We start from the raw sequence: 234280 nt of genomic DNA on the forward strand, positions 1-234280 counted from the left end.
CATTGGCCAGTTGGTGGGAGGGGGGATTTGACCATTAGGGCTATTTAATCAGGTCCTTTGCTCCTGTATTCTGTCTCCCCTCATCAGAGCATCCTGGTGGAGGGACACCCAAATCTCGAGATTTGAAATAATAATAATAATAAATTAATTTTCTGTTTCTCCTTGGATACCTCTGTGTTTTTTAATTTGAGTGGCATCCCACACAATTCCACGTACCAGCGACATTTCTCACCCTTAATATGTTGCTGGCCTATCTTTTTTCAGGTCTGATGTCACACTTTTGACACCCTTTTGGTAATTATTATTATATTCTTGGTTAGTAATATGTTGTAGTCTATTCACATTCACATGTGTTTTCCCCATTGCCCTTTGATTGATTTCAATCTTAATTATTTTGGAAATTAAAAGTATTATTGCAATAAAAATGATTCTTTTTTCCAAGTCAGTTCTCTTCACAAGTGTGGAGGTGACCCTGGGTCCTCAAGGATAGGCTGGCAGAGTGCAAGCTCCAGCAGTTCTCACCAAAATAAAAGGTACTGGCCTGGTGCTGGACTGCATGCCTAGTTATATATCAGAGATCAGAGAACCAGTCTTACTAAGTTTGAGTTTAGACTGATCTAGATAACCAGGCTCATCACCTGGTTGGCTGAAGGATGATTAATTTTTTAGCCACAGAAACTCTAAAAGACTATCTACTAAATTATGAGGGATTTTGATCTGCATCAGTTACCACCAAAACTGAAGATTCTTGACATTATCTATACATCAAATCCTGAGTCCTCTGCCTGATTTTCAAGATTCTCTAAACTCTAGCTCCATTTTCTTCATTCAACCTTAATTCTCCACTACCTTCCTTACAGGTACCCTTCAGTTAACAAACATCTCTCTCCAACCTGTACTAAGGACCATTGCTCTTCATCCTGAAGCCTCACTCCAGCCCTGGAATTCTCATAGAGGAAATCCCCTCCACCCCTTCAATCTCTCCCTCAGATGGGGATGGGATGGCTCCTCCCAGAACCTTCAAGGTGGGCATGAAAGCAAGTCACAACTCATTCTTTTGCAGGCTGTACTTTGAACTTCCTCCACTATGGTCCTATAGTAGGGTGCCTTTGTTCCTTCTCAACCCCCATAGTTTTCTTTTAGGTGTTGCCTTTCCATGTTAGAATGTAAGCTCCTTGAGGGCAGGAACTGTCTTCCAATTTCTACTAACAGCTTAGCACCTGACACTGAACGACAGTGAGAGCTTAATAAATGCTTGTTGATGACCAACTGAGTATCTATTTATAAAGCTCCTGGGCCCAGCATCTGGTTCCTTCTGCATCTTCCTACATTTGTGCCTATTCAGGTTGCTCCTTTTCATTGAAATATTCTCCCACTTTCTGTGTACCTATCACCTTTCTCATCCTTCAAGGCCCAACTTGACTCTCAGCTCCTTTGTGAAGCTTTCTCTGGTTACTATAGTCCAGATCAATCTCCCTATTCTTTGAACTTTAGTAGTACTTATAGTCAATATTATCTAGTCAATATCACTTGGTTTAGCATTTAATTTTTTGTCTAATGTTAGGAAATAGAAAATGTTATTCTATTTTCCTCCAACCCAATTATTCCATAGATGGTCATTTTAAGGAACCTGTCCAAAACTGCTCTATCTCTCACAATCTTTATCTTCATCCTTAAGGCTCAGCTCAGGTTCTGCTTTCCATGAGGTCTTCCTTGATTCTACTTCCTTGTATCCCCTCCCCCTCCAAATTCCCCCAAGTGCTGTTCTCTCTCCTCATATTTCCTTACTTTTACTTATCTATATACATATTCTATCTCCTTGATACAACATAATTTCCTTGAGGACAAATGCCGTTTCATTTTTGGCTTTGGGTCTTCAGTGACTAGAACAGTACTTTGTACATTGTAAATGCTTAATAACTGTTTGTTGAATTGAAATGAATTGTGTGTTTGTCATATTCCTCCAACTGATCTGTATGCTGTCTGAGGAAAGGGTATCTTACATAAACTTTATATCTAGTCTCCCCCAGCCCTTAAAAGCACAGTGTTGCCAGTACATAGTTGGTATAAAATCAATCTTTAATTGGATAATATTCATAGCTTTTAATAATAACTGACATTTATATAGCACTTAAAGATTTACATAGCATTTTCCTTATAAGAACTCTATGGGTAAAGGAATGCAAGCATTATTTATCCCCACTTTATGGATGAGGAAGTTGATTCCTGTCCTAGTCTATACTGTAGGGACTAAGGTCTTAAGTAACTTTTCCACGGGGGCATACAGTTTAGCTTGTGTCTGAGGGAGGATTCGAATCCAGGGCTCCTGACTCTCAAGTTACTGAACTTTTAATATATCATATGGCTTCTCACATTTCTATAAGGTTTTTCAATACAGAAAATATTTTCCTCACAAACACTCTGGGAGATAAGCAGTATAAATATAATTGTATTTTGAAACCTTAGTATCATCATCCTTGATTACCCACTCCACATATTGATCTTCTTTTTCTCTTTTTTTTTTTTTTGGCAAGGCAATTGGGATTAAGTGACTTGCCTAGGGTCACACAGCTAGTAAGTGTCAAGTGTCTGGTTTGAGAGCAGATTTGAACTCAGGTCCTCCTGACTCCAAGGCTGGAGCTCCATCCACTGTGACACCTAGCTGCCCATCTCACTCCACATATCTAAAGAGTTGACAAAGCTTGCCCTTTCTACTTCCACAACACTCATGCATCTATCCCTTTCTCTTTTTCACATGGAGTTTAAGGATTCATCACCTGGGGCAGCTAGTGGTATAGTAGTTAGAGTGCTGGGCCTGCAGTCAAGAAGACTCGTCTTCCTGAGTCCAAATCTGGCCTCAGACACTTACCTGAGCAAGTCTCTTAACCCTGTTTGCCTCAGTTTCCTCATCTGTAAAATGAGCTGGAGAAGGAAATGGCAAAGCACTCTAGTATCTTTGCCAATAAAACCCTAAATGGGGTCATGAAGAGGTGGACATGACTAACAATGATTAAACACCACACAACTTATCACCTACCACAAGAACTAGTTCAAGAACCTCTTTACTGTCTTCTTGCCTCCACTCTATCTCCCCTGCCCCCACCTGATAAAATTGTTTTTCTAAAGGGCAGGTTGGACCTGTCATCCTCATACTCAATAAATTCCAGTGGTTCCCAGTTGCCTTTAGAATCACATATAAAACTCCTGTGTTTGACATTTAAAGCCCTTTACAACCTGGCCTCAACTTACCTTTCTAATCTTGTTTTATTTTACTTACCTTTCCAAACTGTACTGTAGAGCCACACTGGCCTTTTTAAAAAATGTATATTTTTTTATTTTGTTAAATATTTCCCAATCGCATGTAAAATTTAACAATCATTTAAAAAATTTATGTTCAAAATTCTCTCCTTCCCTTTCTCCTTCTTGAAAAGGCAAGCAATTTGATATTGATTATACATGTAAAGTAATATAAAACACAATATATCTATGTTGCAAAAGAAAACACAGACAACAAAATCCCAAGAAAAATAAAGTAAAAGAAAAAGTATTCTTCAATCTGCACTCAGAATTCATCAGTTCTGCCTTCGAAAGTGACTAGTATTTTTCATCATAGGTCCTTTGGAATTGCCAGAATGGCTTTCTTGCTATACCTAACAGCTAGGTGGGGAAGTAGATAGACTGCTGGGCCTGGAGTCAGGAAGACTAATTTTTTTTTAAAGAATTATTGACTTTATTCAATTATTTTGAAAACAACCCCATCCCCAACACAAACCCCAAATTCAAGGGGTACACAAAAGTAGCTGATAAAAAAAATCTTAAAATGAATAACTCTGAAGACCATTTGTAATAATTTTTCTTAAACTACAAGTGTTCTGAATCCGTCAAGTTAACTTAGAGATCATATTGAATCATTTTAAGGCAGATGATTAATACTGTGGTGCATCTATTCGTAGGAACATGTGATCTTACTGAATTCGGAATCATCTCATTTCCTTTCCCAGTTTGGGAAAAACCTGTTCATCAGCTGACCCAGATGTAGCAGTTCCAGAGGTCCTGGCTGCAGACAGCTGTCCCCCAGCTCCATGGCTGGCTGATTCCTTGGTGGATCTGCCCTGCTGGCACTGACGTGGTCACTGCTCATTTTGCTGGCCTTCTGTGATCGCAGACACTGAACCTTGGCCTTTGTTGACATCACTGATACATATCCACTGTCCATCAACTGATTCCTTCCACAGAGTAACTTTGTTGTCTCCTCCTGAAACAGCCAGGATGTTGGCTGTGATAGACCATGCCACACAACATCATTGAACTTGTGCAGTAATCTGGGAGACCACATATTTCCAGAAGCATCATCGCAGGTCCAGATGAACACTCGACCATCCTGGGAGCAGCTGGCAATTGTGCTTGTCGGCAGGCCAATGGAAGGGGCCCAGGCAACGTCTCGGACCCAGTCACTGTGGGCTTCCAGCTTCTGATCCTCCTTCTACTGACCATCCTCCTCCTCCTTCCACAGCTTGACCAGGTTGTCACAGCCACCCGAGGCAAACTTCTTGATATAGTTCAGCTTCTGTCCAGATGGCTGGTCTACCAGGCTCCTCGGTATGACGTCAGGAGCCCAACTCACAGCATTGCAGCCAATGGTGTGGGCGTTGTTAATCTTCTTCACCTCCCACTGCCCCTGGCCGTCATAGCTTAGCAGGGAGATGGGCCTGTAGGAGCTGCAACAGGCAAGAAGGAACCCATAGTCATGGGGGGCCCAGCACACTGAGTTCACTGAAGAGTCATGTCCTGTGTACTCATATGTTTTTTCCCACGTGCCATTTTCTTCTTTCCAGATGATGACTTTCCGGTCATAGCAGCAGGAGGCTAAGATGTTTCCATACATAGGATAAGCCCAGGCCACTCGCCATATGGGGCCTTCATGACCCCTCAGGTCAACAGTGAGAATTTGACCACAATTCCGCACATCAAAGATTTTGACAGATCTATCTGATGAGCAGGTGGCCAAGTGGGTGCCATAATAGTCCACCTGGGCATCATGAATCATGTCCTCATGGGAGGTATCCACAGTGTTAATGACTGACACCATGGTGGCAGCGGCGGCGGTTCCCGGGCTGGGACGTGGCAGCTCCTCCCGGTGGCGGCCAGGAAGACTAATTTTTGTGAGCTCAAATCCAGCCTCAGACACTTACTAGCTTGTGTGACCCCAGGCAAGTCATTTAATTTTGTTTGTCTCAGTTTCTTCATCAGTAAAATGAGCTGGAAAAGGAAATGGCGAATCACTCCAGTATCTTTACCAAGAAAACTCCAAAGAGGGTCATGAAGAGTCAGACAAGAGTGAACAACCACACTTGCCATTTCATCTCCCATCTTCATGCCCTTTCACCGGCTGTTTCACTGGCAAGAACATACTCCCTTCTCACCTTTACCTCTTAGAATCTTGTTTCCCTCAAAACTCATTTCAAACACCAGTCTTTCAAATGAAGCCTCTCCAGGTCTCTCCCATTACCTTGCATTTATTTTTTACATACACACACACACACACACACACACACACACACACACACACACCCCTTGTCTTTCCAGATAGAAGGTAAGCTCTTTTGAGGGCAGGGACTATTTCATTATGTCTGCATTTTTAGCACCTAGTAGAATGCTTCACATAGAGGATGTGTTTAAAAAAAAACTTGCTGTTTTATTATTTCTAAATCCCTTGCAATTTGGCTCCTACCCCTACCAGTCTACTGAAATTGCTAAATCCAAGGTTATCAATGATCTCTTAATTGCTAAATCCATAGCCTTTTTTTTTCATTCTTCATGTTTCTCAATCCCTCAACATCTTTTGATAAGACTGACCAGGCTCTCCTCCTACTCAATAATTACTACATACCAAGCATTGTGCTAAGTGCTGGATATACAGACAAAGGCAAAATCAAAGCCAATCCTGGTCTCAAGGAGCTCTCAGTCTAATGGAGGTGACAGCATGCAAAAAATTATATACAAACAAAATACAGACAGGATAAATTGAGGGTAGTCTCAGAGGGAAGGTATTAAGATTAAGGAGGACTGAGAAGGGCTTCTTGCCAAAGGTTGGACTTTAGATGATACTTGAGGGAAACCAGGAGGTAGAGATAAGGAAGAAGAGCATTCTAGGCATTGGGAACAGCCAGTGAAAACATTCAGAGTCAGGAGATGGAGTGTTTTGTTTGAGTAACAGTAAAGAGAGTAATGTTACTGGATCAAAGAATATGTTGAGGGGAGTAAGATGTATAATGACTGGAAAAACAGGAAAGTGCCAGGTTATGAAGAGCTTTAAAATTCAAATGGAGGACTCTACATTTGATTTAGGAGGTAAAAGGAAGCTACTGGAGTTTATTGAATATGGTGAAGTGATCAAAACCTGTTTTAGGACGATCAGTTTGATAGCAGAGTGGAAGATGGATTGGAGTGGGCAAAGACTTGAGGCAGGGAAACCAAGCAGAGCTAGCTAATACAATAGTCTATGTGTAAGGTGATAAGGGCCTGGACTGGGTTACTGGCTGTGTTAGAGGACAGAAGGGGAGATGTTACAAAGATAGAAATAACAGGACTTGACAACTGATTGGATGTTGTGGGGGAGGGATGCGAATGAGAAGTTGAGGATGACACCCAAGTTGTGAGCCTGGGTGACTGAAGGATGGTGGTGCCCTCAACAGTAATAGGAAATTAGGAAGAGGGGAAGGTATTGGGTAAAAGATAATGAGTTCAGTTTTGGACATGTGAGTTTAACATATCTACAAGACATCTATTTGAGATGTCCAATAGGCAAATGGAGATGTGAAACTGGAGGTCAGCAGAGAGATTAGTGTGGAAAAACAGATCTGAGCTTCATCTGGAATTTGTTGTTCAAGTCATTTCAGTCAAGTCTGATTCTTTGTGACCTTATTTGGAGTTTCTTGGCAAAGATATTGGAGTGGCTTGCCATTTTCTTTTCCAACGCATTTTATAGATAAGGAAAATGAGGTAAACAGGGGTAAGTGACTTGCCCAAGTTATACAACTAATATCTGGGGCCAAATTTGACCTCAGGAAGCCAAGCCTTCCTGACTCCAGGTCAGCACTCTATCCACAGTGCCGCCTAGCTGCCTGTCATCTGTTTAGTGACAGGTGATAATTGAAACTGGTGAGATCACCAAGTGAAATAGCATACAGGAGGAAGAAAAGAAGGCCTTGGACAGAGCGTAGACACTATTCTCTTAGCTTTTCACGACATTGCTCTTTCCTGATTCTCTTCCTACTTGTCTGATGGATACTTCTTAGACTCCTTTGCTTTATCCCTCTCCTGTTCTTTTAACATGAATGTTTTCCAGGATTGACTTCTCTTACTACATGTACTCTCTTCAATCTTATCACTACATCTCCCAAGGTAGCAATTATTATCTCTCTGCAGATGACTCCGAAAGCTATATGTCCAGTCCTAATAAGCTCACTCTGGAGCTCTACTCATGTGTCATCATCTCCATGCTGGATATTTTCACTGAATGTCCATTATTTTTTATCTTAAACCTATTCCCTATTTCTGTTGAGGGTACCATCAATCTCAGAGTCATCTAGCTTTCCCACCATGGAATCATTTTTACTTTTTTCTTTCTTTCTTTTATCTCTCCACTACTACCCTACATACAATGTTTCCAAATTTTATCAATATTAACTTTATGATATTTCTCACAATCTGTTGCCCTTTCTCCATTCACGTTTTCATTGCTTGTACTTCACTGCAATGGCCTTCTAGTTGGTCTCCTTGCTTCTAATTTCTCTTCTCTTCAATCCAACCTCCACACAGCTGCCAAAATAATCTTCTTAAACCATGAATCTGACCATGTCTCCTCTGCTCAAACTTTTAGTGCCTCACTGCCTATAGGATAAACTACACACTCCTCAGTCTAGCATTTAAAGCCTTCCACAATCAGACTCCCACCTACCTTTTCAATTTTATTTCATATTTCTTTTCATTGACTAATTAACACTAAACTACACTGCCAGCAGATCTGGGAACTTGATGGGAACTCCCACCTCCATACATTTGCACAAGCCATTCCCTATGACTGGCATGTACTCCCACCTCATCTTTGACTCTCACAATCTCACTCCCTCCTCAGTTTGCCTTGCACTATAGTTTGTCTATATATTGCATCTTCCCCGGTAGACTGCAGTAAGCTCCTTCTGGGCAGCGATAATTTTGTTTTTGTCCTTGTATGCCCAGTGCCCATCACAATGCAAACATTTAAGAAAATATATTTTTAGAAACTTAATTAATTTATACTCTTTTTATAGATGAGAAAACTGAGTTTCTGAGAGACAACTAAGCTCAAGGTCAGAGAGATAGAGTTAGGTGTTCTGATTTCAAACACAATGCTTTTTTCCAATACATCATTACAAATATTTTTCTAAAAAGAAATACTGGCTTGTACAGAGGGATCAAACTCTTAACACTTAAGTTGTTAGCACTTACTCTAACCAATAATGGGGAAAAGGGGACAATCTAGGGAGTCTTTAGGGACTTCCCATCCTGGGGGAGAAGGGAGATTTCCCATCATGTTTAACAACAAAAGATAGTATAAAATGAGCCTCTCCTGGCAAATTTACCTTAGTAAAGGGACTTATAGGCATGGCTTGAACTAGGACTTTATTTCCCCATTTCTGGGTTCTTTTTGCCTAATGTTTCTTGCGCCTACTTGGGAAACCCACGGAAAATCCTGAGGTGCTTTGTGCCTTGGTGCCTCTGACATTGCTTCCATGGCTGATGTTAACTTGTAAAACACTAGAAGGAAACTTTATAGAGAGGTCCCAATTGTTGCCCAGTTTTGAAAAATTAGATTATTAAATGAATGCACTGTGGTTTCAGTGCAGGTCAGAGCAGAACAGAAAAGAGTGTAGAACTCACCAAGGGAGCCTGCTTTTAGGCCGTTACGGTAATCATAGAGAAAAGCTTTTATTTATGTATTGTCTATTGATGGTCTTATAGATTATCTTTGGTTAAAAGTTCCTTCTGGGAAAAGGGTCTGTTTTCTCTCTTTCATGAATTGCCATGTACTAAGTACTTACTGCTAAAATTTTGTATAAGGTCATCAGTAGGACGTTTGGTGATAAATGGAACACAGTAGCTGACTAAACAGGCAGTTATCTTTACTTATGGTTCCCTCTCATTACAAACCTGGTCAAATCACCAAAGAAGCTATAGGTTACATAAGGGGTGAGGAACTGCAGGTTCCGGGATGTTTAACTGGCCCCAGGAATAATGAACTTATTTCATAATCACATTAAATACAGTCTGATTTTTCTCTGTAAGTAGTAGTTGATTACTAGATTGGGAGCCAGAAAATTTAGGTCTTAGTCTTGGTACTGTGAGCTTGGTCAAGTTACCCCCTTTTTTCTTAGGTCTCACTTTCTTTTGTAAAATGGTGGAAGGGAAGGGAGGATATATGAAATGGTCTCTAAGGTCCCTTCTAGCATTGATATTCTATGTTCTAAGGTCCCTTGCAGCTTTAACATTGTGTGTTTTAAGGTCTCTTCCAGCTCTGATGTTCTACAGTTTTATGAATCATTTCATTAAATCTTTAAGATCTTGTCAGTTCAATAACTTTGAGAGGGAAAAGGTGACAAGAAGAAAAATTATCCACCCTCCACTTTAAGACGAAAATACTCTCAGTGTAGAAAACTCCTACAAAACTCTTCCAAGTTTCCGCCTTTCTATTGAGAACATTACCATCCCTCTAGTCACATAGTTATCGTCAACTCTTCTCTCTTGTTCAATCCTTACATTCAATAAGCTGCCAAGCTGTAAATTCCATCTCTACAGTATCCCCCACATTTGTCCCCTTCTTTCTACTTACACAACTACTACCCTAGTTTAGACTTTTATCACCTATTACCTAGACTACTGTAATCATATTTCTTAATTGGTTTCTCTGCTTTCAGCAATTCTTCTCTACAACATCCTCCACAAAGCTGCCAAAACCATCTTATTAGGACATAGATTTAATTACGCCATTCCCCTTTTCAAAAACTTCCAGCTCTCTATCGTCTCTATGATACAAATACAAACAAACTCGTGGCATTTAAAGTCCTGGATAACCTGTCTCCAATATGATTTTTCTACTGTTATTTCTTATTATACCCTTTCATTCCATCAACACTGGGCTACTGGTTCCCCAAACTCAGAATTCTACCTCGTCTCCATACCTTCACAAAGGCTTTCTTATACCTGGAACGTCCTCTGTCCTTTCCCCTCATCTCTGCCTTTTATTATCTTTGTCTTGGGCTCAACTCAGGTGCTACCCACTCTGTGAAACTTTACTTGATCCCCAACAACTATTAGGGCTTTCTCCCTCTTGAAATTAACTTATTTCTAGTAATTTCTAAATTACTTATCTGTGAACATGTTTTATTCCCCCACTAGAATATATAAGGTCCCTGAGACCAAGGGTTGTTTTCATTTTTGTCTTTGTGTGCCCCATGACTAGGAGAGTACATTCCACATAGGGAGTATTTAATAAGTGTTTGTCTAATTGAAAATTGAACTGATCAGAGCCCATAGTATTTGTCTGAAATTGAAAGAGCAAAAAAAGATCAGAAAGTGAATCATAAAAAAGATACTCACATTCCATTCTCTAAGCATCTACTGATTTACCACTGCCGACAATTTCCTAGTGCCAGATGATGTTTTTTCCATCCTTTAGGAGAATCAAGTCTTTTGAAGTTATTATTTATCTACAATAAGCTGAAAGGACTGATATTGGAATTTGCTATGTAGTTTAAGCATGCAAGGATGGACTTGTAGTCCAGATAAAATTACAGAATGTTGAAGCTAGAAACAATTTGAGGACATAGTCAATCAAAAGGAATCAAAAAGGGACCTTAGAGACCCTCTTGGTTCAACCACTTCATTTCACACAAGAGGGAGCTGAGACCCAGACGGGGGAGAGACCTGATTTACTCAAAGTGACACAGAAAGTTGAAAAGCTGGGACTAGAACTCAGATGTCTTAATCCCTGATGTTTTATTATGTCTACCATATCACATTGCTCCTAGTTTTATTGAAAGTAGATCATTTAAGGAAGGGCATTCCTTAGAACTGTGAGTAGTAAAGGTAAGTGCTTAGATGTATTATTATTCACGAGATTTATAGTAGAAAGTACTTAGCGGTCAGGAAACTTAGGTTTGAGTCCCAGATCTAAAACTTATTAGTTCACAAATAAGTTCTCTCTCTCAGCCTTTTGGAATTTTATATATTTAAAAACATTATTCTGAGTAGGGGTCCATAGACTTCATTAGATTGTGAAAGGGGCCTGTGACAAAAAAGGTGAAGAACTTCTGATCTAAACAGTTGTTTTTATGTGTGCATCAAAATGACTGTAACATAAAATATACTGCCTAAAACTGGGGGAGAGGGAGAAGACACACACACTTACCAAAGAACGAGGTATCTGTGAGTTTGTTTTTAATGCATCTAGAAATGTACAAGTAGTTCTGAGTGAGGGGACAGTAATGGGGGACAGTGAATTTCTATTTGATTGCCTCCCAAAGAAGGCTGTTAAACTGAGATTGCTGCAGCCAGCAACCTTAAACAAAATAAAAGCCATAAGAAAGGGCTCATTCTTCCTTGCAAATAGCCCTAGGCTGGCACAGGCTAGTTCATCCACTGCATCTTATTTATTACATCCATAGAACTGACTGGGGAAAAAGAAATGTTTCTCTGCCTAGAACCATGTAACTTAAATGCCTTCATTAAAGAAGTCTTCTCTATTATCTCCATAAAAAAAAATCTAGACAAGTGTGTGTGTGTGTGTGTGTGTGTGTGTGTGTGTGTGTGTTGCAGGGAATATCCTAAGAGCAACTAAGTTGAACTGTAGCTCTCTGTTGGTAAGAATAGAAATAAGGGCATGATGGCAATATTTTATGGTCAAACTGCTTTGACATTAGAGCTGTATGGGCTTTTATATTAGCTCCGATAATGCAACATGTTTCTGGGCTTTAAGATGAGAAATATTGCCATCTGCATTCTATCTACCTTCCACCACCTACATATATAGTAGGTACACACACACACACATGTATATACATACATACATACATATATACATATACATATAATCACACACATATATTCATATAGACATACATACATATACATTTATATATGTGCAAAAAAGCTCATACATATTACATATATGTAGACTCCTTGTGATTTTACATATTTTGCAACTGATATTTTTTATTATAATGTTTACTTGATTTATTCAGTTACTAATTGCTGAAATATTGAGATTTTTCAGCAATGGTTTATAGGGGAAGAATATCTGAAATCAGGACTAACCTGGAAGATCTGAGATGGATGATCATTTTTGGCAGGAGGAACAGATGTAGGACTGAACGAATTGACATTCATTTTGATGGTCCACCAGCTCTAATTAAAATACTGATAATCCAGGTCCAGTACATTGTTCCAACCATCATGGAGGCTGTTGGGGATCTGCTGTAGGTGCTGTGGTTTGGGACCTGTTTAGGAAGTTTGATTTGGAGACCTTCAGGGACTTTTCGGGGTGGTCCAAGCTGGAATTTCTATAGAGAGCAAAACCAGCCAGTAAAAGCACTTTTGGCTTAATGATTAATTGGTTCAGAATGTCTTTGCTCTTCTCTGAATAAGGGCCTGGGTTGGGGTGGAGAGCAGAGAAAGTGGTCCCAAATAGCTGACAATATGACTCTTGGACTGAGCCCAGATTTTCACTGGTAGGGGGGTGGCCCTTTGTGATCACTGTTTTTCAATACTCTGCCCAGTTTTCAAGTGACTCGATCTTAATTAAGCATTGCCAGTGTTGGCACCTGTTCTTCAAACTGAAATTTGAAAAACCCAGTTAAGGGCTGCTAGAGGATTAAGGGTCTCCAATAGACCTGGACAACATATAACCCTCTGGCCACTTGTGGCCCACCAAAGGATTTAGAGTGGCCCATGAAAAATGTAGAGGATGTAAAAGAAAGTAAAGATGTAACAGTGCTTGGCTTGTGTCCCTCTTAACCCGTCTTCCACTAGTCACTATTGTGCCTGTCATATAACTTGGTGGCTGGGTTGCCGCTGCACACTTTCTCCTGTGTGTCACATGACTGGTGGCAACCAACCATTGTCAGTCTGTCTCTGTCCTGAGAGGAGTGAGAGTAGTATCTTTCTGATGTGTTTTCAGTGGTTAATGGTGTGGAATAGGGACAAAGTGAGCGCAGCCTCGAGCCAATGCAGCTATGGGATGAATGGCAACAACTCAAGGCTTTCTTCTCCTCCCTCCACGTGCAGCCACCCTCCAAGTTACATGAATGTCTGGCACTCTCCAAGGTCAGACACTCAGTTCACTATTTCTTTGTATGTGAACATTTGCTGTGGAGATTTTTTTGGTTCTAACACTAAAATTTTTGGGGTGACTTTGTAAAATGAGTGATAAAAAGAAAAGGAAGATCAAATCAGAACATAGGGTGTTTAATCCAGAGTGGACAAATAGATACTTGTTTACTTACATGAGAGACAAAATATCATGCCTTCTTTACCGAGAATTAATAGCTGTTCAGAAGGAAAGCAATCTTCCTTGCCATTTTGAATCAAAACATCCTGACTCAAACAAATTGGACACCAGTGAAAAATAAATTAAAGCGTCCACGTTTGTTAAAAAATCTCAGTGGGGAACAATGGTTTTTCAAGAAAGTAAACTCAGAAAATGAGGCTGCTATTAATGCTAGTTTTCAGATTTCTAAAGAAATTGCTGATGCTGGGAAGTCTTTTACTGAAAGTGACTTCATAAAGAAGTACTAGCTGATTCAAGTTTCTGGATTATGTCTGATAAAAAAGGGTTTTTGACAAATAGTTTAATCATTAATTTGGAAAGTGAGCTGCTAAAAACCCATCTGTGACCTTATTTTAAATTTGGCCCCTACTTACTGCCAAGTTGTGCAAGTGTGGTCTAGAAGTCTAACGCTTAGAACAAGAGAGAATGCTTGTCTTCTCACCCTAATTTTACTTGGAGCTTTGTGTTCAGTCTGAGGACCCACAGTAAGCTGAGAAGCTGGAGTCAATCCAGAGAAGGATGCCCAGGTTGATGGACCTGGACCTCAAAATCATGCCCTAGCAGGGTTTATTGAGGGAACTGAAGACGCTTGGCCTTACGAGGGGAACTGATTACGGTGTTCAGGCCTGTGAAGGGGCTGTCAGGGGGACCCACCCTGGGGGACAGAATTAGGTCCAAGGGGTGGAAGCCACACAGAAGCAAACGTTGCTCACTCCGAAGACAAACTTCCTAAAAGCCGGCGCTTGCCACGGCCTGAAGGGGCTGCTGACTCAGGTCGGGGGGTGAAGTGTCCCTGTTCTCCAAGTCTTCGCGTGGAGCCGGAATCCCCCCGTGCACGAGTTGGTGAGATCTGTGCTTTGGGTTGGGGGTTGGGTTGAAGGGGGAGACCTCAGGTCTGACCCAAGCTGTGATGTTGAGGGCTCTCATCAAAAGGTCCCTCTATTCACTTGTCTGAACCTTTAATTTTCTTTGATGCAAGAGGAAAAAGGCGGGGTGGGGGAATGCTCCCATTTCCGTTGCCAAGGTAACGCTGCTTCTGGATCGCGGCTGGGTTGGAGGTGTTTCCCGTGGCTGGCCCGGACCCCTCACCCGAGAAGCGTTAACTGGGGGGCCGCAAAAACGGCAGCAGGGTAAGGGGTTTTCCGTAGTCCGGTTTTTGCTTTTTTTTTTTTCCCGGGGAGGGGGAGGCACGGAGCTGAGTCCCGGAATCAGTTTTCCAGTCTAACTGGGGCGTTACTGGAAGAGGTATCCATTCCTTAGCACTGAAACGGCAATAATGGTCATTCGAGACCAGTAAAGGCAGGCGGGGAGAGGGGTAACTTGGGACCCCCGCCCCCTACTAGAGGTTCGAGGCCACGCCTCAGCCCACGCCCCTTTCTGTCCTCGAGCCAGACGCCCGCGCGGGCAGGGAACAGCTTCGTTGAGGTGTGGAGGGCATTGTGACGAGTCTCCGGCCTTCGCCGCGATTCTTCGCCGAAGAGGCGTGGGGCCGTGGCCTCCGCAAGCGTGCTGAAATGCCTACGCCTCCCACCCCACCGCCCCTCTCCTTACTCGCCATAATTTCAGCCGCCGGCCTCGTGGCCCTGCGCCTGCGCGCGCCTCCATCGGAGGACACGGGCTCAGTGACCCCGCGAGAGGTCGCTGGGGCGCGCAAGGGGGCGGAGCTGGCATGACCGATCAGGCGCGCTCGCGTGCCGGGTGACGCAGAAGGGAGCTGGGAGTAGGCGAGGTCGGGAGACTGGGCTGGCTAGAGCAGCCTGGTCGGGGAAGGGGGTGTGTGTGTGTGTGTGGGGGGGGGGTGCGTAAAGTCCCTGTCCTCTCTGGGCCGAGAGCCGTCTCTCGCTCTTGCGCTCGGTTCTGGGAGCAGATCCGGGGCAGGGGCAGGGGCTGCGGGCGGTAGGAAGGAGCCGGTTCAAGGGCAGCCTCCGCCTGCGTCTCCGCCTCCCGGGGAATCTGTCGGCGTGCCTGCCCACCCGCACCCCCACGCCCGCCCGCCCGCCGCGGGCCCAGCAGGCCTAGGTGAGCGGGGCGGGATCGCGGCGCCTGAGGAGTCTGGAAGGGAGAGTGTTAACGTTGGAGCCGGAGAGTTGGGGGAGAATGGACCATTGTCTGGAGGAGGGCCAAGGAGCTGGACCTGATGAATGGAGGGCAGAGAGAGCCCGGGAAGGAGGAGGAAAGAGGGGTGAAGGTTTGAGGTGTAGACCCCTAGGGAAGGAATGGCAGGAGGCAGAGCTGCACGGCTTACGCCCCTCTCCCTTTTCCTTCTCGTTATCAATCCCCCGCCTTCCCCCGTCTCCCTTCGGCTCGCCAAGATCGGCCAAACCTGGACCTTGGCCGTGGAGAAGCGCCAAAGGTGAAGCAGCTTAGGCGCCCGTGACGCTCTGAAAGGGACACAGTTGGGGCTGCCGGGCAGGCAAGTTTCTCCGGAATTGTGTGAGGGAGAGAATACAGGCGGCATCTTGTTAGTCTCTCGCTTCCCTTTCTGCCTCAAACAGATGCGGTTTTGTTTATCCATCCCACTAAAATTTGATGCCTTGTTTTTTAAAAAAAAACACCGGCGTACCTTCCTTCCTTCTTTCTTTTTTTCCCCTATTTCTTATTTAATGTCTTCCTCGTGGATAGCCTTATCAGTCAGTGGATGATTTCGAAGGTTATGGATAGGTGTTTGTATCGTTTCACAAATGCCTGGAGGTAGGTTGATAGGTGTGAATATTCATTCCTTTCCTTCTGGAGAAGGTGTGGATGGGTTGTAATCTCTGCTGATGGAAGTAAACCCATTGATCTTGAATCCATTCAAGTACTTACATATTTAATCTCTTGTTTGATTTGCATTTTCTATTTGTTTATTTATTTGTCGGTACAGGAAATCTTTTGAAGAATGGATTCAGTTTTTTGTAATAGACTTAAGGTAGAGTCCCTGGATAGGTTGATCCTTGATGTCTTTGTTTTAAGGAACCTTTTAAAACTCACATACTGCATTTTCTTAGGTAAGATGCAGGAAACAGCTAAATGTAATTAATGACTAGAGGTAACCTGAAAACCTCAGAATTTTTTTTTTCCGTCAGCTGGAGTTACAACATAATAAGGGGCTGAGAACTATAGCCATCTCTTATTCCTCAATGAGCCGACTTCTCATTTGACCCCTTATAAGTAGCTGTGTAAGGCAGGAAGAGAGTCTGGTGAAATGAGTTCAGACTAAATGCTTTCTAATCTTACATTTTTAAGCTTCCTCCCAGATTTGAGTGTCATGTCAAAGGCATTTTTAGTTTGACTCCTTTGTTTTGCCTTTGTCCTTAAGTGAACTGTTCCTGGCTGTTTAAGCTACCCAGAAAGTAGTTTGATTGTGATCTTTGAAGTGGAGTGGTTGTGTATTGTTTCAGTTACTCTGGAGAAATAGGGCAGTGGACTAGTTTCTGCAAAGGTGAAACTTTTACCTTAAGGCAGTCCTACTACAGAGTTGGATGACTATGATGGGAAACTCTGTATAAATTTCAGCTGTTATTAACTTTTCTGTAAAATTATGTACAAAAGTTCTGTAAAATCAAGGCAGGGATTGCTACTTTATTTTTATAGTGTGGGGAACTTAAGTCAGATTGTTGATTTGCCCAAAGTTATACAGTTGGTGTGTAGCAAAGCTAGAATTCTAACCCAGGTCTCATCTCCAAATCCAGTGTTCTTTCCGTTATGCCCTGTTCATTCATACTTGTTTTGTCACAAGCACTAACTGACCTCTTTGATTCTGGCAATTTGGTGCATCTCTTAGCAAATCAGGCTGACTGTCTGAATGATTTAAGAGCTCCTTAAGAATGTTCAAGTGTAAGAAAGGTGTTGGCTAGCTTGTGTATGTTAAGTGTTAGAAGGTTTTGTGTGGTAAAGGGAAGGGGCTACTTAGAGTCCACTGGGGTTAATTCTTGTGTTCTTGAAGAGAAGTCTTAGAATTTCCATCTGTGGCACTTCATGATGTAGACTTTTATTCTGTTTCAAATCTCTACTGGTAAACCTATCTAATTTGAATTTGTAGAGTAAAAATCTTCCCCTGGTCTTATTTTTGGTTAGCACTAATGTAAATTTGGATGTTACTAGGCTAGGGACTTTGCCTATACACTGAAACTTCATTATAATGCTACATTGGCACGTGCAGATCAGCTGTACAATAAGATATTATTAGTACTTTTAGTAATTAAATTCCTTGAATTCCATTCTGAACTTACCTTCAAATGAATATTGCAATATAATGACTGCAGTGTAACAAGTGTTAGGTGAGATTTTTAAAAGTTTTTTTTTACATTACATTTACAGATCCCCACTCCATTAGCTATCTCTTGTAACAAAATAAAACAAGTACATTAAATAAAGTAATAGTGACTTCATCTTGAAATAAATGTAACATCTGGAAATTGTATCATTCCCTCCACCCCAATTTTTAAGTTGTTTTTCAGTGTACAGAAATCTATTTGCTCTTCCTCTGATCCTCCACCCTGTTGGAAAAAAGAGTAAAGAAAAATTCCTTTTAACAGATATGCATAAACAAAATAAATTCCCTTATTGGCTCTACACTATATGTGTATGTATGTGTGTGTGTGTGTATAAAGATATATGTGTATAGAGACAGACATTCATTTTTTCACACTCTAAATCTATGTCAGGAAGTAAACAGTATGTTTTATCATTGGTCCTCTGGTATCAGGGATGGCCATTGTGTTGATCATAGTCCTTCAGACTTTCAAAGTTTTTTACAGGGTTGTATAAATTGTCCTCATTTTGTTCATTTCATTCTTCATGAGTGTATAATATTTGTAATATAAATTGTTCTTCTGGTTCTTTACTCTGTAACAATTTATGTAAGTCTTTCCATCTCTTTGAAGTCTTCTCTTTTCTCATTTCTTATGGCATAGTGGTATTCTATCATATTCATGACCACAACTTATTAAACCATTCCGTAATTTATAGGCATCTCTTTAGTTTCCAATTCTCTTTTTACAATAAGTAGAGCTGCTATAAGTATTTTTAGATATGTGGGTCTTTTCCCTTTTTCTTTGATTTCTCTGGGGTAGAGGCCTAAGAGGAGTATTGTTGAGTCAGAAGGTATGCACAGATTAATGACTTTTGGGGCATAGTTCCAAATTACTTTCAATAAATGCTGGACCAGTCACAGTGCATTAGTATGCCTGTTTTCTCATAGCGTATATGTTGAATTCTATAGCTTAAAATTCTTTTTCCCCCACTTAAAAAAGCTGGTTCCACAAACCCTTCTATTTCTGGTTTTATTATTTTTGCCTTTCAATTTTTGTATTTTTATCTTTGGGTCACTTTTTTCTGCTTTGTAGTCATGTGTGTGTGTGTGTGTGTTTACATGCATATATGTGTATACGATAATATTTCAAGTGAGATGATATTGGTAAAGTGCGTAGCACAGTGCCTGGTACGTAGTAGGTGTTATGTCAAATGTTTATTTCTTGCCTTGATGTGTTTAGAAATGAAATTTTAGTTACATGTTACTAAGTTTCGGTTCGGTTGGAAGAAGGTTCAAATGATCAATAGAAAATTTTGGTGCTAAATATTTCATCCTTTAAGGGCTGCTGCTGTCCTTACAAGAGAGGATGTTTTAAGTTATCAGGTAGCTCTAATTTTAGTTCACGTTTGGATAGTGGGGGAATATCTTTTTTTAGCTTGTCTTCACATTCCTATTATTTGACAAATAACTATTTGTTAAAACCATTGTTAAAAATTATTAATTTTTTGCTCCCTTGGTGCAACCTCTTTTGGGTTTGAATTTTTGTGCCTCAATCATTTCTGGATCTATGCTAAAATGTATGAAATGATCTTTTTGTAAAAGATTTCTAAGTTTGGTTTCCATGGTTTAGTCATACAGAGTGACGTGAGAATTGTACACAAGTTTGCTGTCATGGGTGACTTTTAGCCATTGTTTTATGGCAAGTTAGAGAGGACCAGAGAACTGGTTTAAGGTGATAATTTGTCTTTTCTAAAAGCTGGAGGCCCACAAAATTGGTTTAAGGAACCAGTTCAGTTTAGAAAACTATGTGGTATTTTTCTTGACAACAGTGATCAACATCCTTGTTTTTATCAGATTGAGGACAAGTGTAACTTTCTTATGTTTTGGCTTAAATCAATAAAGCACAGAGAAAACATTTTGTTTTAACTTTTTCTGTATGCTGTCCTGATATATGAACTAATATTTTGGACTATCTGATGCCAGAGTTATATATCTGTTTTCTTGGGACCAGCTTAGCTAAATTTGGCAAGACTTATTCCTAGTTTGATAATAGAGTGATAAGTGTTTTAGCCATAGCAGCTCTTGAAGACCATCTACTAAAAACATAATGGACCGTGATTCAGCATTGGTGGAGTTTTTAGGCACAAAATGAAATCATAGGTTCTGGAAGCAGTGAAGTAAACTCACCATTTCAAAGCATATGTTTTTGTATTTAGATCAGAACTGCAGCTCTCTGGCTTGTCCTGTCATCCAGTCTTAGCTGAAGGTGTCTTCTCGGGTTTCTTCAGGATGCCTGCAGCACTTGTGGAGAACGACCGGGTTATCTGTGAAGTCTGGGCCAGCAACCTAGAAGAAGAGATGAGGAAGATCCGAGAAATTGTGCTCAGTTACAGTTATATTGCTATGGTAAATGTGCTGCACTGTCTTTGAATTATCTGTTGTTGTTGAAATGAGGAAAATCAGATTTACCATTCTAATTAGTAAATTTGACTGACCAGGGAGTGATAAACTACAGCCTTGGTAGCCCACTGCCTATTTTTATACAGCCCGCTAAGAGTGGTTTTTACATTTTTAAATATAATAAACTTTATTTTACAATGTAAAAACCATTCTTAGCTTGCTATACAGAAACAGGCAGTGAGCCCAGTTTGGCCAGAGAGCTGTAGTTTGCTGACTCCTGCATAATATAACCAAGTTATATGAAACTGGATAGCAAATTATGCTGCTTTTATGAAACACATCAGTGTAGAAGCTAGGACATAGAATGCAGCAGGTTTTGGCAAGCAGAGCCTCCTGTTTTGCCTCCTGCCTGGACTGCTTGTATAGTAAATATAATAATAGCTCCCTGACTGACTTTACTTTCTCTAGGGTCCCCTCTTCATTGGGTCCTACACATGCTACCAGATTAAATTTTCTAAACACTGCTGTCATTCCTCAGTTTACAACCCTCAGTAACAATAGCTCCCATTTCTATAGGTATTTCTTTACAGTTTACAAAGTGCTTTCCTTACAACGACCCTGTGACACAAGTAGTACCAGTATTATTATCCCCCTTTTACTGAGGAGGAAACAGGCTTTTGATCAAATCATGCCTTGCCCAGGATCACAAAACTAATTAAGAGGCAGAGGTAGGACTTGAACTCAGGTCTTATATATCCATTGTTATTTCTGCTACACAATGCTGCTTCTCCCTCAGGGAATTCTTATTGCCAATAGGAATTAAAGCCAGACTTCTTTGGTTGATATTAAAAACCACTTCATAGATTGGCACCAACCTGCTTCTGGCCTTATTCTCCATGACTCTATGAAAATTTTCACCTGGCTAAATTGGTTCAGTTTACTGTCCCCATGAAAACCCTTTGTATTTTCCAGTTTTCACTCTTTTTCTCATTGTAGTTCTTCTGACCTTTAACACACTTAGCTTTATTGTTCACTAGTAGTGTTGATCTATATCTGCTATACCCATTCCTGAATGATAGTCTTATATTTCCCCTTGCCTGCTTCAGCTAAATGTAAATTCAGCATGTTTGAAACTGGATTCGTCATCTTTTCTATAAAGTCTGTTTCTCCTGTGCCACTTGGCACTACCATCCACCTAGTCTCTCAAGGTCCGACTTTCTCTTCCTTTGCTCATTCCCTCACATCCACTCAGATGTCAAGTTAAAAAAAAATTTTCTGTAATATTTCTTGCATATTTTGCTTTCTTTCCACTTTACCTGCCACCACCCTAGTTCCAATCTTTTTTCACTTTTCGTCTGAATTATAGTCGTGGCTTTTATACCTTCTGTCTCTTCTTTATCTATTTATCCTTCATATAGCCACATGAATTAATCTCTCACAATAATCTTCCTAAAGCAGAAGTTTGACCAAGGCACTCCTGTGCTCAAAAGCATTCAGGGGTTTCATATTACCTATAGGTAAGATACAAACACTTTGTCTTGTCATTTTGTCCTATGCTCTTTTGCCTCATTGTGTTCAAACAGACCAACAATCTTCCCCTCTTAAATCTGAAACTTCCCCCCAGTATGTTTTTTAAAATTATATCTTTAATTTTTCCTCTCCTTCCCCCCCCCATTTCCTTTATCACATTTCATCTTTGTTGAATGTAAGCAATCTCATTTTTTGTCTTTGTATCCCCAGAGCCCTGTTGTTTCTTAGCAGGCACTTAATAAGTGTGTGTGTTTTAATTTGTTGTTAAGTAGGATCATGGATTTAGAAGGGGCCTTTATAAGTCTTCTAGTCCAGTTCCCTTATTTTTCAGATGAATATGAGGTACAGAGAACTTAGATGTCTTGCCCAGGGTTAGAACTAGATTGAACACAGGTTCTGAGTCCAGATCCAGCGCTCTTCCCCCCCAACCAGACACCCAAATTCTGTACTTGTATAGTGAGTGTCTCTAGCCATTTCTGCCCACTTGCTTTTAGTGTCAGAACTATTTCACAACTAAGATTAACTGTGCTACTTTGTATAATAACCCATATTTACATAATAATTATCTACATACATGTGTATATATATATATATATATATATATATACACACACACACATATAATATGCATATATGCATATAAACTGAGGTCACAGTTTTATAAACCCTTGGGGATATAGATGAGATAGCAGTTTTAGTAGCCATTAGTTTACAGAACTTTGCACTGAGAAATGCATTTTCAATCTTCTTTTAGGACACAGAATTTCCAGGTGTTGTAGTGAGACCAGTTGGGGAATTTCGAAGCTCCATAGACTACCAGTATCAGCTTCTTCGGTGTAATGTTGACCTCCTTAAAATTATACAGCTGGGCCTCACATTCACAAATGAGAAAGGAGAATATCCTTCTGGAATCAACACCTGGCAGTTCAACTTCAAATTCAATCTTATGTAAGTTGTCTGTGTTTTTTTTTTCCCTCACCTGCTAAACTGGCATATTTGTGATTGCTAGTAATTTTATTAGGTTCTTTTCTCATTTTTTGAACCAGTTTTTTATTTTAAACTTTATAATTTATTGAACATGACATTCAAACCTAAGATATACTTGGACCTACAGGGGTCAAGTATTAAAATCTCAATACTTACAGAAACCATAAATTTGTTGGTGTGGGTTGTTCTCTCCACCAGTGCCAGATCATAATCTTTGTACACTTTAGTGTAAATTCATTACCTTTCATCCAACCTGATGATGTATTTCTGTGGATTTAGGATAGTACTTGAATGCCCTGTTTACCGTATGTCATTGGGCTGGTACTTGAAACCTTTCCAGAAAGATAGAGCGTGACAGAGCTTGTGTTCTGCTAACATATCCTTTGAAGTCCTGCATTTACAATCTATGTGCTAGTATGAAGCATTAGAGCAGGCCTTCATAGAGTAACTTTTTTCCATCATACTTTCTATTCTTGATGGTTCTTAGCATGTAATTACAATGTGTTCCATAGTTTGAACCATTCCTCAACCATTTGGCTTCATTAGAGAGGGTGTGTGTGTGTGTGTGTGTGTGTGTGTGTGTGTGTGAGAGAGAGAGAGAGAGAGAGAGAGAGAGAGAGAGGGAGAGACTTCTTTGCTGGGAAATTTATGATGCACTTCTTAAAAGTAGACAAGATTACTGTAATGGTCTGGCCTATTTTAGAAGGACATTAAGGCCATAGTCTTATTCAGATGTCTGTTATTTAAATGGGGAAAAGGACTTCAGGAATAAGTTCTTAAAAACACTCGGGAGTTTTCTTGAAGATAGAGAGGGCTTTGAATAATGGGTAAAAAAAAGCATATCATTTCTGACAAGATGAAAATTATAGAGAGAAAAGGAGAGTAGAGTATGTTTTAACAATTACATAAGATTGTAGCGGGGGCAGCTAGGTGGCGCAGTGGATAGAGCACCGGCCTTGGAGTCAGGAGGACCTGAGTTCAGATCCGGCCTCAGACACATAACACTTACTAGCTGTCTGACCCTGGGCAAGTCACTGAACCCCATTGCCTAGCAAAAAAAAAAAAAAAAGGGAATAAGATTGTAGGGTTTAGAGCTGGAAGGGAGCTTAGAGATATGGAGCTAGAAGCGCCTTCAGAGGTCATCTAGTCCATAGATGTCAAACTCGTGTAAAACCTCTAGTGTAGCCAGAACCAGATTTTAAATGTAATTGGGATCTATTGAACAAAAGAAGTAAAAATACAGTACAACATAGATAATGTAATTTGTGGTTTTCTAAGTCAATATGCAATTGCAGGGATCTGTTTCTATTTAAGTTTGATACCACTTATCTAGTCCAACACCCTCATAAATGTATGCACTAAAATCCACTCGGGTTAAATGACTTTTGTTCAATGTAGTGTAGGTAGTGATAGAGCTAGGATATGAACCCAAATCTCCTGAATCCAAATGCAGTGCTTTTTCCATTACATCGAAGCTGCATAGGTGGAACAATACATTGCAGTGCAGTACTAATTTTTGGTAGATAGGGGAAAATTGTAAATAATTTTTGGTTAATCTAGTGACTTTATTTTGTTAGTCTAGAGTTTTAAAGGCAGTATGACATAATGGATAGAGAGCTCAGCAAACCCTGGGAAGATCTTGATTCTGGTCTCCTTTCTGACCCATATACTGCCTGTGACCTTGGGTCATTTAACCTCAGCTACCCCACAGCCACTCTCCAAGACTAGAAATTGAAGAGCAGATGCTGATTCATATAGTAGAGGGAATTTTCTTGCTAGGAGTCCAGTCCAAATACGAGTATAAGTATACAAACCTAATAAAAGGAAGAGGGCAGTGTGTCTTGGAGTGAGTCAGAAACTTAATTCCATTGCTTATTTCATGACTCCTCTGGTATCTAGATTAACAAATTGTTTGTGAATGCATCTTTTATCTCAGAGAATTATTGTTATGTTCTTCAGATCTGTTGGGGAAGTTGATTTCACCTTTAAAAAAACATAAGCACCCCAAAGCAGTCTTCGAAAAATCATTTTAGAAAATTTTTTTTCTGTATATATGATACTGTTGATGTTTTAAAATTACAGCTGTAATTTTACATCACTTATAAGTGAATGCCTTATTTTTTTAGAGAGGACATGTATTCCCAGGACTCTATAGATCTCCTTGCTAACTCAGGGTTACAGTTCCAGAAGCATGAAGAGGAAGGTATTGACACTGTGCACTTTGCAGAACTGCTCATGACCTCAGGGGTAGTTCTCTGTGACAACATCAAATGGCTTTCATTTCACAGGTCAGTCCTAGAAAGAGCCTAAATAAATAATGAGCTCGCTAGGTCTTAGCATAAGAATGAATTTGACATGTGGTGTTCTCTGTTTCAGTCATCAGTGACAGTAATTAGAATTGGATGTTGACTTGTTGCATATTCTTAGGTTTTGTCAGTTTAAGGAAAAAACTGGGCCTGTGATAGGTGATTTCCCAAGACATTTGGTAATCATCAGTTTATGTAATTCTAGGGGAGTGAGAAAGCTGGGGCATTGCCATTCTAAGGTAGCACATTATGTCTTGTTTGCTATTATTCTAATTGAACTGTGAAGTCATTTGTCCCTTCATTAGAGAGAGGGCATTTTCTGATTTCATATAAAATCTACTTATGACATATTTTAGTATTTTTTCTATAACTTTTTCTAATGATCAGTTATTATGTGATTATTCACTTTTGAGTTTAGTTAAACTGAAAAAATTGGAATATTTTGGAAATTTGGAAAAATAGGCCTTAGCTTTTTATATAATAAATTGTGAGAGGCAGAGTAGTAGCAGGTTCTGACCTTTGCCATTTGTTTAACTGCAGTGACTGATTCCTCCCATACAGTGGTTATGATTTTGGCTACATGGTAAAGCTGCTAACTGATTCCCGGTTACCAGCAGAAGAGCATCAGTTCTTCCATATTTTGAACCTCTTCTTCCCATCTATCTATGATGTGAAATACTTGATGAAGAGTTGCAAAAACCTTAAGGTAAAAATGATTTTTTGTATCAGTAGCTGAGTAAGACTAGCTACTATTTACTCACAAAAGTATAAATATCATGACCCTAAAAATAGCTAATAGCTATAACAGGGAAAGACAGTTAACAAATTTATAATCTAGCCTTTACTTGGCACTTAAATCAGAAAACTAATTAATAATAACTCTCATTTCTGTAGTTCTTTATGTTTTATAAGCATGTTTCCTAAGAATACCCTTTGAGGTGCATAGTACAAATTATCTTCATTTTGCAGATGAAAAAAGTGAGACTTATAGAAGGACATAGAATTGTTCTCGTGGAAATCTAGAAAGCATCAGAATTGGCATAAGTTGAACCCAGATCTTTCAGACCTTCGCTTTTCTCACTTTCCCATAATACTGCTTTTCTAAGTATTAGTGTAACTCTTTAACAGCTTAGAAAACAGAACATTGTCATTAGGTAAATTAACAGTATAGGGGATAGTTCCATAGGAACAATTTTATAAATAAGGTTTGGGCCAAATGATTACCTCCCCCCCAGTCCCCGCCCCAGTGGAGTTTCATGATATTGCTGTAGGGTGTGGTTGTAACTTGATGCTATGTAACCTCAGGCCCTCATAACTGTTTTGTAGTCCTACTCTAATTTATTCCTCTCATTTTGTATAGTGCCTTTTCCAAACTTTTTCTTTCTTAAGATCCCTAATTTCCCCATTCCCCATACACATAAAGCACATACTGTATCTTTCTATTTCTCCAGTAAGATTGAAGTCATCCCACTTGAGCTCCTTCAGCCCTTATAAAACTTCTTAGCATAATTTCCCATTCTTTTTTCCTTCTGTCTCAAAGGAGGTGTCCTTACTTGTTAAGTCAATTACTCTGTGTATATTCTTGAACTTGTCCTCTTCTGCCTTCTCCAGGTATCTGCTCAAGCAATAATGCTGCACTAATTTTTCCGTCATCACTGACTCCCATCTGTTTGTAAAAATGCTCATGTCCTTAGTCCTTAAAAAAAAAAAATTCCCTTAATTCTCCTGTATTACTCCTGTTCAGTAGCTAGCTTCTTCACTTTGACAGCTAAACTTGTTTGCTGTAGCAAACAAACCCAAGTTTTCTGTATCCAGTGTTTCTGTTCCTGATCGTCAAATATTCATCAGCTACTTGTAGTCTCACTTCTCTTGTTACTTTACTGAAATTATTTGGCAGCCCCATTGACCTTTTAATGATCAAATATAGTGACTATTTTTCAGTCCTGAAGAAGAAAACAATTCATACTTTTAGTTGTAGCCAAAATCTTTCACAGACAGTTTTTTAAAAACGCAATTATTTCTGCTTGGAGAGAGGTTAGATGAATTTCTTGCTAATGACAGTACCCTCTTTTCCCCAAGCAACTTCCGACTTATATATAATAGTAATTGTGAAACAAAAGATGAAACTCCACAGCAAAGTAAAACAAAGATATATTGTTTACACTTAGGGGTTTTGATTGACTAGATGGAACAGTATTGGCATATCCTTGGAGGAAATACCTTCCTGAAACCAATTATTTTCCCTTAACTATTCTCACTAAGGATTCCCCTTTTTTCATTCTGCTCAAAGGAGAACAAAAAGATAGCACCGTTAGTTGGATTAAACGAAAAAGACATTAAACGACAAAATAAAATTTAGTTTGATCACCATAAACAAGACTGATTTCTCTAATAATCTTAGTTTCAGGAAATTAAGACTTTTCCCCAAAATTGATTCAGTGTTGTACTTCAGATTAAGACATTGTCATAATATTTTAAAATTCGGAATTTAAATACCAAAAAAGATCATTTCTGTACACATAGCAGTGCACAAAGAGAAGATTATACATGAAATTTAATCTTTATTTCACACTGCTTGCTTTAAAAAAAAAGTATATAATCACATTACTTTAAAAATTGGCCTTGCTTGTATGTGCTTCCTTCTGAACTTCTTCTGTTTTCTTCTGTGCATTAAAAAAAAAAAGTTACAATGACCCTCTTCTTTTTGGCATCACTATTACCACTTCTTCTTCCCCAATTAACCTAAAGAAAGAGGGAAAATTCTTTAGTCCTTTTTTTTTTTAAACAAATAAGCATTTTCAAGCAAAACGAATCCACATGGTGAGGTCATGTCCAAAAGTCTATGTCTCTGCACCTTTGGTCTGTCACTTCTCTGTTTGAAGGTGGGTAACATGCTTCATTCTAGGTTCTTTGGAAACATGGTTGGTGGGCGCATGGAAGTTTTTCAGGTTGTTTTTCTTTAGTCTTCTTGCATAAACTGTTCTCCTGGTTTTGCTCACTTCCCTCTGTGTCAGTTAATTAAACTACTCAGTATTCTTTGAAATAATGTCTTTTGTTTGCGCATTAATTTTATGTTCATGTACCTTCAGGAAGTCTGTTTTTGCTTGCTATCCCCTCTAGTATTATCTTCCCTCTTCTCCCTGATCCTGTTTACCTCTTGTTTGAAGTATTTCAACCCCAAACTCTGTGTTCAACCCTCCTTTGTTCATTTTAGATAAGAGTGAGATTCATCCCATGTTGACTTCCTCATCCCTTTTTTAAGTTTGTCTACTCTTCTCCCATACTCCAGTTATGACTATTACCAGTTTCACTGCCTTCCTCCTTTCTATTCCAGTATATTCCTTTTATGTTCCCTTCTCTTTCCTCTCTTAAAACTCTCAAAACAGAACCATTCTATCCCCAAGACTTCTGTGTTTCTTATTCAACTTATTCAGTATCATTTGTAGACATAAGGTTCTAAAGGATTATTGTTTCTTCTGTTGGAATATTAGCATTTAATTATTATATAATCTTTTCTAATTGCTCAGATAAATTTACCTTTTTAAGTTTATCTTGACTCTTATGTTTATGTTTCAAGGTGTCTATTCCATTGTGGTCTTTTCAACAATCATTTTAAAAAATTTTATTTTGATTTATCAACAGTCACTTCCATAAGCTTCTAAGCTTAAAATTTTTCTCCCCCTCCCTGTTCCCTCCATCCCCAAGATAGTGAGCACTCTGATGTAGGCTATACATATATATTCCTATTAAACATATTTTCACATTAGTCATGTTGTAAAGAAGAATTAGAACCCATAAGAGGAACCACAAGAAAGAAGAGACAAAACAAAACAAGAAAATAGCAAAGAGCATGCTTCGATCTGCATTCAAACTCCTTAGTTCTTTCTCTGGATGTGGATAGCATTTTCCATCGTGAGACTTTTGGTGATGTCTTAGATCCTTGCATTGCTGAGAAGAGCTAAGTCTATCAAAGTTAGTTATTGCACAAAGTGGCTGTTACTGTGTACGACGTTCTCCTGGTTCTGCTCACTTCACTCAGCATCAGTCCATACAAGTCTTTCTGAAGTCAGCCTATGCATCATTTCTTATAGCATAATAGTATTCCATTACATTCATGTATCACAACTTGTTCAGCCATTCCCCAATTCATGGGCATCCCCTCAATTTCCAATTCTTTGCCACCACAAAAAGAGCTGCTGTAAATATTTTTGTTCATGTGGGTCCTTTTCCCATTTGTATGATCTCTTTGGGATACAACCCTAGAAGTGGTATTGCTGGGCCGAAGGGTATGGACAGTTTTAATAAAGCCCTTTGGGCATAGTTCCAAATTGCTCTCCAAAATAGTTGGATCATTTCACAACTTCACCAACAATGCATTAGTGTTCCAATTTTCCCACATCTTCTCCAACATTTAGCATTGTGGTCTTTTCATCAGAAATGCTTTGATGTCCCTGATTATTTTTTTTTCTTTTTAAACATTGTGTGGTATTTATTAGATAGGTTCTTTTTTTAAAAAAATTAATTTATTTTGAATTATCAACAATCACTTCCATAAGCTTTTGAGTTTAAAATTTTTTTCTCTCTCTCTCTCTCCACCACCCTCCCCAAGACGGTGCGCAGTCTGATATAGGCTATACATATACATTTCTGTTAAACATATTTTCACATTAGTGAGGTTGTAAGTAAGAATTAGAACCAATAGGAGGAACCACCAGAAAGAGGAAAGAAAACACAAGAGAAGAAAAAAATAGCGAAGAGTATGCTTTGATCTGCATTCAAACTCCATAGTTCTTTCTTCTTTATGGATAGCATTTTCCATCGCGAGGCCTTTGGAGATGTCTTAGATCCTTGTATTGCCAAGAAGGGTTAAGTTTATCAATATTAGTTATCACACAATGTGACTGTTATTGTGTACAACGTTCTCCTGGTTCTGCTTACTTCACTCAGCATCAGACCATACAAGTCTTTCTAGGTTTTTCTGAAGTCAGCCTGTTCATCATTTCTTATAGCACAATAGTATTCCATTACATTCATATACCACAACTTGTTCAGCCATTCCCCAGTTGATGGGCATCCTCTCAATTTCCAATTCTTTACCACCACAAAAAGAGCTGCTATAAATATTTTTGTTCGCGTGGGTCCTTTTCCCATTTGTATGATCTCTCTGGGATATAGCCCTAGAAGTGCTATTGCTGGGTCAAAGGGTATGCACATTTTTATAGCCCTTTGGGCATAGTTCCAAATTGTTCTCTAGGGGCAGCTAGGTGGCGCAGTGGATAGAGCACCGGCCCTGAAGTCAGGAGGACCCGAGTTCAAATTTGACTTCAGACTAAACACTTGACACTTACTAGCTGTGTGACCCTGGGCAAGTCACTTAACCCCAATTGCCTTAAAAAAAACCCAAAAAACAAAACAAAAAACCCCAAAACCAAATTGCTCTCCAAAATGGTTGGATCATGTCACAACTCCACCAACAATGCATTAGTGTTCCAATTTTCCCACATCTTCTCCAACATTTATCATTTTCCTGTTTTGTCATATTGGGATGTCCCCTATTCTTTAAAGTCCCCTATCCATTTATTTTCCTGTAGGATTAGGACCAGCCTTGCAGGATAATTTTTTTGACACTTGCTAGTTACTTTCATTTTTTCATTTATCTATATTTGTTTATTTAATGTTTTTATTGATATCTTCTTTTTCTTAAATCAGAAGTGTTAATCTTGAGGCCCCCAGATCAGAACTTCACAGTGTGCCCCAACCAGATTAAAATTGGGAAGTGTTTACAAAATAAATAAAAATACAACATAACCTAGTGTGTGGTTTTCTGAGTCAATATGTGGCCTGCAAGGATTCTTTCTATTTGACATCACTGTCTTACATTGTTATAGTTGTCCAAGCATTCCTCCACCCTCCCAAAGAGCTATTCCATAAAACAAATAGTAATTTTTAAAGAGGGAAAAAACCTAGCACAAATAATCGATACCACTGAAAAAAGTCTAAAACCTGTGCAAGGTGTAAAACATATGGACTTCCCACCTCTACAAAGGGGTTTGGGTTCGGGGTGTCTTCTCATACTCTTCATTGGAGTCCTCTTTGATCTCTATACTTTTGCTACATTGACTTTTGATTTTTTAGTGTGTCATTGTTTACATTGTTGTGCAGGATAATTTTTATCCTTGGCTGTAAGTCTCTTGACTTTTGAAATACTGTACTCCAGAGTCTCTTGTTATGTGTAGTGGAAGCTGTCAGGTCTTCTGTTACTCTAACTGGTTTCTTGCTACTTGCATTGCTTCTTTCTAGGTGCTTGCAATACTTTTGTCGTGAGAACTCTGGATTTTGGATATTATATTCCTGGGATTTTTCCTTTTTTTTTCCCCCCCAGGAGGGCATCTGTATATTCTCTCAATCTTTACTTTGCTCTCTGATGCTAAATAGATCTGGACCATCTTTGTGTATGATTTTTTAAATTAGGTGTCCAGACTTTTATTGCCATCTGTGCCAATCTGATGGGTGTGAGGTGAACCTCAGGGTTGCATTTCTCTTATTATTAGTGATTGGGAACATTTTTTTTCACATTGCTGCGATTTGACTTTCTTTATTGGAGTGTTTTTGGCATTATACCTTGATGTTGTCATTTGCATAGGTAGTAGATGTCTGTCCATTAAATTTTTGTCAGAGCATTCTTTCTTTTATGTGATGCATTAAAGCCTGGAGCAGTAAAATTAAGGGTAGGAGGACATATTACCTGTGACCTGGCTGTCTTTGGAGCCACTTTGCTTCTTTCATCCCAGTCTCTATGTTCTGTAAGGTTTGATATTCAGATACTGATTAGTTGTCATTCTTTTTATGCTAGTATTTTATAGCAGTCTGGATCTTAGAGTAAGCCAGGACTTAGTAACTACATAAAGAGAGAAGAACAGGGTGGAACATAAATACTATGTGGGGAAGAAAAGAGCTTTAATAAGTGGAGGAAGGAGATGCCCCCTGGGATGAAGCCAGGGGCAGATCAAGGGTTAAGCAGGTTCCAAATCTGCATTTTTCAAAGAATGGAATTAGTTTATTCAGATAAAATATTTGATTCTGTAATATTTTTTCCTCCTTCCAACCGCAGGGAGGTCTTCAGGAAGTTGCTGATCAGTTGGATTTGCAGCGAATTGGCAGGCAGCATCAGGCAGGCTCAGACTCGCTGCTCACCGGAATGGCATTCTTCAGGATGAAAGAGGTGGGGCTCAGCAGAGGTGACAAGTGCTGCCTTCAGATACTTCAGATAACAGGGGCCAACATGATGATGAGTATTTTACTGAGTTGTTTTAGTTGTGTCCAACACTTCATGGCCCCATTTGGGGTTTTCTTGGCAAGGATACTACTGAAGTGGTTTGCCATTTCCTTCCCTGGCTCATTTTTGCAGATGAAGAACTGAGGCAAACAAGGTTAAGTGATTTGCCCAGAGTCTCACAGCTAGTGAGTGTCTGAGGCCAGATTTGAACTCTCAGAGAGGAGTCTTCCTGACTCCAGACCTGGCACTCTGTGCACTCCATCCATATTTGTCTAGCTGCCCTGATGATGATTATAATAGTCAACAAAAACAATCATATACGAAACACTACCTAGCTTTTAAAAAATAAGACAGAACGAAAAGAATTAACAAACAACAAGCAAATGACACCCTTTTGTGTTTCCTTCTAGGCCTTTTTGAAGTTTTAAGGGGCCACTGTTATTTCCATTAGAATTTGAGGGCATTTGGGGAATAATAGCATTTTACACTTTGCCTAATTTTTCATATTTCACATTGCTGTAGCCCTTTATAATTTTATAAAGCTTTTTCCCCAACAACCATTTTATAGGAGTAGAAACTAAATCTCAGAGAAGGGAAGTATCTTGTCCTCAATTTTAGGAATGAGAAGTAAAAGTGATATGATTTTTAAAAAAAATTTCCAAGTCTCTTTCTCCTTCCATAACAAGATATTCTGGAACTCAAATAGTTTAATTCAATATGAGGGATAAATGAAACATCTAACACTGTGATAGCAGCCCAGTGTCTTTTAATGTGAAAATATTGTAGATAGTCAGGCAAGTTGTAATCCATTCAGTGTTTTGCTTCCTTCCTAAGACTGCCAAAAGAAACTAATTGCTGATTTAAAAGAAATTGTTAGATTACCAATTTATTTTATTTATGCAGAAGCCTTTTAATTGTAAAACGTATTGAGAATCCTCTGCAGCCACCTAATTAAGAACCTCCATTTTAGGCTCCTTATTTGCCTGCCCTCCTCAGTTGTTTTTTGAAGTAGAATCTGAGCATGTTAGAGCTGGAAAAGAGTAGGTATCATCGAGTCCAACCTCATTTTCAAATGGAGAAATTGTGGTAAAATGATTTGTCCAAGATCACACAGTCTGAGTTGGTCTAGAATATAGAAGTCTTGATTCTCCAGCAAAATGTTCTTTCCTTAGAACACACGGCTTTCTGAAGTGTCAGTATTTACCTTGGAAATTGAAATGTTAATGATGTGGATGCTTTTGAGGCACTGACTTTACGACTTGGTAGGAGGTGGTGCATCTTGTCACATTAAGTCAGGAGAACTGGACACTATCTGAGCCAAAAGGGAGGTGGGAAAAGTCTGGTAGGAATAAGGAATATTTGTTTGTAAAGTTTGCCAAAGTGTTTTACCTGCATTGTCTTGTTTAATCTTTACAATAGCGCTGTTGCGTATAAAGTACTTACTTTAGTCACAGAAAGGCACCTGAGGCTCAGAGAGATTGTGACTCGCCTTGGAAGGCGTGTCCTTCTGAGCTTCTCCCAGTCCTGAGACATTCCAGATATGAAGGTAGCGTGGTGTACTACTGGAAAGATCACTGGAGGTAGGATGTGAAGCTCTGGTGTCAAACTTACCACATCATGTCTCTGAAATGGTGATTAGACTCCCACCCCTTCCTTTTTAGGCAATTGGGGTTAAGTGACTTGCCCAGGCTCACACAGCTAATAAGTGTCACATGGTCTGAGGCCAGATTTGAACTCGGGTCCTCCTGACTTCAGGGCCGGTGCTCTACTTACTGAGCCACCTAGCTGCCCCCACCCCTTTCTTTAGAGTTGTTTTGCAAACAAAATATTTTCAAACTATGCAAAGTCCTTTTCTAGTTAGGAAGCAGTTATTACTCAATGAAGTGAATATTAAAGGAATGGAAAGTTCCTAAGGGTGTGTATATGGCCATTTGAAGCCAGTAGGGACTGAAATTATTCAGTATTATAGGCCCTTGTGCTTAGCCTTATGCTGATATCGGGCTGTGAGAAAGGTGAGTGGTAGAATGTTTTATTCTTTTAAATGGCTTTATCTTAACTATTATTCTTATAGTGGTCTTTTTGTCCTTTCTCCAGTTATTTTTTGAGGACAGTATTGATGATGCTAAGTACTGTGGACGGCTCTATGGCCTTGGCACAGGAGTGGCACAGAAACAGAATGAAGACGTGGAGTCTGCTCAGGAGAAAACGAGCACACTGGCTGTTATTAATAACATGCAACAGTGATGACAGGGAATGGCTCTGCAGGATGGGCCCAATTCAGTACTGGTGCTTGCTGTCCTGACTGGTCTCTGTGTGTATCTCTCTCCTTTCCCAACAGAAAGAGCTTCTATTGAGTGAAATGTTTCTACAGTCTGCATTGAGCAGAAGGACTTTTGTTTTACTGAAGACAAATGATGTCTTCATTTTAGATCAGATTAAAGAACTTCACTCTGAATTTGTAAACAAGTGTTCCCCCATCCTCACCCCCAGTCCTTTCCTCTCTAGTTGCCATCTACCACCAGCATCTATGGCTCACTGGACACCTTTTTAATATCAGGGACAAGTCAGAAACAAACAAGTAAAATGTATATAACTCTTATCTGTTGTCACTCTTTTCATTTTAAAATTTGTGGCTCATCTCTGAGAATGAAGACTTACCTGATACCTAGCTGAGCTGAGAGCTGCCAGTGAAAACAGGATAAAATGGTGTATTTGTGGCTGAGTTTGTAGATGCTTGGTTTTTTAAATTCTCCTGAGGGAATTTTTTTCTTCGTTATGTCTACTGTTTTTTTTTTTTAATATTACACAGAAATGAACTGCTTGCTCACTGCTGGAATGGAAACTTTCTTCTCTTAAAAGTAAAAAAAATCAACTGTTGGTCTGCTCTTCAGTCATGGCATTCTCCAGAACTCAGTATCTGGCCGTTCAGATGCCTTAAGCACATTGTTCCATCATGCCAGAGATTTGCTGTATCGTGTGCTTCCTTTGAAGTCTTTTTAGGTATTACTTTGATAAAACATCTTGGAATAGATGGAGAGAAAAGCCTCCCAATTTTTGTTCCCTAAACAGCAACTCTGGACCAACCGTCTTCCAAAACAGGAAAATAATTTCAGATGGGCATTTGGGATTCTAGCACTTCTCTTTCTTTTCATTCTCCCTTATTTTTCCTTTCAGTGAGTCTGAAGGTAAGGTGAGGAGGTGTTAAATGTAAGAAGGGCAGCAAAGGGATTCAGTTTTTGTTTAGTTTTCTTGAAAGTAATATTCCCACATCTGGAGTATAAAGCTCAGGACAGTTATTTTTCTTCTTGTTTTAAAATCTAGTCATTCAAGAATTAAGTTATCTGTTTCTTGAATAACTGCAGTGTGGACTCTTCTGAAGATCAAAATCCCTGTTGCACTGGAGGGAATGAAACTAGTTACTCACTGAAGTAGATAGCCTTCAATTTTAACAAGCTTATGGAAGATTCAATTTGTGGTACTTTAAACATGTCTCAGGTATTATAAGCTGGTATTTAAAATGCTTGTAAAAATTATGTTTTAAATTTTGTAAAATAAAGACTTTTTTAACCACTGGTATGGTTTTGTCTTTTCCAGCTGCAGATTGCTGGCCCTGGAACATTATACTCAGCCTCTCTTGATGGGGGAACAATCCCAGTGCCCTTTGTCAGTGCCCACATATCCCTATTTTTGTAAACTGTGATTGTATACACATCTGCTTGTTTACAGTTGGACCTTCTGCCAATTGTGAGGTCTCTGTTTCCTTCGTAAATTGTTGATATACTTGCTACAAGGAATTACGGTGATGCTTTTTTAAGACTGGCTGTGAATTCTTGTTTGTTGTATTCTGGCCTTGATTCTAAGGCAGGCCTGCACAACCTGCAGCCCACCAAAGAATTTCAGGCCTGCAAAAAAAATGTAGGGGAAACCATCCTTTGTATGTAGAGGAGATCCTTTTTGTGTATTGCAAGAGGCCTGTGGGCTGCAGGCTGTGCAGGCTTGTTCTAAGGTTATGGTTTTCCTCACTTTTAGCCTGGTTAGGGGCAAACTTTCAGAGCCAGAAGGGACCTTATCACTCTTATTTTGGAAATGTAGAAACTGAGCAGGTACTCTGAAATAGGGAATATGACAGAGGGGGGATATCTCAAGATGGGATATCTAATAAAGGGAAGATCTGAAATCTTCTCTATGAAGTAATGTGTGGTCAAAGTCACATAGTTGTTAAAATTGGCTGAACTGGGCCTGGGAAACGGATTTTCCTATTTAATCCCCTTAAGTATTTCCTAAAAAACCAAACAAGTCTAATAGGGGCATTTAGTTCCATGGGAATAATGGCAGAAAAAGGCAGGACCTTACTTCAAAGATTAGTTTTGACTATGTTTCTGTCAGTCTGGATAAGTGCGGTTTTATGCAGGGCATACTTATGTTGGCAAAGTGAAGTTGAGGGCCATGAGATCAGATAATTATTTCTAGGATTCAAACTCTTGGTGACTAGAGGAAGATGGGTAATCCCAAAAACCTGTGTTCACATCAGTATGCTAGTGGTCAAGGCATTTAGTACCTATATGTAAATTAGTTAAGCTTAGCTCATCAGTCATGTCTGTGCAAACATACATATACGTGTGTGTGTATAGAGTGTTCTTACATTCACTTTGCTATTTTCTGTAATTACGCTGAATTGTGCTTTGTATAATAATACACTGACTAGTTACATAAAAGGATCCCTTTATACACAAAACTGAATTAGTCAAAATTTAAAGGAACAAAAGGCAACTGATTATTAAGAATTGTTACTGGCAACCTGGGTAACCTTGGTTAAGTCACTTCTGAGAGGACTGGATGAGATGACCTCTGAAGAGGTCTCCAACTCCAAACCCTGATCCTTTGTGAACTGCTGTAGTTCACTGGTCTGGCACGAAAACCCCCAACTAACTGACCAAACTGGTTTGTGATAGCTACTCCACCGACTAAGGAGCTAAAGAAGCACATGACAGACAACTGATCTTTTAGATTAGAACACCAATTAGGTGCACAAAGTGTGCAGGAAAGAATTAGAGTTGCTCTCTTATTATGGTGTCCCAAATCTTGTTAGAATTCTTAGGTAGGGGTCCTCACTATTTCACTACAGTACATGATTTCTTTATCCCCAGGCAAAATATTATAATATTCAGGACAATCACTGAAGACTTAACAGAAATGTAATTTTAAAATGTTTTAGTAAGAGTGGCCTTCACTGGAATCGCAGAACACAACTGGGTTAAGTTGTGGGTCAGGGCTAAATTCCCTTGTAGCTCAGTAACAGTCCTTTTGAACTCACTCCTGTGAAAGGGGCTTTCTTTCTGTATGAGCATTCTTAATTTTAACAATGCCTTCTATCTGTGCCATGCAATTTATTGCCAGTTCTAGGGCCTTCATGTCTTTTTTAACAACTGTTGTAAGAAGGTCTCTTCAAGTTCCCACTACGACAGGCCTTCCTTTCCAATTTGGAAATAACTCCACTAACAATGTTCTAGCTATGGCTATCTTGCTACAACTTAAGATCATCCTTTCTTTTCATAGGAGTATGGCGTCACTTAAGTACATGGTAAAAGTCATCAAATGGTTTTGTTAAGACACCCTCTGTATCCAAATAAGACCATTTATTTTAGTGCAGAAAATTAAGTTCTACTTTGAGCCTTAAGAACACACCTGGTCAAAATAGTTACTGTTTTCTTTCCTCCTATATCCTGTCATTGACATAAAGTGTTACCTGATTATATCCATCTGTATCTAGGTGATTTTATTTAGATGGCTGACCTCATTTAACCTACATTTCAAAACCATTTTTAGAATGCAACCAAAACAAATATTTTGTAGAAGGCCTATAGTTTATAAAAAGCATGAGCAGAAACAGAAGTGCCATTACAAACGTAAACTATATAGATACTGAGGTGCCTTTCCTCAGGGTGGCTGCCCTTATAGTCATGAGGCATTTTGTACCTTTAACAATTGAGCTGTCCCAACAAATCTATGCTATATTGGTCTGAATAGAGCCCATTTCCAAAAATATCTTTTAAAGGGGGAAAAAACCCCCCACTTACTGTTGTATGAGAGTTGCATTTCTATGTCATGAGACTTTAGCCCTCCATGATGAGATGCCAAGCGCTAATTCTTTGCAATCCGAAATGTGATTTTACACTTTTGGGGAGTGGGGTGGGGTGAGGGAAGGTATACGAGGAGCACTTATACTGAAAGCATTTAGGAATAGTCTGTTTTGACTTTCCTTATCAAACATGGATACTGAGAAAAAGAAGAGACCAGATAACAGACTACGGATGATGCAGGTTGGCAATGATTCCCATCTTCACAAAAGCATATGGTTTAAAAGTTTACTTAAAGGCAGCCTGTGTATTTAAGAATGTAACACATTTATCACAATAGAAAAAATACAACTTTCTCCTATTTGGGTAAAACCTACAGGTTTTCAAGGTCACTGAGATTGCTATGCTGGGTAATTTCTAAGCAACTACTGCTGGCCTGCCATCATTCTTCCCTCGACAGAAAATGATAGTTGAGGTGAAAGTCCTTTTTAATTTCACAAGCAGAGTTGGGGTCCACTATGGACCAATGAGTCTGACCACATCTGGCCCCTTACTTTACGGACCTTCTTTCAAAAGTGTCCACAGCTCAGGGAGAAAGGCCAGGGAGGAGCAAACTGCAGAAGTGAAAAGATGGCCTTTGTCTTGGCCTAGGTATAACAGTCTTCAGCTGAAGGGCTTCAAATTCATGTGCAGAAAATCTGAGAACTTCTTTCGTAAACTTTGCTGTTGCCATATTTCTGAAGGAGTTCTAAGGCTTGTTGCTGCATATCCAGACTCAAATACCCAGAACACTGGGATCCAATATGAAGCATTACAAGACAACACTCTAACACATCAGGAAAGGGAAATGTCTGAAAGAAAAGAGGTCAATATAAATCAGGATGGCCACTAGCTATGCAATACTCCTCCTCCAAGGACAAAACCCAAAACACGGAATTCAAAAACAATAGTTACAACCACTGCTCTTAAAGAGGGAATTTAAAATTTAGAATACTGTTCAGATCAAGTTTTATTTTTTAATTTACATGAACAATTGAGCTTTATATAGTAATTTACAGTTACAAAATGCTTTACAATAGTCTCTCATTTGATATTTATAATAACCTTGTGAGTCTGGTAATGCAAGAACCTTTGTTGTCACATTAGAGTTGGGGAAATAAAGTTTTAGTGAGAATGACTTGTTCAGGGTCTTATGGGAAATAAATTGTTGATAGATCTGAGACTGACACAAGACTTTTGATTCCAAATCCAAGGTTTTTCCCCATTAAATTATCTTTTCTGTATCTGGCCTTTTCCCATCTCGATTTGTGACCATTACGTCTATCCACAATTACCAAATTACTCTGGCCAGTCACCAATATGTAGGTTTAGAATGACATCGTTTTTTACATGTAGTAATGGCATTTGAGACTAGGTAATAATGAATTATCAATGATGGTAGAGTGAACCGAAAAGATGTCGTTTTTAGCGAAGAATAAAGTTATAGATCTTACCTTAATGTTCTCAGGAAATCCAGCCATTTTCTTATTTGCTTCTGAAAGTCGTTTTGTCAATTCAGCCAGCGAAACTGGTTCATTTACTTGTTCTTTACTGTTAACAGAATACAGAACCATTCTCACATTTTGCTCAAGTAACTGCATACTTTTTCCATTATCCTAAAAGATTTCTTTGAAATTCCACTGCTTTTCTCTTGTGTATTTAAAGATCAAGGAGAAACAGTTAATATAAAACAATTTATAAAACCAAATAATGACTAGATCAATAATTTTCAACATTTTGGGCATTTAACTATGATTTGAGACTCCTGTGCCATTTCTAATATCTTTTTTTTTTAAATAAGGATTTTCTTTCCCCTTCTGGACAAATTCTAGTTCCCTCCATTTTCCTTAGCCTAGAAGTACATAAGGATGCCTTTCATGACATGAAGACTATAATCAGTTTCCAGAGATCCCTTATTTGGGACTGCTTACTATTTTTATAACTATTCAAGAGAGGAAGCTTATATATTTTTATATTAAAAAGGACATTTTTTTAAAAAAGGACATTAAAGGAGTTGAACACAATAAGGTATTCAAGAAAACGATGTTAATTTTTTTAACTGAAACATTAATAAATCAAACACACTTTACAACTATTTGTATGATAACTACAGATTCAGAGTTGTAAGGAACCTAGTCATTTGGTAAAACTTCTTTTTATAGATGAGCAAAGTGAAGCCCCAGAGAAAAAAAAGCAGCAGGAGTGGAGCTAAGAATTGTAAGACACAAAACATTCCTGACAAATTAACAGTCACTCTGTGTTCCTTTAAAAAGCTTTTCAAATCATCTCTCCATGTAGATATTCTAAAAAAACAAAGTGACCATGTGTGGGGACCTGGCTTTGTATGGTCTGCTGCTGCCTTTTCCTCAATTTCACATAAGCTATTATGGATTTCCTCATATCCCCACATATCAACCCAAAGCATAATATTCTGCTGCATGCACATACATTTTTAATATATACAAAATATATAAAATTATGTATTAAAAATACAAGTACATGACTATAGTGTACATGATATGAAATATAAATATGTGATAGATAATTTATCTAAAATATCATTTGTAACATTTTTCTCTTGGATTTGTGATTTCACTGATATAAGGAAACTGTGAAGAAATTCTGTCCACCACAGACGGGCAATTATTCTGCAGCTCATCCTCTTTAAGGAGCTGCCCACCACACAGATGAAGTGACTTTACCAGGGTCACACGATCAGTCTGTCTTAGAGGTGGTACTTCAATACAGGGTTTATTTTGACTTGAGGCTGGTCCTCTACATCTACCATGCCACACTCTGCCTTTTTAAACTGACTCATGATTTAGCCATTCCACAACTATCTGTGGGAAACTTTAGGTGTTTGCACTTTTGTTTGTGTATGTGTGAGAATATATTCTGTTATGTTATCTCTGACCATTTGGTGGCAATCCCCACCCCCCCTCCTACATGTAGGGATTGACTGGCTTCAGGGAGGAGCCTGCAGCTAGCAAGGTGAGTTAGTTATAAATGGCTTCCTGTAGGAATTTTAAACTTTAAACTTTAAAACTGTCAGTATGTAAGCATTTAAAGTTTTTCATGTTTTGCTCTAACTCCAAAGCCTAAAATTTTAAAATTAACTGAGAAAGCCCTCGGCCTCTACCCAGCACTCTTCCACCTTATTTTAGACGATTTCACACCTTTGGCTGTCAGGATTTTCAGAACACAACTGAGTCTTCAAGGAAGGATCTCCCTCTTCAGCACTGTTCCTTGTAGCTTTACAGAGCTGGTTTCTCTGGTGCTGGCGGATCATTTCTGCTAATGTTTCTTGGACCTCTGTGATAGCTTTCTGGGTACTCTGGAGATCTGCGTGCATTTGAGAAATGAGAACCTCACATGCACTCAGTGTAGGCTGTTTTTTCTCTGCGCTTCTCCGGTCTTGCTCTAAATCTGTACTCAGTATGGTTCCTTGGGGAAGTTCATCGCTCAGCTGGGTAAAGGCGTCAGGGTCAGTTACGTCTGGACTGGAGGTATCAGAGAGACCATTCTGCTCACCACCACAGGCAGTGCCAATAAAAGGCACTGGATCTGCCACGCACTGTATTTCAATGAGGGGAGTCCTGGGCAGGTTCCACCAGAGGTCATAGAGCTGTCCATATGAGAAAAAGGCCTCTAAACTTTTAAAAGCTGGCTCTTCACCCAGTTTCTCTCTTAAATGATCACAGCCTAAGAGAGAGAAAGTGAGATGTAACTTTCCCAACTGCTTATTTTTCTGAAATGTCCTATTGCCCCTGAGGGCTTGTTTCCCATGTATAATTTTTATTATTTTGATTCTTACAACCCTACGAAGGAGACAACAAAGTTTCTGACGGGAAGTTAAGGGTATTCCAAGTAAAGACAGACTGGGATGACAAGATGTTATCTACCAAATTGCATACCTAAAGCCAGTGGCCAAAGAAAGCCAAGCATCTCCTAGTCCTAGGAAGGAGCTGGTCTCCTATAGATGGGGGCATACATGTTAAAAGCAGGAAAAAAGAAGCATTTTACAATTCTCTACGGATTTCCATCTTTCCTCTGAAGTGATAACACCAGGCCATACTCAAACAAGAAATTTCTATGCTGTGTATCTGCAGAACGATGGCACTCTAGTCAGATCGCCATTCTTCAGTAGCTAATTATGTATGAAGCCTGGAGACTCTACAAGACATTTCTTTTTTCCAGCGGATTGCCTTCTGCTTCTATGGAATTGTTCCCTTCGTGGAACATGTAAGAAGTAAGTACTTTCTGGTATCTTTCAACCCTGGTGGACAATCTGAAATTATTGACGCAAATGAAATGTTTGGATTATTTCTGGCTCTCAATGACTTATGCTCCTCCCTGTCTCCCATCATTAACTATTAACTACTAAGAACATAATGAGAAGGCTCTTCTGGGTTGTGGAGAAAATGCAAGTAATATGAAACTAATTTTCATACCTTGGCCCTGAAGAGAGGAAAGCTACTTGCCTTTGGGAAGAAAGAGAGTACAGATTTCTTGCATTAGAGTGAAGTTCCCCGAGTCATAGCTCCGTGTCACAGCGGCAAGGAGAGCTCTGACGGCTTCCGGCCAGGAGGCGGTCTGCTGGCTCAGCACCGCCAAGGTCAGATCATGGGAGATGTGGAACAGGAGCTAGAGCAAGAAGCCAAAGCCTCAGTTAATTTCTTCTTAAGGGAGAAAGACTGTTATCAGCAACATTCAGCTGGAATGTTCTGCCAGCAGGGCCCTGTGGACAATCTGGGACCAGGAATTTCCCCCACGTAATGTTTATCAACAAGGGCCCATCTTGGTTTCAAGAGAAACTTTCACAGTTGCACGGCAATTCACATGCACAGTGATTGGAAGCAAAAAGGTCTAAGGAAAGCACTTAAGCTATTTTCATTTCTAGTCACAATTTCTAAGTGTTGCTCCACTTAACAGATCACTTCTGATCCCCCAAAATTTATTATCTCTTTACAAATGAGTGGGACCACAAACTGATCTGAAAGTGATTTGGCTTTAATGATACTGAAGAAGATACCTTTGGTACTGGCTGGTCTGTTTGTTTTAAATCCCACTGTGAAAATTCCAAGTGAACTACTGATTCTTTGGTTAAGAACTGCAGACCATTAGCACACTACAACTGGAAGGGACAACAGAGATCATTTAATTCGACCTACTCATTTTATAAACGAAGCAACTGAAGCTCAGGACACATAACTAATAAGTGGCAGGAACTCGAATCCAGTTCTATTTTCAACCTCAGAGTTTTTTAAAGAAAATACACGTGTCCACTTAGAGAAACGAATTGTGGACAGAAACAGATAAACTGTGACTTCTACCAGTTTACATGTAGAATAGAGATTCTTATTCCTGAGTGGGAACAGTAGCTATGAATGACGCATTTGTTACCTGTTTGGAAAGGGTATGACCTGTGGCAGATGGGTACTCGATACCATGTAGCTGCTGAAATGCTGTCTGGTACTGTTCAGTGGTCTCCAAGCCAAATGTGCTCTTCCATACTGTGATCACCCCTTCCATGAAGGAACTCTCAGTCCTGATGGCCCAGCTATGGTAGGAAGGGAAGGAGGAACTTTTCCATTCTGATGGCTGACTTTCCTCCAGGTGCTTGGACAGCAATTCATGAAGGCAAAACACCAAACACTGACCCTAGAACACAACCAACCAGAAAGGAACTTCTGTTCAAGAGCCAAGGGAAAGGAAGTCAAGAAAAGAACCTGCTTCAGTGGCTGGGGTTCACTCCCTAGGAACTGTATCCCCACGTCTTCTCAATTTCACTTGTATCAGACTGGTACTTATAAGAATGAGTGAATTGCTAAAAGATATTTCAGAAGGCTGAAACTTGCTCTGCCCCAAAAAGGGGCAGAGCGAAACAGAGAAGCTTCCAGGTAAATCACATTTGTGGCCAAGGTTCTGACTGCAGTAAAAAGTCAACTCATCATCAGTGGAATACGATGGATCAGAAATGATAACAATTATAAAACAGGATGGGTAGAATTCTAACATAGGTGTCCCTTTGGTAGCAAAAGGCCTGGGCTGGAGGGGGGGGTCTTGGACTCCCAGCTATGAAACTGTAATTATAAAAATTCCCCAAGCAGCTCATTCTACTTCATTAACTTGCCCACAGCTAAGACTGATGGTACAATCCATCGAGAACTAGGACAAGCTCAATGAACCCCGCGTATTTGGTCACATTCGGCACCAGCACCTTGTTTTCTATTTCAGTGAGATTTCACTAGGAAAGAATTCCAGGTCTGGGGTTTGCCAAGAGTGAAGCGTGGACTCACTAGCAGGCATTCTTGTTGCCGGAGGACTTCCTGAGCTCCCACCCAGTTCCTGACCGACAGCAGCTCTTGGGCACATCTGAAAGAGAACGATGAAGACAGCTCCTTCTCTTCGGCGACAAGTGCCAACTCTGCAGCTGTTCTAAGAGAAGCCACATCCCCCTTTTTGGCGAGCACTTTAGCTGCATCGTAGGCAGAGGTAGCCCCTAAGTAGCTACAACATATGAATAGAAAAAAAGAGTACTGACACAGAAATGAAATGATAAAAACAGTGAACTCTCTCGGGCTGGATTGTTCTAGAACAGGTCTCTACATTCCCAATTCTGCCCCTCTAATAACTTATTTGTCCTTCATGGTATTCTCAAGTACACTAATTTTTCTTCAATTGTTTCCTTCATGGCTAGATTCAGTGTAGCTTAGTAAATGGAAAATAAGAGCACAGACGAAAAGCTCAATAAATATCATTAATATAGACTTTTACCCAAAACAGACTTAACCTTTTCCTCCCAAATCTACCTTGTATAAAACCTTAGTGCCAGAATAGGTGTCTTTGCCCCCAGTCTATGCCTATGTTGGTTCCCCCCCCCGCCCCTTCCCAAGGCATCTCATTTTAGGGATTCTAAACAGCCTATTTTTTAGCCAATACTATAATTACTGAACTGAACTTTAAAGAGGGAACTCCCTCCCGTTTTGCCCACTTGCTGGCACGTCTCTGGGATAGCATGTCCTTGGCTATACTTGCTGAATGGCTCTAATGGCTTTTAGTATAAATGCCAAAAGGAGAGAGGCTAGTTTTGTTATCAAGCCTGACTAGACAATTCTAGGTAGACATCTCCTTATGGCTGTTCTTCTTGCCCTTACATAATACTCTTCTTTATTGGTGGCCCCGGTACCTACCATTTGGCTGCCATGGCGTAATGGCCATCTCTTTCTAGGACTGCTCCCCAACTGCCGTACAGGTCTTTCAGTATTGGGTCCTCTGGTCGTAGCCGGGCCTTGGCAATTGCAATGGCTTCCCTAGGGCAGGAAGAGAGAAACAAAGATCACTATCTACTATGTTTAACAGATTGTGGGGAGAGAAAAACAATCCCCTCAAGTTAAGCCTAGTTAAAGACAATACAGATATACATAATGAAATATCCCACACTACCTTGTACTTGAATAGAAGGCAATATGGCATATTCTTTCAAATGATGTTCATTCACGGCACTGAATAATAAAAAGACCTCTGGATGTGGTGTCAGAAAACCTGGCTCTGAGTGTCCTACTCTGTTATTTAGGAGTCATCTTGGTTCTTCCTCCTTCCCAGCTGAGAATCCTGCTTTATATTCCACTGAAGAAACTGAGGCCATTTGCTCCCTCATAGAACTTTGTCAATACCTCCTCCTTCCCTCTTGTCTTAAAGGAAGAGGTCGTGCTGCTCTACATGCACAAGCGGTGCCGTGCTAGCCTTCTTCTCCAGCTGAACGCCCCCTTTCACTTAACTTCATTCTGTCCACTGGCTGCTTCCCGACTGCCTACAAACATCCATGTCTACCCACCCTCAAAAAGGCTCCCTCAATCCAGCCATCCCTGCTAATTACAGCCCCATATCACGCCTCGCTTCTGTGGCTGAACTCCTTGAGAAAGCTGCCTACAGTCTGTACATCTTCGTTCTGTGCACTTCTGCAGACAATGTTTGGGCTGGTCCAGCTGCTGTTTTCTTAGGGTATTCCAGGATTTCAGGGACATCTTAGGCTGCAACTGGTTAAGCTTTCACTGATCCCAAAGTATTCCAATTCAGGGCAAGATCTGATTCCTGCCCACCTGTCCTGGCTGGAGCTCTGCAAGTTCTTGACCTGGGTGTGGCTGGGTCTGAGCAGTAGACCTGTGAGCTTGCCTCTTGTGTGCTTTAGGTCAACTGATGCTGGGCTCAGCCTCTGATGCCTCTGCTGGTTCAGAGCAATAAACTGCAGGTTTCCCTTTGGTTTGGGATTCCTGGTTATACGTCCGCAGGCTTCAGACTGGGCTAGCAGCTGGAACTGAGCCCTTCTTCCACTCCTGGGGGCATCCGAGATTCTGAGCCTGTTCCACTCTTGTTCCACAGCCCAGAGCCTGTGACCACTCCACACCCTGGAATGCCATCTTTGGGTGCAGGTCATCTCTTCCATCTACCTGGCATCTCTGACTCTCAACCAGAGAGTGAAAGCTGCCAGGTGGCACATGTTCCTGTATTCTCCCAAGTTCAGAATCTTCTTTGCTGGACCTGGGCCCTCTTCTTGCCCCGGTACACACCCTTTCCCTACGCTAGAATGCTCTGCTCACAAACTCCTAGCCAGGCACAGTCCTCAGGGTCTGCAGACCCCTCTGTGTATCTTCCCTATGATGACCTGGCCTGGAAAAATGACTCACAACTTCTTGGATTTCCTGATCAGGTTTAGTTTATCTTCTGGATCTGTCTGTAGGTGTTGCGGATGGGGGAAGGAGAGCTTAGCTGTACTTTACTCCACCATTTTGGTTCTATCTATCTCCTGACTGCCAAATCTATTGGCCTTTTTTAATCTTCATTCCTCTTGCCCTCTTTAACCCTTGATACTGCTGATCACCCTCTCCTTGATATTTTCTCTCTAGGTTTACATGATACTATTCTCTCTTGGTTTTCCTACCTGTCCTACTACTCCCTCTTAGTTTTCTTTGCTTAATTCTTACTTAGGTTGCTCTAACTGTGCGTGTTCCCCAAGGCTCTATCCTGAGCTGCCTTCTCTTTTACTTGGTGATCTCACCAGCTCCATTTATCCAGCCCTAGACTCTCTTAACCTCCAGACTGCCATCTCCAACTATTTACTGGACATCTGAAGCTGTTCGTTTTATGGGCACCTTAAACTCAACATGTTCCAAAACTGAAGCCATCATCTCCCACTTTCCCGATCCCTTTTTCCCATCTTTCCTATCACTGTGGAAGGCAACACCAGACTCTCGGTCCCCTAGGTATCATTGTGTTTCCTCTCTTATCCTTCACATTCAATCTGTTGCCAAGCCCTGTCAATTTTACCTTTATATCATCTCTTACATACTTTCTTCTCTTCTTTGACACTACCACCACCCTGCTGCTGGCCCTTATCATTTCACAACCTGGACTACTGTAACAGCCTACTGGGTTGGTCTCCCCACTTTAAGTCTCTCCCCATTCCAGTCTATCTACCATTCAGTTGTCAAACTCATCTTCCCAAAGCACACTGACCACATCACTCCCTTTATTCAATAATTTTTAGTGGCTCCCTAGCACCTTCAGGACCAAATATAAAAATTTCTCCTTGACATTCAAAGCCCTCGATAATCTGACTTCCTCTGCTTTACCTCCCTCACTTAAGTCAAAAATTTCTGTGACACTGGCCACCTTGCTCTTCCTTACACAAGACACTCCATCTCCCAAATCTGGTCATTTCACTGGCTGTCCTCCAGGCCTGGCATTCTCTCCTTCCCTCATCTCCACCTCCTGGTCTCCTTCAAGTCTCAGCTATAATCTGATATTCTTCTTCTTTTCTTTTTAGGCAATCTGGTTAAGTGACTTGCCCAGGGTAACACAGCCAGTAAGTGTCAAGTGTTTGGTTTGAGGCCCCATCTGAACTCAGGTTCTCCTGACTTCAGGGCCAGTGCTCTATCCACTGAGCCACCTAGCTGCCCCTTAATCTGATCTTCTTAAGAAGCCTTTCCCAATCCTCCTTAATGTTAGTACCTTTCCTCTGTCGACTAGCCCCAGTTTATCTTGTGTGTGTGTGTGTTAACACACACGTAGTTGGTATACAGTTGTTTTTACGTGTCTTCCCCGTTAAGACTGGAACCTCCTTGAAAGCAGGGACTGTCTTCTGCCTTTCTTTGTAGCCCTAGAGCTTAGTTATCCTACTGACCTGACTACTTACTCACTGCTATTTACCTCTCAGTTCACCTATCTATAAAATGCAGCTATCAAAGCTGTTACTACTTACATTACAGGGCTGCTGTGAGGAAAATGCTTTATGATGATTTATAAAGTGCTTACAGAATTATGGGTGTTTACTACTATTGCTGGTTCATTCAACGAACCAAAAAAGTGCCTGGGGTGTGCATTCTTCAATATTAAATGATTAGTTAGTGACTGTTTAATTACCAAATCTGATGACCTTTTTCTCAAGTCTCATCCTTTCTGACTTCTCTGGAGCATGTAAACTACCAACTACCCTTTCTGGGTACTTTTTCCTCTCTGAGTTTTCATAACATCGCTCTCTCTTGGTTGTCCTATCTGTCTGGATGCTTTTTTTTAGCCTCTTTTGCTGGCTCACCATCCACATTCCCTACTAACTATATCCCCCCAAGTGGAAATCTCTCTCTCCTCCCTCTTTCATTTCTCTCGGTAATTTCATCAGTTTTCACAGGTTCAATTAGGAGCTCTATGGGATGACTCCCTAAGCCATACAACTAGCCCTACTCTCTCTCTCCTGAGCTCCAGCTCTGCATTCCCAACTGCCCACTGGACATTTCCTAAACAAATGACAAATTCAGTATGTTCAAAACAGAACTCCCAAACCCAAGCCTCTTCCTAACTTTCTTTCTTCAGCTGAGAGCACCATCATCTTTTCAGTTAAGAAAGTTTGAAATGTAGGAGTCACTGATAGTTTCGCATTCCCCCCTCAACCTCTACATCTAACAGGTGCCAAGTTTTGTTGATTTTACCTCCATAACATCTTCTCCATCCATGCCCTTCCCTCCACTCACTTCACAACCACTCTAGCTCAGGCTTCCTTGATTGAACAACTACAAGAGATTCTTAATTTGTCTTCCTGCCTCAATCCCTCTCCTCTCCAAGACATTCTCCAAAACTTCAGCCAGTGATATCCCTAAAGCCCAGGTCTAATCATGTCACCAACCTCCTTAAAGAGATCCAATGCCTCCCCTACTGTTTCTAGAATTAGAGAGACAGACACAAGAGTAGAAGTCATCCTTGACCTCCTTAGCTTTCATATCAAATTGACACACACTTGCATTTATCTCCAAAACACCTCTTCTACTTGTGTGTGTGTGTGTGTGTGTGTGTGTGTTAATACACACGTAGTTGGTATACAGTTGTTTTTACGTGTCTTCCCCATTAGACTGTAACCTCCTTAAAAGCAGGGACTGTCTTTTGCCCGCTCTCTCCACCCACGTGGCCAGCACCTAACCATCTTGCCTAGACTACTGCAATAAAGTTTCCATCGCTTCCAGTCTTTTTCCTCTTCCATCCATCCTGCACAAGGATGACAAAACAAACTTCCTACAGCACAGGTCTGACATGTTACTCCCTTGCTCAGGAATCTTTATAGGCTTCATTTTACCAAACCTGTCACTGCATTTAAAGCTCTGAAGTCTGCCTCTTATCTAATTATGGCACATTACTATGTCCCTTTACAAATTCCTTGCTGCAATCAAACTGGACTACCTGCTATCCCCAGACCTAGGCATTTTACATTCACCTTTGTACAAGTTGTCCCCTTGTGCCTGGAATGCATTCCCTCCTCATCCCTGCCTCTCAGAATCCTGAACTTCCTTCAAAACTCAACTCTGGCACCAATTTCTGTGTGTGTCCCCATCTTTTCCCGACACAACTAGTTGTTACGCTTCCTTTCCTTCTCCTCAAAGTACCTTTTTTAAAAAAAAAATCTTATGTGAACGTTGTGTGTCATGTTCGCGCCCCCCCCCCCCGAGGGGAGGGGGCACTTCTTTTGTCTCTGCATCCTCCCTGACTAGCATAGCTGACATCAGAGAAATAATAAACACTTATACTGATTTGATCTGGATGTGAGTGGATCTGTGCCAAAGAGTGCTCTGGAGCACTGGCCCTGGAATTGTGCCACCAGATTTCAAATCCTGGTGCTGTCATTTATTAGCTGTTTGACCTCGAGCAAGGGATTTGCTTCTCTTCATCTCCATCATGAAAATACTGGAACAGGTGACCTGTAAGGTCCTTTCCAGCTCTAAATCTTATGACCCTATGGCCAAGAGCTCTACCACTAGAAGATGAACAAAAGTCTCTGTGCTGACCTATAGAAGTGGTTTGACTTGAGCAGCTCCACAGCTTCATACACCTTATGGATAGAGAGGAGATGAGAGGCAGCCTTAACATACTGGTCCTGGAAACACAGCTGTTTGGCAAAGGCTTCTACTGTCCACAGCCACATCTGGTAGCCCGCTAGAAAGCAAAAGACAATATGGTTAGCAAGCATGTAAGTACAACTTCAGGAATCTGCTCAGATTTTCCTTTCTACTGTATTGTTCTGTACCAATAACTTAAGGACTCTCTGAAAAGAAAAATAGTATAGTAAGACCTTGAGGAATCATCTTTGACTCTCCCTTATCTGTCATATCCAGTTGACTAAGTCAGGTCTATTGCTTCTACTTCTACAACATCTCTCCTACCTAGTTTCTTTCCATTCACACTAAAATTTAATTCAATAAACATTTATTAATTGACTTATGTGCAATGTATTATGTCTGACTCTGGCAATACAATGATAGATGTGACCCACCATTCCCTACTCTCAAGGAACTTATCAAATAAGGGAGAAAATGATAAGCATGAAGGTCAAGGCAAAGTGCTACGAGAAACCCAAAGACAGAAAGACACACAAATTCCCTTAATTTATAGAACAGAAAGTAAGGTATAGAGGACAAGTAGTTTACCCAAGTCACAAAACTGTAGCCAAGCTGAGATTTGAAACCAGGTCCACTGGTTAGGATTTCACAATTTCTGCTGTGTCATGTTGCTGTTTCAGCAAAGGGAGGAAGAAGAGAGGGACTCAAGGAAGGCTTTAAGGACAACTAATTATAGGTTGCACTCAGGCTTTATACAAATCTATTTGGGGAAAGGCCTAGATTGGGAACAATAAGATAAGTGTGGGCCTTTGATGCCTCCTTTTCAGCTGTCCTATTTCTTTAATGTTCTATTTATGAGAAAGCCTAATATTAAAGGATGATATTAAACTTTGGTTTTTAAACTGATTTTAAGATCAGCTGGTATTACAAATAGCTGATGTTTATGGATGGTGTCCCAGAATGGATAAGCATTTTCTTAATGTACATACCTACTGGTGCCATAGCTACCAGCTGATCAGTCAGTTCTCCCCTTTCTGCAGCAGCCTGGATAACTCCTTTTAGATCTCCTTTCCACAGCATTAACTGGTGGAATAAATCAGGGTGTCCATTCTCCAAATGACTTTTTCCTATTTGAAAGAGTGGGAAATTGAATATTATTGAGGGAAATGGAGAGAAACCACCTCTTAGATATACTTAGCTATGTCTACCAGAGCAATCACAGTGGAAGCTGCAATCGGGGCTTGTGAAACCTCACCTTCTACCTCGATCATCCTGTATAGGGCTGTCCTGTCGGTGAAGAGTCCCAAGTGAATCCGCTCATTTAGACTAGCGGCCAAGTCCTCGTTTAACTCTGTGAGTGGTAGGAGGAAAAAAATCATATGATGATTTGTTATGTAGGGCATACTGATTTATATATTTAGTAGTGGACTAAGAATGCTGGGACAGGCTATTATCAACTTCTCATAGTATCCCAGTTGCTGCCAAAAAGGTATTCTCAAATCTTGCTTCAAAATTCTCAGAAAGAGACCTCTGTACTCTCTGACTGAAACAGAGATTACTGGCTATTTGTGTTAATGGAGTTAAGATTTGAAAATTTAGTATTAGAGTGGGACAACCTTAGTTCTTGTACAAATTTGCTCCCCACCCTACTCCATCCCTTGCCATTTTTGGTTTTGGCAACCTCTAATGTGATAATTTTAGTAGTTATGAGTTTGAAGTTGTATCTGGGAAAAAATGAAATTTATCTTACATATGACAGGCATCCAAAAGAGGTTTGTTGAGTTGAAAATTACATTTTTAAAAGCCCAATAAGCATTTGCTAATGAAATACCTAAAATATAATTTTCAACTAATCCATGCCATATAATGATTCGAATGTAGGTTGTGTTTTCCCTTAAATTAAGAGATTTATAAAAACTGAAAATGGTCCATAACTGGTGTTAGTTTTCTGAGCATGTGTGTATGTGTGACCCTGTCAAGAACATCTCATTTTAGGGGCATGATATTATATATACATTATATTTTATACATATTATATACATATTTAGGAGTCACTTATATTTTGACCAATACTCTATTAATAAAGTCAAGAATCTAACATTAATCCATATCTATTCATCCTGACTCACCTGAAAGGGTTCCATATGCTCATCTCAAAGGAAAGAAAAAGCAAATATGTTCTACAGTTCCTCCCCCTATCCCTCAACCAAAAACAAATGACTAAAAACCATGGGAGCTAGCTGCCACATATAGGCACATATCAATATCTAGCTTCCACTTCTGGTATGTTTGGTAATGTCTTGTCATACATCAAATAACTTGCAAGAGGGGCAACTAGATAGCACAGGATAGAGCTCTGGCCTTGGGGTTAGGAGGATCTGGGTTCAAATCCGGACTCAGATACTTGACACTTCCTAGCTGTGTGACCCTATGCAAGCCACTTCACCCTGACTGCCTCACCCCCCCCAAAACAAAAAAACATACACACAAACAAAACTTGCACGCCAAAAGGGACAAAAGTAACCTTGATACATATATCACACATGCATATAGTGACTGATTTACAAGTGCTACATAGCAGTATGAAGTACAAAAACCAAGTATCTCAAAGAGAAACTTGTGAATGGAAAACCAAAATAGATTATTTAAGCCAATTCAACTTAATCGGTTTGGGGTCAATATATATATTAAAAAAAAAGAACAGCAGTTATAGAGTCAGAAGAATTGCGTCTGAATCCCATACCTGCTACTATTATACATGTGAGCTGGGGCAACTAGCTGGCACAGTGGACAGAGCACACTGGGCCTAGAGTCAGGAAAAGCTGAGCTTAAATCCAGCCTCAGAAACTTACTACCTGTGTGACCCTGGGTAAGTCATTCAACCCTGTTTGTCACTTAACTCAGTGACTGGCACACAGTAAGTACTACATAAATTTTAGTTATTATTATCACTCTGCTTCTCTGGGTCTTCGTTTTCTTATCTATAAAATGAGAACACTGGAAGAGATGATCTCCGAGATTCCTTCCAGCTCTAAAGTGTCTGTAAGAACTCAAATGTGGGCAATTCCATCCTCCCGGTTCCTCAGGCTCGAAACCCGAGTCATCCTTGATTCCTCACTGCCTCTCACTCCCTGCACCTACGCTGTTGCCAAGACCTGTTAATTTTACCTTTGCAACATCTCTCAAATATGCCCTCTTTTCTCCCAACATTTCCACTACTCTAGTGCAAGCCCTCATCACCCCATGTCTGGACTACTATAATAACCTGCTGGAGGGTCTGCCTGCCTGCCTGCCTCAAGTCCCTCCCCACTCCAGTCCATCTTCTATTCAGTCACTAAAGTGACTTTCCTAAAGTGCAGGTCTGACTATGTCACCCTCCTACTCAAATTCCAGTGGTTTCTTAAAGCCTCTAGGATCAAATACGAAAGCCTGTTTGGCTTTCAAAGTGCTCTATACCAAGCCCCTTCCTACCTTTTCAGTCTTCCTCACCTTACTCCCTGACACGTACTTTGATCCCGTGACACTGGCCTCCCGAGTGCTGCATAAACGAGACAGTTCATCTCTCAGAGCATTTTCTCTGGCTATCACTCATGCTTGGAATGCTCTTCTTCCTCTGCTCAGACTACTTAACTTCCCTGGCTTCCATTACATCCCCATTAAAATCCCATCTTCCACTGAAAGCTTTCCCTATTGCCTCTTAATTCTGGTGCCTTCCCTCTGTTAACTACTTCCTGTCTATTCTGTATCTAGCGTGTGTGCTTTGTATCTATTTTTTGGCACGTTGTCTCCCCCATTAAACGGAGGGCAGGGACTGTCTGCTGCCTCTTTTTGTGTCCCCAATACTTAGCACAGTGCTTGGCACGCAGTAGGTGCTCAATGTTTTCTGACTGACTGAGCCACGGGTAGTGGTTAGCTGGTTATCTACTAACTACACTTTGATCTCTTGTCTAGTACTTTTATTATGGATTCCTTGCTCAAAAATTTTCAAAACCGTCCAGAGCCTAGAGTCTAAAACCTAGCGTGGTACTAACAAATCTTCATACCACGTGCTATTTTTTTCTACGTGGAATGCCTTCCTACTCCTCTCTGTCCATTTAATTCCGCCTATCTCTCAGGGCCTCAGCTGAGTTCCATGATTTTGATATTCCAAGATAGAAGTGGGACTTGAGGGCATGAAGAAGGATAGGCAAGCTCTAGATGAGAGTAAATAGTTTCCTGAAGACTGTGAGTAGAGAAGATCTAAGAGGTTAGGAGGTCCTTTCTTGTACCTTTGGAATGTTTCACAGTTGCCAGCACCAAACAGTCCTGGTGGAGCTCCTCTTTGGACCTGTGGTCCAAGGCTGTACTGACAGGTAGAATAGAACGTGCCTTTTTCTTCTTTGCGAGGGCTTCTGAAATAGAATGAAAACAGTTTTGCTTTGGCAGGGCTGCTGAGCAAGCAGTCACTGTGTGCTTTCTGTGCATAAGGTACTAGATCATGCCTTACACTGGGTAGGGAGTGGGGGTGGGGGGGGGAAGAGAAAGAACAAAAGATCCTCTCTGTTCATATTGTGTTTAGAGTTCAGGTTGGTGGAATGGCGCATACAAATGAAGCAACTCTACTCCAACCATGCATACAAACCAATGCTGAGGTAGGACAAATTCCTCAGTGCTTCATGGTGGCCATACTGGTGAGTGTGCGCTGTGGCACATCTTCCATTCTGTTCGGTAGGCTCCTTGTGTGGCCTACTGACCCTGCCCACGTGTACTGGCTGAGAGTCCCATGAGTTCTGAGAAGTTCATTGTCAGATAATTATTTTGTTTTGGCCACAGAACTCAAGAAAAGGATATATTCTATACTGTTCCTTGGTCACATCATGAAGACCAAAATGCTAATAGGCTTTTTTTTTTTAAAAGCACAGCCACTCTACCCTAGTTGCAAGAAAATGTACAATTTGGTCCTTTTAGAAACAAAATATATTTTACCTTTTTGTGACACAAACCTGACTTCTCTTTAGGTAGATCCTTTTTGGGCACAATCACTTTGGGATTAATTGGAATCTTTGGCTTTTCAAATCCCGAGGAAATGGGTGAGTATGAAGGTAACTCTTTGGAAACTGCAACACGGAAAGACAAGCACACAATAATGGACCAATCTCTGATGCCAAGTCCCACAAATCACACAAGCACCGTATGATTAAAATCCCTTTGAGAAAGTGAAAACAAATAAAACAAGCAGTCTATATCTGCTAATATTTGGTTGTTTAGAATGTAGAATACATTTTCCATAGTAACAGCATTATAAATGGTTCTTAGGTTCCCAGGCTAACTTACAACAGCTATAATAATTCATATTTAAGCATCCTTTTAAGTTTTACAAAGCATCTTCTTTAAGACAACCCTGTGAGGTGAGTATTGTATGTGTGTGCATGTGCACACCCACCCACCACATATAAAATATAAAAATGATATAATATTGAACCAGGGAAGATGAAATGCCAAGAACACTTTGTCTTCTTCACATGCCAGGTCATGGAACTTTCTCTGGTTTTCATAATAGTAGCTCTAGTGGTGGGGGAAAGGCCTAAGGTCTGGGGCTCTGACAACGGGACAATGGAGTCTGCTGTACTGATGGAAGAATTAGATCAATCAGTAACTAGAGTTTTAATAATTTTTTCCCTTAATTTTCCAATGCCCACCCCCATTGCCCTGGGGCAATTTATTTTATATATTACTTTACCCATTACTTTGTAGAGAAAAACAAAAGCTATCAGTCTGAAATGCTTTTGTTTTTCCTACTCCACGCTTCAAAACCTCTCTATGCTTTTAAATACCCTCCCTTTCTTTACTTGGGTTGTTGAGTAAGTAGCCTTTTTCCATGTTCTCTTCTTGTGTCCTTAATTCCCTCCCCTTCCATCCTCTCCAAGAGCTTTAAGCCCACTGATCATTCCCTCCCTCATCTTCAATTTCTTTCTAACCACTGGTTCTTTCTCTACCACCCACAAATGTACTCGGTCAATCCCTATCCTTAAAAATTCTTCTCTTGACCCTGCCACCCCTTCAAGCTATTCATCTGTACTTCTCCCTTTTATTGCCCAATTCCTTGGAAAGAAATCCTTATACTCACTGCCTCTATTGCCTTACCACTTAGTCACTCCCAAAATCCTTGCAAACTTGCTTCCTACCCTACTACTTGAATGAAAACTGTACCTTCCAATGCTAAATGGGATGGCCTTTTTTAGGCCTTAAGCATGTGATCCTTCTGAGTAGCCTTTCATCCCAGACGTACTTTTCTTCCTCAGGTTTTGTGACATGGTTCTCTCCTACTTCTTCTCTTAATTGACACCTGGATCATTATCCAACTTCTACCTTCTTCTCTAACTTGTCTCCCAGAGCTTTGTTCTGGGCCCTATTTTCTCTTCGTGATTTTTCCCTTGCATACTAGTCCTACAGTGATAACTGCTGGCTAGATACATGCCCCTAGATGTCCTTAGACATCTCAACCTCGATATGCCTGATATATAACTCATTATCTTCCCTCTTCTCACCCTCTAAAACCCAACCCTCTTCCAAACTTTCCCTTCTGTTAATGGTGCCACCACCTTTAGAATTACCCCAGGTGTGACGCCCAGAATCATCCTGGACTCTTTCCTCTTACCCTTATAGCCAATTAGTTCTCAAATCTTAACATCTTGTATCTGTCCTTTTCTCTCAACATATATAATCACCATTCTACCCATGCCACCTCATTGTTCTTTCTGCATCTAGTCTCTCGTGTCCAACCCAAAGGACACAGATTTAGGACTGGAACGGGCCTTAAAATTCATCAAGTTGAGAAATCTCATTTTCAGATGAGGAAACTGAAGCAAAGAGAAGTTGAACAACTTGCTCAGGATCACATAACTGGCAAATGTTTGAGGTGAGATTTGAACCCAGGTATTCCTAATTCCAAGCCCAGCACTCTACCAACCACTGCATACTGCTATCCTTCATGAAGTGTCAAAATAATCTGAGACACAGGTGTGGCTCCTCATTGTCTACAGGATAAAACAAAAACGCCCTTTCCAATCACATTTGCCTTTTCAGTCTTACTTCATACTACCTTCCCCTTCATGAACGCTATACTCTAAAAATGAGTACTCTATTGACTGTCTACATGTATTCATACAAGCCAACTTATCTCCCCCCACCCTCCACAATGCACTCCTTTCTCATTCTTCCTTCTAATCTTATTAATTTATTTTGATTTATCAACAATCACTTCCATATGCTTTTGAGTTTAAAATTTTTCTCTCCCTTCCTCCCCATCACCCTCCCCAAGACGGCACACAATTGATATAGGCTATACATTTACATTCCTATTAAACATGTTTTCACATTAGTGATGTTGTAAGGAAGAATTAGAACCAATAGGAGGAACCACCAAAAAGAGGAAACAAAATTCAACAGAAGAGAAAAAAAAATAGCAAAGAGTATGCTTCGATCTGCACTCAACTTCCATAGTTCTTTCTTCGGATGTGGATAGCATTTCCCAGCCCGAGGCCTCGGGAGATGTCTTAGATCCTTGCATTGCTGGGCAGGGTTCAGTTTATCAATGTGAGTGATCACACAACCTTCTTCTAACTTTGATCTTCCTTCGGCACTCAGGTCAGGCAGCATCACCTTCTTGATGCCTTCCTTCCTACTCCCCTCCATTATCAGTGTGCTCTTGTCTTCCACAATTTTTGTCATCCTATACCTATCTGTGTACATGTAGACCCCTTTCTCACAGACACAAGTGTAAGGTCTTTGAGAGTAAGCACTGTTTCTTTGTATCCCCAGTGTCTGGAATATAGTAGAGATTTGGCAAATGTTTGTTGAATTGAATTTATATGGACTGGTTATTTGTAAACTTTCAAGTGCTTTAAAAATGTATATGCATTAAAATAAAATCAAAATGAACAGATGACCCAAACACGAAAGATCATACCATCAACAAATGAGAGAGGACGCCATGACCTGCCTTTCACAGCTATGTTGGGCTAGGCTGGGCTGAACTGCTGGGCTGGGTGTGAGGTGATTTCTTAACCAAACGAGGGATTAGAGGCAATTCACAAAAGACAAAACTGAAAAGCTTTAGCACAAACAAAATATTAATTCTGTAAATACACTAAGAAGTGGAGCCTTTTGCTGGGGAAAAAACTTATGCATTATGTATCTCTTACAGGGTGTGACATCAATTATTGAATAAATATTTATTAAATGCTTTCTACATGTCTGGCATCGTGCTTAAAACTCTCTACTTCCAATGAGCTTATTGTACGGGGTTAGCAAAAAAGATTCAAGAGCCACTCTTCAAAGGAAAAGTTTCATTCTCAAAGAATGACATATTAATAGTGATGGTATGAAAGACTATTTCAATTTACTAATGAGGAATACAAATTAAAACACATCATACCCAGCAAATTGGTAAAGATGAAAAAAGATGAGAACAATCAATGTTGGATGGGTTGCAGAAAGACATAAATCATTACTGGGGGAGGTGTGAATTGATTCAGACTTTCTGGAAAGCAGTTTGCAATTCTCCTGAAAAGAAAGGAACAGTCTGACAGAGAGATCCCACTACTAGGCAGGTATATACTGAAAGGAGGTTGAGACAGAGTGGTCCCATTTATACCAAAATAATCGTAGCAGTGCTTTTTTGTAATAGCAAAGAATTGAAAACAAAGTAGATGCCCATCAAATAAGGAAAGTAACGGAATATTCCTATGCTCTAAGAAAACAATGAATATGAAGAATCGCGAGGCTGAATACATAGATATGGGAGTCATCTATGCAAAGATGATGATTTAACCCACTGGAGCTGACTAGTAAAGTAAGAACCCTTTAAGGCACAGGAAAATGCACCAGTGCCCTTATCTTCTTGGCTCTGGGATGCAACAGAGAAGAAAGCTGGACTGGGGAGGGAGCATCCATATCGATGAAATAAACGGTCCATTTCCATACTGAGGTATAAAACTTGGACACTACCATCTGCTTTTCTGTACCCAGTGCTATTCCTTCTTACCAATCTGATATAATTTATACTTGCTATACACCTTTATCAATACAGTATCAAATGTTTAAATAGATACTCCCCAAATCAAGATATCACTTATGAAAATTAGAATAACTGCTTTAGAGGAGTAAATGGTCCCCTGAAAGAGATGACGTATCTTCCAAAAGTACCTAAGGCACAGCTAAGACTGAGGCGCTAGGAGAATCAGGGTCCTGTTGTAGGAGGCAGAACAACTTCTAGAACAGGGGTTTTTAACTTTTTTTGTATCATGAACTCTCCGTTAGCAGTTTGGTCAAGTCTACAGATGTCTTTTCAGAACAATGTTTTTAAAAGCATAAAACAAAACATGCAGGATCACAAAGAAAAACAACTGTTTTGAAATACAGTTATCAAAGTATTGAAAAAGCAAGTTTATGAGCCCCCTCAAAACTAGATTCAGACCTTAGGTGAAGAACTCTTATTCTAGAAGGTGCATGGAAAATTGTCTTGTATATTAATTTTTATGACTTTGCCTGCTGTTTGAGAGGTGGGAAGTAAAATTTATTATAGTCTATATTTATATTCCCTTTCACCACAACCTTATCTGTCATGTCCAAGGAATCACAGATGACTACTATTTACCATTTGAAGAGATGCTGTTGGGAATCTCTGGCTCTTGTACTTCATCTTCACCTTCCTGGTCTGACAGCCCATTTTCAATGGGTAGAGAGCTGTCCTTGGCGCAGTCCTCTCCATTGGCCACAGTCACCTCCTGCTTTGTTGCCACTTTCCCTGCCAGTTTTTTCTTCTTCTTGATCTTGGGTTTAGGCTGCGAGAGCCTTTTCTTCTCTAACTCAATACTTTTTTTGCCTGAAGGAATAATAAATCAGAAAATAATGAACTAAAAAGTTGTTAGCACACAGGACTGAGGTGGGCAGTCTCTCGATATGGGACACTGATTTTGTAGGCATAATAAAAGGTGTTTCTTCCTAGTGCAGTTTGAATTACATACAACAGCAGCTTCTGAGACTGAGTTAAGATGCCCATGTGAGAGGACCAAAATGAAAGAGCCAGGAATTCTCATACATTACACAGAAAACAAAGAGAAATACCAAAAAGAAAACAAATAACCAAATATGTGTGCATATAAAAAAAAAAGCAGTAACTTAAAAATCCAGCAGAAGTAAAGAAGCTAAAAACCTGAGAAGAATAAAAGTGGAAAAAAAAAGAAGCAAAACAAAAATCCTTAGATGGAAGAATGACAGTCAAATTCATTAAACAAGAACTGGCAAAACTAAGAAAATCGTAAGATCAGACAAAAGAAGAGTAGTAAGAAAGTACAAAATCAGTTAAAGAAATGAAAGGAAAATAAGAGATGTGAAAAGAAAATGACAGAGGAACTTAGGAAGAAAATTACTAATATGGAAAGTACAATCCAAAGTATTTCCTACAATCCAAAAGAGCCACAAACAGGAGACTTAGTACAGTGAAAAGTGGAATGGTGTCTAGTCCAGATCATCTGGAAATATAAGCTCAACAAAAACCCACTGAATTATCCCAACAATTGGAAAACATCAGTGACCTTATCCACCAATAAGCAAATGTTCGAGCTGAAAAAATACATCGGAAATGGGAGAGAAACACCTAGGAATGTTGGGTTTGTTATACATGTCCACAGTATTTTAAAGTACACTCACACATATACATACACATGTTTATAATAATTTTCTAACAGATATTTGCTCTGTACCACCCGTATGCACTCCAGGTTTTTTAAATACTCACCCTGAGGTGGCCGGGTATGATCCTGCATTGAAATCTGCCATTTGTGTACACAGAAATCATCTGCCCCTGAAAAGACTGAATCTGGATCCAGTGGAGACCACTGAACACAAAGTAATCTTCCCCGGTGTCCCCGGTAATTGCAGAGAGGCTCTTCCCTGAGAACATCCCACACCTGAACGAAACCAACAATAACCCATGAACAGAATCTCAGAGCAGTATTTTTTTACTTCCTTCATTGTATTCATTGTTCCTTCAATATATTCTTCCCCTCACTTGGAAGTCAGGGAAATCAAACTGAAGAGTTACTAAGACTCTCATACAATACATAAACCTTTTGCCTTCCAGGGCCCTACACAAGCCATCCACTGACACAGGGGAGAGTATTTTCTCATAATAACTACTGACATTTATAAAGTGCTTTGCTGTTGTTCAGTCATTTTAGTTATGTCTGACTCTTCATGACCCCATTTGGGGTTTTCTTGGCAGAGATACTAGAGTGGTTTGCTATTTCCCTCTCCAGCTCATTTTACAGATGAGGAAACTGAGGCAAACAGGATTAAATGACTTGCCCAGGATCACACAGCCAGTAAGTGTTTGAGGCCAGATTTGAACTCAGGTATTCCTGACTCTAGGCTCAGTGCTCTATCCATTGTGCCACCTTGCTGCCCTATATATGTATCTATATCTACACATATATACACACATACATATACATATATATATATATCTACACATATATACACACATACGTACATATATATACACACACACACACATACACACATATATGTGTGTGTATATATATACATACACACACACACACACATACAGAGAGAGAGAGAGAGAAAGAGAGAGAGAGAGCGAGCGAGCGCTTTAGGCTCACTAAGCACTTCTACATTAATTTGATTCTCACAACAACCCTGTAAGGTAGGTACTGCAGGTATTGTTATTTCCATTGTACAGATGAGGAAACCAAGACACAAAGTGGTTAAGTGACTTACCTACACACACAAAGCTAATAAATTTCTAAGAGTCAATTCTAGATCCTATGCAACTTCAAACTCAGGGCTTTCTTTTAAACCATGATGCTCAAAGGCAACATTGTGAAGAACATGGTAAGGCAAGTGACTATTATTATAGGACTTCATTAAGCAGGGACAGAAATAAGGCATAAGTACCTGAGCTGTGCCATCATAGGAAGCAGATACTAATCTTCCATCGTGATGAGGGCTCCAAGCCAGACTAGTGATTTTAGCTGTATGTCCAGAGAGTGTTCGAAAGGGTTCTGTAATTGTCACTGGTGATTCTGGGGTGTTCTCTGTAAGACAAGCCATAGATGACACCATTATCATAAAAAGTAACCCAGTGTACAGAGGAGAGAATATGCCATAGTACAATCAAAATGCAGTATTCTGAAAACTACTGCAAATCTTTAATAAACACTTTTGGAATGCCTAAAATAATAAGCACTTACATCAACACTTTGCCCTTTATAGTGTCATGAAAGATGTGACCTCGGCTGACTCCATGCTCACAACAAGCTACAGCAGGAAACAGAGACTCAGAGTGGTTCAGACATTTCTCCAAGGTCATAAAGTGAGTAAACTGGCAGAGCAGGGACTCAAACTTGTTTTCTGACTACAAATCAAGTTCTAGTTCTAGTTAGTTTTGCACAAATCTAATACAGGAGGGAAATACAAAGTGAAAAGTATCTTTCCAGCAACTTTCTTTGATAAAAGTCTCATTTCTAAGATACATAAGTGATTCAAATGCATAATAAGAGCCATTCCCCAAATGATAAATGGTCTAAGGGTATGAATAGGTAGTTCTCAATATATGAAAAAATGTTCAAATCATTAATAATTATAGAAATGCAATTAAAGCTATTCTGAAGTTCCACTTCACACTCATTAGATTGGCACAGACGATAAAAAAAGAAAATGACAAATGTTGGAAGGATTGTGGGAAAACAGGCACATTGGTACACTGTTGGGGGAAGCTGTGAATGAATCTAACCATTCTGGAATGCAATTTGAAAATATGCACAAAAAGTTACTAAATAAGGATGTCTTTTGACCCAGACATGCCACTGCTGGGTCTAAACCCCCAAAGAGACAGAGGAAAGGAATAGGTCTTTTACATATAAAATTATGTTAGCTCTTTTTGTGGAGGCAAACTTGGAAACTAAGGAGATGTCTCCAAATTGGGGAAGAGCTGAACAAATTGTGGTATATGATGCAATACTACTGTGCTGTAAGAAATGTGTTAAAAGATGATTTCAAAGACATGGAAAGTATTGTATGAACTGAACAGTGAAATAAGCAGAACCAGAAAAACCATTTAATGATTATAAAAACAAACAGTTTTGAGAGGCTTCAGAACTCTGATCAATTAAATAATCAACCATTATTCCTGAGTACCAATAAAGTGCCATACTTCCTAACTCATAACAGAGAGATAATGGACTAATATGAAGAATAAGAAATTCATTTTTGGATGTGATCAATATAGAAGTGTTTTGCCAGGGTGTGTTCCTGTAACATAGGGGTCCTGATATTTCTTTGTGTCTTTCTTCAGTGGGATGATGGGAAGGAAAAACTCAAATGCTTCATAATTTCAAATAATAAGTTCTAGTTCCATGCCACCTCTCAGGTGATATAGTGGGAGGACACTGTATTAAACACAAAAATATAATCAGCAAGCAAAATAAATTCACTTAATTTACCAATTTATCCATGTGCCAATTTAAATGCTTTAAAAAATCTGGCAACCATCCCCAAGATCAGAAATCAAAATTGTTGGGACACAGACATAACCTTTCAAGATATCATTTCTTACATGTCAATTCCAAAGCTTATTTATAGTTTGCTTTAATGGAAAAACTTCAGATACACTTTTGGTTCTTTTTTTCTTTAAATACTGATAAATCTGGTTATAAACAACACTTGGAAACATGTTGGAAAGAATGTTCCATACAATAAAAAAGATAACATTTGTTTCCACCACAGCTATGCACAAAGAAAATCAGTCAGGTATTTATGGCATATATACTAGGTACGCTCAGCACTGTGCCATCTGGAGAGTGGAATACAAATACAAGAAACACAATTTCACTGGGAAAATATTTAATGATACCACTCAGTAAATAAGTACCAAATATAAGTGGTATGGATGCTAAGTACTGTAGGAAGTTAGAGGAAAAAAGATTATTTCCTGTAGGTGTGATAAAGGAACTTCACAGTAAAGGTAGAACATAAATTGGACCTTGAAGGTAGGTAGTGAAAGTGAGGGTGACATGTCTTGGGAACAGTAAATGAATCGGTTTAGTTACAGTCAATATTTTATGTACGTGAGAAATGGAAAACAAAGCTAGACAAGTAGGGTGTCTTTGATCTTGTAATGCAACTGGTAAGCATGGAAGGTTTCTGTGTAGAGGAGAGACATGACCAATGTGATGTTTTAGGGAAATGAATCTGGTATCTGATTTACCTTTAAGAGGGTAAACTGATGCAGCCTGTTAAAATGGTACAAAGTCTGGTGTGGAAAATTACTTAACTATCAATGTCTCACTTCTGTTAGGTTAGTAACAAAAGCCGAAATGCCATTACCTATCACACTCTTCAAGTTATGCACATAAATGACAGCATTGTTGGATCCGGAAGCTATCAGATAGCTTAATTCTGGGTTGGTCCCATGCTCATGGTGCCATCGAATGGCATTCACTAGCTTGTGGTGCTGCTGAATAGTGCAGATCAATTTTAAGTTAGGAGCCTGAAATACTTCTATGGATCTGAAATGAGAAACGATATATCAAGGCCAGAAAAATGAGGGATATTAAAATCCTATTCAAACAGTATCTCTCTTCTTCTACCAAACTGAGAAGAGATAAGTAGTCTCATGATGATTCTGCAAATTACTTACTGTACCAAAAAAATAAAAAAGAATTGGGTCTAACAACTAGGATTCTCAAATTAAGCTTACACCTTAAATGACAGCTAACATTTAGAGAGTTTTAAGGTTTACAAAGAGCTTTATATACATATCTTACAATTTTTTGTTTAAGCCACAAAATCTGTGAAGCTTGGAGGGCCAGTGACTGTTAAGCAGCTTATACTACATTCTTAATAACTAATGTATCCTAGTTGTGTGACCCTGGGCGAGTCACTTAACCCCATTTGTCCAAAAAACCAAAACCACAACAACAACAACAAAAACCTAACGTATCAAGTGCTTTATAGCTATCAGGACTTGTCTAACAAATCTCAAGTGATCCTCAAAACAACTGTGAGGTGGATCATCCAACCAGAGCACTGTGTGACAGAGGAGGCCTGGACTGGTTCTCTGCAACCAAGGCTTGTAACTATGGCCAGACCCTCTTTCTATCCTAACATTCTGCTTCTGTTGCTTTTACGTCAAGATAAACATTTTTTTTTAAAGAGGCATCAAATACTATTTTCCTGAAAGATAACACAGAAAGAAAGCTCACTTAAGGGTATAGAACAATTCTGCTTAACTTCTCTTTCTTTAAAGGTGTAGATGGATTTGCTCTCAACATCAGGTTCAATGCAGGAAACATCATTACTATTGTGGCACATGTCATGTGCTATGGAAGGGGCAGCAATACAGCAGCACACTCTTCCTTTATTACCATGGAAGATGCCCAAATCATTCCTCGTGGCTTCCCCCACGTCAGATGCCTCTTGCAGCAACAGCAGATCCAAAGTAACACTGGGTTTCCCCAAACAACATTACAGATGGCATTCTCCAACTGGTAATGAAATATATATGAAAATGACAATTAACAAAAAACAAACACACACACATACCCATCTTCATTGCCAAGAGTCATGATTGTGCCATCTGCTTTCCAGCTGATCTCTGTGTGTGCTGGCAGTTTGTACTAGAAAACAAAACAAAACCATCTTTACTCTAGCTGTTCTACACCACAAATTCTACAAACTTGTGATGAGGCAAGTATGAGGGGAAAATTCTTTAAAAAAAACTTTTAAAAATTCTGACTATGGGATAAACTATATTTGTAATTAATTCACAGTGAAAAGCTAAATGATTAATGCCAAGTTTTCTGGGATATGCTTTCTCCTAGTACAGATAAACAAGGAGAAACATGACCTTATAAGAAAACGATGAGATTCCAGATATTTCTGTTCTACAAAACGTCATGTAAGATAAAGATTCCTGATGTCAAAATTAAAGGGCATCTATGCCATCATTCACTATTTTCTAAGCACTTACTGTGTATGAGGTATAAATGCATTAGGTATTGTGGGGTAAAAAAAGACATGTACTCTCTGCTTCCAAGGAGTTCACAGTTTAGAGATGTGATTTTAAAATTGCTGAAGATAGAGGAGGCTAAATGCTCAATGACTGTTATGGACAATAAGAAGGAAGAGAAGTTACTACGGATTCAGGAAATTATGGAAAGCTTCTTAGAGGAGTTAGGACTTCAACTTGGCTTCAGAGGAGCATCATTCCTCTCCAAACCCAACCTAATAGTCATTTCAGCTGGAATCCTAGGCCCCCTTGTCCTATTATCATTTGTCTCTTGCAAAACCTCAGCCACAGATTACTGCTGCTATCTTCTGATTCTACATGAGCTGTGAAAAACAACTGGATGAAATCTCACAACCATGCAGTGTGAGTATAGAACAAATTCATGTTACTGGACCTCAACTAGGCCCTTTCGACAAGCAAGACAATCCTTTTATTCCTCCATTAATGGATTCCCTAGTCTCCCCAACAAAAGCTATTCTAAAACTTCTATTCTGTCCTCAAGTCTCCCACACTTCCCTCCTTTCCCTAGTCTTTCAGCTCTTGCCTCTTATTTTACTGAGGAAATTGAGGCAATTTTTCCCTTTTTCTTTTCAAAACCTTAGACATCACTTTGCACTCATTCTCCCCCTTTTCTCTAGTCTCTGACAAAGAGATGGTCTCTCTTTTTGCTAAGGCTGACCCCGCCTCCCCCCTGCCTTCATGTGCCGTTAATCCCACCCCTTCCATCTTGTCCAGCAGATTGCGCATACCCTTCTCCCCCCCCCCCCATATCTTCAAAACACTTCCTAGCTGCTGGTTTCTTCACTATTATCTAAAACCTTCACTAGACCCATAACATCTGTTTAAGCTTCATCCTACGTTTCTCCTCTCTTTCTTATTCAAATTCCTTGAAAAAGGTTTCTCTTTGCTACCTCTATTTTCTCTTCTGTCACTTTTCAACCTTTTGCAATCTAGTTTTTGGCTATATCACTGGAATGAAACTGCTTGTTATCTCTTCTTACCTGCCAAATCAATCTTTTCTCAATCTTCGTTCTTCTTGACCTATAGACTGCATCTGATACTAGTGACCAGTCTCTCCTCCAGGATAACTCTCCTCTTTAACCTTTCATGACACCAGTTACTACTTTTCTCCTAGTTCTCCTTCAACCTCTCTGAATCCTCTCCAGTCTCCTTTGCTGGGTAATCATTCATATCCCACTCAACTAAGATAAACCCTAAAGTTTTATCTTAAGTCCTCTTCTCTTTTCCCTCTATGTTTTCTCCCTGGGTAATCTCATCAGCTTCCACGGCTTTAGCTATCATCTTTCAGGGGCAGCTCAGTGACACAGTGGATAGAGCTCCAGCCTTGAAGTTAGGAGGACTTGAGTTTAAATCCGGCTTCAGACATGACACTTACTAGTTGTGTGACCCTGGGCAAGTCACTTAACCCTGATTACCTCAAGCCCCTCCCCCAAAAGGCAACCCCCCCCCCAAAAAAAACAAACAAAAAACCCCTATCAACTTTCCAGAGATATCTATATCTATATTTCTGGTACAATGATACGTACCTGTAGAGATTAGCCATCCTCCTGTCACTGCCTCTTCCTTTCATCTTCAACTGCTCCTTAACCACTGGCTTCTTATCTAATGCCCAAGTTTTGTCCCTTCTTTAAAAAGCAAACAAAAAATTGCCTTCACCCCCACAAAAAGACCCTATCCCTCCTTTTGTTTCGCTCTGCCATGCCCTGAAACTATCAAATTTCTCTTCTAATAGCTAAATTTGTAGAAAAAAAAAAACTTGTGTCCCATTTTCTCACCTCTTAATTCTCAACTCCTTCCAATCTGGTTTCTGAAGCAATTATTGAAATTGCTCCTTCCAAGGTTACCAACAATCTCTAAACTACTAAATCTGACTACCTTTTCTCAGTCCTTATCCTCCCTTGGCTTCCATCATGAAACTCTTGGTTTTTCTCCTACACCTGGATGGTTCCCTTTCAGCTTCCTTTGATCCCAAGTTGATGATCAAGAAGTAATTTTTCATTTCTACTTTATCCTCCACCTGCCAAGTTTCATTAGCTCCCCTACAATTCTCATATTTACTGCTTCTTTACCTCTTCAATAGGTTTTTAATTTGCTTCTTTGTTTCCAATATCTTCCTTTTCAAATCCCTGCACATTGCTAACCTTCATAAGGCACAGGCTTGACTATCTTATCTTTGGGCTTCAATGGGTCCCTACAGCTTTTCGGATAAAGCACAAACTAGTCACCAAAGCATTTAATGCTATCCACGATCTGGCTCCCACCTACTTTTACAGATTTTCCACATGCTATGTTTTTGTCGAATTGTACTGCTAGTTGATCCAAACTCCTCATTCCATCCACCGCCTCTATGCCTTCACACAGACTATAATGTGACTGCAATGCACTCGCTTCTCCTTTCTATCAGAATCCTTGTCTTCAAGGTTCAGTTGAGGGTCTACTTTCCATAACAAAGCCTTTGCTTATCGTCCCTTCCTCCCAACTGTTAGTTTCTCTCTTATCGAAAATATCTTTTATTCACTAATTAACCTATTATATTTGCTGGTAGAATGTAAGTGGGGGCAGCTTGGTGGCACAGTAGATACAGTGCCAAGCCTGGATTCAGAACGTCCTGAGTTCAAGTCTGGCCTCAAACACTATATTTGAACTATGTGACCCTGGACAAGTTACTTTACCCTGTTTGCCTCAGCTTCCTCATTTGTAAAATGAACTGGAGAAGGAAATAGCAAACCACTCCAGCATCTTTGCCAAGAATACCCCAAACGGGGCCACCAAGAGTAGGACACAACTGAACAACAACTTGCAGATAATGGGAGCCTAATAAATGTGTTGAATGAAAAGGTATTAACAATATTACCATTTAACATACCACATGTTCTAACATTTATGTTGACCACATAAAAATTACAATTAAGCAATGTTGAAAAAAATTATTTTGGAAGAATAAAGGATTTAAAGCTTAATTTTCAGACAGACAGAGAGAGAGAACTCCCTGTCTAACACAGCACATAGCAAATAGTAGGTGCTGTTGATTGACTTGTCTTGCAGTTAAATTGCTTTCAGATGACATAACAGCAATGATTGCTGCATTCTTTTCCCTTCGTATTCCCCATGCCCAGGACAGTACCTAGGAAACAGTATGTGCTTGTTTGCCGATTAACTGATTGAATTAGTTGTGACCTTGAGTGAAAAATAATTTGATCTTTCTTGGCCTCATTTGTAAAATGGAGCAACTGATATATTAATTAGTCTAAATACAGCAATTATACCACATGACCTTGAATTCTCACCTAGCTCTAAGAACTGTGATTTATGAAATGTTTCTGTAAATAAGTCAATAAAGCTACTTTTAAAAAAAAGCAGTGTAAGATAGACTTGGAAAAGAAACAAGTTTAAAAAATTATCCTAATAATATGAGTAGTGTTTACCTCAAAGGGCTTTTGTAAAGCTCAAACTGGATAATGGATGTAAGCACTTTGCAAACTCTGAAGCAATTTAAAATACCATTGTACTTGAAATTCTAATTAAACATAACTGAGACCAACTGACTTTGGAGCACAATTTAGTGCCCATTAGAAAATACAGAATTGTTTTAAATGTGACATCCCTTAGGACATCTGAATAAATATATATAACTTTCCACAGTCTCATCCATGACACAGGTCTGGAAACCCAAGAAAAATCTGTATTTCGAGTAATGAAGAAGCTTTGGCTTGCAAAACTTACTTTTATTGCATTGGTATCTCTGATGACTTTATTGACGTTGCAGGCCTCCCCGCTGAGTTTCCAAGGATTGTGTTGCAAAATGACCCCTTCTCCTGCACAACTATATAAAGTTATAGCAGGCTTGTCACCATCTCTGCCTAGGTAAGAAATATGAAAAGGGTCTCACTGAACATGATTCTACCACGCAAAAACAATCCCAATAGAACTATATGTTTCAAAAGCCTAAGTACTGGGTATTTAAAAAAATAAAGATAACTTTCTTGGAGGGAATGTTGTTTTGATAAGCTTGTTGTTATCCAATTACTTTTTTGTACATGAAACTGTGAATCTCTATTGCATGTAGTTTCCTTTTAAAAAGTCTATAATAAATCCAAGAGATGATTTTCAAAAGTGCCTGTTTGTTTCTGTTTTCTTCTTACCTTAGCACACTGCCTGGCACACAGTAGGTGCTTAATACACTTTTACGGATTGCTTTATTGATTAAATTTCCTGCAATGACCCTCCTCCCACTTCTTTTTTGGCAACATTATTATTAGTTTCCTTCTTTACCCCTCAACTGAAAAAAAAGTAAAAGCAAAACTCTTGTAACCAGAAAGAATACTTAATAGTCAAGTAAAAGAAATCTATAAACCGACCATCACTGAAAATGTACTTCTCGTTCTGTACTAACAGAAGAGGATTCCAGTGTACTTTCAAAGCCAATCAAAGGACAATAAGCTATGGAAAGTTGGACATCAACATTTGGACCCTAAAATAGATCTTAATATCCTTCCCTTAAGTATCTACCCGGGTCTTGTGCAAAGCACTGGGATAGTATTTGTTCTCCTGAACGAATACAGTATTTGCTCTCCTGAAGTTTAAAGGGAAGAGACTGCATACAAACAATTTTGGGGAAGAGTGGAAAAAACAACAACACAGTATCTGAACAGGCAGGAATTAGGTAAAATGGGACTGGAAGAGAAGGGTGTTCCAAGTAGAAAGAAAGGGAGACAGAAAAGAACATAATTAAGAAAGCCAGGGTATTTGTGGAGAATTGTAAGCAGTCCAATTTGAATGGAAAATGGGTAACTGACAAGTAACAGAAGTAGATAAAACGAGGGAGGTTGGAGGAAGCTGCTGAACGTTTGACTGTGGAGTTTGGGCTTAAACTGTAATGTAAACCTTCAGGCCACTAAAGGTTTCTGGACAAAGAAAGAGGGGCAAAGTGATTGAAAAATTTACTTCTGTAAGACTAATCTGGCAGCATTGCCAATTGCTAGAGTCCTCCTTACCAAACCATTTTGTATTTAATTGTTTTGCATCTACGTGCAGATGTGTATTTACTAGCTTTATATCGTCTATATTTTTTATACATACTTGTCTCTCCTATTAGAACATAAGTTCACTGTGACTATAGGGACAGTTTCACTCTTAATATCTGTATCCCCAGTGCCTAGAATGCTGTCTGGGACATAGTAGGTACTTTAAAAAATACTTGGAAATTGATTTAATAGAGCGGTTTGTCATTTCCTTCTCCAGCTCATTTTACAGATGAGGAAACTGAGGCAAACAGGGTTCAGTGATTTGCCCAGGGTCACATAGCTAAGGGTCTGAGGCCAGATCTGAACCTGGGAAGAGGAAGTCTTTCTGACTCCAGGCCCTGAATTCCATCCACTTTATCACCCAGCTGCAACAGCTTCTTTGCTAGCTCTTACCTTTTTCTAATTCATTTGTTCATTCACCTCTTACTCTCCCAAACTGTAACAGAACTTAATTGAAATGCTCTGGTCTTAAATACCCTGGGCAAAGGACATTTGATAGAGAAGTAATCAAAGAGGTAGCAACAGAAATGAAGTAAGAGATTTGGGGAATGTGATTTTTAAAAATTCTTTAAAAACCTGTTTATATCTTAATTAACAAACACTTATGTTCTTTCTCTTCCATTCTCCCCTCCCTGGGGGAGGAAGTTGAAAAACAATAAAACAAAACTCTTGCAATAAACATGCAGTTGAACAGAATAAATCCCTACTTTGGCTATGTCCAGAATATATGTTTTATTCCACATCTTGAGTTGGGGGTAAGTCTGACAAGATCCGGCACTGACTGGATGTGTAATCAAAGATGACCTTGAAATTTTGAGCCAGAGTAGCAATAAAGATAATGGTACCGTTAACAGAAACAGAAATTTCAGGAGCACATTCACTATGGAAAACGATACTTTTAGACAAGTTATAGGGAGGTATTCAAGTAGAGATGTCTAATTAACAATTGGAAATATGAGCTGAAGCCAAAAAAAAGAGGGGGTAGGGCTATAGGAATTATCTGCAGAGATAGTAGGTGAAATATTCAGAGTGCACCACGACAGAGAGAGGACACATACTGAGTATTAGTTGTCAAAGACTTATGATTTCCTCAGTAGTTGTTAATTTAAACATGAAAAATAAAGGGCATTGCTGGACTTTTTTCTTTTTACTCATAGAGCTTTATGTTGTTTGAGTTGTTATCTTGCATTATTCATTCTCCTCAGATAAAGTAACTGAATTCCTGACCAAGATAGTGCTAATGGAATATACTAATGGGAGTGGAACAGTTTGTCAGATATCACTGTTCAACACATTACTTTCTCAGCATATGAACTACAAATAAAAGCAGCCACTACCAGGTAATTTTAAAAAATCAACATATAACAACTCCTGTCTCCTGGCTACTTACCCATCCCCAAAGAAATCATAACCTACACCATTTTTGTTAAGCACGTAATTTTAGCCTTTCTAATTAAAGGCTATATCTGCACATATTTTGACATAAGAAAAAAAAATCTGAGTTTTCAACCAATCCTATAATTTCAAGAAATTATGATTAGTGGGGATAAAGTGTTTAGCTGCAGGTTCTTTAGAGTCAAACACCAGTGGAGATTCCTTTTAAAATTCCTTAGACTCAATTTATTAAAGGTGAAATACATTTTGGATTTTTAGGAGCAACCCAAAAAGGGACAGATGCTTTTCAAGTGGCACAGTGAAATAGTTTCAAATGTCTAACACACCCAGTATATTGTTACAGAGAAGACAGGCCGCACAGAAGAGCTAGACAAGTACTGGAATCAGATGACCTACCTCCAACCCCGCTGCTAGTCAGCTATCTGACCAGTTTATAAACCACTAAGACAATACAAAACTAAGACTAGCACTCTCAGTTTAGTTTTGCCTTCCATGTTGAGTTACTAAAACCAGCTTGATATACAGTTCCATACCTTAACGTATTTATATTTGGGCAAATCACCTCCTCTTTGGACTTCTTTTTGAAATGACAGGGTTAAACTAGCTGATTTACAACATTCTAGGATTCTTGAATATGAACCACTTTTTGTAGAATGCCTCTCAAACTTACCAAGTGAAATTGGGGGCACAGGAGGTCCCCAAGCCAAAGAATACACCGTCTTCTTATGATAAGTACTAGAAATTTGTGGAGGTCTAAGAAATAAGAATCACAAGGGTTAAAATACAAACAGGTTCGCTTAAATGCTCTTCCTGTCTGAAATGAAGGGGCTCAAAATCACTATTACTATAATTATTACCAAAATCATTAAGTGCCAAATATATAACATGCAGATATAAACATAATTCTTCTGACTAGGTGCACGAAAAACAATTAATGGAATCACTTCTCTCAAATTTTTCTTTATTTTACTGCCTCTCAATTGGTTGCTGGAGCCAATTAAGTGTTACCAGTCATGAGATAAACATGGTGACACCACTGTAGCTATATGGGAGAATGACTGAAACAGACAAATCTCTTCTATCTGTTAAGAAAAAATGATGCCAGCTGCTCAGTTCAGTAGCCATAGGAAACATCTGGGTTTTGTTGCTAAGTAATGATCATTAGTACACTGATAAATTTTTTCTTGAAAACAAGCAAGACATTCTATTCTATCAAATCAAGATGTTTAAACATCCTTAGTAAGGGCAACTCATATATAATAATGGATCGGTTAAGTTTGGGATCTAGTAGTCACAAAAACGATCCACTCTTCAAAGCGAGGAGAGATGGATTAGATAATCTTCACGTTCTTTCTCGATCTAACAAAGCAGCAGTCTCTCAGAAGTGACCATGTCATTCTAAATCGGACCCTTGGCCCCTAAATCACTTCAGCAGCCAATCAAAAATTGTTCAACTGACATTCACGCCTTACTTGTTGGAGCAGGTGTCATACATTCCCACTTTTCCATCATCAGTTCCAAAGGCCAAACAACCTTCCTTAGTTGGATGCCAAGATAGCTGCAAAAGAGCCCCCAAATGAGGACAACTGAGATGCAGTCATACAGATCCCAAGACACTCTCATCCAATCTTATGTATAACATTGGATTATCACATTCTGAATTTCACAGATGACAGGTCTCACATAGGGTGCTTTGATCTATTCTAGCTACAATTTCTACAGGAAAAAATTCTTAGACTACTATCTAGACCAATTCATTTTAGGGTGTTCAGAGGAAAAATACTTTTTTAAAAAGTCTGATCAGACAATATGGCCGGGGGGGAAAAGGCAGAAAGTGAGCTAAAAACACTCTTACCGAAGTAACCTTGGATTTGATGCCCTGCCAAAAGGTCTTCACATCATGGTTGTTTTTTATGGACAATGTATTCCACACCCGGATCATGCCATCTCCAACACCTATGGCTAAACAGCCCATGTCCACAGGGGAGAAAGCCAGACTATAGACAAACCCCCCAAGGGAAGGCATTGTCCAACAGCATTCCAAGGTTGTCAGGTCCCAACATTTCACCTGCAAAGTTTGACAGAAAGGGGCCGAGGTTATTCATTAAGGAAGTAAACTAGATAAACAAAATTAAGAAACTGAAAGTTCAAAACTGAGGGGAGGGGGAGGAAATGGCAGGAAAAAGAACATATCTGAGGGAACTGAGTAAAGCCAATACCTCAAAAATTGGTTAAACTCTTCTATTAGGACTGTGTGTGTATGTGTGAGTGAGTGAGTGAGACAGAGAGAGAGAGAACATAACTCCAAATTAAATAATCTTTTAGCTATAAGGGAACTTAGAGACCACCGAGTCCAAGTCCAATCTTTTCATTTTTTGGATAAGTAAATGGGAGGCCCAAAGATATCAAATAATTAATAAAATCCACATCTCCTTGGCTCCCTGAGTACAACATTCTTTTCACTTTATAGAACTGCAGCATTTTTCTACAGTGATCATAAAACTCTAGAAATCGGTAACACCTAAGGGATATAACGTTGAAAGGGAGCTGTAGTACTGTAACACTACACAGAAAAAAAGGGTAGGTTTTTAAATGCCAAGAAGTCCCTTAAGGAAAAATGCATTTCATCTAGTAAATATAGCCTAAAAGCAAGCCAAGAAGAAAGGGAAAAAGACAGGGTCTTCTAATACGGCTAGTTTGCAGCCAGAGCAATTTCATATTAAGTAGACTGTTCCATTAAAACTTGGAAACAGAAAGTTTTAAAGTTGGGTCATGAGAGGTTCCTGTGAAGAGATGTGCCAAGGAAACTGAAACATGCTGTTTAGTCATTAAAAAACTCAAAAGCCTTCCCCACCAAAGTTCCACTACAAGTGCTGGCAGCAATGGCACAGAGAAGGTAGAAACCCTTTAAAGAAGCTTCTGGGGTTCAGCTGTAAAAGCTCTTCCCAGCCTCACGATCCTTAACAAAGATCTTCCTCTTTGGAATGCTATGTTCACCATCTGTTCTTCTTTACCATATATTTATTCAACAAATGCAACTTACATCCCTATCCATAGAAATGGAAAGCAGAAGCTCTTTTTCTTCAGTCTGGACCGAACATAAATTAAACACAATCCTTGAGTGATTCTGCCCCTCTGATGAGTTGCTAAAGAGGGTGCATTTTCGTTTCCCAGAATGGGTGAGATCCCAGAGTAGCAATTCACCTCTGTAAAGGGAAAGACTGATTAGTTAATTGTTCATATGAAGAAAACAGTGGTGTGGTTGTAGCCAGGGTTCTCCAAAAGGCAATAGTTCCTCTTTCCCCTCTATTACATTTCTCCTTCATGTTAAAGTAATTAAAATATTTATACACAAATAACTTGCTAGAGCATTTGCTACATTCCATCATTCCTAAAGTGACCAGAGTCGCTTTCAACTATGTTTAATCCTTTCTTTTCTTACCTTCCCTAGAAACTGAACTTCAGGAAGTGACTCAGAAGACAAATAAAAAAATGAAAGACATAATAAAATAAAGTCCGATAAAGCCTACTCACCCAAAACAACTGGATACCAGCTGGGTAGGTTGGCCAGTGGGCCAGAATATAGTCAACCAGATCCGCTCTTTAACTGTGGGATCCACACTCCCCCCTCGTCTCTTTAGAAAGGGCAATTTCAAAGTCATCACTCCTATAGATAAGAGGTTATTCACAGTTGAGCACTAAAATATTATCATTGAATAATTAACTGAATCAGGTTAATAAACATTTATTAAGTGCTATGTGACAGACATTATACTAAGTGCTGGTAAAGACAGTCACTACTTTCAAAAAGCTCACATTCTAATGAGGGAAACAACCTACAAATAATGAAATACAAACAAGACACAAGGTAAGTGGAAATCTACCTCAGAGGAAAGGCATAGCAACGGAAAGGGGGTGGAGAAAGGCCTTCTAGAGTAAGTGGGATTTTAGCTGAGTTAAAGGGAGCCAGGGGTACTAAGTCAGAGGTGAGAATAGAGAGCCAGGGCAAAAGGTATGGAGCAGAGAGATGGAATGTAATGGGTTAGGAACTGGGGGAAGTAGGCCAGTGCAGCTGTATCTTAAGAGTACGTAGAGGAGATTAAATTATAAGACTGGAAAGCAATAAGGGGGCAGGTATGCAGAGTTTTAAATGCCAAAGCACTTTTTATTTGATCCTGGAGTAAACAGGAAGGTAACATGGGGGAGACCTGAGTTTCAGAAAAATTGCTTTGGCATCTGAGTGAAGTAGATTGGAAAAGAGAGAGGGAGACCTGCAAGCAGTGATTAGAAGGTGAAAGCACTAGTGACTAATCCCAGTGATGAAGGCCTGAACTGGAGAAGAGACGGGGACATACAAGAACAATGTTGCAAAGGCAGAAACCACAATATTTGACAACGGATTGGATGTGTGGGGTGATTTTGAATGAGAGGTCCAGTATGGCATCAAGGTTACAAGCCTGGGTGACTGGGAAGATAGTAAAATACATTTAATATTAATGAATACTGATATGAGTTTGTTAAGTAAAATTAGTTGTTTAGAACTTGAAACTTCTTCCCATAGAAATGAATGTTATAAAATACAGATAGTATCATTTTACCTACATTATGGTCTAAACAGGATTTTTGTGGCTTAGTCTGGTAATTTATGTGCCATTTCTAACACTGCTTCTACAGGGAAGAGGGAAAGGTAGAAATGTACTTGGAGCAACATTTAGCTGGAAGCAGATCTCCCACTGGAGTGTAGTTAAGCCTGGGGGGATGAAGGGTGGGAACCCTTTCTTTTCGGTAGACTTTTGGCCAATATTGTACAAAACATTCATACTTCAGGTAGGGGTGTATTTCTTCTGGTTCTAGGATTCTATATGAGATCAGAAAGTGATAATTCAGAAGAGAGAAATAAAAGTATCCTTAACTAGAGAATGAGACACACTCAAGGGGAAGAAATGCTCAATTCTTATCTGCTTCTGTTTTCTCCTCCAAAAGGAGACTGGAAAGGAAAGAACAAAATTGGGATACTCTAAGAAACAGTTTGAGAACAATGTGCTGCCCTTCAACAGTCCCTGCTGAGCTATACTTCAGGTTATGGAAATACCTAAAAAATCCAGTATGCATTATTAAAGGGATTACTTATTAACGGACATTTAGAAATAGAAGCACTGACCTCAAAGAACTGGTGTGACTTCATTAACAATCACTACAGAACAGTTTCATCTCCTTTTCTGGGGACAGTTTCTAGACTGGTAGGCAGGGTAGTGATGTAGATAAAGTTTACCCAAATCCTATTTTTCTATTATTTAAAACATTATTTTCTTGATGCCTTTTTTATACCAGTCATATCTTGATTTACTCAATGCTCCTCTATAGTTGAACCAAAAACAACCAACCCTGAGAGCCTAGCTATGCAAAACACTGCATGTGACATTTTATACACATAGTCCCTTCACCTGCCACTGGGATGAGGAAAGTATATTTCTATAATCTGTTCTTTTAGACCAGGTTTAATTTAAGCAAAGCATTTGACAAAACCACTCATTACTTTAATAGATGTGGACTGGACAAGAGTAGTTTTGTGAATTTAGTAGAGAGAAGTCACTAACAGTTCAACTGTCAATTTCTAAGCTTTCCAGTGGAGAACCCTAGGGATCTGTACTTGGCCTTGTGCTATTTTTAAATGCTATCAATGTCTTAGATAAAGGCATAGATGAAATTCTTATCAAACCTACATGTAAAAAAAAAAAGCTAACAGGTTGAATAACAGAACCTAGATCCAAAAAATATACTAACAGGCAAAACCTATTAACATGCTAAAATTTAATACTATCACTGGAGTTTTAAAAGATCAACATAATAAAGATAGGATGGGGAAAGGTATGGTTAAAAAGCAGTTTGTCTCAAAAAGTTCTAGGAATTTCAGTGGACTATGAGGTCAATACTGATGCAATGTGTGATATGGAATCTAAAGCTCAAATGATTTCAAGAGAGGCAGTTTACAGGGTTAATGAGGGGGCAGTCCTGCAATACTCTCCTCTGTTCAGAACACATCTGACTATAATACCTCAGAAAGGGCACTGATAAAGGAAGAGTAAAAAACAAAGAAGAGTGTGCCCAGGAGGCCCAATGGGCACTGAGACTGTATCATACAAAAGTCAGGTGCAGCATACTGGATGTTTAGTATGGAGAAGGGATGAAGTAGGGTAAAAGTGGGGTTGTCTCAAAGTCTTTGAAAGAATATAATTTGGGAGGGTGATTAGCTTTATTTTTCTAGGTCACAGAGGACAGGATTAAGGAGAAAAAGAACATAAAAAAGGGCAGATATTGCCTTAATTGATTAAACAAAGACTGTTTCACAAACACACTGTAGCCCTACCTCGGCCTTTAGAGCAGCTCCAGATTCGTATCGTCTGATCTTTGCTTCCAGTAGCAAGGTAGTAGCCTTTTGTTACTGGATTCTGTTGAACAACTTTTCCATTAAGAATCTCGTTCTCATCTGGGAGGACACAATACTCTGTTTTACATATCCATTTCAAGCAAAAGTCCAATTTCTTTTTTCTGGGAAAATGCTTTTTCTACAATATCTTTTAGCAGTACTTAAGAGCCTAGAGGTTTGCCATACAGGCTACATGCAACTTCCCCCCTTGCCTGGTGTCTACCTGAGTTCTCTTCTGGACGAATGGTTAAGCACTCTTCACCAAGTAATGGACACCAGGCTATGGAATGAATTTCATCATCATGACCTCTCAGCCTGTGAAGAACATCTCCTTTCCTACTGATGTCAATGATAACCACCATGCCATCCTTGTAACTGGAAAATAAAAAATTTCACCCAATGATCAAATAGAAGGAAAAAACCTAATGGCAATCTTCATACCTGAAAAAAATCCTTTTCTAACAACCTGAAAGGTAGGGTTATTTTTTTCCTTTTTGCTTAACAAAGAGAAAGAAGTTAAAATGTAAATTTTCTTGTCCGCCCCCCCATATTAATTTCCTGATTTCTCAGTAGAAACTATCTTACATAATCATAATCAGCATTAAATAACAAAAAAGATTAGGTATCACATAGGCCTAGTGAAATTTCTTTTTTAAAAAACTGGAGAAAGAGTGTGAGTTCGGCTGCACTTGGAAAACTACACAAAGCTATCAATGATCCCAAGCTGCTTCTTTACACACAAACCCATTTAAAAACCAATATTATCCTAGGGTTACTGTGGAACATCGTGATCATGGGAAAATAAAAAACTGCAGAGGATCCAAAGAGAGACACATGTGGTGGGTCTAAGTAGACTGTAGCATATAATTAACAATGACTTACATGCAAAAAGTTGTATAAAATCTTTATTATGATTAGAAAAGATGGACTTGTAATGTAGTAAAAGTGGGGTATGAGCATCTTCCACCCTCAGAGTTGCCTTCAACTAAGCACATGAAATCAAGGAAAAACAGGGCTTCTCCTGGTAGTCTTTGTAAACTAGCCCCCTCTATATTCTGGGGGAAAATGGCTACATATATTGAAGAAAGAGGCAGATGGGACTCAGGTCTCATAAGATTTCTGGGTGTCTGCTCTCTGTGCATTAGTATACTCTGTGGGAGGGCTGGTTCAAGTAAGGAACCAGTCAGAAGATAGTGAAGCTGTTTTCCCTCAATGCCTATCTGCCTGTGGTTAGGTTAAAATACTGTCTTAAGATATAAACATAACAGTTCCATTTTTAATTTAGTTGTGATGGCTAACACATCGAGGTTCACCATACGATGTACCTGCTAATCCCTGTGTGAAACTATTCCCACTGCAGGGAGATAGGCAGTAGGAACCCAGTGTATGATGTGAACTTCTGACTGGTTAAATCACAAGAGTCCCAGAATAGAGCTGGAAGAGACTTTGGCAATCATGTAGTCCAAGTGCCATATTTTATGGACACAACTGAAACCCAGACAGGTATGCGAACTGAGGCAAGTTACTTCATCTAGTAAGTGTTCTGTCTCCAAAGCCAAAGTTTTTTTTTCCTCCTGTATGATGCTTAAATCTTCTAATTTAAAAATCTTCCAAACTCTGACATGGTTGAGAAGAATATGAACATGAAAGAACTTTCTAACAACTAAAGCTCTTCAATAATGCAATAAAAAGCTCCTTATCACTAGAGCAAAGATTCCTAAGCCGAGGTCCACAGATTTGTTTTTAAAAATTGATTATTTTATTTCCGTATGATTGGCTTCTATCGCAATCCTATATATTTTACTATATGTGTTCAAAAAATTCTGAGAATGGGTCCATAGGCTTCACTAGACTGCCAAAGAGGTCCATGACACAAAAAAGGGTAAGCCAAGGATAGATGACCATGTTTCCAGCATGCTACAGAAAGGACTCATCCACTGGGGCCAAAGGCCAGAGAATTGCTCTACAGTCTCCGAGACTCTACGAAAAAAGAACATTCTTAAAGATTCAAAGCAACTAGGCTTTCAAATATTCCAAATAAAACAAGTTACTCCCATTTTCTCGTTACCCCCCAAAATATGATAGCACATACCCAATGGCCACTAAATCTTCGTGATGAGGTGAACAAGTAATGCAGAAGATTGTCCTGGGTTCTGGGAAGAAGTGCTGGCTGTCATTTCTGTTATGCCAATAACAAATGACTATTCCCTTTTCATCCCCCGACACAATTAGATCCTTTACTTTAGGTGACCAATGCAGTGCTGATATGGTGTTCTTTAAGGAAAAAAAGAACAATCTTGAAGCTTATTAGCCAAGTAACTTGGTCAAAGAAATTGAAGAGGTTACAGTGAACAAACGAAGGGATAAATACATAGGCTGGCCAGGAAAATCCAAGGATCAATTCTAATGACAGTACAAATATTTTCTCCATATAACTTTATACACAAAGGCCCTACTAAGTAAGATTTATTAGTCCCATCTTCCCTTCTTTGCTCTCTCAAAAGGAAAATACTTCTAAAAGAAGAAAAATCCTATGGCAACATCTTTTTTTTTTTAAATACATCAATACATTAAAACTAGATAGGAACTACATTTTAACTCGGTTTGGGTGCACTTGGAAGTGTTGTGGGCCACATGTGACCTGTGGGTCACGTATATTGACACCTCTGATTTAGGCAACCCTTTTCTTACATTAAAGAGGTATATGGTGGCATTTCTAAAATGATAAGCAAGTTCCTCAAATCCCAGAGCAAGGAAAATGAGATCCTAATACAACTAATAGTTAATAGTAATGTGATAAGAAAGTCAGCTGAAACAGACAAATGAGATGGTAAAAGGATATATAATTCTCATTTATATAGTGTTTTAAATTTATTAAGTACTTTACATATGTTCTCTCATTTGAGTCTCACAATAAACCTGTGACAGTTACTGCTACTATTCTTATTCCCCGTTTTATGGATGAGAAAATAAGCTTAGAGCCAGTAGGCGATTTGCCCGTGGTCTTACACAGCTAGCTAGTTAAGTGTACGAAGCAGGATTTGAACTGTGGTCTCAAAGGAACTGAAAACCTTCATTATGAAAAAGTCACACTGAGTAACAGTGTTGGATTACTATTACCTGATGGAGTGTATGTTCTGTCACAACTGTTCGAGTATCCACATCCCAGATTTTCACTGTTCCATCATCAGAGCTACTGGCACAGAAGTTGGCTTGACCCACGTGGTGAGAAAATGTGAAGCCAGAAACTCTTTCTGTGTGTCCTACCAACTCTCCTAGGACTGTAAGAAAAAAACAGACTCTAGTTTAAAATGCCATACCAGAATTACTACTATTGACCAAAATGAACACCCCTTGAAACCTTGATTAAATGCCCTATTTTGCAACCTCACTGGAGAGAAGCTTTGTCTTGGGAACAGGAATATGATTTGCCTTATATATGAGACGTATCAAACAAATTACATGTATGTGGGCCTCAGATTTAATTTTTAAAGTTTTTCTTATTCAGGCTGCCTTAAGATCTCAGACTGAAAGTTCGAAAGGTCCTCGGAGGTGATCTAGTCCAGCCGCCTTACTTTTCAGATAAGCAAACTCAAGCTCAGATGGGTTAAGTGATTTGCCAAGGGTCACAGAGCTGAAGTAACATAGTCATGGTTTTAATTAACTCAGGGCTTGAATACACCAGAGAGCTCTAGCAAGCAGAAGCAGAGGACAGAGCAGTTACCCAAGGCAGATTCATCATATCTCTTCTCTGCGATGGATATTGATGATGATAAAAATAATAAATATGGAAGGTCACCTATGCATAACCTCAGAATCTCCCATATTTTCTCTCTTGGTAGAGTGCCTTTCTTTCTTTCTTTCTGGTTTTGGCCCCACGGTCAATATAACCAGCAACAAATCAATTAGCAATAATAGCTTGTCATTACGTGCCACTTTAAGGCTGGCAAAACGCTTTACACTGTCTTACTGAAAACTACTATGTGAGGCAGGTGCTATGGAAACAGGCTTATGGTGATTTGCCAGGTCACATATGAATCTAAAGCAAGTTTTCACCCAGGTCTTCTTGACTCAAGACCATAGACTCTATCTGCTGTGCCCTGCTGACTCTTCGTGGGACAGATTCATTCTTCCATTCAACAATATAGGGTGTTCCAAAAGTCTTAAAAATGCACTACGATGGGGGCAGCTAGGTGGCACGGTGGATAGAGCCAGGAGGACCTGAGTTCAAATACTGCCTCAGACACATAACATTTACTAGCTGCGAGACCCTGGGCAAATCACTTAACCCCACTGCCTAGGCAAAAAAAAAAATGGTTCTTAACTGACCATTCATTCAACTTCAAACGACCAATGCATAATAATAAAAACAGCTAACATGCAATCTCACTTGAATACCAGATGCTATTGTTACCATTTTACGGATGAGGAAACAAGCTGAGAGAGGCTGAGTGATCTGCTCAGAGTATGTACAAGGCATAAGTGTCTGAAGCAGGATCTGAACACAGGTCTTTCTTCCTGACTCGCAGTCCCGCGCCCATGCACTTGCCCTCATGATTACTTCCATCAGGGGTTTTTAAACTTTTTGGGTGTCATGGCCGTGCAGCCTGACGAAGCCTAAGGATCGCTTTTCAGAAGGTTTTTCATGCATAACAAAACGAGGCGCGCAGCATTACGTGGGTTTACACAGGAAGCCAGGAGCCCTGAAGTAAGCGTGTAAAACAAAGCTGCTGCACACGCTGCTGGCCTCGGGTTAGCACGCCCGGCCCCCCGGGGCAGGGGCCAGGCTAGCGGCCCGCAGATCTCGCCCGGAGGCGGGCGGTTCCCGGGCCGGAGGGGGCGGGCAGGGTCCCGGCCGGGGCCAGGCAGGGGCGGTTACCGTGGAAGGGGCTCAGGCCCCGGCCGATCTGGAGCAGGTAGACCGAGTTCCTCGCGGCGAACCCGAACAGCCCCCCCGGGCCAGCATCGCTGGAACGGGAGCAGTACCAGTTGGGGGAGGGCGTCAGCATCCGCGGCTCGGGGCCCATGGCTGCGGGGGGTGGGGTGGGAGGAGGCGGCGGCGGCGGCGGCGTGGGCACCACGCTCTCCCAGGCCGTTAGCTCCGGCCGGCAGCGGAGGCGGCGTCGCTCTGCGGCTCCTGTCGCAAAGAAAAGAGAGCAAACTGCTCCAGCCCCGCCCCGCTCATGTTCCCCTCCCCACTCCCGCTCACCCCTTCTCCTACGGCTCGCGCTAAGGGTCAGGCCGCAGAGAACGCGTTCTCTGGCCCCTAGAACACCCTCGGGAGCAAGCGGAGGCTGTTGCCTGTTGTCACGTTTTTCTTGGTTTCAGAGAGGAATTTTTCCATTAAAAGCTATTCCCGTAAGGTGACAGTAACTTACGCTAATTCTCTGGGAGTTAGTCCTTTCTGCTAAGCGGTGCCCCGAGTTAACCTTTCTTAGCTCCCACAGCCATGGTAATTACGAAGTTGCCCTGGGCTTAGTCCTGGCCCTGCTACCTAGGTGTTGTCTCAGCTTTTTCTAGCACAGATGTCCACCTACAATCAGTTTGTATTTAGGCAGCATAAACTGAATGCATGTAGAAGTCTTAGGTATTGAGGATAGAGGGATAATTAAGAACACGCACAAAAAAATAGAGAAACCCAAACTCTGCAGCTTAGTGTATGTTCCTAGCTAACATTTATTATATATAGTGCTTACCATGTACCATTTACTATTATTATCTCAGTTGATCCTCGAAAAACCCTGGGAGATAGGCGTAGGTAGGAGGTAGATAAAATTTTTATCCTAATTTTACAGATGGGGAAACAGGCAAAAGGGATTAAGTAACTTGGCAAGGGTCCCACAACTAGTAAGTGATTTGAGGCTGGATTTGAATTTATCTTCCTGACTCCTAAGCCCAGTGCGCCATCCATTCCACCCCCTAATTACTTCAGGTGAGAGAAGAGCTGCCTGTCTGCGTCAGTGAAGGCAGTTTCCACATTAGCAGTTCCTCACACAAAACCAATCCCCCTGAGGGGAAAACATATATGCATCATATATTAACATACATATATAAGCATATAGATAGGTAGATACATAGATAGAGGGGTAGAGGGTATTAACAAAAGGCCCCTGGCCTGAAAAAGGACCCAAAATAAAACCAAGACCAATTACAAATTACAAAAGTGTTTATTGTCTGAGAAGAGCTTGTACAATCAGAGCAGAAGGGGAGACCTCTCAGCTGCCAAAGGGGAGTGGAAAAGAGTGAGATAGTTTCTAGAGGCTTTGGGGGTGGGATAGGCTAAGAGGTGAGGGAAAATCTGTAGACCCAATAAGCCAGGGAGCAGGGGGTTTGTAAAGTCTCAAGTCTGAAGCTGCTGCTCAAGGTTGGTTTAGAGTGGTTCAAGGCTGGTCTAGCTGCTTCAGGCAACTCCAAGTTCATCTAGAATTCACTTGCCAAATGATCACTGCCTGCAGCCCTGGGCTTCCGAAGTCCTTTTGATTGGCTGGTTATTGTGCTATTCCATTGTCCTGCTTCCCAGTAAAGAAGGAAGCTCCACCAAATTTATAGTCATTACAAAGTCCATGTCCACAAGGGGTGTTAAGAACACAAAAAATTGGGAAACCAACACTTTGCAGCTCTGTATACAGGACTAGCTAACATTTAGGTAGCTCTTAACTATGTGCTATTTACTATTATTATCTCAGATGATCCTCACAACTATTGTGCTATTGTTATCCCCATTTTACAGATGGGGAAACTGAGACAAACAGGGGCTAAATGACTTGCCCAGGGTCACACAGATATTAAGTGTCTAAATTTGAATTCTGGATTTCCTGACTCCAGGCCTGGTACTCTATTTACTTCGACATCTAAGATGCCTAGGTGGCAGGAATAAGTGAGTTTAAAATCTACCTCTGACCTATACTTCCTGGGTGACCATGAAACAGTCACCTAACTTCTCAGCGCTCCCAGTAATTCTCAAAGACTGGTTGCTAACTTGTATGGGTGGAGGAAGTCCCTTAAAATGTTCAAATCACAGTTCCAGACCAGAACCAAATCTTAAAATGGATCAGAGCCTGGAAATCATCTGTAATATGGAAGAGGATAGTGAGAATGGAGACGACTCTTTCACTGATAGCTTATCATGTTTGTCACATGCACAAGGATCAATAGAGGCACAAATTTTAGTTCAGGTGAGGTGTGGTGCTTGGGTGCCTGTGCTTGGACCCCAATTTCTCTCTGGCCTCAGAAACACTATCCCTGGCAGGAACTCTTCCTCCCGGACAGATTCCCAAGATCCTCTGACATCTCCCTCCGTGTCTGGTATAGTCCCCACACTTTCCCATCCATAGCTCCCAAAGGCACTTGGATCTTTAGATTACCTAATTAGTATACCTGGAATTCCTTTGCCCATGCCCTTTTGGGTTTAGCTTTCCCCTTTAGTTTGTAAACTCGGAAGACAGGAACTGCTTTTCATTTTACTAATCCAACCCCCAACGTTTAATCTAGCGTCTGGCATACAGTAGGCACTTAATAAATATGGGATTGGATTTTACAAATGAGGTAACTGAGGCTACATCTGAACTCGGGTTTTCCACTCCAGATGCAGCGCTCAATCCCTCTCCACAACCTCTTGAGGGTGGAGGGGGGAATTCTGTTTTTAAGTTCAAATTCCGTTGTCTTCGGGGCACTTTATCTTTTAATCAGTCTGCCTCCTAGAAGCCCGTGAGGCACTTCTTTCCGATCCAGAGCTCGTGTTTTCTGCAGACCACGTGGGAGCCTCCCTGCCCCGGAAGCACCGACCGTGGCGCATGCGCGCTGCCGGCAGCGGAGCTTGAACCCTCGCGACCACCGTAGAGCGAAGCGAGAAGATGGCGGCTGTCGTGTTGAGAGACTTAGGTTAGTCATCGGGCTTGGAGCCGGGATGGGACCAGGACTTGGACCCAGAGCCAGCCTGAGGTGACGGGTTCTGTTTCTTTTACAGGGTCGTCTTGGCTGAGGAGTCTGAGGAGCCGCGGGGCATGTTCGGGGTGAGTCGGCTTGAGAGGAAGAAAGCTGGAAGGAACCTGGAATGTCAGAGCCTGAATTGGCCTTAGAACAGAGAACGTGGAATGGCTGGGCTGCAGGGAACTCTAGAACCGAGCCAGCACGGCTCGATCAATCAGTAAACCTTGCTTAAGCGCCTGGGGGCGGGGATACAAATACACAAATGAAACAGGCTCTTCCAACAAGGACTAGACGTTCTCCTGGGGGCGCCTCGGACCGTAGAACGCGGGATGTCAGAGCTGAAGGGACCCTGAGAATACAGACTGTCAGACCCAGAAGGGACCTTGGGGGTCATGTAGGCCAGCTCCCCGAACTGTACAGGTGGGGAAGTTGAGGCCCACAAGTCTGAAGTAAGGTTATTGGCAGACAAAGTGCTAGAACCTTCGCCCCCTGGACTCACAGTCTGGTGGCTTTCCACTCCAGCACAGCCCCCTCCAGAGATCACAGGTAGTGGAAGTGAACAGAATTCTAGGTGACTGTAGCGATTGGAACTGGGAGTGACTTTGTCTGTAATCAGCGATTTGAAGCAAAACTGTCAAAGAAGGGAAAAAGATACGTTTTGCTTTAGTGAAAGAGACCTCTGTTAACAATTAGGTCACAGTACTGGAAAAGCCGTATGTAGGTTTAAAGGACAGCAGAAGTCCCCCATATGGCTGGAATGCACTGCTTCTTCATTTGCCTGTCAGAATCCTTAAATTCCTTCAGGCTGGTTTTTCTTGATTTCCTTCAGTCGGGGTCCTCTCCTCAAATGACTTCGTACTTATCATTGGTTAGACATATGAGATCTCTGTTCAGTGAATACAGGCTCCTTGAGAGCAGGAGCTATTGTTTTTGTTTTTGTTTTCCTATTCTTTTTACTAGCACAGTGCTGTCAGTTTAAAAAGTACTGATCATAGACAGTGGATATAGTGCTTAATGTTGAATGTTCATTAGTTATATTGGAATCCAGTGTGAATTAGTGTGTCGGGGACAAACGGAAGCAAGTCCTGAAGCACAACTTAAGAAGTTAGATTTGAAGTGATAATAGCATTTATGTGTCGCTGTTAAAAGTTTTGTAAAGCATTTATGTATCTTATCTCATTTGGTCTTCTTAACAAACCTGGTGACTCAGTTGTTATCCCCAGTTTTTAGATGGGGAAACTAAGGCAATGAATGACTTAAGTCACAGAGCTATTAAGTGTGTAAAGCAGGGTTTGAACTTAGGACTCCAAACTCAGTACTCTTATATACTGTACTATCTGCCTGGGCAGTAATTATTAGATACTCTATAGCTGAGGAATGATATAAGCAAAACCTACAGGAAGGATACTTTTTTGAGCCCTCATTTCTGTTGGTCATCAAGGAGGAGGCTAAGTCAGTCAAGCAAGGTTTTATTGTTAATATCCTGGCACTGTAGGATGGAAATACAAAGAACCTATCTTGTCACAGGTACAAGCGACAGAGCCTTTAAGGGAGATCATAGAATCCTAGCTTGAGAGCTAGAAGGGGGCCTTAGAAATAATCTAGGGCTCCCTTAACCCTAGATGAAGTAACTAAAGGTCAGTGAGACTAAGTGATTTGTCTCTTGTCACAACTCTAATAAGTAGCAAAGCCAGGATTCATTTTTGAGTTATTTAACTCCAAGTCTGGTGTTCTTGTCACTATGACTACACTGTCTTTCATTGTTTTTAATATGTGTAGATTATAACTTTTTGAAGAGCTACATTTTACATATACATTTATGATATATGTATAAAACTCTGGTTAACGGGTTTTCTAAAATTGAATGGGATTGTACATAGATTTCAATCATCCATGCTGCATTTGTACCTGATTGATGTGGCTATAAATTAGAATTGACCATTCTGTTTACTTTGTACCAGGTGCTTGATGTTGTCCAGTTTGAAGTGAGACTGTACAGAACCTCACTATACATACTTAGCCATGTGTCTCACACTATATGAGACACAAAGCCTGGTATATAGTAGGTAATAGACAATCACTTCTTAGTGTTTAGTACACTAATTTCTTCAAGAGTCTGTGTCCTTTGCTTTCATCTTTTAAGGAGAGTTAATTACTACGTGGAAATCATCGTGGTGTAGTGGATAGAGAAAGCTGTACTCATTCCAAAAGACCTAGATTCAAGTCCTGCTTCTGACTAGCTAGCTGTTTGTCTCTGGGCAAGAATCTCTCTGTATTCCAGGCAACTCTCTAAGACTATAAGCTATTGACCTTCATTGTTTTAAGTTCTTCACTAGGTGCTTCCTACTGAGATCAGTAATTATTTATTAAGTGCCTCCTACTTGCCAGACTCTGTTCTAAGTGCTGATGTTACAATGAGAGGCAAAAAGAGTGTCTACCTTAAGAATTTCACAAGTCTGGTAAAAAAAAATTGCTATGCTTTTTATTTGTAGGAAAACTGGTTCAGAACATGATCATTGTTTTTGAAAGATTATTTTGTGGGGAACAGGGGTTTTTTAGACTGGGACCAGTCTACTGGCATTTTTTCAATTCTCATTCTCCTCAGTCTCTCTGCAGCCTTTTTACATTGCTGATAATTCTCTCCTCAATACTTTCTTCTCTCTAGATTTCCAGTATACTACTTTCCCTGGTTCTCCTCCTACCTATCTGACTGCTCCTTTTCTATCTGTTTTGATGGACTTTCCATTTCACACCCTCTACCTCTAGACATGCTTCAGGTTTCTGTCCTGGGTGCTCTTCTTCTATAGGGAACTTTCCTTGTTGATCTCCTCAGCTCCCATGTCTTTAATTACCATTTCTATGTTAATGATTCTCAGATCTACGTGTCCTGCTCCAAATTCTGCTGGTGTCCAGTCTTGCTTCTCCAGCTGCCTTTTCAGACATCTTGAACTAGTTGTCCAGTAGATATCTTAAAGTAAACTTGTCCAGAACTGAACTCATTATTCTTTCCTCTTACCCCCACCCCCATCTCCATCTTCCTTATTACTGTAGAGGACGACACCATCCTCTCAGTCCCTTTAGGCTTGAAACTTAGGAGCCATCTTGGACTCCTCCGTCTCTCTCACCCCCTCAGTGCCTGTCCCCCCTCCCATCCGAGCTGTTTCTGAGACCTGTCAATTTCACCTTTACAATCATCTCTTGACTAGACTGCCTTCTCTCTCATACTGCCCCCATTCTAGTGTTTGCACTTGTCACTTCATGCTTGAACTATTGCAATACCCTGCTGGTAAGTCTGCTAACTCAAGTCTCCCTCCACTTTCATCTATTCTCTATTCAGTCACTAAAGTGATTTTCATAAAGAGCAGGTCTGACCACGTCAAACTCCCTTACCCCACACCGCACTCAATACTCCAGTGGTTTCCTACGGCCTCCAGGATCAAACACAAAATGCTCTGTTTGGCATTCAAAGTCCTTTATAACCTAGTATTCTTCTACCTTTCTAGTCTTAGACTTTACTCCTTGGCACGTATTCTTCGACATAGTGACACTAGCCTCTTGGCTACACACCATCTTTTGGCTCTGGGCATTTTCTTTGGCTTGGAACACTCCCTCCATTCCAACTGCTGGCTTCCTTTAAGTCCCAGCTGAAATCCTACCTTCTACAGAAAGCCTTCTCCAATCTCTCTTAAGTCTAGTGCTTTCTCTTTGTTAATTATTTCCTAGTTATCCTATATATAACTTGTTTGTACGTATTTGTTTTCTTATTGTCTCCCCCTTTAAGACTGTGAGCTTTTTGAAGGCAGGGACTTTTGTCTCTTTTTGTAACCTCTGTGCTTAGTACTGTGCCTGGTACATAGGAGGCACCTAATAAATGCTTTATTGATCAATTGACCAAAAGGTAGAAATTATTATTTTTTTTGGGGGGGGGCAATTGGGGTTAAGTGACTTGCCCAGGGTCACACAGCTCAAAAGGTAGAAATTATTGAGAGTCTGATTTTGGTTGGATCATGAAATCAGATCTAAAACTAGGAAGGATCTCAAAGGCTATCGGGTCCAACTTTTGCGTTTTATAGTTGAAGAATCTGTTATATGAAATGGCTTCTTAACTGAGCTATCAAAAAGTAGAATGATCTATACTGTAGTTAGCAAATTTCCTGTGACTGGAAGTGTTCAAGTAGTAACCTCTTGTCAGAAATAGTGTAGGAAGGATTTATTGTTCGTGTAGAGGTTGGACTAGATGACTTCTGAAGTCTCTGTCAACTCTGAGACTATGATCTTAGGACTTTTGATTGTAATGTAGAGTTAAAAGGACTTAAAATTAAAACAAAGTGTAGGTCCGCATTTAAAGAAAGGAAACAAGTATTTATTAAGTGCTTACTATATACCAGGCATATTCTATCCCAATTCACTCTTCTCTTTCCCCTCAAATGAAAAATTATGATGGATTTTTGACTTGGCAATAAAAACTGAGGGCAGCTAGGTGGCACAGTGGATAGAGCACTGGCCCTGCAGTCAGGTGGACCTGAGTTCAAATCTGGCCTCAGACACGTATAACACTTACTAGCTGTGTGACTCTGGGCAAGTCACTTAACCCCAGTTGCCTCACCAGAAAAAAAATAATAGTAATCCGTAAAAACTGAATACCAATAAGAACAAAGAAAAGTTTACAAATAAACATTTTTTTTAATCAAAGAAAAGTTTATTTTTCCAAATAATGTTCAGGTAAGGTTTAACTAAAATTTTTCTTGTCAAAGTCAGATTTAGTTCAGTAAGCATTTGTTAAGCACCTATTTTCAAAACAACTCTTTGAAATTTAAACTGTAGGACAGTTGGGGATTGACATTTGTAGTGAGAGTTTTCTCACTGGGAGCCTCCTACCCTGCTGAAATCACAGTTTGGGGGATTTGCAAGGTATTGAGGATACAAAGACAAAAATAATCGCTCTCACAACAGGATTGTTGTAAGGATTAAAATCAAATGAAATGACAGATATAAAGTGCTTTGCAAACCTTAAAGCACTATATAGCTGTGATTGTGATTAGTATGATAATCTTGAAAGAGAATTATTCTAGCAGTTACCATGTTTTCAGTCAGGCTTGCCCTTATGGTGCACTAAATGTCACCCTTTTCCGTTTTGATAGTTTTAAGTTGTACCTTTCCTTTAAGACCTAGCTCAAGTCATACTTCCTCCTTGAAGCCCTTCAGAGGATTCAGGTGATGACTTTCTTTTAAGAACTTGTGGACTGTATATTTTATTTAGTGTTCAGTGTATCTGCTACTTTATGTTGTTATTTATATCTTTATAAGTCCCTTCATAGCTGAAACTTAATAATATCTTTTTTTTTTTGACTAGGCAGTGGGATTAAGTGACTTGTCCAGGGTCACACAGCTAGTAAGTATTATGTGTCTGATACCGGATTTGAACTCAGGGCCTGCTGATTCCAGGGCCGGTGCTCTATCCACTGTGCCACCTAGCTGCCCCTTAATAATATCTTTTTAAAGTTGGGCTAGATATGCCCCACATTTAATAGGCGCTCAGTACTTTCATTAATATTTTAAAATTATCTTCTTTGAAGGCTATACTGTTCTTGTTCTTAGAGGAGATACAAATACAAACAAGACATAGGCCCTGGCCTCAAAGAGCTTATGATGTATTAAGGGAAATTAGATACTTGCAGAAATGAATATAATGCAAATTAAGTTAAGATAAATGCCTAAGAAGAGGACAGTGTGCTATGAGATTAGAAAACTTGTTGATGATAAGCCATCACAGACAGATCTGTGTTGTAGTTTGAAATATTTACAAGAATGATTGTCCCTGGTTTTTCAGTTGGAAGTTATTTAGCCTTAGGTTATCCAAGAGGCAAATTCTTCTTAAGCACAGGTTTCCACCTTTATCTGTGTAGCACTATATAGTTTATATGGCCTGCAGTGGTTGTCCGAGTACAGCAGGTATTCCTCCAGCCAGATCTTTGGGATCTATAAGCTGCTTTTTCAATGTAATGGAGCAGTCCTGAAGCTGCCTAAGCTCTTTGAGGCCACTGGTGGTATCGATTAGGAAACTTCTTGCTGCATTGGTTTTCACTGCATGTGCTCTGGAATGGCCTGGAAGGGTTCATTTGGCGTCCAGAATTACTTCACTTATGTTAAAGGGGATAATTAACTTACTTGAATATTTCTGAGGGCCATTTTCAGATCTTTGAAATAGGTGAGCTAGTCAAAGGTATATGTTTTTTATAGTTTATAAATAAACTTAAATTCTCCAATATGTTCTCCAGTTGCTTTCAGGGTACAATTTTGATATTTTCTTTAGGGGTGTAATTACATATTTGTTCCCTTTTTTGATTCTCATCCTCTTACTTCAACTTCCTTTGTGTGAAGTGTATAATAAGAAGAGGCACACAGCCAAGGGAAAGCTTTGAGCCCCTTGAAAATTTATCTTTGGGGTTACCTTATCTCCTACATGAGACTTTGCCTCATTGAACATCTACTTAGGTAATGCGTAATAACAGGTGCCTTGTGGAATGCAGCTGTTCATTGAAGTGTTCAAGCAGAATCTGGATAAATCATCAGATTGATGAATTCTTCTCGGGGTTGGGAGTTTGACTAGATGACATCTGAAGCCCCTTCCTATTCTTTAACCTTTATCCTTAGGAAACTCGTTTTGTTGTAGCCTAAACTTTTGAGGTTTGTGTTTAACTTAAAAGTTTTGAAATATCTCTTTTAAAAACTAAGTGTATTGGCTGGGAGCCTCAGTGTTTTATTTCTTACACTTTCTTTTTTTTCTTATTTGCTTGCCCTTGACTTTCAGACCTTTCATTTAGCTTTCAGTTGAGGTAAGGAGAGTGTTCTTTTGATTGGTCTCAAGTGCAAATTTAGGAATAGCATTCTTTTAAGTGTTATCAGAAGTAAATTTGGAACAAAATTTTTCTACCTTGATGTGGGTAATAGCTTGACTGTATTTTGAATATTGAGCCTGAGGCCAGTATTAACTTCACTAGGGATTTAGGCAAATTTTTACCTTAATTTCAAAGAAAATATATATTACCTTTTGTGGTTGGGAATAGCAACTTTAGAAAGTTTAAGTGATTGACTGTTCATCTCTAGAAACTATTGCTTCAGTAATTCCAAGACCAGTGATTTCATTGGTACCTTTACTCTTTTTACCAACATTGTGACTCATACTATCCCTCTCTTTCTGCTGTAACTTAGTAGGCATAACATATTCCTTTCTTCTATGGATTTGTCTTCTTATCAACATAGGTACTTTCTGCAAAGTGAAATCTTTCCATGTCTTTTCTCGTTCTACGCTGTCAGGGTCCTCCGTGAATCTCTCATAAAGGGCACATTTAACATCTGGCCTAACTCACTCTTGCTGTATGGTTTCCTCAACTCTTTTTCCTTATCTGATCTTTTATGCCATTTTGGGGTATTATTTGCTGTTGATTTGTGTGCTACAGCTTATTTATCTCTTCCTGGCACTCTGGGTGATCTGCAATTTTGTTTCCATGTATTGTGATGTTCTATCATTTTTAGCCACATAGATATTACCAGAATGATATTGGTGTTTAAAAGATTTTTTTTTTGTTTCAGGAAGACGTTTGGGGCCATTGAAAATGTTCAGTTTTCCAAATGTAACCCAAGCCGCTTGTTTCTTATTTCATTTATAGGCATTCTGCATCCAGTTGGTTTTTCTTGAGTGAATAGTTAGACCAAATTCTTTTGAGTGGTTATGCACCTTATTTAGGAGGCTTTGCATATCTTAGCGCTTAATGCAGTCAGCACAGTGTCATCCACAATTGATAGCACCTGAGAGATCTTACTATTTACAGGGAATTCCTCTTCACTTTAGACTCTGCTAGAAGTCTTCATATAGTGGGAACACAATTGCTTTGGTAAGCATACTTCTTCCTCTTTTGTGCTTCTATTACTACTAGTAATCAGAGTACAGGATACAGTGATGCTTGTTATGTCTTTCTAGGACTCTCATAAGATCTTGACATACGCACCTTCCACCTTGTTGGTTGCAGTTCACTTTATATGGAATTGAATATTTTTTAAAAATAATCAATAAATGATAGTCTCAGTGTAATCTTTACATGATATTATGTCCAAAAACATTCATCACTTGGTAGCTTGCCTTCTGGTGATGAGTCTTTTGAAACTTAGCTAGGTTAGTCCTTTGACAATAGACACAGAGTTCATCACCCCAGTCCACACTTAAAGCCTTTCTGACTTGTTTGGTGGGCCATCCAGAGCTTGTATTCTTCTAGCATAGTATTCTAAAACCAGGGAGATGATCATCGGTGCTAAAAGTTATAGAAGTTAAGAAAGATGTCGGTTGAGGGAAGTCCAATAGATTTGTTGATTAAGAGATTATTGGTAATTTTGGATAGAGTAGTTTCAATTGAGTGATGAAGTCAAAAGCTAGATTAAAGAGTATTTGGAATAGAGTGAGAGGAAAGGAAGTGAAAATACTGCTTATAAATGGCTTTCTCAAGGATTTTAGCCATGAACAGGAGAAGGACTCTAGGATGATTACTATCCCAAATGGTGGAATAAGATGAGAATTTTTTGGGGGGATTAGGCAATGGGGTTATGTGACTTGCCCAGGGTCACACAGCTAGTAGGTGTTATATGTCTGAGGCCAGATTTGAACTCAGTTCCTCCTGAATCCAGAGCCGGTGCTTGATCCACCTAGCTGCCCCAGATGAGGACTTTTTTTTTTTAATATAAATTTTTTTTATTTTTAGTTTTCAATATTCACTTCCACAAGTTTTTGAGTTCCAAATTTCTCACCCCTCCCCCCACCGCAAGATGGCATGCGTTCTGAATACCCCTTCCCCTGGTCTGCCTTCTCTTCTATCTCTCCCCCCTCCCTTCTCTTATCCCCTTCCCCTTCTATTTTCCTGTAGGGCAGGATAGACTTCTGTACCCCATTTCCTGTATTTCTTATTTCCCAGTTGCATGTGAAAACATTTTTTTTTTAAACATGTGTTTTTAAAACTTTGAGTTCCAAATTTTCTCCCTTCCTCCCTCCCCACCCACCCTCACTGAAAAGGCAAGCAACTCAATATAGGTTGTACATGTGCAGTCATGCAAAACACTTCCTTAGTAGACATGTTGTGAAAGACTAACTCTGTTTCCCTTAATCCTATCCTGCCCTCCCATTTAGTCTATTCTTTCTTTTGACCCTGTCCCTCCTCAGAAGTATTTTCTTCTTATTACCCTCTTTCCCATTCTGCCCTCCTCTCTATCACCCCCCCTCCTCTCTTGTCCCGTTCTCCCCCTATTTTCCTGTAGGGTAAGACAGATTTCCATACCCAATTGAATGTGTATGTTGTTCTCTCCTTAAGCCAAATCCTATGAGAATAAGATCTCCTCATTCCCTCTCACCTTCTCCTGTTTCCCCTCCACTGTGAGAGATTTTTCTTTTCTGTTTTTTTATGTGAGATAATTTACCCCATTCTACCTCTCCCTTTATTCTCCGAGTATCATCCTCTCTCATCCCTTAATTTTATTCTCCAGATATGACCCCTTCATCTTCAACTCACCCTGTGCCCTCTATCTATCTATCTATATATACATACATATAATTTTTTTCCTCCAACTACCCTAATACTGACAAAGTTCTCGTGAGTTACAAATATCATCTTTCCGTGCAGGAATGTAAACAGTTCAATCTTAATCAGGTGAGGACTTTTTAAGGATGGGGAAGACATGGGTGTTTTTGTAGATAGGAATGGAGGAGCCAGTAGATAGGAAGTGAGTGAAGACGAGAGAGAAAAAAATAATAGTCAAGGCAGTCTGCTGGAGAAGGTGAGGGCAGGGGGATCAGTTGTCTTATTTAATTTCAGGCGTAGTTCTGAAGCATTGCATGTGTCTGAGGCAGGTCTGGCCCCAGACGAGGAGCGGTGCTGTATAAAGCTGGAAAGATTGATCGGAGCTGGATTATGGAAGACCTTCAGTGCTACCCTGAGGACTTTTAGTTTGGCTCCTCACAATAGGTTGTCCGTGAAGGATTTTGAGCAGGAGGGTGATACTGTCATGCCTTTGTCTTAGGAAGATTATTGAAGTATTTTTTGTGGAGGGTGGATTGTGGAAGGGAGAGAATAGAATCAGAGAGATCACTGAGGAAGCTTTTATAGTAGTTTAGGTAAGAGGTAATGAGGGCTTCCACAAGGGTATTGGACACACTAATGCAGAAAGCTATATAAATGCAAGAGATGGTGTAGAGATAGAATTGACAAGACTTGGCAACTGAATGGATGTCGGGGTAACGGAGGAAAGAGAATGAAGGATACTTGAGGTTTTAAACCTGTGTGACCATTAGTGCTCTTGATGGAAACAGGGAAGATTTCAGCAGGTGAAGCTCTCTAACAGACACTGGCTATGAAGCACTGGCATTCAGTAGCAATATTAGGAGTGGATGTTATATAGATTTGGGAGTCATTTATAGTGATAGTGACTGAATTCTTAGAAGAGGATATGATCACCCAAAGAACATATAGAAGAAAAAGAAGTAACATGGAGTAATAGAGAGTCAGAGTCAGGAAGATCTGGATTCATATCCTACTTCTTGTCTCAGTTTCCTGATTTGTAAAATTATGGGGTTAGGCTTGGTGTACCAGTTTTTGAGGCTACAAAGATGAAACAGTCCTTATTCTCATTCTATCAATGGAAACAACACGTACCCATGTAAATGTATAAAAAGTCTAGATTTGGTGGAAGAGACACTAGTAGCTCTGGGGTTGGTGAGGGAATCCAGAAAGGCCTCTTATAGGAGGTACTGTTTGCTCTACATTTTGAAGGAAACTAGAGGTTCTAAGAGGTAAAGGTGACTCCTAAAGTATTGCATTCTAGACATGGAAGATAGCCTTGCAGTAGCATAAACAGGAAAAGGACTGTCCTGTGTAAGAAGAGCAAGAAGGCCAGTTTGGTTAGACTGTAAAAGGTGCTGAAGGAGACTAATATGATAAGCCTGAAAAGGTAGATTGAAGCCAGGTTGTGAAGAGCTTTAAAAGGCAGAAGAGTTTGCATTTGATCCTAGAGGTAATGGGAATTCAGTTGGGTTTATTGAGCCAGGGGAATGACATGGTCAGACCTGCCCTTTAGAAATAGTGACAACTTTGTGCAGACTGGGTTGGAGAGGTATGAAGCTTTAGGCAGGGAAAGCACTTAGAATGCTAATGCAGTAATTCAAGTGAGAAGTGATGAGGGTAGCCGTGTGAACAGAGTGATGGGAAAAGATAACGGGATGTTGTAGAGGTAGCATTTCTGAGACATGGCAACTATTTGGATGTGTGGGATCAAGAGAGAATAAAGGCATAAGAATGACACCAAAGGGCAGCTAGGTGGTCTTGGAGTTAGGAAGACCTGAGTTCAAATTCAGCCTCAGACACTTAACACTTACTAGCTGTGTGATCTGGGCAAGTCACTTAACCTCGATTGCCTCACCAAAAAGAAAAAGGAAAAAAAAAGAATGACATCAAGATTATGATTCCAGGTGATGATGGATACTGGTACCCATGAGAGAAATATGGAAATTGGGAAGGGAGTTGAGTTTTTTGGATAATTAATTTGGATAATGAATTTTGTTTTGGACATTGAGTTTGAGATGCCTGTGACATCAAGTTCAGTAGGCTTAATAGAGAATGATGTTGGACTGGAGCTCAGAGAGAGAGTGATGTAGGGGGGATATATAGAGATGATGCACAGAGATGATCATTGAACCCCTGGGAACTGATGAGGTCTCCAGGAGAATGAATAGAGAAAAGAGAAGAGGGCCCACATGAGAGCCTTGGAGTATATTCACAGGCTTTACATATCTCACTTTATCCTCAAAACAACCTTGGAAGGTAGGTGCTGTTATTATCTCCATTTTACGGATGAGGAAAGTGAGGCTGAGAGAGGTTAAATAATTTGCCCAGGGTCAGGAAACCAGTAAGTGTCTCTGAGGAAGAATTTGAACTGATCTTTGTGACCCTAAATTTAGCACTTTATCTACTACAACATCTGTCTATACCAAATGCTTTTTTATCATTTAAAAAAATGAATCTTGTAGTCTCTACACCTTTTAATCAGTTGTATGACTACGAAGGTGTACTCTGATCTAGGATATTATTTGTGAAAGCCTGTCCACTCTGTTCACAAACCTTCCTTGAAGGTGCGTTATATGTGTGTAGATTATTTTCGTATAAAAACAATAAACATTCATTAAGCTTTAACGTAGGCAAGGCATTGTGCTAAGTGCTAGGAAATAACTTCTTATGTTTATTCTTCTATTTTGCTATTGATTTGTCTTTGTTCTAAAAAATCAGCAGTCTGACTTTACATGGGCTGCCAAATTTCCTGTCTGTTAATAGATTATGATTTTTGTGTGCGTGATGCTTTTTGGCACTTTACATGTCTAGCACTTCCTAACTCTTTTAAAAAAAATTTTGTTTTTTTACTAATTTATTGTGATTTATCAACAATCACTTCTATAAGCTTTTCAGTTTTAAACTTTTCTCCTTCCTTTCCACCTCCCTCCCCAAGACAGCGCACAATCTGATATAGGCTATACATATACATTTCTATTAAACTTATTTTCACATTAGTGATGTTGTAAGGAAGAATTAGAATAGGAGGAACCACCAGGAAGAGGAGACAAAACAAAAGAAAAAAAATAGCAAATATTATGCTTTGACCCTGCATTCAAACTCCATAGTTCTTTCTCTGGATGTGGATAGCATTTTTCATCATGAGACCTTTGGAGATGTCTTAGATCCTTGCATTGCTGAGAAGGGCTAAGTCTATGAACGTTCATCATCGCACAACATGGCTGTTACTGTGTACAATACTGGTTCTGCTTACTTCACTCAGCATCAGTCCATATAAGTCTTTCCAGGTTTTTCTGAAGTCTGCCTGCTCATCATTTCTTGTAGCACAATAGTATTCCATTACATTCATATACTACAACTTGTTCAGCCATTCCCTAATTCATAGGCATCCCCTCAATTTCCAATTCTTTGCCACCACAAAAAGAGCTGCTATAAATGTTTTTTGTATGTGTGGGTCCTTTTCCCATTTTTATGATCTCTTTGAGATACAGCCCTGGAAGTACTATTGCTGGGTCAAAGGGTATATACATTTTTATAGCCCTTTGGGCATAGTTCCAAATTGCCTTCCAGAATGGTTGGATCATTTCACAACTCCACCAATAATGTATCAGTGTCCCCAGTTTTCCCACATCTTCTCCAACATTTATCATTTTACTGTTTTGTCATGTTGGTCAATCTGATAGGTGTGATGTGGTACTTCAGAGTTGTTTTGATTTTCATTTCTCTAATCAATAGTGATTTAGAACATTTTTCATATGACTATAGATGGCTTTAATGTCTTCATCTGAGAACTGCCTATTCATTTCTTTTGACCATTTATCAATTGGGGAATGACTTGTATTCTTATAAATTTGACTTAATTCTCTATATATTTTAGAAATGAGGCCCTTATCAGAAACTGGTTGTAAAAATCCTTTCCCAGTTTCCTACTTCCCTTCTAATCTTGGTTGCATTGGCTTTGTTTGTGCAAAAACTTTTCAATTTAATGTAATCAAAATTATCCATTTTGCATTTCATAATGTTCTCTATCTCCTGTTTGGTCATGAATTCTTCTGTTCTCCATAAATCTGACAGGTAAACTATTCCTTGTTCTCCCAGTTTACTTATGGTATCAGCCTTTATATCTGAATCATGAACACATTTTGACTTTATTCTGGTATATGGTGTGAGATTTTGGTCTATGTCTACTTTCTGCCATACTGTTTTCCAGTTTTCCCAGCATTTTTGTCAGAGTGAGGTCTTATCCCAGAAGGGGTCTTTGGGTTTATCAAATAGTAGATTACAGTAGTCATTGACTACTGTTTCTTGTGTACCTAACCTATTCCATTGATCCACCACTCTATTTCTTAGCCAGTACCAAGTAGTTTTGATGATTGCTGCTTTATAATACAATTTAAGATCTGGAATTGCTAGGCTACCTTCCCCTGCATTTCTTTTCTTTAGTTCCTTTGATATTCTGGACCTTTTGTTACTCCAAATGAATCTTGTTATATATTTTTTCTAGCTCTATAAAATAATTTTTTGGTAGTTTGATTGATATGGCACTGAATAAGTAAATTAGCTTAAGTAGAATTGTCATTTTTATTATATTAGCTTGGCCTACCCATAAGCAATTGATGTTTTTCTTAGAGAGAGGGATGAGGCTTCTGTCTGTATGGTCTAGAAACCTTTCTTTGGCTTCTTATTTCTTATTCCTGAACCATGTGTTCCAATATATACATATGTGTGTATGTGTGTGTGTGTGTACGTGTGTGTACATATATATATATATATATATATTTTTTACTGACCTCTCTTTGTCCACCTTTACACTGAAATCATTTACTAAAATATATGTTGATTGATTTAAAGGGTCTTACTACGTCCTTAGACTTTCCCTACCTTCTTACCCTCTGCTGCAAATGTTGGTGTATAGACTGTCATTATCTTTGTGGTAATCTTTTTGCAAATGTTTATCATGAGCACTGTAATACCGTATGACTTCGTATCCCATAAAGTTGTATTTCTTGTTCCACTATCTCCTTTATTCACTTCTCCAAGGGGAACCTGTGAGCCATCTTTCTATATAGTTGTAACTTCCTTTTTTTCTTGAAGTTTCATTTTTAATGAGATTGTCAAGACTTATAATTAGAGTACCTCTAGTAGCATAGCTACCCATTGATCACTGGATAAGGTTCTTATATTTGAATGATCAACAGGTAAGTTGATGTTTATAGAGCTGAAAATAGCGTGCTATTTGGTATTCTCTGGCTGATTTTCCTACTGCAATGCCACCATCACTAGAGAAGTGGAAAGAGGCTGTGCAGGCCTAACGTCCATTACTTTTTTAAACTTATTTCATGAGTTTTTCGTAGGTCTTCAGTGGCCAAAGAATTTATCACCAGCTGATCAGTCTGTGGTGATGAACAGGCCACATAAAGCAGGCATATTCTATTGCAGTACAGTTTATAGACTTTTAGGATACTACCACTAAAGTCTATTAGGTGGAAGGTTACTTTTTTTTTTTAACAACTACAGGGATAACTAGCATTTATTAAGCATGTATTATGATATCAGGTACTGAGCTAAGTTCTGGGGATACATATAAATGATTGAAAAAAACATGCTTTCAAGGAGCTCTTACGTTCTATAAATGGGAATAGAAAGGAAAGGAAAGATGTGGAGATAGAATGGACAAGACTTGGTAACTAACTAGATGTGGGAAGTGAGAAAGAATGAAGAGCTGACACCTAGGTCACAAACATAGTGGTGCCACTGACAGAAGTAGTGAAGTCAGAGGGAGGAAAGGGATTTGTTTAAAATATATTAAGCTCATTTTAGCCATTTAAAAAGTTTTGCTGTTCTGTAATTGTTGAGTTTATGTGTGTCCTTAAATTTTTTCTTAAAATAGAACTGTTTTAGTACAATAGTGTGTCTGACAGCTAAAGAACTGAAAGCTTTCCTGTTTGTTTTGTAGGTTGCTCTCATCGCAAAATGTTTTGTCTTTGTCACCTATCCATACAAGTGCTTCTCTTGACATCTCAAGGAAGTGGGAGAAGAAGAATAAAATAGTTTATCCTCCACAGTTACCAGGAGAGCCTCGGAGACCTGCAGTAAGTTTTTGGATAAAGCCATCTTTTAAATTTGATAATACTTTTTGACTCTTAGGTGATTAGCAGTAAAGTAAAAATTGTGTTAAAAATGTAGCTGTGTTAAAAATTGTACTGATTTGCGTGCTTTTATAATTGACAAACTCCTATAATTGGTAAAAGATGTATTTTTTTTCCTCTTTGGCATTTTCTGCAATTTGCGTTGCTTAATTTTTAAAAAACTATATATTTTTTAAAAATGAGTTTTAACACTAGAATGAATGAAACATGAATCAAAACTTATAATGTCCCAATCAGAGGTCATTAATACATTGTAAGTCAGTCCCAACTTTATCGTTAACTTGAGAAACTTTGTGAGAAAGCCCAATGTAACTACTCTTTTAAATTTAAATTTTATTTGAAATTTACTCCTTGCCTTTCTTTACAAGAACACTTCTATACATGTAGTAGAACATAAAAAAGATTATGTATAAAACCCCCGATCTCCATTTCATACTGCTTGTTTTAAAATAAATACCCACACATGCGTACATATGTATGTATACGTACACATATGTATATGAGATTCTGAATTACCTTTAAAACTGATTTGCTTGTCTGTGCTTCCATCTGAACTTCTGTTCTCTTCTGTATGCTTTGAAAAGTCTTTCAGTAGCCTCCTTTTTCTTTTTTTTAGAATCACTGTTGCTAAACTTCTTCTTTCTAACATTCTCTCCCATTAAAAAAATGAGAAGAAAAATCCCTTAAAATAAATATGCGTACTTGAGCAAAACAAATACGGTAACCATTTCAAAGAAATGTGTGTGTCATTCTGCTCCATGAGTTCACCTCTCTGTGGGGAGGTGGGCAGCATGCCTCATAATAGGTCCTTTGGAGATATGGCTGGCCATTGCTTTGATCAGAGTAGTTGAGTCTTTCGAAGTTGTCTTTCTTTACAGTGATGTTTTTCTTTACAGTGATACTTGTATGCTCTCAGTTTTGCTCAGCTCCTTTATTTCAGTTCATACTCCGCAGGATTCTCGGAAATGCTCTCTTTTATCACGTTTTATAGCACAGTGATGTGTTGGCATTTCAAAGTTCTACTTGGCTCTGGTCTTATCATCAGAAATGCTTAAGAGTTCTCTAGTTCATTAAAATTCTGTTTCGTGTTCCCCCATAGGATTTTATTCAGCTTTTTTAGTTGCATTATTCTTGGTTGTAAACTTTTTTGCCTTTTGGAATATTTTATCCCAAGATCTCTCCTGATTTTTAGCAGAAGCTGCAAGATCTTGTGCAATCCTGGCTGTGGATTCTGGTAGTTGAAATGCTTATTTCTGGATACTTGCAATTTTGTCTTTGACATGGGACCTCTGGATTTTGGCTGTGATTTCCTGACTTCTGTGACTTTTTCTTTTGGAGTTTTTTTGGGAGGTGATCAGTGGATTCTTTCTAGCTTCTGGGCAGTTTTATGATTTCTTAAAATATAGTATCTAGATTTAAAAAAAAATTATGCTGCTGAATGGAACTGGAAGAAATCATGAAATCATTCTGAATGGGTCCACTGTAAATTATATTATCTAATCTCAACTGGACCTCACTGCAGAATTACAAACATATCCTTCCTTCTTAATTGATTGACTGTCCCACACTTTCCATAGTGTCTGCTTTAAATCTTTTCATATTTCCTTTGGTCTCTCATAGCACCCCTCTCCCCCAACTTTCTCAACCAATGACCTTGTCTTGTACTTCACTGAAAGCTCTTCTTGTTAAAGGCAACTCCTTTGACATGCACCTTTGGGTCTCTTTCAACTCTGATTATATGTGTTGGTTTAAAAAACCTCTTGCTATGTACTTCTTTTTATGGAAAGTAAAAAAAAAAGACACAGTATTCATGTCAATAAATACCTTTATAACTTCCTTTATTTAAGTTTGTCCCTTTTCTTGAAGGCAAAATTTCTTCCATAATCTCTGGTTGAAAGCTTCTTTGGTATCATAGGGCAGTACCATAATTCAGTAGATTCACGATTTCTTCCATGAAGATAACTTCTAACTCAGTGCCACCCAAAAGATTTAGAGTTGAAAGAGACCTTAGAGGACATTGAATCTAATGCCCTCATCTTACATATGAGGAAACTGAGGCTCAGAGAAGTTAAGTGACTTGACCAAAATCACAAAGATAGTGTCTTGCGCTGGATTTGAACCCAGGTGTTGTGGCTCCAAATCTAGTGTTTCTCTTCCTTTGTGACTCTTGTGCATGATTTACCATACATTTCTTATGGAAGATCCATCCCTTGTACTAATGGCCTTCGTTTTAACATGTTACGGGTACAGATGGGCCACTTTTCTTGTTATGTGACTCCTCTCCGTTTTTGTTTAAATGCACTCAACAATCTTTTTATAACTTGTGCCATTAGAAATATACCACAGCTTGTTAGACCAGTAACCAAGTTAAAAAAGAGAAATAATTACTGAAATGTCTTAACCTGAATACCGTTCTCTAAATCACCAATTTTATTTTTTATTGCTCGTTTTAGATTTTCAGTTGAGACTTTAACTAGAAATAGTTAAGCTATTAAGTATTGAAACTAATAGCTATGAAATAGTACAGTACTTGTCAAGACTAAGATTTATCAGTAAAGTGTATTTTGTAATTGTTGTCTCTGGATTTTTTTAGTCAAATATCCTGAATGGTAAAATTAAGAAAATTAATGACAGGTCCTCTGTTTAACACTTACAAATGAGAATAATACTAATCATTATGGACAGAGTAAATTGATTGAAATGATTTTGATTGACTTTTTGGCATCATCTATGCTCCTTATATAACTGTCTGAAAAAAGAAATTTGCTTATGTTTTGTATTGGAACTCTGGAGCGATTTGATTTGGTGAATGGGTTGGATTTTGCTGAATGAATGAGATATACTGTGATTTCAAGTTTTGACACCTTACATTGGGAAATTCTTTAATCTTTTTCTTACTTTAAATGCCATGGAATGAATTATTGCTTATCATGGACCTACTTATACCTTATTAGACTGCAAAAGATTGATACCACTTTCCAGCTGCTTAATCTATTTTTGGTCATAATTTTCTCACTGGGTTGTATGATTCTCAACACTTTTACATAGCCTTGGACAAATAGCCACTCTCTCAGTCTGGAAGTATTTTCACCAGCCTTGGCTTCCAATTTTGTAACTAGCTCCTGTGATACTTACTAAGCGCTTCCCAAGTTTTTATACAAGTAGCAAAACAATAAACAGTTTGAAGTCACATTTTTCAGTTAAGTGAAGAGAAAAAAAGAGACTAGTAACAATCCACTAAATACGATCTTTTTATGGAAATATTTCCATTCCCAGTTTCTTTTGATCTCCAATGTTTGCTATGCTTTAATATTCTTAGCTGGGGTGTGCCTATATAATTTAAGTAGTACCAGTATCCAAGGAATGTAGATTCACCCAGGCCATTTGGGGGAAGACCTTGCCACTCGAGGTACTCTTCCCCATTATTTAGCTATCTCCTCCCTAGCTCCAGTGGTCGCGGCTACCCAGACCCATTAGGGTTAACAGTGGAGAAGAGACATGGCTGCTCACATCACTTGGATGAAATGACAGTCAACAACTCTAATGCTTCTGGTGAGATGGAGGACCTTCAGACTGTACCATCTGCCCTGTCACTACGTCCTAAGATTCTCTGTCCCTTAACATCTTTCCTGCCTCCACACCCTTCAGACCCTGGGCACTATCATCTTATCTATACATATACTTTAAAGACCCCTGGGCCTTGCCATCTGTCCTTGGGACATCCAGGCCTTTCTGTCTGACCTGCAGGTATCTCCCCTAATTACAGTGTGAGCTCCTTGAGAGTAGGGACTATCTGGGTTTTTATATTTGTATCCTCAGTGCTTAACGTAATTAATGACCACTTAATAAATCCTTTTTCATTTGTTCTTTGTACCTTTGTAGGCCTTTTTTTATAGCTTTTTTTTTAGTCATGCGGACCCAATAATATGTCATTGATTTTGTTTCCACTAATTGGGAATTTGGATAATTTGGACTGAGATTGGGTTGCAGGTTATTAATATACTTTCTATTTAAAAAAAGTAACCGCTTTGCAAATTACTTGCATGAACAAAATTGTTGGAAGAGTGATCAATTTATTCTATAGTTTTTTCAGGTAATCTTAGTGGCTTTAAAAGCACCCATATATTTACAATCAACAAACTAGTTTTAACTCATTCTTACAAATTTGAGAGATACATGGCTTAGTAGTGTGGTTCCCTGAAGCCAGAAAGAGCCTGAGGTTAAGTCTTGCCTCTAACATTGACTATGTGATCCTTAGAAAGTTGCTTAATTTCTCAGTGCTCTATGAAACTCTTTAAGACAGAGAAAGTGCTACCTACATTGTTAGAGTTCTTCCTACAAATGAAATCAGAAGTCCAGTTGTATTTTATCACACCAGTTTAAAAAAAAAAGCTATTAATGCCTTTTCATTAAAGCAAATCTCCTAAGTCCTAAACTTAGGACTTATATTTGTGTAATGCTTTTTCCTGCTACTAATCTCTCTCTCTCTCTCTCTCTCTCTCTCTTTACATATGTGTGTGTGTGTGTGTGTGTGTGTATGTGTATGTGTGTGTGTATATATATATATACACACACGCACGTATATATATATATATACGTGTGTATATGTATATATATAGCATATATATGTGTGTGTGTCTATATGTGTATATATGTATGTATATGTAAAATTAATCAAATGCATTTCTTTAAAAAGTATTCTTAACAAATTATTAAACATTTCTCTGTAAATTTCTCATTCAGACTGATTTTCTCCAATCCAAGCATTCCTACAGTTCAGTACGTTATGTCTTAATCTATCCAAATCTTCCTTAATTGAGGCCTTAAAAAGATTTCCCATCATTCCTTAAAAAGTTATCACTTTTTCTGTTTAAATATTGACCTTTCCCTTTTAACTTTTGAAGATGATGAATAAGTAGCTGTTCCCTTATCTTCTTGGTACTTCATCTCTTCTCCATGCTCCATCTAGAATTATGGTATTTACATAATACTAAGTTAATCATATATACTGCAGGTTCAAAGGTAGCACACCAAAGGAAATCAGGGATGGAAACATTTCCATATAAAGAATTGCATTTAGTGGATTAATTTTTGTGGATTAATATTAGCAGTCATGACAGTTCTCTTTTCTCTCTACCCTGCTCCCCAGGATATTTTATTTCTGAAAATATAATTAGGCTATTGCTACAGTTTTCAGCCTGTCAGCTTCTATTGTAACTGAAAGGCGACGCAGTCGGTATTAAAAGATTGGCCCCTTGAGAGAAGACCACTGCTGCTTCTAAAGCATTTGAAGTTTCCAGCAGAGGCTAGGATATTTAGGAAACTTCTTTGGAGTCATCAGCTTTATCTTCATTGGCAAGCATTTTCTAAAAGAAAAAAGGAAATTAAACCCTCAGCATTTTTTGAGCACTGACACTGTGCCTAATACAATGAATAAATGTTCCCCCCTGTGCCTTTGTCCACGATGTTCCTTTCCTCACCTCTGCCTCATAGAACCCTAGTTTTCCTTCAGGAACCTCTGATATGCAGCCTTCCCTGATTGCTGCAGGCCTTTTCAGCCCTCTCTCTCTCAAACTACTCTATATTTAACTACTTTGTGTTTTTTGTATTTATTCTCTTTACATTTATTCCATATGTACTCATATTTATCCTTGGTGTCTTCCCTGTTAGGATGTAAGCTCCTTGGGAGTGAATTGCTTTATTTGTATCCCTACCACCTAACACACTTCCTGGTACACGATAGGTACTTAATTAATGCTTTTGAGTGACATTATCCAAACTACTTAATTTTGCTTTTCAAAGGAAATTAATTGTTTTGTCATGAAACCTTTGGCAAAAAGGCAAGATTTTTTTTTTGATGTCCTTTTTATTGTGGTATATTTAGATAGCCAGATATAAAACTATGCCTCCTTGGTTCCTTCAAGTAGAGAAACATTAACTAATGCATCTTCTGGTTGGCCCCATAAGAATAGCAAAAACTAAACTTTACGGTTTTAAAATTAGGAACGTTAGGTCTCCCTTAACCTTTAGCTGAAAACGTTTTTTAATATTTCCTTTAATAGATTTTTTTTTAAGCAAGTAAACTCAAATTCCGTTTCTATTATAGTTTTGTTGTCTAGTTCATATTTAAATAATTCATAAGTCACTTTCTTTACAACAATACTTTGAGGTAGTTAATGAAAGTATTCTGGTCACCAACTTACAAATAAGGGCACTCTAGCTCAGTAAGGCTAAGGATCTTGTACATGGCCACACAAACCAGTAAGTGGTGCTGTCCCAGGCCTTCTGATTCCAAGCCTAGTTCTCTTTCCATTAATATCTAAGGATACTGAGATGCTTCATAACTGTACTGAGGTGTTTCTAGATAAGAATACAACTCATTTTCTCTTTTTAAATGGGGGACAGTGGAAACTAATCTTTAAAAAACCCAAAAAACTATTGATATCTTGTTTTTATATTGCCTATTTTCCCCATTATATCCTTTTCTCTCTCTCAGAGAACCAGTGCTGATAATAAAGAATAAAAAAGAGAAAAAAATTTAGTTCACCTAGTCAACATGTCACCTACATGTGACACTGTATGCTATGTTCCACATCTGTAGACACCCTATGAGGCTTATTTTCATGTGTTGCTTGTAAGCTACCTCTGAAGGCAGTTCCAAAAGAGGTGTTACAAAAATTACCTGAGCAGTGGTAGCACCATTGGAATGGAGCCTTTCCTAAGTGACTGCCTTATAGGGGAACAACACTTGGAGCTGTAAGTTCTGGCATGGGTTTTGTGTGTCACCGTATCATTTTATGATCATTTTTTAATACATGGATATTGCCTTAGAGCCATTTGAAGCTACACAGAAAAATGAGTTTCATTAAAAATGGTATTACACAACTTAAGCATTCCAATATATTCACTAGGCTTGTCTCTAAATACTTTTTGGCAGGTATAAAAAATCAAGTTCACCTACAAAGGATGAAAATTGGCCAAGATCGAAGGTATTTAAAAGAATGTATTGCTGGCTTCAATGACATGTCACAAAGAGGAGTGTTTTGAGAAGCAGGAATTTGGTGTAACTGAAAGAGTAACAGACCCCGAGTCAGGATATCTAACTCTCAGCCCCTCACCTGCTAGTAACTCTCCATGTGTTCATAGGCAAGGGTCTTCATCTCTCTGGGTCTCAATTCCCTTACCTATAAATTGAAAGACTTGAGCTAGGTGATTGCTAAGGGTCTTTCATTTTGAATCACTTAGGTTAGAAGATCCCTTTATATTTCTGCCATAACCCAGGTCTGACAGCTTCTAGAATTTGCACCAAGATCCCATCTATCTCTGTGTTCCTCAACCAAAAATCTTTCCTGATTCTTCCCCAACTCCTGCTGCTAGTGCTCTTCCTATCAGAGCTACCTCGTATTTATTTTGTATTTATTCTGTGTAGACTTGTATGTGTACATTGGATCGTATATTTAGAGCTGGAAGGAACTTTAGCGATCATTCAGTTCAGCCTTCACATTTTACATTTGAGGAATCGAGATCTAAGAGCAAAAGGATCCTGCTGAAGGTAACGTGGATGGGAAATAGCAGTGGCAGAATTCAAACCCAAGTCCTGTGACTCCAGATTCACCATTCTCTCCATTGTGCCATGATATCTGCTCCCCCCCACCCCCGGTAGAATAATAAGTTCTTTGAGTCCAGGGTCTGTTCCTTTTTCTGCCTTTGTATCTTCGGTTTTGAGCACAGTGCCTGGCACAGTGAAGACATTTAATAAATGCTTTTAGGTTGGTCAGTTGATTCTGAGGTTTTACTAGCTCCCAGCTCTCACAGGCCATGGTTCTGTGATTTTAAGTGTCAGCGTGGCTCCTTGGAAGGATAAAACACTTACTTAGAATATAGAAATTCTAGTCTGTGTTTAAAACAGCAAACTAGTCATATTAATATATGGCTTTCTTATTTAAATACTTCAGGGATCTCTAAGGTCGCCAGTATGGCTGTTCCCTTCTCTAATACACATTTCAGAGATTCTCAGGAGATGCAGTGGCTAAAAATGTCCTCGCCTCTTGGGCAACCTAGTCATGAGCTCCTCTGAACTTAGGTGAATGTTAACAGATACACAGTAAGTCCGGTGCTACACCCATCCTCAACATCTTGGGAACAGTTGCCAGAATTTCTGCCTCACTGGAATCACCTTTATGAGCCCACATCTCTGGGTCACCCTGGGCTCTCAGCATAGGACTGCAGGAGCACTTGATTGTCCTACCTCATTGAGAAATCTTCCTTTTTTGGAAGGGCAGTTGCCCACTAAATTGGGGATGAGGAATTTGGGACCTAGATAGGTGTGGGACCTTTAGTCTTCAGGCTTTTTTTTGTGAGGGGCTATTATTATTCTCTCCTATACTGCCTCCCCCATTCTTCATGTAGCAGATTGATTTGTTGGTGTCTGAAAATTGTCAGTCATATTTTTTAGAGAGGAAAAGTGACTTGCTTAAGGTAATTTAGATGGTAAATAGAAGTGGCAGGATTCAAACCCAGGTCCTTTAACTCCAAATTCACCATTCTTCATTGTAGGTAGTGGGATGGGTAGAACCCTAGTCTTGGAGTTGGAAAGACAAGTTCAGATCCTTCCTCAGATGCTCACTAGCTATGTGACCCTGGCCAAGTGACTTAACCTCTCTCAATCTCAGTTTCCTTATATATAAAAGGGGAATTGTAACAACACCTACTTCTCAGAGCTGTTATGAGGATCAAATAAGATGACATATGTAAAGTATTTTGCAAACCTTAAGGAACTATATAAATGCTAACTATATGACACATTATGTTATTATTTACATTATAAGATCTTCATCCAGATCATATCCTTTAACCGTAGGTGCCCCTCAGGTTCTCTCCCTAGGTTCTCTCCTCCCCTCCCCTCCCCTCTCCTCCCCTCTCCTCTTTACTTGGTGATGTCATCATCTTCCATGGATTTAATTATAAACTCTGTGCTGATGAATCTCAAATCTACCTATCCCATCCCAGCTTCTCCACTCATCTCCAGTCTTGCATCTCCAACTGTCTTTTAGACATCTTGACTGGATGTCCAGTAGACATTTTAAACTAAGCATGTCCAAAACTGAGCTCATTATCTTTCTCCCTAAGTTGTACCTCTCTCTGCTCCCAACGTCTCGGTTACTGTTGAGGGCAGTATCATCTTCCAGTCTGTAAGGCTCATAAACAGCAGTCACCCTAGACTCTTTACTATCTCTCACCTCCCACATCGCCGCTGGCATCAGGGCCTGTTGATTCTACCTTTTTGCGACATCTCTCAAATCCGCCCCTTCTCTCTTCGGAGTCAGAGCCAGTGCAGGTTCCCACCTCCTTACACCTCTATTATTTCAGTAGCCTGCTTCAAGTCTCTCCCCACTCCAGTCCATCTTCCATTCAGCCACAGAAGTGATTTTTTTATAATTAATTTATTTTTAGTTTTTAACGTTCACTTCCTTAAGATTTTCTTTTTTGTTTTTTTTTGTTAATTTTTAAAAATTTATTCTTACTTTTCAACATTCACTTCCACAAGATTTTGAGTTCCGCATTTTCTCCCCATCTCTCCCCTCCCCCACCCCAAAATGTGCATTCTGTATACCCCTTCCCCTAATCTGCCCTCTCTTTCTGTCACCACCCTTCCTTCTCTTATCCCCTTCCCCTTCTGTTTTCCTGTAGGACGGGATAGATTTCTATACCCCATTGACTGTATATCTTATGTGAGATGTATATCAATACTCAAATTGTTTCTTTCTGGCTGCTTGCACTATTTTCTCCTTGACCTGGGAACTCTGGAATTTGGCTGTAATATTGCTAGGAGTTTTCCTTTGGAGATCTCTTTTAGGAGGTGATCAGTGGATTCTTTCCATTTCTATTTTACCCTATGATTCTAGAATATCAGGGCAGTTTTCCTTGATAATTTCTTGAAAGATGATGTCTAGGCTCTTTTTTTGATTGTGGCTTTTAGGTAGTCCAATAATTTTAAAATTATCTCTCCTGGATCTATTTTCCAGGTCAGTTGTTTTTCCAAGGAGATATTTCACATTGTCTTCTATTTTTTCATTCTTTTGGTTTTGTTTTTTAGTTTCTTGATTTCTCATAAAGTCATTAGCTTCCATTTGCTCCATTCTAATTTTTAAAAAATTAATTTATTTTTAGTTTTCAATATTCACTTCCACAAGATTTTGAGTTCCATATTTTCTCCCCATCTTGTCCCTCCCCCCACCCCAAGATGGTGTGCATTCTGAATACACCTTCCCCTAATCTGCCCTCCCTTCTATATCACCCTGCGCCTCCCCCATCCTCCTTCTCTTATTCCCTTCCCCTTCAATTTTCCTGTAGGGCAGGATAGATTTCTATACCCCATTGCCTGTATACCTTATTTCCCAGTTGCATGTAAAAACAATTTTTAACATTTGTTTTTAAAACTTTGGGTTCCAAATTTTCTCCCTTCCTCCCTCCCCACCTACCCTCATTGAGAAGGCAAGCAGCTTGATACAGGTGTACATGTGTAGTCATGCAAAACACTTCCATAGTGATCACGTTGTGAAAAACTTAAGTGTATTTCCCCCAATCCTATCACACGCCCCATTTATTCTGTTCTCTCTTTTGACCCTGTTCCTTCTTAGAAGTGTTTGCTTCTGATTACCCCCTTCTCCAGTCTGCCCTCCCCTCTATTATCACCCCGCCCTCTTGTCCCTTTCCCCCCTATTTTCCTGTAGGGTAAGATAGATTTCCATAACTAATTGAGTGTGTATGTTATTCCCTCCTTAAGCCAAATCCTATGAGAATAAGATTCACTCATTCCCTTTCACCTTCCTGTGTTTCCCCTCCACTGTAAAAGCCTTTCTTGTCTATTTTATGTGAGATAATTTACCCCATTCTACCTCCGCCTTCTGCCTTCTCCCAGTATAATCCTCTCTCACCCCTTAATTTTATTCTCCAGATATCACCCCTTCATCTTCAACTCACCTTGTGTCCTCTATTTATCTATCTATATATACATATGTATAATTTTTTTCCCTCCCACTACCCTGATATTGACAAAGATCTCATGAGTTACAAATACCATCTTTCCATAAAGGAGTGTAATCAGTTCAACCATAGTAAGTCCCTTATGATTTCTCTTTTCCTGTTTACCTCTTCATGTTTCTCTTGAATCTTGTATTTGAAAGTCAGATTTTCTATTCAGCTCTGGTCTTTTCAGCAAGAATGCTTGAAAGTCCTCTATTTCGCTGAAGGTCAATTTTTGTCCCTCAAGAATTATACTCAGTTTTGCTGGGTTTCATTCTAATTTTTAAGGAATTATTTTCTTCAGTAAGCTTTTGGACTTCCTTTTCCATTTGGCCAATTCTGCTTTTTAAGGCATTCTTCTCCTCATTGGCTTTTTGGACCTTTTTTGCCGTTTGGGTTAGGCTATTTTTTAAGGTGTTATTTTCTTCAATATTTTTTTGGCTGCTTTTAGCCAGCTGTTGACTTGTTTTTCATGATTTTCTTGCATCATTCTCATTTATCTTTTTTTTTTTTTGGCAGTTGGTGTTAAATGACTTGCCTAGGGTCACACAGCTGTGTGGTCTGAGGCCGCATTTGAACTCAGATCCTCTTGACTTCAGGGCCGGTGCTCTATCTGCTATGCCACCTAGCTGCCCCGGAATTCTCATTTCTCTTCCCAGTTTTTCCTCCGCTTTTCTTACTTGTTTCTCAAACTCTTTTTTGAGCTCTTCCATGGCCTGGGACTGATTGATATTTTTCTTGGAGGCTTTGGATGCAGGAGCTTTGACTTTGTTGGTCTTCTTCTGGTTGTATGTTTTGATCTTCTTTGTCACCAAAGTAAGATTCTGTGTTCAGACTTTTTTGCACTGTTTGCTCATGTTCACAGCCAATTACTTGACTTTTAAACTCTTTGTTAAGATACACTTCTAGTATACAGATTTCCAGTGTGGAGGGTGTACTGTCCCAAGCTTCTGGGATTTTGTATAGCTGTTTTCAGAGATATTTCTAGGGACTTGTAAGTTTTCCGTTCTTCCAAGGTTATGATCAAAGGTGAGATGTTCACTCCTTTCCTGGCCTGTGCACTGGTCTGTGAGTGAATGCAAGCACTCTTTTCTGCCTTGGAACTGTGAGAGGGATTCTCTCTCTACCGCTGCTACAAGTTCCACCACGCCAGCACTACTTTTTGACCCAGGACCACCACCCAGGACTGTGATTCAGATCCAGGCATGGGCAAAGCAAGAGAATCCTGCCTCAGCACCAGCAAAGAGATCCCTGAAATCCCCTTTTGATCAGCTGCTTGATTCCCCCTCAGTCTGTGGGCTGAGAGCTCCTGAAGCAGCTGTTGTGCTGGGACTAGGGCTGGACTGAGCTCCTCTCTCACTGTGGTCCAACAGACCTTTCCTATTGACCTTCTAAGTTGTCTTTGGCATTTGTGGATTGAGAAGTCTGGAAACTGCCACAGTTGCCCTTGATTCAGTCCCCTGAGGCTCGAGGTTCACTGAGGCCTGGTCTTTGCCTGTGCAGTCCTTGCTGAACGTGTGCTCTTCTCCCAGCCTGGCACAAGAGACCTTTCCAATCAACCATCCAGGTTGTCTTGGGCTGAAAATTTGTTTCATTCTGTCTTTTTGTGGGTTCTGCTTCTCTAGAATTTTTTTAGAGCCATTTTTTACAGGTATTTGGAGGGGTCTGGGGAAGAGCTCAAGCAAGTCACTGCTTTTACTGTCCCATATTGGCTCCGTCCCCAGTGATTTTTCTAAAGCATAGGTCTGATCATGTTACCCCTTGTACTCCATAAATTCCGGTGGCTCTTTATTACCTCCAGGATCAAGTACGAAATCCTGTGTTTTACATTCAAAGTCCTTCATAATTGAGGACCTACCCCCTCCCAGCCTTTCCAGTCTTCTTATACCTCACTCGCCTCCATGTACTCTAAAGTCCAGTGACACTGTCCTCCTTGTTGACCACAAAAAAGGCACTCCATCTTTCATCTTTTCATTTCTCTGGCTGCCCCCCAAGCCCGGAATGCTCTTCCTTCTTATCTCAATCTGTGTCAACTAAAATTCCATCTTATAATTTTATGGGAAGTTTTTCCCAACTCTTCTTAATTCTAGTGCTTATTTTAATTATTTCCTATTTTTCCTAGATATAGCTTGTTTTTATATATTTGTTTGCTTGTTGTCTCCTCCATTATATCGTGAGCTCCTTGAGGGCAGGGATTGTCTTTTGCCTCTTTTTGTATCCCAGGCACATAAGTGCTATATAAATGTTTAATTAATAGATGCTAATCGACTGACACTGATACATACATATACACACATATGTATATACACACTTGTGTCTATGTACACATCTACACATGTGTATGCTTATGTATACTAATGTATGATGTATGCATATTTTTTCCCCTGGTGGGTTGGATTTGTGATTTCATTCATATGGGGAACTTCCATTGTATAAACTCTCTCCACTGATGCAGACAGGCAACTCTTCTGTAACCTGATGCAGCTAGGTGATGCAGTGGGTAGTGCATTGGGCTTGGAGTCAGGAAGACTTGAATTCAGATCTGGCCTCAGACACTTACTAGCTGTGTGAGTCTGGGCACGTCATTTAACCTCTCTTTGCCTGTTTCCTCATCTGTAAAATGGGAATAATAATATAGCTACTTCCCAGTGTTTGTGAGGATCAAATGAGATAATAAATGTAAAGGACTTGGCACAGTACCTGGCACATTAAGTGCTACATAAATGTTAGCTATTACCATTATTATTATTACCTGTAGTCTCAGTTGCCTGATGGACATTGAGTTAATGCTCATAGTGCTGGAATCTGTCAGGGGCAAGATTTAACTTGTCTTCCAAACTTCATTGCTCATCCTCTATTCACTATGCTATACTACCCCTCTTGATTATATGTATTTACATACATAGACACACATAGTATGTATGTATACACATACAAATAGATCTGTGTATGATTTCTCTGTATGGATTCCTTCTATCAGTGCAGATCCCATCCTGTCCATGTGTGTCCTCTAATCCTGTGTGATTCTTGTCCATGTTCTTTAAATGTACTCTTGGAAATTTTCTCAGTGGGCATGATTCTTTCCTGTGGCTCCCTATGTATCTTGTGAGTACCATTTCATCAGACTATCCATCTGGTATCCTTTGCTCTTGCTACATAACTAGCCCGACTGCTTTTCCCATCACATATTTCTTGTGCTCCAGGATGCAGAATCATGCAGCATCACCAGTAAACTGTGGCAGAAACGCGTTTGGAGTTTTTTTGGTGCATGGAGCAGCTTGGTCTTGTTGAAGGATCTCCACAGTTTCACAAATGAAATCCAGCCTATTCTCTTCATCCTATTCAGCCAAGGACTCAACTCACTGTCCATCTGATGTATCTGTCCATGGCATATATACTCATGTACTAACTCAATGGACTTGCTATCCAATCTTATGTCATAGTCTGCACAATAGATTGTTGTTTTTAACATTTAGCTTTCACACACATTTGTGTATATATATGTTAATATGTATATGTTTACATTTGTTTAGACTTGTGAATTTATAAGTGTAGGGAACTTCTGCTAAAGAAAACCCTCCACCAGTGCATATCGATAGCTTTCTCCACTGTATTGATTTAGTGTCTGGAGTACTGAGAGGTCAGGTGAATTGTCAAGGGTCACATAACCACAGTGTGTCAGACAGGGAACTTGAACTCTGAGGCCTTCCTTTATTTGCTATGCCACTTTTTCTCTCTTGTGTATTTTTTTCTTATGTTAAGAGTAAATTTAATTTTTTAAAAAAAGTTAATTCATTATTTTAGGACAATACTTTCAAAGACAGCAAGAGAAGCATTTTCACTATGCATATTCTTATTTTTAAACCTTATATCACTTTTTTCATACAACTAAATATTTATTACATCATAATTTGTTATAATTATTGGACATTTTTAAATATAAAAAGGATAAAGGAAAAAAGATTAAAAATTGTTGAAATGTTTGTACTGTTGTGGAAGCATATTAAAAAAAACTTACTTTTTAGTTCAACTAAAATATTAAGAAGTAATATCTGTCTGGTCTAAAAGCCCTTTCTAGACTCTCTCCCTCCATCCCGATCCCCCCCCCCCAAAAGTGTAATAGGACAAAAGGTCTTAATTAAGGAAATGAATTGAGTGGTAACTAAACGTAGAATAAAGATAGTTAAATCAATCAACCGACAAATACATAAATAAACAGACAAAAAAATGAAAACAAGACAAAATGGATAAAGTAAATATTTATTAAGTAAATTTGTATTGTTAAGATCATTGCCTTCCTCACCCTTGAAGTGATTGCGCTATTGACTCATCTAAGGGACATTTCTTCTTTCCCCTTTTCTTGAAGAGGGATATTTTCCTTAGAGAAGATATCTTCTCTGTTCAGAAAGGATTAAATTGATCACAAGGAGAGGTCCAAAAGGGAATAAGATAAGGGACTGTAGTTAGGAGACTTCTAAAACGTTAACCTAAAACTTTTTATTCTAACATATTATGATCCTTTTCTTGTTCTTATAAAACATTCCCTCAGTTTATCTTGGGAGAGAGATGTATCTGAGGGCATTGAGGGGGGACTGTACTGGTTTGGATATCTTTCTCTGAGGTAGACATGACTTGGATATCAGATTAATATTAAATTAAATGTTTTTGACAGACTTGTGTCTAAGACACAAAATACAGAATTAATATTCTTTCATTTACACTATTTCTTGTAGTGTCTCCTTCACTATGTAGTTAGAGCAGTAATAACTATACATGTTGTTATTATTTGGAAAAATTTACCAAAATTTAAAAAATCTTTTTGCAGGAAATATACCACTGTCGAAGACAAATAAAATACAGCAAAGACAAGATGTGGTACTTAGCAAAATTGGTAAGATAAAAATGACTGACTAGAATGTGAAGTATTTAAGAAAAGAAGCAATGGATTTTAATGCCTATGTTTTGAAAAGTTGTATATCTTAGAATAGACAAGATTGATTTTTAACAAAATCTAACCTAAGAAAATAGCTGGTTTTTGATGATGTTTCTTTCTATACAACAGGAACAGAAAAGCTAAAGGAATGAAGGTTTAATTCTGTTTAGACAAGTTTAATGTAGCTAACTAAAAAATAATTCTTGTTTATTAAGTTAATAACTTTCCTTAATATTTAGAATTACATATAATTTTTCTTCTGAGAAACTAAGTCACAGATACTACACCAAAAATGACCTAATGTTTAAACTAAAGATCTACAGAAAGTATTTAGGGGTCCTGGTTAGGTGGCAGAGAGCCTTTTTTTCCCCCCAAGGCATTTGGGGTTAAGCGACTTACCCAAGGTCACACAGCTAGTAAATAGCAGAGAGTCTTGAAAGCAGTTTTAGGAGACTTTGCTTCACAGCAAGTCAGTCTTCACAGAATTGATACTTCCTGATTTGTTGTCTGGGAAATGAGGATTACGTATAAGGGAGTCTAAAGGAAGAAATATAGACAATTTCCCTTCTCCGTGAGAAGAGGAACTGGCCTGTTTCTTAATCTGTAACATTTTTTGCAGTTCTTTGACTGCTGTGTACACTATCTGCCATAGAGTCAGTGAATTTTGTTTTTGTGGTTGTTGAGTTGTGTCTGACTCTTTGTGTCCCCATTTGGGTTTTTTGGTTTTGTTTTGTTTTTCGTTTTTTGGGGGGTTTTTTTGGGCAAAAATTGTGGAGTGGTTTGCTATTTCTTTTTCCAGCTCATTTTACAGATGAGGAAACTGAGGCAAACAGAGTTAAGACTTGCCCAGAGTCACATAGCTAGTGTCTGAGGCCAGATTTAAACCCAGGAAGATGAATCTTCTTGACTCCAGGCTCTGTCCATTGACTCTATGCATTGTACCAACTAGCTGCCCCAAATTTTGGTTTAGTATTTAGTAAAGAGGTATATCTTAGCAGTGCTAGCAGAGTTTATGCTTAAGCTATATAAGTTAGAAGCATGATTTTGAACTAAGGATGCTTATGTTCCTTTGTTTACTTTTTTTCCTTGTATTTTTGGGGGATTAAATTGCTGCTTTTAGAGGCTGTTAGCATTAAATAAGACTTTCACTTTTCATTCAGTAATTCAATACATCAGACATTTATTACACATACTATGTGCAAGACACAATGGTAAGAATTAATGATACAAAGATAGATATAAACACAAACTCTGTTCTCAAGGAGCTTCTATTTTCCTTTAGTTGGTGAATTCCTGCTTGGAACTACCATTTAAGGAAGAGCTGGGGGTCGTTCCTCCATGCTCACTTCTCTCCTGGCTCGGGTCCTGACTGGCTCTGGATTTTTCAGTCTTGCCATACCTCCCTCTTCCTCACTCCCATCTTCTAGCTCATTTTTCATGTTGTCTTCCCAGATTATAGAGGCTCTTAAAAGATCAGTTTATTTTTGATTCAGTAGGAAATGAGGACTCTTTGAAGGGCTTTAAATAAAGAAAATGATATGTTCATGGTACTATGTTAAAAGGATTATTTAGACAGCTTAATGAAGCATTAGAGAGAGGAGAAACTAGAGTTAGGCAGCCTGGGGAGGAGGCCTTTATAATAATCTAGATAAGAGGAAAAATCTTAAATTAAGATGGTTTGTTAAGTACTTATTATATACCAGAGTCTGTATATGCTGGGGATATAATTAAAAGCAAAAAGAAAAACAATTCCTACCCTCAAGGAGCTTACATTCTATTGGAGTAAGACAACATATAAAAGGAAGCTGGAAAGTTGGGATTAGGAGAGAAGGTAGAAAGGGAATCAACATAGCTACCTTGGGCACTTACCTTAAAATCAGAGGAAGGGGCCGCAGAGGTGGAGTGATATTCCTGGGTAAGAAGGCTTTTGAGTCATGGTGGAGAAAGAAGTTCAGAGAGGTAGAAACACAGGAAAAGCATGGGCAGCTTGAGCCTGTCTTCAAAATGGAGTACCCTTATCTCCTTTTCAGCTTCCTTTCATGGGTTCATTGTTACTGAAAGAATGAAGTGGGAGTGTCTTCTTTTATCTCTTCTTTGGGGCCATACTGGTTCTTTTCTGGAGATCATAGGCACAGAATAGACACTTAATAAACATTTGTTGAGTGATTAATTGACTAGACTTCTGGTCAGGGATAGTTATTAGATTTTGGAAATTAATGATGGTGGAAGGGATGATTACCTTTTCTAATTGTGCTTTTTGTTTTCTTTGCTACTTTATAATTTTAGATAAGAGGAATGTCCATTGACCAGGCCCTGGCCCAAATGGAATTTAGTGACAAGAAGGGGGCAAAAATAATCAAAGAGGTAAATTTGGTGGATTTTTTTCCTTTTCATTTTTGTAACTCTAAATACCAATGTTATTGAATCCGAAGGTCCATAAGTTTCTTGATATAGGTGCTTTAAGGAACACTGAATTGCTATCGAGTTTGGTAGCTGTGGGAATTAAGAAGGCTTTTATGCTGTGTGTATTGTACATTTTTCTGTAGGTACCTTCTTTATGTTACACGTTGACTTTTATTTATGCCGATAATCATTAGAGGGAGCTAGAATCCTTGTATGCAATTGACATTCTCTACACGTACAGGTTTTGTACATTCCCCAGTGATGAACTAGCATCTTTGATGGAGGCTTATAGTTATAGGCCTTATTTTAATTCTGCTGAGTCATCATTGGCATACTGGTTCCTGTGAAGTGTCAACAAGACTGAAGTGGTCTCGAACCTTTGGATGGCTGGAGCCAAACAGAGCAGGCTAGGGACAGGAAAGTCAGGAATCAAACAGAAGTTTAATTTCAAAGTGAGGGAAATGGTTTGCAAATGAAGACACATGTGCTGGGGCCTGCCCCTACTGGTCAGTGTGGGGAGATCTCAGTTCTTATACCAGTGGTTGTGCAGTGAGCTGTAGTCCTGACAACGAGGAGTGACAGCAACAATATGCCAAGTTTGATTCATAGTAAGACTTCATGACCTGTGCTTGTCTGAGCTCAGAGAACACTTGGTGCTGGTCCAAGCAATACACTAATTATGTGATTTTGCCAGAGGGTGAGATCATCCAGAGGGTGAGTGCAAAGAATTGTTGTTATGCCAAGCTCAGGGTGCAGCTTGCTTGCTGGGCCTTAGCCCTGGAAAACAGGCTATCTCCTAATATCTTGACATTTCCCTCTTTTGACCAAAGGGAGGAGGTCTGAAAGAACCCCTATCCTTCTGGCCAATTAAGGAGAGGCAGGTAAAAGCCAAGGTGCCATGAAAGGCCAGTTGGGTCAGGACTGGCATTTTTATCTTCAGGGGGTCTGTTCCTTGAGGGGAACCTATTGGGGCAGTGTGTCCCAGGTATCATTGCTAGCCACTGTTTGCTTGCAAGCATAAAAGGCAGGGCAGGATGAGGTAGGAGGACTGTGCAAGAATGTAGAGGAAGAAAATGCCAGTACACACTTAAATCAGGGCCTTGGTGGTTTGGCACATGACAAAAGGGAAGAGGAGAAAAAAACTAGGACCATATACTCAGCCCTCAGTCTTGCAACAGTTATCTCATCTGAATGTTGGCTGCTTCTGGGTCCATACTAGGTGACCCTTGACATCCCTGGAAGGTTCTGCCATCCAGTCAGGAGCAGGGGCTTTCTTCAGATGATCCAGGAGTCCACACCCATACGTTTGGCAGCTGTGGGAGTAGTCAGAGGGACCTAGTAGGGGCCCTTAGAAACAATGATTGGTTGATCAGTGTGGGGCTAGTTTTCAGATAAAACTCTTTACATCAATCTTTTTCTGGTCAGCATAACATAGGTCCTTAGTTAAGAGTCTCTAAACAACACATGGAGATGATTCAGTTTCTCAGCCACACAGGGCTAGGTTCACACGATGCAATAAAATTTTTCATAAATTCATAATCGTAATTACGTTGTCAAGTCACATTAATGTCGTGTTATAGATCACATTATTTAGAGGACTCACAGTGGACTAGTTTTGAGAAGGAAAATTTACATGTCATCAAGGTAACCAAGAAAACTTCAACATCTTGAAACAAAAAACCAAAGCAATACAATAGTTATTACCAATATTAACTAAACTCAAATGTCCTTGTATTTTAGCGACCCATTCTTATTATCCATTTAACCTGAACATTTTGAGTCCTAGGTCAATGTCCTTGTATTCTAATGACCCATTCTTAATATCCATTTAACTTGAACATTTTGAGTCCAAGTGTCTCATGGCGTCATCTGGTCCTTAGATATCTTTTCTTGGACAATAGGTTTTATTCTCAGGACACCTCTAAAAGGGGGCTCTGTTTCTCTGATTCCAAATGTAGAGGTTCCTAGATAATTCTGACTTAATACAATTTAGTACACTTAAATTTGGTTCTCCAATTTTGAAACTTCAGAGAATTTCTGTTTACATGCCATTTGCTGTTTCTATCCTTATCTATATATCCTATACCTGATATAAGAATCTTTTAAAAATTCACGAGGGCCCAACTATAAAATGAACTCTTCTGCCTTTTAAAATTATGAGACAGACACTTTAAAAATGGGGAAATAATTTCACTTTCCTTACTGTTATCAACACAATTTGTGTGTAAAATCCTTAATCTAGTTTTGAAAACTTATTACTAAAACATACTCAAAAGCCTGAATTTGCATGATAGATAAATTTGGAAGTTAATCATATGCATTTGTATATAGTTCTTAGAGAAAACAGTCTAATACTGTTGCTTTTGCAAAATTTACTGTTCCATTTAATTAGAAAACTTTTGCATTACATCTTTGTCTTATTACTTGCTTAGGAGGATATCATCCATATATTATAATTTGACCACAAATACAGGTTGAAATTGTAAGATGTTCATACTTGCATCCTGTTATAGTAATTCAGAGATATTCCACTATCAATCTGTTGTTTAATAGATTTACAAAACTTCTTGGTTGTAGAAATTTGCTGTAAAAGGAAAAAGAGGGACATAGGTATAACAATGTCATATGTCATAATAGGAGGAAAAGCTCCCATAACTCTGTTTGATTCCAGGAATGAGTCATATCTGACAGCCAATCATGTAGTCACAGGTGGTAAAAACTCATGATTAACCAGGTGGGGAAATTCCTTTTCAGAAAGGAAATACCACAATGGGGAAATAGAGTCAGGAGGGTCCTACCTTGTGCCAAAGTCATCCCCAAAACTTTTCCCAGGCACAGATATCCACCTTTTGCAATTCCCAGACTGCAGCACCTGCCATTTTCTACTGTTGGCTTCATGACAATTCAGACAACTATCCTTGTAATCAAACAATAGTAAATTACTGCCCCAGGAATTTTTACCTTAACTAACAAAATTTCACTAACCACAATTTAGGGCTTGAATATCTTTCCTGATGATTTCCTAACAGTTAACATTTCATTTATCTTTTACTTATAAATTAAAACTAACCATACTCTGGGGCTTCAGACATACAGCAAATAACTTAGAGTTGACTCATCATTAATGTGTTGAAGCTGCATCTTTAAACCACTCTATCCACTTTCATAATAGCCAAGATGTTCAAATTAAAATGTGCTATCATAGTAAACTTATTCTTGTTATTTGTTTTGTCTGTTTTGTAACAAAATATACCTCATTAAATATTTAACAGTTTTCAGATGTCAGTTTTTTTTATCACATCTGTTTAAAAGCCCAATTCATGTGTAATAGCATCCAGATTAAAAAAGTTGTTTTGTGTAATGGCATTTTTGTTACAATGGTCTCTCAAATTTCACAATATAAGAGAATTTAGAAATACAATAATAACATAAACAGTATCAAAACACAGAACAAAACTTCGGATTACATCAATTTGGTTGATTGCGTTTCCAAATCATTCTATATAAAATTCATTAATCTTATTACCTTTGGCATTTTAAACCCATTTTAGAGTTTACAGGTATGGAACAATTACATTCAGTTAAAGAAATAATAATAATATAGTGCTTAGCATATGCCAGTCACTCTGTTAAGTACTTTACAGTCATCATATTATTTTGAACTCACAACAACCCTGGGAGGTGGGTACCATTATTATTTTTCTCTTTACAGATCAGGAAACTGTAGCAAACAGAGATAAGATAACTCGCTTAAGATTACATAGCTAATAAATTTCTGCAACCGGAATGTAATTCATGTTTTCCTACATTTTTCCAGCATTTTTTCCGACACCTTTATTTGGGAACCTGATCTGAGATGATCAAGGACGGGTTAACAGAAGGTGGCTATAAGGTGCAAACCTTTTACCTTTTTTTTTTCCCTTTCTACACTCTGGGATTACTTCCAAACTAGCTGCCTTCCTTCATTGTCCTAGAACAATGAAGCTATTAATCTTCAAAGGAAAATGCAAAATTTAATACTTATTTTTCCTTAAAGCAATTTCTATGAATGGTACCCCAAAACTTACTAAAATATTTTAGAAGGGAGTGAGTTCCTGGAATTACCCCAAAGTCTCAAGGGTTCTCCCCTACAGTCTTAAAATGATCATTCTTCAAACTCCTTAATCTGCTAAGTTGTTTTTAGCAGTCCTACAAGCTTTGATTATCTGACTTTTTTCTTAATAAATTTCCCACAGAAAGCCTAAAGTGGGAATTAGTCCTACTTACTGGGACAGTTGCTTCAAGTATGAAAGTTCATTAATCTTTCCCAGTGTTCTACACTGGGACATGTACACAGACATTTTACATTTTACAGCGACTCAAACACAGACAAAATGACAAAACAGATACAAACAGAAACAATTCTAACAAAGCACACAATTACAATTCTGTTTTCAACTGGTTCAGCAGAGGCACGCTGTTACCACAGCATGCAGTTTAAAAGCAGCAGAGGCTCACAGAGAGGCCAGTTAACAGAGGTGTGCAGTTTAAGAAAGAATATCCTTACCAGAGTGATCCAAGATGAACTCGGTCACCAGAGGGGCCCTGGAGTTTTCCTCACAAAGAATGGTGAGATCAGCCAAGGCAGAAATTTGGGATTAGAGCGGGGAGAAGGCCGATGGACTCACCAGACAAGGGAGGGGTTGGACCCTGAAGAAATCTTGGGTGATGCCTAGTTTGCTTCTACTGGTATTGGAGAGTCTGGTTGGCCTGGTTCTGTCTAATCCCACTTCTGACACCAGTTAATGTTAGCCAGACTGACCCAGCCTCCAACCTGTGGATGGCCAGAGCTGAGCTGAGCAGAGCAGATTAGAGACAGGAGAGTCAGAAATCAAACAGAAGTTTAATTTCAAAGTGAGGGAAATGGCTTGCAAGTAAGGACATGTGCTAGGGACCCAACCCTAGTGGAGGCACCTGAGGCAGTGTGGGGAGATCTCAGTACTTTATACCGGTGATTGTGCAGTGAGCTGTAGTCCTGACAATGACGGGTAACAGCGACAGTGTGACAAGTTTGATTCATAGCAGGATTTCGTGACCAGAACTTGTCCTAACTTGTCTGAGCTCAGAGAACACTTGGTGCTGGTTAAAGAAATACAATAAAATACAATAATTATGTGCTTTTCCCAAGCTCAGGGCACAGCTTGCTTGCTGGACCTTAGCTCTGGAAAACAGGATGTCTTCTAATATCTTGATAGAAGCAGAGTACTCTTCTGCGTATTGCCCCTTGCCATCTGGAGACATCAGGTTGCAGTGTTAAGTTCTACTTCTTTAATTGGTTTTCACCTAAAATTAGTTGTTGTTTTACTTCTGTTTTGCTTTGAGACAGTTGTTAACCAGGCACATTCTCTTAAAAAGTCACTTAAAAATCATTTGTCTTCTATACTCATTTATTTATTCAGTAAAAATTTATTAAGTGTTTACTATGTGCAGCATATTGTGCTAAGTCTTGAGAGAGAGATTAAGATTAAAAAAAAGATAATTCTTGCCCTCATAGAACATACATCTAGATTGAATACCTGTTATCTATGCCAAGGAGTAACAAGATATTGTATCATTAAAAAAATTTTTTTTTATTGATGTCTTTTGTTTTCACGTTACCAGAATTTCTCCCATTATCCCCCTCACCCTCCTTCCAAAGAGCCATCCCATATAATACATAGTATTTTTCTAAATAAAAAAAGGGAAAAAAGATGAGGAAAAAAATCAGCGAAACTGATCAATATATCAAAAAAGTGCAGATATGTACTTAGTGCCCCATTCATGGGCCTCCTGTCTCTGCAAAGGAGTGAGGTGGGAGTGTCTTCTCAGATCTTCTTGTGGCTATGCTGGTTCTTTGTAATTTTGCAACATTCGCTTTGGATTGTTTTGTGGTGGTTCTCTCCATTTGCTTTGTTGTTGTCATTGCGTATATTGTTTTTTTGACTTACTCTGCATCAGATCATGAAATAGATGGGTGTTTAAAAGGAGCAAAAGGTCCTGCCATGTAACACATGACTACATTTGACCTACTTTGTAATTTCTGTTCTGCAGAAAGTTCTTAGTTCAGAATATCTCTGGAACTCTTATTTAGTTTTTGGCTTTTAAGAAAAAAATTCTTAAATATAATTTTTGAGAACTGCTGCTAATGGCTACTTTGGATCCAGAGTTTAAATGGAGAATGTCAAATAATTTGAAGTTATTATTTAGCTTTTTGTCTTCTTAAGCTGTGGAGCTAAACTTTCTGGTAAGTCCCTAACTTACAGACATAATGTTCAGTACCCTAGAGTCCTGCTTACAATTGCTACTTTTGCTTTATAGGTTGCCTTTTCCAATGAAAACTTAAGCAGTATAGCTGATATTTCTTATATTTGAAAATGTTGTCTAAAGAAGGAAAATTCCTTCCACCCCTCCTTCTGTTATTATTTCAGATGCTCTTTCTAAAACTGACTGTTCTGTGGATGTACCTAATGAGTGGTCTTATTATGGAGATACTAAGAAGCAAGAAACTACATTCTGTTTTAACTAAGGGTCACCGGTAATAACTCTTTTCTTTTGTTTGTTATAGGTTCTCTTAGAAGCACAAGACATGGCAGTGAGAGACCACAATGTAGAGTACAGATCCAATTTATACATAGGTAAAGGATTTGATATTTTTAGTACTGAAAAATGGATTCCATTAGTGATCCCAAGTGCCTTTTCTAATAAGATTCTTTCATGTCTGGCAACTTAAGACTGAGCATAGTCTCTGAAAATTGTAGTTAATGGTTAATCTTAGACAGATGCCAGTGTTGGCCAGATACAAATGTTAATAACCAGGTTACATAATTCTTCTGTGTTCTTTTAATGACTGAGGTAATGTAGGCCATGAAACCTATAGCCAATGATTATGATAAATAATTGGCACTGGTCTGGTACTTCAGTTAATTAGATTAGCTGCCTATAGTTTTTAAATTTTTCCTTTTTGTTATAATGCACTTGACAAATATCAAGAAACATGAATATTTTCCCATATAAAGAACAGAAAAAGAGGACTGCATATGAAACCATTAATCTCTACTATATACACTGGAGATTTTGGGGGAGAGTATTTTCTCCATTTAATATACTATTTTATTTTTTTCAAAAAAAGTATTTATTTATTCTTAGTTTTCAACATTCACTTCCATAAGATTTTGAGTTCTAAATTTTCTTCCCCCTTGTCTTCTCCCTCCTCCTCAAGATGGCATACAATCTGACATAGACTATACATAGACATTCATGTTAAACATAATATACTATTTTCAAACCCTGTCCTTCGTGTTGTATTAAGTGACTTGCCCTTCCAGACTTTCTTCTGCTGTCTTTGTATTTATCAAATGATGGATTCATGAGTTTTTCTTCATTTCTTTTTCTTTTTGCTATCACTATCACTCCCCATTCACTTTCCCCTATTAACTCTTCCGTTCACTCCAATAAAAGCCTTTTTTTTTTTTTAACAAATAAGCATGGTCCAAAAAAAAAATCTGCATGTTGGCCATGTCCAAAACTACATATTTCTTTCTTTCCCTCTAGTCCATCACTTCTCTGCTAAGAGGTGGCAAGCATGAATAATTGTAGGTCTCCTGGAGTTATGATTGGTCATTACATTGATCATAGTCCTTATATCTTTCCCAGTTATTTTAATTGTATAAATTTTCTCCTGGTTTTGCTCATTTCATTCTTTGTCAGTTCATAGAAGACCTCCCAGGTTTCTATGAATTCATCTCTTGTCAGTTATTACAGCACAATAGTATTACTTTACATTTACATTTATATACTGTAATTTGTTCAGTTATAACCCAGTTGATGGGCCCCCACTTTTTTTCTAGTTCTTTGCTGCAACAAAAATTGGTGCTATATTTTGGTGTGTAGGAGTTCTTTTCCTGTTTCTGATCTCTTGGAGTACATAATGATAAAATAATAACTAGCATGTATACAGTGCATTAAGACTTGCAAAGTACTCTACCTGTTATCTTGTTTGATCTTCACAACAACTTAGGGAGGTAGGTGCTATTGTTATCTCCATTTTACAGATGAGAAAATTGAGGCTGAGAGAGGTTAGGTGACTTGCCCAGGATCACATAGCCTGAGTCTCTGAGGCAGGATTTGGACTCAGATCTTCCTGACTCCAGGTCCAGCACTCTATCTGCTGTACCACCTAGATGCCTGGTAGTGGCAGCACTTGGTTGAAGGATATGCCCAGGTTAGTTGGTCTGCTTCTTTTCAAAGCAGGCGTTCTTAACCTTTTTTTATGTCATGGAGCTCTCAGGCAGTCTGGTGAGGCTTAAAGATTCTTCAAAATAATGTTTTTCAGTGCATAAAGTAAAATACATAGGATTACAAAGAAAACCAATTCTATTGAAATATTTTAAAAAACAATTATTGCAAGTTTTAAAAAAAAGAACAAGTGTTAGTAATCAGTCCTGTCATCAGTGAGTTTAGTTAATTGCAGTGCATCATCCTAGATGACATATAGGTAGTTATAGGTAACGACACTGTGGGCCTCAGTGTAAAAAAAAAAAAAAGCAAAAAGCAAAATGAAACAAAGCAGGAATATATTTATGCATTAAGGACCAGCGTTCTAAACATTAAGTGACCAGAAGCCACCCCTACCCCCTCAGAGGAAGTGTTTTATACTCTTTGGGTTCTAGGTGCAAACATAGAGATCCCGCTGATTTTTTTTTCATTGAGTCTAATTTCTACAGGATAGAGGAGCATTGCTGAGCCAGTAACCCAGAGCTTAGGGTCTTATCGGTAGTTTATGATACAGTCCTCCCCAGCTGGTCTTGCATTGGGCATTTGCAGAAAGCAGGGAAGCACGAACTTAGGACAAGTAGTACATGTCTTCTCTGTCTCACGGGAAAGCCAGAGGCTGGGGGAAAACTGATTCCTGAGAAAGCAGAAAATTAACAGAAAAGCAGAACTTAAGACATTAAGTACTTGTCCATCACAGAGAAGGTAAATAGAGACCATGTGGGATTTAGGCCTCCAAACGGATTCTCAGGTCATTAATATAACTACTGTCCACTATAATGTAATTTAAAAGATACTTAAAGCATAAGGGGTGATTTTAAAATAATTTATTTTCAGACCAAGTTTCAGTAGTAAAAGTTCTTTTTAATCTTCAGTTATAATCCTTTCAGTTAGAAGCATTAACTTTAATAATGCCCTTAACTATTTGAGTGAAATCTGTTAGATTTTAAGTATTAATATAACTTGGAATGAGCAAATGACAACGCATTTGTATTTCTCTCAAATCGTGATACTTTATTCAGCTGAGAAATATATATTGATCTGTGGAAGACATAGAGATAAAAAGAAAGCAGCAAAGTATCTGCTCATGGCATTTACTTAATGTCTAGTAGAGGAGATAAGCCATGTGCATAATAAATATAATAACAGGTTCTAATATGAAAATGTAATAAGAAACCTAGATGTTTCCAAAACTGAAGTCATCTTCTCTCTTAGATCTGACCTTTTGCTTGACTCCTCTATTTCTGTTAATGGAATCCACTATCCCACCAGTTAGCTGAGCTGAAAACCGGCTTTCCTCTTTTTCATCCTTCATTCACATCAATTGCTATGTATTCTTCATTCTACCTTTATAATATCTCATGTGTCCCCTCCCTTCCTTTCCTTACTGCAATAACTCTAATATCAGCCATTACTACACCTACCTAGACTGTTGTAATAACCTCATAACTGTCCTCCTTGACTTCAGTCTGTCAAATCCATCCTTGACAGAAGTGTCAAAATAATCCTCCCTAATGCACAGGCTGAGGCATGATAAGTGTTGACTGATTGGTCTGACCTCAAAGACCTTCCACAGTCTAGTTCTTTATGTGTTCTTCTTCCTCATCTAGTTCTCTATGTTCTAGGCAGACTAGAGCACCAGTTATTTCTCCTGATCTTGTCTTTCATCCTTTTGCTTATGCAGTTTAAAATGATATTTATTTCCTCAAATTTTCCTGAGGCAAAAGGTGGGGACTGTCATTTTTCCTTGTGTCTCCAGAGCCCTTTTTTTTTACTAGTTATTTGATAAATGTTTCTTGAATAAGAGACAAAGTTCTAAATTTAGAGGAAGAACTTAGGAACAGGGACATTTTTATGAAGGAAGGTGGAATACAAACAGTACCTTGAAGGATGGGTAGGAATTGGACAGGAATAAGTGGGGGTGGGAAATGGTAAGGAATGATATTGCAGGTGGAGGAAATAGCATGTGCAAAAGCATAGAGGGGGGAAACCCACTGAGTTTGTTTAGCACGTAAGTTGTTTAGTTTGCCTAGAATTTATGGTATGGAGAAACAGCATGGTATAGTGGATAGAGCACTGGACATGAAGTCAAGATGATTTGAGTTCATATCTTGCCTGAGACACTTGCTAGCTGTGTGACACTGGCCAGGCAGTTAATGTCTGTGGCCCTCAATTTCTTCATCTGTAAAATGAGGACGTTGCATTCAGTGACCTGTGAGGTCCCTTCCAGCTCTAAAAATATGATCCTATGATGCTCTGTATGTTAAGAGAAATAGTGAGAGATAAAATTGGAAAGGTAAATTGACCTCAAGTTGTGAAGGGTCTTAAATTCAAGGCATAATATTTCAGACTTTATTTGATAGATCAAGGGGATCAGTGGAAGATTTTTGAGCTAGGGTGTGTTATGTAATAAGAGCTATATTTTAATAACAGGATTTTGGTAGCAACACGTAGGGTGGATTGATGAGGGGATAAACTGAAGGTAGGAGGCTGTGATGAGAGGTCAGATATTCGGGTATCATCTTTGATTTTGTATTCTTGATGGATATCAAGTGAAATAATGTAAGTGAAAGTGCTTTGAAAGCCATAAAGTGCTTATATAATTGTAAGGGATGTTTTGCAGCAAGCTCTTTCCCTCTAAGGAGTCCAGCATTTATTACAAAGCTTCCCTGGGCCTCTCCCTACCATTCTTAGGTAAAGTAGTTGAAGCTGTTGTTTTCCCCTAACTTCAGCAGCAATTACTACTGACCTCAGCAGTTTTGTAATCAAACAGAGATGTTGATGCCTAAGCAAAAAATTCGCAATCTGCCAAGGCTGTATTATACTGTAAGAAGACTTTTTATTGAAAAGTAGTTGAGCTTCAAAAAAAATTTAAAAGTGTGCCCCTCTCTACATGAAAATAGACTGAACCACCGTGAGAAAATTAGTTAGAAGCTTTTTTAGAACTTTTCTGAAATAGAGTGAAAAAATAATCTAAAATTCCATTTATTTGTCTCAGTACCTCTTTCCTAAAGGAACTGTTTATTCTGGGTGAAATGAAATCTGATTCCTGCTAACCTGGAATTGATAGAGGTAACTACACCTACTTCTAGAATTCAATTAAATTGTGACTTTCCATCGAAACATCTTATTTTAAATCAGGTTCCCGTATTACTAATTATATTCTGGCACATGCACAGGGAAATCAAAATGGCAACTCAGATGACTGCAGGGCCATGGTAGTTAATCATAAGCAGTTTCCTATAGGAACAGCATGAATAAATAATGTTCGGGAATGCCCAGAAACTCAGCAGGAGATGAGGTGATGAGGAGCGAGAAAATTTTCCTAAACCGCCTTAGTGACCTTTCTTGCTTTATGACTCTGCATACAAAACCAGATTGAAACAATTTTATTCAGTTCCACAGGAAGATGTGTTTCTTAGCTGGTGGTAATTGAATTCTAATGAAAATCAAGGTGATCATAAATTCCTGTAAATAGTGAGCTTATTATAAACAGAATGACCCAACCTAATTTTTATATCTTAGGTGAGGGAAGAAGGTCAAATATGCTTATAAAGCAGTAGTGTATTTACCTGGACCTCTGAAAGGTACAGTCGGCAATTCCATAGCATTCTTGGCCATATTTAACCTCCAAGCCACTTGGGAGAAGTACTTCATTCTAGGTTATCAAGGCAGATTGCATTGAATTCATATACAGAGTGGAAAGAGCCCAGGATTTAGAGTCAGGAGATCTGGGTTCCAGCAGGTACTAGCCTACTGGAAAAGTCTTAAGCCTATTGGAGACTCTGCCTCTTCATCTGTCAGATGAAATAACAATACTTACACCACCTGCTTTACAGAATTGTCTTGAGAATCAAATGAGATTATGAATGTAAAGTACTTTGAAAACCTTAAAGAGCTATCTGAATTAAGCTATTATTATTATGCTTCAGTTTTTGAGGCCTTTCATTTGCTGAGTGATTGATTGGCTGTCTGATTTCACCAAGAATGGAACTGAGACTGTAACCCAAGGCAGATGGTATTATTTACTAAGACACTTACCTTGTAGGACTATTTTAGCCCTTATATTTTTCATGTATAATATATATTCAGACATATTATTCAGATATTCATATATAATGTCCATGAGCAAATTACTTAGCATTCCTGATCCTCAGTTTCATCAGAATGAGGTGATTGGACTAGATGGCTTCTAAAGTCCCTTTCAGTTCTGGATTTGTGATACTATGAAAAAGAATTTTTTTGTGACTACAGTTGTAGAAGACTGGCTCCCCCGCCCCCCCCCCCGGCCATTTTGTCCCAGTAGCAACCATTTCAGGCTCTTGTTACAAGCAAGGGTAAAGGGATTTTCTAGTGCAGTGGGTTTTGGTAGCATGTGTTCTCATTATAACCTAATTTCTTCAGACGGCTGTCATCAGTCTGAAACTGTTATTTGGTGTTGCATGACCACAGACTTAGAAAAGTTCATTTCTCTTCTAAACTTATAATGATGACCAAAGGCTTTGGGAATAGCTCGTAACAAGTGAACGAGGACAAATCAAGTGTCAGGTCTCAGTGACTTATGGCATCAGAAGTGATGAGTTGTGTAGCGATTGACTTTGTGAGCTAATCTTTGTGGCAGGAAGTGAGGAAGAAAGTGAGCTGCTGAGGCAAAAGCGTTACGAAAAGGTCGTGTTTGCATTCTGGTGATTGTGATTTTTAAGATCCACATTGGTGATCTAAAACGTTTAAGTTCCTCAGTTTTTGGAGGTATCTTAACTCTTATTTACACGTTGTCTGTAAGGTATCTAGTGAATGCCTAGCACAGAGCTCCGGTGAAATATGACATGTATATGATAAAAGAAACATGATGTATTACCTACCTTCAAGGAATTTATAATCTACTTGGAGAGATAAGACATCACAATACAAGATAACATTTGATTGTGTGCCAGATTGAATAATGCAGAGCAGAATTGTAGGGGTTCATCCACATGGGTTGGAATGGCTAGAGTAGGCTTGAGTGCAGGAACTGGACCTTGTAGGACAACTAAGATTTGGATGGAATATCAGGAAGAAGGGGGGTATTCTAGCTAGGGGGAACACAGAAGCAAAGGTGGAAGTGAGCTTTTTTTCCAGTGCCAGGAACAACGAAGCAACTAGTTTGCTTGGCGTATAGAATTCATGTTGTATTTGGTGTTGGAAAAGATTGAGGACTAGATTATAGAGGGCTTTGAATATCAAACTTGGTAATTTGACCTTAATCCTTGAGACCCTGAGGAGCATTGGAAGATTTTTGAGCAGGGTCACTGTATTAAGAAGATTAATGTGGCCCTAATATTCAGGATTGATGGGTGAGACACCGGAGGCAGGAAGAACAGTTATGAGGATATTGTAAGAGTTCATGACTCTTTTAGATCTCTAGTGTATAATGTTATTTTTCTTATGTGCCAAATAACACATTTAGTATTTTGAAACAACTTCCTTTTGAAAGAATTAGGCCTATTTTGTTAAAGTGTCACAGAGTTACAGCTGATGTTTCATGACTTTGGGGTTAAATGTGAGTCATTAAGATTACTGCTTCTGAGCTTTCACTACTTGTGTGTGTGCTTGCACACACACATACAAACACACACACACCTCTGAATTTGGTACTTTGAGGATGTGGAAGGGGAATGGTGAACATATTCCCCAGTAACAGCCCTCCCCCCCAAAATAAAACAAAACTAAAATGCTCCCATCTTGTTTTGACAAGTAGTTCAGCCATTTAGTTTGAAGCCAGTCAAGGATTTAAATAATGCTTTCTTGGCAGTAGTGTACTTATGCATCATTTGTTTCAGGTGAATTCAGAAGTTAGTTAGAATATGGCTTCTGGGTAGGAGAAAAGCCCCCATTTTTGTGAGTATTGTGCAGATTCTAACACTGGATTCCCATGCTGCCCTTGAGCCCAGTGTTCCCATGGTGCTCTGTTTTATAAAGATCTGTGTAGTGTAGCTTTCTTTCCAAAACCTTGAAATGAATTTTCAAAGAGCCAGTAGGAAATTTGAGGTTAGGAGGAGATTGAACAGATCTGCAGGGCAGAACTCCTTCATTATTATACTCAGACTTCCTTAGCTCTCTGTTTTGCAAAGTGGAGATACCACTGCCAAAATCTTTTTCACAAGGTAGTTGTGGTTAGGGAGATGTCTAAAGAATACTTTGAGAGAAGTCCTCTCTCTCCTACCATATGCTAAATATACATAAAGCTTAATTGTATCGCAATAAGAACATGAGAGTGATAAATATTGATATGAATTGAAGTGGTTAAAATTCCTTAATTAAAGAGTAGACTTTATGATTTTAAAGGAAAAGGGAAAACTGAGTTGAGAAAATTGTACTTTTGAAAAAGAAATGATAGAGTATATTAGCTTGGAAAAGGAATTAAAAGGACAGTATTTTGGGTGACTGGGTTTCTTCAGAAAATTGAACTAATGGAATTAAATTATATACCATTTGAAAGATTCATGCATTTTACAATTCTGAACAGTATGCAGCATGGTGTGTAGGAGGCATTGTGGTATAGTGGGACATAGTAGGCACCTAATAAATGTTTATTGAATCAGAAAGAGTACCATACTAGGCATGAGTCAGGAGACCTGGGTTATAATAATCTCAGTTTGTCTGCTTGCCAAATCATTATGGCCCTCAGTTTTCCCATCTATTAATATTAAATGAGTTGTTTCAACTAAATATCTCTTCAGATATCTCCTTCAGCTCTAACATCCTCTTTTCTAATTTAGGGCATTGTGCAAATATATGTTAATACAACTGAGTGTTCATTCATAGTAGCATTCATGAACATACCCTGCAGTGAATGACCAATCAGCTTTCAGTTCTTTTAGATCTGGTTGTTGCTGAGTCAACACTCATTTGTTAAGTGTTTACTATGTGCCAGGCACTTTGCTAAGTGCTGAGGATACAAACACAGGCAAAAGCAGTGGAGGTTGACTGCACAGATCATGCTTTAGAGAAGGTTGTGCGAGGGGCAGGAAAGGGTGACTCAGCAGAATATTTGAATGATTTCTTGTTAAAAGTGCATACATATTTAATACTAAAAAAAAAATTAAATCTTCATGGCATGTTGGTATTTGGTTTGTGCTAAGTTAAGTCAGTTAGATTATGAATGAAGATTCATGTAATCTAGGGGAGACTAACCCATCATGGGGCAGATTTTCAAACCTTGCCACAGGCACACAGAGCTTTGTCTCAGCTCTGACTTCCTGTAAGTATTCCTTTTCTAGTCAAGCTGAGATAAAGACACAGAATGCCATGCTGCTGCTGGGTAGCATCTTCTAAAGTTGACTCTTTTTCTCTTTTCCGTTTTTAGCTGAATCCACCTCTGGACGAGGTCAGTGCTTGAAACGCATCCGCTACCATGGCCGAGGTTTCTGTGGCATTATGGAGAAGGTTTATTGCCATTACTTTGTGAAATTGGTGGAAGGACCCCCTCCTTCTCCTGAGCAGCCAAAGACGAGCTATGCCCATGCCAAGGAGTATGTTCAAGAGCTTCGGAATCGGACCATCATTCATTCACTGTGATGAATTCAAACCCCACTGTGTATATTTTTCTCCTTTTTCTCAAAAACATAAATAAAAAAAACAGACAAATGTTTTTGTGGTTTGTCATTGGCTTTTGCAGTACTGTGTATCCTTCCCGAAGGAAGCTGCTTTTTTTATATTAATATTTGTAAGACTGCGCCCATCATAAAAGCCTCTGGGCATATTTGTATGTGTCTGCAAATTAGAAGGGAAGATCACCTTTCAACCCTACAGAGAGGAGATTATTGGAAAAGCTTTTTCAGGTATACTTCAAAGAGAGTGTTAACTTTCTGGCTGTTGTCCTGCAGGTGGCAGTTTTGAGACTGACAACTGCAGACCAGTCTTAGAGTCTGAGAAAGTAAGTCTGCCCTTGCTTGACTCAGTTCTCCCATCTCTGTGTGAAGGTGAGAGTATCTGCATTTTGATCTATTGCGCCATTTTAGGGAGTGCTGTGAAGTGATGTTGGTTCTGGCACTGTAGCTACAGAGCAGTGAATAGAGCACTAATGTATTTTAACTTCTCAGCTTAATACCCAATATGAGGAAATATCTTAGATTTCTATATTGTCTTTAAAGCACAGAAAAAGCTGGAATCCATGAGAATAATTTTTATTCTGACAACCTTTTTTTTTGTAGAAAAGAGGACGGTTAACCACGACTCCCTGACAATGTTTTTTTGTTGTAAACACCTTGTTCAAGATTGAATTGTTTGCCATGTCACCTCAGACAAGTCATTTAATTTCTCTGGGCATTAGTTTCCTTATCTCTAAAATGAAAGGGAGACCTAGATAATCTCTAAGGTTCCATCCAGCTCTGATGTCCTAGGGTTCTATGACTTAGAGTATGATTCACTACTGAGTAAAGAATCAAACCCAAATCTTTCTCTCTGTATTCCAGAAATAGAGCAGTAGGTGGCACTCTGCTACCTCTAATGGCTGGTAGAGAGCCAGCAATGAATTGGCAAAATGTTGAGCATCTCCTCGGTCTGTAGTCAGGTATACATGCATATATTGTCTTGTAACACTCCTGTTGACAGCTCCTGCTAGAACGAAGGGTGTGTTCAACGCCATGTTTTAGGATAACACCTTAGCTGTGAGTTGTGTGAACAGATTCTCACACCTTTGACTTTCCAGTTCATGACTGGGTGTGTCAGAAATCACCATTGCTCAAGGAACTAAGGAAAGGATTGAGCCAAAAGTATTCTGGGTTCTAATATTGTTGTTGAGGTTTGGCAATAATAATAGCTAGCATTTATGTATCTCTTGAAGGTTTTGCAAAGCCCTTTTAGGACATTATCTCATTTGATAATGCATATAGAAAGAGGCTTGGACTAGGATTCAGGAAACCTGAGCTGTAATCCCAGCTATGCCAGTAAGTAGCTGTGTGACCTTGAGTGAGTTGTATAACCACTCGAGTTTTTGTTTCATCTGTAAAATGAGTGGGTTGGAATAAATGATCTCTTAGCTCCAAAATTCATTGCTTCCCTGATGCCCTTTGGACTCTTGTCTTGTTCCTGGTGTGTGACTGAAATGCACAGGGAGATTAGGAGTCCATGATAATAAATTAAGTAAGTGCTTTGTAAATTAAGCATTATAAAAATAATTAGTTCAGGTCACTGAAGCTACATTTAAATAGTTTTGAAAGTTGAATGCTTGTAGCAGAAACAAGATGAATACCCTTAGGTTCTAATGGGAAAAGTTTGCCTGTGACAGATCTTTCTGCATAAAAGCTTTGTTCAGAAATGCTCCTGGTGTGCTAATGAGTGTGTCCCATTGCTTCCATGGTGCAGAGCTCAGCTGGTGGTTTTCTTAGCTGAGGGAAAGGTTTCTAGCATATGTATGTAGTTAGTGGCAGTTTCAGGCTTCACTTGAAGTTTACATGTTCACAAACCAATAGCTGTCAAATAAACTTTTTTTTTCCTTTCACTGGCAACCTCTGAATATGAAAAGCAGTTTAAGTCATAGAATCACAGAATTTTAGAGTTGGAAATGACCTTATAGGTCATCTCATCCAACCTCAACTCATAGCTTGTCCTTTAAAGAGAAGTAATGGAATAGAAAAGAGTTTTCTGAAAAAGAGCAATATTTAAAAGTTCCATGCCTTAATTCAAAAGTAACACAATAGGAGAGAAACAGGAAAGAAAAAAAAATTACTCCTTTTGGGCTTGTAGGAAACTTAGATGCTGGAATATCCTCAGAGGGAAAAAGCAATTCCTGAATGTCTGAATGTTAAGGCATCTTCATCCCTCTGCAGGCTAAGATCTTGTGAGTGGGAGGTGTGATGCTATATGGATTATGTATTACCTGTGCAGCTGACTAAAATGTGTTCATTTTTATGAGCTGTACCTACCTAAGCAGTGGGGAAGAGGAGGGAGAATGATACCAAAATGAATGAAGGCTTAATCTTATTAGGTGAAATATATCTTAGATTTCTTAAAAATGTGTAATGGATCTTTCTAAACGTGACTAAAGTCAATTAGCTGCTTCTTGTATTTTCAAACCTCTGCCTCATTTTCCTTTTCTGTGAAATGGAGATAATAGCACTTATCTTCCCAGGCTGTTGAAGATCAAAGGAGATAACATTTGTAGAGCACATTGCAAACCTTAAAGCATCTATAAATGTAGTTGCTATAATTATTATTATATAAAGACATTTGCTATCCTTTAGAGGTTTAACACTAATTCTTCTTATATTATCATTGCATAATGCCATAATCATTTATAATTTATAAAATGCTTTCCCTTACAACAGCTCTGGGTGTAGTAGATGGTAGAAGTGTTACTGCTATTTCAAAGATGAGGAAACTGAGGCCTAGAAAGCCTCAGTAACTTCTCCACGTTTAGGTCACACAGCTAGTAAAGAGTGAAGTCAGGATTGGAACCCAGATCTTATTACTGCAAGTCCAACGCTCCTTCCACAGAGACACAAGCAATTCAATGTAATGAGACATTTATCACTTGCGTATTCTTTGAAAAAAGCCGGGAATACAAAGATAAGGTAGCACTAAGTCCCTTACCTTAATCTATGAGAGATGGTCATCTCTTTCTGAAATCTAGTCACATGTTTCTAACTGCCTGCTTGGCATCTTCACCCAGATGTCCTATAGGCATCTCAAACCCTATTACATGCAAAACAGAATTCATTATCTTTCCTCCTAAACCCACTTCTAACCCCTATTTCTGTTGAGGTTGTTACCAATTCTACCCAGGCTTGTAATCAGGAATCATCCTCAACAATTTGTTCTCGTCACCAACATCCAGTATCCAAGACCTGTGCTAGAGCCTTCTGGGCTTGTATTGGTATGATCAGCCCTAGCTGAACACGCTGTACATTGACCCCAACATCATGCTGTCGTTGATCGCTCTTTGAGCAGGAAGTACAGACAAGAACAGTCCAGTCAAGTGTTATAGATTCTACCTCCTCAACATATCTCACATCTGCCCCCTTATTTCAGTTTGTGTTATAGGAACCTTAGCCTAGGACCTCATCATCTCCTGCCTGGACTACTACAATATCCTTCTAGTTGGTCTCCATTCAGTCTCTCCTCTCTTTAATCCATCCTTCACACAGAGAGTCTTAAAGCACAGATCTGGCCATGTCACTTCTCTGCTCAAGAAATTTCAATGGCTTCTCATTGCCTTTAAGTTAAAATAAAAATGTCTATTTGACATCTAAAACCATTCACAATCTGGTCACAACCTGGAATGCTCTTACTCTTTATTCTTATAATCCTTCAAAGCTCAGCTCAAGTGCTGCCCCCTTTAAAGAGGCCTGTCTTAATTCTTCCATTTGTTAATGGTTGCTTTTTTCTGCTCTCAATCACTGTGTATTTTTGGCATATCCTTTATTTACTTGTCTACAGATATGTTATCTTTCCCATTAGAATGTAAACTCCTTATAGGCTGTTCCTGTCTTTTGTGTTTGTATCCTCAGAACCTAGAACAGTACTTGCCACTGAGTGAGCAGTTAATAATGCTTGTTGATTGATTGATTGATATGTAGAGTTGAGTCAGAAGGCTTTCTTGTAGGAGGTGAGGTTTTGGAACAAGTTTTAAAGGATTAGAAGGGCACATGGTTTACATTATTCATTCTTCTAGAGGTTGTTACTTTTTCTAAAAATGACTGCTGTAACCAACATAAAATTTGTTCTTCATTGGTGAGTGGCTTTAGAGCTTATTCTCTCATCACAAAGTGTAAAAGGCAGGAAGAGTCATATAGTTAGAGCTAGAAGAGACTTTAGAGGCCATCAAGGACAACCCTTTCATTTGAAAGCTTTTAACTGAGTCTAAAGACATTCAATGACCTGCCCAGGTTGACATAACTAGTGTCTGAAGTGAGATTTGAATCCTGCTCTTCCTGGCTTTAATTCTCCTTCCTGAATTCATGTATCCACCACAACACTGACTTCTTTTAGTTCACGTTATTGTGCTATGATCTGTTAGAATGGAACTAAGAAAACATCTCAAGAAATACAGAAATATGACTTAACCAGCAGACTTTTTTTTTGAACCTAGGTGAACATGAGAAATTTTTTTTCATGTCTGTCCAATGGGAATTTTGTAAATCTGTAATCACTTTTCACTTATGACCTAGGGAGGCAACTTTGAATATGAAAGCCAGCAAAAGCAAAAGTAGATCAAGAATGCAGAAGAAATACGCTAATTAGCCTCGTTAAGAGTAATAATAATGATAGCTTATTATGAGACTGCATTATAATTTACAAAGCGCTATACCCACATCTCTGTGAGGGGCAAGGAGTACAAATATTATCTCCATTTTATGGATGAGGAAACAGTCTCAGAAAAGTGACGACATAGCCAGCATCACATGCTTCTTTAGTGGCTAGGTCCCAGACTTTAATGGAGGCCTCAAACCTAGGCTTATTACCTCCCAGGACAGTGATTCTCTCACTACAATATGTTCCTTCAGAATGCCTTAAACGAGGAGTTTTTGTATAAAACATTAGGTTTTATAGCTAGGGAGAAAATGAGAAAGGAGCAACTACTTAGAGAAACATTAAGTGGAGGGTGGTGATAGTATAAAGCATAGCAGATGTTGAAATGTGGTAGTGATGTGACAGTGTTTCTTGGGTGGGTAAGCTGTAACGTGAGCAAAGATTGTCCTCTGACCGGGACTAGCTGATCACAGATGTTAAGGGTCCAGGGAGGCTTGGCAAGGGGACAGTGACCAGATGGAGCTACTTAAAAACACTATGGGAAGTCTTGTTTAAATCACAGAAGCAGTTACAAAAGCTATATCTCCTGTTTAGCACATTTAAGGCTTGGAGAAAAAGACAGGTTAGAGAAGTCTTTCTGAGTTCAGTGTCTACCTCTGGCTCATCATTTAGCCACAAGCAAATGACTCCTTTGGGCCTTGGTTTTCTATCCAGATTATGGAGTGAGTCTAAAACGTTAAGATAATGTAGTATTGTAATGATTAGAAAGTGAATATGTTTGGTGGAAAGAGCATTGGATTCGGAGCCTGAAGCCTTAGGTTTCAGCCTGTGATTTCTTACAACTAATGTGCTTATGATTAGGTGATTTATCTTCTCTGATCCTCAAGTACTTTATCTGTAAAATGGGAATAAAGATACATGAGGCACCTACTTAACAAGTTTATGAATATAAAATGTAATGTATATGTAATGTTTTGTAACCATCATGAATAGTGTATATAGATCATGTAAGTAATGATCATTAGACATTGTTTTGCAGTGCAGAAAACTCTTGATTATGTTGATATAGATGAGAGACCACATGTGAATAAGTGAATTCCAGTGGATAATCCAGCAATTTCAGATTAGCCACTAAGTTTCGTCACTTCCCCCTCCAAAGTTTTTATGATGATTCTTAACAGGTAGTAATAAAGGATTACTTACCCCCACCCCCAGCTTTTGGGAGCTAGAAACAGCATTGACCAGTCAAATGGTCTACAAGCCAAATCTCAGGAGGAGAGTGAATAAAGAGGCCAGAGTAGATTCGTGGACCAATATTGTTAAAATGTAGTCTGTCAGCTCTAGAAGAGACCTTAAAGTTATAGGATGTTAAAAGCTAGAAATGACTTTAAAATGTGGGATGTTAGAGCTAGAAGTAGCCTAGACATAACCCTCTCAATTTACTTATAAGAAAACTGACACACAGACTATGAAGTGATTTCCTCGAAGTTCTACCAACAGCTAGCGACTGATTGGATGCGTTACTTTCCTGACTGTCTACCACTTCTACTTCAGTGGTCCACATTAGTGAAAAAAGCAACCCCTTAACAGTCAGAGGTAAGCAGAATCTATGAATCTAGTGGATAAACTCTAGAACAGGGATTCTTTTATGTCATGGTCCCCTCTGTTAGTTTGATGAGGAGGACCATGGACCCCTTTTTAAAATAATGTTTTGTTGCCTCCCTTTAAACGGAAAGAAATGCTTATTTCAGTTAGAGGTCAGTAAAAATGAAGAAGTAATTTTTCCCCCCATCTTAGTTCATGGACCCCTAGAGATCTAGCCACAGACCTCTTTGGGATCCATGGCCCCCAAGGTTAAAAACCCTTGCTCTAAAAAGGTGCTCCATTTTGTCAGCTCCATCTTTTTTATAGCCAATTGGATATTATAAATTTAAAAGTCTGAGGATTTGGTGCTGATTGGCATTACAGAATTGTCTTATTTTTTTCTTTTTCAGATTACCAAGTAGCATATCAGTGTGTGAACTCTGTTTTGGGGAGGAAAAACATCTTTTTTGCATATTTCTTTTTAATGGTAAAGAAAGTAAAACTATTGCTCAGCAAAGACACCAGGAATAGACTGTACCATATGGCACTGAGAGGTATCCATCACTATAGCTTCTAAAGACTGAACTGAAAATAGCCCCATATTTCTGCACTGAGCGAGAATTAGCCACTGGCTGCCAAGAAACACCCATTGTAGCAGCTCTTCAGCCATGTAATTTAAAATAATTACTAATTAAATGAAAATAAAATAGGGTCCATAATAACAATAATAATCACTGTAGCATTGGTCATTACCCAAGTTACTGTTTGTTGGAGCGTTACCTAGGGGGAAGATCGCTTTTCAAGAGGGAGGAAGAACTGCAGTTGGAGCTGACATCTCGATCATTACTGCGGAAGTAAGGAATCAGATTATCTCTAGGGTGCTTGGCAACCACAGGCCTAATTTTATATTCCATCCATAGTGTCGATCTTATGTTTGTTTCAAGAAATTTGTACACTAATATAGAGGGCAGGATGCCATTGAAAACAAAGGAATAAGGACAGCTATGTAGCTTTAGTCAGCGGATTTCAGTCACTGCAGGAAGCAATGAAAGCTATCAAGTCCTTTGTGACAAGTATCATTCTTAACCTATCCCGAGACAAAGTGGGGAACCCTTTGGCAACAAGAGTGTACGTGTGTGTGTGTGTGTGTGTGTGTGTGTGTGTGTGCTTGTGTGCTTGAAATAGCAAGTGGGTATTTATCTGGAATCTGTTTTTGATAATTGTATAGTGACAGAAAAGCCCTGCAGGATTTGTTGGTGTTAGAATCTATAATTGGTTATGTTTGACATGTAGGCCTTGTGTCTTAGAAGTACTGTCCTTCTTTTGCAAGTATGAAAACTGAGCTATGGTGACTTGTCAGAGACCTATAAAAATGAAGCTGAAGTAAAAATATTCCTGGGTTTGAATCACATGATCTTGATCTTTTGGGTCCAAGTATTTGGCCTCTTAAACGTTGTCACTTCGTAGGTGGCAAGTAAGGGGCTAAGGGCTAGAGGATAGTATCAAAAGATTTAGGAGCTCAGAGCACAGTCTAGCACAGTCCCCTCCTTTTACATTTGAGGACACTGAGGTTCAGAGAGGTTATGTCACTTGATATGTCACTGACATGTTATTTGATAATCAGACTTATCCATGGCTACATAGATAAAAACTTGGATTGAAACTCAGGTTTCCAAATTCTAAGTCCAACACCTTCCACTACCTTGCAAAAGAGAAAGGTGAGGTAGACTGGCTCAGTAGATAGAAATAACTATAGCCGTTCAGTCCAAAAGTAACCAGGTATCAGGGCTAGGGAAATAGTGTAATGGAAACAGGGCTGAACTCAGTGTCACTGGACCTAAATTCAAATTCTGGCTTTGCCACTACCCATGTGACCTTAGGTAAGTCATTTAACTTCTCTGGGTCTCAATGTCCTAATCTGTAAAATGAGGGGATTGGCCTACTTGACCTCTGACTTCCCTTCTAGCTTCTAGATTTATGATCCTGTGTGGGGAAGCTCTGAGGTACAGTCAAAACCAGGAAGGCTATCAAAAAAGTGGGCCTCAAATAAATGTTTGATAGGTTGAATAGGAATGGTACTAGTAAGGTACTGCTTGTCTAGGGCAAACTAATATCCTCAAGTATCAGAGAAATAGTTGGAATACCAGAGCTCAGGCTCATTGGAGGAAATTATAGTTTGCTATATAGTTCAGGTGACCTCCACAGTCCTCTTTGTACTGGGTGGACTGACAGGCTTCATCTGCTTATACTCCTTTGAGGAGGAGGCTTCATAGAAACTAGAATCTGGACAGTCAGTGTATCTCTACTGTTGAATTCCTTCATAGGTTAGCTCGATTCCACTTACCTAAATGCAGGGGACTCCGTGAAATTGCCTTTCCTTTATTGCTTTTCCATACTTACTCTTCAAGTCACAACTCTTTCTCCTGGAGGGTATGTTTGACTCAATTGAAAATGTGAACATTTTTCATTTGTATATATCTCCAATGAACAAATTGTATTTTTCCTCTCTTGCTTTTCTTCCAAATCAAGGTTTGCAGATCCAGTGGAAATTAACCAAGGGAAACTAAACGGGGACTATAGATAAACAGAAAGGAAGAGTTTGTTGTAATTTTCTTGGAATACAAAACCAGATGAACTTAATGAGGGTGATATTCTTTGAATGAATGAGAGGCTATTTTCTTTAAAACATGGAAAATGAAATTTTAAAATGTTTTTCAATTTCTCCCTATGTTCCCTTTCATTCTGTGATTTCTTTACTTCTAATGGGATAATGTAAACCTGTTTTCTCTCTTCTGTTATTAATCAAAACTGTCGATTTAACCCAAACTAAAAGAAAGCATGGAGGTTATTAAAAGAAAACAACTTCCAATTGAGCAGCTAATAAATGCTGAAACGCATCCACATTTCTCCTATTGATTATCTCTTGCTGACGGAGGGAAACACAAGCTCGTACAGTACACTGCCTGTGGAAATGAAAGATTTAATTAGATGAAAATGGAATGAGCTGGAAAGATCTACAGCACTCGGCCATCAAATGATTGTGATTCATAATTGGCTATTTGAAATGCCCCTACTTCTTGGGGCTTTTTCACTTAAAAAAGTCCCTATAGTGCATTAAGATGAACACAGTAGTTAGTAAATTTTCCCTGGGGCATTTTACAAGCTCAAGGTTATGGGCTAGAGTGAGCACTGTCATGCCATAAATCAGATGTAATGGAACAGCCTGAAATTGAGAATTAGAGAGCAGGAGCAGAGAGACCGCAGTTCCCTCTCAACCCAGGCATATCACCGAACTCTCACGGGGGAGCCGATTGCGGGAAGCGGTAGCAGGGGAAGTGATAGCAGATGCTACTCCCTCTTCTGCCCCCACCCCCAAAAGGAGACAGGAGACTTAGAAAGGGAAAATACTTTCAAATCCACGGTTTCAGTGTCACCTTATAGAGTTTAACACCTGGTAAATATAATCTGGTGCTTTAAAAAATTGAATCGTGTTGATAAGTCTGCATGCAATTCATCACAAATTTCTCGATATGCTTGATCGTATCTCAGTCTTATGTAATGGAAACAACACTGGATTTGGAATTAGAAGAGCTGTTCTCCTAGTCCTGCCGCTTTTTGGCTGTGTGACCAAAAATTACCTAACCTTTGAGCTTCAGTTTTCTCAACTGCAAAATGGGGGTGATAAAATTCTGGCTACCCACGTCATGGTCCTGTTGTGAACAAAGCACTTTTTTTAAAGCAAGTATTTAAGTACCTACTATGTGCCAGGCACTGTGCTAAGTGCTTCACAAACATCTCATTTGGTCCTCAGAACAGCCCTGGGATGTAGGTGTGATTATTATCCCTGGTTTTACAGTTGAGGAAACTAAGGCAGACAGGTGAAGGACTTAGCCAATGTCACATAGGAAGTGTCTGAGGCTGCATTTGAACTCAGGTCCTTATGACTTTAAAATCAGGGCTGTATCTAATGCAACACTTTGTGCCAACTAGCTGCCTCTATGTGCCTTTTTCAAGCTACAGAGTCTGAAAAAATGTACACAGCTATTATATGTCTAGTGCTTTTCAGAGTTCTATCATTCTTTATTGCCTGGGGACCACTCCAAAAGCTCTTATTGCATGTTAGTCATTTGTGTAGATCACTTACTACCTTTATAGATTTTAAGTTCTTACAGGGGAGGGACTACTATATACATTTGTAACCCAATGCTGTGCCTGCTATGGAGTCTTACATTTTGTAGGTGATTAGTAAAGATTTGTTGAAAGAATGAATGGAATTAAGTAAAAGAAGACAGAATACAATCTTTTTATTCTGGTTGAGGGGCCAACATTCATTCATTTACCCAGCCATTCAACAAATCCACATCGATGGCCTAATATGTATGATAGTGGTAGGTTGTTGGGAGGTAAGGGAGAAATATATAAAGAATGACATACATGGTCTGTGCCCTAAGGGATCTTATAGCCTATTGAAGAGTTTACAAAAAAGCACGTGAAATGAGTAGAGAACAGCTTAGATACCATATAGACAATATTGTGTGATATGGGCTACAAAGGGCAGAAAAGAGTTAGTTAAATTTAGATCAAAGCATTTATCACATGCCAAGTACTCTCCCAGGGGTATAGAGAAAAAAAGGAAATAGCTTCTGTCTTCAAAAAGCTCACATCCTGTTGGAGGAAACTACATGTATGTTTATACACATATACATATATGCACACAAAGCCATATATATACATATACACACATACACACAAATATATATATATATTTATATGTGTATGTGTATATGTGCATATATATGCATGAATTTACAAAATAAACAGCATAACTTAAAGGGGGAGACACTAGCAGATGGGAAGATTAGGAAAAGGCTCGTTTAGAAGGTAGCATTGAAGGAAACTGGGCATGCTAAGAGATAGAGTTGAGGAAGGAGGGCATTTATAGACCTGGAGGATGGCCTGGGAGTGCATGTAGGGGAACCAAATATAATAAGACCGGAAAGATAGAATACATTCAGTTTGTGAAGGGTTTTAAATGTCCAACAGAAGACTTTGTATTTGATCCTAGAGGTGATAAAGAACCATTGGAGTTCAATAAAGAAGACAAAGACCTGGTTAGATTCATGCTTTTGGGAAATCACATAAGCAGCTTTGTGTAGGATGGATTGGAAAAGGGGAGAGGTTTGAGGCAGGTACACCAGTTAAAAAGCTAATGCTGTAGTCTAGGTGAGAGATGATGAGGATCTGAACTAGAGTGGAGTTAAAGCGATGGATTTGAGAGACATTCTGGAGGATAAACTCCGATATTAGAATTCAAGTTCCTTTCAAGCAGGAATTATTTCATTCTTTGTATCTGTAGTCTTTTGCACTTAGGACAGTGCCTGGCATGTAGTGGCATTTAAGTAAGGCTTGCTGATTGAGTGATTGATTGAGGGGGTGAGGAGTTGAAGGTGACATCAAGTTTGTGAACTGGGTGACTTGCAAGGATGGTGGTGCCCTCCGAATAAATAAGGAGGTTCTAAAGAGAAGTGAGTTTAAGGAGAAGGATGATGAGTTCTGTTTGGAATGTACTGAATTGGAGACATCTGTGGGAATCCACTTCCAAATGTCCAGTAGGCACATGGGTGTGGGATTGGAACTCAGGAGAGAGAGACTAGAGCTATCTATACATAAATCTGGGAGTCATCTACATAGAGATGGTAACAGAACTCATGGGAACTAATGAGAGCACCAAGACAGTATAGAGAAGAACCGAGGACTTAGGACAAAGAGCTGACATACACCCACACTTAAAGGATAGGATATGGGGGTGATGATCCCACAAAACGGACTGCGAAGGTACATCCAGGCAGGTAGAAGGAGATGTAGTGCCAAGAAAAACCAGAAAGGATCAGGTATGCAGAAAGAGAGGGAAGTCAACCAACAGTGTTAAATGGGTACAGAGAAGTCAAGGAGTGTGAGTATTGAGAAAGGGCCAACAGATCTGGCATTTAAGATCCCTGTGGTAACTTTGGAGAAGGAGTTTCCATTGGACGCTGAAGTGGGAAGTGGAGACAAAGAGTTTGGTTATGAAAGGGTAGAAAGATAGAGAGTGATAGTCCAAGAAAACAATAGGGATAATATTAATGCCAGATCCTCAGTCCTAGATGGGTTGAAGTTAAGGATACCAGAGACCTTTTCTTTTTGGTTTGGCAGATTAGGATAACAGTGCCTGGGATTTTGTAGTTAGAATGAACAGTTCCTTAGGCTCAGCCTAGGATTTGAGAGGCCACTTCACCTTTCTTCGGTGAGATAATCTCTTGTTGGTAGCTGGTTACTTCAGTCTTCAGTATAGGTAGAGTCTTGGGAATGCTAAAGTGAGTGACAAAAGAGAAGATAGCATCTGTCCCATATAGGAGAAGGCAGAGATAATGTTCCAAATAGATGAAGTAGCATGGCAGAGTGGAAAGATTACTGACTCTGGAATAAAAGGACTTATATTAAAATCCTTGTTACTTGTTACTTGTATGATCTTGGGTAAGTCAAATTAACCTCCTTTGGCCTCAGTTTCTTCATTTGTAAAATTGTGGGGGGGTATTAGACCTTATAACCTCTGGAATCTCTTATAGCTCAACACTAATGCTCCTATGATATATTAAATCCCTTCCATTTCTGACATCTCATGACATATATGTGCTCAAATTCATTTTACATTTGTCCATATAGTAACCATTTTGTGTACCCAAATAGATGTCTGTTATTAGCTCTAGAAATGCATCTTTGTTGTCTATATCAAGTGTGCCCAAGTAAACCTCTATTTCTAAAACTAATTGTTAGTTTCCACTAAAATTCTTCATCATGGTGAGGAGACCATGCTGGCTTCTCAAAGGCTATATTAGGGGAGGTGAAGCTCTGGCAGATTGTCACAAACTAAAGATGTAGTATAGGCCTGTTGAATGACTTTGCATCTGTTGTCTGAGCAGCAGTCGGTCAACAAGCATTTTTTAAACCCTTACATTCTAGGCAAAATGGTCCCTGCTTCTAAGGAATTTGTGTTCTAATGGGGGAGACAACATATAAATAGCTACATACCAAAAAGGGATATGCAGTGTAAATGGAAGGTAATTTTGGAACAAATGGGCTAGGACGAAGGGGCAGGGAGGATTGGGAAAGGCCTCCTGCAGAAGATAGGATCTGAGCTGAATCTTGAATGAAGCTGAGGAAACTAGGAGCCAGAGGGGAAGAAGGAGGGAGAAGGTTCCAGATATGGGGGACAGCCAGTACAAGTGCATGGAGTGGGGAAAGGAGTGTGCAAGAATGTGACTGTACAAGTGAAGAAAATATACACAAGAGAGATGTTGTCAAGGTAGAAGCAATAAGGTTTGATAGCAGATTATAGATGTGGAGTAAATGTGAGCAAGGAGTCAAGATGATACCAAGGTTGCTGACATCAAGATTGTGAGCCTGTTGGGTGAGAGAAAAGGAGAGGGGAGGATTTTAATGCCCTTGACAATAATAGGAAAGTTGGGAAGAGGGGAGAATTTTAGGGGAAAGATGAAGAATTTTGTCTTTTTTGGCACATGTTGAGTTTGAGATGGCTATGGGATATCCAATTTGAAGTGTTAAAAGGCATTTAGTGATGTGAGAGGAACTTGCTGCCTCACTTCAATTCATAATTGCTCATCACCAGAAGGTTAGTCATCAGGGGAGGTGGTTTAAATTTTGGGGGTTTTGGCCATAGCAATTCATGAGATTGTCTGCATGGGGAGGTTTCAGTCTACACAGGTGAAGATATCCAAACCCTCATTGTTCCTGGGGTAGTTGACTCAGGAAAGGAACTATATGAAATGGCATACACTTTGGGGAAGGTAGGTTTAATCTAAAAAAATAGACCGTTCCTCTTAACGAATTGTGTTTTGCTTCTTGATCCCATACTAACCTCCCATCTTGAATCTTTGTCCTATATTCTACAAGAAAGGCTTTCCTGACTCCTCCTTCCCCCAAGCTATTTCTTTCCCCTACTGGTTATCTCCAATTTATCTTGTGTATATCTTGTTTGTACAGAAGGGGTTCAGATTCACTGGGATGAGAGAATATGTTTTATGCATTTAGAAACATTATTCTGGGAAGGAGTCCATACGCTTCAACAGACTCTCAAAGGCTCCTAGGACACAAACACAGGTTAAGAACTGCTTTCTAGGTGGAAAGTGGGGGTGGGGAAGGTATAAGCTCTGAGTGTATAAGTATCCACATACTGGAGAATGTTATGAGGATGAAAACTGCTGCAAGAAGGTTTGTGCCACAGAACCCTGACTCAATTCTAAAGGGATCCTTGGGTATACAGTATCCTCCCTCATCCTCCCCTCTCCTACTTCCCTTGCTGAAACTCAAATCAGGTTGGAGCATGTAGCACTGACTTTAGACACCAGCCTCTGCATGGAAGAAGTCAAGTGTCTCAAAACATATAAGAATCTGAATGCTCAGGCATTTAAAAAAAAAACCAGCAAAAATCCTTTGGAAACTCAGTAGCTGTTGTCAGAATATCAGTTCCTTTAGTCCTGATTGTTTTTTCTTCATACTTTGACTTGAAAAAAACATTTTAAAAATGTCTACTGTGTTCAGAGTACTGGTTTCTTTTCTTTTGAATAGTATTTTATTTTTTCCCCAGTTACATGTAAAACCAGTTTTTAACATTTTTTAAAATGTTGAGTTCCAAATTCTCTCTCTCTCTTTCCTACCCTCCCTGAGATGGTAAGTAATTTAATATATGTTGTACATGTACAATCATATAAAATGTATTTCCATATTGATTATGTTGTGAAAGAAGACACAAGACCAGAAAAAAACACAAAAACATAAAGAAAGTGGAAAATAGTATGATTTGATCTACGTTCAGACCCCATCAGTTTTTTCTCTGGAGGTGAATAGCATTTTTCATCACCAGTTCTTTGGAATCATCTTGGATCATTGTATTTCTGAGAATAGCTAAGTTATTCACAGTTGATCATTGTATAATATTGCTGTTACTGTGTGTAATGTTTTCCCAGTTCTGCTCATGTCACTTTGTATCAGTTCCTAAAAGTCTTTCTAGGTTTTTTTTTGAAATCTGCCTGCTCATCATTTCTTATAGCACAATTCCATTACAACATATACCATGACATGATCAACCATTCTCCAATTGATAGGCATTCCCTCAATTTCTAATTCTTTGCCACACAAAGAGAGCTGCTATTAATATTTTTGTACAAGCAATTCCTTTTCCATTCTTTAAAGATCTCTTTGAGATACAGACCTAATAGCAGTATTGCTGGGTCAAAGGGTATGTGTGTGTGTGTGTGTGTGTGTATGTGTGTGTGTGTATGTATATATATATATATATATATACACACATACACACATATATACATATACATACATACACACACACATATATAGATGTATGTGTGTGTGTGTATCTGTCTATCAATCTGTATCTATCTATCTATCTATAGAGAGAGTTTGATAGCCTTTTGGGTGTCATTCCAAATTGTTCTCCAGAATGGTTGGATCGGTTCACAACTCCACCAACAGCAGAGCACTGTTTTCAGTACTGGGGATCGAATGAGGTAGGTGGGATACAAAGTCAGTGGTTGAAGACAGTGTCTGTAGCCTGATTTGTGACTTATCTAGGAGACTTGTTAAGTTTGGAACTCAATGCATATTCCTTGGGGAGTTTGTCCCAGCTGATTCTGTGACACCAACCTCCTGTGTTAATTTTTTATCCTTGGGTGTCTTGCCCTTCCCCAAACTATAGACTAGGCCTTTGACATTCTTAAGGGAAATGCAAGGATAAAAAAAACCCAAAGCATTCTTAAGGCTCCATGTAAACAGAAAAAAAATCTTAACAATTAGAGGTATACAAAAGTGGAATGGGCTGCCATGATAGTAATTTCCCTTAGTAGAGGCTTTCTCAGGGATATTGAAGTGGGAATTTTCATTCAGGTACAAGCCACACTAGGTAGCTTCTGAGCTCCTTTCCAACTCTAAGATTCTATGCAGAAAATAAATTAAACTTTGTTCCTGCCTCCATTCAGTTCACAGTCTAGTAAGCGGAGACTGATGCATACAAAAATAACTACAATGTAAAATGCTACATATTAAATGTCCAACAAATTAGGTCAGATGGCTGAAGCCATTCAAGATAGGGGGATGATGAGGTGAGCTAGCAAAGAAGAGTAACCTTCTGCTTATAGACCAGGAGTTTTTAACCTGGGATCCATAAACTTGGATGGAAAAAAATTGTAGGAATTATTTCAAAATAAGTATTTATTAATTATTTCAATATGATCATTTCCTTTGCAATCCCATGTATTTTATTTCATGCATTTAAAAACATCATTCTGAGAAGTGGGTCCAGAGGCTGTCCATGACACAAAATAGGTTAAAAACCCATGTTCTAGATGAATAATGGCCTAGGATAGGCAAATGGGAGGGTAGAGTTCTGGCCAATTGGACAGCTCATTGGAGAGCTTGGGTAGCTAGGAGGGGTGAAAGAACATCTTGGAATGGAGAGATCAGAAAGGTTTTATGAAGGAGGTGGTAGTTGAAGTGGATCCTAAATGATGGGTTGCATTTCACCAGTCAGAAAGAGGGAGAACTTATGGTAGAGAATGGTGAGTAGCCCAGTATCAGTGTAGTGAATGGACCATTATTTTTGTTTCTCTAGCCTGTTCCCTACTTATTTCCCATCCTGAACCTCTTCTAGTTGACCCTAGATTTGTGGGTGCTTGTTACCCTACCCCTTACTAAATTGTACCATGGCATGCATGCTCAGTTCCTTTTTATCTCCTCCAGGTCAGAGAATTCACCTATTTTAGAGACAGAGAAAGAAAAAGATCTCAGAATACAGAAGGCTCTTCCATTAACCTTGAATTGGAACATAAAACATTAATTTAAACCAAGCAGAAGACATTAGAAACGTGATCTCTCTTGGCCCATAAGTGCTGGATTGATAAGAAACAAATTAAAAATGCAGGTTTTTCAAAGAACTGCAGAGATCTGTATTGCCAACAGAACTGGTCTTCTCCTATGGGCCGCTTCAGACTCTCCCAGTGTGAAACGTAGATGGGAGTGATTACTCCCCATGGTGAGGACATCAAAGCTGGGCATCGAAGTTCACTGAAGACATTTTGAAGTTCTGTTTATTTGATCCATGCATAAATAAGCTTTTTAGTCTGCAGGGGCTTCCTTTAGCTGTTGATGGTGGGGAGTGAGTCCTTCAGGAGTGAACTCTCAAACCCGGTCAGGTGGCTGGAAGCAGGTTTCTTAGCTTTCTCTTCAAATTTCTTCCAACTAAATGGATTACAAAGGGAAAAAATGTCATCAGGTAGGATAAATCAGTCTCAATACTTTCTGTCATGACTATAGGCACTGCTAGGAGGAATTTGGAAAGTAGAGATAATGTCTAATGAGGTTATAGGTATCTTTTACAGCTTGCAGAATGGAGAATGCCAAGGGTGAAGGATTATGGAGGTAAAGACTTGATTTGATAATTAGCAGAATGATTAACTTTTTAGGCCTAGATTGGAGCTTTTCAGCTGAATGATTGTGTTTAACCAATGTCAATTCTATTGATAGCCTTACCGTATTGACTGAAGAAAGAAAGAATTTCAATCTTAATGATTTGCTAGCATTGATATACTTAGCAGATGCCATGACCTGACCCATCCCTCCGAGGCCCTCCTGCTCTTCTGCTGTTGTCCCCTTCCCTCCAACTCTATCTCCACATAGACAGGAGGGTAGGACAAGTAGCTATAGAGGTCATGGGAGCAAATCTATAACACCTCTTCTGTCTCTTTTCCATTCACACATCCATCATTTCAGTTCAGATTGTTACCAATGCTCATTTGAATTATTCTTCTCCCCTCGCCTATCTCAGATCTTTCTGCTTGGGTTCTATAGGATTGCTGTTCATAAAAGGGATCCATAGAATTATAGAATATGAGAGCTAGATGGTACCCTAGAGATCATCTTATTCTCCCTTAACCTCCATTTAACAGATAAGGGAAATGAAATCCTGAAAGAAATTAAGGGATTTGCCTAGGATAGTTTGCTGTGTTTAATCTTGCTTTTTCTAGACATTTCCCGTGCTCCCCTCCTATGAGTGCACAAAGATGTTAGCACTCTGTCCTAGTATGTCTTCTTGAGACATTGAGTCAGATTTATTCGCTAGGCCTGGATCGTTCTCCTATATGGTACTATTATAATTCAGCAATCTCTGGATTGCTGCCATCTATTATTTTTTTTAAAAATGGAAACAAAGCACTCTAGGGACATTTTATAATGCTAGAAAACAATCCTATGCCCCTCGTTGACTTTTATTTTTAAATTTATGGATGCATTTTATTTTGACACAAGAGATCTTTCTCCCCAAACACTCTGATAAAAGTACATTGTCAGACAAAATAAGTTTATCCATTAGTAACTGGAAGGAGGGAGAGTGACCTTTAACTGACAGTTAACATGACACATTGACTTGTATTTGGCTCTGGTTTTGTTGCCTTTCTGAACTGACTTTATTTACATGGTTGTAGGCATATATATATATATATGTTGTTCTTTCAGTTCTATTTTCTTCACTTTATATCACTTCATACAAGTCTTCCCATATTCCTGCAAATTCTTCATATTCTACCTTTCTTATGGGGCAGTAACTGCTATTTATTTAAAAATAGATTTTATTGATATTTATTGATTTAAAATTTTTTTTTTACATCATCTAGATTTCTTCTGTGACTCTCTTTTTCCCTCCTCCCAGAGAGTTATCTCATACAGCAATGAGTTTTAAAAAAGGAAAAAAGAAGAGGAAGAAGAGGGAAAAAAGAATCAGCAAAACTAATTAGCATATTGAAAAAAATCTGACATTATATGCAGTGTTCTACACTAGTGGACTCCAACGTCTGCAAAGAAAGGAATTTGGGGAGGTGTCTTCTTATATCTCTTCTTTTTGGTAATTTTGCAACATTTGTTTTTGATTGTTCTGTGGTGGTGGTTTTTTTCTCCCATTTACACTGTTACAGTCATTGTTATATTGTTTTCCTGGTTCTGCTTACTTCATTTTGAATTAGTTCATGTAAATTTTTCTGTGCTCCTCTGGAATCATCGTGTTCATTATTTCTTATAGCACAGTAATATTCCATTACATTCATTACCACTATTTATTTAGTTATTCCCCAAATACTGGGTTTTGTTTCTAGTTTTTTGCTACCCCAGAAAGTGCTGCTGTAAATATTTTAGCATATATGGAGCCTTTCTTTTTTGTCAGTGACTGCCTTGGGTGTATTTGTCTAGCAGTGAGATCTGTGGATCAAAGGGTACAGATATTTTAGCCACTTTATTTGCAGAATTCCAAATTGCTTAACAGAATTGTTACACCAGTTTGTAGATCCATTATCAAAGCATTAGCATGCTTGTCTTTTTATAACCACTGTGATACTGCTTATTCCTGACTTTTGTCATATTTGCCATTTTGCTGCATATGACCTAAAACATTAGGGATATTTTGAATTGCATTTCTCGAATTACTAATGATTTGGAGCTTTCTTTAACATGGTTGTTAATTGTTTGCTAGTTTTCTTGTAAGAATGGTTTGTTCATATCTGTTGACTGCTTCTCTATTGGCAAATGGCTTTTGGGCTTATATTTCTATTATATGTATACACACATACATACATACATATGTGTATATATGTATATACACATATATAAAATCTCAATATCTAATCAGAGATATTTGACACAAAGATTTTTTTCTCCAATTGACCATTTCCCTTCTTATCCTAGATATATTAATTTTATTTGTGCAAAAGCTTTTCAATCTCATGTAATAAAAACTATCTACTTAATTTTCTTTAATTGCCCCTATTCATTGTTTGATTAATAATTCATTCTCTACTCATACCTGTGAAAGTTATATAATCTATTTCTCTTCTGCTTTTTAAAATAAATTTTTGTTGATATTTTCTGTTTCTTCCATCACTATAGTTATCTCAAATATCCCTCCCACTCCCCCTTACAGAGAGCCATCCCATATGACAAATAGCATTTTTAGATAGGAGGAAAAAAATCAGCTATTATTATCTCATTTTACAGATGAGGAAACTGAGGTAAACAGAAGTGAAGTGACTTGCCCAAGGCCGCAAAGCTAATAATTGTCTGAGGCTAGATTTGAACTCAGCTCTTCCTGTCTCCAGGCTCAGTGGTCTACCTAGTACACCTCCTAGCTGCTCTCATTTTCCACCCCATGCCTTTGCCTTTATGTCTGTAATGCATTCCTTTCTCACCTCCATCTTTCTTTAATACTCAAATCAGATGCTACCCCCACAAGAAATCTTTCCCCGATTATTACTGCTTTCTCCATCCTTAATTATATTGTATTTATTTATCTGTGTACTTGTTATATTCCTTAGGAGAATGTAAGTACCTTGAGGGCAGGGCTTTTTTTTTTTTTAGTTTTTATTTCCTTGGGATCTTGCACACTGGATACATTCTTGTTCAATTGAATGGCCCAATATAATAAAACTGCCAAATGGTAGGACAGGAGCATCAGGAGAATCTGGCAAAACCCAGATCACCTGACTCCCAATTTAGGGCTGTCCCTTATGTCACATGATGACTCTATGAGAAATCTCTTGTAGGAATGTGCCCTTTACTCCGGTAGCCCCAGGCATCATGTTGTTTTGCCAAGCAGGCTAAAGTTTAAAATATGGATTCTATCTCTGGGCTCAGGCCCCTCTAAACAGCATGTATGCAGACAACTTGGCTTCTAGAAAGACAACAGCTTCAGGGCATTCTCAGACTCCAGGGAATCTCCATTTAAAAGCTGTGCTTGCCTACTTTGGGCATATGGGAGCTCCCCCTGACCACCCACCCGTGGGCAGAATTAATAGAACTCCCTGGTTCGTGCTACCCAGGAACATTAATTTGTGGCCAAGTTATTGTGAAAGTGCCAAACCCCCCTCTAGCAGCATTGTACATGTTGCTTTATCCCATCTGGCTTCTCATCAGGGCCCAGGTTAAGGAGGGGGATATTCTTCTCTTGATATATTGGATTTCTATTCTTGTACCAGGTTCTATAGATTAGGTGGGAATCCTCACCCCATTTGCCTCCTTCCTCATCTCTCAGTCTGGCTAACTCCACACGTGAAGCCATTAATAGGTATATTGACCTGCTGACTCCCGGCCCCACTAGGCTGCCGATGCCCACAGCTGGGGCCACTAAACCATCACTTATCAGCTTAACCCCCTACAAAACCTCTCCACTTCCTCATCGATTGTGTCCTTGGGCAAGGATCTATAGTTGAACAACTCGTCATCAAGCCGTGTTTGCTGCTCTGAATTTGTACCTCTGATCTGGTGATGATACTCTTAGTTTATTCCTCAAATGAGCTAGCACATTATAGTAGATTGAATGCTGGTCCTAGAGTCAGGATTCAAAACCTTCCTCTGACACTAGCTTTGGAAGGATGGGAAAGTTCCATTACCACTTTACTTCTAATCTCTCTGATCCTTAATTTTTTCACATCTATAAGATGCCAATAATAAAACCCATAGTGCCTACCTGCCAGGGTTGTTTTGAGAGTCAAATGAGGTGTGTATTAAGTACTTTGCAAACTTGAAAATCCTGTATAAATAGTTATTAGTATTCATTGTGGCCAACTCCATGCTTGGTTGTTTTTCTTTCCAGAAAGTGTTACTTTCTGATGTATGAATCTCTTTTTGCTATAACCCAAATTCCCTTGAGACTGGGGTCCTGTCTTGATTCTCCTTATAGCCCTCCTTGAGACTAGAGTGTTGTCCCTGAACCTCAGTCCTTGGGCCTAGCCTCTATCTCATTGCTTTGGGATCCCTTTGCTGGCAAACACTTCCTTACCCGGACTTTTGCTTGCTGTCAGATTTCCCCTCGTGCCAATCCCTTGCTGGTTTGGACTTCTCCTGCTGGGATCTGGCCTACCATACCAGTGACAGAGCCTTAGTTGTGAAGGGATCTCTGGGCCTTGCAATTCATTCTTACAGCTATACCCTTAAGATTTCCTACCATCTGAACTTTCTTTTATGTGTTGTCTTTTCAATTATACTGTGAGCTCTCTGAGAGAAGGGATTTTTTTTTTTATCCCCAGCACTTGGCATAGTGCTTGGCATATAGTAAGTGGCTGATAAATGCCTTTTTCTTTTTCATTCAACCAGCTCCTCTCAGGGTTGAGGACAAAGCTCCCCGCACCTTGTAGCTGGAACAACAGGCCTCAAGGTTATCCCAGCCCTGTTGACCCTGTCCCCCCACCCCACATTTTTGGAATGATAGGAAAGTCACTCCTATCTCTAAGACAGGGGTGTTGAAATTTTTTGGGGGGGAGGGACATTGGGGAAGAGAAACAGGGAAGAAAAAGAGAAAACCCATAAGATTACAGCTAAAAAGTACCTTAGAGATCATTTAGTCCAACCCCCTTATAGATGAGGAATCTGAGATATGGAAAGCTGAAATGATTTGCTGATCCTCACCCCCTATTGTAAGTTACAAAGGTAGGACCTGAACCCAGGTGCTCTTATACCACACTGCCCTACCCAAGAAGGGAAGCCAAGCAGGGAGGCTCACATTTGGGACACAGACTCTGTACAAGTCTCACAAAGTGTATTTCTAAGATACAGCTCTTTCTCTTTAGGAGCTAAGCATCTAAGAAAGCATGGCAGGGAAATGGATAAAAACAAGGGAGACATTATTTTATTCATGACTATGTTTGAAAGAAAATCATTATAATTTGACTCCTAAAAATTGCCTGCTCAGAAGAAACTATTATAGTCTAATAACCACTTGTTTATTAAATTCATAGTAATGGAAGAGCTAGCAATGGGTTTTGGATAGAGAGCTGGTCCTAGAATCAGGAAAATGTGGGTTCAGATCTTGCCTGTGACACATACTGACTATGACTTTGAACCAGTTCTTGAGCAAGAACCTCTCAGCTTTCCAAACAAAACTCTTAAGATTATAAATTTCAGAGCAGTCACAGGTATGTAAAGGGAATTTCCTTACTGGGAATTCTCTATACCAATGAAGTCACAGATCCTGACCAAAAGAGTAGTTAGACTGGAATGTAAATGATTAAAATGTATTTGAATGGGGGAGAGAGGGAGAGGGGGAGAGGAATGGCATATTGCCTACAATCCTTGCTCCCGGGGAAGCTGAGGTTGGTGGATTGTTTGAACTCCGGAGTTCTGAGCTCAGTAGGGCTAACATTGATTGAGTGGTCACACTAAGTTTGGCACCAACATGATGAAGTTCTAGGAAGGGTTGGGGAGGACAAGTTGAGAATGAAGGGCAGACTGATGCACGTCAGAAACAGAACAAGTCAAAGCTGACCAGTAGGGAGATCTCGGGCCTGTGCGCGGTGTCTGCCCTTGGGAGCAGCCTGGGAGAGACAGGAAGACCTAGTCTCAAAAAAATGTTTGTATTTCTATTTCCCCCCCAACATGGCTAATGATGGAGTTAAAAATAAGGCCAACCCCTATGATGAAATGTCCTGTGAAAGGAGTCAGAGCTGAGGGATTTGGAGGGAGGATGGAGGATGGCAATTTTAGAATTGGAAGTAACTTTAGTCAGCATCCCTCCTAGCTTCCTCATGTTGTGTATTAGAATATTGAGGCCTAGAGAATGGAAGGGACTTTTCCAAGGTCACATAGATAACTAGTGGAGAGCTGGGAGTAGACTCCAGGTCTCTCAACTCCTAGTTTTTTCTTTACCACATTGCTTTCTTTTTCTTCTTGGCAAAGGGAGGACATGACATCCTGAAATAGAGTAAGTAGCATAGATGAGTCTTAGTGGCCTGTGTATAGCCTTCGTGGCCTCAGGATATGTTAGTTTGTGGATGGGAGAGTCCTGGGAGTCAGAGGAGGCTTGTTCCAGTTTCATCCCTGGCACTGAGTTGCTGTATAAATTAGGGTGTCACCTCCCCTCTGGAGCTCTGTTTCTTCATTTGTATAACCAGGCAGAAAAGAGCTATTATGTTAGCTGTTACAGTGACTGAAGAGGGACACACTATGGGGAGGCTGAAGCTTGTGTGGTTCATTATCTGTTGGCAAGCTACAGCTGTAGAAATGGCACCTGGTCACGTCAGACAAAGAGTGGCAGAAGATGGTTTGAGAACTTATGCAGGTTTTCCTGGCCAGAAAGCCCAAGATGGGCAGCTTCCTGGGGCAGGCAGACCTTCAAGTTGTCTATAAGAGACATGCCAGCCTCTACTTCTGCTGTGCTGTTGAGAGCCAAGACAATGAGCTCATCACATTGGAACCGATCCACTGATATGTGGAGCTCTTAGGCAAATATTTTAGTAGTGTGTGCCAGTGTGTGTGAACTAGACATCATCTACAACTTTGAGAAGGCTCACTTCATAGTGGATGAGTCTCTGGCAGGTGATGCTACCCGGGATCCCTCTAAGAAACAAGCAGATGAACTACAGGAGGAAGAGGAGTCACCTCAGTGTCCTGGAGAAGATGCGTTTGGTTGGCATAGCTCCCCACCCTGAAGGGAGATACAAGGCAAGGTTGGGACGAGGGCATAGGTGGCTGCTTTGAACTCCACACATTCAGATGAATAATAATAATAATAATAATAATAATAATAAAATTAATAGCTAACATTTATATAGCACAGTGCTATACCATTATTATCTCATTTGATTTTCCCAATAACCTTGAGGGGGTAGATGCTATTATTATCCCCATTTCACAGGTGAGGAAACTGAAGTAAACAAAGGTGAAGTGACTCACGTAGGGTCACACAACTAGTAAGTGACAGAGGCCAGATTTGACCTTCCTCTGTCCTCTGTTTTTTCTTAGAGTGACCTGTGAACTTGAGAACTTCCTCTAGACAGCTATTCCTTCCTTAACTGAATCCATCACTCCCTGTTCCTTCATTTTTAACCAGTTGATGATTGAGAATTTGGAGGAGTGAATAAAGACTATGGCCAAGGACTCTGTGTGTGTGTGTGTGTGTGTGTGTGTGTGTATGTGTGTGTGTGATACCTATCTATCTTTTCCAATTCTATGAGAATAGGAATAACTATGAGTTCACCTAAACCTTGTCTCCTTCTCACATAAACTATACATATGTCAGGTTAAAGGGAAATTATCTTCAGTCACCTACCCAAAGAAAAGCAACATGCCTCCATTTCCTTCCCCTCCCCGCTCCAATAAAAAGACCCTTCTTCCTTTCCTGGGGAAAAGGATCTCAGGTATGTTAAAGAGAACCATTTCTTTCTATATATTGCCTTCTCATTGCCTGGGATGGTTTGGGAATGTAGGAAAGAATATAGCTAATTTTTCAAGTTTTTTTGACTTCAAGAGAAGAGATACAGAAAAGATTAGGCGTGCTAGGAACTTAGTGGAATCCCCAATCCTCTAAATTTGAGGGGGTATTTGTCTCCATTTCCTTTCCTTTTTTTTTCTTTTTTTGGTTTTTGTTAGGCAATGGTTGGTGTTAAGTGACTTGCCTAGAGTCACACAGCTAGTAAGTGTTATGTATCTGAGGCCAGATTTAAACTCAGGTCCTTCTGAATCCAGGGCCGGTGCTCTATCCACTGCACCTTCTAGCTGCCCCTATTTCCTTTATTTTCTGAAATAAAAAATTTAAAAATGAGGGAGTTTCATGAGGTGGTCCTAAGGTCCTTCTTGCTGTAATGTTCTATGAATCCATTCTTTGGGTTCTATTGACCATTACAGAGTGTTCTGAGGTGGCAGGATAGAAATAATCACAATTTTTTTTCAAACCATTATCATAAAAAGAAACCCTAAAATGGTGGAAAGAGTATTGGAGTTGGACTCATGACCATACTCCTTCTGAACCTCAGTTATTAAATATGTAAAATGAGAACTCTGGAGTCAGAGAATGTGAGTGTAAATTCCACTTCCAACACTACCAACTGTGTGATCTACTTAACCTCCCGGGGCATCAGTGTTTTCATCAGGAAAATTAGAAGGTCGAACTAGATGACCTCTTGAGGATCTCTACAGCTCTAAATCTATATTCTAATGATGGTAATTCCTGTCTCATTGGGCTATTGTGAAGCAAGCACACACCCCAGGTATGGGAAATGGCCAGTGCAAAGGTGAGGAAGTGGGGGGTGGAATATCATGTGTGAAGATTAGAGAGAAGCTTGTCTGAATCACAGAGTTCAGGAGGGGAGATAAAATCCAAAGAGGTGGAAAAGACAGGTTGGGGCCAGATTGTGAAGGGCTTTAAAAACAAAACAGAGGTTCCATTTTATTCTAGAGGCAATGGGGAGTTTATTGAATGGGGGAGTGACGTGGTCAGTTCTGTGCTTAAGGAAAGTTAAGTGGAGCTGTGGAGCTGTGTGGAGGATAGACTGCAGTGAGGAGAGACTTGAGGCAGGGAGGCCAGGTTGGAGGCTATTAAAGTCATTTTGGCAGTGATCCCAAGGCATTGTAAAGGAAGCACAGGATGATAGTAAGCATTTATATAATGCTTTAAGATTTGGCAAGTACTTTACAAATATTATCTGATTGTATACTCGCAAGAACCCTGGGAGGTAAGTCCTATTATTAGTAGTAATAAAAATAATAGCTGACATTTATATGACACTTACCATGTGCCAGGTATTGTACTAAGCACTGTACAGTTACTATCTCATTTGATCCTCACAACGAACCTGGGAGGCGTGTGCTATCCCCATTTTGTTACTGCTGTTGTTGTTAAGTCGTTTTCAGTTGTGTTCGACTCTTTGTGGCCTCATTTGGGGTCAGCATAGTGAAGTGGTTTGCCATTTCCTTATCCAGCTCATTTTAGAGATGAGGAAGCAAAGGCCAATAGAGTTAAACGATTCGCCCAGGGTCACACAGCCAGAAAGTGTCCGAGGCCAAATTTGAACTCAGCACTATCCTCTATATTACCTAGCTGCCCCAATCCCCATTTTATTGTTGTGGACATTGAGGCAGAGAGAGGTTAAATGACTTGATCAAGGTCACAAGCGATTAAGTGTTTGAGGTAGAATTTATCCTCAGATCTTATTAACTGTAAGTCCTACGCTCTATCTTTTGTACCACCTAGCTATCCATCATGGGATTACAGATTTAGACCTGGAAGGGACAGTAGATTTTGTTTAGTCCAGTGGTTCTCAAACTTTTTGGCTTCAGGACATCTTAGACTCTTAAAAAATATTGAGGATCCCAAAGGGCTTTTGTTTATATGAGTCAAATCTATTGATCTTTATTATATTAAAAATTAAAACAGATACAAATTAAATATTTATTAGATTAAAAAAATATATTGATCTATTAAAATAACAATAAGCTCACTACATATTTATATAGATAACATAGTTTGATGAAAATAACTATTTTTTAAAACAAAAGAAATTAGTGAGAATGGCACTTAAAGATTTTGTTAAACTTTTAAACATCTGGTTTAATAGAACAACAGCTGGGTTCTCATATTTGCTTCTGCTTTCAGTCTGTTGTGATATGTTTTGTTTGAGGTACATGAAGGAAGTTTGGCCTCACACAGATATGTAGTTAGAGAAGGGAGCATTATTTAATAGCTAAATAACAACTCAATATTATTATGAATATAATCCTCAGGCATCCACCGACTACTCTTTCAAAACCACTAGTCCAACTCCTTCATTTTATAGATAAGAAAAATTAGGCCCAAAGAGCATCATATTAGGTGGTTTTACTAGGATTTGAATCCAGGTCATATGACTCCAAACCTATCACTCTTTCTTAAAACAGACTGTAAGCTCCCTGAGGACAGGAATTGTCTTTTGCCTTTCTTTGTATCCCTAGCACTTAGCATAGCACCTAGAATGTAGTAGTTTCTTAATAAATGCTTATTAATCAGGGGAAGTACATTTTACTAAAAGATATCATAGACAATGAAGTAATATAAAAAAATTTTACAGCATTTCTCTGAAAAAGGCCTCATTTCTCTAGTATATACACTGGGTGTAGAATTGAGTCAAATTTATAAAAATAAGAGCCATTTCCCCAAATGATACATGGTTAAAAGATATAGTAAAGGCTGTATTCAGAAGAAATAAAAGCTATCTGTTGACATATGAAAAAATGCTCTAAATCACTATTGATTAGAGAAATTCAAATTAAAACAACTCTGAGGAACCATGTCACATCTATCAGAAATGACAAAAGCTAGAGGGGATGAGGGTAGGTACACTAATGCAGAGTAGTGAACCATTCTGAAGAACAATTTGGAACTATTCCCAAAGGGCTATAAAACTGTGTATATCCTTTGACCCAGCAAAACCGTGACTAGGTCTGTATTCCAAAGAGATCAAAGAAAATGGAAAAGGAGCTATACATACAAAAATATTTATAGTGGCTCTTTCTGTGGTGGCAAAGAATTGGAAATCAAGGGTGTGCCCGTCAATTGGGGAATGGCTGAACAAGTTGTGGCATATGATTGTGATGGAATACTATTGTGCTATAAGAAATGATGAGGGGAGTGGTTTCAGAAAAAACAAAACAAAACAAAACAAAATGTGGCAAGCCTTGTATGAACTGATGCAAAAAGAAGTGAGAAGAACCAGGAGATCATTGTGCATCGTAACAAGCAATGTTGTAATGATGAACACCTGTGCATTGATTAATGCAGTGATCCAAGACAATTCTAAAGGAGTCGTGATGGAAAAAATGCTATCTACTTCCAAAGAAAGAACAGATGAGCTCTGGGTGCAAATTGAAGTATTATTTTTCTCTATTTTTCTTGCTTTTTTTGGAAATATGGCTAATATGGAAATAAGTTTTACGTGATTTCACATGTATAATTGATATCGTGCTTGTCTTCTCAGTGTGTGGGGGAGAGTATGGAAAGGAGGTAAAGAATTTGGAATTCAAAATTTAAAAAGAAAAGAATGTTAAAATAAATAAATAATAAGTTGAAAAAAATAAATGTTTATTAATCAATTGCATTAGAAATTTAAATGTCTTAGTATTATTATGAAAATGGTTTTGACCTTGTAGACCCTTTGAATGGATCTTAGGGTCCCTCAGGGGGCCCCTGGCCCACACTTTGAGAATTATTGATCTAATTTAATGCCCTGTTTTTATTTATTCACTCATTCACTTATTTATTTATGCATTTATCTATCTATTTATTTGTTTATTTTTTTAGATAAGGAAGCTATGACCTAAGATGTTAAAACCTTATAGTCGCATAGTAAATGGTTTGGATTAGAACTCAGGTCCTCTGATTTCAAATCTGTCATAATATCCTTCTGAATCTCCAAAAACAAATTGTATTATATGTGGTGAAGTTTTTTAGGATTGGGTATTGCTTATCTTTTCCTCACTCCTACCCCACCCTACCCCATATTCAATCAATTGCCAATCAGTAGGCACCTAGGTGGATATCACACTGGACCTAGGATCAGAAAGATCTAAATTCAAATCCAGCTTCAAATAATTGCTAGGTGTGTGACCCTAGGCAAGTCGCTTAACATTTGTCTGCCTCAGTTTCCTGATCTTTAAAATAATAATGATAATAATAGTGCCTTTTTCACAGGATTGTTCTGAGGATGCAATGAGATAAAGCACTTTGCAAAACTTAAAGTGCCATGTAAATGCTAGTTATTATTTTTATTATTAAGTTGTATCAGTTCTACTTCTACCTTAAAAACGGTGGTTCTCAAAGTATAGTCTGGGGAGAACTGGGGATCCCTGAGGCCCTTTTAGTGGGTGCATGAGGTCAAGAGCATTTTCATAATAATATTATGTTAATGTCTAATATGGTAAATATCAATAGATACAGCCTGCATAAAGAAAAGCTCTTTGGGGGGGTTCTCAATTTTTGAGTGTAAAGGGGTCCTGAGAACACAAAGTTTGAGAACCGCTGCTCTAAAACATCAGTTTCCACTCACATGGCCTCTACCCTAGTCTAGGCCATCATCACCTCTATCTGGACTATCATAAGAGCTGCCTAGTTGCTTTTCTTCTTCAAGTCTGTCCCTCTCCAGTCCCTCCTCCCTAATGCAGCCAAATAGATACATCTAAAACACAGGTCTGAGCGTGTCCCTCTGCTGACCATGGATTTCAAGTCACTCCTTATTTCCATTAGGATCAACCATAAATTCCCTTATTTGGCATTTAATGTCTGTCACGTCTGGTCCCAGCCTATCTTTCCATCATTGTGGTATATAGTCCCTTCTCCCCTCCAGGAAGTCTACATTCAAGCCAAACCTGCCTATTTGCTGTCCTTTGTACAAGACATTCCTTCTCCTTGCCTTTGCAGCGGCCATCCCCTGAGCCTGGAATGGAATCCCTCTGTACCTCAGCCTCTTAGAAACCTGCATTTCCTTCTAAGTTCAACTCAGGAGCCACGTCCTTCAAGAGACCTATCCCCACACTTCCACTTGCTAGTGTCCTCCACGATATATTACTTTGTATTTACTTTCTATATTTGTTATATTCACTTATCTGTGTACATGAAGTTTCTCTTCCATAGAATGGATCCCTTTGAGGGCAGGGGCCATTTCATTTTTGTCTTTGTATCTTCAGGTCCTAGCACATGACTTGGTATCCTTAATAAATGTGTAGTGAAGGATGAAAGAATGTATTATACTTTAATTCCTTGAGAATTTGTAGTCCGTGTAGTAAAGAATGTAATTCATTTTTAAGAATTCCTTATTATCCAATCATAATTATTATCATTAGCTCACGTTGTCTCTTTAAGTTTTACACAGCCCAGTGGGTAAAGGAGTATGTATATTTTTATACCCATTTTACAGATAAGGAAACCGAGGCTGACAGGTATTACAGGTGCAGTTCTAATCCCAATGCCCTCTTATCTCTCTTAGTTCAGATTTGATTTGGGAGCAAATGAGGCAGTGCAAAGCACATTTAACAAAAGAGGAGGTTTACTTTGCCTTAACCCAGCAAAGTTATACAGCAAAGGCATTGTGGCCCTTAGCTTCTCTGGACCTGGCCTCCTCCTGGTCAGTATGTCATTAAATGTGGGGAGTTGGGCGATCTCAGGTACCTTCCAAGTCTGAGAGGCCCTAACTACATTGCAGCTAGGACCTTTCATGCCCGCAAGGTAGGAAGCTGCATCTGGGAAGGTGGAGCCAATCAAGTTACATGGAAGGAGAAAGCTGCATCAGGAACACAGCTGGTCTTCTCACAACAGGTGAGTGACTTGTCTGAGTTTATCGATATAAAATCCTTCTGATAAGTGTCAGAGCCAGAATGTGGATTTATGCCTTCTAGTTTCAAGTCCCATGCTTTTTCTTTTCTTTTCTTTCTTTCTTGTTTTATTTAAGCTTTTCTTTTTTTTTATAACAATCTTAAAAACACATTTTGATAAACAAGGACAGAAAAGAGGATTGTCTATGAAACTATGAACTGCCATTAAAACAGTTTGCTTTATTTGCATCTATGCCAAAGGGGCTATATAACTGTGCATACCCTTTGATCCAGCAATATCACTATTAGGTCTGTATCCCAAAGATATCATAAAAAAGGGAAAATGACTCTTTTTTATGTACAAAAATATTTATAGCAGCTCTTTTTGTGATAGGAAAGAGTTGAAAATCGAGGGGATGCCCATCAATTGGGGAATGTCTGAACAAGTTATGCTATATGAATGTAATAGAATACTATTGTGCTATGAGAAATGATGAACAGACTGACTTCAGAAAAATCTGGAGAGACTTGTATGGTCTGATGCTGAGTGAAGTGAGCAGAACCAGGAGAACGTTGTACACAATAACAGCCACGTTGTGCAGTGACTAATATTGATAGACTTAACCCCTCTCAGCAATACAAGAATCTAAGATAATTCCAAAAGACTCATGATGGAAAATGCTATCCACATCCAGAGAAAGAACTAGGGATCTGAATGCAGATCGAAGCATACTCTTTGCTCTCTTTTTTGTTTTTTCTTTCCCATGGTTTTTCCCTTTCATTCTGATTCTTCTTTTACAACATGGCTAGTATGGAAATATGTTTAACATGATTGCACATGTACAGCCTTTGTCAGATTGCATGTCATCTTGGGGAGGGGGGAGAGGAGGGAGGGAGGGAGAAAAATTTTGGAACTCAATCTTATAAAAATGAATGTTGAAGACTATCTTTACATGTAATTGGAAAAAAATTAAATACCAAAAACCAAACAAAAACAATTTTGCTTTTTGAAATGTCTATTACATGTAACACTGTAGAACCAACGCTGGCCTGCTCGTCTAAGTCCCTTTCTGAACTTGGTTCTACTCTCTTCCGTTTCAATTCTGACCTTTTCTTTCTTTTTTCCTCTTTTTCCCCATCACTATCACCATCTCTTTCTTGCACTTTCCACTATACTCTTTCTCCTTCTTATTCTGGATAAATGTGAATTTACTGTGTTTTGAAGGAAAATTTTGAAGTGCAGTTAAAATGGGGATAATGAGGTAATGAAGGTGATGAGAAGAACCCTGGAACTCAAACACCTGGATTTTAGGAGTCACCCCCTGTCACTGCCTTAATCCTACAACTTCAGCGATTATGCTTTCATCATAGTGTCTGTTGTCTTATCTGTTGAACGGGGATGATGATGCCCCACGTGCCTCACAGCAGTGCTCATTGTGAGGATGAGCTGAGATAATGGATAGGAAAGGGCTCCAGCAAGTAGAGAGTGTTGTACAAATGCAGGGGGGTGTTATCTAGAAAACGTGACCCATGATTAAAGGATTTGGACTTTGGACTGCACGACTAGTGTGTTGATCGAATTTCTAAGGATAGCTGCCACCTTCCTGGCTTGGAACTCAGGATTTACTTTATGAAAGGCTTTTCAAAACAAGTTGTTAAGAATTCAGCAGATTCCATAGTAATGACATAGTAGTCTTCTACTTTGTATACCTATGAGTGAGGGAGTGTGTGTATTTTTATCCCCATTTTACGGAAAAGAAAACTGAGGCTAAGATACATGCTGTAGATACAACTCTAACCCCAGTGCCCTCTTACCTCTCTTAGTTCAGGTTTGATTTTGGGACAAAATGAGGTACTGTAAGTCACTGAACATTTAACACAGGAGGAAGTTTTTAAAAAAATTTTTAAAATTTTGCATGTGGGTCCATGATGAAACCAACTCGGACAATCCTTATTTTGTTTCTCCAAAGATAGTTGTTCAGTTGTATCTGACTCTTTTTGACCCCATTTGGGGTTTTCACGGCACAGATACTGGAGTGGTTTGCCATTTCCTCTCCAACTCACTTTATAGGTGAGGAAAATGAGGCAAACAGGGTTGAGTGACTTGCCCATGCTCACATTGCTAGTAAGTGTGTGGTGTCAAATTTGAACTCAGGTCTTCCTGATGTCAGGAAGGTATACATAGTATACCTTTAGCTATGCACACCTGAGTATGGGAAATTTCATTGCCCAGGCAATGATGCCACATAATTTTTGTGCAGCAATTGAACATGGGGCAAGAAATGTCCTTTTTCAGGTTATGTTATCATGAAAGTCTCTCCAAAGGCCTATAAATCTCTGGGTTTTGTGCTAAGCATATACAAATGATGTAATAGCTGACCTTTCGATTGAATGGTGACCTCACAAGCCACAGGACAGGTAGTCAAGATTGGGAATGATCTCAAAGCACATTGAGTCCAGTTTCTGCATAAGGGGAAGCTTAGGCCAAGAGAAGGGAAAGAGATTTGTTAGGGATACGATCATGGGCTAGTGACAGAAGCGGCTGCTGACTCCCAGTGCTATGTACTCCCTCCACCCCCCAGCTAGTCATATCCCCTCCACCCCAACCTCAAGTGGATTATGATTTTAACATCTATAGTTTTCACATCTTCAGGGAGACCTCAATTTGTCTTCAGAAAAACGAAGTATAGAATAACTTCCTATTAATTTTTCCTTAATCACTGACAATGTAGGCATGAGGCTTTTCACTATAATGGACCCATATGCTGCAAAGGTCACTGATGTCAAGAGGCTGATGGAACTGTCAGAGAAAGGGAATGTAGTTTCCTGTTTTTATCTGAGGTGAAAGCAGAAAGAGATACCGAGGGAATTTTGCAAAGGAGAGAGCTTAGAAAGCAACCAGAGTAGGGCCCCAAAGCATCCTGGGAAATAACTCAGCTGTTAGAGATTTACAGAAAAATCCAGTCTCCCTTTTTTCCTTCCTCTCTCTCTCTCTCTCTCTCTCTCTCTCTCTCTCTCTCTCTCTCTCTCTCTCTCTCTGTCTGTCTCTGTCTCTGTCTCTCTGTCTGTCTGTCTGTCTCTGTCTCTGTCTCTCTGTCTCTGTCTCTCTCTCTGTCTCAGTCTCTGTCTCTCTGTCTCTGTCTCTCTCTCTCTGTCTCTCTCTCTCCCTCATCTCTTTTCTTCTCTTTCCTTCCTCTCTTCTTTTTTCTGTTTCTCTCTTTTGTTCTGTTATTGATTTGTATCTTTGGAATTTAAGTCAAATATAACCAGTTGGGATCTCCCATTATTGAAGCTCAGGGGCATATTAAATGTAAAGGCTAATGGTTATTTTATTTTATTTTTTTAGGCTGGGTAATCAATTATAAATGACCAGACCATCAAATATCAAAGGAATCCTGTTTTCTCCACTGAATTGTGAGGATTTTGGAATGAGATGAGATTAAATGAGACTAATAGAAGTTTAAGAAAAGGTGGAAAAGATTTAGAACTCTTGGAATGAAACCCTGAGATATTTAGGCTCTCCTTATTCTTAGACAGGAAATATGGTACACAGATCAATGAAACCTGGACTTAGAGCTAGAAAACTTGGATTCAAGTTGGGCTCTGCTACTTAACTTGTGGCGTGATCTTAGGTAAATTACTTTCCTTCTCTGGTCCTCAGTTTTCTTATCTATAAAATGGGGATAATAATCTTTCCATTCTCTTCCTTATCAGGTTGTTGGAAGCAAGTGCTTTATAAGCCATAAATTGCTACACAAATGTGAATTATTCTTGCTTTTATTTTTCTTTCAGAATTTCTAACATACGCCTCACCAACTCAGCTGCAGCATGGGGGTGGGAATGGTCAGGAGACACCTGATATTTTGCAAAGGTTTGCAGACTGGCATCAGTGTAAACCAGAGTCCTCTGCCTAATGGACGGGACCAAATAAAATCAGTCAATCAGCAGCTGTGATTAGCCACTTTTCTCTGCTTCAATGCCTAAAAGAAATCACCAAGTTATCTAAATAACTGGGAGAGGCATGATTTTCAGAGAGGAGACTACTGGCAAGGTTACTCTGATACCACCCAGAAAAAAGCCTCTTTCTCTCCCCTGCACTCCCTGTACAAGGATCTCAGGAGCCCTACACAGAAGATTCTATCATTGTTGAACTTAAAGCCATTCCATCCATCAGACTTGTATTTTGCACCTACTATCTGGAGACACTAAGTTGATCCTGGAGAGAGATAAGAATTAGATCAGATGTGACTCCTGTGTTCATGAAACCCATTGTTTAGTAGGAGTCTATGAATAAATGAGGAGGCAGCTAGATGGTGCAATTAATAGAGTGCTGAGCCTGGAGTCTGGAAGTCCTGAGTTCAAATTTGACCTCAGTCACTTACTAGCTGTGTGACCCTGGGCAAGTCATTTAACTCTGTTTGCCTTTGAGCTGGAGAAGGAAATGGCTAACCACTCCAGTATTTTTGCCAAGAAAACCCCAAATAGTGTGAGCCCTGAAATGACTAAACAATAACAATAATGAATAAATGGATGAGAAAACATTTATTAAGTTTTTATTATGTGTCAAGTACTCTACTAAGTACTAGGTATGCAGATACAAAAAACAAGGACGGTTCCCACTCTCAAGGAGATCACATTCGAACGGGGGAGCCTACACTCAAAGGGGGCAGTAGATAGGATCTTTGATCCCACCAGTATGGTGAGTGGGCCAAAAGAGAATAGCTTTGGAGCACGTGCCCCACCCAGGAACAATGCAGAATGATTTGATTATGGTTCATGGTTCCAAACTTGCAGGAGCTATGGGGAAGGGTGCTTGCAGGGGGACGGCAACCGGCAAGGTTACGTAGGTGTAATCAAGATGCTATGAAGGAGATGCATGGTGAGTTGGGAGTGGAGCATGGCTGGTGCTTCGTGGTGGGCAGAAGCAGTCACCAGTCAGGAGAAGGGGACACCAGGGAAGAGTTTTCACTAGGGCAGACCTGCACAACTTGGCAGTAGGGAGGGGCCAAATTAAAACAGGCTAAACTTCTTCAGGCCACAGGTAGGTTTTTAGTAGCTGATTTTCCAAGTAAAGTATGATTGATGATTTAACTATTTTGCAAATAAACTGTATTTTTTTAAAAAAGGGAAATTTCAGTTAATATCAATTAATTACTCTTATTACTTAAGATTTTTATTTTTCATGAAATTGCCCCTCTCAAGATTAGACACAGGCTGATCATGGTTGGTTGCTGTGGGTCGCGTGACAAGTAGGAGAGAGTGCACAGTGGCAACCCACTGGTCAAATTACATGATGGCCACAATAGTGACTAGTGGAAGATGGGTTAAGGGGCATGGATAAAGCACTTGCTACAGCTTTACTTTCTTTTACATCTTCTACATTTTTTGTGGGCCCCCCATAATCCTTTGGTGGGTTGCAAGCAGGCCTGCTGTATGTGAGTTGGTGAGGCTATGGAGGCTATGCTGAATGCACTAGAAAGTACGCGGAGTGCAAAAGAGAGTAGGTTGTGGAACCCTTACATCAGAGGATCCTTATATGAAAGTCTGGGTGCACTTCGGGGGTCTCAAACACAACTCTGGCTCATCTGCCCTACCCAGTTGAAACCTGAGAAGATTTTAATAATGCACATTCTAGTCCAGTTGATCTTTTAGTGTTGGGTACGCTACATTTTACTAGGGATGAAGTCTCAATGAGACGGAAGTTCTTTTTCATTTTTCCCCTCTTCCATCCTCCCATCACCTTCCAACTTGGCTCTTTCTACTGGCTGATAGTTCACAAATGTGGCTTATTACTGCTCCTTGCTTCAGACACTTACTAGCCATGCGACCTCGGGCAGGTCAGTTACCTCCGTTCCTCAATTTCCTTACTAGCATCCCCAGGGATCTTGTGAGGATCAAATGAGATAATACAGGTAAAGAGCTTTGCAAATCTTCAAGGGCTATGCCTATGCTAGCTCTGGCTTATTGCTTGGTCACTGGCTTCTCTCCCACCATTGCCATTATTGCTGTTCCTAGCTCCCTGGTGCTCTGACCTCCCTTTCCCAAACAAATGTTCCGTTGCTTTATTGCCAACGGGGCCTCATGTGCTGGTCTGTCATTGCCATGGTTCCACTGCACAGACATTCTCTTTATTGTCTCAGTCTCTTTCTACTGATACCCCTTGGTAGTTGTTCCTTTTTCCCAGGATATGGTACCAACTCTTAAGTTTTACAATTCTTTAATAGTTAACATTTATATAGCACTTACTATGTGCCAGGCCCTGTGCTAAGTATCTTAAAATTAATATCTCTTTGATCCTCATAGTAAGTCTGGGAAATAGATGCTATGATTATCTCCGTTGTACAGATGAAGAAGCTAAAAGCAGAGGTTAAGCAACTTGCTGAGGGTGACACAGCTAATATATATCCAAGGCTGGGTTTGAACTCAGGTCTTCCTGACTCTAGACCTGGTGTCACTTAGGTAACTCAATTCTTTCAGATTGAGGGAGTCAGAAAATGCTTGGACTATTTAAAATGTCCAGATCTTTTAGGAGCAGGGTCGGCGGGCCTCTAAGCTGCTTACCACAGACTGTTCTTTTATCACGGTCCCATAGCCCTGCTGCCTTCTATGAAAAGGGTCGTCCTTTTACTCAGTCTACTAGGCTGGATTTCCTTTTCCCGTTCCTGGTTAAGGCAAAGCAATCCCATCCGTGTACTCCCAGAGGAAGCTGGGGTTGGCACCTTCTACAGAGTCTTGCAGTTTTCTGGCACTACCTCCCCCTCCTCTTCCCCTTTGTCTTCCCATGCCTTGTTTTTCTCTGTGGCTGCTGGGCTAGGCCATGTAAATTAAATGAGGGCTGCCTTGATAAAATCACCGGAAATACTTGAGGGTGAGGTTGGGAGGAACACTCAGAGCAGTTACGCACCTGTAACCCAAGAGGTGGGGTGGGGGAGCAGTGAGGTGCTGGAGACCAGCCCCTCACCACATTTGCCAGGGAGAGGGAATCGCACAAGTGAACAGAATGCCAGGATTGGATTCGGAAGACCTGGCTTTTTTGCTTGCCAGCCCTGTCACTTACTAGCTGTGTGACTATGCAAGTCACAAGTAGTCTCTCTGCCATGGTTCCTCACCTAAAAAAAAAAATAAAAAAGGAAATTTTTGATACTTATCCTCATCAGCTCTCAAAGATTTTAAATTGTAGAGAAGGTGCCAATCGGCATTACTAGAGTTTCCTTATTCAAGAATTCCCATAGTAAGGAAATCATGTGTCTAGGCCCTAGGCCTGGCCCTCGCCTGGTCTTAGCCCTGGTCCTATAACACTTATATTACCTCACAGGGCTGCGGTTGAGGATCAAGAGGAATCGTGTTTGGAAAGCACTTTGCAAACTTTAAAATGTTATAAAATCTGAGTTATTATTTTAGGAGATTGTGGGAAGGATCATTCCTGGCTAAGAGGCTCAGGGAAGGTGAATGAAGAAGGTGCCATTTGAATGGGAAATAGTTCAACAGGCAGAAATGGACGGAATTCCATGAATAGGAAATGATGTGAGCAAAGGCTCACATAGTGAGCCCATATGAGCAGTGTACAGGGGAGGAGAATAAATATGTGGTTAGAGCATGGTAGATGCTGAGTGGGAACTAAAGGTGTAAAGTAGGATGGCACTAGATTGTGAAGAGCCTCCAATGCCAAGCCAAAGAATATTAACTTTATTTAGCAGGCATTAGGGAATTACTGAGGAGTAACAGAAGAGAAGAGTGGATACACGAGTTGAATTTGGCTGTGGTGTGAAAGATAGATTAGATGGGGGTAGGGCAGAGAATGGATACAAAAGTCTGATTAGGAGGCCATCATAATAGCTTAGGCAGCTTGTGGTGAGGGTCTATATGAGTATGTCAACAGCAGACACCAGATTGAACTGATTTAAGAGACTCTGTTTAGCTCCTGTCTTTACGCCTTGCCCCTCCATAGTTGCTCACCCTAACCCAATAGGAACATAGCCCTATGTAACTCAAGTGCTATGGAGGCATCCAATCTGAGAAACAGGGCAAAGAAAGCCTACAAAAGGTGGCAGAGTTTATTAATGGGCGTGGAGAGTGGGGGATGAAGGAGGAAATATTAAGGGTAACTTAGGCAAGCTTTGGTAGGGTGCCTGTATTCCACAGAATCATGAAAGGAAGAAGGCAGCCAAATGATGAAATAGGTAGGGTACTGGGCCTGGAGTCAGGAAGACCTGAGTTCAAATCCAGCCTCAGATACTTACCAGCTGTGTAACCCTGGACAGGTCACTTGCCCTCTGCCTCAGTTTCCTCATCTGTAAAATGGGGATGATAATGCGTTACGACTTCTGTGAGCCTTTGTTTCCTCACCTGTAAAATGAGGGGGTTTGGTTAGATGTCATCCTAGGTCCCTTCCACATCTAGCTCTGTGATCTTGTGAAAAACATTTCTGGCTCAACTGGGTGTCAAGAAGCTTGAGTTAGGCTGCTTGCTCCAGAACTTATCATTGGACATTAGGCAAATCATTTCCCTTTTCTGAACCTCAATTTCCTCGTCTGCAAGATGAAGTTAATACTGCCTAAATTATCTCACAGGTTTGCTGCGATATTAGTGTTTAGTAACCGTAAAATCCCATAAACAGAAGCCGTCACCAATAAAGATTAATTCGATACCTTCTAGGTGTAAAATACTGTACTGTGGTCTGTGGAAATTGAGATAGGCTCCCTGCTCTCGCAGAACTCACAATCTAGTTACTACCGGTGTGGCGATATGGAGCCCCAAGCCTAGGGATACAGAGATTAAGCCCTCTACGTAGAGGGGCCCACCTGTGCCCAGTGGGGCCTGTCGTATGGGGCTTGAAGGGAGCAGAAGAGGTATCCCTAGCCTCTTTCTCTTTCACCATTCTCCAAGGGATACTTTTATTCCTGCTAAGAGAAGAAGCAGGAGGTTCGGGCTGGAAGCCAACACTCTGTTCTCAGAGGAGTAAGGGTACCACACTAGAGGTGTATCTATCTGTTCCCTTAAATGTTGTTTATCTAGGGAATATGATCGGGTTTGACCTAACTTCTGATCCCTTTGTAATTTTTAGAGGGAAAGATGAGTCCAAGTTCTATTTCTAAGGTCTGACGCTTTCTCCACCTAATGCTAGCTCCACAACGACCACACATAGCGAATAGCAAAGAAACCCTTTTATCCAAGTTATAGCAAAGCAGAAATTACAGAAGGTATTCATAGGAGGAGCTCTCTCACTGAGACGGAGATAACTCGACTCAACCAAGAGAGCGTATCTTTGATCTTGCCCAAGGGGAATCTTCCCACAGTCTCTAGTGTAGCAAGCTGGGGATAGGAACATGATGGAGGCTGCCCACTCCTCTAATGTCTTCCCAGAATCTTTTCCTTCAGCGACCTGAAGCGGGGTTGGCTTCCATCTCCTCGCTCAAAGCTGGAAGCTAACCTTTTCTCTTGGAGAGTCCCCAAAGAAGGACATGAAGGGGACTGTCATAAGGTGAAGCTTTCTCACTTCTTGCCAGTTCTGTGCAAGTCAGGGTCTTCATCTCCACTAATAAGGAGAGGAAAGAAGAAAAGCCTGTGTCAATGGGCTTTGAGACAAGGCTTACACTGGAAGGGACCTTACAAGTGATTTAGAATTAGAAATGATCTTTGAATCCTAGTCCAATGCCCTCATTTTAGTGATAAGGAAACAAATACAGAAAGGGGAAAGGGACTTGTTAAAGTCTTGTTAAAGGTTATGTAGGCAGCAAGGTGTAGATCTAGGATTAGTCAGCCTTGTTTTTGAATCTAATTTCTATGTTCTCCCCTCATACCATGCTATCTCTATGGTGTTAAGGCCCAGAACACACACACACACACACACACACACACAGAAATGTTTGAAGGAAAACTTTTCCCTCTATTTTCTTCTTCACTAGATCCTTGTTCTCTCTTATAAATTGTATGGGGGAAGGAGAAAGCTAGAAGGAAACAAAAAAAACCCCTTTAGTCGTAACTGAAGTGTGCAAGATTAAATTGTTTGAAGGAATTGGGAGAGTTTAATGTGGAGAAGAGGATATGGGAGATGGGGAGAGAAAGAAGGACATGATAACCACTGTCTTTTAAGCCCTCTGGAAGGAGGGCCCAGGTTTTTTTTTCAATTCTGCACTAGAGGGCAGACCTAGGAGCAACAAAAATTGCAGAGTGGCAGATTTTGACTTAATGTAAAAAAATTTCATAAAATTAGAATTATCAGCTCTTTCTGTGGCAGCAAGAATTGGAAATTGTGCGGATACTCATCAATTGGGGAATGGCTGAACAAGTTGTGGTATATGAATGTAATGGAATATTACTGTTGCATAAGAAATAATGAGCAGGTAGATTTTAGAAAAACTTGGAAAGACTTACATGAACTGATGCTGAGCAACGTGAGAAGAACCAGGAGAACGTTGTACACAGTAACAGCAACATTGTGTGATAACCAACTTTCATAGACTTAGCTCTTTTCAGCAATACAATGATCTAAGGTAATTCCAAAAGATTCATGATGGAAAATGCTAACCACATCTACAGAAAGAACTATGGAGTCTGAAAGCAGATTGAAACATATTATTTTCACTTTTTTGTTTTTGTTTTTTTGTTTTTTCTTTCTTGTGGGTTTTTTCCCTTTTGTTCTGATTCTTCTTTCACAACATGAATAATGTGGAAATATGTTTAACATGATTACACATGTATAACCTGTATCAGATTGCTTGCTGTCTTGGTGGGGGAGAAGGGAGAGAAGGGAAAAATTTGGAATTCACTATCTTACAAAAATGAATGTTGAAAACTATCTTTGCATGTAATTGGAAAAAAAATACTATTATGTGCAAAATAATTAGAGCTATCTAAAAGTGGAATGCATTGCCCAGGAGGCTGTAGGCTTCTTTTCTTTACTCACAGTCTTCCAGCAGACACTCAGTAACTACTTGGAGATTTTCAGAGGGAGTTTTTTTGGGTCAGATCCAAGTTGGATGAGGTGGCCATTGAGTTTCTGTACAGCTTTTAGGCTTTGTGATTCTATGATCATGAATGGGATGAATAGAGTGAAAATGGGATTGTTCACTTAAGCCTAGAATTCTAGAGGTCTCCCTATAGTTGTATAGGGAGCATATTCTTGGACAAACTGAAGTAGAGCAATGTTTCAGTTTTCTGGAGTTTCTAGGAAATAAGGGAGAAGCTACATGAGTGATTTTCCTAATAACTGAAATTCACCCCCTATAAGAACCATCACGTTCATAATTTTAGCCATTTTAAAAAAAAATTGAGAAGAGAGGTAGTGTCATGGAAAGGACACTGGATTTTGAGTCAGGAGACAATTTGAATCCTGACTCCAGCATTTACTTGCCAAATGGCCTTTGTCAGGTTGAATCCTGTAAGAACCTGTTTTCTTGTCTGTAAAAATGCTATGATAACATTTATTGGAGCACTTACCTCATATGGTTGTTGTAAATTGAAATGTTATAGAGATATGAACTCCTATTATTTGATGCAAGTTTTCTCAAATTCCATTACATGTTTCCCTGCCTTATTAAGCAGAGGAATACTAATATAAGTGGGGGCAGCTAGGCGTTACAGTAGATAGAATGCTGGGTCAGGAATCAGGAAGACTCATCTTCCAGAGTTTAAATTGGGCTTCAGACACTTACTAGCCATGTGACCGTAGGCAAGTACCTGTTTGCCTCAGTTGTCTTATCTGTAAAATGAGCTGAAGAAGGAAATGGCAAACTACTCCAGTATCTTTGCCAAGAATACCCCAAATGAGATCACGAAGAGTTGGATGAAACTTAAATGACTGAATAACAACAACACTAATATAGTTGCACATGAAAGAATCTTGCCCTTAGTGAAGTCCCTTCTTTTTTGAATGCAAGCATTTATATTGGAAGGAAGTGGCACCATTTCTCATCTTTCTTCAGAGATCTCTGGCGAGTTGCAAGAAACCCCAGGGTCATTTGCATAACATGATCCAGCTGCTTAAGAGGAAGGTAGGAACTGGAGAAAGGAAAGGTGCACAAGGACTTTCCGAGTTTCTAAGAGCATCTCTTGCTGAGGTGGAGGCACACCACTGAGGCACTGGTAGAGGGAAGAAACCAAGATGGACTCTCCCTGAGCTCACCCAGAATAGAAAAACATAGATGTCTTGCTGAGAAAAGAGCAAAGTTTCCATTTATGCTTGAGGAATTTTTCCCCCCTATGGAGCGTGGAGGCTGTGGGATTGTAGTTAAAGAGCATAAAGTTTTGAGTAGTCTGGAGACATTTTAGCTCAGACTTGTGAAAGAGCTGGGTCATTAAAAAATAACCCTGAGGAATGTTTTTTTTCCCCTTGGTTATTTCAATTTGAAAAAAAAAAAAGAGTGACCAAGTTAACCCCTCAGCCTCAGAACTGTTCCTTAAGAGATGGCCCCATCTCCTGGGTAGATGGTGCAACGTTTGAAAAGCAAGTTGGGAGAAGAGTAAACTACAGGGAGAAAAAGGCCAGGACAGTCAATAGGAGAGAGATGCTGTTATGTACAAATCCGAACTGAGGATAGTGATCATGGTCTGACACAGAATCAATGAGAGAGAGAGGTCAGTGTAACAGGAAGCTGGAGTAACCAGGTTGAATTGAGATCAGCAACAGCAGAGGGACGGAGCACCTACGAGAGAGGAGTTGGCTAAGAGCTATAAGCAACTAATCATTAGAATTTATTAAATGCTTAACATGTGCCAGACATTGTATTAAGTTGTTGTTTGTTTTTGAAGAAGACCGATGGCGTCACAAATGAATGATGTCTTGACTTGCTAGTGAATTGGATTCAAGCAAAGCAGAGCGGCACAAAGCTGTCAGCCTCACTCTCTCTTCCAGAGCCGTCCGAGTCCAGCCGCAGGACCAACGTCAGGACAACTGGCAATGGTTCGGGATGCAGTGGATGACCTTCGTGTCTAAGGTGTCTGCTGCCCTCCACCTGGTTTAGCCCATCTGCTGAGATAGTTTACTGGGGCGTGGCCACTGCTCATGTTGCAGCTTCTTGGAGTAAGTAGTGGGAATGTGAAGATAGCCGTGAAATACAACCTGACTTCGAGGAGTTCACAGTCTAAAAGGAGAGGCGATATCATATATAGAGTAGATACAAAAAGAATACGAGGTAGTTTTGGGAGAGGGGTCACTAGTGTCTGGGGAAACCAGGTAAGGTTTTATGTAGAATAAGGTGGAATGGTGACCAGAGCCAAAGTAATGAGCTATGGGACTGTTTTTCTCAGTATCCCTAGCACTTATTGCCAGGTTTTGCACGTGGTAGGTACTTAATAAATAAATGCTAGTTGGAGCATTGTGTCGAGTGCCCAGGAGAAGCAGACTCTGACCTTGTCCTTTTCTGGGTTCTCATCCAGGGTAGTACTGTGAGTCAAATAACATTGGAAGATCCCTGGGGCCAGATGAAGGGGGGGTGGAATCTTTTAACTTCAGAAAACTCCCATTTCTTTTTCTTGCTGGAAACTCCATCAAGGATTGTGCTATAAAATTGAGAGTACTATATAGACTTCTGGAGAAGAGTATGACAAATGGGAGGAGGACTCTTGGTTGTCTCTGAGCTCATACATGAGGATTTTCTGTCTTATTCACTGTGTAAATAAAACCTCAGGGCAGCTAGGTGGCACAGTGCATAGAGTGCTGGACCTGAGGTCAGGAAGATTCATCTTCATGAGTTCAAGTCTGAGGGCAGCTAGGTGGTGCAGTGGATAGAGCTCCAGCCTTGGAGTCAAGAGGACCTGAGTTCAAATCCAGCCTCTGACACTTGCCGCTTACTAGCTGTGTGACCTTGGGCAAGTCACTTAACCCTGATTGCCTCACCAAAAACAAACAAACAAACAAAAAAACAGAGTTCAAGTCTGGCCTTAGACACTTATTAGCGGTGTGACCCCGGGTAAGCCACTTCACCCTGTTTGCCTCAGTTGCTTATCTGTAAAATGAGCTGGAGAAGGAAATGGCCAACCATTTGCCAAGAAAGCCCCAAATGGGGCCATGAAGAATTGGACATGACTGAAAAGACTGAACAGCAACAAATAAAACCTCTTCTATGCCTGAGTTCTTGTGAATCTGAATGCTTGTTAGGGGAATTGATTGAATCCCTTTGGGGAGTGTTATATACTTGGTATTCTCAGGTCTCACCTGAAAGGGGTGAGATGAGCTAGAGAGAATTTGTGGGCTATTTCCAAAGTGTATCTGGGCCCTCATCAGGGAGTCTCTGACCCAAAGGTTATGCAGAATATAATTTAGACCATTATGGCTATTGATTACTGTGCTACAATAAGCTAATACCACCAGGAGTTAATGAGGTGTCACTATCTGTTTACCTTTATGCTAAAATGCCACAGACTTCTGGCTTCAAGTTGCGGTTCCTGGTTTTTCAGCTATCACGTCTGCTTCTCTATAGTTCTTTTATTTTTACCCCCTATTATCAGCTGTCACTTCTTGTTCCTGTCAATGTGTTCTCACTGCTTTTAATATTTTTTTAATTTAATAAGTAAGATTTGGATGAAGTCCTGAGGATAGCTCCAGACACTTTGCTATGGACTAAAATGCATTGGCTTTATAATAGCCATCTCCCATGATGCTGAGTGGCTGATTAATTTCCTTCTGCTTTTGATGGCTTTCTTCCTAGTGGCGGAAGTTGCTGGAAACTTGCTTATTGATTAAGTAGGGTATTCCCATATTACTATATAGGGAACTTATAAACAGATTTGAGCAGCACATAGTGGATATAATTCTGGACTTGGGAGTTAGGAAGATTTGGAATAGAATTCAGGTGCTAACTAGCTATGTGATCCTTAACCTTAATTTTCTGAACCTCAGTTTCTCATCTGTAAAATGGAATAATAATAGCAGTTACCTCACAGGACTGTTAAGAAGACCAAATGAGAAAATCTTTGTGAAGTGCTTTGAAAACCTTACAGCGCTTTACAAATTTAAGCTTCCCTTCCTCCCTTACCCCATAAAAACCAAACAGCACTCTCTTCCAAAGATGGTGAGGTTTCAATAATTTCATGGATGGCCAGGCTCTTTGGCTTTCATCCTTTCCTGACCACTATAGTAATAACATTGCCTGTGGTATTGTGGAGTTAAGGGACAGCCTGCAGGTGCCCCAAATATTGACTCAATGTTATGAGCTATGTTTAGTTAGAGCAAATTGATCTAGGTTAATGGAGGAGTACGTACATTTTTTTTTAAATCACAATAACTGTTTAACCAACAAGGAGGATATTAATAAATGACATGCGAATTTCTTAAAAAAAGATTATTACCCACATTTCTATAACACTTTTCAATTTACAAAATGTTTTCTTCACTGCCATCCTGTGCCAGTATTACCATCTTTATTTTACAGCTAGACTCCACTGTGTTTTGTTATTCAGTCATGTCCAACACTTTATGACCCCATTTAGGGTTTTCTTGGCAAGGATACTGGAGGGCTTTGCTATTTTCTTCTCCAATGTGTCCCCCATTTTACAGATGAGGAACTGAGGCAAATAGGGCTTAAGTGATTTGCCCATGGTAACACAGCTAAGTAAGTGTCTGAGGCCATATTTGAACTTAGGTCTTCCTGACTCCAGGTCTGATGCTCTACCTACTGTACTACCTAGCTGCCTGTATATGTGGTGCTCAATAAATGTTAATTGATTGATTGACTTTCTTGTCTTTCTTTTTCAACATAATGGGTGAGGGGAGTGATTTGCCCATGGTCACATGGCTAGTGGGGGCAGATAGGTGGCACTGTGGATAGAGTACTGGGTCTGGAGTCAGGAAGACTTATCTTCCTGAGTTCAAATCTGGCCTCAGACACTTACTTGCTATGTGACCCTGGGCAAGTCACTTAACCCTGTTTGCCTCAGTTTCCTCATCTGTAAAATGAGCTGGAGAAGGAAATGACAAATCACTTCATTATCTTTACCAAGAAAACCCCAAATGGGGTCATGAAGGCACAGCTGAAACAATTGAACAACATGGCTAGTGAAGTGTGGCAGCAGGGACTTGAACCTGTGTCTTTTGATTCCATTGCAGCTCGTGTGTATATTATTTCATTAAGACAGTAGGTCTAGAGCTAGGAGGGATCTCAGTGTCCATGTACTCCAACCTCTTCATTTACAGATGAGAAACTGTCACCCGGGCAACGCCTACCCCTTACAATACAGGGGAATCCAAGCTGAGTTGAAAGTAGACAAATTGTTTTTTTTTTTTAAGTGAGGCAATTGGGGTTAAGTGACTTGCCCAGAGTCACACAGCTAACAGAAAAGGTTTTTTTTGAGAGGAAAATCAGACACTAGGAGCCCACAGTCTAGGAGAGGCAGGGGCAATTTATGCTTGAAAACCACGAAGTGGAGGTTTGGGGAGAGGTTAGGGTAAAGAATGGACAGTCTTTCCCACGAGCAGGTGGGTCACAGAAGCAGGATATTTTGCAGGAAAAGTTGACTGCAATGCTGTTTTAGGCTAGTTTGGAGTGCATGGCTCAGCAAGGTCAGACAGTGAACACTGTGAAAGGCTTCTGGGAGTGAGCAAGACTTTGGCTCACTGAAGGCTTCTTCTGATTGCTCCTTTTGGCAAACAGGCTTACTCTATGTCCAATGCACCTGCCTGGTGAGGTAACTTCTGGAAAACAGACATGTTGTTCTCAGTGGTACTTCCACAAAATGAAGGCCCAAGAAGATTCAGTGATCTGCATGTGGTCTCATGGGCTATAAGTATTAGAGATGCAGTATGAGCCCAGGTTCCCTGACTCTAGAGTCAGTATCCCTGCCGCTCTTCTTTGCTCCTTCTCATCTTTATTGAATCAAATGAGATAATGCTTAGGAAAGAGCTTTATGAGTAGTAAAGTGCCTTTGGAACAGCAAAGAGCTGGAAACTAAGTAGTGGGCCATCATTTGAGGAACGGCTAAACAATTGTGAGGCACGATGGTAATGGGATAATACTACACTGTAAGGAAAGATGAATGGAAGAGGAACCATGAAAAGACTCGGATTAAGAGTGCCAGGGGAAGGAAAGACCAGGAAGCCGACATACGTAATAATGACAACAATTTAAATGTAGACAATTAAAAAACTGAACGCAGCATAATTATAATGACCAATTTTGATATTAAAAAAGAGATAAGAAAATGCACCTACCTCCACTATTTGCAGAGGTGGGGGGACTATGGGTATAGAACACTGAATATACTTTCAGACTTGATGGACGCGTTGGTTAGTTTTGCCAAACTGTTATTTTTTCTTTTTCTTTTTGTTCTTGTAAGGGAGAAGTTGAGAAGGAAAACAAAAGATATCAATAATTTTTTAAAATGATGACGTGCTGCCTAATAATAATAATATGTTGTTCAGTTACCTCAGTTGTATCTGACTCTTCATGACCGCATCTGGGGTTTTGGTGGCAAAGATACTGAAGTGGTTTGCCATTTCCTTCTCCAGCTCATTTTATATATGAGGAACTGAGGCAAACAAGGTTAAGTGATTTGCTTAGGGTCACACAGTTAGTAAGTATCTGAGGTGGGATTTGAACTCAGGTCTTCCTAACTCCAGGCCCAGTGCTTTATTCACTATGTCACCTAGCTCCCCATAACAATAACAATAACAATAATAATAATAATAATAATAATAATAATAATGATAGCTTAGTTAACATTATATAGCTCTTACTATGTGCCTGGCCCGATGCTAAGCACTTTACAACTAAGGTAGGTGCTATTATTATTATCCTCCTTTTACAGATAAGGAAACTGAAGTAAATAGAGGTTAAGTGACTTGCCTAGGATCACATATCCAATAAATGTGTGAGGCCGGATTTGAACTTTGGTCTTCCTGACTCCAGGCCTAGCACTCTATCCACTGAGCCACCCAGTCTGCCCTAAAAATAATACAACTGAAATTTACAAAGCATTTTAAGGTTTGTAAAATTCTTTACACACATTATTTCGTTTGATACTTTCATAAACCCTCTGAGGTATAATTCTATAGGTATCATCCTCATTTTATAGGTAAAGAAATAGGACCAGGGGAGAGTAAGAAACTTGCCTGTGGTGATATAATTAGTAAGTGCCAAACTGGAATGAGAGCAGGGACCATCTTTTACTTTTCTTTTCATATCCCCAGCTTACTACAGTTCTTGGCATACAGTAGGCACTTAATAAATGCTCGTTCACTGACTATTAATTAACTAGCTCTTGACTTTTTTCCATTAGATCATAAGAAGGTGATAAAGATGATGGCAATGACAATGATGAAAGAAAAAGCTTTTATTTCATACTAGGATTAAAAAAAAAGATAATTCTTACCCTCAAAGAGCTTATATCTTTCCTGATAGGGAGAGACAATACATTTATAGGCTCGGTGGCCAAAGAAGCCAGTGACTGGTGAGTCACAGGGAAGGTAAGCTGATTTATAGGGCAAGTCAGTTGACACACCCTTTCCCAGAACAATGCCAATATTGATTTGATATTTAATTGATTTAATGATGATGATGATGATGGTGATGATGATGAGGGTGGTGAAGAAGAATGACCTTTTCCAAAGAGCTAGAATGGTTGTCTTTCCAAGTGTGTCATATCGGGGCTCTGCTTGTCAGGAGGGGGAGACATAACAACCAGCAGCCTCAAAATCATTTTGTATAGTTACTAAGCTACTTATTGGACTGGCCTTGCATAATCAATCACTGCTTGCTCTGGTAGCACAAGAGAAGGACCTTGGTGAGAAAGAGGTTTTAACATTCAGATTGTAAAGGTGGAAGAATCCCAGTTGCAGATTCACCTTTTTCTAGATCATCTTTGCTGGCATTGTCCAATTCATTTTTCTCTGTGGCTTATTGACAGTCTCAGGAAGGAACAGCTCATTATTTCTGAAGACCTTGCAGTTTGGCAGGCAAAGATCTAGAAGCTGGTCCAGAACTCATATTCCCAGGTGCCACCTCCCTTGAAGTTTACATAATTTTCTCTGACTTCCTGGGCCTGGACTCCAGGGTGAGAAAATTATCCTTTTGATCATCACTAGTTTAAAATCACATTTTCTACCTCATCACCTGGCAAGCATATTCTTTGAGATTTAAACATCTGAACAACTCCATTGTGTCATTTTTAACCTAGAAGCAGCATGGTGTTATGAAAGGCACACTGGCCTGGGGCACAAGGGAAGATTCTGAGGGAGTTCGACTCCTGGCTATGTCACTGTCTGTGTGACCTTGGACAGGTCAGTGCCCTTGACTGGGCCTCAGTTTCCCCATTTAATACATAATGTGGCTGAACTACAACAATTCTAGTATTCAGGGGTCTCTTGTGGGCTTAGCTTGGGAAGCTAATTACCCATTATGATACCTGTGTGGGAAAATGGCAAAAAGAGAATGGGACAGCCCTGGGAACACTTCTCTCTTTGCTCTCTCTCCAGTTCATACCTCTCTGCCACAATTCTTGCTGTCTGAGTCAAGGCAAGGAGGGAACATTGTAGTTCGGGGATGGGGAAGAGGGGGAGGGCAGGGTATGGAGAGGACCTCTGCTAAATATAGCAGCTGCGAGTCTTCTGCATAAATGGACTATTTGTAAGTCAGGTTTTTGTAAACTGGAGAAGGCTTGTATATAGATAAAAATTATTTCATGCTTCTGATTTACCATTTGACTGGATGATAGGACACGGAGTGATTTGTGATAGGTTTGTGAGGCAGTATGTTATACACAGAACAGTGTTTCCTAAGCTGTGCTTTATGGGGAAGCAAATAGGAGCTCAGCGGGGTCTCCACAAGTTTGACGTGAAAGAAGTTTGATGCTAGTGATAATTTTTGCCTCCAAACTATTAAATATGAAATTGTTTATGTATCTAATATTTACTCAGAATTTTTTTTCTTTTTGGAGACTAGGTCTTCTTATCTCACTTAGGCTGGAGGGGCAGGAGCCGCTCAAGGGCCAGATTGCAATACTGATCAGCACAGAAACTTTGACCTGCTCTGTTTCTGATCTGGGCTGGTTTGCCCCTCCTTTAGCAGCTTAGGGGTTCAGTTTTCTCATACACAACAGGAAGTTCTGTGAGATGCTGACTCAAGTTATTTCTAGTTCTAACATCATTGTCCTCTACTCCACCCCTGAAATCCCTTAGCTCTGACCTACTGTAGAATTTCTCTTTTCCCAGGACATCTAATCAGATGATTTGGTCTCATTTTTTTTTTGCACTTTAAGTTTTATGAAGCACTTCATTTATTTTATTTTTAAAATTTTATTTATTTTATCCTGAACTTAAGGAATAAAACAAGCATTTCTATAACATAGTAGAATAGAAAAAAAATGATTGCATACAAAACTACAAATCTGTTATGTACAACTTGCTATTCCTTTTAAATATAGAATAAAGTTATCATGTAACTTTCTTTTTTCTTATTTTTTCCCTCCCCCCTCCCATGGTTACCATTGCACTCAAATATGCATGTGTGTGTGTGTGTGTGTGTGTGTGTGTGTGTGTGTGTGTGTGTGTAAAATCATTCTATATGTACTTCTATATATCAGTTATTTCTCTGGATGCAGATAGCGACTTCCATTTACAGTTAATTTGGGTATTTATAATAGTCAAAATGAATTGGTTGCTCAAAGTTGTTCTTAAAATGATATTGCTATAACTGTATACAACATTTTCTTGGTTCTACTCATTTTACTCTTCATTATTTTATGCAAGTCTATCCACGTTTTTCTAAAATCATCAAGCTCATCATTTCTTACTGCACAGAAATATTCTATCATAATCATATATCAAAACTTGTTCATCCATTTGTCCCCTTAAAAATAAAAAAAAAACACATTAATTTTTTTCTTCTTGAGGGTGGCCTGATCCTACTCATAGGCCTAATCTCATTGCTGATTGGCAGGAGTTGTGACTCCTTTGTTTCCGACCAAGTCTGGTTTGACCCTCCTCAGGAAGCCTGGTACCTCATCCATCCTTCTTTCCACTCCCCCAGGGGCCAGACTAGTGTGGATGCCTGATTGGTCCCAGCCCTAATTGAGCTCAGCCTTCCAGAGCTCAAGTGATTCACCAGTCTCAGCATCCCTAGTAGCAGGGATTATAGTAGCATGTACTACAGGCCTGGCCATGTTTTTTTCAGCATCCTTTTATCCCAGGAATCTTTTATGTCTCTCTTATACCTTGGAGCAGCATTTATGGGTTCCATCACTATATTTCAAGCTTCAAAATGCTTTGGGAGTACGTTTAGCTTGGGGAATGCTGATATAATGGAAAGAACACTAGAGTAGGAGTCAGAAGATGTGAGTTCAAGTCATTCTTTACTGTAACTCATACATGTGACCTTCAGTGAATCACTTCTTTTCTGAACCTTTGCTTCCTCAGGGATAAAATGCGGGCAAGAGTACCTGCCTTGTCTACCATACAAAGCTGTTATGAAGAGAAATTGGAATAATGTTTATGAGTTGTTGTTTAGTTGTTTTTCAGTCACGTCCAACTCCTCTTGACTCCTTTTGGGGTTTTCTTGGCCATGATAGTGGAATGGTTGCCATTTTCTTCTCCAGCTCATTTTATAGATGAGGAAACTGAGGCAAACATGGTCAAGTAACTTGCCCAGGGTCACACGGTTAGTAAGTGTCTGAGGCTCAATTTAAACTCAGGAAGAGTCTTCCTGACTTGAAGCCTGACACTCTATCCACCATACCACCTAGCCGCCAATTTTTCTGAGAGTGCTTTGAGAAAGCTTTGTAAAATCTAAACTAATGTAAGAGAAACTACTTTCTGTCTATAAGTAGTAGTAAGAACCCATGCCTGATAAGTCTTTTTCATGGAAGAATCCAAAACATGATATATTCACAGGAATGACAAAATTTACATCAGATTCCAGCTCCCCACCTTTCCTCTTTTTGTCCCTTGAAGTGACTCCTGACTGGGATGAAGAACATGCCGACATAGTCAAAACCTCTTCAGCAGGGTCTTCACAAGTTTGACGTGACAAATGTCCCTTATCTTATGTAGAGAAAAAGTCTTTGGTGCTAATGGGCTCAAATGCTAATGAGGGTTAATGATTTGTATTCAAGGCTTTCTAGTCTGTGAGTTATGCCATTGTATTTGTGGCTCTGGGCTTTTTATGTTTGTTGGCATGGGGGAGAATGATTGTTTCTTCTCTTCTACACAGAGTTCTGTTAATAACATTTGATTGCTTCCTTGATTGTTTTCTTGATTTTATTCTTCTATACCCTTATGTGATTTAACTTAAAACTTTTTGGTTTGAGGATTTAGTATCTAGACTTTTTCTCTACAAAGAATTCACCTGAGAAATAGGGAAAAGTACACACAGTTTGGAGAAGGGTGTTGTGTTTGTCTCCCAGTGTTGGAAGGGACCTTAGAGAACATTTAGTCTAACCATACCTACATGGGAAGCCTTTCTACAAAATCCCTACTGTATCTGTCTGCTTGTTTAGTTTCTTCTCATTGACCTACAGAGCCCTCACCATGTTAGGTCAGCTCCAATTGTAAGGAAGCTTTTTCCTAAAAACAAATCAGGATATGCCTTCTTGTAACAACTTGTATTCATTGCTCTCTGTGATGAAGTGAAAGCAGTGGAATCCTTTTTCCTTAGGGCAACTTTTTGCAAACTCAAAAATGGCTAACTTTATAAAGACAAACTTTCAACAATCGTAATCATCTAAAGAAAGTTTTGGAAATAAGGTGGCAAGGTGGTATTTACAGAGCCATGACTACAGGTAGCCATTTAAAACCCTTTACAATATGGCTGCAACCTATCTTTTCCGGATGATTACACATTACTTCTCTGGATGTACTCTACAACCCAGCCTCTCTGGTTTACTTGCTGTTTCCTGGCCACAACATTCCATCTTTTGCACTGGTTATTCTTTTTGTCTGTATTCTCTCTCTCTCCTCATGCTGACCTCTTAGAAGCCTAAACTTCCTTCAAAGCTCCTAGAGAAGACTCTTCCCAGTACTTTCAGTTGTAAGTAACCCCGCCCCCATCAAAAAATTACTTTGTATTTGTTTTTACATGTTTTGCATCGACTTATCAATGAACATGTTGCTTCCCCCCAGAAGAATGTAAGCTCCGTGAAGGTAGGAGCTATTTCGTTTTTTCTTCATATCCTCAGAACCTGACCCAGTGCATAGAATGTAGTTAGACATTTAACAGTTGATAGTGGTTGAGTTGAATTAGAAAAAAAAAGAAGAAAATGGAATTTTCAAGCTATAAGCCAGGGAGCTTGACTTTGATTCCTGGTAAAAGTCTAGAACGTATTATTCAAGGGATGGTTAGTGAACATTTGTAAAAGGAAGCAGTGATTATAAAGAACCAAATGACTTTATCAAAAAGAGTTCATGCCAGACTATACTAATTTCCTTTTTTTGATAAGGTTACTTGACTGGTAGATGAAGGGAATTCTGTGCATATTATTTACTAAATTTGAAGAAAGCATTTCACAAAGACTTATTCAATTCTTGTGGAAAAGGAGAGTTGTATGTTAGATGATAATACAATTAGGTGGATTTGGAATTGTCACGTTTTAGGAACACATTGATAAGCTGCAGAGGGTACAAATGGGAGAAAGGCACATGGTGACAGGTGTCAGTATTATGTCACATGAGGATCAGGTGAAAGAATTGGGAATGTTTGAAAAATGAAGACTTGGGGGAACCTACTAGCTGTCTTCAAGTATTTGAAGGGTTGCCACATGGAAGAGAGATTAGATTTGTTCTATTTGACTCTATGGGGTAGAATTAGGAGCAATGGATGACAGTTGTAGAGAAGTAAATTTAGATTTGATATAAGGACAAAGTCCCTTACAATAAGAGCTGTCCAAAATGCCAAGAGCTGCCTCAGAAGGCAGTGAGTTTTCCCTCACTGAAAGTCTTTAAACAAAGGCTGGATGAATAATTATTAGGTGGGTTATATATGGGTCTTATTTTTTTTCTTCCAGAAATGGTTGGGTGAGAAGGCTGCTAAGATTCCTTCAACCCATAGGATTCTTTGGAATTAGATAACAATTTTGTACTGGACCCAGTCAGAATGATTTTGATTAGTATCCAGGGGCACGTGAGTAAGAACAGAGAAGGTGGATGCTATTAGAGACCCATAGTTGAGCGTTGGCTATGAGTGGTCAAGCAATTAAGTGACAGGGAATTGGGTGTTTGAACTGGCCAACCATAGCATCAGCATTTTAAAGGGAGGAGAGTGAAATCAAAGCAAGGGTAAAGAACTTGGAGGATAGGGAGGGATGGAATAACTGGAAATTATTCACAGGATTAGATTAAAAGGATTCATAGGATCACAGATTTGGGGAGATATACATATGTGCATACATATATGTTTGTTATTGTCATTCAATTGTTTTCAGTCATATCTGACTCTTTGCGACTCCTTTTGGGGTTTTCTTGGCAAAGATATTGGAGTGGTTTGCCATTTCCTTCTCCAGCTCATTTTATAGATGAGGAAACTGAGGCAAACAGGGTTAAATGACTTGCCCAGGGTCACACAGCCAATAAGTGTCTGAGACTGGATTTGAACTCAGGAAGATGAATCTTCCTAACTCTAGGCCCAGCCCTCTATCCACAACCCAGCTGCCCCAACTCTTATTCTTACAAATTTGAATTAGTCGCTTATATACCTTGGAAATGAGACCTTTTTCAGAGAAACTTGCTACAAAGATTTCCCCCTCCAGTTAACTGTTTCCCTTTCACTCTTGGTAGTACTGGATTCGTTTGTACAAACGTGTTTAAATTTTATGCAATCCAAATTGTTGATTTTACCTTCTGTGATTTTCTGTTCTTTGTTTGGCCATGAGCTCCTCATCTATCCATAAATCTGAAAGATAATTTCTTCCTTGCTCCTCTGATTTGTTTATGATGTCACCCTTTACATCTAAGTTACAGATCCCTCTGGAACTTTTCTTGGTCTGTGATATGAGATGTTGGTCTATACCTAGTTTCTGCTAGTCTAACTTTCCAGTTTTCCTAGTGGTTTTTGTCAAATAGTTCTTACCTGAATAGCTAAGATTTTTGGGTTTGTCAATCACTAGGCTACTGTGCTCATTTTTTTTTTTTGCATATTATATACTTACTCTATTCCACCCATCAACCTCTCTGTCTCTTAACCAATTCTGAGTCGTTTGGTGATTACTGCTATGCAGCATAATCTGAGATCTGGCAGTATTGCTAGGCTCTCTTCCTTCCCAATTTTTATCATTATTTCCCTTGTGATTTTTGACCTTTTGTTCTTTCAGATGCATTTTGTTATTAGCTCTTGAAAGTAATCCTTTGGTAGTTTGATCGGCATGGCACTGAATAAGTAAATTAATTGAGCTAGCATTATCATTTTTCTTCTTTTGGCTTGACATTACACGATTCTATAAAAGTTCTTACTAAAAGTACAAGTTTGTATTTGATCTCTCCATTCAAATAAAGATTCTTGTATTTTTCTTTTTAAAAAGTTTTGTTTTTCTCATTTTCATAACATTTCTTAACAGACTTAACCCAAACTTGTGAGAAATCATCATGAAATTATAATATGATGCATGTGGGAAAATACTGAATTTATTACCATTGATATTAGCATGAGCCTCTCAGTTTTAATGAAGTGACATTTGGAAATGGGAGTACTTAGCAAGAGTGGTGAAGAAAAACACACTTAAGCACATTTTTTTTTTTGCACAGTAGGAGGCTGAAAAATTTCTTCTAAGGAAAGATTCTAAACAAGCCCAAAACAATGGTCAAAATGTCTTAAAATTATTTGGGTGGCTCGGTATAAAAGATGCTACCTTATGTTGCATTCCTGTTCTATAGGCTGGCATACAAAGCCTTCCCTCTTCAATAGATTGGTTGGTTTCTGAGTGGGCTTAACTCTCCTCCTCCAGGATTGTAGACTGTGAGCTCCTTGAGGAAAAGGACTGTTTTTTTGCCCATGTATTTTTTTTTTAATCTCTAGTGCTTAGCATAGTAGATATAGAGATAGAGGCTTAATAAATGTTTGTTGACTTGCCTTGATTTCAGAGTCAGTACAGAGGTCTCCCCTTCCAAGAAGCCTTCCCTGATCCTCTAGCTTTAGCACTGTCTTCCTCAACTTTCCCTGCTTTATACTTATTTGCATGCAGGTTGTATCCTTCTGATAGAATGTAAGCTCCCTGAGGGCAGGGACTATTTTGTTTTTATTTCAATAATAAAATTGAAATAAACAAGGACTATTTATTTCAAGGCACTAGCACAGTGCCTTGAACATTAAAAAAAACAACAACTGGACCTGTGATCCTCAATTGTTCTGAAACAACTTGTCTTAGGGAATTTTCTGAGGGTACTGAGAAATGTAGTTTTGACCAGGATCATGTAGTTCGTCATGAAACACAGATTTTCCTGCTAAGTCTTGCTCTCTATCCATTACTCCATGCTATGTTGTGCATAGTAGATGTAGGATAAATATTTTTTGAGTTGTATTGAATCAGAAAACATAGAATATCTGAGTTGGGAGCTTCCTTAGAGTATAGAACATAAAACGTTACAGCTGAAAAGAAACTTAGAGACCATCTCTCACCTCTCTCATTCTAAATATGGGGAAAATGAGGCCCTTATTCTTATTTCTGAGAAAGGAGGGCAGATACATGTCCTAGACAGATTTGCCTCATAACAATTATTCATTTTACTAAAGAATTCTCTTTACAAAACAATTTTAATTGGTATTTTATCTTTCCCCAGTTACATGTAAAAAACAATTTTTAACATTTGTTTTTAAAACTTTGAGTTCCAAATTTTCTCTCTTCCTCCCTCCCCAACCCCCCTCATTGAGAATGCAAGCAATTCTATATAGGTTATACATGTGTAATCATGCAAAACACTTCCATAATGGTCATGTTGTGAAAGACTAATTGTATTTCTCGCCATCCTATCCCATCCCCCATTTATTCTATTCTCTCCTTTTGCCCTTTCCCTTTTTAAAAGTGTTTGCTTCTGATTACCCCCTCCCGCTATCTGCCATCCCTTTTATCACCCCTCCCCACCCTTTTCTTTTTCTCTTCCCCCCTGCTTTCCTGTAGGGTAAGATAGATTTCTATACGCAATTGAGTGTGTATGTTATTCCCTCTTTAAGCCAATTCTGATGAGAGTAAGGTTCACTCATTCCTCCTTACCTCCCCTCTTCTGCTCCACTGTAAAAGCATTTTCTTACCTCTTTTATGTGAGATAATTTACCCCATTCTACCTCTCCTTTTCTCTTTTTCCCAGTATATTCCTCTCTCATCGCTTAATTTTATTTTTTAGATATCCCTTCATATTCAACTCACACTTATTCCCTCTGTCTATATATATTCCTTCTAGCTACCCTAATAATGAGAAAGGTCTTATGAGTTACAAATATCATCTTTCTATGTAGGAATATAAACAGTTTAACTTTAATAAATCCCTTATAATTTCTCTTGCTTGTTTACCTTTTCCTGCTTCTCTTGAGTCTTGTATTTGAAAGTCAAATTTTCTATTTAGCTCTGGTCTTTTCTCAAGAATGCATGAAAGTGCTCCATCTCATTGAATATAAATTTTTCCCCCTCATGGATTATACTCAGTTTTGCTGAGTAGGTGATTCTTGGTTTTTAGCCTAGCTGCTTTGATCTCTGGAATGTCATATTCCAAGCCCTCTGATCCTTTAATGTAGAAGCTGTTAAATCTTGTGCTATCCTGATTGTGGTTCCACAATACTTGAATTGCTTCTTTCTGGCTGCTTGCAATATTTTCTCCTTGACCTGGGAGCTCTGGAATTTGACTATAATATTCCTGGCAGTTTTTCTTTTGGGATATCTTTCAGGAGGTGATCAGTAGACTCTTTCCATTTCTATTTTACCCTCTGGTTCTAGAATATCAGGGCAGTTTTCCTTGATAATTTCTTGAAAAATCATGGCTTTCAGGAAGTCCAATAATTTTTAAATTATCTCTCCTGGATCTATTTTCTGGGTCAATTGTTTTTCCAATGAGATATTTCACATTGTCTTGTATTTTTTCATTCTTTTGGTTTTGTTTTATAATTTCTTGTTTTCTCATAGAGTCATTAGCTTCTCTTTACTGCATTCTAATTTTTTTTGGTAGGCAATGGGGTTAAGTGACTTGCCCAAGGTCACACAGCTAGTAAGTATCAAGTGTTGGGTCCTTCTGACTCCAGGGCTGGTGCTCTATCCACTGTGCCACTTAGCTGCCCCTCCATTCTAATTTTTAAGAAATTATTTTCTTCATTGAACTTTTGTACCTTCTTTTCCATTTGGCCAATTCTGCTTTTTTAAGGCATTCTTCTCCTCGTTGGCTATTTGGACCTCTTTTGCCATTTGGTCTGGTCTATTTTTTAGGTCTATTTCTTTGGTATTTTTTTTTTTTGGGTCTCCTTTAGCAAGCTGTTGACTTGTTTTTCATGATTTTCTTGCATCACTCTCATTTATATTCCCAATTTTCCTCTACTTCTCTTACTTGATTTTCAAAATCCTTTTTGAGCTCTTCCATGGTCTGAGACCAATTTATATTTTTATTGGAGGATTTGGATGTAGGAGCTTTGATTCTATAGTCTTCTTCTGAGTGTATGTTTTGATCTTCCTTGTTACCAAAGTAAGTTTCTGTAGTCTGAGTTTTTTCCCACTGTTGACTCATTTTCCCAGCCTATTACTTGACTTTTTAAACTCTTTGTTAAGGGCTCTGCTTCCAGTGTGGAGGGCGAACCGTCCCAAGCTTCAGGGGTTTTGTGCAGCTGTTTTCAGAGATACTTCTAAGGACCTGTAAGTTTTCAGTTCTTACAAGGTGGTATGATCTAAGGAGAGGCGCTTATTCTTCTCCCTGGCCTGTGCTCTGGTCTGTGAGTGACCACAAGCACTCTTTTCTGCCCTGGAACTGTAAGGAGAATTCCCTCTTCACTGCTGCCACAAACTGTGCTATGCTAGTGCTCCTCCTCGCCCCAGGACTGCCACCCTACAACTGTGACCCAGATCCAAAAGCAAAGCAACAGAGTCCTGCCTCAGTACTAGCAAGGAGACCCCTGTAATCTACTTCTGACCAGTGATTGTTCAATCCCCTTGCCATCTGAGGGCTGAGAGCTCCAGAAGTAGCTGCTGCCGATTCCATCACTCCAAGGCCTGCTTCTGGTTTGCTGGGGCTCGGGCTGTGCTGGCATGGCCTATGTTGGACTGTGCTCCTCTCTCACTCAGGTCTGACAGACCTTTCCTGCTGACCCAAGTCATCTTTGGTGTCTGTGGGCTGCCACAGCTGCCAGTGATTCAGTGCCCTGATGCCTATTCTGGGTTTGCTGAATCCCGGTCTGTGCTGGCACGGCCTTCGCTGAACTGCACTCCTCTCTCAGGCTGACCTCCAGGTTGTCTTACTGTAGGATTCTTTCTGATAGGTCATTCCCTATGGCATTTAAGATAGTTCTCAATGAATGAGAAGTGGATTTACATCCAACTTTTAAAGAATATATTTAATGAATAACATGAGGCCCAACTAAGATTTTTTTTTTTGGTGAGGCAATCGGAGTTAAATGATTTGCCCAGGGTCACACAGCTAGTGAGTATCATGTGTCTGAGGTCGAATTTGAACTCAGATCCTCCTGACTTCAAGGCCAGTGCTCTAACCACTGTGTCATCTAGCTGCCCTCCAACTAAGATTTTCCAGTGGTGGCTGAAGAGGTAACAGGAGAGGGGTCAGAGAACCAGTTACAACCGATTACATTCCAGCATTTGGATCTCCAAGGCAGCATAGTATTGGTTTTACTTCTGTGCAGTCTGGCCTAAATCCTCTCTCAGGGCTCAGTTTTCTGATCAGTAAAAAGTGATTCCTTGGGAAGCACAGTTGCTTTCTTTTTTCTATCAGCAGGCCTTTGGGTTTCATACTCCTCATTTCAGTCTAGAGGAAGTGTGGTGTAATGAAAAGAACACTTAATTTGGGAGTTGGGAGAAACATGGGTTCAAATGCTGCCTTTGACACCTGCTTATATGACCATGGTTTAGATGCTATCTGAGCTTCCATTTCTTCCTTTGTAATATGGGAATATTATTTGGTACCTATCACCCTTTCAAAGCTGTTGAGAGGATCAGAATGTTTGTATCCTACTCAGTTTTGGAATCATATCTTACTGGGTTCAGTGTAGGGTATTCTGGATAACCATAATTATGTTTTAATGACTTGAACTTCTATCCCAAAATAGCCTATGAGAGACGGATCTATTTATCTATCAGTAATATCTATTCTGTAATAGAACGGTTAGTCAACAAGCATTTATGGTGTTAATATACGCCTGTGCTAAGCACAGATGATAATAAAGCAAAATAAAAACACTATCCCTGCCCTCAAGGAACTCATATTCTAATGGTGGAGACAACATGTAAATAACATGTTATTTACATAGATAATAATAATAGATAATAAATATTTATATAGATAAATAGATACATATACACTTATACATCCTTGCATGCGTGTTATTGTTTGTCCTTTGTTTTTGAAGAGGACCAATGACATCACCAGGCGATGTCTTGACTTGTACATGATTTAAGGGAGGCAGAGCCGCACAAAGTCCTCAGCCTCATTCTCGCTTCCAGAGCCATCCAAGTGCAGTGGCGGGACAAAAGTCAAGATGACCGGTGATAGCTGAGAATTCAGTGGATGACTTCCGTGCCTGACCAAGCTCTACTTGCTCCCTGGTGCCTGCTTCACCACCTTCATGGCTGTTGGAACAAATTGTGCTTATCTGCCCATTCTGCTGGAGGAAGTCTTTATACACTCGGGGTAGACATCCTCACTACTCACCAATGGGTTTGAGGTCTGCAGGTTACTCTCATCCTGATCTGCCAAGATGGTTTTATCAGGGTGTAGCTGCTCTGGATGCTAAAGCTTCTTAGACCCACAGATGAGAGTTGGGTGACAGGTAGTCACCAAAGGTGGATGAGCATCCCTGAAAAGGGCTTAGCAGCCCTCATACCAGAGGTGCTAGTTCTCCTTGAACACCCTTTATATCACACACACATACACACACACACACACACACACACACACACACACAGAATCAATGGAAGGTGATCTCAGAGGAATGATACACATAGCTGAGGGGACCAGAATAGGTCTCATCAGAAGGTGAGAACTGAGCTCAGCCTTGAAGGAAGCCAGGGAAGCTTAAGAGGTAGAGGTGAGGGAACAGAACATTCAGACAAAGGGGATGATGGTCAATTCAAAGACAGAGATGGGATATGGAATATTGTGTGGGAGGAGCAGCAAGTGAAACTGTGTAGTTAAAGTACATAGAGGGGAGTAAAGAATAAGGAAAATAGAAAATAAAAAGTAGCTATGAAGGGATTTTATTATCATACGTAGAATTCAATGTTTGATTCTGGAAGTAATAGGGAACCGATGGAGTTTATTGAGCAAGGGGGTGACATAGTAGGACCTGAACTTTAGAACCATCATTTTGGCAGCTGAACGGGGAGTCTTGAGACAGGGAAACCTATTACAAAACTATTAGAAAACTAGTTGAGAGGTGAGGAAAGCTTGTACTAGGGTAACAGCTGCATGAGTGGAATGAAGGGGGTATATACGAGTGATGTTGTGAAGGTAGAAACAGCAAGATTTTCCAACAGATTGAATATGTGCAGTGAATCAGAGGAGGAGATAAAGGGAAACAACCAAAATTGTGAGCCTGGGTGGCTTAGACGATAGTGCTGTTTTCCATAGTAGTAGGGAAGTTTGGAAGAGGAGAGGAGAAAGAGTTTGGAGAAAGAGTTCTGTTTTGATGCATTCAAATAGCAAAACATTCAATCAGGACAGAATTATAAAGTGAATAACATCAAAGAGTCAAGCATAGGCACATTCTCAGCTCTCACGCAATCACCTACAGACTCATGGACCAGTGGGGAAAGATTTAGACTTCAGAGTAGTCTGCCTTCTGTATTAGGTCCTCCAAACTTCATCTCTTTCTTCCTTATCATCAGGTGACATGAGCTCTGCCAAAGCTTCTATGATTCACATCTACATCTCGGTCTTCTCTGTAGAGTCACCAGAATTCTGCCAGGTCTCTTGGGTTCTAGGATACCATGGTAGTCTCACTTATCCTTTCATTTGCCTCCCAGATTGCTTGTGTTAGTAAAACCTTCTCTTACACTAATCACTGTGCACCATGTAACTGGCCTGATTTTAAAAGCTTCCAGAAGAATCTTGTATCAGTGTCTTCATCTTGTGATGCAATCATCCTGTACCAAGACACATAATACCATGAGAAATGGAATCTTGGAAATTTCTTCCAACAAGCAATGATCTCTGGTGCCAAGAATCACGGGAAATGAAGTCCTGATGACTTCTACTCTTGGCCATTCCTACTACACTTGTAAAACTCAATATAAATGTCAGCTGTTATTATTACCACCATCCATTTCTGGGATTTTCCATTCCCAGATGGTGAAGGGTAAGGTAGGACTGGGATTTCCCCCCTTTCATCCTTCATTTCTCAAAAGAATTCATAACTAGGGCTGTTAGTTAGCTGCTATTTGACCAATTTGGCTTCAATTTTATTACAGATAAAATCTACCAGAGGACAAATCCAGAGAAATGAGTAAAAGTTGCAAAAGAGCAAAATTTTTGTTGGCATCTGGGAATACTTCCTAATAATTAGTGTTATCTTGTATATAACAAGCACAAATTGAATAGAAGACCTTGGGAGGTGGTAGGATCCCCCTCACTTGAGGTCTTCAAGTAGAGGATGGGTAACTGCTTGCCTGGAGTCTTCTATGGAGGTTCCTTTTGGGCGTAGACATGGACTAGAAGGCTGCATAGGGTCCTTCCAGTCCTAAGTCTGTGATCCTGAGATCTCATCATCCCCCACACCTGAATCGTTTTTTGAGATGCTGTGGCCCAAACAATTTCATCAAAGGTCATAATGAACAACCTTCTGGTGGTGAGCCTCAGCTGTGTGGGTCCTTAGGTGATGGGCACATAGTTCTTCAGGATCAGTAGGTTTGCTCTTGAAGTCTTTCCAGCCTGGAAGGATCTGTTAGAGCTTGTGCTTCACTGGCGTATTATTCAAGAGTTCAGGTTAGCCAGGTGTGGTGGGTTACGCCTGTGATTCATGCTGACAAGGGAGGATAAGGCTGGTGGATCGCTTGAGCTCAGGAATGCTTAGCTACAATGGATTAAGCTGATTAGAGGACAGCTAGGTGACACAGTGGATAGAATGCCCAGCCTCGAATCAGGAAGACTCATTTTCTTGAGTTCAAATTTGGCATCAGACACTTACTAGCTGTGTGACTCTGGTGAAGTCACTTAACCCTGTTTGCTTCAGTGTCCTCATCTGTAAAATGAGCTAGAGAAGGAAACGGCAAACCACTCTAGTATCTTTGCCAAGAAAACACCAAGTAGGTTACGAACAACTAGCTGATTAGGTGTCCAAAACAAGTTTAGCACCAATATGGTTAGCTCCCAGGACCAGGAAGGTCACAAGGCTACCTAAGGAGGAGCTGATGGGTCCGTCATAAAAACAATAGGTCAAAGTTTCCCTGTCCATCTGGTAGATGAGTGGCCCTGGTACTTCCAGCCTTGATGTGTCCAGCCTCTACACGACCAGTTTCCAAAGCAAACAAGCAAACAAAAAGCCACCACCAACACCAGCAGAACAAAATCTATCTAAAATTCAGGTCATGAACCCAATCTTAAAAAACAAACAAAAACCCGGGAGTATTTACTGGGGGAAATGCTCTAAAAATAACAGCAAAGCCAAATTACAAATTATAGGGACCTGTCACTGAATCCTGTCTGTTAGAAGGTAAACTTTTTGAGGGCAGGGGCTCTGCACTTTTGTCTTTGTATCCTCAACAGCTAGCATAGTGCTTGGCATATTTTAAAAAGGCTGTACCAATTGCAGCACAAACCCTAGGTAGACCTAGATGATTTTTAATTAGCTTTGCCATTCTGGCATCTTGCCTAGGACATTCTAGATAAGAAGATGGGAATTACTACTTCACTTAGATGAGAATTTAGAAACCACCCTTACCCTTCCATTTTATAGATAAGGAAATTGAATCCCAAAGAAGCAGCATTCCAATCCCTGTATCCTGTCTCTCAGGTCAGAACTTTTTCTTTTAATATATATACTAGGTTGCCTTAGAAGCCAGAAGGCTTGTGCAGAATTTGTTGTATTGATTTTTTGAAAATTGAAAGATGATGTTTTTACACACCATAATCACCCCCAACAAACTCACATGAACCCTCTCTCCAAATACAATTCCTGAAAAAATTAAACAAAATAGTGTAAGAGTGATTGCGATTGATAGCACAGCCAGCCTTACACTTTATTTCACAAATTGTCAAAAGAAAGGAAATGTGGATGCTTTAACTTTAATATATTTGTATCTACATTGTTCATTGTTTTTGACCTGAATTTTGTTGTTGTGTAAAGTTATCTTCAAAGTAGTAATAATCTAAGTAGTAATAAAAATAAATTTTTAAAAATAAATAAAAATTCAAAGTAGTAATAAAATAATATGATTTTGTATTATGCTTTCAGGTTTGCAAAACATTTTACATATATGGATTCATTTGATCCTTGAAACAACCCTGAGACAAGTGCTATTATTATTCCCATTTTATAGATGAGGAAGCTGGGGCTGAGAGGTTACGTGACTTTCTCAGAGTCACACAGCTGGTCAATATCTTGGGCAGAATTCATTTGTGTAGTGTTCTTCAGGCTCTTCTTTCTTCACTCTTTATTGTTCCCTCTAAGTTTCCCCATGTTTCTTTGAGTTCTTCATGTTTATTGTGCCCTATAGTTGAATATGAGGTTTAGCCCCCAAATCTTTGGGAATCATTGTTATCCCCAGACTGTAACTTCTAATGGCAGCACTCTAGCTGTAACCATAGTAACGCTCAGGACCACACATTCATCAATGAGTTATAAGACTGCAGGTGGAGGAGGGGTGGGAAGCCATGTGGTCTCCATAGAAATGAAATCCAAAGTACCTAGGAGAGCATTAGAAGTAAAGAATTAAAAAGTAAGTCTTCAAACATCTGGTCATGATCCTCATTTGCAAATAAATAACTCCTTTGGTTTTTTTCTTCTTCTCTGATTTCACATACAAAGCCCAGGCTGTGGTTCCTCTTATAATGTCTGCTTCCTGAATTCACAGACTTTGTAATAAAGAGATAATGTAAGAGATGATGTAATTAGTGAACAACAAAAGAAGTCCTAGGTAGAAACAAACAGAAATGTGCATGTGCAAGGAAGATTAGAAGTGGTTCTAACCAAGGGAGGTGATATGATCTTCATTTTATGGAGGCATAAACTGAGGCCCAGGGAGGTTCAGTGACTGAGGGATGGATAGCTAACACATGGATGAAAGAGGCAGGATCCAGAAACATCTGTAGGAGCTAGAATACTGGGTAAATCTAAGAAGGTAGAATGGAATGTGGCTAAATGCACATTCTTACACAGGTTGAAAAAAAAAACTTCGCAAGTACAAATGGGTGAGATAAGGCTCAACAGCAGTTTGTCTGAAAAAGATTTGGGTCTTTTTTTTGGGGGGGATGGGGTGGGGGTGGGCTCAGTATGAATTAGTGGCTATATGGTAGCCAGAAAAAAAAACCCAACCCAATGTGATTTTAGGCTGCATGAAGAGAGGAATGAATGAGTGGCTCTAGTCTAGGAGACCTAGGTTCCAATACTGCCTTTGGTGCTGACAACCTTCTGACCTTGGACAAGTCACAGCTTGGACCTAAGTCAGTTTCCTAGTATATACAATGAAGGTTTGTATAAGAAGGTCCATGTAGTCCCTCTATGCTCCAGATCTAAGATCCTAAGTACTTTACTCTGGTCATATCATACATACCTGAAACTTTGTGTTGAATCCTAGATGTTATATTTTCCTAAGGACATTGATAAGTTGAAGGACCCAAAGCAGGGTGACCTAAACAATCATGTTAATAATAAAAGCTAGAATTTCTATTCTGCTTTAATTTTACAAAGCATTTTATATGTGTTATTTCATTTAATCCTCACAGCAACCTTGGGAAGTAGGTGCTATTGTTATTTTTATTTTACAAATGAGGAAACTGAGGCAGACAGCAGTTAAGTGACTTGTCTAGGATCACACGGCTAGCAAGTGTCTGAGGAACCATTCGAAATCAGTTCTTGTCTCCAAGTACAGCACTCTATCCATTGTACCACATGTCTGCCTCTGGTAAGAACTCATTTCTATAGTGCTTTGTTTTTAAAAAGTGCTTTTCCATAAGAGTCATAAGAGTCCTTTGAGGTAGGTTTGCTATCCCCAGTTTATTGATGAAGAAACTAAGGTTCCATGGGGTTAATTGACTTATTTTTGAGAATTCACCATTTGAGTATTGAAGGACCAGGTTGAAAGACCTGGGTAGACTTAGCCTGGAGAAGACAATATTTAGGTGGGACATGACAGCCGTCTTCAACAATGAGGGAGCTAGGTGGTACAGTGGGATAAAGGAAAGGACCTGGAGTCAGGAAGAACTGAGTTCAAAACCAGCCTCAGACACTTACTAGCCCTGTTATGATTCTGGGCAAGCCATTTAACCGCCGTCTACTGCAGTTTTTTAATTTATAAAAAGGGGATAATAATAGCACCTGCCTCCCATGATTGTTGCGAGGATCAGATGAGATACGACCCATGTAGGGAACCTGTGGCCTCAAGGCCACATGTGGCCCTCTAGGTCCTCAAGTGCGGCCTTTGACTGAACATACTTCATCCCCTTAATAAAAGGATTTGTCCTGTAAAACTTGGACTCAAAAGGCTGCACCCAAGGACCTAGAAGGCCACATGTGGCCTCATGCCTGCAGGTAGGTTCCCCACCTCTGAGATAGGGTCCTGCCAACCTTAAAGTGCTATGTAAATACTAGCTATTATTATTTAAGTATTTAAAGGGCTGTCACATGGAAGAGGGACTACAGCTTACTCTGCTTAACATCATCTGGGAGGACCAGGACCTATAAGGAGAAAGCATGTCAGGCTTGAAGTCAGGGAAAAATTCCTAACAGCTAGAACTATCTGAAAGCAGAATGGGCTGCCTCAGCAGGTAGTGGCTTCTCTACTGCTAGAAATCTTTATGGGGACAGGGGTGGGGGGATTGGGAGAGGAGGAAGAAGGGGAAAAAAAAAGGAAAAAAGACATTTACATGGTTATTATATATTTAAAAGAAGTAACAAGTTATACATAATAGATTTGCAGTTTCATGTACAATCTTTTAAAAATTATACTGTTATGGAAATGCTCATTTTGTCCAACAAATTAAAAATAAAACAAGTGAAAATTGAAAGAAAGCAGAAATCTTCAAGTAAAGACTGAAGTTTAGTTGTCAAGTGTGTTATAAAGGGAACTTCTCATTCAAGTATCTATTGGTCTGAGGTTCCTTACAGCTCTGAGAATCTCTAATTCTATGACCTGAATAGGGTCGCACAGAAAGTTAATGTCTGAGCTAGGACTAGAATAAGGTCACTATATTTTAGAGCTAGAAGAGGCCTTAGGCATCATATTACAGGATCTCTTTATTTAATAGATCAGGCAACTGAGTTCCCCAGAGGCCTAGAGACACAGGCTCAAAGTACCCCAAATAAGCAGTGGCAGAGCTGGGATTTAAACCTGGGCTCTTCTGCCTCCAAATCCAGTGCTCTCTGCATTATGCCATACTCTTCTGACCTCAGTTCTATTTTCTGAGGTCCTTTTTCACAGTATCTTGTTGTTTCCCGCAGGAGAGTAGCTGTCACCCGATTAGACCCTGTGGTTCCGTGAAGATGGAACTTAAATTTCGTGATAGTAAAGGGCATGAGGGGTGAAGCATCTCAGTGGGGAGGAGAGGGAAGCAGAACTGATTCTGAAGAGGAGGATTTTCAAAACTTCTCACAAACTTCCAGTAGCTTTTAAAGACAGGCTTTTTATATTGCTTTTTGGAAAAGCAGTTTCAACTTTCACCTTCATCTATTTCAAATTTCTTAAGTAAGTCTTAGGTTTTTTTTTTAAAATGTAACCTGGGGCTCAAATCTATTTGCATGGGACTCTCTTCATTGGTGGAGATTGATTACTCAACGTTTCTTACCTACATGGGAGGTTGGGGTGTGTGTGAAATTGTCAGGAGTTTGGGAGATGAGTCTGACCCTGGTACATTTCCCTGCCTAACATGGAGAAGGGCCAGAATCTTGCATGGTGCATTGCATGTAGCAGACCCTTACTAAATATTGTGTTAAAAGAATAGGAAAGATCGGGGCTTATTCAATGCCATTTATAACAAGGTGTTCTTAAACTGGAGTTTGGAAACTGTTTAAAAATATTTTGATACAATATAATTGGTTTCTTTTTAATCCTACATATTTTGTTTTAAGCATTTAGAGGACTTGAGGCTTCACCAGACTGCTGAAAGGATATAAAAAAGATAAGCTATACATCTAGCAATTAGAAGTTAGTCTGTTTTGATTTGGAAGATGAGGATGGGGAACCTTCTATAACAGAGTCAGTCATCAGAAAAAATTGTGGTCATAGATTGCCAGAATTGGAAGGGGTCTTAGAACACAAAATGCCAGAGCCTTACAACAGGATGGACCAGCTGGAAGAAACCCTAGAACCAGATCTATAACAAGAAGGGCTTTGCCCTGGGGTTCTGAATTTGAGGGTGCTGATAGCATTTGCACGTGCCTCCAGCAGCAAAGTAACGTTGCCATCCAGTTTAGTCATTGCCTAATTACTAACTTGTTAAGAAAAGTGGGGGAAGGGAATAAACTTTTCTATAGCATTATTATGTGCCAGGTACTGTGCTAAGCACTTTACAAATATTTCATTTGATTCTTACAATAGCACTGGAAATGGGTACTATTACTTTCCCATTTTACAGATGAGGAAACCAAGGCAGACAGAAGTGAAGTAACTTGCCAAAAGCCCCACAGCTAGGAACTATCCGAGGCTGGATTTGAACTCGGGTCTTCCTAAGTCTAGGCCTAGTGTGCCACCTAGCTGCCAGTTAAGAAAAAAATAGGTTGTAATTAAGAGAGAAAGCTATCAGTTTGGGTGGTAGGGTTGAGTGGAGAGAATTTGACCTCCTTCCCTTTCCTGCCCTGCTCCTGCACAGCAGCTTCCCCAGTAGCCACCTCACGGAGATTTCCCAGATTTTCTCTCCTTCCTCATCATGTGGTGGCAAATGTCCTTCATAGAAGGACTTAGAGCTGCTTGTCCCAGGTGAGGTTAGCAGTGTTTATCCCAGGCACAAACATTTCTAGTAGGGGCTCTGCTAGACTGTCAAGATTATCAAGACTGCCTAGATTGGCAAGGCTGGCACAGACTTTGGAGATCGTCCCACCCTTCCTTATGGTTCCGTAGATGAACAAACTGATACTTGGTTTTGTTGTCTTTTCATTTCCCTGTTTAAGTCCTCCATGGTCTTTCTGTGTCCTATGCCCGGTAGAATGGTTATCTGAGGCCAACTCTCACTTTGGGAAAGGGAAAGGGGTACGCTGAGGGAGAATGTCTAGATTTATAGCCCCAAATAGTTTTCTTTCTTTTAAAATGTCTTATTTGATGTTATTTTCTTTTTTAAAAAGTATATTATAAATTCCTGATCATTCCCCTTTGTACCCCCAGAGCTTCCTGGCACTTAATGAGTGTTTATTGACTGACTATGCAGTAGAGCTCTCCCCCTCCACCTCACTTTTTTTTTTTTAACGAGTAAGTGCAGTCAAGCAAAACAAATCAACCCATTGGCTATGTCTGAAATCCTTTGCCACATTCTAGTCCACTTCCTCTCTGCCAAGAGGTGAGGCATCCTTCATCATCAGTCTTCTGAAGTCAGTTGGTTATTATTAATAAATGAATTAACAAATGAATAAAATAAAAATTGTTAAAAATAACTATTAATAAATGAACAAGCATTTCTTAAGCACTTGCTATGTGCCAGGCATTGTGAAAAGCACTGAGAACACAAGAAAAAAGGCAGTCCCTGTCCTCAGGGAGCTTACATTCTAACGGGAGAAGACAACACATATTGATCAGAGTTCTGAAGTCTTTCAATACTTTCTTTTACATTATTGTGGTTATCATATACATTGTTCTCTTTTATTCTGTTTATTTTGCTCTGCATCAGTATACACAAGCCTTCCCAAATGTTTTTGAACTCTTCATTTTTGTAATTTCTTACGACACACTTTGGGCAACTAGGTGGTACAATGGATAGAGCGCTAGGCCTAGAGTCAAGAAGACCTGAGTTCAAATGTGACCTCAGACACTTACTAGCTGTGTGACTCTGGTCAAGTCACTTAACCCTGTTTGCTTCAATTTCCTCATTTATAAAATTGAGCTGGAGAAGGAAATGGCAAACCACTCCAGTATCTTTGTCAAGAAAAACCCTAAAGAGTTGGACACGACTGAAATGAACCAAACAGCAAATGACATAATAACATACCATTACATGCTGCATTTCCCAAGGTTCAACCATTTTGCAGTCAACAGACACCCACTTCCCATCTAGTTCTTTGCTACTATAGGAGTTCTTCTATAAATATTTTTGTATATATGGAACCTTTTCTTTTGTTTTTGATGTCCATGGGGTATATTCCTAATAGTGGCATCACTGAGTAAAAGTGTGTTATATCACTTAGTGATTTTTTTAAAAAGTATGATTCCAAATTGTTTCCCAGAATTTTTGGACCCATTCTCAGCTTCTCCATTAGTATACTAATGTGCCTGTTTTCCTACAGCCCCTTCAACATTGAACATTTCAGTCTTTTGTCATGCCAGTCTGAAGGGTGTGAAGTGAAATCTCAGAGCTGCTTTAATTTGTATTTCTCTTATCATAAGTGATTGGGAGCATTCTTTCTTGTGGTTGTTGACAATTTATTTCTTCTTTTGGAAAGCCGCTATTCCTATCTGAAAAGACTTTGAAAAAGACTTGCAGTCAGAGGATGAGATATATGTGTGTGTGTGTGTGTGTGTGTGTGTGTGTGTGTGTGTGTGTGTGTGTATATATGTATATTACCTCTTTTGGTGTTTCTTTTCATAGTCTTTTTTTCCACTGAGGTCATTTTAATACTTGAAAGCACCATTGAGTTCACTAATGTGTGTGATATGGGTGCTCCTAGTGAGAAAGCTAGGTGTCATAGTGAATAGTGTTGGAGTTGGGCTCAGGAAGATCCTTGAAGATTGTCTCACTGTCTCACTTATCCTGGGCAGGTAATTCCCTTAACCTTGGCCAGTCTCAGTTACCCTATTTATAAAATGGGGATAATAGTAGCATATACCTTGCAAGGTGTTACGAGGATCAAATGATATAATATTTGGGCAACAAGAATATGGTGCTTTCTCTCCATGTGTAATATGTATAAGGGGGAGGTTTAGCATGGGTTAGACTCGCCTCTGGTCTCCCTTCTGTGTTTTACACAGAGTGGTCTCCTTGGGAGACACATAATAATTCCATGGGACTACCTGTACTATATAATACCTCCATGTGTAATATAAAACACCTGTGATGGGTTTAAGTGCTGAATGGGGGGGCTGAGGGGAGTCCCTTACTCTGAAGATATCTTCACCAACTGGTAAGTTGCTACTACAAGGCTTGGTAGACATTAGAAGGAAAACCTAGGTGTGCAGAGGTAGAAGATTCCAAACAATACTTTACTCCCATTCTTACATAACATTTCTAGCATAGGTTTGTTTTGTGTTAGACATCTCTGCTTATTTCTGTGTAAAACTTTGAACTGGCTAAGGAATACTGTAATAGAGTAACCAAAAAGATTGGAATTCTCCTGTGGGAAGAAATTATTATTCCACCACCTCCCACTCCCTGCCTCATACCGTGTGCTGGAAGTGTCCTCTATTTTTTTTTCAGGCTGCCCCTCTCTCCCCTTTGTCACCACCATGGACCACACTAATTACACAACAAGGGATAATAACAGTCAATTTCTTTGTATACTAATGGGAGCAAACAGTGGAGAAGAAAGGAACAGAGGGGAGGCAAACAGTCTGGGTATACACAGGCATTACAGGACACTGCTAATTGCAGCAAGGAGTTGGCTATTAAACCTCCTTCCTTGGCTGGAGCAGTTGAGTTCTTCTTTGGCTCAGAGTCACAGGAGAGGGATATTGTCTCCAAGAGGCAATGGGGGCATCTCGCCAAACCTGGCTCCACAGCATTGCACCAACTGGCTACAGTCTTTCTCAGCCCCAGCATCAACTGTATTGTTAAGTGCAGCAGCTGCTGCAGCTGCCACTGCCTCTCAGCATCTTTGTAGGGAAGCCCAGAGGAGCACAGGCTAGTGGCCAAAGAAACACTAGACTCCGGGAAAAGACTATATGGTGCCAATATGGAAGAAGAAACTACAAATTTTCTCTCCTCCCACTTTTTTTTCTTAGAGTTAACACACACCCATATCTCCAACAGGTTCATTTGTAAAAAAGAGGAATTGGATTTTGCTGGAGAAAAAGGATGGGATCATAGAATAGAAAATAAATACGAATGTAAACTCTTGCTAATTTTATTAATAACCATTAACAAACTAGAGCATAGGATGCCGTATATAACAATGACACAAATCAAGGTATTAAGATCAAAGTGTTCCCTTGACAAGGCTGAAGATTTCGGTCTCTGGCATTTGGAATTTAGGCTGCAGTCCTCGTTATTCGGATGGATCACTAGGTAGATAGTATCATTCATGCTTTAATCAGACTTGAACAGAAAAAGGGCAATTTGGCCCAGGTAGCAGTAGCTGACATGCTTAGTCTCATGTGTGATGGAACTTTGGGACCTCCTCCCCACAATGCAGTGCTGGGGGGGTGTACTTCTCGTCACATTCCTCCTTAATAAGGGCTACGTCCTTCTCTGTCATATTTTTCCAGGGCCTGAGTGACGCACTGATTGGAATCCTGCTGTATTTCATCCAACATGCCCATGAATACTGCTTTGCAGTATAATATGTGATAACTATAGGTTAATGGGTACTGGTGTCTGTAAAGGGTCCCATGGAATTGCCAGGGAGGGGAAGACACTGACCAGGAGAGCATTCTTATTACCTATTCAAAGCCTTTGGTCATCTTACTGTCTCCTCTTCTCAACTTGTCTCCCTTCTTTTTCTCAGGATTCTCTAAGAACGGTCCAAGATACTCCATAAAACTGGGGGTTGGTGGATTTGGGAAAGTGTCTCCCTCTAGCTACTATGTTAGCTACTAGCTAACATATACATTGGGATGGTTTGGTAGCACAGTGGATAGTGTATCAGACTTGTCTTCCTAAGTTCATATCTGGCCTCAGACACTTACTAGCTGTGTGACCCTGGCCAAGTCACTTAATCCTGTTTGCCTCAGTTTCCTCACCTGTAAAATGAGCTGGAGAAGGAAATGGAAACTACTCCATTATCTTTGTCAAGAAAACCTCTGAATGGGGTCACGAAGAGTCAGACATGACTGTAAATGACTAAACAACACCAAACATATACACAATAACCTTAGCTAATGTTATTATTGTTGTCGTTGTTACTGGAACCCCTACATGCCTCTTATCCTGTTTGATTCTTGCTCCTGTTCTTCCATCAATCCTCCATAGAGAATCTACACAATATGCTTGAAACCTTCTCAAAAGTCTAATTCCCATGATGTTCCATCATAGCAGCGAGGTGACCTTAGTAAGTTTTGAAGGCTATGTTAGCAGGTTATAAGCTCGGGAAGTTCTCACCAAACTGGAAAGGCTTCAAAGTCTGTGACTATAGTTTCAGCAAGAGATTGTGTCTGCCATCTGAGGTACAGCCCGGATAAGTATGTGGAGGGAGGTGACCGTGGAGACCCAGTAAAGGTTATAGCAACTAGAATACTTTTGCTGTGTTAGACTCCATGTTCTATTTTCTCTACAGTGATCCCTCTTTCCCGGTTATGGTTACTGTATATCCAGCATGGGGTGTCATTCAAATCAGTCAATCAATTAAATAGCTGCTATTTCTTTTAGTCTTTATTCCACTGTGTGTTGGGTAGTATATGGAAAGAACACTGGAGTAGGAAGTAGATCTATAATCTCCATTAGCTGTGTGACCTTGGACAAGTCCCTTAGCTACTCTGAGGCTCAGTTTTCTTACTTATAAAATGGGAATAACAAAATACTCCCTCCCACCCCAAGATGATTTGGAGGATTAGATGAAATCAAGGATTTGAAAACGCTTTAAACTCTTAAGTAAGGTGGTATTATTATAGAGGTAAATGAAATAATGTAACACATGCAAATTCATGATGAGTCAAGCTTTAAGTGCTGTCATAGCTAAGAGAAAAAAAAAAGTATTTGCATTATGATGTGATAGAAAGACCTCTGGCCCAGGAGTCAAGGGACCATCCTGGTGGTGCTCCGGCTGGTTGCCTGCCTTCCTCATTTGTAAAAGGGGAACCAAAGTCGATGAGGTGATAGAATTCATATTTATATGATATGGCTTACACAGCACTTTCCCAACACGGACCATTCTAAGCTTTACTTCATTTGTTGGTAAAATAAGCTTACTTCTTATACTCTATATTTCTGTTGAAGGAAGTGCTTTGTAAAATTTAGTCTTTTTACAAATGCTTAGGGTTTTTTTTTGCATAATATTTCTTATTTGAGGGGTAGGTCTAGACTTTTGATTTTATTAGTGTTAGAAGGAAATTCCCTCTTCTGACTCAGAGCAACAGCTTGTATAGATATAAATGTTAGGTTGTAAGCTCCTTGAGGGCAGGCACTATCTTTTGCCTCTTTTTTTAAAAAAAATTATTTTAATTTTACTTTATTTCATTCATGGAATAAAACAATTTTGCCTCTTTTTATATCCCTAGTGCTTAGCGCAATGCCTGACACATGGAAGGCACTTAATAAATGTTTATTGATTGATTGATTGAAACTGGTAGTCTTAGAGAATGCCTTAGGGCCTGGAAAGGTTAAATCGCTTGCTCACAATCACACAGGCATCGTACATGTCAGAGGCAAGACTTGAACCTGGTTCTTTCTTAATCCATCACTACCTATCTACCTCACCAAGCTGCCTCTCAATATTTAATATTTAATAATTATAACAAATAATAATGATAATGTTAAAATCCTTTCACAGGTAAAAAAAATTAGGCACAGAGAGAGAGGAAATGAGTTGCCTAGGTTTCTATAGCTAACAAATTACAGAGCAGGGACTGGCACCAAGGTCTCTGGTATAGTGGAAAGAGTACTGAATTTAGAATCAGAAGACTTGGGTTCAAATTAGAAGACAGATGTGACACAGTGCTGAACCTGGAATTGGGATGACCCAAGTTAAAATCCAGCCTCAGATACTTACTAGCTGTGCAGTCCTGGATAAGTCACTCAACTGATGTCTGCCCCAGTTTCCTCAACTGTAAAATGGGGATAATGATATGATCTATTTTCAAGGGTTGTTGTGAGGATCAAGAGATAATATTTGTGAAGGGCTTGGCAAACTTTAGAGTGCTATGTAAATGCTAGGTTATATTAAATCCTATTTACTACCTAAATCACTTATAACCTCATTAGATCTCATTTTCCTTGTCTGTAAAATGAAAAAGACTAGTTGATTTATGAGGTCCCTTCTATTTCTTCGGTAGATGAGCCTATGACACCCAAGCTGTGGTTCTTTCCTGTACGTGTGGCTACCTCCTAAAAGTCTCTTTTAGCTTTAACCTTTTTGGAGCCCTTGTGCAGACACATCCAACAGCTGTGATGTCTCAGAGACCCTGACAGCTGCAGTGACAAGGGAGAATGGAAGGTAGAAAAGAAGGCCTAGAAAAGGAGACGAGGCAGTACTACACTTGGAAGATTATCTGGGTGAGCTATGTCAGAGTCTGAGCCAGGCCTGCCATCATTAACTCCTCAACCAAACTTGAAAGTTTCTTTAGACTTGCCTTCCATTCACTAGGACATGATATGAAACAGGTAGGGCATGGCTGAGCAGGGATCTGTATGGGGGCTCAGCAGAGGTTCATTCTTCAGCTCAGTGGGCTTCATGATGATTCGTGGGAGAGGGATCATTTCCAACGATTCTCTGGCATTAGCCTAAGAGCATTCACTTGCAATTCAGGGAAGGTGATTTTGCTAAGAGAGGAGGGAGATGGCAAATGCATGGACCCCTGCTGTTCTAAAGAAACCTCTTCTCCAATTAAAGTATTACCAAACTCATTTGCTCCTCAAGGGTTTGGACTTTTTTTTGTAATATTTTTTTTCCTCTGTCCTCCCATTTCAGAGGAATGATTCTTCATTGCTAATATACTGTAGCCTACTAACATCTACCATGACCTTTTCCATCGTCCTTTCAGTGACTCAGAGAGAGATGGAAAAGAAGGAAAAGGGGATGAGTCAGTTATGTAGCAAGAGCAAGGAGAAACTGGATGTACAGATGGCTTGCACACCCCATTGCATGGTATTCACACAGTGTCATGAGATCTAGAGGAAGGCCTCAAGCCCTTTGGCTGGACCGGGTGCAGGATCTGGGTAAGAGTCAGCCAGGACAAAAAGGCATAGTTGGGATTTGATCTCACATTTTTGGAGGGAGCACCCACATTGATGAGATTGCAGATGCATCAAAGTAAAGGGGGATGACGTAGGGGGAAGGCTAATGAGGAGGTATAGAGGGGGACTGTGCCAGAGGGAGGCTGGGTCAAAGGTGTTCTGGGGAACATGGGGCCTTGACCCTGTGGGTGTGTACGCTCTTTCTACATCACTTATGATACCAGATCTGGAGTTGGTGGGGCCTCAGACACCATCTAGCCCAACCTTCCCAATTTACACATGAGGTCACTGAAGGTCACACATGTAGTAAATGTCAGAGAGAGGGTTAGAACCTAGAATCCTGTGACTCTGCATGTTCTTTCTGGTGGGCCACATTGTACTGTCTGGCCTCTGCCTCTCTGTGTCTGTGTGTGGATCAGCCGTTTGTGATCTTAGGTCCCGTTTGGGGAGCCACATTCTGGGAATTACACTGACATGCTTGTAGTGAATCTAGAAGAAGGGAAAGACGATGCCAAGGGACCTGGAAACAACAGCATCTAAGTTGGTTGTGGGAATTGGGGGTGTTTGGTCTGGGGAAGAGAAGGCTTGAAGGTAATGGTGGGAGCATGATCAATGTCTTTGATGAGTATGGTACAGTGGAAGGAACACTGGAATTGTTAATCCTGGGTTCAAGTGACTTTACCTGTCTGGGTTCTCTGTTTCCTCATCTCTTCAGTGGGGGTGGGAGTGTTGGACTAGAAAATGTCTAAGGTCACTTTCAGTTCTCAATGTGAGTTGCAGTCATTATTACATAACAATCTTTCCTTCCTTCCTTCCTTCCTTCCTTCCTTCCTTCCTTCCTTCCTTCCTTCCTTCCTTCCTTCTCTTTCTTTCTTTCTTTCTTTCTTTCTTCTTTCTTTCTTTCTTTCTTTCTTTCTTTCTTTCTTTCTTTCTTTCTTTCTTTCTTTCTTCATTTCTTCCTTCCTTCCTTCCTTCCTTCTTCCTTCCTTCCTTCCTTCCTTCCTTCCTTCCTTCCTTCCTTCCTTCCTTCCTTCCTTCCTTCCTTCCTTCCTTCCTTCTTCTTTCTTTCTTTCTTTTTTCTTTCTTTCTTTCTTTCTTTCTTTCTTTCTTTCTTTCTTTCTTTCTTTCTTTCTTTCTTTCTTTCTTTCTTTCTTTCTTTCTTTCCTTCTTTCTTTCCTTCTTTCTCTCTTTCCCTGAACTATTATTTCATTACTCTTCAGAGCTCTTTGCTGTGGAACCCCCTTCACTGATGCAGATTAGCCATTCATTCATAACCTATAGTCTTTATGATCTTATGGATATCTGAAAGGCTAGCAAACACTAAAGAGATTATCAAATATGTTGCACTTGCCCATCAGAGGGCAGAACTGGAACCAATGTCTGGAAGCTGAAAGGAGGCGGTATGAAAGATCCAGTCCCAGTTAGGCTGCTTCAGCCTAAATGACCTGAAGGCAGAGTCCTTGGACACTAGGTCCTTGGTAGAGATTCTGGTCTGTGCAGATCTCTCCTGAGAGAACATGCCAGTTACAGAGTTTCAAGGCACTGGCAGCTTTCCCGGTTCTTGTTTCTTGGAAGAAAGTTTATGAGGGAAGTTTATAGTTGGCAGATAGACATGGACTGGGTTTACACAAGGTTGTGACTTAATCCTGTTTCCACTTTCCAATCCAATGTGTGTCTACCGTAGTACTTTGCCTCTGAATGGGAAGACAAGAAATAGTCATACTAAAAATTAAATAGCACAAGGATGAAATAATAATGCAATACAACAAGCAATACAAGAGATATGGCTACGTATAATTAGGTGCCTAGTGAATGGTACAGAGAATCGGATCCTTGTGAGTCAACAGGCTGAAGAGATCACTGTAGATGGGAATAATCAGAGAATAATTCAGGGAAAAGGAAGACCTCAAGTTGGATCTTAGAGAATGTTAATGATTTGGAAAATTAGAAAGGAATGGGGGTAGCACTCTAAACAGGAGGAATGACATGAGTAGAGGCAGGAAAACATAAGGGACTATAAAATATTATTTTTGCCTGTCTTCTAACGTGGGTCCTTGGCATAGTATCCTAAACAAATGAAGTAAATGATGACATTCTGGAAAGGTGTTTGGGGCAAAGGTTTTTATAGGAAGTAGAAGAAAGGAAGTCAGGTTGGACCTAGGCTACTTCCATGTAATAATAATAATTGCTCACATTTCTGTGTAGCTCTTGATGGTTTACAAAGTGCTTTCATCTCAAAAACCCTAGGAGGGAAGGAAGGCAAGTATCACTATTTTTATTTTAGAAGAAAGGAAACGGAGGTTCAGAGAAGTGCCACAGCCCGCCCAAAGTCATGTAGTAGAGTTGGTAATGGGAAAGCCAGAACTTGAATCCAGATCTTCTGAGTCCAAGTGCAATAGCAAGAAATCTTAGAGACCTGTCTTCTCAGTGCTTACTTTGATTTTATTTGGCAGGCTGTTAGCCTATGCTCCAGGGCAGGACTATAGTGAACCTGGGGGCTTGGGCCAGAAAAGAAGGTCACAACAAATTTAGTGGGAGGTATTTTATGCACTCAGACTAATAAATCCTTTTGTACCTTTCTCCTGCCTGGGCTTCCCCAGACCCAGGGAATCCAATTTTGTGCTGCTCAGACAGTTTGCCAACACACTGAAATGCCAAGGGGAGTAACTTGATGTATTGCTTTAGGGGGAAAATAGCTATGTCCATTTCTTTGCTCAAATTAACACCTTTTCACACAGGCCTGTCAGTGACTGATGATCTCAGAATATGACTTATTCCTGAGTCTTTTATATTTCACCCCTTCCTTTATTTTCTCCTGTCTGCTGATCTCCCTGGCTTAAAAAAACAAAACAAAACTAGAACACATCAACAACAATGATGATATGATCTTAGACTCATAGATTAAGAGCTGGAAGAGACATTAGTGGACGTTTCATCTAACACTCTCATTTTGTTATTTTTTATTTTTTTCTTTCTTTCTTTTTTTTTTTTTGGCTAGGCAATGGGGTTAAGTGACTTGCCCAGGGTCACACAGTTAGTATGTTATGTGTCTGAGGCCTGATATGAACTCATGTCCTCCTGAATCCAGGGCTGGTGCTCTATCCACTGCGCCACCTAGCTGCCCCTAACACTCTCATTTTAGAAATGAAGAAACTGAGGTCTAGAGATGTGAAGTTGACTTGTCCAACATTACACAGCTATTTCACCATGGACTTGCTATGTAATCCAGAACATCTTCCCCCCTCCTCTCTCTCCCCCCCCTCTCTCTTTCTCTCTTTCTCTCTCTCTCTCATATATATAACCATAAGATCATAGAATGCTAGAGCTGTAAGGAATTCTAGAGATAGATTATCTAGTACAACCTTTCCTTCTCCCCTTCATGTTTTATGCATGGAAAAGCTGGGAAATGAAAAAGCAGGATTAGATGGTTTCTAAGACCTCTTCCAACTTTAATGTTCTTTTATTCTAAGTATTATTAGTATCCAAGAGATTTTTCCTTACCAAAGTCCTATAGCTTCCAGAAGGCCAGAAAAAGGCAGACAGGCAGGCAACAAGCAGCTAAGTCCTTATTATGAGCTAGGTACAGCACTAAGCTGTGAAGCATATAAATACAAGCCAAAAAGACAATTCCTGTCTTCCAGGGGCTTACATTCTAATGGGGAAATACAACACACAAAAGGAGCTGAGAGGGTAAATGAAGGAGGGGGCAAAAAGGAGATATCGGGTTGAACAACTGAGAGTCAAAAGCACAGCCAGGAGGGGAATGAAGTTTGGCTGGCCTGAGCCTGTCCACACAGTGGAAGCCCCCTTAGAAGGAACTCCCAGATGGGAGAAGGGTATTGGCATGGTGGAAGGATGCCCTGGGATGAGAAGGCAGCTGAGCTATGGTGTTGAAACCCTGAGAGTCAGAGACACAGCAGGAAAGGAGTCGAAACTTGATTCTACTCTGAAACTTTTCGACATCAGCAAGAGTCCCATATTCTGAGATCTCCCAGCTAGCAAGTTTTGAAATGTTAGAAAGTTTGAAAGTTTAGAAAACAGGAAATCTTAATATCTGCCCTGAATTGACCTCTTCTTAAGATACGGGAAATTGGGTATGTAACTTAAACTGTGCCTCAGTTTCATTATTAACAAAATGAGGATAATTATACCTGTCCCATTTATTTTATAGGGTTGTTGCGAAGGTTCATTGAGATAATGCATATGAAAGTACTTTGAAAGCATTGAGCGTGAGGGGTTATTATAATATTGTTCAAGAATGCCAGGGAGCAGAGACCCCAGACTTCAGGGAATTGGAAATTACTTAGAGTTTTGCTAGCAGCATAAGAAGGCCTTTTTTCCAAAAGGACTTCCCCACCCCATGTTTTATGGTCTCATCCATCAAAGACAGAAGTCATTAGCTGTGTGGAGATGCGGTCTGCAGGAGAAGTGGATGGCAACTATTTGTGCATTTGAGAAATTTCTATAAAAATTTAATTAAATTAACCCAGATTATATAAACAACATAGCTCTGCTTCTCTTTCCAGTTCCTCCTATACCTCCACTACCTCCTACTTGTCTCCCCATGAGAGAAGATAGGTCTGTCTGTTGCATCAAGAGACAGTTTGTGGAAATTAGGCAATTATTAGTTTAATTCAGTCATCAAATTAATTTAAAGGAACAGAAAATGCTGAGCATTAGAAGTGGCAGCAACATGTGTATTTAAATATTCAGTGTGGTATAGTAGAAATAGCCCTGGATTTGGAATGAAGAGATTTGTCCTGAAGAGACCTGGCCCTGCCATTAATTTTGTTATGTGTTTTGGACGAGTCACTTTGCCTGTCTTTTTGAAACTGACCTCTATCAGGTACTTTGGCTTATACCATTCCCCTACACCTTCCCGGGAAACTTTCCTACCTTCTCTCTGCCTAAACAAATTCAATCCATCCTTCAAAGCCTACCTCCTCCATGAAGGCCAGCCCAATCCATAAAGATCTTCAGTCCCTGGCCATGTTCTTATTAACCATCATGCTGCCCAGACCAGAAACCAAGCTCTGGTAGACGAAAACTTTTTGTGCCTGGAACTCTCACCTTGTGGTGATCACCCCAAGTAATCACTACTATGATTCATTGACTCAGTCACACACTGCATAGCACTGGCTCTATTAACAATTCACTTCACTATGTGGCTATCTCTTCACAAGCCACCATGCTGTCTCACTGGTACTCCCCTAAGTCCTACTTTTCCATAATTAAATCAATGCTGTCAACTGCTGGTGGAAAGAGTTTATCAATCTACCCATCTGGGGTTCCACTTACCATTTCTGGAATCTTCCAAAGCAAGATTTCCCTCCCTTGCCATCACTATCCTATGTACATTGTCTCCCCTATTAGAATGTAAGCTCTATAAAGGCAGAGAATAAAATGAGATAATATTTGTTAAGCACTTAGCTTAGTATATATAGAGTGCCCAGTACACAGCTTAATCAATGCTTGTTCCTTTCCGTTTCACCTCGTATTTGTATTCCTTAGTGCTTGGCAGATAGTAAGTGCGTAATAAATACTCATCCATTCGTTCATTTTCCCCCCTTGAATCCATTTGACAACAAGATCTTACCACTCTTCGATGATACCTCTTCTGTTGTTGATTTGGCTTGACTAAAGATGTAGTAGAAAAGGTACTGGGCTTAGAATAATAAGGCCTGGAACTACTTCTTATCCTTATCACTGTGTGACTCTCTCAATTTCCTCATCTGTACAATGAGGATAATACTCGTATTACCTACCTCACAGAGTTATTCTTAAGATCAAAAGAGATAGTCTGAACATTTAAATGGTATCCAAACATAAGTTATTATTATCAATACTTTTACATGCAGGTAGACCTCTGGCAGGAAATCCCCAGCATTTGGGGTCATTTCTTGAAGGATCAAAACGCTTTTACCTGAAAGAGATAACATATTAGCAGGACTTAGTTTATCAGATTCAATTACCATCCTTTGTTACCCTTATGCTGAGAGAAAGTGCTGTAGGAAGGGAGATTGTATGATATAGTGAAAAGTATACCAGACTGAAAGTCACCAAAGGCAATTTGTTTGACCTTGGGTAACTCATATGTTTTTCACTAGGCCTCAGTCTCTTCATTTTTAAAAGAGGGGTACTACTGAACCAGATGAAATTTTTAGATCCCTTTTAACTTTAACATTCTATGTTCTAAGATCTCTTGAGTTCTGCTAGTCTGTGTTCTATGGTCTCTTCCAGCTCTAATATTCTATATTCTATAGTCTAAGGTTCCTTTTGTAATGCAGAACATTATTTTGCCATTTAGGTAGTAGGGCCCTTTAGGCCATGGAAAGCAAAAGTTGGTGCTTAATCTTGCCCCAGACCTCTTTCCTCCTAAATCTAAACCATAGTGAAATGTACTCTCTCGTAGCTCAGCATAGCCCATACCTCCAACGCAAATGGATAAGAAGCTTGCAATATAATTGCTTTAGAGAATTATGTTTATACCAGAGACCAGGACACCTGGTCTGGTTTGTGTGATCCCTGACCCGTAATGATGGGGTGCTTGGGTGCTTGTGCTTGTACTTGTGCCCCAATTTCTCCCTAGTCTCAGAAGCACTGTCTCTGACCACCACTCCCCAGCCCAAGGACACTGTGCCTAGCAGTTACTCATGCATGGGCCTCAGCACGACCCTTATCTCTCTCCCTGGTACAGCTACACAGAGCTGGGCTGCTCAGGCCCCAGCCCTCAGATCATGTCTCTGGAAGCCTCCCAATTCCTCAGTAAGTTCCTGTGTTGTGAGAAAGCTTTCCCTTGTTGCAGAGCATTCTCTCATCAAGACAGAGGGACAGGGGTGCCCTTGACCAGCCCAAGAACTCTTCCTCTTGCCAAACTTCAAAGATCCATCCCCCTCCCTGTCCTGTATATTCCCTGTACTTTCCCATCCACAGCCCCAAAGACACCTGCATCTTTGGATTACCTCATCAGTGTTCCTCGCATTTCTTTCCCATGCTCTTTTCTATATAAACCCTAGCTTGACCCCTGATGGGGGCTGCTTGATTTGGATGTGAATACCCCTGGCAGCCGCACGCTAATATAATAAAGTCCACAATTTAAAATTAGCCTGGGTGGTCAACTCGCTAATTTCTCGGTACAACACTTTCAGTTCTAAATCTATGGTCTTATGGTCCTTCCAGCTCCAACATTCCATATTCTATAGTCTGAGATACCTTCTAACCCTAACAGTCCATATTCTCTGCTCAGAGACTCCTTCCAGTTTTTCCATTCTATTTTCTGATGTCCCTTCCAATGCTAATGTTCTATTTTTTTTCTCACAAAAGATAATTGGGCTCCAACACATGTACCACTTCTTCAAACTCCAGAGCTGGTTTAACAGCCACCCCACTGGAGTCCGTGGAGCTGCCTCTTTCCTTCTAGCTACTGAAGGTGGAAGACAGTCCTTGCCTACTGGTGTAGAAATGTCATGTGGAGGAGGAAAGTTTTTAAATCCAACCCAGACGGCAAAAACAAACACCATTCCTACAAGGAATCGGAGCAGGAGTGGGAGCCAGTCTTGTCAGGCCTGGGCTGGCTTCTGCGTGGGTGGGTGCTAAGCTATGAACAGCATGTGCTCTCTTAGATGTGTGGGTGAGTAGAAACTACAGAGAAAGAGAGGGAGTCTGGGAGACCTTGGCAGTGGGAACCGAAAGTGGGATCTGGCTCAAAATGTGGCCGAGCATTTTCCTTCATTTGCAAAGATTGGCTTTTGGTCGCCTGCCAAGTCTGAGAATACAGCTCCTGCTGCTTTCTTGATAGTGGGACCTTGATGCCCAACATTTGCTTGGTACTTCCAAAGTCAGTTCACTTTTCTACTGTATTTTTAGTGGATGTAATTCTCAAAAGAGCACAGGATATTGGTCATGAGCAAAGTGGATTGCAATGACCACTTGGTACAGTTGAATGAGCAGGGACAGTTCTCAAATAGCTGAAGAGGACAAATGGTATAGAATGGTGCCAAGGGCATACAAGGTGTGACTGGTTGTAGTGAATGTACTTTAAGGATATAGGGTGTTTTCATAGAATCATAATAAAATTTAGATGAAAAGCATCTTAAAGAGTCAGTATAATTGAGTGGAAATGATAGACTAGGAGATCTGCCTTTACCATTAGTTCCCTGTGTGACCTTGGTCAACTGACTTTACCTCTCTGGGCCTCAGTTTCTTCATCTGTAATGAGGGAATTGGACTGGTTGATCTCTAGATGGGACAGTAGATGGAGTGTTGGACCTGGAGTCAGGAAGATCTGAGTTCAAATGTGACCATAGGCAATTACTAGCTGTTTGACCTCTGTCCACTTCAGTTTCTTCACCTATGAAATGGAGATAATAACAGCACCTACCTCCCAGGGTTATTGTGAAGATTAAATGAGATAATATTTGCAAAATGCTTTATAAATCTTAAAGCTCTTTACAAATGCTAGCTATAATAATAATAATATTTGTTGTTGTTTTCCCTTCCAGCTCTAACATTCTGAGATTTGGGATGCTGGAGTTGTGAAATCATGCTTTGGCATTGGGCAGGAAAGAGTTCATAGCCCAGAGCTCTGCTCAGCTTTCAGGAGCAGCCTGTTGTGCTCCTGGGCAGAAAGAGGGAGCTGTGTGGGAGATGCAGTATAGGAATAAAGCAGGGATCATAGTCCAAATCATGGTGCTGAAGTCATACAAAACAGATGCAGAATTGAGGAAGCCCAGGGAGAAAGCCCATTCTTAGGAATACAGATAGTAACAAGGTCTGGGATGAAGGGTGGGGAGAAATAGGATGGGAAACTTGGCTCAACATGAGAGCTCAATTATCAACCAAAAGGGAATACCCACACTCAGTACCAGCTCTTTTTCATCTGTCCAATTGTATCCTTTGCTCTTTTTAAAAGAAAGATATCTGGGTAGAGTATTGAATAGAATAATAGATTTCTAGTCCAGAAGACCTGAGTTTGAATACTGCTTTATCACTTATTGGTTATGTGACCGGTCAAAGACCTTAACCTCAGCCCAGGTTTCCTTATCTGTTAAATGGGGGGATAATAATATCATCTACCTCTCACAGGGCTGTTGTGAGTATCAAAAGAGAAGTGTATATGTGAAGGGCTTTGTAAGCCTTAAAAGTGTTATATAAAAATGAGTTAGTTTTATCATCATCATCATCATCATCATTATCATTGTCATTGCACACTCATATGGGCCCCAACAATGTTATGGGCACAGAGAATAATTCAATGAATTCATGGATCTCTGTAGGTTGTGGTGGATCTGCCAGCAGCTAAGGGGGAATTGACACCAGGTCTGTGTGTCAGGTCAGTCAGTCAGTGAGGTCAGGCCAGTGGGAGGAAAGTGGTGTCTTCTGTGATTTAAGGGAATGAATCACTAGAGCAAACAAAAGGTGGGTGATATTAAAGGGAGATTCCATCTTTAGATAAGAGTCAGACCTTTAGGATAGAGTTGGCTTCTAAGGCCCCTTCTTAATCTAAGTTTCTTTTTAAAATTTCTCTCCTATAAAAAGTCCTTTAGTATCATCATCATCTTCATCATGACAACATTATAGAACTTCTATAATGCCTTGTTGTGGTATGGAGGTGACCCTGGTTTTTTTTTGTGGGGGTAGGCCATTATGTTTTATTTATATCTTCTTAAAAATCAGTATTTTCCAAATATATTCTTCTCCCTCTTCCTCCTCCTTCCGGTGAGATCTTTGTAACAAAGGAGAAAAAGTCAAAGGAAGCCAAAGGACAAATCCATCACACCTGACAATGTAACATTACACATCCATGCTTACCACCACCCCCTAAAATATTCCCCCCCTTCCCAACATCTCCACAAAAAGAGAAGGAAATTTATTTCCTAATACTCCCCCCCGCCCCGCCCCGATATTCTACAATCCAGTGACCCTAGTTTCCCTTCTGCTCTTCAAACAAGAAGATTCATCTCTCAGCTCTGGGCATTTTCACTGATTGTCTCCCTTGCCTGGGATTCTCTCCCTCCCCATCTTTGCCTTCTGGCTTTCCTGGCTTCCTTCAAGTCTCAGCTAAAATTCTGCCTTTTACAGGAAACCTTTTCCTATTCCTCTTAATGCTAATGCCTTCCCTTTGTTGAGTGATTTCTGATGTTCCTGTATATAACTCGTCATAGCTGTCTACATGTCTCCCCTATTGGACTGTGAGCTTCTTGAGTGTAGGGCCTGCTTTTTTTTTCCTCCTTTCTTAGTATTCCCAGCACTTGGCACAGGGCCTGGCACATAACAGGTACTTAATAAATGTTCATTGACTGAGTAACTCATGCGGCCAAACCTTGACTCTTAAGTTTTCAAAAGCTATGACAGGGGACTGCAAGCTCTGGCAGGTCTCAACAAGCTGAAAAGCCTTTGAATAATGGACCTGGCAGTTGTTTGAGGAACAGGTTAACAAAGTTTGGAGATTTGTATCACCAGAGGATTGGCCACTTTGCAGTGAATATTTTTGGCTATAGTAGCTCATAAAGGCTTTGTACCAAGTCATGGAGAAGTTGCAGTTCGCGCTGGTGGAAGGTGAACCCATATTGATGAAATCATTGATCTCTGGAGCATTGAAATGGAAGTTATCATGCAGCATGGGTCAGGGAAAAGAATGCTGGACTTAGCAGAGACCTGGGTTCAAATCCACCTCTGGTAAGTACTGACTTTGGGCCAATCAGTTAAGCTCTTGAGACTGTTTCCTTATCTTTAAAATTAGATTAATGATACCTCTAATGCCCACCTCATAGGGTTGTTGTAAGGTCAAAAATTGCGAGGCTGTAGGTCAAGTGCTTTGCAAATCTTAAAGCACTACACACATTTCAGTTCTCATTCTCATTATTATTAATCTTAATAATAATAATATTAAGCAATAGGAGACTTGCCTTAATGAATTAGTTCCACAGTTTGACTAAGCCATTGGTTCTCAAAGTGTGGTTCAGAAACACCTGGGGGATCTCTGAGACCCTTTTAGGGCTCCGCAAGGTCAAAACTATTTTCATAATAATGCTAAAATATTATTTGCTTGTTAAAGTATGCCTCTCTTTTCCAGTTACATATCTGTGTAAAGATAGATTTTCTTCACATATTTCAATCAGAGTAATATATTGCAATGGAGTGAATGCAGAAGCAGATATGAGAATCCAACTATCTTCTATTAAGCCAGACATTAAAGAGGTTTGCAAAAATATATGAAACAATGTCATTCTTCTCATTACATTTTTTTGTTCTAGAAAATATTTGTTTTTTATAAAAATGTTATTTATGTTAACATAATAGGTTTATTGGTATTTTTGAATGAATTAATAAATATACATATTTAAAATGTTTCATTTTTAATTTCTAATACAGTAAATATTGCTAGATGTAATTCATTTAAGAAAAAGCTCTTTGGAGTCCTTAATAATTTTTAATAGTGTAAAGTGGTCCTGAAACCAAAAAATTTGAGAGCCACTGGTCTAGACTGTTGCATGAGCTGTTGCAAAGAACCTTAAGGCTTATGATGAGGGAAGGCCTGATTATCCTTTCCCGAGGTCAACTTGAAAGGTTAGGCACATCTCTTAAAGGATCTGTTATTGATAAATTCAATCAATCCCTTTTTGAAACAACTTCTGTTTCTGCCCATATCACTTTTGTAGAAATAGATTCTATAAATTTCTTACACACAGTGTGAAGTAGTATTGCCTTTTATTTTCCCTAAATTGACTTTTTTGAAGAGGGGATATTTCATAGGATATTCTCTTGACTGAGGATTTGGGGATTTGAGTGCCTAGTTCTGCCTTCATTTTTTCCACACCAATCAGGATTTGTATAGAATTCAATCGTGTCCTTGAAGCCACCTGTACTCATAGGTCAGCCCCTAATCAGTCTCTCTGCCTCTCAGTTTCTCCTACCGTTGTGGTTACTCTCCTTTGGATTTTGTCCAGGCCTGTTACATCCTCATTAAGTGCAGTGGCCAGAGTGACACAGGTGTGGGCACAGGCTGGTGGCATGGAGAGAGTGTTGATTGATTCTTACCTTTTTTCCACTTTCTTAAGACAGGTCAGAGATGAGAAGAACTAACAGCAGACCTGAGGCCTGGGGGGTTTCTCTCCCCCTCCCCACAACTGCCAAGTGACACAGCACATGATTGTTGCATATGTTCCTGCCGGTGTGTCCAGGCAGTGGGAGTTATTGATCCCCAGCTTTTGATAGATATGTCAAGTGTTACTGAATCCCAGTATCCTGGATAGAGGAGAGGGCAGAACCAAAGCAGTGATCTCCAAATTCTGCCGTCCAGCAAGAGAAAGGTGACGTCTTGGGAAGTGTTAGCTTTAGAACTGCCAGCAAGCCCAGGTTTGAGAGTCCTGGGACCCAGTCTTTTAGAGAGAGAAGGGAATTTCTGAGTGGCATTAGTGTCTTGGCTAGAGATGAGGATGCTGCAATCTGGTCTTCTAGAGGGAAAAGAGAGTTCTAAAGCACAGGTTTAACCTTGTCACTATCCTGCTCACAAAACATCAGGGCTTCACTATTAGTTCTAGGATAAAACACAGACTCCTCTGTTTGGCATTTAAAGCCCTTCATAATCTTATTCCAACCTATTTTCCAGACTGACTCCCCAGCAACTCACTGTCAAATTAATTTTCCTAAAGCACAACTCTATGTCCATGCCTCTTCTTCCCCCCACTTAATAAACTTCAGTGGTTCCTCATCACCTCCAGGATCAAACACGAAATCCTTTGCGTGGCTTTTAAAGCTTCTCATAACCCGGCCTCTTCCTTCTTTCCAGTCTTGCCCTCTCCATACTCCAGATCTGGTGATACGGGCCTCCTTGCTGTTTCTCACACAGGACACGATCTTCTGACTCCCAAAGGCCTGACACTGACAGTCCTCCATGCCCAGGAGGCTTTTCCTCCTCATCTCTGCCTCTTCGCTTCTTTGGCTTCCTTCAAGTCTCAGCTAAAGTCCCATATTCTGCAAGAAGCCCCCTTAATCTTAGTGTCTTCCCTCCGAGATTATCTCCAAGTTTCCCTGTATGTATCTTATTGTACATAGCTGTTTGCATACTGTCTCCCCTCATTAGGCTCTGAGCTCCTTGTGAGCAGGGACTGGGTTTTTTTTTTTTTGTTTGTTTGTTTGATTGTATTTCCAGTACTTAGCAGAGTGGCTGGCGCTTAATAAATGTTCATTTACTGATGAAAAGTTGGAGTCAAAGTTACTTGATGTCCTCATTTACTGAAGTACATCTCCAACCTCCATGCCTTTGCAGGTTGCCCCTTATGCCTGAAAAGGTCCCTGCTTCTTATAACATCCATATCCAGCCAGAGTTCATGTGGCCCTAGTTACTTATGCTTCCTTTCCTTCCCCCAAATTACTTTGTATTGACATATAGAAATAATATGTATTGAAGGATCAATATCGGAGTATTATCACATTGCTTATTGTGTACAGGTTATTTTCCTCCAGGCATCTTTGCTGGTTTTCTCACACATTCCGTGTTCCAGTTAAACTAACAGCCTACTTGCATTTTTCTAACTTATCATTCCATTTCCCACTCCTTCCTCACATCCATCTTCTCTAATCCTTAGCTTTCTTCAAGGTGTTTAATAAGTGTTTGTTGGGCCTCTTCTATTTGACCTTAAACTATTTTTTAATCTTATTTTTATTGATAAGGGCTGGGAGTATTTTGATTATTATCAGTTTTAATGCTATCTTTGTATTCCCAGAATCTAATACAATAAGTTGCACGTAGTAAGTGCAATTGATTTTTCTTTCTGATGTTAACCTGAAGGTTATGTATATCTATTTTAAAAATAGGATATTTTTTATTTAGATATCGCCTATCCATTCCCATCTTGTTCCCAGAGCGCTATCCCTTATTAATGAGAATTAAAAAAGAGGAAAATAAAATAATTCAGCAAAACTAACAAAAAGACAGTCTGACATCAAAAACAGATACATATGTATATACATATATGTACATATATAGTATATATACATATATAAATACGTACATATGTATGTATTTGTTCTTAAAAGCCCTTTTCACACAATATTTCATTTGATTCTTATAAGTACTTTTCAAGATAAGGAAAGCGTAGATTATTGTCATTTTCAGACAAGGGTGGAATGAAGTTTTGGGAGTGAAAATGACTGGGCCTCCATTTCCTCCTTTGTAAAATGAGGAGTCTGAACTACATGACATCTAAGGACCTGTCTGGCACTGTTACTCCTTTCCTTACTCCAAGTCACACTGCCAGTCAATGACATAGTCAACAGTAGGTCTGGTAGCTCCTGAGTGCTAATCTGGTGCACTTCCTACCGCACCAGGATGCTGGCCCACCTGGATAAGGTCACGACTCCTTGGTCCTCAGAACAGAACCTGAGCACCACAGTACAAGGAAAAGAAAACTGGATGTCAAATCAGAGACCTGGGTTTGAATCTTGCCTCTGCTACTGGGTGTGACCTTGGGCAAGTTAATAATAACAAAAGCACTGATATTTATAGGTCATTTGAAAATTAATAATAAGCTAATAATAGCTAGTATTTGTGTAGAGTTTTAAGGTTTGCAAAGTATATGACAAATCTCATCCCATTTTATCCTCAACATCACTGAGAGGTAGTGTTATTATTATCTTTATTTTACCAATGAGGAAACTGAGGCAACAGAGGTTAATTACTTGCTCAGGGCCACACAGTTACTAAGTGTCGGAGTTCAGATTTGAACGCCTGACTCCAGGTCTACTGTTCCATATAGCCGCCTATAATTAACCTCACAAGAGGTTGGTAATGCACTTAACTTTTCTTGGTCTTAGTTTCTTCATTTGTAAAATGGCGGGGTTGAATGAGTAAACATGCTATTTATACCCAAGTTAAGTCAATGAACATTTGTTTTTTTTTTAGAGAATTTAATAAAAGATATATATTTCAAACAACAAAAATATTTCCATGATATTAAGGGGCAAACCAAAGATACTGGCTTCTGGCACCTCATGCTCTTGCCATTGGAATTAGGGTAAAAATTATTCATAATGAACTATTTTGCTAAAAGTAGGAAGCTTCTGCAACCTGTTCTTAGAATGAATTCCAGTTTTTCTGAATTCTTCTCTTTCCTTCAAATATTCAATTCTTCATAAAAATCTGGGTTTTTGTAGTGTGCAATTAGGCATTCTTTTAATGCTGATTTAAAAAAAATTTTTAAAATTAATTTATTTTGAATTATCAACATTCACTTCCATAAGCTTTTGAGTTTTAAATTTTTCTCCCCCGTCCCTCCCCACCTTCCTCCCCAAGATGGAACACAATCTGATGTAGGCTATACATATATATTCTTATTTTTCAATCTGCATTCAAACTCCATAGTTCTTTCTTTGAATGTAGATAGCATTTTCCATCATGAGGCCTTTGGAGATGTCTTAGATCCTTGTATTGCTGGGAAGGGTTAAGTTTATCAATATTAGTCATTGCACAATGTGGCTGTTATTGTGTACAACATTCTCTTGGTTCTGCTCATTTCACTCAGCATCAGACCATACAAGTGTTTCCAGGTTTTTCTGAAGTCAGCCTGTTCATCATTTCTTATAGCACAATAGTATTCCATTACATGCATATACCACAACTTGCTCAGCCATTCCCAATTGATGGGCATCCTCTCAATTTCCAATTCTTTGCCGTCACAAAAAGAGCTGCTATAGATATTTTTGTACATGTGGGTCCTTTTCCCATTTGTATGATCTCTCTGGGATAGAGCCCTAGAAGTGCTATTGCTGAGTCAAAGGGTACGCACATTTTTATGGCCCTTTGGGTAATGCTGAATTTTCTTTCTGACATTTTACCACCGTAAGGAAGCCGGAGTCTTTGCAGCTTTTGCTGAAGTCTTGCACTTGATCAGAACACTTCTCCCTGGCCTTCTCTCTCACAGTCTTAGGAATCAAAACATCTTTTTCCACTTGTCTGAGATGGTCTTCTGCTGGGCTCAGCTCCATCTCCAGCTCTCAATAAACATTTATTAAGCAACCACTCTGTGCCAGGCACTGTGCTTCATACTGAAGGTACAAATAAAAATAAGAACAAAGACAGTTCTTGCCCTCAAGAAATGTACAATCTAGTTGAGGAAGACAATACACAAAAAGGAAATTGAAAAAGGGGTGGGGGCTAGAGAAGGTACCTGGCACAGGGACATGATGGAGAAGTCCAGAGAATGTCCAAAACAATGTAGTTGGTGGGAAATGGGGAGATATCCAGAGAGGTAATGGACTTGGGGTACAGAATGAGATTTTTTTTGACATGGCCAATGAGGGATTTTGTTTGTTTTGTTTTGATGTGGATCCGAACAATGCCCTAAGGGTTAAGAGAATATTAACATTGCTTTTCCAGTACTTGGTGAAACCCCGGCTTATTCTGTAACTTGAAAGGCATCCTAATGTCCTTTCCCACTTATCTTGAACCTGTACCAAAAGAATTGCTTTTGCGTCCCTTATCCTGTTCTCTGTCCTTTAATTTTTGTGTGTGAGGTAATTGGGGTTCACTGACTCGCCCAGAGTCACACAATTAGTCAGTATTATGTGTCTGAGGCTGGATTTGAACTCAGGTCCTCCTGACTCCAACGCCGGAGCTCTATCCACTGTGCCACCTAGCTGCCCCTGTCCTTTAATTTTTAACCTGTGCCCTCATGCCCTGTCCTTACATCCTTAAACCATAAAGAATTCCCTTTGTCTCCTTCATCCTGTTATGAAATCCTTCCTTCACCTGTCTAATATTTAACCCCCATAAAACTTCTACAGCTATCTTGTAAGCAACCATCTTCCTCATCTTGTCCTTATAAAACAAGCCCCTGTCCCTCTTTAAGTTGCTAGTCCTCCTTCCAAGCTAGCCTGCTGCTTTTGTGTCCATAAAGCTCCCAATGGTTACAGAGAAGGTCTAAATGAATTCTTTCACACCTGAACCAGCTCTCCCAACTCTAAACCTCAACAGTTTGACTGTGCATATTTAATAACAGCTGGCATTTTTTATGTGGCACTTTAAGGTTTGCAAAGTACTTTAGAAGTATAATCTCATTTTATCCTCAAAACCACCCTGTCAGGTAGGTGCTGTTATTCCTATTTTACAGACAAGGAAACTGAGGTAGAGGCTAGCAAGAGTTGGAAGTAGGGTCTGAATCTAAGTCTTCCTGATTAGAAGTTTAGTGTACTACCTAGATGTATTTATTTATTGCAAGAGGTTTTTTTTTTTTAACTGGAGACAGGGCAGATGGGAGAAAGAGAAATAGAATTTTGTTAATTGAAAAAAATAAAGTAAAATGAAAGGGTTGTTTTTAGATGATCTTGTAGGTTTCTTCTGGCTCTAAACCCTATGATTCAAAGTTCTGCAGTCATATGATGGAAAAGGTGCTGGATTTGGAGTCAAAGGTCCTGGGTTTGAATCCTGACTGCTCTTTTCTGCCTCTGACTTTGAGCAAGTCATTCAGCTTCTCTGGACGCATCTGTGGAAATAAGGGATCCAGACTGGATGTTCTCTGTGGTCCTTTCATCTTTCTGTCTACTGAGGGCTGCCTTTACTTACCTCCCTCTCCAAGAGGGCCAGTGAAAATTGCTTTTCTCCCTGGACAGTGAAGTTTGCAATAAAAGTTGACTCCTTGGGTGAACTAATTCCATTTTATGAACATATTGTTTTAATTAATCATACAAACACAAAATTAGCATGATTATGTGAAAGGTGCTGTAAATCAACCTGATCCGCATCACTGAACAAAGAGCATTTAGTTATTCCAGAGTTGTTAAAAGATTTTATCTACCCAAGTGAAAATTCAATTAGCGCTGGCCTCAGTGCTTAGAAAAAACTAAGGATTTTCAAGTTCGGGGAAATACTCTTTGTGTGTGTGAATACTACCTTATGCCAGTTTGATAAATTACTGTAATTAACTGTATCCTACGCAAGCTAAACAAAATTTACTGAAGTGTTGGATAAAAGGAATATCTTCTCCTTTCGTGTACTGGAGATTACTCTAATCTATACAAGATATTACCTCAAATATCATATTTTTGTGCTGAGGTTTGAAAAACATCCACCGAGTTCCTAAAGGCACCAGTTTGACACAGCTAGTTTCCAGCCTCCCCCTTCCAACTCCTCCCTTCCCTCCCTCCCCCCCTCCCCAACCAGGGATGTAAAGAGCTTCAGCTCTGGACCTCACCAGGATTCAATTATAAATGTGTTACGTTTAATTAGCTCACTGGGGAAACACTGCTAGCAGAAGAAACTCAAAATTCACTGATACCTATTAGTCAAAAGGATGAGCTATTCTGGGAAACCTGGAGAGTGTGAAGGAGGCCCAGGTGGAAAGGCTCTCACTGTTCCCCCACTGGAACCCTCTACTTGGGCAAGGGAGGCTGGGAACCCTGAATTCTGCCAGTGGTGGTGTCTCAGCATCTGGATTCAAATTACAGCTCTGCTGCCTATTTACCCACGTGACCTTGGGCAAGTCACAGCCTCTCTGGGTCCCAGTTTCCTCTCAGGATTCTGTATATGTAATATAACATTGTCAGCATTAACCTAACTTTTTCCTCCTCAACTACCTTCCCTGATTAAAATGTGAGGGTCCTTAGTTAATCAACAACCAACAAACATTTATTAAGCACCTACTATGTGCCAGGCACTGTGCTAGGTGATGGGGATATCAATTCAATGAATGAAACAATCTCTATTCACAAAGAGCTTACATTCCTTGAGAGCAGGGATTATTTCATTTTTTGTCTTTGTGTTCTTGGCATCTA

General features: G+C 39.6%; 3 protein-coding genes and 1 pseudogene across 8 annotated transcripts; 2 read left to right on the plus strand and 2 right to left on the minus strand.

The window, feature by feature from the left end:
• Positions 1-3712: 3712 nt before the first annotated feature.
• LOC110199712 (protein SEC13 homolog pseudogene) lies at positions 3713-5215 on the minus strand (annotated as a pseudogene).
• Positions 5216-14611: 9396 nt separating this feature from the next.
• On the plus strand, positions 14612-35890 carry CNOT8 (CCR4-NOT transcription complex subunit 8). Of its 5 annotated transcripts, none has more exons than XM_020974590.2 (7): positions 14612-14715; positions 20036-20225; positions 22504-22697; positions 24863-25024; positions 25604-25748; positions 32154-32264; positions 34413-35890. In XM_020974590.2, exons 2-7 carry the CDS (start codon positions 20109-20111, stop codon positions 34560-34562), a joined length of 879 nt encoding a protein of 292 aa, XP_020830249.2. In that variant the 5' UTR covers positions 14612-14715; positions 20036-20108; the 3' UTR covers positions 34563-35890. The 5 variants fall into 5 exon arrangements, with proteins under 5 accessions (XP_020830249.2, XP_020830250.2, XP_078006659.1 ...); XM_020974591.2 differs by having other exon boundaries at positions 14615-14715; positions 20108-20225; XM_020974595.2 differs by lacking the exon at positions 14612-14715 and adding an exon at positions 15007-15604 and having other exon boundaries at positions 20108-20225.
• Positions 35891-38669: 2779 nt separating this feature from the next.
• Positions 38670-84883, minus strand: GEMIN5 (gem nuclear organelle associated protein 5). Its single transcript, XM_020974589.2, has 28 exons — positions 84633-84883; positions 82874-83034; positions 81846-82027; positions 79977-80128; positions 79694-79813; positions 76861-76993; positions 76370-76532; positions 75182-75394; positions 74799-74884; positions 73997-74079; positions 70631-70767; positions 66421-66494; positions 65203-65384; positions 62773-62912; positions 61595-61766; positions 60452-60679; positions 55797-55910; positions 55083-55205; positions 52070-52165; positions 51804-51941; positions 50764-50911; positions 45628-45747; positions 44734-44944; positions 43838-44095; positions 42916-43078; positions 41611-42136; positions 39889-39985; positions 38670-39246 (listed from the first exon to the last, which is right to left on the minus strand). Exons 1-28 carry the CDS (start codon positions 84778-84780, stop codon positions 39079-39081), a joined length of 4536 nt encoding a protein of 1511 aa, XP_020830248.1. The 5' UTR covers positions 84781-84883; the 3' UTR covers positions 38670-39078.
• Positions 84884-87556: 2673 nt separating this feature from the next.
• Positions 87557-137713, plus strand: MRPL22 (mitochondrial ribosomal protein L22). 2 transcript variants are annotated; one of them, XM_020974619.2, is made up of 7 exons: positions 87557-87634; positions 87720-87765; positions 103241-103376; positions 119284-119349; positions 121678-121755; positions 128378-128447; positions 137429-137713. In XM_020974619.2, the coding sequence occupies exons 1-7, from the start codon at positions 87607-87609 to the stop codon at positions 137638-137640; spliced, it is 636 nt and encodes a 211-aa protein (XP_020830278.1). In that variant the 5' UTR covers positions 87557-87606; the 3' UTR covers positions 137641-137713. The 2 variants fall into 2 exon arrangements, with proteins under 2 accessions (XP_020830278.1, XP_020830279.1); XM_020974620.2 differs by lacking the exons at positions 87557-87634; positions 87720-87765 and adding an exon at positions 110371-110422 and having other exon boundaries at positions 103288-103376.
• The last annotated feature ends 96567 nt before the right edge of the window (positions 137714-234280 follow it).

Source organism: Phascolarctos cinereus, unplaced genomic scaffold, assembly GCF_003287225.1.
Source record: "Phascolarctos cinereus isolate Bilbo 61053 unplaced genomic scaffold, phaCin_HiC Scaffold_2;HRSCAF=192, whole genome shotgun sequence".
Classification (NCBI taxonomy): domain Eukaryota; kingdom Metazoa; phylum Chordata; class Mammalia; order Diprotodontia; family Phascolarctidae; genus Phascolarctos; species Phascolarctos cinereus.

Excerpts from the sequence above, each read along its gene's own strand:
- CNOT8 (XM_020974590.2), top strand. The coding sequence starts at position 20,109 with ATGCCTGCAGCACTTGTGGAGAACGACCGGGTTATCTGTGAAGTCTGG. Across the intron at positions 20,226-22,503 it reads GTTACAGTTATATTGCTATG|GACACAGAATTTCCAGGTGT; the intron begins GTAAATGTGCTG and ends ATCTTCTTTTAG. Across the intron at positions 25,749-32,153 it reads AGAGTTGCAAAAACCTTAAG|GGAGGTCTTCAGGAAGTTGC; the intron begins GTAAAAATGATT and ends TTCCAACCGCAG.
- GEMIN5 (XM_020974589.2), bottom strand. The coding sequence starts at position 84,780 with ATGGGCCCCGAGCCGCGGATGCTGACGCCCTCCCCCAACTGGTACTGC. Across the intron at positions 61,767-62,772 it reads CCTATGATGGCACAGCTCAG|GTGTGGGATGTTCTCAGGGA; the intron begins GTACTTATGCCT and ends GGTTTCGTTCAG. Across the intron at positions 44,945-45,627 it reads TACGCCATGGCAGCCAAATG|CTACTTAGGGGCTACCTCTG; the intron begins GTAGGTACCGGG and ends CATATGTTGTAG.
- MRPL22 (XM_020974619.2), top strand. The coding sequence starts at position 87,607 with ATGGCGGCTGTCGTGTTGAGAGACTTAG. Across the intron at positions 87,766-103,240 it reads AGCCGCGGGGCATGTTCGGG|GTTGCTCTCATCGCAAAATG; the intron begins GTGAGTCGGCTT and ends TTTGTTTTGTAG. Across the intron at positions 121,756-128,377 it reads GGGCAAAAATAATCAAAGAG|GTTCTCTTAGAAGCACAAGA; the intron begins GTAAATTTGGTG and ends TGTTTGTTATAG.